Below are 288358 nucleotides of genomic sequence, written 5' to 3'. Positions count from 1 at the left end.
GAAAAGTCCGCTCCCCTTCTCCCTCTCATAATGGGAGAGGGAGGGTGTTACTGCGCCGAGTCGAAGTACTCCCAAAAGTGCTATTACGCCATAACATGTAGCTCCTCTTTTAAATCCGCTTAGAAAAGCGCTACATTTTATTTTGTACCATCAAACTTGCTCGTATAACTACTCGTCTTAAATAGGAAAAACGTTGATGTGTTTGGTCACTTCTAACTTTATCTCTAAATGGTACCATTAAATGAATGGGGCTAAGCTAAATGCTATCGAAGCTTAGCAGCGCGCTCCAGCGCTTACGTGCACGCACACAGATGATAGAGGGATGTATCAACAATTCTTAGTTAAGGTAATTACTCATTTTCAATATTAAAATATGTTGACTATTCCTTTAAAGAAAACAGGAAGCACTCTCTCTCAACACTGTAGCCCATCGTAGCATTAAGTTTGGGGCTTGTATTGTAGTCGTTTGGGATGCGATGACACGCTGCCCTCTCACCAAGCCTATCATATTGCTTAGTCGATCTATCGCTTGCGGCACTCAGACGTTCACATAACTGTGCTGCACACATCAGAAGGTTTTTACGAAAGCAGATTAAAGTTAATGACTGTTGCGTAACTGACGTCTCGCCTCAGGCGCGATTTGCAATCACACTGTGTGTTCCGCGCCCGAGCCCACCTCGGGCCAGCGGGCACGGTACGGAGGGATCACACTAGTCAAGCGAACCAGGCTTTGGGGCTCAAACATGCTCAGGCGCGGTTTGGTTTGGATAATGTGAGTGTGCATTTAGTCTAGTTTTAAAAGTATTCTCACTAAAAAGAGAAAAGAATTTGAAAGTAGTGTAGTAGATCTCTCCTTAGCGAGTGCAATGTTCTGAAAGTGCAATTCTTTACAGGTGTGGTGTCAGTGCCTGGTATCATACCATATACAGGTATGAAATTTTGGGTGTGCGTGTTCATACCTAAGTGGGTCTAATTATTATATCTTTTCATTTCATGTGTACCCATCAATTTTTTTTGCTTCATGAGCTCCCTATGGGTACCGGTGTTGCTTTTGCTAATCAAATCAATCATTGCAAACCCACTCACTCAACATGTGTAATGGATGCAATGGGCAGGAGCTAAATGTCTCCACACCGATACTTCATGATCTGCTTGGAGTTAATGGGGATTTTCTGGCTTGATAAAGCATGAAGTATTGAGCGTATGCGCAGCCACTGGCCGCTTGGTTGCATATAAATTTGTTGTGCAGGTGTAATTGACGTTAATACGAATGACTGCCCCATGAGCTCTCAATGGCTTTCTCACACATTTCACTCACTCACTGTCTCTCTCTCTTTCTCTTTTCACTCCTTATTCGCAATAAGTTTAAAGGAATGGCTTTTGTGTTTGACGTTGAAGACCAATTTGATATGACTGATGGACACAGTATGGAAACCTCTGGCTTGACTGGAGAAAATAGGATTTGGTTTGAAAAAGCCATAAATGAAATAACTATAGAGAAAGAAAAAACATGTCAAGACTCAATCATGCATTCTCCAATTAAACATAATTTTCAAAAGCCTTTATTTTGATCATTTTCTTATAGTCGATAAAGCTACTGACCCGGAAGTATTTTTAATTTGAAAAGATCTGTCATAAAATAATGATATTAGCATGTCTACAGCAAAATGCTCAATGACAATAAGAATGTCAATGGTTTGATGGCTCCCCGGTCAGCACTCATTTCAGACTTCCCAGTAGTATAGTGCTGAGATAATGTGTTGTAAAATGTACCCTTTTAGTATAATCGCCTCAAACACAAGTTTACCTGCTTGACAATATGAATAGCTCTTCACAAACTCATAATTTTTGGAACTTTTCCACTTATACAGATGCCTGGAATCCAGAAAAACATGTTTGAATTACGAATTAATGTGTTTATTTGTATGTGCATACATTTGTGTGGGATTTTTGCATTCCGAAATATGTCAAGACATCTGTTTGGAGCTCATTAGGAAGATAAATGAGAAATGTTGAGCTTCAAGACACCATTCTGAAGGTAAAGATCAAAGGTGCAGACATGATGGCGTGTCTTCGGAGGATAGTTAGTGTCGGCAACCTGTGAGGTTAACACCCCTTCTGTACTACTACACGACTATCTGTCTTGAAAATACATTGACGCTATTCTTTTTGTTAATGTAGTCCTTAAATATTTAAAACAGCTATAAACGAATCATTATATCGGTCTACCCCGATGCCCTCGGTTTCAATTAACTTGACTGGCATTCGTTTGACTCGCTCTTACCCCTGTGGTTTCTGCAGGCATCCAGTGGTTAGTAGGTGTGAAGCTGAGTCAGCTTCACTTGCAGATTCATTAATGGTCTGTTATAAATAAAAAGCAAAGCTGGAAAAAGAACGAAGTGCAAAAAAGGTGCAGTATGCAGTAAAAATAGTAGTTTGCATTAAATTGAATGATAAATAGTGTCGTATTCTGATTGGCCAATAGCTGTGTTTGTATTGCATTGCATTGCATCAATGGATAGCATAATCACTTTTGTTGTGTAATAAGCAATAATTTTATAAAGCAATATATGGCTTTCGAAGCTATGCTACATTGTGAATATAGTCCTATTACAGAAACTCCCCTTTGATACCCTTCACCTCACAAAATAGCTCAGCCTCTTTGACCTTATCGCATAAATCAAGGATGTGTCCTAATTTCAATCTGACACATACATGAGTTCTGCATTTCGATGGACTGGGGGTCATTATTACGACATAATATAGGACGCCCACAATAGAGTCAATACCATTAGACACAGAAACTGCACTGTGGTTTTAAGTACATCTTCAAAGCGCGATCTGTCTGTGGCAGGACACATTTTCTGTCTCCTCTCTCAGATGCCAGGACTCTTTCACTTCCTATCTCTTACATGGCTGAGGAGCAGAAAACTGGAGCATGCTCCCTCCTGTGGCTTAATTAGTTTTTAAGTTGAGAATGCAGGTTGTGCGTGTGTGTGTGTGTGTGTGTGTGTGTGTGTGTGTGTGTGTTATATAAAAGTCTTATAATTAAAGAGATGTGCAGTTTTTCAGGACCTCTGGGAAATGTCTGCATGATGGCAGAATTGCAGACAAACACATTGCTGCTGTGAATTAAACTGCCTGATACTCTGAGTTTGGGTATGTGATGGTGTTTCACGATTATTTGCAGTGTTTGCCCTTTACAATACCGTTTTTCCATCCAAATCCCCAAAATATGTGTTAATATCGTAATACATTTAGTTTTTTCACAAAGTTAAAACTAAAAATCCTTGCTTGCTCCCCCATTTTTTGTAAACCAATTCTAACAGTAAACTAGAACCTTAACCTATAAACAGTTTTGACATTGGAATGGATATCAAGAACAAATCAATATCTACAGGTTACGAAAACTGATTCGAGTGCCAAAAGATAAGTGTGGGGTTTGTTCTCAACATTCTGTTGTATATTGCTTGAAACCACAAGAAACTTTAATCTTTGTTTACTCCTTCTCCTTTATGAGACATGTCCTAACTCTCATTTCCCCACTTGGTCTCTCTCTCTCACTTTCTTCCTCTTCCTCAGGGGACGTGTCCTGCTTTCTAAATTCTTCCCTCTCCATTCATCATCTGCTCTGTGATGGGGAGTGAACCTCTTTTAATTAGCTGATTAATAATGAATGGGGCCGCTCAGCATCTCTTTTGGCCCCAGTGGGGTGCTTCTGCTTCTTGGAGGTAGATGAAGAAGAGATGGGTCTTCCTCAGATTGGATTAGACACACCTAAACTAAATCATTCTTATGATATTTGCATGATAACAGGTTGCAAAATGAACTTTTTGCTCCATCTGCCATTCTCTTAAAGGATAATTCCGATATTTAACACTTTGAGTCTCATTTCTGGTTTGTTTTGGATGAACTACAGTGATGGACACAGAAATTTTGACAATGGGTCGAGTCTTGACTTTTCTACTCATTTAGAAGCGTCTCTTCACTGCTTCAGAATGGAAGTCAACGACCATGCACAAACATGTCATTAAAACAACACTTAACGTTCATTTTCAAAACTGTGCTACTCACCGAGTGGTTCGTGGTGTTCGTTGATGATTAAAAACAAATATATTGGCGCAATGTATGATTTCAATCCGTGTTATTTGCTATATTGGAACTATTTTTTCAGATACCTCACAACCGCGTATATTCTTCCGCTCTATATTTGAGTCTGAAGCATGAATGAACGTAGTCCAACAAACTGTAATAAAACGGTAGCATACTTTCAAAATCAAGTTTATTCATAACACTTACACCATCCAATAAAGAAGATATTTTGCAGAAACTCCAGTGCTCCATCATGCAAGTCAACAGATCCGCACACTTTAAGAGCTAAAGCATATATATCCAATACAACAGTAATCCCCCATAACTCCGTGTGACATATTGGCGTCTTGTGAAGCAAATCAATCAGTTTTTGCAAGAAACTGAACGTTATTTTCAACACTTTTAGCGTAAATGCCAAAGCAGGAAGCGCGCTTTACTTTCAAGGCGATCTCTTCCACTGGTGGCGTTTGGTGGCTGTTGGCTATGGATGTTGGTCTCTCTACGCCACCTATAGAGCGGGAGCGTGAAGTGCACTTCCTGCTTGGCAAAAGCTCTGCATTAACACTGTAAAATATTTATATATATATTCGAATCTCAAAACTGAAAATCGAATGTCAACCCACGGAACGAATATTCGAATATTCTGGTCCAGCCCTACAAATATGGGAAAAATTTCTTCTGAGAGAAACCGAGCGAAAAAACTACAACCACATGTAAACAGACCCTTTTCTGTTTCCCGGCGGCGGGTTGCAATGAGTCTTCAAAGAGAAGTCAATGGAATTTTACAAAATGCCAAATAAAACACGACAGAAACTGTATTTCGCTACACAACTTGTTTTTAATCATCAACGAACACCACAAACCACTCGGTGAGTAGCACAGTTTTGAAAATGAACGTTAAGTGTTGTTTTAATGACATGTTTGTGCATGGCCATTGACTTCCATTCTGAAGCAGTCAAGAGACGCTTCTAAACGAGTCAAAAACTCAAGACACCACCCATTGTCAAACTTTCTGTGTCCATCACTGTAGTTCAAAAACAAACCAGAAATGAGACTCAAAGTGTTAAATACCGGAATTATCCTTTAAGTAACTGCACCTGCTACAAAAACATGAAAACCCATCTTGAATTAGTTGCTTATGTATACTATACAGTATATGGCTTAATGTGAAGATTTACTGCACTTACTGCATCTTAACTTAATATTTCACTTGTATGTGACACATTTTGAGGAAAGAAAACTAAAATCAAGGTCATCAGTATTTTCCCAAATGACAAATAATGAGCCATTGCTATGGGCTTTTCGAATTCAGCTGTGGCTTTCCTTTAATTGTTAATATGGCTTGAAGATGGTGATGATGGTGCTTGAATCACAAAACTTGATCCCCCATTAGACTGGAGGCCACCTTTATTCTTGATCATCTCTCTGTTTCTGCCAGTGTTTACTGAAGGTCCTCCAGACTGTCTGGACCATCCTATAGTCTATAGAAACAGCCAACTCTGCTTTTCCACTTTCTCTAGAGCTGGAGACGCTTTCTTGTTCTGTCTGCCCCTCCCAGCCACCTGTCCCCATCTCTCTTTCTCTCTTTTTGTCTTTACACTCTTTGTTTTAAAGTGACTCTTTATTTCACCTCCCCGGGGAGATGAAAGAATCACAGAGAAACCCCAGAACACAGAGGTATTAACTCTGTAACCTTCCTAACCTTTTGCCCTTACACTCCTGCTGAACTAATCTACTACCATTCACCCACTCACTCACACATATACACACCACAAAGATCCTGCCAAAAAGGTTAAAGATATGAGAAAAATAAAACACTGAGCCAAAGATATACACGTATGAGAGATTACAGGACCATATATATACCATATCTTATCATTGCAGTATGAATATTAATTAGGTGACATAACATTCGGCAAGAAGTCCCTGCTTACAGTGTTTATAACCTAGCAGGTAACCATATGCAGGTACAGTATGACTTAAGTGCTCATTATAGATCTGCATAGGTCCTATGGAGTCGGTTTTATTTATACTTTTGCGCCGTTGTCTGTGTTGATGTGCAATTGCACATGTAGACCGCTAGTAGGCAGTATCCTATGTAGCCCATAGTAACAGTGCAATAGCCAAAGAAGTAGCAGCCTGACCTGTAAACCCACAAAAAAACAATCAGCTTGTTTTGAGAAGCTTGGTTTGAGAAGACCAGCAGTGATGGAGGAAAATAAACGCAAAAAGAAATGTGATTTTTTTTGACCTGACGGGAGGGCGTCTATCGGACCAATCACAGCGCTTGCGGTTCGTGTAGAATGGACGCATTGTTAAATTGTTGCGCATCTGCCTATGCGTAGCTATGGTGTAGAACCTAGGTGTGACTATAAATTATATAATAGGGTGTGTTAACACGACAACAATAAGCATGTTTTTTTTTTTTTGCGTTTATGTAAAATTTTACAACTTTTAACAAAGATTCATGACTAATCCGCTGTATTACGTATGCTAGGCCAGTATATGGTGATGTTACCTTGTAAAGAAACACTACGTATTCTTCTACAGACCGATAAATACAAAAAATCAAGGCAGCGAAAGCATAAAGCAGTTTTGTTTAGACGGACAATGGCGTAGGTTTATTTCGAGTGACCCGGGACTATAAAATGCCTAGCTTTTATAAACGTTATCAGAGAAGCGTGAATAAATGCAGTTTCTTGGGCAGCCCAAGCCGCAATTGTTGTTTTGGTAATACACAAGCGTGCTTATAGACTGAATTAACACATGCACTTGACGTCTCTATTATCACAGATTCATATTTATGACGAGGCATCGTTATCAAAAACGTGCACTTTGAAACTTTCCTTAAAAAGTTTGCATTTTCAGGACCCCAAAATGCCATTGTTGTGTAAACCTGCGAAATCTGCGAAATCGCTGTCATGTAAACGGCCCCATAGTTTCATATTTTTCTTCACACACACGCATCTTTTACATTTTTATTATTTGGTGAGTTAATCAAATTTAGTTTGGAACATTTATACATTTGGAAGAAACATTCAAAGTATTCATTAACATTTGTGTTCTCGCCGAACAAAATCAATGGCTTTGACGTCATTACTCTCTACCAGTTGAGCTAGATGTATAGAGCCTACAGTATGTGTATAGGACAGTTCTTTATGTGGACCTAGCAGGCCGTTCTACTCTTTCTCTTCGTTTTCTTATCTCTGGATGTAGGACATGCTTGGTTTGATGCTGTGTGATGCTGTGTGAATACTCATGAATCTGAAAGGCACGTCTCCTCTAATCTTCTCTCTCTCTCTCTCTCTCTCTCTCTCTCTCTCTCTCTCTCTCTCTCTCTCTCTCTCTCTCATCCGGTACTGGAGTGTGCCTGTGCGAGGCTGATTGATAAACGAATGCAGGGAAAGCAGAGGTTGTGCCACTGGTCTGATAGGCTCTGTTTTGTTGGCCTGATGCCCAGGCACAGATCTTAGGCTGCGGTTTGATGGCTCGCAGCAGTACATGATGTCGCAGCTGCTCCGCAGCGCTGATGACCAAGGCAGGAGATGACCAAGCATCTACTTTTTTACTATTTTTAAATAGATTACTAATGAAGTCGAGAGAGGCAGGATGTACAATACCTGTTACCATTACAAAAAATAATTTAGCTGGTATACTGTTGTGGATTTGTTGTCAGAGTAAAATGTACTAAAATCAATGAATATGACATGACAGGGTATAATTTTAAACTAAAGACTAAAAGTAAAAATTGTAAACCTAACACAGGTTCATTCTTGTTCTGAATTAAAACCAGTGATGGTATCATAAATACATATTCCACCATCACGTCATCAAAACATCATGAAGACAGATGTACTTCAAGGCTTTGAGGGCAGATTTAAGCCTATTTGTGTGATAAATGCATTAACTAAATTATATGTAAAGAATAAATCTTTATTGCTTTACCCCTGCTGTGGTCTCAGAAGTCATTCCAGCCTCGGCGTCCTAAATTTCATTTGAGAAATAACAAAGGCAGTTAATCAATACCCCGTTGGCTGTAACAGCTTGAGGGGGGAGATGTGATTGGCTGAGGTCGAGGAAGGGGAGTGACAACAACCTGTCATAACAGTAAATAAGGAAGAAGAGCAGAGCGGGTCAATAGCTCTTCAGATGAAATAAGTGAATGGCGTTAATATCGCTCTAGCAGTCCTCAATCACATTAATCCGCTATGTGACGCAAATGTGAAATGCAGAATTCATTTAGTGGTACATTGCAGATATGCTACAGTATGTTGTATCTGTTGAAAATGTTATTTTTTATGTAATTCAGACAGTATTTACTTTCATGAAAAAAAGCATAACAGATGAGTCTGTGGTCATACAGCATTGTGTTTATTGCGTTGGCTTTTGTACAGTTACTGACCCATGGCTTGCTCCTCCACCCTATCCCTCTATTGTCTTTATCCAAAACAGACAGGCCCATTATGGAGGCTCTTTTATCTGTAATGAATGAAGAGGAGAGGGCGATCAAAAAGAAGAAAATGAGAAGCAAGGCATGAAAAAGAGAGAGAAAGCAGTAAGAGAGAGAGAGAGAGAGCAGATGATGTGTTGAGAGGCAGAAATCCCCACGCTTGACTGTTAATATACAGTAAACATTGGGGTAATGAGTTAGCCGTCACTGACACAGCACTTGAATCAGCCTATTCTTAAAAGAGATGTCAACAACCTCCTACAATGGTAACCAGCATAATGTTTCACCTCCTTTTTTCATCCTATTCCACTAAAACCCTCCCTTGTACCTCCCAAGACACTTCCAAATCATGCAAGCGTGTTATGGGCATGCTTCAGGCTGGCCAGTGCCAATTTAACAAATGGTTCTGAAGATATATTTACTTGTACATTTGATTGTTATTAAGAATCGGATTAGGCAGAGGATCATCATAAATGCTGTCCAAATGCTGTATAAAATCCTGGTCACTTTCATAGCCCACCAGGAGGCAGCAATAACAGCTTAGCCTTTGAGGATTTATTCGCCTCCCCTTGGCTTTCATTAAGCGCAATAAACACATGTTTAATGCCGTTGGCACGCAGCCCCTTTATTTGAATTTGGCCCAAGATGCTCATAGAGCATGTGCTGCAGGAAGGGGCAGCTGGAGACATGTCTTCTGCGCAATCCTTCCCCCATCCTTTCACTGATGCTGTCTAGTAGCTGTGGGACATTCTTGGTTATTGGCCCAAAATAGGCTCTGAGATTTGGTCATGGCCATGAGACTTGAAATTCATTGATTTATTTTTGATGATAAGGACGAAAAAGAGTAGGCTTGATCGAATATTGAGTGATTGTCTGCTAAGCGTTTTATGTAGCTGTGCTATTCTATGAAAACCTCAAAACCGTAGTTTAAATCTGTATTTTCAAAACTTTGCATTTACTGTATACATAATATAAATATATATACAGTTATTTTATATTTTTGATGACAATATTTTGTTTTAATTATCTGTCTATGGGTCACATATATTTAATTGGTTCAGCACAATCCTTACAATCTTGCTTCAAGATCCAATAGAAAATTTTATCCAACCATCCATATTGGAAAAGATATATATAGATGGTTGAAATAACTTATTGTGATGTATTCCCCAGTGAAACAGAAATGGAACTGGCATCAGACTGACAGTTGAAGGGGGTGGAGTTTTAAGGGATGCTCCTGCCCCAGCCGTCTAGCTGATGTCATCAGAGAATGATCGCCATAAGAAGGCGGAAGTAGATTTTCTGATTTTGATTGAAGTTTATGAGGGCACATTCAATAAAAAAAATAAAAAACTTGTGGATAAATTGTTTATAATAAAGCTTGCTCTAGTAGTGATGTGATTACAGGAAGCGAGCGGAGTTGCAGAAGCCCCTCACATGACGCAAATTTCCGCGTGAATGTCTCGATGACTAGAATTTCATGCACGGCTTTCACGCGCGAATGAAGCGAGTAAACTCAAAATGTTCAAGCAGCAAACTAGAATTTGATGCCTCAAACGCGGCTGGTGTGAATCCACAGTTAGGGGATACTTTCGGGTTTTATAAGCTGGGTAAGAGCATCATCTGGTGGATAATGGCAGAAAAACGGATTGCAAGAACAACTCGTCATTGACAGGGAAACGTTTTCTCTTAATGGCGGGGAAAGAGTTGAAAAATAAAAATATTTGCAATATACCATAATGCAAATTTCCGCGTGAATGTCTCGATGACTACAATTTCATGTGGGGCTTTCACGCGCGAATGAAGCGAGTAAACTCAAAATGTTCAAGCGACAAACTAGAATTTGACGCCTCAAACGCGGCTGGTGTGAACCCACAGTTAGGGGATACTAAGAGCGTCATCTGGAGGATAATAGCAGAAATACGGATTGCCGGAACAACTCATCATTGGCAGAGAAGCTTTTTTTTCTTAATGGCGGGGAAAGAGGTAAAAAATAAAAATTGTTAGTTTTGATTTCATTGGGACTTTAAGGCACTATACCCTTACTGAACTTACTGTAAAAAACCCACAAAAACACAATTATCAGTTTGCTCTTAAGGGGATCGCACACCGGATGCGCAGGTCAACGCTGCGCCGCGCCGCGTCTAGGGCAACTCGGAGGTATCGTGCACATTAAATAGCATGAGCTTAGTCAGATAGCGTCTACTTCAAAATGGAAAATATGCATTAGCAGCCAATGTTAATCGTTAATGATTTGGGACAAATATGATGTTATTTAATGTTAAACTATGTGATTGGTGCTCTGTGGCGCGACAAGGATTTTCGCAACTTCCTGAGTCGTAGCTGGGCACTGCGGACAGGCACCACCTGTCTGCGCCGGTGTGCATATACTCTTAGAAAACAATGTGTTCGATTTTTTTAGAATGGCGCGGCGCTGAGCTGCGCGTCCAGTGTGCGACCCCCCTTTATTCACTATTTTGCATCTCTGTATACTAGCTTGTACTTTTCTGCCAATGTTTATACTTTACAGTATATGTGTATGTGAATGTTCTGGCATGTTTATTTTGTTTGAAGACTGTTGGTGGTAGCATCTGATGGCATGAGATATATAGTGGCACAGGTGTACAGGACACCCCAGTTGCATGCGGTTTACCCCTTCAGGGCAATAAACACCAGTTATATTATAGACAAAATCTATTTCAGAATGGTGGCATCACATCCCTCATTGATGTCACAGTGAGATGTTTACAGGGTGTTTTAAAATGTAAATCTTAAGTGCTTACAGGCTGCTGTAGACTTAATGTAGCATATCAGATTTACAGTTATGATTGAAAAATTATAATAGAAGACGGGACCCGCTTAAAGGTTTGTGTGTATGTGGAGATATGGGGGAGGGGGTGGTATAGGATGTGCGACACCACCTAAGGTCACTGCACACAGAATTGATTTTTCCACCTAATTTTCCTCTCACCATACTTGCCACCTACATGTGTGTCGACATTCAGGCCATAATCTCTCTTTCCCGTTCGGAGAAGAGCATGACAGACATGGTTGCACAGCGGAAGGCCCTCAGTCTTTCCCTAAGGGGACTCCCATTATACCTCTGTGTTTGCAATTAGCAGATGGCATTTCAGATTGTTTCAGTGATGCTTGATAAACAGTCCAGATTACATGTCCACAGAGAAGAGTCACATAGGATGAATCAGAGACCCCCTGCTTACCGGAGGTCTTTAGGGAGGGATTCCCTTGCGTTTAATTTAACTTAACATTTTCATGCTGCGAATGCGATATATAAAAAATACTGCAAGATCTTTTACTACCATAGTGCCTTAAAGTCCCACAGCCAACTCAATCTCCATACTTTTTGTATACGATTCCCATTTAGATTTAACAATCATCAGTCATTGTTTTGACAGGCACAGATGGCACAATGTAACATTTCCAAATGGCTTTCCTCATATAGGCAGTCACCTGGAACTCACACACATTAAATGGCAAGTCACAACTATCTCAATGACACAAAGAGCCTCTCATAAGTTTTTTTTAACAGATCTATTTGAAGTTTTATATCACATTTACTTTAAGGAGATCCAAAGAAACAATTGTAAGACTAAATTTAATTTTTTTCATTTTACCTACAATGCTGTATTGTAGATTCAAGAACCACAGCAAATCTAGAGAGATGGATCTAAAATTGCCCTTAATAAGTGTGACGTTGTGAGGGCCACACAATTCTTATTTTAGCCTCCAATCATCAATAACAATCTTTACAGAATTCATTTACAGCGATGCCATTTCTGTTCAAATTGCGTTTTCGAATAAAAACACTTTTTTCCAGGTGAATATTTTCAGGTGATAAGCACACTGAGGGAAGTCCAAACCATCTGTACTAACATGAACTCTTGACTGTGATTGAAATTGAAAGCAGAAATGTATGTATCTCTACCCAGACACTTAATGAAACTTGGGCCGCAAGTGCAAAAATAACTCTAGACCAGGATGGGAGACGTGTGAGTGGGTGGTGATCTCATAACTGCTATTTCCCTCAAGCAAAGACTATAAAAGGACTAAATTAAGAATTTTCACAGTGTAAACAAGGACATAAACAAAAGATGATGCCTAAAACTGTTTATACATTTATTTGACATTTATGCAATTGGCAGACGCTTTTATCCAAAGGGGCGAACAGTGTATTCATAGTATACATTTTGTTCATTTTTGTTCCCTGGAATTGAACCCACAACCTTTGTGCTGCTAACACAATGCTTGACCACAGTGGTTCTCAAATTGGGGGCCGTAATGGTGCAGTGGTCCCAGACATTTTATAAAATACATTAGACACTACAACAGCTCTACATTGTATAATTTAAAATATTTATTTATCAAATTTTAAGTTTGAGATTGTTTTATGTCATGAAATTTCTTTGGGGGGCCACGAAGGGATGTACCCTACACAAGGGGGGCCGCACAACAAAAAGTTTGAGAACCACTGCTCTACCGGTTGAGCCACATAAACATGTTTGATTTACTGGTTGTTATTGTTTTTAGTGGTTTGCACTCATCAATACAGAGCATATTTCTGCTGACCTGCTTTAAACATCTTGTCAGATATACAAGCCCTCGTCAGATCCCTATGTGTTAAACACCTGCACGGTCTCAATGTCAGACACTTGAGCTTCTGCGTTTAGAGTCAGTGTTCACTGCGTTCACTGAGAAGGTTGAGGGATTTAAAACATTTTATTTGGTTGGAAAGGAACGTTTCTGAGATGAATGGTTATGAGCTTTTATTCATTAAAAGGCAAGTAATATTCTATAATAGGTGCAGTTTGTTTTGCACTATGTTAAGGCATTTAGTAGTGACTTTGGGCTTAATTGAGAAAAAAACATGATCAACGGAATAAAAAGAATGTAATTGCTCAAGGATTGCACTTTTATAGTTTAGGAGACTTGAAACATTGCTACGATCTCATTGGCGTACACTTGAAAATAAACCAGCATTTTTTTGTGTACGCCAGTGAGATCTTAGGGTTAAAAAAGGATGAATTCAACCTGTTGGGTTGGGATTTGGCCTGTGCTGGGTTGTTTTATTCCAAAATGCTTTTAAGCATTTAAATTAGTTTAATGCTATGAGTTTAAATTAGGGCCGGGACTCTATAAAAAAAAATCTAATTAATTAGAGGCTTTGTAATTAATTAATCGAAATCACATATAAATATTTGACCTGAGAACATTAAGTTATTTTTTCACATGGATTTTTAGTATACCATGATTAATGCCTGAATACATAAGCTTAAGCAACAAAACATTGTTTATTTTTGTTCAACCAAGTCGTTGTACTCGGAGTCGGGCTAACGTCCACGCTAGCTGCTATATGTTTTGCATTGAGATGATACTTGAGGCTCGATGTGCTGCGGTGATATGCAAATTCTTTGTTGCATAGCTTACACACAACCATGCTCTTATCGACGCTTCCATCCGTTCGTTTTTTATTTAAAAAATTCCTATCCACGGGGCCAACCAAAGCGATCCCATCAGCTTCTTCGTTCATGTTCACTGTGGTTTGTTGTTGTCTGAAGTCATGACAAAGAGTCAGGATGAACGCTAGTTGGTGCTCCAGTATATTCGGTCCGCCGAAACTCATCCAATGAGAAATGTTCCGCGGTGGAAAAATAAGTGTGATTAAAATGCGTTAAAAATGTTTAACGCGTTATTTTTTGTGTAATTAATTAATCTTAATTAACCCGTTAAAGTCCCGGCCCTAGTTTAAATATTTTCTGGGTTAATTTAACCAAGTGGCTGGGTTCGTCCCCTTTTGACCCAACGCTGGGTTTAAAGTAACCAAGCATTTTTTTAGAATGTTTACTATTGCTGCATTTACGTGCTATGGTTATTATGGTAAATGCATATGAACACACCCTAATGTGGTATTTTCCACTGGGTGGAACTCGTAGAATATTTTGATGCACGAGTTGCCGAGATGAGATAACCTTTGACCTTTTCAAAATGGCGGAGAGAGTCGTGAATGATAAGCATTGCACACTACAAAATTTTTTTGTTACTATTAGCGCATAGTTTTTGTAGCCTATACAATGTTGTGTCATTGACAATTGTAATATAATGCATTAACACTCAGTGTGTGTAAGTTTTAAAAATATCGTTATGGTTTGGTGTTAACTACCCAGAGCAGATGCTAGCTAGCAGTCAATAGCCTCCTAGTAATGAGCGATCGGGCAATTTACTCACGTACAGTACGACAACTGCCGTATTTTGTTGTTTTCTACATTGCATTAGGCGACGTCAAACATGAATCTTCATCTTAAACACCAGTACTGTTCGCACATTAATCTTCACAGAGGGTGTGCTAAGGACATGGGCAATTCGGTAAATAGATGGTAAGCTGTTTTAAACAACTTTGGTGAAGAAATGCAGATGTGCAACTTCAGGTGTGCTCGACTTTTAAGCAGCGTGTGTGTGGAAACGTCCGTAAACAGTGCGGGGGTAAACGCGTCATTTGTATCAAAAAGTTATGATTGGCCCGAAGCTGTCAGCCCGGTCTGACGTCGTCCGTTCTAAATGCCGGTAATCTAGATTTTTAATTCACACATAGCGCTTACTGGTAAATTACTGGTAATCTTACAACCTGTATTACTGGTAAATTGGCAGCACTGATTTCACGGAAAGGTTCCGTCCAAACATGACCTGTTAACGGCAATTTACCAGTACATTACCAGTAAAGACTGTATGTGTGAAAGGGACTACTGTATACTTCTGTCACCACAACTGAAGGCCCGTCTATCCCCTCATTCGATTGGACAATGGAAAAAAACTTTTTTTCACTTAGAGTTGACTTTTTTCAACTTTAGGTCCCTCGAAAGCTCCTGCAAAACGTGTGGCGCGGCAGTTCGCAAAAACGCGAGGCATTGGGCGCACATAAAACAGCACACAAAACGCTCACTGCACATAGAAAACTATTTTAAATGAAACGCCCAAAACACATTCTGTGTGATCCGCCCCTAAGACTTAATATTAAAGAAAAAGCAGACAATAAGAGCCCAGAATAGATGTGAACTCCTTCAATATATCTTTTTAATTCACCTCAGGGTGAAACCTCAAGAAGCTAGTGAAAAAATGGCATGAGGACTGTAAAACATTTCAAGGTGTTTTAAAAATGTGAGTTAAATAATCTTGAAGATGACTTGAAGTAGTTAAGACCATGTGTAACTTTAAGTTAAACTTTTTTGAAATTTACAATCAGAGCTAATACAGAGCTAAAATTGTGTTCATAGCACAGGAAGTTTAGTATTTGATAAGAAATGTTCGCTATCATATTGAGATCCCACTTGGAAAGAAAATAATTATTGATCAGTCTGTGCATAGACCTATAGGATGACAAACTATATATTCAGCAAAGTTACCTTAGTTTCTTAGTCATGTTCATACATAATACATCTATCAAAAATGCATTATAAATAAGTACAAGTAACATTTTCCATAAAACCTCAAACGGACTACATTTGATTTACTCACTGTGTAATTATAGAGATTTTATGCTGTAGTCCTGATGGTACATTAATCAAAAATAGATCTGAGTAGGACTGTAGGGTCTTGGCAAGAGTCTTTGTTATCTATTGGGTTTTCAAATTCTACTATAGCTGCCAAATCTCATGCCAGTGCTTTCCGATAAGAAAAGAAGTAATGGCTTTTATATTCTTGAGGCATAAGACAGGATTTATTTTTGTTTAAGAGAGAAAGTGTTTTATTGTGTGAGAAACTTTATTGTGTCTTTGAGTATACATATGCATTATAGAGCAAAAAAATGAGCTTGTGAAGAATTGGTAAGATAGGGAGGCACTCCCTATGTGTGTGTTTGTGTGTACATAAAGCAGAGGAGATCTGACACAGAGTAGTTGTTGATGGGAGAAGCCCTGGTGATTACTGATGCATGTTATTGCTGAAGGTCACCACCAAGCAATTCACTCTAACTGATGAACTCCCATTTATTGATCTGTTGAGCCCCTGCAGTGCAAGGATGAGGGACACCTCCGAGAAGACATGCTGAGCCTCTGGGGATGCACTTTCACTATGCAACCTGCTATGAGAACATGGGTTGACAACATGAAGTCATGCTGTTATGTGTCGTCAGCTTATCAAAGTTGTGTATTATCTTTTGGGTTTGTATTATGTGATGTGTAAATGTATGAAGAGGGTGAATATAAAAGCAAAGCTATTATTGATTAACCATTAACAATTATTTTCCTTAATCCTCCCACAGTGGATTTTTATATTGCAGCTTTTGCTGTGCAAGGTAACTTTTAATTTAATTAGTGAAGTTAATTAGTCAAGTTAATTTGTTTAATTGTTCATGTTTACAATAAGGAGTTTGAAAAAAACCTTTTGAATCCTTAAGTATTAACGTTAAAGGGATACTCCACTTTTTTGAAAATATGCTAATTTTCCAGCTTCCCTAGAGTTAAACATTTGATTTTTTTACCCTTTTGGAATCCATTCAGATGATTTTCGAGTCTGGCTCTAGCACTTTTAGCATAGCTTAGCATAATCCATTGAATCTGATGAGACCATTAGCATCGCGCTAAAAAATAACCAAAGAGTTTGGATATTTTTTCTATTTAAAACTTGACTCTTCTGTATTAACATTGTGTACTAAGACCAATGGAAAATTAAAAGTTGCGATTTTCTAGACAGATATGGCTAGGAACTATACTCTCATTCTGGCGTAATAATCAAGGACTTGCTGCTTTAACATGGCTGCAGCAGGCGTAGTGATATTATGTAGTGCCTGAAAATAGTCCCCTGCCATTAAAAGTTACTAAGGGGACTATTTTCGGGCACTGCGTAATATCAAATAAAATAAAAAAATCACAACTTTTAATTTTCTGTCTGTCTTAGTACACAATGTAAGTACGTCTTAGTACACGATGTAAGTACAAAAGAGTCAAGTTTTAAATAGAAAAAATATTGAAACTCTTTGGTTTTTAGCGCGATGCTAATGGTCTAATCAGATTTAATGGATTGTGCTAAGCTATGCTAAAAGTGTTAGTGCCAGACCCGGAGATCGGCTGAATGGATTCTAAAACGTAAAAATCAAATGTTTAACTCTAGGGAGCTGGAAAATTAGCATTTTTTTTTTAAGTGGAGTGTCCCTTTAACACATACAGAAACTCTGCCATTACCATTTGTCCTATGAACATGAATGAAGTTGTCTAAATTAAGTCCTTAGCAACACACGTTACTAATGATAAATATATTTTTATTTATTAACGTTAGGAAATTTACAAAATATCTTCAAGGCAGAAGATCTTTACCTAATATCCTAATGATTTTCAGCATAAAAAATTTATCATTTTGACCCATACAAATGTATTGGCTATTAGTACAAATATACTCATGTGACTTATAACTGGCTTTGTCGGCCAGGGTCACAAATTATTGGGCGTGTTAAATAAACTGGATTATAAAAAGTGAAGAAACCTTTGCATGTTGAAACTGCATAGCAATGCCCTGGAAACCATCCACTCCGGTTTTACATGGGTTTTGCTTATTAACTTTGTCATATTTTTATATATTTTTGAAACATTTGATTCCCATACAGTATGTTCTTTTCCCCAATAATTTGGTTTATTTATTATTACAGTGGTTGTAGATGATTTTTTCATCCATGTCAATTGTTACTGGAAAAATATTTTATGGTCAAGTGTTGTTTTTTCTCTGCAAAAAATACAAGAACATTGCTTGTTTACTTGCTTGGAAAACTCAAACGTTGTTGATTAAGCCGAGTTTATCCGGAGTTTGTTTTGCACAGAGTACTGAAGTGTACTAGCCTAACTTCAGTTGTTTTGATTATTGCAAGGACTGTAGCTTGAGTTTCCATGGTTTCCATCTCATGGTTTATTAGTGAGATTAGCTTTAATGATGTTTAGTAAGATTGGTTATTTTAAGGGAATTGGGGACGATTTGAAGTGCCTTTTGAGATATATTTTTTTTCAGACTAGCTCATTTTGACTTTAATTACAACCCAGATAATTGAGTGGAGTTTACTTTAGCTATAATCTGTTCCTTATATCCCACTGGTAGTAGTTATTGATAGGTGTCAGATGCAGAAGTATATGGGTAAATGTGCTGACATTTTATGTGTAAGATGCGTGTGTGCATGTGAATAACAGTATTTGGTAAAAAAAATCAATATATTTATGCATCAATATACACAGTAAATGAATATGAATACATTAAAAAGCCTGTGGTACTGTGTCTCTCCCTGCTCAACATGTTTACTGTAGATGTCACATTGTTAAAATCTTTACTGTATGTATAGAGCTCTTGTTGTTTTTTATTCTTAACCCAAGTCACCATGCCCTCATGAAAACAACCTTCCTCTGCTTTATTTGTGAATTTTTTTTGGCAAATCTGCGCAATGTTTGTCTTGCCAACACTCTATTTCTATAAGAGACCAGCATGAATTGCCTTACTGATGCAAGCTGTTTTTGCAGGTAATTGTTGATCTTGTTGCTAGACCAGCATAGACATGTTGTTTACCAGCAAAACTTTGCAAGGGATGTTGTCGATCAGCATGGCATTTCTGATACAGCTGGTTCATCTAGGAGTCTTGCTGGTTTATCTAGTTTCCAAGCCTGATGTAGACAACATCATTCAAAACACAATATGCCAATGCAGCAGGATCAGGATTCGGGACACCACCAATATTTTTGTGTTTTGTGCCCAGTATATTTGAATCTGCACCCTTCATTTTGATAAAAATACATGTCAAAAGATGCTCTTTGCGACTTGCACCTGGCCCCTCTACCCTTTGCTATTTCGTTGCCCAGCCAGAGGCTTTTGTTTTTCTTCAAAGTCCTGCCGGTGACTTACAATTGCAGATACATTAACCAAAGCGTGGCATTTTACACATGTCTGTGTGTTCATCTCAGCGCAAGGCAATTACGCAAAAGATGAAATATTCATTGGATCCCCGGATGCTCTCTGCTGCGCCCTCGAGCCCGGCATGATGTTGAAGATTGCGTCCTCTCCTGCGATACAACATCAGTGACACGTTGTGAAATAGGCGTGAGATGGTATTCAAGCTTTAACGACATACATATAAAAAAGATGCAAGGAACTGTCAGGTGTTTATAACCCCTCTGCCCCCGGGGTAAACCTTAAGGGAAATCAATAGTTTGATATGCAGTGGCATGCTGAAAAATGGATGGGGTAATAAACAAATGCACAGACGTGGCATTTAGCCAAATAAGGTTGCTGATATGTATGTGCCCGTGTCAGCCTTTGAGTCTGGTGATGGTATTTTATCGTCGATATGACAAAAAAGCTTTTGAGGGAGATCCAGCGTTGATCTGCCCTTGTTTGTGTTTATGTATGTTCTTTGACATTTACTTTGCTACATGAAAAATGCCCCTGGGTGTCACATTATGGATACCAGGGGCTTTAGAAGCAGAATTCTGATTCTGTTGAAATGAAACCCACGCTGGGACCAGCTTTTTATCATGTAAGTGCTTTTGTACTTTTTATGCTTGTTGACAGAATTTCTTTTCTCTTTTTCACTCCAGGTCTTGTGAAGCTGGGCATCCACTGTGTCACATGTCAGAAAGTTGCCATTAAAATTGTAAACCGGGAGAAACTCAGTGAGTCGGTATTGATGAAGGTAAGATGATCCTGATTTTTCAATCTGTTGCATGAGTTTGGTTAACTACTGTAAAGTGAAACAATCAATCAGTCTACACCGAACTGAAAAAAGCTACAAAAGCTGTCACTGGGGCGATATCATTACAAAAAGTACACCTTTGTAGCTAAATACTGTATACTATTACCTGAAAGATACATATTGGTGCCAAATGTATAGATAAACACTCACCTAAAGGATTATTAGGAACACCTGTTCAATTTCTCATTAATGCAATTATTGAATCAACCAATCACATGGCAGTTGCTTCAATGCATTTAGGGGTGTGGTCCTGGTCAAGACAATCTCCTGAACTCCAAACTGAATGTCAGAATGGAAAAGAAAGGTGATTTAAGGAGTTTTGAGCGTGGCATGGTTGTTGGTGCAAGACGGGCTGGTCTGAGTATTTCATCTGCTTAGTTACTAGGATTTTCATGCACAACCATTTCTAGGGCTTACAAAGAATTGTGTGAAAAGGGAAAAACATGGTAGAGTCAGAATTTGGCAAAAAAAGAATGAGATTATGGATCCATCGTGCCTTGTTACCACTGTGCAGGCTGGTGGTGGTGGTATAATGGTATGGGGGATGTTTTCTTGGCACACTTTAGGCCCCTTAGTGCCAATTGGGCATCGTTTAAATGCCACGGCCTACCTGAGGATTGTTTCTGACCATGTCCATCCCTTTATCACCACCATGTACCCATCCTTTGATGGCTACTTCCAGCAGGATAGTGCACCATGTCACAAAGCTCAAATCATTTCAAATTGGTTTCTTGAACATGACAATGAGTTCACTGTACTAAAATGGCCCCCAAAGTCACCAGATCTCAAGCCAATAGAGCATCTTTGGGATGTGGTGAAATGGGAGCTTCGTGCCCTGGAAGTGTATCCCACAAATCTCCATCAACTGCAAGATGCTATCCTATCAATATGGGCAAACATTTCTAAAGAATGCTTTTAGCACCTTGTTGAATCAATGCCACGTAGAATTAAGGCGAAAGAGGGTCAAACACAGTATTAGTATGGTGTTCCTAATAATCCTTGAGGTGAGTATACATACTAAATGGTACGTATATATGGTACATATTAGGACATTTTTAAAGGGTACCCTCCCAGTGACAGAGTGTAAAATGAATTAGTCAAAATTGTGAATATAGTCTATTGTTTTAACACATATCTAATGTTTTAAGTGACTGAATCTATCAATTAAATTACATTTACACTGTGGGGAGTGAGTCTGAATATAAAAACCCCCACAAAGCTCATTCTGTCACAAAACCTGACATATAACATGTGTCTTGTGTCTTAATGAAAGTGAAATTTCCCCCAAATTCTTACCTGACTCCTCAGTGCACGAGCAGATATATACTCAGTGTGGTGCTGAACTGCCGGCAGGGTATGAAAGGATTACCTGCTATTCTCATCTTCATTAGCTTTTAAGGCTTCCTGTTGGTTTACAGCAGCATCCAGACAGACACTATCTCAAACAGGACATTGATTAGTTGGGAGTTCAGTTAAGGTTATCTTTAATCTTTCATTATCTGGTTCGAAGCGCCCAGCGAGTGTTGTTTGGACAGCTGTTCTTCTGATTCTACCTGTGCTCCTGTGATTGGTATTTCTTTTGATGAAGGTAATTCAGGCCTCTGTCACTTGAGCTCATGATGCATCGAGATCTTTATATGTTAAACATTAAGTGCGAGCATCCGTCATGGTAGAATCCATCAAAACGTTGCTTTCTACATTGGATTCGTTAAAAGAATACAGAAATAATTCAGTAAGCACACAGACAGATTCTTCTGTTCAGCTGGGGTAATTGATCTTACAGTATGTGTGACTGATGAATAAATGAAGAGTTTGGTTCCAAAACGTGATTTAATTTGTATCAGGTCAGTATTAAAAAGTAAATTCTTCATTTTATGCAAAATCCGATATCTGCCCTGTTATTTTGTCATTTGTCATCTTTCCAAAACGCGACAAATGCCAGTCCTCCTTCTCTGCAGAATGCAAAAAATCTGTTTAACCAATCACAGCGCACTATTCCACGCATTGTAAACAGTAATGCCGGTGCTTTGTATACATACAGAATCCTAGTTTTTCTCATGTACTTTGTACTTTGTCATCTACAAACTAACAAAAACAAAATTGTAATTTTGATGGCATTGATAAACCTGTGGTGAGAAAGAAATGTAAGCCATCAAAATTAATTAATAATTTACGTGAGAGGCACTCGGTTGAAGGAAAAATGCCGGCTTGTTCTCTGGACAGCATCAAGCTTCTTTCATGCTATCACATTGACCCCAGGAGATCTTATGAAAAACTTTACATAATTTTCCTTAAAGTCAATGAAAATCGAGCAGGACTAAAAATTTCAGGAAAAGTTCAGCGACGACGTCACAAGGAGGACAGCAGACATTTATGACAAAGTAAGTGTTTTGACTAATGCCAAATTAAAGTCAACTAAATGAATATAACATGGAATATAAATACATATATAAATAAATTATTTATTTATTTATATATATAGATATTTATATTTATATAACATTTATAACATATATTTATATAACAATTTTTTATTTATTTATATATATAGATGTTTATATTCAATAGATTTATTGCATTTTTTTGTAACAGAAAATAGTGGTTTTCATCTTGTCACTTGGTATATTTAGTATAAAAAACAAATTTTTACCCAAATTAGTCAAAATGTATTTATTGCGTTTTGGAACCAAACTCTTCAAATTTTCTTTAACAATCCTGTTTAGGTATAATGGTATTTAATAGGCTGCACATTTTAGATCTTAAACAAAATCAAATGAACCCGATTAGCATTTAATAAAACAAAACACAAATTATTATTAACTTAATAACTCATTCAGTCTCCCTCTCATGTAGATTTGTTTAAAGTTTTTGATTTCATACAAATAAGTGGTGGTGACGTGTTAGTATTCTTATTTTAACATCACCCAAAAGTCAAGTCAGTAGATTTTCTTTGCTTTCCAGAGCTATGGCCTATTTAAACAATTCCCTTAGCATCAGTAAATAATTGACTCTGTGGTGTGTTACAGTAGATTTAAACCTTTATGTAAAGAGAGATGACCAAATTGGCCTATGTAAGTGCTGATGTTGCCATTTTAAAATAAACTCTGAGCTTTAATGTTGAGGACCAAAAAAGGCCACTTTAAATTTTGACCCAGCTAACTTTATTTCCTTAGTTTCCAACCGGCATCATATGGATTTCATTAAATGGTTAATGGCTCATTAACTCCTGCTAGATTGTGGGGATGTTGTAATTTAGATGAGCTGATTGGTTCCTCATTGTAATTGGATGTGAGAGTCCACATTCAGTCCCCAGTCACTCATAGGTACTTGGACTACAGAGGAAATTGGCTTTTTTGCAGGAAAAAGACTTGGCAGTGTGGAAGTATGGAGTGTGGAGGCATGCTTTTATGTTTCTAATTGTCTTAGTTTATTTTCTTCACCATTGTGCATCTCTTATACCAGAGGTTCTTGCCCTTTAGGTCAACAACAGGAGACATGTAGTGTTTTTTCTTCTTTTAAAATGATTTACTTTGCTGTAAATACACAATTTTATTGTTTGGTTATGCAGAGAAAAACATTATTGCTTGTTAATTGTTCTGTTATAGCTTGAGACATACAGTAGCTTTGCAGTTTGTCATTTGCAGTATGGTTCAAGTATCAAAACTGCAAAAAAAGTATTATGTGGAGATCATTTGTAATTTTTCAGTTGATTATTTGCATAGTTTTTCCTCCTGTCCATGACTCTGTCAGATATGCGACCTTTTACCACTGGTAACCGCTGTTTTGAAAAACAAACTGGTGTCTGATCTTAACATAGAGTAAGCCTCCTTTGTGACTGATAGTTAGTGTTGTTTCTGTGAAGGTCACCATGTAACCTATTCTTTTGTGTATCTTGCTTATTTTAGGTTTTCTCTGGGCTGTTGTCATGGCAACCTGACATGACTGGCTTCGGGAGGGAGGTGGGGGAGAAAATGATATGCTTATAGTAAAAATGGTTTTACGCCTCTATCCAAGTATTAGAGATTTGTCTAATGATGGGAATCAACAGTGAAGACAAAAAAGCTACCGCATTAGTATAACCATTTCTATCTGGTTAGCACAGGAGTCTAAGATCATTGCTAATCTTCTCTATGATGTAATTTCACCTTATATTTTGCCTTTGGGATCGAGACACTATACAGGTCGGATTTGAATCTGGAGTCTTTCTAAGCCAACAGCTCTCTTATATCCATAGCATGTGTGCATCGCACTTAGCTCCGACCTTTGCCTCAGATTGAAACAAGACTTCATTTGGAGTGTTCCCATTGCTGGCTGCCATCTTCTGGGATTTCCCTCTCGCCAAAGTCTTGAAGGAATAAATAAACAATAATGACTTCATTAGCATAATTTTAGACAGCCAACAGGAGGTCACCTGTCATTCTTTTGTTGTTTTCCCATCTTTCCTCCTCCCTTAGCCTACAGCAAACCCCTCGCTGGTTGGCATTTGCATTGCGAGGAGCCGGTGTGCAGCTGTCAGTGCATGTGGGATGCACGTGTGTCTGTGCAAGGAAGGCGTTGGGTTCGAACAATTCCTGTCAGTGTGTGCTCTTTGGGACATGGTGTGAATGTTCATGTCATCATAGCCCAGGGTGGGTGTTCAGCATCTAGCTTTATGTCAAGTGTGTGCATTATGTGACGGTGCCGTGTGCGTCAGCAGGTGTATGCCATTGAATTGTGTGTACGGTATCAAGTGTGTCTGTGAGTTTGCTGGTGTGCGATCATGTATGGTCCCTGAGACAAGCATAGCAAATATGAACAGAGCAGTAGTTCCCAACCTGGGGTCCGGGCCCCTCTTAGGGGGTCGCCAGAGTACACAGGAGATTCGATATGCTTTGAACTCAAATTAAGTGTTCCACTAATAATTTAATTTTAAAATCATATGCTTACAATGCCAAAATAATGTAGTCAAATATGCCTCTTGTGAAAAAAAAATGTTTATATTTAATATTTAAAAAAATTAAATCAACGTGCTTGTCAGTGAAAATTGACAATTTTAAAGTTATATGTAGAGGGTTGGGGGGCTCAGACTGTGGTATATGTACTTGGGGGGGGGGGTCAAAGGAAAAAGGTTGGAAAAAAACACTGAAACAGAGGCCTGGCATTTGAGAACATGTTCCTCACAGAGAACTCCACGACCCCTGCCTGAGCTAATGAAGTCATCTGTGACATTTTCAGACATTGAAAGAAAAACTCTTTGACTGACTTCACAATAATGAGAGTTATGTCCGGACGTAACCTCGACCAACTTCAACTCAGAGGATTTGCTGTAAATGTCTCACAGCCTCATATATTCAGCATTATATAATTCATAAACCTTTGTTGTGTGTGAACAATACTGTTTTAATTAAATAATAAATTATAGAATTGGATAGATATATTTCCAGTACATCTACATTTATGTATTTGGCAGAGACCTTTGTCCAAAGCGTCTTTTGGAATCTAACCCACAACCTTTTGCACTGCTAATGCAGTACAAACGTAATTTCAGGAAGCAGTTATATCTTTAAAAATATGTTGTCCCCTTAAATAAATAGTTAACCTAAATATGAACATTCACACATATTTTACTCACTCTCATCCTATCCCATTTTATACTACATGGGAGCCAACATGGCAAACTCCAGAAAGCATATCGATCCATCATTATAGTAATCCAAATGACAAATAGGTTAATAAATGTGACCCTGTCTTTAAAAACCAGACTAAATTCTCAAAATCTAATTTTGAGATAACAAGCATCAAAGTTTGATTTCAATTATTAATTTCACTATGATTTCAAACTTTGACATGGCCTTACTCAGTCAATATTAAATATATCAAGGTTTTATTTTCACAAAATGTTCTTTACATTATAATTTTATGTAAAAAAATCCCTTAAAGGGGCCATAGCATGAAAATCTGACTTTTTCCATGTTCAAGTGCTATGATTGGGTCCCCAGTGCTTTTATCAACGTAGAAAATGTGAAAAAAAATCATTCCAGTAACTTAGTTTTGGTAAACCATTCTCTACAATCACATGACAAAATAAGTTGTTTATTTGGCCCTCGTTATGATGTCAAAAGGGGATCTTATTATAATAATACTGCCCCTTATTCTGCACTATCCAACCACAGCACTGTCATTTAGTGCACAGAGAGAGAGAGAGAGAGAGAGAGAGTGAGTGTGTGAGAGAGAGAGAGAGAGAGAGAGAGAGAAAATAATTCACACCACAATTAAGTTTCAATTTCAACAAACCACCATCATTGTGATCAGTGTTTGAATTTCATCAACTCATTTGCATTTTAAAGGACACACCCAAAACGGCACATTTTTGCACACACCTACAAAGTGGCATTTTAAACACGCTATAATAGATTATTTATATGGTTTTTCAGTTAAAACTTCACATATGTGCTTTGAGGACACCAAAGATTTATTTGACATCTTAAAAAAGTCTTGTGCCATGGCCCCTTTAAAAATGACACAAAAATATTTAGTGATGAATATGCTGTATAATACTATAAACATACAGATCAGTGTGGTAAGTTCAAATACGGCAGCATGTTAGTTCTTGTATATCTGACTTTGTGTGTTTTGCAAGGAGACACACATAAAACAATGAGATTGGACATTATTATGAGAGGATTTTCATATTTGGGTGAACTATACCTTTAAATACTGTAGCATTTACTCTTTTTAAGAGCCACTTAACTGTACAGTAGTTTAACTTCTTTCTGAGTAGTTCAAATAAACTTCCCTAATACTGTTCTAGAAATAATTCATAAAACATTGTTGTGCGTCAAAGCTTTTTTAAATGCTAAGTAGTGTGCTTATCTTTCAGTTTCCTTACACAAAACTCTCCATTTATGACAAAACATGCATTAATCATCATTTCTACCTAATGCATCAACTTGACACTGCAGGGTGTCTCACAGTAAACATTTCATAAAGTATCGTGCTTTGGTTTAATCAAGTTTTGGGTGGTTACTTGTGTTTGGCCCGAGGGATTGTGGGAGTGAAAGTTTCACTCAGCATGAAGCGTCGCATCCAGACGGGTCCTGTAGGGGAAAGCTAACATTTCTGAAACCAGGCCCAGTGCTGCCCAGGAGACCGACTGGAAAAGAGAAGGAGGGACGCGTTGGACTCCTGCAGAGATGAGATAACCTAAAGTTTTGGATGAGTGCCAGTGTACAGATAGGCTACTATATGAGAAATAGAAAAGTTGGGCTTTTGGAGAGATTAAAGTGCTTTAAAGATGAAGTGTGTCATTTCTTAGCCATTAGCAACAATGAGCAGATTTGCAAAAAAACATTTACTTAGACACGCCTGCCCTGCACCAATTTATTAGTGTTTGGACAAATAGGTAGACATGCTCCACAATGTTGACACTGGCCTGCCTAGTTGTACATTATACAGTATGTATGTATGAATCCCTTGTATATAAATAATTTAACTTAGAAAATAGACACACTTCACTTTCAAGAACAGTTTTTCACCTCCATTCATGTAAGAACACTTAAATGAATTCATCAAATGCTTTTAGAAGCAGAAACCAGATTTCTAAACCCTTCTAATCTTGAGAGCTTAACGTCAGCTCTCGCCTACCTGGAGTACTTTAGTGTCAGCGTGGTGCTGACGCTTTGCTGAGTGAGATATGGAGTCAGCTCCTCGCTACACTGCTCCTTGCACCGATACACTAGAGGAGCTGATGAACTGTGACACCCTACCCAAAGACACGGCTCCACATCGTGGTATGACTTATACTCCTCTGCCCCTCCTGTGGTGTGCTCTCCATCCATGATCCCTCAGTCAAATGAACCACTGACTCCCTAATGGTGCTGTACAGAAGTGAAGTGATTTAAGATGGTGTTTGTTTAATCCACATTCACGGGCGCTTTAGTCTGGGTAAAGAGAGATAGATGAAGGTCTTAATGATGTGATCACTGGTGCAGTAAGGCAGTGATGAGGTCGCTCAGAGGTTTTGATGCACAAACCGAATGCGTGTTTGCTCGTGCTCTGATGCTTTCTTAATGTTTGAATTTGTTTTAAAGTTCAAAAAAAGATTTCTTCAGCATCTTTGAATGTGAAAAAACAACTGGCAATCGGTGTCCGCGTTTAATGGACAAGTTCGGTATTTTACACTTAAAGCCCTGTTTTCAGATTGTTTATGATGAAATAGAACGCTTTTGACTGAAATTTGGACATATGATGCTGGCCCGAGAACCTGGGGGTGTTCGTTCTATCACCTCTACAATGGCTGCATAGGTGCACTGGAACAAACCTTCCTAATATGCATTAAACTTCGTTTACAAAGACGTGAAACTCACAGAGTGGTCAGGGGTGTTCACTGATATGCTCCCACAAAAATCGCTGCAAAAGATGCTTTCTATCAGGTTTTATCGTAGTTTTGTCCAACTCCATTGACTTGTATTAGTTGTGCTGTGAGGTACGGTATTACTCCGCACCGGGAACGTTGTTTGTATTCTTGCAATTGGCAAAGGCGGATTATCGCCACCAACTGGGCTGGAGTGTCTATTATTCAAGCTCTCAACGGAAGAATGTACGGTTTGGAAAAATAGGTCCACAAGTTTACAACGAATAATCAAACACCTGTTGGAAAGCATCTTTTGCAGCGATTTTTGTGTGAGCATATCAGTGAACACCCCTGACCACTCGGTGAGTTTCACGTCTTTGTAAACGAAACTTTAATGCATTTTGGGAGGAATTGTTCCAGTGCACCTATGCAGCCAATGTGGGGACTGATGCAGTGGAAACCGAAAATTCTCGGGCCAGCATCATGGGTCCAATTTTCAGTCAAAACCGTTCTTTTTCATCATAAACAATCTGAAAACAGGGCTTTAAGTGTAAAATACCGAACTTGTCCTTTAAAAGTTTTGGTGTGCACAACACCTTTGGGTGTTTTTTTCAGACCTGTAGATTGATTGTTATGTCCCAAAACGTGAGTTAAATTTCTATAATTTTGCAAATGCATGTTGGTTCAGTTGGCATTCACAAGGCAATATTTCCAAACGAACCAGACTTTATTAATACAAGTCACATCCGAGTAAACTCTCCTTTTAATTGGTCAGACTGCAGTTCTTGATTTTCCGTGATTCCGCTCAAAGTTGTCTGTCAGGATTGATTATTGTGTGGCTATATATAAGTAAGGAATAATTGACAACGGGCCATTGAATTATAAGAAAATAATGCACACCCAAGATGGTTTTTGCGTCGTGCTATTACACCACGTGTGTGCATTATTTACGAATAATTCAAAGCACCGGAGTCAATTATTCCGCTCATATGTTACCAAAAATATTGCTCTGGTGCCTATTTTTAAGACATTTTAAGGGTTAGGTGTGCGGTTATTGAAATATAATCAACACCCATGGAACATTTCTCAACCAATCAGAATAAAGCATTCAACAGCCTCGTGGTATAACTATATATAACTGTGGTTATTTTATTGTGAGCAGAAATCAAAACTTAGGCGGGACAACATTCTTGCCATGTACCTATTGCAGAGAAGAGCAATTAGAAGTCATTTTATAAGGAATAGATGCGCTTTGGTTTTGAATGGTGCTGAGGTGCTCACCAGAACTCATCACCCAAGAGCTATCAGGTATGTTTCATGGTTAAAAAAGCAATAAGATTGCCTGTTCTTTGGTCCGTTTTGTCGGATTGGTTTCAGACTTATACCATTAGGCCGAGACCACCTTGTGCAGGTGATCTCAGATTGGTTGTTTTGGTGCAAATCCAAGCGCGATTGCTGTGTTCACATATGCCTAAACGAACCAAACCAATGGAGTAAATGCACCAGGTTCCTTAGCTGGGTTTTCATAGACTACGTCACAAATTCTGTAGAAATGGAAATTCTGTACCAAACGGTAAAGAAACTTAAAAGTAATAATATATATTTTTTGATACAGCAGTCTAACCCTTGTCCTTGAAGAGGGGTGATGATTTAAAAGTCAAAAATAAGCCAGGAAGGGAGGCTTGCTGGAGGGAGGAAATAAAATATGAAATTTGCCATCCACCGTAGAGGCAGAAAATAGAGGCAGAGTAAATGGCTGATGAATGATAGCTGACCCTAATCGTGTTATTTGCCATTGATGACAGTGGTGTCATTTTCCCTCTATATACATTTCTCTCTTCTTCTCTAAATGATTATGGATCATGCATCTTCTCGCTCGCTCGGCGGGCAGATTGTTGTGTTTGTGAGGAAGATGTTTCCCTCACCGTATGCAAGGATAGGGACACAAAGCAAAATAAATGGCTGTCATATGCTTCCCCCTGGCCTGGTACATCTCCATCTGATTAGCATATATAATTCAGTGAAGACGGCAGGCTGATTTTATTGGTTTGAGTTTATTGATGATCCAAACATGCATTGCGTTGTTGTAGCTCTTACTATGCAGTGTTTAGTTACATTGCCTCTGTGATATACAGTCGACGATAGTATCTGCTTATTTTTGTGATCAGATGTTATTGTTTTATCCATTAAATATTTTTTTTAAAGAAGGGACAAACCCAGCACGTTGGGTTGTCATTTAACCTATGCTGGGTTGGTTTAACCCTTTGCTGGGTCAACTACTGTATAAACATTTTCTGGGTTAATTTAACCCAAACTCTGCTGGGTTTGTAGCCTGACGTTGCCATACTCAATTCTAGTCAGAATTTGAGTCTGATACCGCTCCATTGAGCTATAATTATGAGGCGTGTCTCAAGCGAAAAATGCCTCTGCACTCAATTGGATAGACCTACGACCAATCAGAGCAACCGAGTGTGTAACGTATGTTGAAATTACGTCTTTGCAGCCTGACCGAACTGGTAGTTATTTCGCTACAATGACACTAACATTGTGATTATACCGAGTTAGCGAATGTACATCAACACCTATTATGTTTACAACATTTCGTTTATATCACAACATGAAGTATTTACTAAGTCATAGAGTAAGACTATCTCTTACCATTTGTACGTTAGGTGAACTTCATCCACGACGATACCCATTACGTTTGCTTGAAAATATTGGAGCCTAGCATGTCCCTCCATTTATTCAGCAACCACGATTCCGGGCTTCCGAAAAGAAGCTGGCAACGACCGCTAATTATATCCATCTCGTCGTGCACGCTGAGTTGCATCGCCGTAATAACGTTAGCCATTTCAGTTGCGACCAACTTTTGCCGAATAGGACATCAAAATGCCCTGCTCGCGTTTCTCTGTTCCTCTTTTAAAATCAATGCTCTGTCGATATCTTTTAGTACAGACTCAATGTCAGAATCCACACATCTGAACTCTACAGCGGCAGCCATTCAACACACGCGCTCTTTGGTGACGTGGTTCATTACGTTACTGTTGATTATCTGTCCATCATCGTATAAAGCCCGCCCTGACAATTTGATTGGTTCGACCAGCATTTGTTCTAAAATAGTAGCTCCTCAACGGAGAAACCCCAGACCCATCTTCCCGTTTACAAAATCTTGTGGGCGGGGCTAAGATGGGCTGGCACCCAGGCTACTGGGTTTGCCCCTTTTTGACCCAACTATCCCAGCATCTTTAAGATTGTATATGACTCACAGTACAGTATGTGCTCTCTATATTATATTAAAGTCATACTACAGTATTATAGTCATTTTGAAGCTTGACAGCTCTCATCAAGAAACTCCATGTGTGCATCGCTGTACCATCAGTCACAGTATAGAAATACTCCCTCCAGATCCATCTCTGGACACTTCCCTCTGAAGCGATTAATGTGCATCTTTGACCCCGAGTCTCAGCTCTTCTTTGGAGGTCTTCTTGCATGAGTGACCACATAGTTATTGTGTTCAGCCCATCTCAGCATGGTGGGTGCAAGCTTTGTTAGTCTGTACCTCAGCTGAATTCGGTGATGTTGTTCTGGTACTGTGAAAGTCACCAAGCTGTCTGAGTGTTCAACAGTGGTGCTATTTCAGAGCCAGCAATTTGCAATAGCAACAGATGGCGGTTTGATATACACTTATGAATATGCAATTCATTTAAATTACCTTAAAGGTAATTATAGTCATGTGGAGAAGATTCTCAAAAATTCGAAGTACAATAAAAATGTCACAGTATAAAAAAGTCTTCCTGTAAATCTTGACAGTTTTTAAAAGACAGGTTTAAAAGAAATACAACAGTACGTTTGTAATGCTTTCCTTCTTCAATGTAATGGGACACGTTTACTGTTTTTGCTGTCACGTTTTTCCCCAACCTGTTCCAAAGCTCAGACTTGTCAGTTTTGTCTGACCATTTGATCATAGTAAGAGACCCCTGAGGAATTAGGAAGTAGAAGATAAAAGAAAGACGTTACCTGTTCATTTGGTCCCAAGAGTGACCTTTAACCTCACTTCCTTCCTTGCCAAAGTCATTATGCCTAAAGTGAGACAGGAGTAGTAGAGAAAATGTCCATTATGTGAGATTTATAGTTGTGGTTCATGTCCATCGCTGCCAACAATGACAGATAAATCAATTGATGTGGACACCTGCGTTTCATGATTATGATTGCACAGATTGCACATGAAGGTGAGCATTAACTATCTGTCTGCTTAAAAAATGGGTTTTCACCTGTCTAGCTAAAACAGTTTTTGAAAATTTTGTTGAATTATTGATTTAAAGACAGCATGCACGGCTGTGACTAGTTCTCCATCATGTGCAAGATCAAGCCAGCTCTCCAGGATGAGTGAGACAACAGATAGATCATAATTACCTCACCAATGGGCCTGGGAGTCTGTTAGCATGTGTTCCCACTCATGGTAGGATGAATGTAATGGGTCCTGTCATAAATCTATATTCATAGGACTGAGCTCAGTCCATAGCCATAACTGAAAAAAATTTAACTTTTCCTTGTATCTCGCATCATTGCCATTTTTCCACCCCCTCTTGTAGTCACGTAAATCAATATCCAAAAGTAAAGACTAAGCGTATTTACTTTCCTTGTCTTGGGAAATGGCTGCATTGTTGTTCCACTTCAAATGGAAACTAAAGCGGAAAGGTTAAAGCCAATGCAGAAAGACTAGAGACTAAATTCAACATTTTGGTATTGAAATAAAAGTTTTACACATTTTTTTTCTCTGAACCCAAGGCAACTAATTTGTGGTAATTGCATAAAAGCTGTTGTTTATTGAGACCAGGCCTTCTTGAAGCACCCAATATTCCTATGCAAATGTGCTTGCATTAATTGGAATTCACGACAATACCTTTTTTTGGCTTGTAAATTATTTTGAAGAAACACCAACATTACAAGCAGAATATCTGTGAAGGTAATGTTGACTATATACTTAAACTAAAGGGAGGGTTTATGGGATTCGCCTGCATATGTACTGTATCAGGAAGTCATCTTTGGTGGACCCTGCTAAAATTTCTCCACCGAAGATCCTCTAACCCATCAGCCTGCAGTTTGCCTCGTTGCACTCCATTTCCAAATCCAATTTCTCCACAGCAAACATGCTAATCACACGCCTCTAAAATAGGTTTCCTGAAGCAATTTTGGGGAGAAATTCAAGCTTTCAGTCATAAATATTCAAACTCTGGTTATGTTTATGCACCCTTAAAGCAATTTTCTTTTTATTTCTAGCACTTGCGCGATCATCTTGTGGGTTTCGGGGAGCAGAATGTTGTGAGAGTAAACGCTACGTGTGTGTCACGGGTCGAGAAACGAATTGGCTGCGAAAAGAACACAGGTCTGTGCTTAGCAGAGAGCTACGGTTATCTGCTCAGTCCAGACGAGAGGATGGAGCAAGACCAACAGGATTGCGTGCAAAAACATTTTGCTTGTTGAAACTTGTTGAAATCTGTTGCTGAGATCTCTTGGATGTTAGCACTGTTGGTTTAGTAGGTCACTCAGATGCCTCTTCAGATGTGAAAGTGCTTTCAGAATGATGGCATGTGGTGTTGATTGTACAGTGCCCTCCACTAATATTGGCACCCTTGAGCAAAGAAGGCTGTGAAAAATGTAGAATGGCATTGTATAGGGTCATTTACTCAATGTACTCAATAGTAAACGAATCTAAATGATGCAATAGCTTAATAAATTAAAAAATAGTAGGAAGGAACTGTGTTAAATTTTAGCATTTTGGCTGCTTTTCTTTCTTATTCAATACATTTGAGTTAATCATTTAACTTATTCAAATTCATTCATTTCAAAAACGTTTAATAAATCAAATTTTAGTTTTGTTAGAAAAGTTAATATTAATTAGGTTTTGGATTAATGGGTTAGATGTATTTTTTAAATGATTTGTAAATTATTAGGGGAGAACCAGGGAGAAAGTAATGCTGGATGAAAGTAAGAAAGCGATCTCAGAGCCCTGACGACATTTGGATTCCAAACTATGACAGCATGTTCAGGCACCCAATCCTTGATAGAGCTGACAAATATTGTGTTATTTTGTCACCGCTTTGCGTGTGTATGTCCAGAAAGCTGTTTTCAACCATGATAAGTAAATTCCTAAAGCGGTATTTTTTCTTATAACGCTTTGTGTTTCTGGTTTCATGTGTTAAAGTACTGATCAATCTACAGGTTATTTAATGCTGTAACACATCCTGAAGTTTGACAGCTCAGAGTTTTTCAAAATAAAAGTAAATCGGGGTTAAATGTCAGGAGTTCTTGTTGGGACGAAAGTAACACTTGTTACTTTTGTCTTACTGCTAATACTGTTGCATTATGTTGAACATTTATATTATTCTAATTTGATTTAATTTAATTAAAAAAAAAAAAAATTCTAAACAATTCAAGTTTGTACTGTCGGGTTGCTTTTGAAACATTTGAAGAACCTAAAATTTTAAATGAAAATGTAATTTAATTATTTTTTGCAAAGATAAACAACAAAATATGTTTGCAGTGGGGCTGCCTAACGATTAGTAGTGACAAATCGTTTGCAAAATAAAAGTTTATGTTTACATAATATATGTGTGTGTACTGTGTATAATAATTATGTTTATATAAATACACACATATGCATGTATAATTTTAAGAAAAAAAATCTATTTATATATAATATCAATTATATATAAATATTAACATGTATATATTTCTTAAATATATACATGCATGTGTGTGTGTATTTATACATCATTATTATACACACATATATTATGTAAACAAAAACTTTTATTCTGCAAACGATTAGTTGCGACTTACGTTAGGCAGCCCTAATTTGCAGTTACATATTAACAAGGACATAGTCATGTATGTTTTCTACAAGTCTAACAAAAAATCTATCTTGTTCTGTTGTGTACTTTTTACCCACCTGTGTGTTACTTTTGTCCCAGCTGACAGGGTCAAAAGTAACAATACCCTACATGTTCAAAGTGAAATTATACTCAATTCTTTTTACATTTGTTCAAAATTCCACCTGTTATTGATAAACCACACTTGTGAGTTATTGACTAAAGCAAAAATATATTTCGGTCTAAACCATTATCTTATCAAATAATTTTTTTCTAAAAAATGGTACTTTCGCCGCTGATCTCCCCTACATCTGGTCTTGTCCGTTAGGAAACAGCACAGAAATTACATACTTCACCTTTAATTTTATCAGGGAGTATGCCACCCATTGTGCATTTCCCTGTTGTTCTCTAAACTCAGCTTAAGTTCTCATTTATTTACAATCCAGCTGTTTCCTGGCATACTCGCACCTAATAGATCTGATGTGAGTCACAGCTGCTGGTTGGTTATGGCTTGGCTATCATCAAGAGACTGCAGTTGTGTTTAATATCCAGCGGTATCCTGTATGCTGCGTCTCCGGAGGTATTAGCCACGCAATGATATGCCTCCCAGCGCTCCTTGTCTAATCCTTCGGTGAGACGTTCAGGTCTGCTGCTTTAACCCCCTCCTCCCCCTCGTGCTCAAGTGTCTGTTTCCACATGTGTTTGAGTTAATTAGTTACAAAGCCACAGCAGCTCCCAAGAGCACCACACCAATGAAACAGCCTCCATCTTTATTAAAGAAGTGGGACTTGTGCTTTCTTTTCACTCTTCTGTTTTCTTCTTCACCTCCTCTGTTCCTTTGATTAGGAAGTTTGTGCATTGAGAGGGTCTTGAGGAATTAGGATGGATTGGAGAACAGAGACATCATTGATAAATAGATCAGGGAACAGCAGAAGGAGAGTTGATGATGTGTCACGTGTACAGCCGTTTTCACACTGAAACTGATTCAGTATCTGGAGGTCACTGTGCTCAATTAATATGCGACAATTTCTAGTCATATCTGCTCTCATTGATAGTTGGCTTGGCTCGTTGTGATGGTGCTCATTTGCATAGTGTTAAACTCTACCCAAACAGTTCACTTGTTACTGTTTCCTCCGAGATTTCGCACACACTTGATTTTCTTAAAGTAGGGGAGAGTGGAGGCGAAAGTACAATTTTAGAAAAACTTAATTTTAAAAGATAATGTTATAGACAGAGATAATATTTTTGCTGTGGCCTATCAATACCAGGTGGAATTTTGTAAAAATGTAAAACGACTTCAGTATAATTTCACTTTAAACATAAGTAGTGAATTATTACTTTCAAACCCACCTGCAGGGACGAAAGTAACACAGGTGGGTCAAAAGTAACACAACAAAACAAGATAGATTTTTGTGTTATACATGTTTTTATTAATATACATGACTATGACCTTGTTAATATGTAACTGCAAACATATTTTTTAATTTATCTTTGTAAAATACAATGAAATTACATTTTCATTTTAAATTTCAGTTTTATCAAATGTTTCAAAAGCAAAAATAAAATATTTTTAGTGCTGGGCAAAAATGAATCGCGATTAATCGCATACAAAATAAAAGTGCATTTTTGCATAGTATATGTTTGTGTGCTGTGTGTAATTATTATGTATATTTAAACACACACACACACACATATATATATATATATACATTTCAGAACATTTTTATTTATATATTTTATTTATATTTATTGTTAAATGATAATATAGAATATATAAACATATAAATAAATATATATGAACATGTAAATGTTTCTTAAATACATACGTGTGTGTGCCTGCGTGCATGCATGTGTGTGTGTATTTATATATACATAAAAATTACACACAGCACACACTCATATATTATGCAAAAAAATCACTTTTATTTTGTATGCGATTAATCGCAATTAATCTTTGCCCAGCAACAAATATTTTTTCAACAGTTTAAACACTATGAAAATTAAATTAAATCAAATAAGAATAATATCAATTTTCAACATATACAACAGTATTAGCAGCAGGACCCGACAGGATCTCCTCACATTTAAACACGATTTACTTTTATTTTGAAAAACTCTGAGAATGCAAACTTTAAGATGTGTTAGAGCACTAAATAACCTGTAGATTGATCAGTATTGTAACACATGAAACAAAAAACACAATGCGTTATAAGAAAAAAATGACCGCTTTAGAAATTTACTTTTCATGGTTGAAAACACCTTTTTGGATTTACACGCGGAAAATGGTGAGTAAATTACATGATATTTGTCAGGTCTGTCAAGGGTTTGTGTGCTAAATGTTGTAAATGTTATCAGGATTGATGTAAAAATATAATATGAAGTACATTTTTGCGAGCACACATTTTTCAGGAATCAAACTTTTGACCTTAGGGTTACTGGTGCCATGCCCTAGCATCAGTTGAGCAACAAGAAAGCATTTGCTATATTTTTTGCATTTTCCTCCGTGGATGATCTGTGTGTTTACAGTATGTATGGGTACAAATGATTAGTCTTGTATTAGTACGTATGAGTCCGTTTATGTGTGCCAAGGCTCAGCTGGTGGCCAACGGAGATCTTGTACAGAACACACATGGCAGAGCTCTGGAGTCAAGGAACAAACACCTTCTGCTCTCACATCATCACTCCATGAACTCTCAACACAGATTTTCAAGAAGCTAAAAAGTCAACCACATAATTTGCACACACATGGTTAAAAGTGGTATTATTGGATAAACCCTGACACCTCTCCGATACCTCTGCTCTCAGCTGGATTTCAGTCCCAAGCGCAGCTGCGAGGACATGAACACTGTCTGCGTTCGCTCATTTGCCGTGTGTTATTGCGACCATCCCCACTAGTGCGGTTTTATTAGCATGCATCAACACACCATCTGCAACCTGAAATCACACAATAATTGAGCATAATAAATGATGTTAAATCCATTACAAAGGAAAAGGTTGAAAGTTGTTTGTTTAGAACGTGTTGAATTATACACTATTTTATATGCTGGTGTAGATTGCAACATACTTAATTAAATCTGAATCGCGAAGGGAAAAGCCTGTAGTTTGTAAGCCGCACACGCTCTTTCACACATTTCCCTCCCAATATCCGGGATTAGTCATTCATTTCTCCCTTTCCGGTCAAAGCCAAAAAAGAAATGAAATCTCTTTCCTGACCAAAGCCTTGCATCTCATCAGCTGAAATCAAATACTTGACATCAATGTCATTTATGTCAGTGACTTCCAGCCATTTAACCTCAATTTTATGGCATACCCAAGCTTAAATCTTTTTCTCCAGGGAAATTAATCACTTTTTGTGGTAAAAAAGATGCTATTACAGTGGTGATAATTGTTAAACATGGAAATTTAATAAAAAGGGCGCAGAGGTGAACTGATCCTCTCTTTTGTAATGAGAAACGATGCAGATCACCGCTTCAATCAAATTTGTCTGTATAATCAAATGTGTGTGTGTTGCTAAAAAGGTGCCTGGTGTGATGCCCCATGTTTATTTGACTTCATGTTACCTCTGTATTAAAATTGGATTTACTCATCTGAATTACAGGGGTTTGTTAATAAGATGAAGTCCCCATTATCCCCTGATCACTACCATTGTCTTACGTGCAGGTAAATGTTGTATATTTGCATTTCCCTCTTCTTGGCAGCACAGCTGTGCTCAGGTTTTGTCTACTTGAGGTTAGTGAATGTCCCCATAAGTGTAGTAAAAGCTAAATTCATCTACTGTATATTGTGGAATCCCAATGAGAAAACAGGTTTATAAACATATATAAATAATTTAGTCCTAATGAAAATCTCAAAATGAAAATGTTTTCTGTTAGATTGTGAAGCAATAGTAGTCATTGGAAATGCATTGTGTGTGCCTGTGCAGCTTACCCAAACAGTTCACTTGTTCCTGTTTCCCCGAGGCCCTCGCACACACACTTGAATTTCTTAGAGTACTGTCATTGCTCTTTATTTGTTCGGCTTACCATTTACGCATTTAGAAAAGGTCATGTTATTCTAAGGGCTAATTTTAGCAGAGTATACCACCATTAACATGTGACAAAGCAGCTCTGACAAGGGTAAAAAATTGCCTGTGGGATAAATCAATTAGATTGTACCAAGAGTCTGTTTAGTTAATTCTCTGTGATTGTTAAGCATTTTTTACCTTTACAGAAACATTAATTTTTGGTCTTCATACAGTAAGCAGTTTGTTTGTTCGAAATTTGCAAGAACAAACAGTGCAGGTGAGTCTAGTTGGTCCAATAGTAGAGCAAATAATGAAGAATTCTGCCAGGAGCAGAGCGAAGCTCCCTGCCAGCGAGTGATTACAGTGATTGTGTAAAGCCGATGAGAGACAGCATGTGCTGTGATAGATCAGGGCGCAGTCCTTGAAAAAAGACAGACCTGTTTCACAGTTTACCAAAGCGGAGCTCAAAGCCATCTGCCAAATGACGAAAAAACACCCAATGTTGGAACCAGAGAGAAATTTTGGGACAGTGATTGATTAATAAGAGAGTCAGCGAGACGTAGATTATAGATGGAAATATTTCATTATTTATTTAGCTTTTTTGGTCTTTTGCAGAGGTCGAGTTGATAGACCTTTGAAGAACCGGGGCTTTGATGATGATAAATTGACATCTCTTTTGCTTGGGTTTCCTGTGTTCTGGTTTTGAGTGACACGAGAGATGTGGAGAAGAAAGCCTGCAACCGCATGGTCAGAAAGATAGTGTGTGCGACTGTAACAGTGATGGAGCCCAAAAAAAATTCCATGCCAATCTGTGTTTCTGTCTTCAGTTCTGTATCTATAATCGTATAAGTTGAAGTTGGTGATAAAAATGTATGCTATCTGTCAAAATTTGAACACATTTGAATAAAACTTGGAAATTGGTTTTGCGGACAGATTTTATTGTTGGGGCAGTCGTGGCCTAGTTAGGCTTGTAACCTTCGCAGGTTTGAGTCTGTTGGCAGGCAGACAGAGGTGCCCTTGAGCAAGGCACGTTTCCCCCAATTGCTCCCCAAGCAAGGCACGTATACTCTACTCACTGGGATGGGTAAAATACAAAGGTCACATTTGAGTTATGGGCTACCATACTTGACAATCACATCACTTTCACTTCACTTTATTCTGTCTATGTATTAATAAATAGATTAATTTGTTAAAATGGTTAAGTTGAAGGAAGGTGACCAACAGGTGCCCAGCAAAAAACTGTCTCGCCTCATAAACTGGTGAGAAACCAAGAGTATGCCAAGTGTAACCTATACAAAAACTGATGTGGAACTTTGAAGCACTGAAATGTTTTGGTCTGTCCAACATATCATTTTTTTACATGCTATTTCATAGTTTCATGACTTAACTATTTCTACTAGTTGAACCAAAATACTGCAAGGTAGCTGGGTTATTTTTACCTATACTGGGTCAGGAAAGAACACACGCTGGGATAAAAATTACTTAATGTTGGGTTGTTGTTATGCAACCATGGGTTGTAATAATCCAGCAGTTGGGTTAAAACAACCCACCATTGGGTACATTTTAACCCATCAATGTGTTATGTCCAATATTTTTCCAGCGTGGGTTAAAGAATGGCTTTAATGGCAATTTCTCTTTATATTACAGAAATGCAAAATTGCAACATAACTACATTTTGAAAATAAACATACAGGAAAACATAAATTGGCCATTTTAATTAAATTAACCTATACTTAAGTAAATTTACAGTTACCTCCTTAATTTAGAAAGTAAAGTGCAACATGACTTTATGCTGTGTATACAGTACAACATATATTCATATTTCGTTCCTCGTTTTAGATCAATTTAACTTAACATCATGCGAATTCTCTGCCTGAGTTAACATTTTTTACTTGCGCGAATGACGCTTTTGATGCAAATAGCGCGTTGGCGTCATTCACATCATCCCACACAAATTCACATCTATTTGCATCTTTGCATTGACTTTGTATGTAATCTATTCGCACAAATAATTCACGCACACTACAGATTTGAAAGATGGCGGTGCTGCCTTGCATTGGTGTCTCGCTTTTTCGCTCGCCAAGGTAAAGTGTGTGTGTGAAATCTGCACCAGCATTTCAAGCTAGAAAGCACATGTAGCTTTAGCGGGAGACACACGAACAGATGTACAGGGAATAATAAAACGGACGGATTTGGACCCATAAACCAAAAAACCGCAATTCACATGCATGTATTGGACCGTGGATGTTGTATCGTATGGTTCAATATTATATTGAGAACTGTGGCATTCCTAGTTTGTATGACTTCTTACAGTAGTGATTCTTTACTATAGTTAAAAAGGTAGTGCAAATGTTTTGGCTCATTAGTAGGTAATTGGCTGGGTGCAAATGAAAGGTAATTGTGTCGTAATAGGATTGTAGCTCACTTTGGACACACCATACAGAGTTAGACACTGAGCAGGTGCATGATGGAAGACTTCATGCAGTGTCAGCTTCTACAATGTTACTTTCATTAGTCCAGGATTATCCTTATTAGCTGTGCCCATATTCCCACCGATAATGAAGTCTAATTATTTCTGATGTTCCCCCAAAGCAACAAGAGATGGATTTTCCCACAGCAGGAGTGTTAAAACGACACTTGGATATGTCAACAGATTGGTGAGGGACCAGTTTGCTGGTTTCACCACCTCATTTGATTGATATGCATTTAAAGTCCCACGTGGGACACTTTTATGATAACCGTTTCATAACCTCATCATGCTGATCTATTCTATTATTAGGACTAATGCAGTACAGCATTACAATAATGTCTACTTCTAGTTCATCTTAATATAATTGACTTTGGGTCTTCTTACGAAGACGAGCACTTTCACTGTTGTATTTTTGTGGTCTTTTTTATTTTCCACACTGCCAAAAGTGACTAATGGGTTAAGGACTTAATGAAAGTGGTGCGATGCTAATTAGACATTGCTAGGCAAGATAATACCATACAACATCATTCTACTGATGCAGACTAACCAGAAGCTGCTATTGCCTCATGCTGTAAACTGTAAAAGTGAATTACATTTCTAATTATTTCTTCCTCTCTCTGTCTTTTCCTCTACAGGTGGAGAGAGAAATAGCTATTTTGAAACTCATCGAACACCCACATGTTTTGAAGTTGCACGACGTCTATGAAAATAAGAAATATTTGTGAGTATAAACCACGTTTGTTTTATCAGTGCTCCATGTAATTCATGATCTCAGTGTGTAGCAGTGTGTGGTTGACCCTGGTAAACTCTATCTGTATGGAAGAGTGGACACGTTGATATCCCTGGATATATGTTTGATCTTACTCTCTCTCACTGATGTGCTTCAGTGGCTTGGCTTAATGTACTTTTCAATAATTGATAAAGGAGCCAGCGCGGAAGCAGCCGAGGAATTTGTTTTCTTAATATTCAGATGACACAGATGTATGGCCCACGCAGTCGTAAACTATTTGCCTATGAACATTTTTACACACACAAATCAAGTTTGAACCCATCCTTAATTTAAATAACGTTGACAGGTAATCGCATGAGAAAATCCTTTAATCGAGTCATAAATCAGACGCCTGGTGTTTTGGTGTGTTGGTGTGTGTGTGTTCAAATGGGACTGTGTGTGAATGAGAGTGTATACAGTATGTATCCTCTTATGAATACATGAGCATGTGTGACTGTGATATATATGTGTGTTTGCCTATTTGAAAGGCGAATTGCAGGAAGATATTTCTTATGCATTTACACATTCAGTGGAATATATTAGAGCTGCAAATAACATTTTTATTGTCTATTATTCTGTCTGTTCTTTCTTTGATTATTCTAATTAAAAGGCACAGTTTTATTTTTTTATTTTATAAAAAAATTCAATAAGGGGTGCCTGTTATGTAAACATCGTTTATAAACACATTAGAAATGTTATAAATGTATCGCTAAAACACGTCACTATGGGCCTTTTTACACCTGGTCACTTCATGTGTTTTTTCTGATCAGATAGCTATCTGGTTTGTTAAAACGGTTCCATTTACATTTGGCCACATAAATGCGTCTTAGCAAAACGGATATGAATCCGATCTTCTACTCCCAGGCAAAATGCGAATACCCTATTCATTACTCCACCTTAAAAAACTTAAAGCAACACTAAACAGGGTGAACGCCATTTTCACATTCGCTTTGCAGCCCTCTATCGGCCAAAACCACACTACAGAAGTTTCCAACCGTCAGATCGCAGTCCTGTAGTTCGAGTGAAAACTACAAAACTTTGCTTTACGGCAGACCTACAATCCAATCAGAGCCAGCTTTGCTGCAGTAGGCTAAATTATTTACGACAGTGGTAATGGAAAATTCTGCTTTTAGCCTGTAGGGAGAGCAAAGAGCAAAAACTCTTTAGTGTTGCTTTAAGACGACGTTTGTGCAACAAAAGGCAGCACTTACTCTTATGTTGTACTGTATTTTGTGCAGGGGATGCGCATCTCCTTGCTCGGCATGAGCTGGAGCGTGCAGTACACAGAGCAGCAGGAGAGTGACGGAGCAATGATTTAACATACAGGTCTATGCTGGGAAAAGCGTTTACAAAATTTCTTTTTTTCTTTGTTTAATATCATTCGAGTTTGTCATTAGGGCATAAAATTTTTTTTGTTTGGTTCCGGTTTCCGACCGACCCTGACAATTTATGTGCGACCCAAATTTATTTCATGAGCTTGGGGAAGAAATAATGCACATTAAATAAATAGACAAATAAAAAAAACTTTGAGGCGAACTATAATTTACCTTTTAGTACAGCATCGTTTTTGTAAAGCACGCGATGCAACGTCCTCCAGCGATGCTAAAAACAATCGTTAACACAATCGTTCACACATCGTTGTCGTCACTTACAAAAGCACTGGTAACTTTTGGTGTGCATTCGAGATGCTGTTTCGTGCACAGCAACGTAATCTTTTGCCCCCGCCGAAAGTTGTAACTTACAGACCAAAAAAGAAGAGCTGAACAACGATATGCAAGTGGGCTTTTCTCTTCCAGAGAGCACAAACCAAGGCTCATTTTTGCGGACAGTAAGTGAATTATAATATTTGAATTTATGGTATTATGACCAGGGCTTGACATGAACACCCGCCAAATGTGGGTAGATTTCGGCCGTGGCGGGTAAGACAGCCAATCAATCCCATCAGCCACTTTGGCAGGTTGAATATAATTTTCTAATTGTAGTTTTCTTAAAAGTTATGCGAAATAATAAACAATACGCAATGCGACACTGGGAAACTACAACTCCCTTGAGCACTCTGCACCCAGCGCAACGCACCGTTTGTTGAGAGACGCGCACGTGATCAGCGGGGCATTGCGGACCAAAGCATCACCTTCCAGAGAGCGCGCGAGAGCTGATGGATTTGCGAATGCACAAGAGGACGCAGTCTGAGCGCATACCCACTTCGGGAAAGATAAAAAAATTGCATGGAAGTGATTGAAGAGATATAAATTGCGTGCACACTCTCAGGGCAAGAGCGGAGAGAAATTCAGCGCATACCTGAATGCACACAAAATCGAATCAACTGCAAATTAATGGAGTATTGATGATTGTAAGAAACAACTCATGTAATATTCCGTAGCTACGGATGTCCAGGTGTCACTTGTAATGCCAACCCTCTCTGTGGTCTTAAGCTTACACATTACACCATATTTTACTGTCTGGTACATGGAGATCACTTCTTCAGACAGACGTTTGCGAGACCCAATGACATAATTTGGTTCCATTACTTTCATTAGCCGCCTGAATCCCACGTACTCAACAACAGAATACGGGCGCATATTTTTTGCAAATGAAGCCCGCAATCGCCTCAGTTATTTTGACAGAGCGTGCAGAATTAGTTGGCAGTTGTAGAGTTTGTTTCAGTGTAATCTTTTGCGGTCTGGTGGCGGGGCTTGAATACAATACATTATCCCTTAAATGCCTTCTTTTGCAAAAAACTATGTTGCGTGTGCGCGCCTGCGCACTGGCTGGACAGGATTTACCGGGAGTTTTCAAAATCACAGTAATGAAACACGTTTGTAATGATAATGAAATTTTAAACGATAATACCAACCGTCAGGACATTTTATCGTGGTTAATCTGGAAACCGGTAATCGTCCCATCCCTATTTGGGCGGGGCTAAAATGATGGCTCGATGACTCAATGGAGCCACCAGGCATGGGCCCGCCCCCAAAAGCAATGGTCAAGCGTGCATCCATTCAGGTTGTAGACTTTACACATACTTTACAATTTTTTCTATGAATGTACACACACCGGCGGTGTCTGATGGCGTCTGTCCGCTGTGACTCTGGATGCTACTCAAATTCCCGTGCGTCATAGAACTCCACTCTCATAGTTTAACATTAAATAACATCATATTTGTCCCAAATTGTTAACAATTAACATAGACTGCTAGTGCATATTTTGCATCTTGAAGTAGACTCTGATTAAGCTTGCGCTATTTAATATGCACGGCCGGTGTGCAATACCTGCGACTTGTCCTACACGCGACACGGCGCTTCTCGTCCAGTGTGCGACCCCCTTTACACACAGATTACAGAAAATATATGGAAAATGTAACAATTTTATTTGCCAGGGATTGTTTGATTTTGGTGCATTCACACAGATCTTGTAAAGATGACCTTAAAATGTATTTGTAATCATGCTCTTTTTGGATTTCTACTCTCTGTTTTCCACAGATATTTGGTTCTAGAGCACGTGTCAGGTGGTGAACTCTTCGACTATCTGGTAAAGAAGGGCAGATTAACACCCAAAGAGGCCAGAAAGTTTTTTAGACAGATAATCTCAGCGCTGGACTTCTGCCACAGTCACTCTATATGGTAAGAGTCTTTGAATCTAGCGTTGTGTTAATATCTCAGTTTGTTCCTCAGGGAATTAAAATCCTTTATGTCGAGCATTCACAGCTTGGCAGGTTCTTATCGGTTCAGTTCAAGGAAGTCAAATGTGTTGTTTCATAGCCACTAACAGTTTTTGCTTGTTTTCATACGTCATGTATAGCCAACAGCTGTTGTAGTCCAGCGCGCTGTATTTCTGTTGTCTCATTTATTATGTATGGTGAAATGCACCTCAAGTGCACCATTTTTCAGTCATTACGAAGCGTTGTTGTGAATACTAAACATCATCATATTGAGGATATTACAATATTATAAACGTTTCTAACTATACACGCTGTATCTGGGTCAAAGATTGATTACTCCCCTACAGTGTTACTGAGCAGAAGTGGAGTTTTTATCACTGAATATGTCTTCCAGCACCTTTCCTCTGTACATTTTTTGAGATATTAATAAAAATGTGCTTAGATTTTCCCCATATGCTTTCTTTCCAACTTTGATATCCTCATTTTTAGAGGTGTGTGAGTCTATATTTCCCTCAAGAAATGTTTGGATACCTCTGAGATTAAGAATGCCCCTCTTCAATAAGTTTAAACTTATCCCGCTAATACTCGACATGACTTTAAATTATGTAAATTAGAATAATACATATATAGCAGGGACAAATTTGACAGTAAGTCCTTAAGGTACTTTTTCAAGTTTACTTTTTATTTTATTTCTGATGCTATTAATTTGTCTTTTTGAATGACCTTCCTCCATGCTTCAGTCATTCTCATGACCATATCCTCTTCATATGCAAATATGCAAATGCACTGAAGGGACAGCCATTAGCACAATATTTGCATCTGTTTACCATGCGCTTCAGCAGGCACGAAGCCTAATGAAGACTGCTGCATGCTTCCAGCACAGCTCAAATAGCTGATGGATGGTTCGAAGGCCTTTCTTGATAGGTGATGGAAAGCTCTGAATAAACAGCGTAGCAGGGAGGCATCGCTTTATTCTTCTCTAAACATTCACAGTCATTTTTTCTGTGACTGTTTGAAAGCTCAACACAGCTAATGTGCTGTGTTTGAAAGCTGCGTTCAGAGGCATATATAAATATTGTAGTCTTCTGGTCGCAGTTTGAGGACTTGCAGGAAAGTCTAGCAGAGTTTGGACTGTCAAAATGATGAGAAACAACCCTTATTCTTTTAGCTAACCTGTTCTCCAACCCATACAATTGCTTTGTCTGTTCGTCAACTTTTAAAAAATGTACTTAAAATATTCCACCTGTACCAAGGTCAAACGATAAAAAGTGATGACAATCCGCTGTAAATATCAGATCCAGTGTACACTATTTCAAAAACTGCCCCCAGATAATACGTCATCTATGATTGTGAAAAGGCATTGGCTCTTGTGTGTCTCGTGACCGATTGCATCATTACGTTAGCTAAGAATGTGAGGCGCTATTGGCTCTTGTGACCGACTACATCATGCTGGTTTATGTTTGGATGAGATCTGACTGTGCGTTTTAATCACAAAGTTATTCATATAAAGTAATCGCATGGCTTCAGTTCGCAAGGTTTGCAACGCGAATGGTTTGTAATACTTTTATACTGTTTTATGCAATAGATATGTGACTGTACTTTTACTTGCGCGTTGTGTTTTATATGGTTGAGAAGTGGTTGGGTTTAGGGTAAGGGTGAGGGTGGGGTTAGATGCTCCAAATATCTTTAAAAAAAAACATAAATGTTTATGAAACCGTTCCTATATTTTCAAATTCATCAAATTAAATGTGTCTAATCTGATGTATAAGGCAAAAACCTTAAAATGTAACAACAGGTTGAATAAGCTACTGCCTCTAGAGGACACTAATCCCTTAATACATCACTTTATGTCGTAATAAGGTGCTTGCACAAACGGTATGAGGTTGTTATTTTTGGAGGACAGTCTCCTTTTAGGAGGACTGCTTTTGGCTAAAGGCATTAGTGAATGTGCTATTCTGCTTTGCAAGTGTGTGAATGCTGTAATGCCTTAGTTGGGGCCATTAAATTCAGATTGGTGTTGAAAATCATTATTAGACACATTACAAGACCAAAACTTTAACTTTAGCTATTAAATTAAATTACTTTGTCAGATTGCAGCCAATAAAGTACAAAAACAATTGTTTTGCTTCCATCAACTCCCAAAACTTTTTGTATTGGTTCTGTCATGTTTAAAAATCTGTGGAAGAACTTAAAGGACAAGTTCGATATTTTACACTTAAAGCCCTGTTTTCGGATTGTTTGTGATGAAATAGAACAGTTTTGACTGAAATTTCGACATACGCAGCTGCCCCGAGAATTTTCGGGTGTTTGTGTTTCACCTCTCACCTCTACAATGGGTCCATAGGTGCACTGGAACAATCCTTCCCAAAATGCATTAAACTTTCATTTACAAAGGCTTTCTAACAGGTGTTTTAGCATTTGTTGTAAACTTGTGGATGTATTTTTCCAAACGCCTCATATCCGTATATTCTTCCGTTGAGAGCTTGAATAATAGACACTCCAGCCCAGTTGGTGCCGATAATCCGCCTTTGCCAATTGCAAGAATACAAACAAAGTTCCCGGCGTGGAGTAATACCGTACCTCACAGCACATCTAATACAAGTCAATGGAGTTGGACAAAACAACGATAAAAACTGTAGGAAAGCATATATTGCAGCGATATTTGTGTGAGCATATCAGTGAACACCCCTGACCACTCGGTGAGTTTCACATCTTTGTAAACGAAAGTTTAATGCATTTTAGGAAGGATTGTTTCCGTGCACCTATAAAGCCATTATGGGAGGTGATACAAGAAACACCCGAAAATTCTCGGGCCAGCGTCATATGTCCAAATTTCAGTCAAAACCGTTCTATTTCATCATAAACAATCTGAAAACAGAGCTTTAAGTGTAAAATACCAAACTTGTCCTTTAAGTATGTCTTACGTTTGTTTTCATGTAGCCTTCGACTTACTGTACTGTTTTAACAGTGAATCAAAGATTTATGTAACCTGTCCTTTACTGTGGCCTCAAAACTACTGGGAAACGATGACATTACATTTTCATATCAGCATTTTGAAGAAATGTTCTGTATGTAGTTTAATAGCATGAAACATGTTTTGAAGACATGATAGCAACCTCACAGAGGGAGAGCGAGTGTTTTTCGCAAGGATGGATTGAGTATATTGGTTCCATGAACTTCTACTGGTCAGCAAAGATAATGACCATCCATTTCCCACAGCTTCCTACCTAAAGTGTAATGATGGAAGACCAGATAGAAGGGGAGCTAATGTGAGCAAAATGGGAAGTCAGTAGGACATCTCTGTTTCCACAAACCACTGAACCGTTAAATGTCATGTGCACCATACAGAACAAATTCATTTATGACATGAAAGTAATGTCTCTTATCTTTAATATATACTACCTAGTTATCGTTTTTGCCAGATTGGCGAATGCTTGTCCAATCTGGTTTATGATTGTTTCGGTAGGTCTAGTTTGTTAACCAGCATGGCTTAGTACTCCCAGTTAAGCTGTGTTAGTTAACCTATACCTACTGCAGAAATATCATAGGTTTTTGACCAGGATGATCTTTCTGGTAATAAGATTTGTTCAAGGACTCCTTGATGGTTAAGAGGCTGAGTGGGAGTCAGAGAAAACAGAAAGATCAGCAATTCTCATCTTTCAGCAGTATGTTTTATGAAATGGTATCATTAAGAGAGATTTAGTGTTTGGGATATCACTGTGTTACACGTTTTACAGCATATACAGTAGGTGTTTGAAACAAAGGATCCCCTTTTTAAGCTATACTCACATTTCATATTGATGTTTTTATTGTTGGCATTCGTAATTAGACACATAATGAGGCTCCCTTGCATCTGTAAGCATTATAATGAGAAATGGAGCAAGATTGTTTCACAGTTTTCTTACAAAATGACTTCAGGATTTATGTTTATGTTAAATTCGATACCTTTAAAGGGATAATTCACCCATTTTGTCATCTTTTAATTACCTTTAAGTTGTTTAAAACCTGTTTTTTTGTTTTGCAAACAGAAAGGAAGATATTTTGTAACCAAACCACCATTGACTTATTTTTTCCTGCTATGAAGGTTAATGGCGCTCCTGTTTCCTGCTTGATTACAAAAATCTTCCGAAAAAGGAAATTTACACAGGTTTTGAGGGTGAGGAAATGACTCCATCCCCTGAATGTTTGGTATCTGGCTACAGTGTTTAAAACAGGCAGATGGATTTATTTTTAAGAGGTTTATTATCGGGTCTGAGCGATACTTTCATTAGATGACACCTAGGGATCAATCATTCAGTCCTGCTTCATTCACCTGCTTAATCAGTCTCTAGCTGGCAGCTAATCAGAAGAGGCTCTCAATAAACACACACTTGTATTGACTAGGACCCCCGCGCTATCTTTCCATTACTTGAGTGCTCCTCCCTCTCCTCGGCTGCCTTGGCATGGGAAAGATGAATCAATCAAAGTAAAAGACAGTTAAGAACTGCATTGCTGGTCAGTGTTTAACCTTTGCAATAACTCTTCTTATCGCTGGGTTTTATAGTTGTGCTTCTAGCAGTGACATACAGTCTCTTTCAGCAGACCTCATCTATGCCTGAATCCAATCAGTTGCTTGAATCAAACACGCTGAGTCTTTTATTTGACCAAAATGCCTGCAATTTGATGGCTACACTCGCCGCACGAAGATTAATTTATTATGGCAACATAGTCGAGCATGTGAGCCAACCGAAATGCAATGTTAATAGTTCCAGTTACCAATTGAGAAATCCATAGATGATTCACATGAGGGAAAAAATCCTTTTGACCATGTCGCTACTGTAATGCTTGATCAGGTTGTAATGTGCCTAAGCAGATATTCTCATTTATTTTTCTGTGTTTACTGTGGTTGGTTGATAAGTTTCAAGAAGGCCTATTATGGAGCTATTGGGGGCGTTGTTTATGGTTCAAGTCACTAACAATTATCACCCAGTTGTTGCCAGATAATTCCAAATTATGTGTATCCGTAAATGTTCATTGGCTTACAAGTCACGATCCGCTGTCTTTTGAAAGATAGCTGAAATGTACATGCTGCTTTTTGATCTCTTGGGCCTAAAATGGTCTTGTGTTTCTCGATTACATACCTGCTGAGGATGAAAGAGTCTTTGCTTCTTGGCACTGGTACGGGGAGCTTCGAATTTTATCTTCAGATCAGAGGATTTCACAATGGTGAAAGGAATCAAGATGTATCCCATGACGTTTGATCAAGAGATTTGTGGCCGAATGTAATGCTGGCAGCTTCTCTGTTTTATTAAACAAGTATTAAGAAACGTAAATAAGCTGAATGGTGTAATAAAATCATTATGAGAGGATGGAAAAAGCACCTAATATACAGTAAATTCAGACGTGTCACGTATACCTTTACCTTAAGCATGTTGTTGGTCTTTTTTTGCAGCCACAGAGACCTGAAGCCAGAGAACCTGCTACTGGATGAGAAAAATAACATCAGGATAGCAGACTTTGGCATGGCTTCACTACAGGTCGGAGACAGTCTCTTAGAAACCAGTTGTGGGTGAGTGGTACAGCAACTGATTTACCTTTTTTTATGGTAGCAATGGGGCCACTTGCAAAACGTAAATACTGCATGTGCTATAAAATAGCTGTAGAAATGGCCCAGATATAAAACGTATAGAAACTAAACTAACCTATGCTTTCCAGTGCCTAAAAATTCCAGGCCCCTGAGCCCCTGCTAACAGTTACTATTAGTGAAAAATGATGGTGATGCCTTGACCCCAGTAAGGCTTTCATGGCCACTGTGAATTTGTAATGTGTGCCATTAAGGGCACCATTACCAATGAAAAAGAGGGGTAAGTGCCATAGAGCAAAGGATATTATCACAGAAAGTTATTAATCAAGACCTTAAAATCTGCCAGTAGTAACCAAATCATAGTCCATTCCCTTGAGTTTACAAATTAAGGGTGCCAGATAATGCCATAGAAGAACAATTTTTGGCTGAATGGTTTCATAAAGAACCTTTAACATCCAAAGATCTTTTTCACAAAAGGTTCTTTGGAGTTAAAAAGGTTATTTAGATGATCAAAAGTTACACTGTCAGAAAAAATGTCAAAATATGTTCCCTAGCTGTCACTGGGGTGGAACCCTTTTTAAAAGTACACCTTTGCACCTTAATATTAGTACATCGGAGGTACATATTGGTACCAAAGATTGCATATCTGTACCTAAATATACGTATTATGGCGCTTTCCAATGTATAGTTTGGCTCGGTATGGCAAATTTTTGGGGGGGTGTCCACTCTGTACAGTACCTTATATCTGCTATTTTTCCAAGTGCGCTATACCGATAGTAAAATGTGACGTGTGAACACTGTAATTCACTGATTTTTGTCAGAGACGATCGTCACCAGTGTTGGGGAAAGTTACTTTTAAAAGTAATGCATTACAATATTAAGTTACTTCCCAAAAAAGTAACTTAATATTGCTTTACTTAGTTACTTTTCATGGAAAGTAATGCTAACGTTACTTTTAAGTTACTTTTGCGTTAATTTTTCTTACTTGACTGAGGCTTGATCTCTTTCAGGCCTTGCAGGTGTTTTTTATGATCGCAAAAATGTCAAGCTCTGGCCTGCCATCTCCGTTTCTGACGCAAACTGTTCCTGCTTAGACGCACAGAGTGCTTAATTCTACATTAATATTTTTAGTTTAATTCAGTACATTATTTTATTTTTAAATTGAATTAATTAAACTGAAAAGTAACTCACATTACTTTTTTTAAATTAAATCACATATTAATGTGTACATTTATAAAGTAATGAGGTAATCTACTCGTTACTTCAGAAAAGTAATATTATTACGTAATGCACATAACTTGTAATGCTTTACCCCCAACACTGATCGTCACTAGCATCATTGCTAAATGCAAGATTACCTTACTCGCTGTTGAGCAAACAAAGCAATGTCATCATTAGGGCTGGTCAAAAAATTAGATTTTTTGATTAAAGCGTAACTAAACCCCAGGTCAGAGCCTGACTCCACCCACTTGCAATATTTGAAAAATGCAATAAAAGTGGGCAGATCCCAGCAGAGATAGAGGACGAACTAAGCTCGTACCAAGTGTGTGGTGAGATCGTAACAAGGGCGTGGTAAGCTTGAACCTACTTACGTCACGAGTCATTTTTTGGACCCAACATCCAATAGCAGAATTCAACTGCAGTAGCCACCGTTCAACCTGAAGAGGGCAGCACTCAGACGTTTTTACACCATATATTGTAGAATTGAAACACTTTATATCCAAATGACAAAAAACTTACTAAAATCAATGAACAGCACTAATAAACCATCATTCTTACAGATCAGTAACTAAAAAAAGTTGAATTAGGGTTTAGTTACTCTTTAAACGTTTTTTAAATGTGGTCTATTCAAAATCGATTCTTAAAGGCCACGAATCGATTTTCCCCCCAATATTTATTTTCGCAAACATTGAACGTAAGATTAACGTTAACCTACACTGTAAAAAAATCAGTAGAAATTACAATGGTATTGCAGCTGGGTTGCCGGTAAATTACCGTGGATTTGAATTTATGTTGTTTACTGGCAAGAGTTTGTTCAAAGTTGAATGGATTTTGAGTATTAACAAGTCTTCGTCTTTACAGAATAAAACTATACAATAACGGCCTCATTCAAAGAATTCTGGGAACCAGAAATCATCATTAAACTTTTTCTGTTTTTTGTTTCAGATTTTGTTTCCCAGAACGTTTTGCTTGATGCTGTTTTTATAGTTGTATTCTGTAAAAACAAAGACTTGTAAATGTTTAATGTTCATTTAACTTTGAACAAAAATGTTGCCAGTAATAACATAAATTTAAATCACGGTAAGTTACCGGCAACCCAGCTGCAAATTTCTACGGAATTTTTTTACAGTGTAATTAATAGTCTTCTCCACTAAATGTCACCCTCTTTTTTGCCTTGTGTGATGTTACGAAGGAGCGAGAGGCGAGCCTGTCATTCATTCATTCAGTGCTTAAAATGGCGGTTTCAGGTGCTTCGTCTTCGTTGATGCCACCTTCACATAAAAAGTCAGAGGTATGAAGCATTTTAGATTTCGCAAGCAAGACGACGACCATAGTGTTGTGAACAAGGACAAAGCTATATGCGTAATTTGTAATGCAGAGATGAAATGCTGTAGGAATATTAAATCTATATTTATTGAGTTGAATCAAGAATCGAGTATAAAAAGCGATCAGAGAATCGGAATCGAAAATTGAATCGAGAATCGAAATCGAACCGATAGCTTGTGAATCGAAATCGAATCGATATGAAACATCTGAATCGATACCCAGTCCTAGTCATCATCTGCCCTTTTTGTTGTACAAGTTCCTATATTCCATTTTTAGCTGTAAAAAGCATCCACATGCTGAGAATCAAGAACACCATTCTATCGAAATGTGCTACTTTGTTTGTGTCGTGTTTACAGTGATGTCACAGCAGTATTGGCAGCGCAACTAAAACCATACATCTATAATCCCACCCACTTTAAAGCGGTACTAAACTGAAGTGAAATAGCAAACCAAGCCAAAGTTAAACAGTCCGAGCTGGGTTAAACCAAGCCTAGTCGTACCACGCAGTGGAATAGCGCCATTAGGACGTTTTTTTCAGGGTACTGTTTCAGTGACAGCTAGGGACCATTTTATTTTTAAGATGGTGTAAGAAGGAAATGACTCTTTAAGAATGTTAGACTGAATGATTCTTTGGGGAACCAACAATGGTTGTTATGTGGCATCGGTGTTCGGTGTCAATGCTTTGATACTTTTGTTTTTCAGAGTCATGTTGTAATTATTGATTGTGACTTCTAAGCACAGATATGACAGTTTTTAATTAAATGCATTCATCTTTAGCCTCCTGACATGCTTGACACAAATGTATTCTGTTTAGCATGGTTAATGGACTCCAGTTGAATATGAAAAGGGGCAGAAGCCTTACATGTCAACACAGCAAGTTGATCATATGTCTGTTCCAGGCTTCATTAATTTGCATTTGAGGGTTACATTTCTGGCCTGGTGAACAAATTGACCCAATTCTCAAATAGGTTTAGTTCTGAAATGTCTCTGCCATGCTCTCAAGCACCTGTAATTTGGAATGAAGTAGTTACATAAATTGTTACAAGACTGCTTGCAAATTCAGTTCATTTAATCAAATCCCCTCTAGAGAATAGTCAATCTTCGGTCAAGTGAAACTTGATTACCCACAATACAATGCAATGATTTCCTGGTAGCACTGGTTATAGTTGGTCCATTACCCTTTGTCCCTTAAGATTTCTAGTTTATTAAAAATATCAAATAAGCAGTTATTCCAGTCTACTGCTAGTTCTCTGAAGCATTGGAGAAACCATTTTCAGGCTAACTAGCGCTATTAGATTAGCTCAGTGAAAACCATGCAGTTGTGATAAAGGAGCCCAGTCTCCTGAAGATGCGTATAAATAGCACGAAGTGTAAAACTCGTGCAATACATACGCCAAATTCCACTTTGGCGTGCATATGATACGCAAGTCCTTCCCATTCACTTAAACGTTTTTTTGTCGTTTTATTTATTGGTTTATCAATTTTTTTGCTTTTTTTACCATTTTCGTTGGGTTTAGGGTTAGAACAACTTTTTGTTATATAAAAATGACATCCTAACCCAAACCCCAACTCTAACCCCAACTCCAAGCGACCATGGCTTAAATATGGACAAAAACATGGAGAAACCTGTATATTAAATAACCTCATTACACTTCGTTTTACACTTCGTGCTGTTTGTACGCATCCTCAGGAGACTGGGTAGGATAAAGAGAGTCAATGTTTTTGACTCTTGAGCCTGCTTTCCTCAAGTCAGCCCAACAGCACTTAAGGAATAACAAAAAACATCTCCTAAACCCATGAGCCGCATCTGGTGTAAATGAGTAATTTCTCTCCATCACGGTCTTTTCATAACAGTCTAGTCCCCCTGTGGATTCTCAGAGTTCCCATATTAATCCTCCTTAATGTCCCTATCGTAGAGCATATCCACGCCACACATATAGTACACAATTCTGGTTGTAGGAGGTAAACCCCCAATAATTAAAACTAGCAATACAACCCAATATTTATACAGTAATTAATGAAAACGTACAGTTCAGATACTTCAGCCCCCTAACGTTCAAACTAGATCTACACCCTTGACTGCAATACTTGGCTGAAATGTCTTCTATCTACATTTACCCAGAATGAATGAGGCATCAACTAGGTGGGTACAAAAGTGTTTAAATGACAGCTTTTTGTTTTAGCCTATTAATTTGGTATAAAATCCCTGCAATTGTTGAAACAGTAATTCTAGCTTTCTCTTATTTTGAATAATGAGCAGTAGTGAATTTTTAAAGTGGAAAGACCATTAAATGAATGTATTATCAATATGTACCTAACTGAGACACCTGCAATCAGTCCACAGGTTTTAGAGAGAATCATGTTTGTGTTGCAAAATGAAAAGCTGATGTGCTATTAAAATACATTAAGAGCTTTTTTACAAACTCCCAGCAGAAGTCATTAAAATATAATATTACATTATTGGTGCATTTGACAGTGGCATACATAGAGTGGTTAAAATGTTAGGACTCTTTGTCAGGGTGTTATTATCGTAATGCAAATGAGGAGTTATTACTCATTACTCAAATTTGCTATGTGTGTAGGTTTAGATTATACTATGTATGTTAAGACTGAATTATTACCTGGCCTCTGAAATGCTAGATTCTGATTGGCCAATCGCGACATTCCAAGGTTCATTCCTTTCAGATAACTACCGCTCGTAACCGGATGCTGCAAATCATTTTGACAGGTACAGTTTATTATTACACAAAATTAAATATAAATATGGCTTTTAATAATATATCCGGCATTGTATTTACAAATGATTAAACCAACATTTGAACGTCTTGTCTTATCTTAAAACCGAAAGTAAATGGGTTTTCCTCAAGGAAGGTCTGTATTCATTAAAAATGAGCAAATAAATATTTCAAATCAATATTTAATGCTCCTTACCATACTTATGTAAATAGCTGTGTAATACGGGGGATAATGTACAGGCAACCTGCTGCCTATACATTATACTTTACTTAGCATACTACAGGGTGGTTTCACAGACAAAGCTTATCCTAATCTCAGATTAAAATGCATGTTTGAGCCGCCTTAATTTAAAAATATCTTGCTCTGACATATCTTAACATATATCAGAGCCATTGTTTTGTCTCAAGATCCACACCAGTATTGTTTTTTTGTAAGGTATGTTTGTAAAAACTTTAACTTTTATTTTTATAAAACTAATATAATTTAAGGCCTAGTCCTGGCTTAATCTAAACCCTGTCCGGGAAACCGCCCCTACATGTTTCATCATATCCTACATCATCAGAGCGTGCAAGCCCCCTAATGTTTGTTTATTAAAAGTGAACAAGGACGCTGAAATATTGTTTTCCTCTTTTTAGATCGCCTCACTATGCTTGTCCAGAGGTTATAAGGGTAAGTATGGGCTCTCTGTGCCATTTCTCATAATGGTGTACATCCTCCCTTTTTCTTCACTCGCCACTTCTTTCTCCTCCGTTTCTGACAGGGGGAAAAATATGATGGCAGGAAAGCTGATGTATGGAGCTGTGGAGTCATTCTCTTTGCACTTTTAGTAGTGAGTAAAAGCTTTTTGTGGCAGAAACTGTCATATAATTGTACTGTAATTTACTATGTATCCCTCTGCACTTTCCATAGGACAAATCTAAAGCAAGCACGAGTCTTGTAGTAGAGTGAGCTGCAAAATATAATCTTAGTTTTCCAGTAAAAATATTGTAGTGTTTCATTCTTGTTGTAGAAATAAATAAACGCACCTAAGTTCATGCTTTAAGGAAAACACCACCGTTATTCAATATTTTACTATGTTCTTACCTCAACTTAGATGAATTAATACATACCTATCTTTTTCGAATGCGTGCACTTTATATCTTTGTACAGCGCTTCGTAAATGTGTTAGCATTTAGCTTAGCCCCATTCATTTCTATGGCTCCAAACAAAAGTTTTATTTTGTGCCATTATACTTACTTATGTAACTACTCATGTAACAGTCTTTAAATATGGAAAACATGGAAGTGTTTGGTGGCTTATAAATTGATCCCTGTTTAAAGCCATAGGAATGAATGGGGCTAGGCTAAATGCTAACACATTCACGCCGCTGTACAAAGATTAAAAGTGCACGCATTGAAAAAAGATAGGTATGTATTAATTGGTCTAAGTTGAGGTAAGAACATAGTAAACTATTGAAAAACTGTGGTGTTTTCCTTTAAAGTGTACAGTATAAGGTGTGTTAATGAATCCAGGCATGGACATGTATTGATGGCTAATTAGCTAAAAAGGTATAAGGTTTTAAGATAACCAATGGGTTTATACAATCTCTTTAGTCAGAGCTCAAAAGATTGACAGCACCAAATCTTCAGAGTTTTACTCTACCTAGAAATCATCTTTATATCAGACATGAATCAGATCAGCTCTTTTTATTCCTCCTACTGAGTGCTTCATGAATCTACTTTTATCTTCTTAACATTCGTAGAAAGATTTCAAGTTTATGGTGAAGGGAATTAAACTATAATTCGAGTGGCTTGCCCTTGTCAGACTTTTCATGGCGTTTCTGAGAACTTATTTAATGCTACAGGCACGCTGATGGCCAAATGGGTGCCCTCATCAGACTTGTTCTGTGATTAAAACAACAGTATCACACACTATAATATGTGTGAATATGTAAAGTATAATCCAAACAATTTCGGATAATTACTTTCTTTGTTTTAGTAGCCTACATTAAAAGTCAGGTTTGAGAATACAGCAGCTGCCTATTAACAAAAGCAAAAGTTGGTATGTCTTACGGTTATGTTAATACGTGGTGTTAGACTGATTTAACACTTAAGCATTCAGATTTTTATTAGGTTTTGTTAATTAAAATAATAAATAAGGGAATAGACCGTTGTTATTAACATACACAAAACAACGGATGTCTTTAGCACAAATATCTTTACCATGCAACACAGCACAATGTCATTAAAACAATTAAAGTTACTTGATATAAATTGGATATACATTGTTCTACTTTATTTAAATCAGGCAGATACGCTGGTGGTGTCAGCAGCCAAAGCTATAAATTTTTCACATGCAAGTGATGCATGTTTTTTTTGTCCCCTTTGGAGAAGTGGTGTTGCAGTCTCTTCCCGGATAGCTGTCCATCAATTGTGACGTTTGTTACTGTGCAAACAGATGCAGTATGGCATAAAAGTATCGCGGGAGCAGACTGATCTGCTTGCTTTTGCGGTACTTTGATGTTTATCGCAGATCAATCTGCACAGCACCATCGAACACACATTTGATCATCTGCAGTCAGGTGACGGGGGCATTATATGCTTACTGCATTCACTGCAAAATGCTGTATATAGCGTCATATAGTTTGTATGTATAATGTTGTGATTCAGAATTAAAAGTTAAATTTTTTTGAGCAACTGAGGTGGTGCCCCTCACCCAATTATTTGGTGCCCAAAGAATTGAATCAATAATTTCCTAAAACACAGAACTTGAGAAGGATTTTTTATTCTTTTACAACAAAAGATTTGCAATCAAGTTGGTCGCAGTGTAATTACTGTTAAAGACAATGAACCCGACAGAATCACACATTGGCTTCAGTGAAATTGAAAAGCCGTTTGATTCCCTTTTCTCATTTGTGTTGTACTGATTACTGCATTCTCTTCACCGACCAATCAAATGTTTTCTTCTCATTTAAAAGAAACCTTTCTTTGATCTTTTTCTGCTGAAAGACCTCTCATTAGAGATGCAATCTGCATTTTTTTATTTATGTTTTATCCGTATAGACTTTGCTAGTTTTGACTTGATTATATCATCTATAACGTGGCCCTGTCGTCAGTCACGCTCATAAATTTTCTGTGTCATTTATCAAGCGTTGACATCTCAGTAGTGTCAGGGACCCTGATGGGTCTCTCTGATGTGAAAATGATAAAGTGTATCTGGAACAAAACAAAGCTAATTATCGAGGAACAATCGTCTCTCTTCGCCAGACTCTTTTTTTATTTATTTTGTGGTCTGCCATCCTCCACAGATATCCGTTATAAAACACTCTTTAAATGGATTTTATACCTTGGAGTGTTATTTGTTTGGATCTAATCCAGAGTTATACATATCCTCTATAATGTGAGATGTGAAAGGAACATGCTTTTGTGTTTCTCTCTTTATCAGGGTGCTTTGCCGTTTGACGATGATAACCTGAGGAACCTGCTGGAGAAAGTGAAGCTGGGGGTTTTTCATATGCCCCATTTTATTCCTCCAGACTGCCAGAACCTCTTGAGGGGGATGATCGAGGTGGACGCCACCAAGCGATTCACGGTCAGTCTGCAACATATTCACGTTAAGCTTTGTGAACCTTTAAAGCAACACCAAATAATTTTTTTACCTTAAAATAACGCTTCCAAAACAGTTTCAGTCGTTCATCCACTCTAAACAGGGTGAACAGCACTTTCACATTCGCTTTGCAGCCCTCTATCGGACAAAACCGCACTAAAGAAGTTTCCAACCGCCGGGTAGCGGTCCTGTAGTTCGAGTGAAAACTACAAAAACTTGCTTTACGGCAGACCTACAACCCAATCAGAGCCAGCTATGCCTCAGTATTTATGACAGTGGGTAATGTACAATTGTATGACTTTACATTGCCCCCTCCTTAAAGTAGTTGTAAACACAAATAGTTTTATTATATTTTCCGGACTATAAGTCACACTTTTTCCATAGTTTTGCGGGTCCTGAAACTTAAGTTCAGGTGCGACATATACGTCAAAATTATTTCATATGAACCAAGAGAAACCATTACCGTCTACAGCCGCGAGAGTCCGCTCTATGCTGCTCCTGTGTTTATGTAATTCAATGGATTCAGTGATGCGGAATGACTTTGGGACCTTTTTGAACTTGATTTGGCTTATCGTGTTAATTTAGCCTATTCAGCCTCCCAGGTATGTTCTGTATGCTATTGTTTATCGTATAAATAACAGTTTATGTTACTTTAACATGTATGGACACCTATTCAGCCTGCTGTTCTGTGCTATTGTTTAGTTGAATAACTTGCCTTTCCAGATTAAATGTCTGTTCTTCGGCTTGGTTTTGTGAAATAATTTTCTAAATAATCGTGACGTATAGTCCAGTGGGACTTGTATATTTTTTTCCTCTTCAAAACGCATTGTTTACTGATGCGACTTATAGTTTTGAAAATACTGTAAATTATGCATACCGTAATGCACTAAACGTATCATGGCTGGTTATCAAAAGTGTGTTTCGGCACAAGATGCAAGTTAGAGATTGTACGATTTTTTTTGCTGATCTGTATGTGTACATAATACACAATATATTCATCGCTAAATATTATTTTTTTCGCTCAAGCTTATTACTTTCTATGGAAGAATTGTTATATGTGTGTTATCCTTTAAACTTTTTAAAGAGTTTTAGTGATCAGGCTATTGGTATTAAAATAAACCCTTTTTTTTAAAATGGTTCTCACGACCTGGGGAGTCACAGGGTTACAGCATTACATATGTTCTATACACCATCAACAGTCTGCAGACATCTACAGTATATTAAGTAGATTTCTATTAAATAAGCTTTATGGGTCTGAAAGCTCTTCTGCTTTTGAGCTGTCACTTTAGGTCAACACGCAGCAGAACTAATCCAACCAGCCTGTCTGTCCGGATCTCACGCGTTAGCTTCAAAAAGTTGCGGGTCTGTCTAGGATTTTTTTCTCTTTCAAAGTCTTCTCATCTCTCCTGTCTTCCCTAGGCTACTTTTTCACAGTTTTGCTCCAGAGCAGACCCCTTTTCCCTATAGCGTACTGGAGTGACAAAAGGTTTATAAGCTTGTCTTAATAATCCGCTCCAGTTTTCTTTTGTTTTCCAGAGAAAACAGACAGCTCTCTTCTCTGGACACATCTCTGTGATTGAAATCAAAAGCTCTCTGCTAGTTGTCCATTTCCTCTGTGTGTTTTCTGTTATTTCAGAAAGACCCTTTAAAATGTTTTCAGAGTGAGAAGGAATTAGATGCTGTCTGGCCAATTTAGCATGAAATATGAGGTCTATACTATAAAACAGAGTATTGCTGGGTACCGAATGTGCCACAGTTTTAAAAGCACACTGATAATGTATTATGATTGCTTCTTGAACACTGTCGCAGTTACAGACATAAAAGAGAGGATCATTGAATTGCATGCTTGTTGAATTGCATGCATTGCCTTTATTGTTATAGTGGTCATTCACCAAAGGAATTATAAATCCTGAAATAAATGCAAATGAGACCACAGAATTCTGCAGTCTTCCATCTGGGATAAGAGTTCTGCGATCTTGCACACTTTAGTAGCACTGTACAATATTCATCTTTTGGTAGCACTGTACAATATTCAACTATTATTCAGGCACCTGAATCAGCCTGAAATGTGTGCATGACTCCACTGCATATCTAGATACTGTATATGAAGAGCTCAGGTGCAAAAGCCGCTAAACGCCACCTTCGTCAAAAACTTGATAATGATATTGACCGAATGCGGTCTGCATGTAGTATACGTTCATCAAGTACTTTTGCTTAATCCAACCCATCCATACCATTGAGGAATACAGTTTTATTGGCAGAATTCATGAAACGCTGGCAATTTTTAGCAAAGTCTTCTAATGCTGCGTTTACACCAGCCGCGGTAGAGGCGTCAAGCGCGAGTGATTTCAATGTTAAAGGACAAGTTCGGTATTTTACACTTAAAGCCCTGTTTTCAGATTGTTTATGATGAAATAGAATGGTTTTGACTGAATTTTTGTGTTTTAGCATTCGTTGTAAACTTGTGGACCTATTTTTCCAAATGCCTCACACCCGTACATTCTTCCGCTGAGAGCTTGAATAATAGACACTCCAGCCCAGGTGGTGGCGATAATCCGCCTTTGCCAATTGCAAGAATACAAAGAAAGTTCCCGGCGCAGAGTAATACCGTACCTCACAGTACATCTAATACAAGTCAATGGAGTTGGCAAAACTACGATAAAACCTGTTGGAATGCGTATTTTGCAGCGATTTTTGTGTGAGCATATCAGTAAACACCCCTGACCACTCTGTGAGTTTCACGTCTTTGTAAACAAAAGTTTAATGCATTTTAGAAAGGATTAGTTCCAGTGCACCTATAAACCCATTGTAGAGGTGGGAGGTGAAACACAAACACCCGAAAATTCTTGGGGCAGCCGCATGTGTCCAAATTTCAGTCAAAACCGTTCTATTTCATCATAAACAATCTGAAAACAGGGCTTTAAGTGTAAAATACCGAACTTGTCCTTTAAGTCAATGTGAAGACGCGTTGACGCACGTCTGGAGGTCTCGCGGCGCGAATGGTGTGTATTGAGAGTTGCCGCGGCAAACGCACGAGTTGAAAAATTTGTACTTTGGCGGGAAAACGCGCCGCGCTAACCAATCAGGAGCTTGCTCTAGTAGTGACTTGATTATAGGAAGCGAGCGGAGTCGCAGAAGCCTATGGAAGGCCCTACCATGACGCGAATTTCCACATGAATGTCTTGAAGACTACAATTTCACGTGCAAATGAAGCGAGTAAACTGTTCAAGTGGCAAACTAGACCCACAGTAATTGCAGGAAGAAAAACTGAATGAAAGGTTGCCGGCGTATAAGTTTTTTAGCAGCTACATAGAGGTTTACCGAATAAATTAGAATATTGACCGAATTGTTTAGCATTTTACTTTTATTTAAAAAGGACAGTGAAAGTGATTAGAGACTTTTTTAGAAGTTCAGATTTTTGCATGTAGAGGGTTTTGCAGCGAAAGACAAATTCAAATTTGTTAAATACCAATAAAATAAGGAATTTTATTTACTAACTTATAACCTTTTTAGTGCCCTTAAAGTGAAATTACTGAACCCAAGGATAAGATCCTGATAAAAAATATTTATTTTTTAAATAAAATCTAATTTACATGCATCTGATTTTTTCATATACTGATAATAATGATCTCCTACATTAAGTACTTTCAATTGAAAATATAAACATACATCTCAAATAAAATTTTGTTTGCATGCGTTTTAGAGTTCAGACCCAAACAAAAGTAAAATTTTGTATCAGGCTTTTCTTCCAATTATTTTGCTTAGACATTTCAGTTTATTGCCCCATTTTTCACTGTCAAGTGCTCAATCAGATGCGATTGGATGATTCTGTTGCCATCCCGTAGTAAGCATTATTCCATTCCTAAAGTTATTCCTGTTTGTATTACAGGCACAAAAATCATTAGGTGTCATGGGCTGCCGTTGTTAGGACTGTTGTTCTTGTTATTCGTGCCAGAGCTTTAATTAGCAGACTGCAGAAATGCACACATCTCTGTGGATTCCTCAGTTAAACCCGTTGAGATCAGAGGACTCCACACAGAGGAGACAGATTAGAAAAGGCCAGCAGGAAACTGCCTGACGCTCAGAGATGGATTCATCGCTTTTATTGTCAAGCCCCACTGTCTGTGTTTTGCTCGGTTGTATGTCCTCTCTGAAAGAATGCTTGTGATATTTACGCTGTATGTTTTTTTTTTCTCTTTACAGTTAGAACAGATACAGAAGCACACGTGGTACATGTGAGTATTAATATTACTTATTTTTTGGTTTTGTTTGCATTGACTTCCTCATTCATTTTGTATAGTCTAAAATTAATGTGCTTTTAATTCACAGTTTTGAACACAATGAGTAAATTTAAATTCTTAAATCTCTAATATGTCAAAAGTAGAAATCGTGTTAGAGCCAGATGCACAAACAGTAAATTTAACACTCTGTAAATTACTTCTCACTCCTTGCTGGTTCAGCTACTATTTACCTTACTATTTTCACAGCTGCCTGTCATTTTGGAAAATAGTTTAACAGAAAAGCATTGAGTATTAACCTCTCAGCATAAGTGCGACTTCATATTGGAACAAATGCACACAAGACAGATCACACATAGTCACACAGTTGACAGCATCCATACTAGCTGTTTATTTATATAATAAAGTGAAAAAATATGAATGAAAATATCCATACCATCCATATTTCATTCTATGCCCATAGGCCTGTGTGTATACAGTATGTAAATCAGATTATAATGAGTGAGGACATGATGGGTATGTGCTTCCTTAAAGAATGTCATAACATAAGATAGCACGAGTGTGTTTGTGTTTAGTCAGGAGCCCCAAGCAATGCCTTATTATTTTCAACTAGTATATATATATATATATATATATATATATAATTTTAACACCCCATTCCTCTGGTATCAAACTTTTTGTATTTGTCATGATGGGAATTATAAAACCAGCAAGGATCCCAATACACGCCCATGGGGTATTACACTCCGTGCTCAACCAATGAAAAATAAACACTAGATTTTTTTCAGACTGTTCTGATCTTCTGTATGGATCTTTTCACAGAGGAGGGAAAAACGAGCCAGAACCAGAACAGCCGGTGCCAAGGAAAGTGGCGATTCGCATGCTACCCTCCACCGAGGACATCGACCCAGACGTGCTGGAAAGCATGCACTCGCTGGGCTGTTTCAGAGACAAAAACAAACTGATGAAAGACCTGCTGTCAGACGAGTGAGTAACTAAGAAAGTGTAAATGGTGACAGTAAGTGATGCATTTAAACCATTCTTTTAACAAATTCCCATCATAAGTAGTCACAGGAGGCGAATTTGAGACGTTTGTTACTACCAGGTGTAAACAAGGATGTTTCTCAACGGACCGCTTATGATCGGATCACCCGAGACAGATCTTTATACCAGCTGGGAACAGGGCTGCATTCACCTCACCTCAGTTTTTCCAGTTTTTGCCAAATATTGTTTTGCCCATAATTAAACAAGCTTGACAGTGTTTGCTTCGAGACATCGTATATGTGTACATTCTTCTTTTTTAGCGTTAGTAAACACACATTACAGTATAGAATCTTGGCTTCAGGTTGTTAGAGAAGCCCATTGGCTCATCTATCATCTCCGTACTCACACAATTACCGCCTGCATGCTCCACTGTGTGCGATCACTTCGTTAGTCCGCCTGATAGATGGCCTGGTTGTTCTGTTCCAAAACATCTCAGCCTCCATCTCTTCTTTGCCCAGCATTTAAACGCAATTTAGATGATGCCTGCAGCGTGGATAAGTTATACTTACTTCACACCGTGTGGTCTGGGCCAAAGACACTCAATACAAGGCTTAGCATTGCCAGATTATTAAGACTTTTAAACTCACCCTGACTCTTGTTGGATATTTTGTGTCTTTGTGTTTTGGTAATGAATTGAACGATATCCTGTGATCTCTGTAAGATGTTTTTAGCTTTCTGAAAATAAGATGCTTAATGCTCTTAAACTAATTGAATTACTTGGCTTAAACTAAGGATTATTGTAGAGCACTGAAACTGTAGTAGATTGGAAACCTGTATTGACCACACACAGGTTTTGCTCTCCCTTGCCCTAATGATATTAATTTTTCAGTGACAACCAGGAAAAGATGATCTACTTTCTTCTGTTGGATCGTAAGGAGAGATATCCCAGCCATGAGGATCAGAATCTACCACCCAGAAATGAAGTTGGTAAGAAGAGTATTTTTTATGTTATCGATTATAATTTTGTAACCTATTGTGTATTAACAGCTTAAAGGATTAGTCTATTTTCTTAAAAAAAAATCCAGATAATTTACTCACCACCATGTCATCAAAAATGTTGATGTTTTTCTTTGTTCAGTCGAGAAGAAATTATGTTTTTTGAGGAAAACATTCCAGGATTTTTTCCATTTTAGTGGACTTTAATGGACCTCAACACTAAACAGTTTTAATGTAGTTTAAATCGCAGTTTCAAAGGACTCTAAACAATCTCAAACGAGGCATAAGGGTCTTATCTAGCAAAATGATTGTCAAAAAATAATATGCACTTTTAAACCACAACTTGTCGTCTTCCTCCGGTCCTGTGACCCGGCAGCGCGACCTCATGTAATGCATCATCACATCAAGAGGTCACGGATGATGTTTGTGAAACTACGCCCCAGTGTTTACAAGTGTGAAGAAAGAGGACCGTTCCGACATTGTTGTATGTCGAATGATATTAATTAATGCCTTTGTGTCAGTTTATTGTTTAAAATGGTCTGCAAACATGCGTTTCATATATGTAACACGTGACCTTTCTGTGTCGCTGCGCAATTGCGTGAGGTCGCGCTGGCTTGTCACACAGCCAGAGGAGGACGAGAGGTTGTGGTTTGGGGGTGCATATTTGTTGTTTTTCTTACCAAAAATGATAATCGTTTCGCTAGATAAGACCCTTATGCCTCGTTTGTGATCGTTTAGAGTCCTTTGAAACTGCAATTTTAAACTGCATTAAAACTGTTTAGTGTCCATTAAAGTAAGAAAAATCCTGGAATGCTTTCCTCAAAAAACATAATTTCTTCTCGACTAAACAAAGAAAGACATCAACATTTTGGATGACATGGAGGTGTGTAAATGATCTGGATTTTTTTTTTTAAGAAAATTGACTAATCCTTTAAAATGATTTCTTAATGCAAATCTAGTTAACTGTGATTTCAAACTGGTCCATTTAGAGACCAGCTATCGTGTTATAAAACACCTCTACCAAGCTGGATTTTTCCCCAGCAAGCCGTAGATACATCAGCAGAATGAAAGATATTTTCTAAACAGGATGGGTTTAATGAGCTGTGTGTTCGGGATGAATGATTCATTTATTCTGATACTTGTTCTTCCAAGATCCTCCCAGGAAGCGAGTGGACTCTCCGCTCTTGACAAGGCACAACAAGAGGAGGCCAGAGCGCAAATCTATGGAGGTGCTGAGTGTGACCGAGGGCGGTTCTCCTGTTCCTGTGAGACGAGCCATTGACATGGCACAACACGGACAGAGGTACAATAATATCTCTCATGTAATCGTCACAAAATCCTATAATCAGAGAACTGAGTGCCATAGTTCACTGGAATTGTGCTAGGACGGATTTTATGGAAACTTTGATGGGAAAAAAGACAATGTTTGTCAAAAAAAAGAAAACTTACAAGTTGCATACCAGTTGTTCTAAAAAAAAAAAAAAAACACTTAAAATTGCTCATAAAGACTAAAAAACGAAATCATTTAGCTCATTTAATTCTGGGAAAACAGTGATTTTTTTAGTTGGCAAAATATTTTTGGTTCCTATTCTTAGCTTAATGTGCCATATGGTGATTCTCATATTTGGCACAGTATGGAAATTGCTAATGTGCGCTTCATTATCTTCCTGTATCTTTGGCATGTGTTGCCAAAAATTCTCTTTCATTTTTCCATGTCCATCGTGATCCATTTCATCAACCCTTTGTCCTTTCCCTGTGTAGATGCTTTGGTTCAACTCCATGACTACTACATTTGTAAAATTTCTACTACGTTTACTCTTTTATCTTTACTCTCTCTTACTGTAGTAAATCTGTTTTCAGTAAAAGCTTGGATATCTCAGATGCCAACCCCATACTGCAAAGCAAGGAAGAGAGGTATAATCCACCGCCATGCTCTGTTTTCTCATCTGAAGATGCAGTGGGGTTTTTAATACTTTAAACCTATACTTGCCAGAAAGAGCACTGGCCTTTTCAATCTCATATAAAATCTTGAGAGCTTTGCTTGTTTGATAGGGAACTTAAAAAAGTAGAGGTCATATTTGTACAGTAAATAAGACTTTTTCCTCTCAGTTTGGCCCCTCTGTTTTGGTAAAGCCGCAGCCCTCTGGCTCCTTCTTCACACATCAAAAGCATCTTATCTTCCTTATTTTGCCTTTCATGTTTCGTTTGATGTCTGGCATTTTTGTCCCTTGGTACATCCCAAATTGTTAGTTTCTTCTGCTTTATCCCTCTTTCCCCATCAACCTTTATTGTTTGTTTGTCTTCAGTGATGTGTGCGCTTAGGTAAGAGACAGTGGATATCAGGTTGTTTGTGTTCATATGTTCAGGCATGTTTTTCTTCGGCCTTGATTTAACAGTTTGGAGAATTCACAGTCCAGCCATAATTTTGAATTAATTTGCTTGAAGACACGCATGCAGAGCGGGTTCAGTCCGCCACCCAAATAATTTAAACATGCCTTGAATATTTTTCTCACTTTTTATTTTAATTCAATGAATGTTTTGTGGTTTAGTGAATGGATAATAGACCATTACATGAAGATTTTTGATATATACATTTAGAAATTCAGAATAAATTGAATGGGTAAAACATATCTCAAAAGCTCCCCTGCATCTTTTGTACACATTTTTTTTTTTACCGCGTTTTTACAACCAGTAGTCTCTTTTTCCCTCGTGCCTTAAATTTTAATGATGCACTACAAATAGGCTTTACAAATACTGTACCTTTTTTTTTAAAAAGGTACAATTATTTTCTCTTACTGTACTGTATATAGTTATTGCCTAACCTCTAGTGACTGTCCATTAACCGCTTTATGCTCTATTCATTTATTACTCTTATAACAAACTCTCTCACTGACACTGTGTTCTGTTGCCACAGTACAAGATTATTAGCTGAACGCAGGAGCCATATAACGAATATCAGCATTTAACTGAATCAGCCGTTATATTTTTTGGTGTTTATTTCTATGCTTGAATGATCATAGACAATTTATGACCGTCGCATGATTTTTATCTAAGTAGTAGCATTTGCAAATGCAGTTGATCAGTTTATGGAACAAACCCTTTCTGGAGTCTGAATGTTGACACCTTTAAGGGTGATTTACTGTTTCAATTTGCTTCAATGGCAAAACTCATTGCGTCCATGGTCAATTAACTCCTAATCATTTCTTGCCCTTAACCACCGAAGTTCATTATCTAATACACAGTGAAATCAGAAAATGTAAGGTTTGTACAAAATGGGTTGTGATGAGATTACACATGCTTATGAAACATACAGTAATTATGTATATTGATTAATTGCTAATATAGAGTATTATTAGTAACTCATTTGCAACTCAAATGCCTATTATTTGAGGGATAATGTATAGGCAGCAGATCTTATCACAGAAATAAGCCCCGACAGTGTGATCAGGACCCAATGCGCAGTGTCACAAATGTCACAAACACAGTATTTGGTTTAATAATTTGTAAATATGAAATACATTTATAAATGTCATATATGTTATTAAAAGACATATTTATATTTAATTTCCAACATGATCTCACAAAGTTCTATGTTAAAGTCACTGAATATTTTGCTTATTTATCCGTGTCATTGTCACAGATCTCCGCATTTTTTTGTGTCCGTACCACAGATTTTCTTTTCCGTGTCAGTTTCACGTATTGGTTACTCAATTGTTTTTCCTATTTTTAGCCCATTGTCGTTTGGGGTTAGATTTGGGGTTCGGGATAGGATGTCACTATAATTTTGGTTTATACTTTTTTCCGGATTTTTAAACAGTGGGCTTTGTGCCCAGCTGCACTGCTTCCTGGGCGTCGGCCGGCTCCTTGTTTCCTGTCTGCCATTGTTGGACGGGCTGAGTCATCCAGGTGTGCCTGACCTCAGTAGTCACAACAACAATAATCAGACACACCTGGATTGATCAGTTTGTCCAATAATGGCGGACGGGGGACGGGGAGCTGGCTGAAGTTCGGGAGGGGGTGCAGCTGGGCATAAAGCCTATTGTCGCCTGACATTAGGATTAAAGTTGGGTTTGGGTTAGGATGTAATTTCATGTAACAGAAAGTCGCTCTAACCCCAAACCCAAGCAACAATAGTAAGAAGATAGGAAAAAAATTGAGTAACCAATACGTGAAACTGACACGAAAAAGAAAGTCTGTGGTACGGACATGGAACAATGTGAAGACTATAACATGGAGATCATTTTGACAATTAAATATAAATATGTCTAATATGTCTAAATATGTCTAATTTTTGTGTAATATGAAACTGTACCTGTCAAAATGATTTGCAGCCGTATGTTATTAGTTTTAGTTGGTTGTTATTTCGGAATAACATGTGGCGACTGGCCAATCAGAATCAAACATTTTAGAGTGCTGTGTAATAGATACAAATAACACAATGAACAAAAAGACTTATAGATTTTTTCAGCTGTAACAACATAAACAAATGGCTTTTGTGGCACACACGTAACTTCCGATAAACTTGCGCAAAGAATCTATAACAATAGAGTCCTTTTAGAGTAGTTTATTACTGATAACAAACAACAACGCTCATAATGGAAGTGACGCGGCCGCGACGCGCACGTGGTGCAACACGCTTGTTTTTTCCAGGTGCGTCCGCACCGCATCGAGTTAAGGAAAATACAACTTTTCAGAATGCGCAAGCGCATCGCAGGTCATGAGACAAGAACCAACCGACGGTCGTGTTTTCCGCGCGGTTTTAGACGCAAAATTTGAACCGTCCCTAAAAGTGCATCTTTGTACCTAAAGAGTGCAAATTAGTACCTCAAAGGTACAGATTGGTACTTCAAAGAAACATAAGGTACGTGGTATATATAAGGATATATATCCCAGTGACATCTTTTGTACCTTTGTTTTTGACAGTGTACGACACACAGTACTAATTTTGGCAAAAATGCATTATCGAGTTACTATTCTTTACTATGAGTATGAATGAATGTATGTTGTGTAACTCTAGGTCTCGGTCCATCAGTGGAGCGTCTTCTGGTCTGTCCACCAGCCCCCTCAGCAGTCCTCGGGTAAGCCCCTCCTCATCTATAAATATTCAATTTATTTACTCTGAAAGTTTGTTTCAATCCTGGCTACAATCCGTAGCCAGTTGTTTTGTAGATAAACTTGTGTGGCATCTAAGTACAGAATGTTTTTATGAGAAACTCGGGTCACCACGTCTCCTTGTCTATGATTTCTGTGATCTACAAACATTTAGTATGCATTCATAATAAATGCATAGAACATGTAATCCAATGAAAAGCTCTTGTTTTTCATATTAAAGCCAGCTTCATTGCTTTCTAAGTGAAGTAATGCATGGTAGAGCATTCATGTTAATTATAAGCCTGCAGATTGTAGAGTGTATCATCCGTAAGCTCTAATAATTCAGCTAAACCGCTGCCCATACCGATCCATCGCTATTACTACCAGTCCAATCACTCTGCAATGCTTCGCATAATTACTGCTAATCAATGCCCAATTCACAAGCTTGTTTCCTTGAAATATTTGAAGCCTGGCTTGTTGAAATCCCTTGAAAATCCCTGGTTCCTTACTGACAGTGGAGCTCTGGATGTGGCCAGCTTTTACAGTTGACTTGTTTAAAGAGGATAGCCGATTACAAATCCACTTCTAAGACTTCCCAAAATGCCTTCCTTGAGACACATCAAGGACGTGCCTTCAGGATTCCTGATCAAATCTTCTTTAGTTTCAAATGTTCTATATTTTCAGAATTTCAGATTGTCGCCCTTTGATTGTTGAAAATGGTTCTTGTAGAGAACAGATTTGGTGGAAGTCATTTGAATTAGCCTGTGAATAACTGCTTGATATAGCTCATTTGAGATTAGTTTTACTGCTCAGACAAAGACTTAAAGGTTTATCATAGAGAAATCTTCCCTGCGGTACAAATGAGCTTTAAAAATCCCTTTTATTGCCTTCATAGAAATCTTTATACCCACTGTATGGCTGCTGGTTACCGCCTGATTGTTTTTCTTTGCAATGTTTTACAAAATGCTTGATGAGGTTCCACTTCAATGATTGTAATCACACTCTTCACAATTAGTCGCCCTTATTGGATCTGACCCAATTTTTTAGCCTCCTCTGTCAAAGGATGGGAATTTTATCAGTGTCCACAGCATCCTCATGTCATACCTCAATCAGCAGCATTGTAGTCTATGCTCTGTTGTCGGTTTGCACTTATTTTCACTCGCCATTTTGATAGTGTGGCGCTATTGTCTTGAAAAACTCTTTAAAAAAATTGTCTGTACATTGACTCAGTATTGTGAGTTGTGTCACGTTAAATGTAATATTTTACAAAAAATAGTAGTGCTCCAACTATTTTATAATGAGGCATTCTGACAATAGCGTCCTTTTAAAAGATTTCCCGCTTGCTTAGTCACTGCTGACAGCATCTTTTTTCTCCCAACAACAACCCAATGCTTTATTTCCAATTTCTGTTGCTGATTTTGCTTTGAGAACACCGGTAATGCTGAACATTTTATTTCCACTGTCTTGTTGCCTCTTGGCTGGTTATGCTAATGGCATGTTTTTTTCTTTCTTTCTGCATTTCCTCCCTCACCTCTCATCCACGGTGCCTTGTTCATTATCCTTTCATGTCTGGTGTTGGTGTGTGTGTCTGCGTTGCAATGCCTGATAACTATGGGGCCGTGTGTTGTGTATATGGGCTGCGTTGGCTCTTTTTATTCTGCTGGCTCGATGCATGCGCTCTTACAGCCCATGCGTCGATTCGCCGTCCCCCCGCAATCGGCAGAACTCACTTATTCCCCAAACAACAGCCCCACCCATGCTCCTGTGTCACGGTTTAACGGCACAGGCCCGCACTCCCCAAAAACCTTTCAACCAAAGACAGGTGCCCTTCAGCCCAACAGCAAAACTCAGACCCTACCAGCCAAGCCCAAAGTTGCAGACAAGCCGCTGCAGGCCACCAGGTCCAACCCGCTGCCTCACACAACGGCCACGCCGTCGTCGGCCAAGTCCGAACCTTCTACGCCTTCCACGCCTTGCCAACCCCTCCCACCACCAATACCCAGCAGCCCCAAGGTGCGGCGGCCACCTTTAACGGTGCCACCCAAACTCTCCGTTCCCCTTTCTCCCCTTTCGCCCATCCGGCTTCACCATCTTCACCCGCTGGCCGGGACTGACCACAACGGCAAATCTATCCCCACCATACAGGTTACGCCCCACCCCTCTCCCAGGGGTAGCCCGCTGCCGACTCCAAAAGGGACACCGGTGCACACACCTAAGGAGAGCCCAGCCGGGACCCCCAGCCCCACGCCACCCCCAAGCCCCTCTATTGGAGGCTTGCCCTGGAGGACACGCCTCAACTCCATTAAGAACAGCTTCCTTGGCTCGCCACGCTTCCATCGCAGGAAACTACAAGGTATCGACAGTGCTGGTTTCTGGCAAGGTTATTTCTCTATTTATACACCTTTGGAATTTTGGTTTTCTTGCAACTGTCACCCTGTTGGCTTGGTTATTGGGAGACTTATGACAATAGCTTAGATTTGGTAAATTCTTTTAATATAGCTTTTTAATTATAATGATCCAACTACAATATTTTTTAAGTATGTACTGTAATACTAAGGTACATTTCATGGTACTACAGCAAATTCTGTATGCATGTTACATTCCTGTTCTTGGTATTATTTCAATTTCTCTATGTTCTAATATAAAAATATATACATGAATATCAGCTGACGTCACTCACTTGTCTTCCGCCATTTTGAGTACCTGATGTGGTCGCAAAAGAACTAGAAACTATGCCTTCAATATGTTGTGAGCATCCAAATAGCTATTTTTACAACACTAAGAAGGCCCGGCACAACATGATACTTTGTCAGTTGTTGAAAACCTTTCTTTTTAGGAAACGCTGTGCACACAAACAATGTTCTCAGTGCTTGCGTTCATGTGTAGAGATCCAGGTGATGCTTCGAGCGGGGTTTCATGTGGTGTCGTGCCGCCTTAGTGTTGTAAAAATAGTGTTAGTGGTAGTTCGGTAGCAGCGGACAGCGGCTGGAAAACCGCATCAGGGATTGAGTAGGCATCACACCCTAACCAAGATATTTTTTTAAAGTAGCATTTCTTTTTATGACAGTCGAGGTGCGAAATGTTGTCTTTCGTAGCCCTTTCCTGTATCCGTAAGAATCATAAATCAGTAAAAGATAAGAAATCCGTAAATCGTAGCAAGCTAGCTAATGCTTGTCAGGTACTCAAGATGGCGGCATGACGTAAAAGGTCACATGATTGATTTTCATCTATACTCTTCTTTTTAAGGGCCATTTCTATATAAGCTGGAAAGCCATGTCTGGTTCAATATGACACCTGTTATCGATCATATTAAATGACTAAATTTCCCAAGCTCTCAGAAAGAAGTTTATACTGTTTATACTCCCAACTTATCATACATTTACAGTACTGTGCAAAAGTCTTAGGCCACCACCAGCAGCTTTGTTGTTTTAGCAAAGTTTTAATGTCCATCCATATTTATTTTTTACTCTTTTTATAAAGATACAAACAGAAAATACAGGAAATATGTACTCAAAATTAAAAACAAAACAATTTTCAGAACTAAATGTTTTCTTCAGGCATCAGTCAGTATTTAGTGTGACCTCTCTTGGCACGAAACACATCTTGAGTTTTTTGAGGAGACTGAAGTCCTGAAGGCATTCGATTAGAATTAGAAATTAGGATTTAATTTTATTTAGGTTTAAGAGATCCTGCAGTTTCATGCTATTGTTCAAGTGGAAGGGGAGTTTACACTAAATATTTGACACTTCAGCTTATACTTTTATACTGTTTTTAATACTACATACAGATTTCCTGTATTTTCTGGTTATATTCTAATAAATATACTGAGAAATAATTATATATGATCACTCTACAATTGCAAAAACAACAAATCTAATGGTAGCATGGTGGCCTAAGACTTTTGCACAGTACTGTATATCTTAGCACCCCTCAGCGTCACCCTATTGCCATTGGTTTTTTGATGTGCATGGTACTTTATTGCTTTCAATGGGAAACCCATTGGCGCCAATTCGGTCATGAGAATTTTACAGTCAATATGAAATTATATAATAGCCTGTAATTATGATATGTTTTGGGATATGATTGTTAATTTAAAGAGACAGCATAATCATATTTGCATTACATTTTATACACATTTTACCTAACCCAACCCCTACCCCATGAGTACTACAGGGAATCCGTTAGCAATAAAACCTTGTTATGTATGCCACTACAACAGTGATATCCAAGAACAGGGGGAAACTAATGCATCACAGCCTGTGGCATCTAGATATGGGGAGCCAATTCTGCCATATTCATAAATAAATAAATACATAAATAAATATACAAGGAAATGTAAAAAAACAAAAATACAGAAATAAATAAAGAAATATATATACATGGAAATGTAAAAAAACAAAAATAAATGAGTATTTATACCTGTATTTCTTTATTTATGTATAATTGTATTTTTTCACACTATTATTTATTTATTTATTCATTTATTTATACATTTATTTATTTTTACTTTTATTTATTTTCACATTTATTTATGTATAAATGTATTTATGTCTACACGTATTTATTTATACATTTATATATTTCTATATATATTTATTTCCACATTTATTTATTTATACATTTATTTATTTCTTCTTTTCTTCGTCTGTATGCTAATAAGGGGGGCGTGTTTTACCTCAGACTTAGCAATCGATCTCTGAGTGCCAGTGCTGAAGCCTTGAGGCCACAGTGACACCTGGTGGTGTGAAAAGCGAACAAAGTTGCACATGGAGTGAATGACTTGGAGATGTGCAATATCCAAAACCTTATTTCAAGTTTTAAATCATTTTGTGTCACCATAACTGTGTATATATAGGGTCACTATACATAGCACACGCACTGCACCCAGGACACGGCCGCAAATCGCCATCCGGCCGTGACCTCCAAAATGTCCTGGCACACACAAACACCAACACGCACGCTCCCAACACATCCGATGACAGACCCCTGTAAGTGGACACTTTAATATGGAAACGCGTGAAATTATGCACTATTAATAACATTTAATGTAAATGCCCTGGAGCATACTGTCCACTTACAAGGGTCTGTCATCAGATATGTTGATAACGTGCATTTTGATATTTATGTGTGCCAAGACATTTTAGAAATCACGACCGGATGGCGATTTACGGCCATGTACTGAGTACAGTATGTATGCTATGTATAGTGACCCTATATATACACAGTTATGGTGACACAAAATGATTTAAAACTTGAAATAAGGTTTTGGATATTACACATCTCCAAGTCATTCACTCCATGTGCAACTTTGTTCGCTTTTCACACCACCAGGTGTCACTGTGGCCTCAAAGCTTCAGCACTGGCACTCAGAGATCGATTGCTAAGTCTGAGGTAAAACACGCCCCCCTCATTAGCATACAGACGAAGAAAAGAAGAAATAAATAAATGTATAAATAAATAAATGTGGAAATAAATATATATAGAAATATATAAATGTATAAATAAATACGTGTAGACATAAATACATTTATACATAAATAAATGTGAAAATAAATAAAAGTAAAAATAAATAAATGTATAAATAAATGAATAAATAAATAAATAATAGTGTGAAAAAATACAATTATACATAAATAAAGAAATACAGGTATAAATACTCATTTATTTTTGTTTTTTTACATTTCCATGTATATATATTTCTTTATTTATTTCTGTATTTTTGTTTTTTTACATTTCCTTGTATATTTATTTATGTATTTATTTATTTATGAATATGGCAGAATTGGCTCCCCATACTAGAAAGCTTTTAGGTGTTAGTTTGATGATTGCTAATACCTTTTATTGCAGTTTTCATTTGATGATGCCCTCTTACCAGACAGTATTCGGACTGATTTGGGGGGGGGGGGTAATATGCTGTCTAATACTCCATTATCAGCTATATCTGATGATACACCTAATGACAATGAATGCTGCAGTTCATGAATATAGCATCCCTCACCTCCAGCTGTTCTTCTTTTCCTCATCTACTGGGAAGAGGCTCAGATGAGCTGATAGCAGGAGTTGAATTACTCTTAATCTCTGTAGGTTTGCAGTATTTAGCCATGGTTAATCAGCATTGCCATCCTGTCTAATCTTTCTGGTTATAAAGTATGATGTAATGTATACTATCCGCTTTGTCTTTCTCCAGTTCCCACACAAGAGGAAATGTCCAGCCTAACACCAGAGTCTTCCCCTGAGTAAGTATTTGTCATTTTCATGATCAGCTAAATTTGTTTTCTGTTTATTCAATTTGAAAAAGTGCAGGGGCCATTAAAATATTACTCAATTATGACTAAATTACAATACTTGTTATTCTCTGTGTGCGTGAGGCTAAATGCATTACTTTTTGTATTAACCTGCACTGTTTAGAGTTAAACCACAAACATTCAATTAAAGCTTGTGTAATTAAGATGCTTAATTCTCGCTCTTTGAACTTGCTTTTTCTCTAAATTACGTTTTTTATTACGAGTCTAAAAGAGCTATGAAAATTCAACAGTTAAAGTTAATGTGGTGGTCCAAACATTGTTCCAGGCCCCATTAGCCTACTTTGAGGCTGAAGACATTATCAGTGAATAGTTCCTCATGAATAATTCAGTGTTTTATTTCCACTTCACAGCCACGTAGAACAGCACTTGGGTACAAAACATTTTTTGGAGTCTTTTCCTCTTGTTTCTTAAGTTTATTTTTTATTATTATTCATCGTGAGTTAGTGTTGACTCAGAGATGTCCTAGATAGGCAGTGACTCTTATAAATCCCAAAGATTTAAAGCAGAGTTGAGAAATGAGCCAGTATTGGTCTTCCAGTTACAGGCCTTCAGAAGCATGAACTAATGCTGGATTCTCCTGTCATGGCAATTTGTTTGTATTTTACAAGATGGCTAATTCGTATTAATTCGTACAACCATATTTTTTGTACGATTTGCTTTTGCTCCTGTGCCAAAAGGGTTAGAGGTGGGGTTTTATTATTGTTTTTTATGATAATAGTTAGGGGTGTGACGAGACACTCAATCCGCGAGACGAGACACGAGATTGGGTTCACGAGACGAGACAATATTTTTACACTTTTTAAGAAATCTTCAATGATTAAATAAATGAATAAGAAACTGAAATCACATTATTTTTAAATGTTTTAACTAATCAAGGACTTGCCCTAACAATTATTTTGCTAACTGATAATGAAGTAATTTGTTATTTTTGGGTAATTAAAATAGACCCAAGTGAGCAATAGCCTTTAAAATGACATCATAATGAAGATGCAATGATAATTGGTTTAAATAAAGTATCAAAACCAAGTTACATTAAGCAACATTATTAACAAACTCGTCGCACCCCTAATAATAGTATGTTTTTGTACGATTCACTTCGTACAAATTGGCCAACTCATAAAATATGTATGAATTCTTGTGAGATCAGGCTGGTACGGGCAATATATTAATCTAGTTGATCAATAGAGGGTGTGCACGTGACGTCACCTTTGGCGAAAGTGACTGCGGTTACGCCCACTGAGTGGCAAAAAGTCTGAGCGACAGCATTAGCATAGCGTGAAAAACGTGTCTAAAATGGGAAGATTAGTTGTGTCTTTTTCCAGACTGCAAAAAACATTTAAAGGAGAAGTAAATCAGTAGCGGTAGCCATATGTCAGGTATGTCAAATTTTGGGATAAAAAAATCCTATAAAAATACACCAATGAATACTCTTATTCTGTGTAATTGCAAAGTTTTGTCAGAAAAAGCTATGTCTGGTCATATGCCAATGTCCACAGACTACTGGTTGTTTGGCAAGTTGTTAGGGTTACTGGTAAGGCCAACTAAATACAATTTAAGCTGATAAAAGTCAGTTTTACTGCCGTTTTCTCAGCAGCCGCTATGAAAACCAGCCATTTTATTGAATGTTTTGCCAGTCAACAGGCGAGCACCGGCGTGGTCAAGTGGAAAGTGATGTCAATGCATACCTTCTATACTCAATCTGCTGTACATCTGAATTTCAAATTCAAATAGAATCAATTAAAAAGCGTTAATTTAATTGTAATAATTGCTGTTCATGTTTTCGTTGCATTAACAACAGTGCAAGTTTTATTCTGAATAGTTTGGCAGCGCACTTATTTCCACACAGTCATAAGTGATGTTTTCATTTCCTGCTATGTCCAAAAGTATCCACTGACACTGACAGCTTACTAACTCTCATCTTGTCAGCGTTCATTGTTCTGTATTTCGGCGTGTGAAAAAATTCAGCCCGAGCGCTCTGGAAATGTCAGCGAGTGTATTCCTGAAATGCTTTATTTATTTTTGCCAACCACTGTCAGGGGAGAAGCTCCACAGTTATGGTTACACTATTCTGTGAAGTATCATTTTTGAAACTTAACTTATTTCTGAATCGTCTGAAGTTTTGTCAACTGTTTTTCACTACTGGAGAAACCAAAAGGAAAAATAGTCTGTTTTAAAGACTTATGGAAACCCTTCTCAGACACATACTGCACTGCACACTTGGTTCATACATAGTATGTGACTTCAATAAAGTTTTTGTGTGTTGCGTTCTTTCATTAACAACCACTTGTCATTCTCCATAGACTTGCCAAAAAATCTTGGTTTGGAAACTTTATCAACCTTGAAAAGGAGGAGCAGATCTTCGTGGTGATTCGAGACAAGCCTCTGAGCTCCATAAAAGCAGATATTGTTCACGCCTTTCTCTCAGTAAGTCTCCAATGAGTTTGTGAGTGTACTGCATATGAAGAGTTTCGTTGCAAAATAAGATAACCACCGTTTTTTTAATTGTTCAGAAATCTCATTTTTTGGTTGTGCATTCCAATTAATTTCAATGCAACTGCAGTTGGTTTGTTTTGATTTAAACCTTCATAACTTAAAAAATACAGCTAAGTAGCACCATAAAACAAAATAATAACATAATAATAAACATGTTTTGACAAAAACGTTAAAAAATGGATTTATCTCGTTTTGCAACAAAACTCTTTATATGTTTATCAGAGTTCTGCCAACTTAATGCTGCGTTCACACCAGCCACGGTAGAGGCGTCTAGCATGAGTGATTTCAATGTTAAGTCAATGTGAAGACGTCTGGAGGTCTCGTGGTGCGAGTGAGGCGTTTAGCGCGGCGCGGTAGATGCGATTCCGTCTAGTTCGCGGGAATTGAGCGTCTGGCGCGGTACACACGAATGCTGCTCGTTGTGGCTGACACCCGAGTTGAAGAATTTTAACTTTGGTGGATTTTCGCACCGCGTTAACCAATCAGGAGCCTGCTTGCTGCTGTGGCGGCAGCCCCACCGTTTTTTCAACTATTCTATAGTAACGTGACCAAATACAAACCGGTAACTCTCTCGATAAATGCACAATCAACACCAGCCATCATGCAAACAGACAACCGCATAGCACTTGCCCCTCCCTCAAGAAGCGGATTTCGCCTTTGACACTTTTTCCGTGCGTTTATTTTGCTCTAGACTCGCAAATGCATTCAAACTGTTCAAGCGGCAAACTAGGTGCGGTAGATGCCAATTTGACTCCTCAGATGCGGCTGGTGTAAACGGAGCATAAGTCCAAAAAGCTTGGCCGTCACCAGATTCATGGAGATTTCAGTTAGTTCCTGGAAGCTCATAGTGAGCATTAAAGCAACACTATGTAGTTTCCATGTAAAAATGACTTACAGCTCCCCCATGTGGTTGAAAAGCACAACAGTGCCTGGTATCAGACACTCTTCTGCAGGCAGGTGGAGGGGCGGGGCTGTGTGCTCTACCCTCCACCGCCACTTTCAGAGTGTGCTTTAAGCAGCTAGGAGGCTGCTCAGGTTGCAGCAACAGTACAATTTGTCCAGTTAAAAGTTGTTTTATCACTGAAATAATTTTAGAGACATTATTTAAAGGTAAAAAAACTACATAGTGTTGCTTTAAAATACACTGAGTTAGAAAGAGCTGTGATTTTTAATTAATAGTCAAGAAATGCATTGAATTGCAATATTTATATATCACACCAAAATGTATTTTATGTAGTTCTATAATAAATGTTTTTTTGACAAATAAAATCCACTAATATGGGAAGATTAGTATGTTCAGCTGCTGGTATGTACCTTGTTAACATGCTTTACACTGCCTGCAATTACTTAAAAGCTTTAAAATGCATCACACTGTGAGTTTGTAAGCTTATAATGTCTATGCATTTTTATAATGTACATTTGACTGTGTGCTGTATATCTTGTGCCTTTTTGATTTTTTGATTTATAAATATAGAAAGAACAAGATTTAAAAAAGACTCACAAGGTACTTCTTCATTAAATTTACTTGTAAATTATAATAACAGCCTACCCCTGGCTTAGTGTCGTTTTCTTTTTGTTATTAATCTGAACATCTGATGGGAGATGCCATCTTCATCATTTTCAATTATTATTAATCCCTGTATGTATTAATATATGCATTTTATTAATACAAGTTATGTATTAATTTATTGCATTTATTTAACTAACCAGCAAAATCACAGTGCCAAAAACACTCCACTCATACGTTTTATGCAAAAATATGCACGATGTACCTTGGGAACTCTTGAGAGGCTCCATGATTTGCCATTGCTGTAAAAAAAACGTTTCCATTAGAGTGAACGACGCTTAAGCGACTGTAACTAAAACGATCTGCTGTCTATGCAAAGAACAATAGTGTAAAAAACTGTGTATATTTGCTGATAACTCTAGTATAGGCAGGTATGGGCTGCATTTTAACCGGATGATTGGCATATTTTTTATGTCTCTTCTGTTTCTCTCAATTCCCAGCCTCAGCCACAGCGTGATCTCTCAGACGAGTTTCCGGGCGGAATACAAGTCGACGGCTGGCCCAACCGTGTTCCAAAAACCAGTGAAGTTCCAGGTGGACATCACCTACACCGAAAGCACGGCTGCCACCAAGGAGAACGGCATCTACTCTGTCACTTTCACACTGCTCTCAGGTAACCATGCCGACAGTGAGAATTCCATCGTGATGTCATAATTCTGTGGCAGCCAATAGAAACACACAGAACTGGTGGGTGTGTGTTAGTGATAGAGAGAGAAGTTGATGATGTTGAACTTTGTCTCTCTTTGTGGTGAGTTTTTTTCCAGTGGTCCTCTCCTCCATTACTCCCCCTCTCTTGTGAAGAAGCTTAAAATAGAAGTGCTTAGGGGTGTAATGGAAAAAAATTAACCAAAAGTGGCCTCCTGGTAATCACTATGCGTTTTCAACCTGCTGTGTCTTAAAGGACAACCCAAAAAGATCCCACAGGCTGCTGGTGCCATTACTGCAAACCTGAACCCCCCTCTCTCTGTCTCTCTATTTCATTCTCTCTCTCCCTCTCCTTTTTTCTCTGTTTCATTCTCTCTCTCTTCATTTTTGCTCTCTCAAAATAGTGATTGGGTTCTTTAAAGTTGCACATTTTAAAGTGTGTGAGCCATAAAGTCAACCCTGGGCTGGATCCACCACAAAAACACCATTATCCAAATTATTTTATTAATTAATTAAACCAGGATATATCAGCATAAATGTACATTCATTTCAAAAGACACAAATCTTATGTTCACTACACAACATTTAAAGAGGCTTGTGTGTGTGTTTTTGTGTCCTTTGCAGGTCCCAGTCGGCGCTTCAAACGGGTGGTGGAGACGATTCAGGCCCAGTTGTTAAGTTCACATGACCAGCCTGGTGTTCAGCAGCTGCCTGGTGAGTAGCCAATCACTCCACTGCTTTCCCTCTCTCTCTTTTTCTCTACCTGTCTCTCTTTCTTGTTTCCCTCTCTCTCTTTCTGCCCTCCTACACAGCATCCTAAACATGCATGAAGCCTAGCCCACCCTTGCAGAGCACTAAACGGTGTACACACCCGTCAAGGTCAAATAAGTCTTTCTAGGATTGAAATAGTGAAATAGAAAATCATTTCATCATTAACATGTATCTCTTTAAAAGGATTGAATGAGACAAATCCAAAGTACTGCTAAATTTGATTTGTGTTAAAGGTGCTAGAAGTACGTATTTGACCTTATGGCAGAACATCGCACAGAACTGCATTGCAAGGCACACATGCACACACTCTCATTAGCAGTCACACACACTCACATATCTCTAAAAGTGCATGCGGAAGGCACATTCACACTTCTTAATGCTTCTGGAAATATACGGTTTACAAGAAATTATTTCCAGATATTAAAATGCAACCTGTGTCCCAAGCAAATGTGGCTTTAAACTATCCGCAGAAATCTAATGGGCTAGACTGTGGTTCCTGCTGGAGATGGTGAAATGAGAGAACAGAGAAATCCTCTGCCTGTCTTTTCTTATGGCTGTTTCTGCACATGGTGAAGAGCCTGGTACAGCTCCCTCTGCTGGATGCAATTCATAAAACCAAATCAGTGTATAATACAGACAGGATGGTTTGGAATAGCGTAATACCATGCTGCTTATGCATTACTATTTTTGTAGTATATACTGTAGTATGTACACGTCTGCATGCATAGAAAACTTGAATGACATATTGTTTCGGCACTGGGTACTGTATCCCACAATGCAATGTGCTGGATATGCATTTACAATACCACCCTTGAAAGTTTTTGTCTTATATGATATTATTATGGTATTATGCACTTCCAAACATACCATCGTCTTTTATAAATATATGATCCTAATGGAGAGCTGTTATCAGGATTGTGACTCACTACCACTGTAGCTATAAAGATGTACCATTCTATCACCCTGTCAATCACACCCATATCCACCTTCTGGCTGTGCCCTTCACCCGTACTGCACTCACGGCTCTTGGTCATGGCGGATGTGAGGTTTGCAGCTGTTGAGTGAATGGGCATGCGAGTGTCCTTACTGACCGTGAGCAGGCGTGCACAGCACTGAGCACCAGCATGCTTTCTTTTGCAAAAAATTTGAGCAGAAAATAAACATCTGCGCGAGGAGGTTAATTTTATTACTGTAAAGTCAATGGGGTGCATTGAGAATGTAATTTTAGGGTAAATATTTCATTTGATCAGACGGGTTAAGAGTAACATGTCATGTTCCTTTGACAGGAAAGCGTTCAAAGGGTGGTAAGAGGTCGATTTTATCTCTTCTACCACTTTGTCATGCACACGCTGTCAGATGTGTGGCACTCACCGTATACACAGAACCCCTTAAAATATGAGAGACAGTATGTTGGTGTGCACGTGCGAGTGTGTGCATGCTCTCAGTTGGAAAGACAATAGGTAAAATTTTGATAAAGCTTCATATTTTATTCATGTTGTTTTATACAGTAATTTAAATGTTGCATCATTATGCTTGATGTTTGGGGCAATTGTTGCATCTGAATTTCACTTTGGTGAAACACCTCATTGAGTTAAGCATCTTTGTAATCTTTCATCAGACATCTGTTAAATCAGGAAACATAGTTTTCTTTTTGAAGATAATATTTCAGCGTTTGAAGAGTTCGTTATTAAAGGGACAGTTCACCCAAAAATAAAAATTCTGTCATCATTTACTCACTCTCATGTTGTTGGAAGATATTTTGAGAGATGTTTGTGGCCGGGCCGTTCGTGGACCCCATTTATTTACATAGTATTTTTTTCATACTATGGAAGTGAATGGGGTCCACGATCGGTTTGGTTGCAAACATTTCTCAAAATATCTTCCTTTGTGTTCATCAGAACAAAGAAATTTATACAGGTTTGTGACAGCACGGGGGAGAGTGAACGATGACAGAGTTTTCATTTTTGGGTGAACTGTCCCTTTAAAGTGCGTCTGACATGTTTACTTGTAAGTGAGCATTTTTTATCAGGCTTATGTTTAGGTTCAGTAATTTCACTTTAATGGCAATGAAAAGGTTATTAGTCATTTATTAAAATGTCTTATTTTTTTACAAATCTTACTTTATTCAGTTCACTGGTATTTAACAAATTTGACTCTTTTGCGGCAAAACCCTCTAAGTGCATGCAGACTTTTTTGGCAAAAACCTCCATTTCTAAAAAAATGTCACTCCTTTGCACAAAATATAGCAAATAGTTGCAAAATCACTAAAGATGCAACTAGAAGCATTGGAAAAATAAAAGTCAGAATGTAAAAATATTTTTACCACACATTAAAGGCGGGGTGCATGATTTAAAAAATACAGGAGTGTGAAAAAGGGAGTCGGGCCTTGTACCAAAACACACTTGGAGCCAATCAGCAGTAAGGTGCGTCTACTAACCAACATCGTTGCCTGGGTTGCGTATGTGTGGGGCGGGTCTATCAAAAGAAGGTCCAGATTATATTGGGGTAGGGGCGAAATGTCAATATTGGCATTCAGAGATCATGCACCCCGCCTTTAAGGGGCGCTGTGATCCACGGTTGTTTCGTGCAGGGTCGCTCTTCCAGTTCATCTTCTGTGCACTTAGAGGACTTTGCTGAAAATGGATGTGATGTTTATTGGATTGTGCCCAAAAAGCGGTATTTCTGAATGACCTGAGGCCGGGATTAAGTGGATTTGACGAAATATTTGAAGTATTTGATGAATGCATAATACATTATACGAGGTGGCATTTAGCGACTTTTGCATCTGAGCTCCTAATTTTTATAAGCATGTCTTTCATCTATATTTCTTTATTCTTGTCGATCATTTAGGACTTTTGCAGCAGAAATAATCATCTGTAGAAACACTGTATTATGAGGAGAGAGAATTTCTGAGTGACCTACTTATGTAGGTCCCTATAAATACAGTATGCAGTTTTAAAACATCAGTGAAGTCTTTTTAAAATACTGTGGATTTACTGTTACAGATTCTGTAGGAATATACACACACTGGACTGTCATTTTTAAAGTCCAATGCTCTACCAGCTGAGTTATTTTGGTGCATCGTACTGTATATCAAACTGTATAAATAGTCTTTATAGTTGTGACATGGCTGGATGTCTGTATGCTCAGTTATAGTGCCTCTGATTCCTGGCTTTACAAACACACAGGGTGTGATGATACTGTATACTGTTGAAGAAAACTTGTGACATCAGCTTTCCACCATATATATGAAATATTAATGATGTCACTTTGAATTTTGTTCAAATCAGTCTACACTAACCTGGTGGGATTAAGCTACTTGAAGATATTGGAGCTGATACAATTATGATGTATTTTTTAGAGCCAGACATAAATCCAATGTTTATCCCAGAGCTGGTTCACATGTCCCATAAGACACCAGGGTCGTTCTGAAATTAGTAGTTTTCTGTATGTGTAATGATATACACAACAGCATAAATCTGAACAGGGATGAAGATTTGTAATGGCTCACAGTTGAAGTAGTGTCCCGTGTGTCACAAAGCTGCCACAGCTGTCATGGCTCTTTGACAGTCTCTTAGGCGGCTGTAAAGCGCTCTGTCTTGTAGGACCCGGCGGTTTTGGGCTTTTTGTCGTGATGTTGAGAAGTAACTCAGATTGTGTTGAGAGACAAGCTTTGGAACTAATGCAATCTTCTCTAGCGCTTCAATCTGTTTCAGATGATCACGGTCAGTTGCCATGTAACTGTCTTGTGGCCCACCGTTGCTCAGTCACTTATGAAATTGGAAGAGGGCGGTGATGGTCTGCAAGACTGTATTGGGGTCATTTAGGGGTGTAATAATCCTTTTTTGAGGTAACCATCGGGTGTATTCAGAATGTGCAACAAATTGTACCAATACATTTTAAACCATTTTTATTTTTATACCATCTTTGATTTAAAACACAACTTGTGAATCTAGCACAGATATACTGTATATGCACCCAGGTGCAAATATTTGCATTAAATATTTGCATTGATTTAATCACGGTTCCTAGTTAATGAAGCAATGTAATTCATGATTAATACACAATGCAACTAAAGGGACACAGGGCTCCAGACTAATGTTTTTTCACTAGGAGCACAGTGGCCCCCAACTGAAAATTTTAGGGGCGCAACCAGAAAATTTAGGAGCACACACTGTAAATCAACATGCTAACCAACCAAATATTCACATTTCTACTAATTTCCACTGTATTACTAATACATTCTTTAATTATAGATGCAGAAAGTAGTGTGCTGTTTCAAATTCATTGTCACATCACAAAAAAGTGGTCAAACTGGATGTAAAATTCAGTGGCACACTCTCAAATTTTGGGGGCAAAATGCCACCATTTGGTGGCAGTCTGGAGCCCTGGGACACCATGGCAATATGTGACTCTGTCTGTGAGATCCAGACTAAAGTCTCCTAATCTAATTTTTATGAGATTACGAGCATTAAAGTTTGATTTTAATCTTTAATTTCACTTTAATTTCAATGTTTGACATGACCCTACTCAAGTCAACATTAAAGATACCAAGGTTATATTTTCACATAATGTTATTTACATTATGTAAGATGCGTTTATGTAGAAAACAGAAAATCACACAAAAATAAGAGTTTAGCTGGGTTTTCACAGATGGGGTCACAAATGACAAAAACAAAACAACAGGTTTCACATTTTGCAAATTATTACAGTTATAATGAATAATTTTTAAATTCTGTGAATTTGCATTGTCATATGTGACCCTGGACCAACAATACATTGTATGGGTCAAAATTATCACCTTTTTATGCAATAATAATAATAGTAATAAATAAGTAAAGATCATGTTCCATGAAGATTTTTGTAAATTGTATACTGTAAATATATCAAAAATGATTTATCATTAGTAATATATTTTGCTAAGGACATTTTGGATTTTTTGCACCATCAGAATTCATATTTTTAAATAGTTGTATCACGGCCAAATATTGTCCTAACAAAACCATACATCAATGAAAAGCATATTTACTCAGTTTCTGACTGGTTTTGTGGTCCATGGTCACATATGCATTTTACACCCCTATTTAATAGCATATATCACATGTGTGCTAAATTCCTGAATTATGTGTATGGGTGATTCTCACGAAAACTTGGTTTTAAAAATGTCAAGCATGAAAATGTAAAAATTGCTTAAATTTACTTTTTTCCCACCAGACATTGAAAAACAAAGTCTGGAGTAAATGGGAACATTAATTTAAAAACTTTTACTTATCATTTAACACTTTTTGTAACATAATTTAAAAAATTAGTCCTAAAAAATCTCATTACCGCAACAGTCAGCAAACATCAACACTGACATATTTTCAAAATGACATGACAAACCTGAAAGAACATAATTTGGAGATTCTGCACATGCATTTAAAATCAAAGTATTTTGCTTCTATTAATTAAATTAACATTTAATAAGCATCTGTTGCGGTAATGATAATCAAAATGTCGTGTAAGCATTCTGACAAGACAATATTTCAAATTAACTGTAAAAAAAATATCTTACCTGGTAGCCATCTTGAAGTAACTGGTCCATGTGCTTGGTCACTCAAAACTTTATTAAAATTCTGTATGTGTGCTTAAACTGTTCTCAAAAATTGTTGCGGAGGATGAGAACATCAGGCATGGACACATCATTTTCCTAATTTTTCTTCATTATTATTATACATGAATATTCAGTAAATATTTTTTCTGTCATCTAAAGTAGTCTAGCAAAACATCCATTTATTTTTTTTCTTTATATTTTTTGTGTTAATTTGATTAAATTACAACATAACGCATGTTCAAACACAGCCGGACACATTGCGGTAATGAGAATTTCAGCAGAAAATGAGATCAAATTTACAATTATAAATTCTTATGTTGAAATCACACATTGTGCAAGGTAGAACACAGTATTGTGTTAATTCTGATGCTTTTTAATGTTACTAAATTACACATTTTAAAGCTAAAATCATTAGTGCCATGGTGTTTCAATGGTTTCGTGAGAATCACCCGTATACACAATTTGAAGTTTCTAATAATTGAAAACAAAAGTCACTAACCATCTTCTTGATTCTCATCATCAATTCAGACTAATGCATCGACACTGCCACAACTATTTCCATTTCATCCAGTCGAGATCACAGATTAAATGGAGACTGCTTAACCACACTACCAAAAATATCTTTCAACAATACAGAAATGTTCTGTCAGACACTTCAACATGCCTGCAGATGTACTGTATGCTGTCGCTTCCCCTGAAATAACCCCGAGCGTGTCGGTGTATTCATGGCTTATTGTCTCCAATTTATGCAGTCTCGTCCTGCCTCTCATCATCTCACCTTGGCCCGTCTGTGATCCTCATTGTTCATGTGTTTGTTCTCTGTCTCTCTCTCTCTCCTTTTCTCCTCTTCCCCATGTGTGCACCCAGGCAGCCCATTGAGTAACTTCTTTGACGTAATTAAACAGCTCTTTTCAGACGAGAAGAATGGGCAGGTGTCCCATCCGCCCGGCACGCCCAAGCATGTTGCCAACAGCAAGAGACATGACCCTGAACCTAATGCCTCCAAATGTCCATCTGGCCAAGACAAAGCCAAGATGGCACCATCAGTTGGGACACAGGAACAACCTTAAAACCAGGAGAATTACTAAGTTTTTAAATAATACAAAAGAATCCAGTCGTGGTGAATAACGAAAGGACTCGTGTCGGCTTTAAGCGTGAAATCTGCAACAGAGTTTTATATCAAAATAGAAATATTGAAGTACTGTATGTACTGACTTGACACTTTACAAAAGGCGCACCAAAACATGCACATGTGTTTTTTTTAATCCAAGCATTTCTCTTGCTCGATGTCTCTTTATGTTTGTTTTATGATGCCTTTATTTATTTCTGCTACCAGGACTTATCCAGAAAACGTGTTAAAGTCCATGTCCTGCTCTTGCACAAGATTCTTGTATGGCACATTGATGGAGGGCACATTACAGTAGACGCTGAGGGAAACTCCTCATTCTGATGCATCTAAACAAATGCCAACAAGATCCGTTCCAACTTACTCCTCAAACTGCTTTCCTCTGCAGCTACAAACCACACAAGGATTTGGAGTGAAGCCTTAAAACCTTAAAATGATGAATTTCTATTAAGCTAAGTCTATCTTCACCAGCTTTCTGTCTTTTTATTTTACTTGTCCTTTATCTCCCTCACTTATGCCACAAGTATTTATAAACCAGGATATTGCTGCAAAGGATCAGGTGAACGGAGTTGGAACTATGGACATCATAATGCGTTTGAGGAGTTGCCCTTCAGGACTTGTTGGATTGTATTCTTTTCAATGTAGTCTTTCTTTGTGAAATGAAGAAATGAAACATTTCATGGACTTTGTGTCATTGCTGTAAGATTTGGAGATCTTATTTGAAAAAATTATGGGGAGAAGAACATTGCTGTGGGTTGTGAACTGGGATAACAGGGAGGGGGATCACAGTTAAAAATGATCTATTCTGTTGTACAGACTGAAAATATTCCTTTATGTACAAATGTCTATCGGTGACATTGCTTAGACGAATTGTGTTGCAACATTTTGTTTTCTCCTCATGTAGCGTTTAACGAAATGTTAGTTTTGAATGAAATTACGCTTGTGTATTCAAGGGTTACTTATGATGTCAATTTTTATTTATTTATTTTTTGTTTGCCTTCGAGAAACATCTGCGGGATTCAGAGAACTTTTACCCTAATTTTTGTAACTTATTTATCTGTTATTGTCTTTTTTATTTATTCAGCCGGGGGATATTTATATATACAAAACCGGGTGGGGAAGATTTTATCGTCAGGGCGACTCGTCAGATTGTTTAAAGGATTTGGTGTACGATAACACTTATCCGATTTTGTGAATGAAGCACTCTTTCCCGGCTTTGACCAGATAAAAGAGCTTGTAGTATATGTTAAATTATTTACCGGTAATTTAAGAATGTAGACTAGCGTCTTTAGGGGGGGGGGGGGTGCGAGGGATAATGAAGTATTGATATTTGTCACTCATCTCATTGTGCGTGTATAACAGGTGGACAAGCTCAAATCACATGTTGTAAATAGACAACTTTGAGCAAATTACTTTCTTAAAAAACATCAAGGGGATGTTGCTGCTCCTGGCTCGATCTCTCGTATTGCATGTCCGACATTCGGCTTTAATTTGCATGATGTTGTGGATGTTATATTTCTCTCCCTTCATCTTTCATTGACAGATTTAACAGACTCTCTACCCACTCCAACCATACCTTGAGTTTTTAGTTGCGCATCTCTTTTATCACGAACGATTTCCCGCCCCATTCTCGCTCTTCTCTTATCAAGCTTTTGTTTTGAGGGGGAATTCACACACATGGTCATTTATGGGAACATTCAGCGTGGAGAATAAGTGGAGATGTAATAAGCAATACACATTGTTGTCTTTCCTATTTTGTACTTTGGGAGAAAAAGGAGCACAGCTGGATGATGTAATGTATCACAGATTTGATTAATACGGAGCGGGAAAAATAGACTCGCCGCTGATGTATCCCCTTGTAACTACTGTGAACAAAATCAGTGCAAAGGAAATAAATCCATTGACTTTGGAACGTTGTATGTGTGTTTGTGTTTTGATTGTTCATCTTTAAAATACAAATACTGAAACAAGAAAATGGCTGAAATGTAGGTCAATTAATATTAAAGGCGGAGTGCACGTTATCGGAAAAACACTTTGGAAAAGAGAGGTCGGGCCGACTACTAAAACACCATTGTAGCCAATCAGTACTAAGGGGTGTGTCTACTATCCGACATCATTGCATGGATTGCGTATGTGGGGGGCGGGTCTATCAAAAGAAGGTCCAGATTCTATTGGGGTAGGGACGTGTTTGTTTAAGTGATTTCAAATGTCAACATTGGCTTTCAGAGATCATGGACCCTGACTTTAACTTGTTTTAAATGTATTTATCAGTGGGATAAAATCAGTAGAGAATGCAAGGCCTCAGATGGCTGATTCTCATGAAATCCAGACTTAGAAGGTGTCCAGCATCAGATTTTTTTAAAAAGCTATTGAAGCCAATTTATTTATTTTTTTGCACATATAAGATTAAGGTCTGAACTTACTATAACAATTATTTTTAGAGGATTTAAAACATATTTCCTTTAGAATTATTTATATTTTTTAGATTATCATTATTAAAAATTATCATTACCGCAACATGATGTTACATTAAATATATGCATTTACAAACTCATGTTTCGGTAATGAGAACTAAAAAGTTGTCTAGGTACTATGACAAACAAAATTTTAACTTTTATCTGGAGAGAATTACCTGGTAGATATCTTTAGTGTCACAGTCAATTATGTCCCTTCCAACTATTTTTTTCTTGGACACATTTATATTCTTTATTATTGTCTCTACATTTATTAATGATCACCAGATAGCACATGTTTTTCTTTACTGTAAATGTTTATAGTATAACATGCACTGAAGCTTTTTATTTTTTAGATTTTTTAATTATAAATATTTCAAAGTCAAAAAACTCAAATCCAGGCATGGACACGTTGCAGTATTGAAAATTTTGCCCTTAAATGTGGAAAAAACTACAAAATTGGTTTGTATGATGTCATTTGAAATCATGTGCAAAATAGTACGTGAAGAGATGTTTGTAACTGTATGCTTCTTAATTTGATACTCTTACTTTTTATCAAAATGTTTAATGACACCTCATAAGTCTAATTTCGCGAGAATCACCCAGATGCCTTGTCTTTGAGAGTCAAAACCGCAAATGCAGGCAACACAAAATAATATCTGCAGCTCCTGACGATATACTGAGGTCTTATGAAGCGAAACTGTAATCCATAGCCTCAGGCAAATGGTCCAAAGCGTGACAAAAACACAATTTTCCTGTTGCATTAATGACTTTTGTGTGCAGTTTCACTGTAGATGCTATTAATGCAACAACATGACCGTGCTTGAAAACTGATCGTTTTGCTTCAGAAGACCTCAATGTATCGTCTGGAGCCGTGGGCACTGTGGACCTGCATGCTATGAATTATCAAGGACCACGATTCAGCTAAAAATCTTTAGCATTCTATTGAAGAAACAACGTCGCCTATCTTAGATGGCCTTTAAGTCACAGCAAATTATAACTAAACTATCTCTTTATTAAAACCCTCCTGATGTCAGACAGATTCCAGGATTGTTCCAGGATAAATAAGCAGATGAAACATTAATCAGAATAAAAAATCTTAATTTTATTGGCATTTTAAGGTCTTCTGCCATTTCAATAACTGCATAAAAATGTCATATAAAATAATTTAAATGTTCCCAAAGTACCCTGTCCCATTCATTAATGAACATTAGGAATATATTTACACTTTAAATGTGGTATGAGAATACTAAATTAGTATCTACTGTACAAGACTGCTATGTACATGAAACCTACCTGTATGTAGGTGTAGGGGCGCTTTGCCACTAGAGGGCGATAATGCTATACATCTTACAAAAAAGTTTGGTTATCTCATTATCCAATAAGCAAAGTCATCTTTTAAAGTTTTAAATGTATCAGAAATAACCCATTAAAATCATTTAGTCAGCATTGAAACATTTCTTTTTGGATGTCCTCCAGTAAGGAACACTATGTATAGGAAACTCTCCTGTATATCTGAGTCTTTTTATTAAGGCAATGAAGAATATGATGATTTTCTCCACGCTTTCAAGCTCTATGTGGGACACAAAGTGAGTGCAGCCTTGAGGCCAGAGTAGCCTGCAGTCCATCCAGAGCATCTGGATCCAAAGCAGCGCTGCAGTCAGAACCCAACACTAACTCTTCAAACTGATGATCACCATCCAGAAGATCCACCATGTTCTGCAGGAAGAAGCCTTCACAAAATACGGCCAGTTCCACGGCCTCGCAAACCTGCTCAATAAACATGCAAATGATTCAATCAGAGGACCAAAATTACATTTGAAACTGTAAATCTGCCAGTGTAAGCCTACTGTATGTACCTTGGCAGTTTGGTAGATTCTCAAAGCATTGCTGAGGTTTATTCTCTCAGAGCAAAGGATTTCACAGTGTCTCTTTAAAACGGGAAGCTGGAATGTGTGGGCCACTGGCAGGAGCTGTACGTGAAATGACAAAACACATTGACATTGTTTATTTATTTAAATGCAAACTCACATATCATATAATTGCACAAATATATATGAAGAATTTGGTTCCAAAACGCGATAAACGCCATTTTTAAAGAAAAATGAATAACTATTAGTATTATATCAGGTCAGTATTTAAAAGTAAATTCTTAATTTTATGCAAAATCTAATATACGCTGTGTTATTCTGTCGTCCTTTATCCCTTTTTTCCCAAAACGCGATAAACGCCACTCCTCCTTTTCTACAGAATGCAATAAATCCGCTCCACAAATTACAGCGCACCATTCACGCAATGTAAACAAACAATGGCGGCGTGTTGAGTACACAGCTAGAATCCTAGTTTTCCTCATCTACTTTGTACTTCGTGATCAACAAACAAACAAAAACAAAATAATACTTTAATTGCATTGATAAACATGTAATGGTTTTTTGTGATGGGAAAGAAATGTAAGCCATCAACATCTAATAGTTTACGCGAGAGGCACTCGGGAGACGGAAAAATGCTGGCTGTTGCTTGTTCTCCCAACAGCATCAGGCTTCTGTCATGCTAACACATTGACCCCAGGAGATCTTATGAAAAACTTTCCATTATTTTACTCAAAGTCAACGAAAATCGAGCAGGACCAAAACATTTTACAGCTGATCGCTGTGAAAAATGTTAAGCGATGGCGTCAAGTATGACTGCAGCAATGACAGTGTTCTTAATATGACAAAGTAAGTGTTTTGATTAATGCCATTAATGTTTTTTTAATCAGTGTATACCACTAGTCAACTAAATGAATATAACATGGTAAAGATGAATGCACATTTATATATTGATTGAATAGATTTATAGCATTTTTTTAAAAAACCTCATGGATTTATTGCATTTTGTGGAAAAAATTATTCGTTTTTATAATAAATCTTTGAAAATCAAGTTATGGGTTTGAATTTTTTATGTTATTATAACCTAAAGATGCTATGTGAAAGTTTGTAACAGAAAATAGTGGTTTTCATCTTGTTACTTTCTTGATATAGAAAACACGTTTTTACCGAAATTTGTCAAAATGGATTTATTGCGTTTTGGAACCAAACTCTTCATATGATTCATCCTGTGCATGTACTTTCATACCTCCAGCAAATCAGAGACAGACACTTGTAAACATTCTGCTCCTCCACAGTACAAATGCGCCATCATCATCTGAAATATCAGATATTTACAATCAGCAATTTTAAGAGCCGTAACTTATTCACATTGTCTTGTGTATGTTTAGGCCAAGATTCAATGTTTACATGGAAAGTGCTGTACTTCATGTCAGTGATTTCAATGGCCATGTGGTCTGGTGTGGCATTACTTCTGTAGAGTCCCAGTAGGTCTTTAAACCTTTTTTGGAAAAGAAGAAAGCATACAGTATAACAAATCACGTTTAGATGTATATGGCTTCTACAACATTAAAATGACTGTGAATAAGGGCAGTGGCTCACCTCAGTGAAGCAGACATGAGGAGAACCTTATGGGCATAAAACTGCCTTCCCTCCACCACAAATGTAACATCAGACATCTCTGGATTATTCAAAAAATGGGCATCTGTGGAAGTGACAAGGTAGGAATGAAATATGGTACAACATGGTATTTAAAGTTTGTCTGTAAAGTTTGATGTGTGGTGAGCTTCATACCCAGCTGAGCTGTAGGTGTGTCCTTTACTGCCAGAATAGATGGGGCAGCTGTAAAGGAAACACAGTGGCTAAAGATGGCTGCCAGCTGCTTACGGATCTCCCTACTCTAAATACAAAAACACAGTGAGTCTATACATTTTACTTTACAACATACTGTTTTAATAAAGTAAAAATTACTAATCTTTCAAATAGGATTCTTGGTGATATGTTCAAGCTGTTTACCTTGCTGGTTTTAAGAATAGAGAAGAGTAGTGGAAGTCCATCGGAGAGCAGCTCCTCACAATGTTTCTCTTGTCCAATAGTCGTGAAGTCTTTAAGGAGAGAAAGCGTGAGCTCAGTCCTAGACTGAAGCTGAGCACTGCGTACCGACTCCAGCCATACGTGCAGCTTCCATGGCACTCCTGCATAAAGATAAAGCTTTTTGTTATAGCACATTGAAACGAGTATGGTTTTCTTTCAATAACATAGCAAAACGCCGGTCCCTAATAAACAGGCTTTAGGAATGTCATAGCCATGATTTATGATTGGATATTTATTTGGACACAATTTTCTAGTCATTTTTTTTCTGGATAAAACTGTAAATGTGTAATTTAAAACGTCTATGATTGCCTAGAGCTAATTTTGTCATCTTTTAGTAGTATAACAGCATATGGCTGGCCTCAAATCTAAAAGACCTCAAAGCCACTAAGCAACTTTGATTTCATGTGCATCACCTCTAATTCAAAATGTGTTTACATGTGTCTAACCAGGAAAAAACACATGATTCGGTCCAAATGCTTCAACCATTACTTTGTTATTCCCACTAAATTGGGTAGATGCAGTCGAGTGGCTAAAAGTCAGGGAAAGCAAATAACTTCTGATTCACTAATAATCTCATTTGCAATTTTAGCAACCTTTACAGTTTAATTCAATTTGTATTTAATTTTCTTTCATTTATTTTTAATCAGTGAGATGTGTACCCAGTGCCCTGAGCTCCATGGTGACGTCCAGGTATCCGTGCTCGGCGCTGTGCAGACTGGCTTCCTGCAGGGCTCTAATGCGGGCCTTACACAGCCGCGGAGTCCCTTCATCGCTGTGAGCATTTGCTCTCTCCTTCAGTCCCGGCTCTTTTTGATCCTCCTGCTCCTCGACTCCCTCGGCTAGGATCTCCTCTAGAGAGAGTACGTCCTCTTGTGGCTGCTGGCGCTGACTCAACAGTTTCCTTAACACGTTCCTGCAGGAAAAAATACAATACATTGTTAATGCTTTAGGATAGACTAGCACTTTATATTGGACCACCTTAAAAACTTCAACCCCTGCATACTTAGATATGCATGCATCAGCATTGTATTTTATAGTAGGCTACTCGCATACTTTACTATGATTCTTACATTGCAAAACCATTAAAGGGATAGTTCACCCAAAAATGAAAATAATGTCATTAATGACTCACCCTTATGTCGTTCCAAACTCGTAAGACCTCCATTCAGCTTCGGAAACGCAGTTTAAGATGTTTTATATTTCGTCAGAGTCTCCGAGAGCTTGTTGACCCTTCATTGAAAATCTACGTACGGTATACTGTCCATTATCCAGAAAGGTAAAAAAACATCATCAAAGTAGTTCATGTGATATCAGTGGGTCAGTTAGAATGTGTTGAAGCATCGAAAATACATTTGGTCCCAATATGTCTGTTGTGAAGCGCATGCGCGAGACTAAAGTCATGTGACTGCAATGACGCGAATGACGTATAACGCTGAATAAAGTGGTAATTTTTGTTATTTTTGGACCAAAATTTATTTTCGATACTTCAACACATTCTAACTGACCCACTGATGTCACATGGACTACTTTGATGATGTTTTTATTACCTTTCTGGACATGGACAGTATACCGTATGTAGATTTTCAATGAAGGGTCAACCAGCTCTCGGACTAAATATAAAACATCTTAAACTGTGTTCTGAAGATGAACGGAGGTCTTATGAGTTTGGAACGACATGACGGTGAGTCATTAATGACATTATTTCCATTTTTGGGTGAACTATCCCTTTAAAATGCTATTAACTGATGTACACAGATTTTAATTATTTATTTATATAAGGCATTTTATTTAATTCTGCTAAAAAATGATTCTGAAATCAAACAGTTGGAAACCTTTGCAATGCTACCATAGAGCCTCAGCTGAAAACCTCTAAGCTTACAGCTGTAGTGTTTGTTTAGTATGTATCTGTGCTTATGTGTGTGTTGTGCGTAGGTCCTACGGCGGTTTTCATTTTTAACTTTGCACGTCGTCATCCGCATTGACATGCAAACACACGCGCAGACCGCTGGTAGGCCGTAACCACGCGTGTAACCACAGTAGCAGCGCAAACATCAAAGAAGAAGAAGCTTAGCAAGTTAACCCACAAACGAAGAAGAAACAGCAACTTGTTGTGTATGATTTGAGAGGACCAGCAATGATGGAAGTAAAAAAACAGCGACTTTTGATGTCAATACCTGTGTCCATGTGCAGCGGCGTGACTGAAGCAGTTCATGCCCTCATACAATGATGATGTCAGATGCACCCGCAACATGGGATCAGCTCCACGTGACAACAGCAGACTCACCATCTCGTAGTTCCCTAAATATACATACACACTGTAAATATTTGTTTCAGTGGAGGATGCAGAAAGTTTTCTGTGTACATTCAGACATAACTCCTTAAAGAGGAGCGCATTAATGTGGCCATTTATCCCACCTGCGGCCGATGCCAGCTGGAGGGGCGTTTCTGCTGAACTGTGGTGGCCGTTCCTCAAGGCTGAACCCTCCACATCTGCTCCCACATCTAACAGGAGCTGCAGGGCAAACAAAGTTCATTTAGCATGACAGACCTCAAATTGCTGCTTGTACTGTCAATGTAGATATTACCACAGAACAGTTTTGTACGTTTCTTTGGTCTAACTAATGTCAATATTAATCTTACTAATACTGGAAGAGAAAATAATATATATAACCGCTGCAGCGTAGCTTATACTTTCATAGTAAACTTTTACTGTACCTGCACTACAGACAAATGTCCATGCAGCACTGCAAAGGTCAAGGCCACCCAATTGCGGCTCTCAGAGTGGACAGAAGGATGTTTTGATGAACAGTTTGGCACCTGGAAAGATAAAAAAAGCTTCTTGGTAAAAAACTATTGCACAGGTCTGAGCTCAGCTTAGTGAGAATATATTGCACAATGCCACATCACCGCCACATCCAAGTTCGCCCCAGCATCGATGAGCATGTGTACCAAAGCCTCGTCCCCTGTTGAACAGGCGTACATCAGAGGAGTCATGCCCTAAACACCCACAGAGAGAGAGGCAAAGGATTATGTTTGTGCTTTTATAAATGAAGACATTAACAATCCCTAAAGGCCTCATTGCCTTAGATCTATGTTGGATCATTAATATTTTTGGTGTGATTTTCAGAAACACTGTACATTTTAAATGCATATACCTGTTAAAAGTAAGTAGCCTACTGTCAATGTTTACCATAATGTTTTTAAAGGTCCACTGTGTAAATTTTTAGTGCCATCTAAAATGTAAATTGCATCCAACGGCTCAAGTCCAATTTATAGTCGTGCGTAAGGTCTACGCCGTAGCCAAGCCATAGGTTATCTGTAGCCTCTGCGTAGCCTGATGTACACCTCGCCAAATTTTTAACAGCGCGTCAGTTCTGCGTGGACCACAAGCGATGTGATTGGTCCACTAGAACCCCTACGTCAGGTAAAAAACTGCGTTAAGGAATGATTTAACTCAAACTGCAACTACATTAGTCGCTGTTTATTTACTTTTCAACACTGCTGGTCATCTCAAATCATACACAACAAGTTGCTGTTTCTCCTTCGTTTGTGAGTTAAACTTGCCAAGCTGCTTCTTCATTGACGGTCGTACTGCTACTGTGGTAACACGCGTGGACACTGCCTACCAGTGGTCTGCATGTGTGTTTGCACGCAGATGATGACGCAAAAGTATTAATAAAAAAAGACGCATAACCTACGCTGCCGTGGCTACGTCGTTGGACCTATGCACAACTATAATGAGCCCTTCAGTCAACAGCTCACCCATCCCTTACGAAATGCAATGAGAAGCTACAGTAGCCGCCACAGGACAAACATGTCATCATCTGAGCCAAAGTATTGACAAAACACGCTCTATAGGACAGTTTGTCTGTTTAAGGCTACTTTAGAAACATGACGGCGCGAAATGGCGACTTCCATGCAATGGTGTATGTAGATAAAAACGGCTCATTCTAAGGTACTAAAAACAATACAGTTCATTTTGTAAGATCTTTATACACCACTGATAATATAGTTTTGTATATTATATTGCATTTCTGTCAAGAGATCCTTCTAAAAGTTACCCAATACATCCTTTACCTTGATAATATTTTAAAATGCTGCACATTAATGCTGTGTTCACACCAGCCGCGGTATAGGAGTCAAGCGCAAGTAATTTCAGTGTTAAGTCAATGTAAAGACCCGTTGACGCGGGTTTTGAGGTGAATTGAGCGTTGCCACGGGAAACGCGCAAGTTGAAAATCTGAACTTTGGCGGAAAAACGTGCCGCGTTAACCAATCAGGAGCCTGGTCTAGTAGTGATGTGATTACAGGAAGCGAGCGGAGTCACAAAAGCCCCTCCCCTGACGCAAATTTCCACGTGAATGTCTCGATGACTAGAATTTCACACGCGAATGAAGCGAGTACACTCAAAATGTTCAAGTGTCCAACTACATGCGGTAGATGCGAATTTGACGCCTCAAATGTCTGGTGTGAACCCACAGTAACAATATCAAATATGGTACTTTGTGATAATTCAAACGTTTAGGGATTATGAATTCACCTGATCATCCATAGTGTTCACCCCATCTGGGCCTAACAACTGAATAGCCTGACCGATTAGATCTGTACGTCCACAGTTAAGCATACGAAAGCCCAGATCCAGATTAAACTTGTCTGCAGCGGCCTTTGAATCCAAACGCTTGAAAGAGGTGAAGCAGCACTCTGGTCTGAAAAACGAAAGAGAGACGGAACTTGGATGAATTTATAAGAACAAAAAATACAATAAAAATACATAAAGTACACTACTTGTCAAAACCTCTTTACAGAAAAGTGCAAAGTAATCAACACAAAGGAAGATATTTGTAATCGAGTGGGAAACTACAAAATACAGTGGACGTCAATGGTGCTCAAAAACGGTTTGGTTACAAAAAATATCTTCCTTTCTGTTCAGCAGAACTAAGAAATTTGTACATGTTTGTAACAACTTGAGGGTGAGTAAATCATGACATAATTTTCATTTTTGGGTGAACTATCCTTTAAATTGGCACAGATGGAGAAACATGAAAGTTTTGGACATTTGCTGCACGGTGACTGTTCTTACTTGAGCTGTCTAGGTTCACAATCCAGCCCAGGGAGAAGCTGTCTTGCAGTCTGTCTCACATCATCACTGTCCACAAACAGGCTCCGCCGATGCTCCGCATGTACCATGGCAACACGCATCCACTCCATTAGTGGAGGAAGAAGAGGGAAAGGCCTGAGAGACACACACTTCTTTACTGAGAGATCACAGTTATTTACCAGCTTCCAAGATCAGACACGCTCACTTTCCTCACTCTCTCTATTTTTTGGCTTTTTCTCACACACACACACGCACACACAGTAAGGTCAGAGGAGATCAAGATCAGAGAGAATCAAGGTCAGTAATTATAAAGCCTGGTGAATTTGGCTCACCACTGCTTTTTCAAACGTGCCATTCATTACCACAAACAAGCTTGGCACTTCATTCGTAATGACAATTTGTTAAACAGCATCTGTTGTCCTCTATAGGCACAATCTCACTGGAATTCCAATCAGGATGATATTACGGGACAAATCCTCTATGCTTTTCTTTTATTTAGTATCTAAGCCAAGAATGTGGTGATTGTCAAATATAACCATAACTGTCCACCTGCTATAAACATTAGTTTCATTATCTGGCAGAGCAAGGTTTCCACATTCATGCCACTAATTTCCAAAACTGAGACCAAATGCAAGTTCCAAAAAGCACTCTCGAACTGAATGAAATCACAGTATTTCCTTATATTATAATTGTTTTTATTTATGAACACATCATTCTTTAAGACCCTAAATATTCCTATAGCTCAAGTGGTAAACAAATGCATAGTATAAACCACTCAGCAAGTGACAAAGGATTTGAGCCACTTATCTCACCTCTCTTTACTGAGAGCTATTCTGGGTGGCTCAAGGTTGGGGTTCTCCAGAGACTCCATCTGTGGACTACGTAGGTAGTAGTAGAGCGTGTGAAGAGCGTCTGGAGACCAGGAGATTGGCTGGAGGCAAAATAGACGACCAGGACTAAGGCTGGGACCTGTGGAAACCAAACGCTGCATGTGGTGCATTGCACGGGAGACCAAGTCACCTAGAGGACAAACAACACAAACATAATATATTACACTACTGGCACGAGTGTAGTAAAACAGGAGCAGAATAATTAAATCAATAAATGTTTTCTGAAAGTTTACATTTAAAACTTTTTGCCCTGCAACGCACCGCTGGTATTTAGTTTAAACAGTGCCATTTTTTTAAAGTGCTGACACCACAAAATATGAATCGATACAGCAAAATAAATCTTTAAGGCCATCTGTTTTAAATGAAAATGCAGAATGAAACAGGATTTGGATAAACTCTAGCACTTATTGTTACTCTAAGGGGTCTTAAATCAACTTTCAATGCAAAAATCCAGACTCAGGTTGTTCCCTAAAGGAGGAGAAGATATGACGAGGACAGGCCAAAGAAAGACTCCTAAAGTCTGTGTTGACCATTAGGAAAACACTGATACTGTCTTCTACTGTATGTAGAAAGCATCATAAAGTATGTAGATTAGATTGAGAGAATAAAGAGCCAGTTATAAGTGGCCATTTTTTAAATGGCAGTTATTGCACATGTCTGATCAAATAATCAAACCTTAATGGATCCGGTGCACATTAGTTGTTAAACAAAGGACTGCTTTACAATTTAGTTTCAGTGCTGGATCTCGCTGTGTGTCGACAATCATAAAGCATAAAGAGGGAGCTTTTTACTACTTTGACCCAAACAGAAGGTGCTCTTGTACCAGCTAAACAACTGCAGGAGTGTTGCTAGTTCCCTAAGGGAAAGACTGTTTTCCTCACTCGTTCGGTGCCCCCCCCCATTCTGAGCTGCGGTCTACTGCGTAAACAAACTCAAGCACTCACACGCCCACTAGACAGAGCTGCAATGTGAAACATTTAAAATAACTTCTCTCTCTGTCTTACAGACATATATGCACAAAACACAATTTGTATTGACTGAGATGAATAAAAACAGTATTTCTACATAAAAGTTTAACAAGAAACAGCGAAACGTTTAACAGAAAAATTGAGAAACAACTGCTGCAAACCATCTTAAAGGAATACTTCTCCAAAATCCAAAAATGATCTGATAATTTACTCACTTTCACTAGCTTTCTTCAGTCGAATATAAACAAACATTTTATATTACAATCCAACATGTTCTTCTATATGTTACATTATTACCACGCTTGCTAGTAGCCTACGGTTTAATCTTAGCCGCTGTACTCTGCTGCTTATGTTGTCCACTGATTTTTCTTTTATTAATGTAAAGCTGCTTTCAAACAATTAAACAATTGTGAAAACCGCTATATAAATAAAATTGAATTGAATGTTATCTTCTTATAACGGAGCCAACACACATATGACGACAGGTCACAATACACGCAAGAACCAAGTAGATTCGTGTTACGTGCTGTTGATGTCTCTATAGATATAAAACATATTGATCAGTAAATAAGCTCAAAAGTTTCAGCATTTTTCTCATGCAAACATATTTTGTTTTCAGAGGACATAGAGCGGGGAAAATAAGTATTTGATACATCAGCATTTTTATCAGTAAGGGGATTTCTATTGACACAAAATTTCCACCAGATGTAGCCAAATATTGAATTCATACAAAGAAAGCAGAACATTTAAGTATACAAGTTGAGTCATAATAAATCAAGTGAAATGGCACAGGGAATAAGTATTGAACACATGAAGAGAACAAGGTGCAAAATGGCATAGAAAGCCGGGACATCACCTGGCTTTCACAAAAGTTTCACAAAATGCCTTTCAGGAAATTTTCTTCTATAAATGTATAAACATACAAATATATCAAATGAAAGAACAGAACCTCTGTTTTCAAACAAACAAACAAAATGAAAAAAAAAAAACATATCTCTATTTTTATCTGCTTATAAATCTTAAATATAGATATTTTTCTTTAAAAAAATAGCAAAAAGCTGACATAATTGCATTTTTGTGAAGGAATTTTGTTAGAGATTCAGATTCAGAATGATTATCAAAACATACACAGAGTTTAAAATTAGTAAATATTTTTTTGCTTCAGTTTCTTCTAAATTGGTTAAGTGCGCCATCTAGTGGATAATAGCAGTATTACAGATGAACATAAAACCTCATCAGGAACACTGTTTTTATGCAAATGTTTTCTCGAGATTTGAGTTAAAAATCTTTAAATCTGAAGGTGTATTATTAAATGCTTGAAATTACTTTTGTAGACAAAAATAGACCTGCGCCAAACAGATTAATTTATTTTATTAGAAAACATTAAAAAAGCTGGGTTATTTTCAACTCAGCCTTGGGTCAAAAAGACACAAACCCAGCCATTGGGTTAAATTTACCCAGAAACTGTTTGTAAACTTGTGTTATTCTGACACAACAATGGGTTAAAGCACACCAGCATAGATTCAATTACAACCCCACAAGGTTGGGTTTGTCCCTTTTTGACCCAGTGCTGGATTGAAAATAACCCTTAAACTTATAAATAAATAAAACACACCAGTAGCTCAGTTTACTTTAAAAAAAATAAAGAAAACTGAACTAAATCTGCAACATGGGACAGGTCATATGACAGTAATGTAGCATACTAAAGTTTATTTGAACTAATATAAATATGATTGTAAGTATTCATTATAACTTACTGAGTTCTGAGAGGCTGCCCACACATGTGGCCAGCAGGGCCTGCTCCAGTGTCCTGAGCTCCAGCTGGACATATGCGTTCTCTCTGCTCTCCACAGCTGAGCACGGACTCTCAGCATACGGGCTGAAATGGGCCGGCAGGGACAACTCACCTAAACACAGAAACAAAAAAATTTAGTTTGATAATTCCTATAGCTCAGCAGAAAATTCACACATAAACTGATAAAAATTATTATACTTATTTTTGTATTTGATTTACTTTTTGTTTTCAAACATAAGCTTGAATTGACCAGCTTACGTCAGTGTATTAATTGCCACGCTACTGTTGGGGCTATTTGGGGGGCAGAATGCCAGTAAACGGCTAATTCCTTCCATATACAGTCTGTGCCTCTGATAGAGATAAGTAGAGGAAGTGGTCTATTCATTATTTCCTCCTCTCAGTACATGACTACTCCTAACTCCATCTTTCTTGCTCATTCATTCATACCATGTGTTAAAGCTTTTCCAAATGTCAATTCCCTGGTGTAGATACGTTATGTTGATTGATTATAATGTGATTATTGGTGCTATGATTAACATAATAGTTCTTGACTTGGCTCAGCATTAGTACATTTAATAGAGTATAGCATTATTCCCACTGAGATGAGAACGTTATCTGTTCTAGGTTGAATTCGGCTGGAGTTGATTTAGCCTCGCCAAGCTTATAGAAGTTGATATGTAGTACAAATAATGAGAGGATCATATGTTTGGCTACTGATTTACAAAAGACGCTTAATCCCAAGTGAAGGATGTGCTTTGCGCTTCCTTTGTATTTGATTTGAAATCCACCCCATATCCCTGGATCTCACTTTTACTGGGCATTAAAAAGGGCTCAAATACAGGATTAATGTGTGGGTTTGTTTTCTTAATCAGGGTAAGCGATAAAGCATTCACTAAGATGCACATTCACATGCACCACAAGATCTCAAATATTTCTCCAGATGTTAGGCACCTGATATGATGGCCATTTTTAAAACATTTACTAAATTGCATTTTCTCTTCAACGTGGATCTTTTGGAGTAGTTCAATTCATTGTTTAACTACACTATGTGCGGTTGAGCGAACCGCAGATGTGTCAGACCACAGGCACATTGTGCTACAGCAGCAGATGCTTAGATTAGTGATCAATGAGAGGCTTCTGAGTACAATGCAGTAAATACATTCACCACCAGCAGATCAAAATAACAACTTGATATTGAAGCAGTGGTCAAAAAGTGGTCCCTATAGCTGTCAAAGGTCCCAATTTAGGTACACATTTGGTAAAAAATAAGTACTAATATTAATTTTTTAGGTGCAAAGGTGTGCTTTTTGAAAGGGTACCGCCTCAGAAACCATTTTTGGCCATTTTTTAAAGATATTTGCAACTTTAATGAACAGAATCTGTATGTGCATTATATTACTTTCATTTAAAGGGGCAGTGTGTAAATTTTAGCGGCATCTAGTGGTGAGGTTGCAAATTGCAACCAATGGCCCATTCCACTGCTCTTCCCTCGCTTTTGAAATGCATAATGAAGATACTGTAGCCGCCACCGGAAAAACATGTCATCGACGGAGACAAATAAGTAAAAAAGTTTGTCCGTTAAGGGCTTCTGTAGAAACATGGTGGCACAAAATGGCGACTTCCACATAGGGGGACCCTCAGTGTATGTAGATAAAACGTCTCATTCTAAGGTAATAAAAACATAACGGTTCATTATTAAAAGGTCTTTTTACACCCCTGATAATATAGTTTTGTATATTATTTAGCATTTCTGTCAAGAGATCTTTGTAAAAATTACACACTGCACCTTTAAATATTATAAAACAAAAACACTGTAAGATGGGAAATTTGTGGTTGTGTTTGCGGTGAGGATACTCAAACTTGTGCGCTAAAACAATGCATAGGGCGAATGCAAATAAACAGCTATCAGCGGGTTGCCGTTCTTACCCGCAATGAATTCCCCACACTGTGTCTAGTCAGAATATACACTAATAATATACTAATCTAACCAACCACATGTGCCCTAATCTGAGACACATTGGTCTAGCTGAGGTCATTTCACATGTGCTACACATCATAGTTATTATTATCTAATACTCACAGCAGCTTAAAATACTAAAATATGTCTTCATAAATACCCCAAATCTAAAGCAGGTTTGCATGCGTTGGTCTGGGCTCTACGCATGGCCGCATGGCTATAGCCAGATGGGCTTGTACTGTATGAGGCTATGGGTGAACCACAGGGTGTGTGATGATGCAGCTGGTCAGGCTGTGGACCCACAGACCCAAACCCATGAGAAGAGATAGACACACCCGTTCCATTTCCCACAGCTAGCCGTGTCTATACTGGCAGCCGTGAGGCAATGACATGCGTCATAGGCAGCCACACTCTCCCACAGACACACAATCTCATCTGCTACCATCATTGTGAACTAAGAGGGGAATGTGTGTGCACGTTATGTGGAGAGAGAGAGAAAGCTGAGATTGAGATTACATCCACTGATGGGCCGCTGGAAAATCCATACTGCAATAAGAGAACACAGAGGCCAATATTGCTGAACTGAATCCAACATTACATGGCAGGGTAAATTACAGGGATTTATCTCAAGCATTAGAAATCCAATATAAATGTTTTTAAGTGAATAAAGGTTGTTGGAGTCTGCTGCTGATTATGTGTCAGAAGCAAATGCTTTGGTAATTTAAGTTGCCAGACTTTTAAGGGCTTCCTTTTGAGGATAGTTGGACTTTATCTTTGAGACAAACTTGGAGTTAAAAGTGCTGTGTGTTGATTTTTAATGTAGTTCTAAACGTATAGAAAGGAGCCTAAATATTCAGGCCTGTCAATAATCATTGTGAGTGTATATAAGGCAGCCTCCAGCCCACTGAGTCCACCTGAAATTCTTCCAGCATCCCTTTCCTATCTCTTCTTTCACTACTCTCTTTCCTTCTCTCTGCATTCTCATGCAGGGGAGGGTCAAACTTGGGGCTCGAGCCCCGGCTTCAGGTTCACTCTCTCTGAGCTCAGGTTCAGAGCTCCCTTCGAGGACAGCAAGCCAAGTTCATTTACCATTAATCATTAAGACTGAATGTGCAGGTGAACTAGTAAAGCAGCATCTAGAGGTGAGATTGTGAAATGCAACCAAACGGCTCAATCAACAACTCACCCCTCTCTTTTGAAACGCATTGAGAAGTTACAGTAGCTGCCACAGAACAAACATCTCATCGTCTGAGACAACATAAAAAAACGTGCTCTATAGAATAGTTTATACCGTACATTTATAGGCTTTAGGAGATACAATTTGGATTGTTTGTGCTTTTCTACACTTGCATATTCTCTTATTTAACCCCGATTTTTGTGACGATTTTGATGGAGCGAGTCAAATTGACCCTTATTGGATTCAGTGCAATTCCCTAAATATCACATTATGGAAAACAAGAAGGAACTAGCTATGAACAGGACCATTTTAATATCAGTATTTTAACAAATGTTTAAAATAAACTGTTGTAACGTTAGACATTTAAAATTTTTATTCAACATGTTTTTTTAACATACCCATGTTTAAAACATCCTAAATAAACAATTTAATATTGCTGTGAAATTAATATAGGCTTTTCTTTTCCTAAACAGGTTCATCTTTTGTTCTTGAGGCCCATAGTACAAATAAATCAAGAAATCACTGTTTACATGATGTGCACACATCAAGCATGTGTTTTCTGACTTTTTGACTACAAATGGTGCTTGTTTTGATGTCATGTTTTGTGAGGCACAACTGGCATCACCTGTATTCACCTCTGGATTTTCTGTGGATCTGAATTAATCTGCTTTACATAGTATTTCATATACATTGAAAATAGAAATTATAGTTTACTTTTACATTTTTGTGTCTGAGGAATCTTAATCATTACTGAAAATAGTGCAGCAACAGCTCACTTTTCCCTTTTTAGGGTAGTAAAACACCAACATATACGGAGTAAATGTATTTAATATGTCTCTATACAGTTTCCTTGGAAAAATATGGGTCAAAATGACCAGTGAACATCAAAATCGTGAAAGAAATAAAAAAAAAACACTTCAAAACACATCAGTGTATCCTAACTTTGCATGCATGTTCATGGCCCCAAATGGGGGGAAAATGACAAAATGTCTAGAAGAAAAAGATAACTAAAGTAGTATTTCATATACATTGTAAATAAAAATGATAGCTCACTTTTAACATACCGGTATGTGTTTGTGAAAGTCTTTTTTAGTACTGCAAAGAGTGGGGAGAGAATTTTTACCCCCAATTCAGAATAGTAAAACACCAGTATAGCAATAAACACTAAAACATATTAAATTTGGGTCTGTACAGTTGCTTTGGAACAAAAAAGAATGTGGATTAAATTGACCCCTGAACACAAAATCATTACAAATTTATTTGGGTACACTTCAAAACATTTCAGTGTCACTTTGCATGCATGTTCATGGCCATAAATGAGAAAGTCACAAAATTTCAAGAACAAAATCGCAGGTTAACAGTTTTTTCCGACAGCTTAAAAATCAAAACGGGTCTTTAATCTTTAATTTTCTGAACAAGTTGTACAAAATATATGTAAAAATAAATCACATTTTGCTTTACATCATGCTTTACAAAAATGACCTTGACTAAAAAAAGTGAGCAAAACACACTTGTCTACATTATTAAATGCATTATTATCCATTTGTTCTGATCTGACCTTTAAAGAAAAGTTCTTTAGTTCTTCAACAGAGAACAAATCCCTTCAGAAACTGCTGAAAGAAACCTTTCAATTTCAAACCCAAATGCAGCTACACTAATTTGCCTAAATATATGTGATTGACCTATTTTCCTTGCCTGATTTTTCTCAGGTAATATGTTGTGTGAACACAGTGGTCCAGTCACTCCATCACACGCCACCTACAACACCTCTATTCTACATGAGGCACAATGGCAGAAGTGTGTTCAGTGGTCGTAGTCAATTGGCCCTTGTGTTACTAGGTGCTGTGTTGGAAGTGTTTGTTGATCGAGAACATGTAAAGTCGGCAGCTATCTCCGAGCGGTGAAAGGGGAGGTGCCCTGTAAGTTGTGTGTGACTGAGCACACGGATCATTTCTGCCAAGATCTCCCATCTCCAGAGAGCAGACCACAAGAGTGATGATAATAACTTCCTGCCATCAGTTCAGCTCCTTATTTAGAGTACAGCACCCCCCGTTCCCAATGTAAGAACTTTCAGCATACAAATCCAGCCAATGTTGTTTTTTAGTAACAGTGTTTACCCTGTACAACTTTTTTATCTGTTTAAAGGAATAGTCCATTTATCCAGATAATTTACTCACCACCATGTCATCCAAAATGTTGATGTCTTTCTTTGTTCAGTCAAGAAGAAATTATGTTTTTTTTGGAAAACATTACAGGATTTTTCTAATTTTAATGGACTTTAATGGACACCACTACTTAACTCTTAACTCAACACAACATTTAACAGTTTTTTCCAACGGAGTTTCAAAGGACTATAAACGATCCCAAACGAGGCATAAGGGTCTTATCTAGCGAAACGATTGTCATTTTTGACAAGAAAAATAAAAAATATGCACTTTTAAACCACAACTTTTCGTCTAGGTCCGGTCGTGATACGCCAGCGTGACCTCACGCAATACGTCATGACGTCAAGAGGTCACAGAGGACGAACGCAAAACTACGCCCCTGCGTTTACAAGTGTGTTGAAAGAGGACCGTTCCGACGTTGTTGTATGTGGAATGATACTAATTAATGTCTTTGTGTCAGTTAATTGTTTACAATGGTCCGCAAATGTGCGTTTCATATATGTAACACATGACCTCTCTACGTCACTACGCATTTACGTGAGGTCACGCTGGCATATCACAGGACCGGACCTAGACGAGAAGTTGTGGTTTAAAAGTGCATTTTTTTTTGTCAAAAATGACAATCGTTTCGCTAGATAAGACCCCATGTGCTGGAAAATATCTGCTTTGATCCAGTTAAAACTTCATGCAGACCTTGGCGTGCCATCAAAACTCTAGGTGTTTGCAGACTTGAGATCTGCTACAGTATGAGACTCTGAGTCAGCTGTCCAGCTTACAGAACATGCACTGTATGAATGACCTCTACCATTGACAGTGGGGTCAGAGAGCACGACCTCTCCGTTTAGCACGATGACCCACTTGCCATAACTAAAAAAGAGAGACAGTGTGGTCAGGCTCAGTTTCCAAGCTGCAATCCACCAGCTAGAGCCAAGAATTGACTTTGACGCTTCATTCATAAGAGAGATGGTAAACAGATTTAGCTCAGTGCTGAACAGAACTTCCATCTGTTCTCTTCTTTTGCTCATAAACCCCTGAGCCAGTTTCCATCAAGGCAGCAATTTCATTGCAAAGTATTTTTCTAGCAGTTTTTCAAAACATGTCATGGCTATAAAGTGGATTTCCTGATCTGAGGGTTGAACAAAGGACACGGTCTCTTTTTTAATGATAACATAATTACGTGAAGATTATTCACTGCGCTTCACAGACTAACAGGGTTAACGCTAAGTAGGGAATTAATGCAATTTAGCTTGTCAGTTTCCAATATTAATCATAGTTTGGTAAGTATTGGACTTGTTGAGGAGAGATGGCATTACCATAAATCATCCAGAGTTAATCCATAAAACATGATGGGTGTCGAGGCTGAAGGCAAACAGATAGTGCTTAAGAAATCACTTTGTGTAACTGCTGTAATGACAAACATACACGATTAAGTTCAAACTTGTGGCATCAGTCAAGTAACACAATGTGGAGCCTTGATATTCATCCATTAAACCTTTGAAAAAAGGTTTTTTAAAGGCTGTTAAGCTAAAAATTCTGTGTTACTGTCATTTACTAAACAACCCTTGGTCCTTAAAGGGACACTCCACTTCTTTGCAAATACGCCCATTCTCCAGCTCCCCCAGAGTTAAACATTTGATATTTACCATTTGGAGCCAATCTCCGGGTCTGGTCGTACGACTTTTAGCATAGCTTAGCATAATCCATTGAATCTGATTAGACCATTAGCATCGCGCTACAAAATTACCAAAGAGTTTGGATATTTTTCCTATTTAAAACTTGACTCTTTTGTAGTTACATCGTGTACTAAGACAGACGGAAAATTAAAAGATTTTCTAGTCTGATATGGCTAGGAACTATACTCTCATTCTGGCGTAATAATTAAGGACTTTGCTGTTGTAACATGGCTGCAGTAGGCACAATGATATTACGCAGCGCCCGAAAGTAGTCCCCTTAGTATCTTTCAATAGCAGGGCTCTGCATAATATCTTGGAAAATGAGCCTATTTTCAAAAAAGTGGAGTGTCCCTATAAGCACACGCTGTACAGAAATGGTAGTGTGTATCCCCTGTAACTAATATGGATTTGCCCCCTTTTAAAAGTAAGCAGTTAAGGGTTTTACAATGGAGCAGGGAGGTGTTGAATAACTTAAGCTGGCCTGTATTTTTAAACTGACTGATTAACTGTGACTTTAATAGGCTGTTTAATAGCCACATTGTATTGCCAAGTGTACATTCACTATGTAAGTGTGGTAAGGGTTGTGTTCAGGGTCGCTTGATAATAAAAGACAGGTGTGTAGGTGCTGGGTTGGAGACACCTGACCTAGGATTTAGGAATGCACAGTGTGAAACGTCAGATTATGAATACCCACTGTTATATCTTAACACCTGATTAAGTATGAACAGTGTGAAATGTGCAACAGATAATCCAGGGTTCCGTTAACCCGAGGTTTAGAATAACCCGGGGTTAACTATTTCCAGTATGAAAAGGCCTTATGCTTCACAAAGACATTTCTGATCAGGCTCTCATGTCTCTTAAAAAGGACACTTAACTTTTTGCACAGCACTAGGTGTCAAATTCTTTTGGATGAATGAAGTTTGAGGTGCACCCTCGAACAGTGGCCACCCTGAATGTAGCCCCCATATAACACCTCTTCAGAACAGATGCTAATGCATCCGGACAGACATGCTAGGGATCTGAGGAAGGTCAACACGCACCAGAGCAGCTGTCAGTAGTACATGCTCTTAGAAAGCACCATCTCTTCATATAGAAAACATTTGTCTACTTTGGGTGCTCAAGGGCCCTAGTAAGACCCTCAAATTGATTTATTATAGCAAGTTGACATGTAGAGAACAGAGCATGGACCTTAACTTAAGATCATAACTTTCATATAAAATAGAATAAATAATCTTTAAGAGAGGAAGAAAGAAAAAGAAACAACACACTTAAGATTTAAATGACCGTGGCTGGGAAATGCTCTAATTTCTGTGGCTTGTTGTCAAGCTCAAAGCAACCAGGCTGTGTGGGCAGAAGGTTTTATGAGGATAATTAAACAATGATGATTACAAGGCTCCGCACGCACACTGGCCCCAGACGAAACCTCTCATTCGGTGTGACTGGTCTCATGCCGAAATCTGATGTGAACTGTGTCTCACCTGCACCCCCTCATTTGACCAGCTCTTTTATGTGATGGGTGTCATTAAAGCTAAGGGGAAACTCAATTAAATCTATTTATTCAAGTGGCCCTATCACTTCCCTTTCAGGGGAGTAAAATGTATCCTTAGAGAATGTAACGCTCCAGTTGACATCGTCATAATGGCCATTATTTGCTTGTTTATAGTAAAGGCATGTGCCTGCAGTTGACCTCCGCCTAAAATTAAAGAATAAATGCACACGACTCCAAGAATATTGTTTATCTTAGTTAACTAGTGTTAATGATGCTGTTGTGGTTAATCAGAGATCACGCATTAAATACACTTTGTTAAATGTATCATCACGCTTACTAGCCCATATACAGTATTGTACCGTATCACAATAAGTGGGATAAGTTGTTGCATGTTATGCCAGGTCTTGCTTTTTTCACATTTTATGCAAATAGCTCTACAAAATATTCTTCAAGGTTTTTAGTTCTGTGCTCACTTTAAAGAAATGCTTGTTTTTTGAAAACCCATTTTGACACCCTGCCAAGCACCGGCGGCTTGTGTATGTTTTCAGCTGGGATTTTCCCTTTGGCCCACCACTGATGCCATTATGAAAGCACACCAAACCATATGGCAAACACTGACCTAATGATATATTAAAAACAAACAAATTTGCAGTCATTATATTTTGTGCATTAAGTAGCGACAAGACCTGGCAACGTTGAAAATTGCCAAATCACAATACACTTACAATGCCATCTGCTCAAGGACATTGTGTGGACTAATGCGAACAAGATCACAATAGTGTTCACAATAGGAAATAGGTTGTTTTAAGTCATTATAGCTCTGGGGGTCAACTGGGTATCTAAAGAGTTCCAGATGTGGATCTCCTCGGGATATGAGAAAAAAACGTTTGAGGTGGAAATCAGTGGTAAATACCAAATTTCAGTCTTTACCTCTATGCCCTTTACTAACAGTAATAAGCAGTTAAGCATAAGTACCAGTGGTTCTCAAATACAACTCACAAATCACATGCCATTCTTTGAGTTCCTCAGCCTCAGTGTCAAACAGGTCAGCTGTATCTCAATATAAGTGTTGAAAACGACTTTACCAGCCACGCATGGTTTAGCACAAGCTCACGCTGTCACGTTAGTCACATTGAGAGAGTACATGTGAATTAAATTAAACCTTTCTACAGAAGAGAAGTTCATGCTCAAGGTGCAAGTAAGAACCACACATAGGAAAATGTGACTACCTTATACCTTTAAAGTTAAGATCAGAAAGTGTTGTAGATATATATTATATAGTCTCTGTGTGCCACTGTAGCAGTGGTTCTCAAACTGGGGGCCACAAGATGGTGCCAGGGGGGCCCCCAGTTTTATAAAATACATTAATTTATCATGAATTCTGTGTAATTAAACCTAAAAAAATAAGGCTACTAACCAACAGTACTACTTTGTATAATTAATTGTTTTGTTTAATTAAAATGTTAAGTTTTAGAACTGTATTTTGGCATAAATTTTCTTTGGGGGGGCGCGAAAGAATACACCATACACAAGGGGGGGTTTGAGAACCACTGCACTATAGGCTGTAAAGCAATGTAGTAGTTCCTTCCTATTCTATTCCCACATGATACCATCAACAAATGTCCAATCTTTACTTCTTGAATGAAAGCCATGCATGAAAAACAATCATCTTGCCTGTTGTTTAAACACTGGAACTTTCTGCACTGTACCAATCAGCATTATCTTTTTTCAATTCTGCCATGTCACAGAAATAATCAACAGACAGATATAAACCAGGGGTTTACGTGTGACGGCTTTCCATTCTTCTCATCGCTGGCTTTTCTCACTTGTTCTTGCTTATTTGCCTCAGCCATGCACAGCTTGTAAAAGGCTTACAGCTGAACAATGGGTTTTTTGTTGCTTTCTGAAAATGTGTGCTCGGGAAGCTGGAAAGCCACATCCTCTATACAAATTACCATTAAACCAACCAGTTCTGATAAACAGACAACTGTGGAACATGGTACCTTAGCAATAGCACCATAGTAAGACCTGTATTTTGCACAAACTAGCTAGAGCCCGACCGATAAAGCACTTTGAAGGCCGATACGATACAAATGTTTGTTGGTTTTAAAATCCGATAATCCGATATATCGGCCGATAATTTTTTTTTTTCAGAAACGCGCAACAAATCAACAGATTTCCCTAACAGATGCTACAGCCACAACTATTACTTCTACCAGCATTATTATTATTACTAGCATGGCATCTGCACATGCACAGTATTTTGGTAGTAACAGACAATTCTTTGATGTACCTTGATGTACCATGAAAATAGTAATACTACTGAAAGTCATACAGTACAGACCCAGAAATAATTAGGAGACCATTTCAAGATTTTTTCTAGATTTACTATTTTAAAGGTATTTGTTTAAGTAAAATTATTTTCATTTCATTCAAAGTGACAACATTTCGGCCAAACTCTTAATAAAAATAATGTTTTTATTTGAATTTATTAACTGAAAATTGAAATGTGGAAAACATGGTCCAAAAGACAAAAAAAGATGCAGTATTTCCCGATCTTGAATACTGCAGAGAAAACAAGTTCAAATGCATTTCTTAATAACAAAATGCTAATGTTTTGACATTTATTTTAGAAAAATTTCAAAAATTTAAATGTTATAGAATAACGCTAATTTTTAATCACGTCTTTTATGGGTCTTGACATGCTCTCATTCTTTTACATTTGCTGTATTTGGTTGGATTTTAATAAACACTGGACTGAAATGATACATTTAGAAAAAAAATGGAGTGGTCTCTGAAATGCTACTAACATATTATCACTGTATCGTGGGTAATGCCACAATACTTTGGAAAGGAAGCTATAGCTTGAGTGTACATACATAGCTTGTCAGTGCTAAAAACGGCTGAAACGTTTACCCATTATTTATCAGTAGGCCTACTTATGGCAGTCTTGAGTGTTGATGATGTAGATGATGTATTCTCAGGTTTAATAAGTTAACCACCCATGGCAAAAAGCTGACAAATATAATTTCCTTGCATTCATCCTGTCAGGTGATTGTATAATAAATGCATGACTGGGCCCCGAGTTGTCATGCATAGTGATTAGGCTTGTGGTAAGACATTCATTCCTGACAAATGTTTAAACAGACTTACGGTGAGCTGAGCATGACACTCTTTAAAAGATGATACTGTAGTTTAGGATCATTTATATTTTTACTAAGATCACGATGACGTGAATATATGCAGATGCTATATTCATTTTGGTCATACTTTACATTACTGTTCATGTTACTTTGCACATTTATATCATACTTGCACAAGTAAATATAACTCTTGCGTTAGTTATTGTTGCTAAGAAAACAAAAATACAAATTCTAACTGTTTCTGTTACAAATACCTCTATGAACAATAAGCAGTTTACAAAATTAATATTATTTTTTATCCACTGATCTCTAGTGTGAATCAGGACTTATTCCAATAGGATTAAATGGTGTTCCATTTGGTTCCCATCTTCCAAATAACATCCCACAGAGAAGCCATTACCAGTAAAGACCCACAGAGACCATTATAGTTTCCATTAAAACCATTACAAATCCCACTATAAATTAAATCCAGAAACATTTCTGTGATCATTCTATTGTTTTTTTCAACAGGCATGGTTATGGTTAGTTAAAATGTGTAACATCCCTGCTGAAAAAAGCAATACAAATTCCAAAGGTTTGAATTTACAACATTACAAACCATCAGCTGTTTAACATTTAAAACTATTACAAAAGTCCTAGTGTGCTTTGTGACTTTAGTTATTTCGTTAGGATTTAATGATTTCTATTGGTTCACATTCACTAACAGAAGCTAAGGACCAGTAGAAAGAAGAGGTTACCATTGAAACTAATACAATTCCCATTATAACCAGGTATGGCTTGTTTGTGCACCAGGGATGAAAATGGTAAATACTTGTATAATAGCCCTTTTGGATGTGTAACATAAAACGTTAACTTTGTTTAACTGGTTTCTTACCATTGGCGTTTTTCCCGCTGATGAGGTGTTCATAGTTTTGCACAAGACCAAATATCTCCGCGTCACTGTTGACGACTGCCTCCAGCGCATCAGCTCCCACTGAAGAGATGCGGGGCCCGTTCTGCGCCGCCAATGCGCGCGCGCCGATCTCCTCCACCAGATTCTCAATGCAAGCGGTCAAACAGATCGCAGCGTACTCATGGATGCGCACCGAGATCCGAGTGTCCACCATCCAGCGGAAAAAGCGCCCGACAGAGAGGCTGAGTTTGCAGCGTGAGGACTTGCTCTTGCGCAGGACCTCGCCAGCGCTCATGCTGTACAACGATATGGCTTTGACTGCGGCAGAGACGCAACTGTCCGCCAGTGCCCAGCTCATGACCAGTCTGATAGCGCTCTGCACTTCAAAGCGTGTGCACCTGCAGTGCAAGACGCTCAACCGCTGCGCCTCTCTGGAGATCCGCAATAAAGCCCTGCGCATCAGCGTTGACAATCTCCTGACGCTCTCTGGAGCAAAATGTGACCCCTCTCCAGACACTTTACGCAGGACCGCATCGATCTCCTCGTCCGTCCACGGAAACTCCTCTAACTCTGGTAACCTCGGACACTTGGAGAAGATGTCCTCTGGGTCTTCGGGTAGCACCGTGTTTACTGTGTCCCAGCTGTTGTTCATGGAGCCCGCGTAGCTCCACCAGTTAACGTTACCCCGCTGCGGAGAGCTGATGTGCGCCTGCGAGTTGGATTTGGAGGAGGACAAGCTGAGAGACCTGTATGAGTCTCCAGCTCCATAGCCAGAGTCCAAGGTTAAATCTTCTAAAGTTTTCATAGTTGTATTGCTCAACGCTGCCATCTCTTTAGTACGAGGAGTGATTTATTGCTATTTTATTGAGTAGATAACATGCGTTGGATTCTCAATGCGTTCTGTTTACACCACAAACGCAAATTCAGCTTAAATTAACGAACGTCCATAACTAAGGACAAGTTTTGATCCGTACCGACAGACAAAACAGCGCAATGTGAATGTGAAGCGAACTTCACCGCTTACCGAAACTTTTAACCATGAAATGTTTCTTCCAATCAGCTACCAGCTTTTTCTAAGCCAATCAGTTGCCAACTTTCTCTCAGCCAATCAGATAGACGCTGCGTTCACAGACTGAGAACGGGTTGGGAAATCAAAACAATCTGTCAGTATTCCCTCATCTCATTCAAAACAGCAAATGACTTTATCTTCTGTGGAACATGAATGAAAATATATGATCCAGTCTGCGAAATCCCAGCTTGACGTTTTGTTATTTACTGTTTTTTTTTTTTTTACATAAAATCATCCTATGACGTAAAGAACATTCTGAGAAAATATAACCTTGCTTGATATCTTTAAATATTGACTGAATAAGGCCACGTCAAAGATAGATGAAATAAATGTAAAATTAATGACTAAAATCCAACTTCGATGCTTCTGATAAAGAGATTAGTCTGGATTTTACAGACGGGTCACATATTTTGAGGAATATAAGTGGTTTTGTGTCCATCCAGTGGAAGTCAAAAAGGGGCATATGCTGTTTGATTCCAGACGTTCTTAAATATTTAACTTTGTGCTCTTCAGAAATAGCCAAATAGGTTGGGAATGACATGAGAGTAATAATGAAATATTTTGGGCTTTAATAATCACCTTGACAATACAATTACTGATTAGATTAGAGTTGATCACATTATGGGCCATTAAAGGTAATCAAGTGACACTGTATGTAAAAGAGATCAAAAAGCTGTTATTGCATGCCCCCATGTGGTCAGTAGAAGAATAATGCTGAATAATGTCAAATCTTCTTACATTTTCATTTATTCTTCAAAAAAAGAAATTTTAACAAGTACATACCTAAATCCTCTACAAACAATTTCACAGAAATTATCCCTCCATCACAATTTATCTGGGTTGTAAATCTTTACGTTTTGGCACCTTCTATCATATAATACTAAGAAAACTTTTGCTATTTACAACTACTCAGCAGTGTATTAGTTAAGCCCCTCAAATGTCCCTTTCAAATGCTGTGTTAGGCAAAACAGCATTTACAGTGTCTCTTGTACAAGCATCTTCTGGCACTGTTTCCATTCTCGTGATGTCCTCATAGGCATATTGTAAGTTCATGTTTTACCCATTAATAAAAAGATCACAAAGCCCTTAAGAAATCCTTGTTCATCAAACTTTATCAAAGCATTGAACACAGTGTGAAGAGCCCATGTATCCCCTAGTAATAATGAGTTTCCTGAAGGGTCTGGGGCAGAAACATCTCGCAGGCAGCAACTCCTCAGCAAGGTTGGTCTGCTACCCCTGAGATGCTCTTTTAATGGGAGAGTTCCACATGCCCCGCTTAGAGTGGAAATAGTGGTAAAAATTCCTCAATCTCAGTCTCTCTACTTCCAGGCCATTCTGGAGAACCCTGAGAGTAGAGCACAGACAAGACAGAGGAAGACATTAGTGCTCTACATTTACAATAGTTCTTATGCAAGGTTTTCAACAACAGTGTATTATCATAGCAAAAAAAAAAAAAAAAAAATCACACAAACCTAACTCTGTATAAAAATAAAGTCACAATAAAAATGAATGAAATTGACCTTAAAAACTGTATTTTTGAGGGGAATTTTATGGTATTTTTTTTTACAAATGACTAAATCATGTGCCCTCAAAATTAAAAATGCAAATCATCTCCCCTCTTTGAAATGATCTCTAATAACTTCCGGTCATGGGAAGATCGCAGCAATTAGCAAATACCAACATGACCCAACTTTCAACAATCCAATCAATTGTCAAAGGATGAATTAAAGTCCAGCCCTACTGGTTTTTAGAAGCAGTTTCTCTCGCATATACGTCACCATGGAGAAAATAAGGTAATCGCTACTTCCATTTCATTGTGACTTCAAAATGGCTCTAAAAATACAAAATTGGCATTTACAATAGATATAAATGCAGTTACCTGTCCAGAAGCTCCCAGTCCTCTCCTCCCCAACGGTCTTTAAACTCCTCTGTGTTCATGCCACCAATTTTATCAAAATCAGACTTATAAATTCCAAACAAGCCAAAGCCATTCACTTCCCAATAGCCTGGAAATAAAAAATATCAGATATCATATACTCTGACAGTGGCAGCCACTCAGAGGAGGTGAATACAGCTAAGCCACCTTCACAAGCGTATTTTAAACAAACTTAACCACTACAGACGTTAAAATGTCTTACACATAAATCAAATGCATTTTTCAAGACTGAAATGTACAGTGTACTGTTGCTTTCCATTCATTTATAAATGTTCTATTATTTATTAAATCAAATATTAAAACAATTTTGTGACATATTTCATATGCAATACGATTGTACCTATACAATTATACACGGCACAAAAAGTATTTTATTTTATAGCCTCACCAAAATTCACCGTCAGCGTAATCCGATATACAGCACATTAAGGGAGGCCGTTTTTATTTTTACTCATTTTGTTATGGTAGCATATAAACCTGGAGCCAGGAGAAGTAAACTGGTAGACATTATGTCTAAAAGCTGGCAATCTGATTCCCATTTAAATACAAACAGGATTTACAAGTAATAGAATCAGTCACATTATGCACAACTGGTGTTGGAACAAATGTGTTTTGTATGTGTCTGTGTGTGTGTGTCTGTCAGCCAGCCGGCTGTTTCTGAATGTGTCTGTTTTACCATCAGGCTCTAACGGTGAACTCCCACAGTCCAGTCTCATGACAATGGGTGCAAACGCTAGTCTGCCTTCTACGCAGTGCTTCCGTATGCTCTCCAGGATGTTGTGAGGGAAGTGGATGTGCAGGTCACATAGGAACACTATGCTATGATTGTCCTGGCAATGACACACATTACATTGGTCACCAATGTTTGTGGTAATCGTGCTATAGGTAATTTACAGGGTTCCCACGCCTTAGTTAACTTCAAATTCAAGTACCTTTCAAGGTCCAATACCCTAAAATTCAAGGACTAAATGTGGGGATATATATGTGTATATCAAATTCAACCAATGGTGAGGCTTAAAGACAAAGACAGGGTGACGCGGAAGCCAGGAAGTATATCGCTATCTGAAATATTGCCAAAGACGTTGTTACAGGGACGCAGGAAGTATGACAAGGGAGACGCAGCATCTCGTTCCCTTCTCAGGGAACAAGAGTTACATACGTAACCCGAGACATGTTCATGTGTCAAACACAACTATGCAAAAAAGCATTTTGGTATGAATCAACATTCGCATACAGAAGATATAAGCATCTAAAGCGAACAGTTTAGCATGTGTGCTTAAAGGAGTATTTCACCCATAGAAACATTCATCTTTATTGAAAGTGTGTCATATTTGTAGTCGAAATGTAACGCACATTTAGAATTTGGTGCCTATTTGACCGAGAAAAGGGGTGTTTCAACAAAGATATTGGACTTCCTTCTTTCAATGAGGCAAAATTATGATTTTTACATCATTGAAAGAAGGAAGTGCAACACTGAATCTGTATTTCTCCTGTCTCCTGTCGCAACTGAGGAAATGATGCATGACCATTCAAAAACATGACTGGGGTTCTAACTATACAAAGCTTTTTGCAAATGGGTGAAGTGTCCCTTTAAAAGGCTAGAATTTTTATGATATTATCCTACACTACACAGGGATAAATATGGATGGATTTTTCCAGAAAACTTCTTGCATAAAATAGATTCAAGCACTTTTAATGACTTGTATCTATGTATGTATATTTTCAAAAACCAGGGCCTTAATTTTTTTCCCCCAGATTCACAAACTTTCAAGGATTTCAAGGATCCGTGGGAACCCTGATTATAAAAACCCTTCCATAAAAAGAAATGTCAAGTAAATAGTTGCTAAAAAATTAGACACATGTTGGTTTACAAATAAACCTATGCTGGGTTGTTGTTAACCCAACCATGGGTTAAAAGAACCCAGCATTGCATTTAAACAACCCAGCACAGGTTTATTTATTAAACATGTGTTCTGTCCAATATTTAATCAGCACAACACAATTTAGAGTGTTATTCTTTTAAAGAGTAACATTTCCTAACATTAATCAACACTTATGTTTTCTTGTCTCACTACTTTATTCACCTACCTCTATGGTGTCCACACCCATCTGCAAACCAGAGGATCTTTCAAAGTTCCCCTCTCTTCTCAGATACTCATACCTACACACACAGGCCCAAGAACAAGTTAAAGCATTCTTTCTTTGGTAGCATCAAGAAGTATGAGGGGATTAAGGATCACGTACATATCCACTTTTAAAGATACATGCACTTTCTCTGAACGCTCTCAAAAAAAAGTTGTCACTAAAATGGTAACTTTTTAAAAAGTACACATTTGTAGCTAAAGGATGCATATTAGGATCTCAAACGTACATATTGCTACATCGAAGGTACATATCTGCACATAAATGGTACATATTAGGACATGTCACCTGGGAACAGTACTCTTCTTCAGTGCCTGCTCCACATCCATGTCATCGCTCTGGAAGTCCACAATGATCACGCTGAAATTGTCATCTTTGGTCTCATGGTGCAGAAGCTCCATATCTGAGATGAACTGCTGCACCCATCGAGCCTGATTCTTCACTGCCACAGAAACACAACGTACATTAGTGGCCATACAGCTTTATCTATTTTACATTCACCCATTTAGCAGAAGCTTTTATCTAATGTGACCTACAGTGCATTCAATCTATACACATTTTATCAGTATGTGTGTTCCCTTGGAATCAGACCCACAACCTTTTGAGCTGCTAATGCAATGCTTACCAACTCTAGACCTTTCTTACAGCAATTAGTACAGAAAAAAGTAGGTTTAATTAAACTTTACTACAGTATAAAATAAAGCAAAAATTGTGTTTGAAATTTGTATTGGTTTTATATACCTGGCACAACAAAGTGTACCATCACATCACGCCTCCACTCTAACATGGATGGCTGGCAGAGCAAGGGTTTGGCCCAGCTGTTGCTCCAGGGTGTGGTGGTATGAGTTTGGGTACTGGGGCTGCTGGGAGGTGGGTTTTTGGAAGGCCCATGGTAGGAAAAGGCTACGGTTCCTTCTTTGCTTTCAACTCCATCCTCATGTCGACTGCGGTGCAACAGGAGATAGATGTACTCTGACAGGCGCACAACCCGCTTCCCTTCCTCCATCAACAGTAGCTCCACTAAATAACGGTTGCCCCTGGCTGAATCTCTCCGCTTTTCTATATTTACTATACGGAGGAGAGTGTAGATCCTTATAGAGAGGTGACAGTGAGAAATCCAAATGGGGAAAGTGATAGAGGCAGAAAGGAAAATGTAGTTAATTTAAATGAGATACAAATTTACATATTTTAACATAAGTATGTAACATCACACATCTTGTTTAATCTAGTTAGGCCAGGATTGACATAATTTTGGCATTTATTATGATAAAGCTGCAGCCGTTTAAGTAGAGAATTACAAATAACTTTGCACAAAATACTGCTGAACACATAACGTATCCAGTTTGATAGACATGCTCTCGCAACTATTCACACTCACCCTCCCCTCCGCTCGTTCAGCTTCTCCATATACTGCGAAATCACATCAACAGCTTCATTTTCTGCTAGCTGCAGGTTCCCCGAAACATTACACCTCAGGTCATTCCAGTCTGACCTCAGAAGCTCAAAGTCCACAGGGTTCACGCTGAAGGTGCGCTGCCAGTTGATGGCCTCCTCCGTCAAGCGTGGCCTCAGTTCTGCTTCCTCGTAACTGTACTCTGATATCTCCTCTTCCTCAAGACCCCTGCTCTGCTGAACCATATCTGAACCCTCCAGCATCTCCGAAATCTTTGTTGCCTGCAGCTCCGGAGGCTGGCCGATCTCAGACGAGTTTAGCCTAGGGTGGTCTCTTAATGGGAGCAAGCTATTTGGATCTGATATGGAAGTTGGAGGGTCGCCCTGATAAAACGGCCCAGGCTCTGTAGGAAAGGAAGTATGACTGTTCTTTAAAAGAGATGGTTGGGTGGAAGTTTTATGGTCCATTAGAGGGAAGTTTGGGAAGGGGAGAGCAGCGGATTGTGTTTTCAAAGACCTCCATTTTGAACTCAAGTCCACAGGCCGCTTGGGCTTTCTAGATTGATAAAGAAAGATACCAGGAAAGACCTCCACTGGAGATTTTGGTACTCCTTTTTCTCTTGGTGGCCGAAGTCTAGTAATGTAAATATTGTCTGTGTTGTTGTCTTTCTCCACATTGGTCCCATCAACAAACTTACCCACGTTACTTAAAATCCGATTAGCCAAAACATAAAGAGGGGATTTATGAGGAAGTTTAGGAAGAGACCTTCCCTTCACAGGTGTGTTGGCAATTTCTGTTAGTTTGCTTTTTGTGGGCAGACCTGGGTCAGGGAGGAGCCAAGCTAATGAACGACCTCTGTGAACAAACCCAAGGGTTTGGATGTCCCTGTCCTCTTCACTTGCCTGTTCATTTGGAGCTCCACTTTGAGACTCCAAGGTACCCGCACTACCTTTAGTTTGTGGCATTTGATCATTTACCACATGCTGCAGAGAGTTTTTATAAAATCTTTCCTTTCTCTTTCTTTTCCTCTCATCTTGCTCTTTAAACTGAATGTACTCCCTCTCTTGCTTCGAAGTTCTCTCTAAAATATCAGCCTTCGAGGTAGAGGTTGCTGTGGACCTTGACATCTTATTGGTTGGACTGGTATATGCTATTCTCCCGACTGGCCGGTTACTGGAATTGATCGTCTCCTCTAGGTCGACGCCCTCTTCCTCCTCCAGAAAATCTGAGAAAAGAGACAGGCCAAGCAAAACTAAAGGTCTTGAATTAATTCATGTAATCCAAAAGAATTGCTTAATGACATGTAGCGATTAAAAAGTCAATGGCCCTGCTGCAGTGTTGACACAAATCTACAGCTAATCATTATTATCTTCAGGCTTTCTAACAACCACTGCTACACACGAAGGTTTTGTGTAAAGAGAGCTGTAACAAACCATCCAACATAAACAAGTACATATAGGGGGTTCAAAATGAACCTTTACCCCAAATGGTGGGAGAACTGTGGAAAATCCAGGCTAAGGTCATAATCTAAATATGATGAGGTTTTAATCATTGTTTTCAATTGTTGACATTGCCTTAGTCAATATTATAGATAAAGGTTATATTTTGTTTTGTTGTAATGTTCTTTATGTTATGTAGGATGATTTTCTGTTAAAAGCAGTAAAATTACAAAAAATAATTTATTTGGGTTTATATATGTTTAACCTTGCCCGTATCAACAGCAACAAATTTTTTTGTTTGGCCAAAAAGTTGCTAGCCAAATGAGTACCTTACGTACTCACCAACGCTAATTTGTCATGTCTTTGGTGCTTGGAGTGTTAAAGGCGGGTTGCATGATCTCTGTAACCCAATGTTGATATTTGAAATCACCTAAACAAACAGAGACTCTCTCTGGAACAGTGGCGGCCGGTGACTTATTTTTTCGAGGTCGCACAATGCTAAGTTTGTCACAACATGTATGCAGCCCGTCATGTGTGTGGTTCGTAGTTTCAAAATATGTGTTTGGAACCTCAAGTGACCCTATGTGCATCATGTGTCTTGTCAAAATAAGTGCCTGCTGCAGACGCGTCTAAAGGGTTTATGATCAAAGAGACGCTCGCGTTTGCCAGATACTCGCTTAATCTCATGCGCAATCAGAGTTTACTGTTAAGTGAGTGTCTTTTGAGTATTTTGTGAATGTGAGCGTCTTTATTATAAACGGTTTTGACGTGTGTGCAGCAGGCACCTATTTTGACAAAACCCGTGATGCACATGGTTCACAAGACGCAACAAACAGATATTTTGAAAACACGAGCAACACACAACACTCCGAACACAAATATTTTGAATTTGTGCCCCTCGGAAGAGCACTCACGAGTCGCCATTGATCTGGACCTTCTTTTGATAGACCCGCCCCACACATACACAACCCAGGCAACGATATCGGTTAATAGACATGATTGGCTACAAGTTTGTTTTGGTACTTGGCCCGAGTCCCTTTTCCAAATAGTTTTTCAAAAATCATGCACCCCGCCTTTAAAGGGATAGTTCACCCAAACATTTAAATTCTGTCATAATTTACTCACTCTCATGGTGTTACAAACCTGTAGAAATTTCTTTGTTCTGATGAACACAAAGGAAGATATTTTGAGGAATGTCTGTAACCAAACTGATCATGAGCCCCATTCATGAGCCCAATAGTATTATTTTTTCCTACTATGGAAGTGAATGGGGGAATTCTCATTTTTGGGTGAACTTGCCTTTAATTTTAAACCCTGGGTACACATACAGTGCTGCTACACTCATTACAAACACCATGTCGAGAGAAAACAGCTGCTGTATTCTTATCTTTTATTAAGTTTCCAGCTGAGTACCGACCATCAGGTTTGGGGAAGAAAACAGGCTGGTCACCTTCCTCCTCATCCATCTTCATGTATTTATAGAAGCCAAATCTATATGAGAATTAAAAAGTGTGTCAGTGCAAACGAGTATCTTCCTATATATTTATTTACTTACTGATGGACTTCTTTTTACAATGAGTCAGGATTCTTACTTTTCTAAGTAAACAGGAGACTCTCTGTAAAAGCATTTGTTCTTTTTCTCCATATGACTCAGTCTGGTGAAGTCATTTGGATACACATAGGAAAGGTAAACCTGGTTGGCCAGATATAAAAATATAAGAATAAACAAGTAATTGTTTTTGATACATGACATGTAGCTATTTACAGTTTATAACATTTTACCAAATGTTACTAAATAAGATGACTCATGTAGTGGTGTGTACTGAGTGCTAATGGCCAAAAGAGGGCACTGTTTGCTTTAAGCTCAGCAAGGTCTTAAAAGTGAGCTGGACAAGTAGTAGCTCCTACGTTCATCAAACTAAAATACTTCTTCGTATGTCATTAAAATGTAGTGTTAATAAATAATATTTCTCATTAGCTAGGAGCTAAAATTTGATAATAAAAAGTAATATTTTTTAGAAAACTCAGTTGGCAGAGCATAGAATTATCAGCACAAGGATCATAGGTTTGATCTCAGAGAAAGTCGCTTCGGATGAAAGCCACTGCCAAATTCATATGCACAGTAAACTAAAATGTAATGTCTGTTCACTGGCATGGCAATTAATTAACAATGTACCACGCAGTGGAAATTGTGTTTAGTCTAACTAGATTACTTACAAACTGCAGACCCTGATAGCGTGCAATAGGAAAATCCTTCACAACGTATGTGGGAGAGTACACGCAAGATGGAAGAACATTCTCCAGCCTGGACTGATGTATCATGGGAACTAGAAGAAAAACAATCTTGTTTTAGACATACAGTACACAGGCAAATAACTTTTATTTAGCACAAAATGTTTTCATTAATCTAACCTAAAAAAAATATGAAAACTACAGTATTACTGTCAATAAGGCAAAAGTGCACCCAAAAGCTGCCCCTGACCCTTATCATCTTAATGTGCTTCTACTAACATGCTAACATGTGTCACAGCCGGGGGCGGACCCGAATATGCTACTGGGCCACGCCCCTCTTAACTCTTCCACCTCGAGGAGTTTCCCAAGACCACCCCAATGACCAGACAGACGAGTATACTATAATTAAAACAAACTTTATTAAATATTTAAAAGGGGAAAGGGGGAAGGGAAAAAGGGAACTTTAAAACTAATGGCTCTTCTTTGCCTCCAGGGCCACTTGGGGAAAAGACTGGGGGCCGGGGCTCTGACTCAACAACCCGTGGCGCGCTCCGCTTCTCCTGGAGGCAGAATCGAACACAGACAGACCAGGGCACACCCTCCACTGACGTCCGCAGCCCTGGGGGATCCTCGTTCCCACACAGGGCCTCACTGGTTCAGGTAGGTAGTTGCTGCAAGCATAGAACAGATTAGTCCACAGGTTGCGTTACTCACAGTGCCGGGGGATCCTCGTTCCCACACGGAGCTCCACTGGTTCAGGTAGGTTGCTGCTATAAGCACAGAACAGGTTATTGCACAAGCTGCGTTACTCACAGTGCCGGGGGATCCTCGTTCCCACACGGAGCTCCACTGGTTCAGGTAGGTTGCTAGGCGAAGCTCTCGTTGTCACGCCCCGGGCGCAAAGCTTGAGTTTCTCTCTCTCTCTATAGGATTCAGGCCATACCAGATGTCACCATCTCGCGTCTCGTCGGAGGCTGGGCAGTTCGAACGCTATAAGCACAGCATACGCACAGCAAGTCAAGCGTAAACACCATCAATCAGTGAAACTCACCCACAGCACTCTTATACCACGTCACGTGAATTCTTTAAATCGTCCTTGCCACCTGACCACGACGACCTCGAGAGATCGGTTGGGCAACGACTGGATCCCAAGGGAGGGGGAGATGTATGGTATTCACAAGCCCGGCGTGTCGGTTCTCACTTCCCTGGCTCACCTACACTTCCTCTTTCCCGCAGGGCCACTGGTTTACTGGCGGCCGGTGTTTCGTCCACGCTTCTGGTCAACCACGGCTCACCCACGCTCTCCTCTCCAGTGGGGCCAGGGACCTCACGAAACACAAGAACACACACCAGGGTAATCTTTCAAACAAGACATTTACAGAGAAGTATCCCAGCGGCTACTCACGCTTAGTTGCCAATAACCTCTGTTCACGGTGCTCTCGACGGCTCTGTGTCCACTCCTCCTTACATAAACTCCACAATACCCCTACGTTACTGACTGCCTCTCACTCTCTTCCCCAGGAGAGCGATCCGACCAGCGTGATCCGTCTGCAAAGCAGCAACACAACGTACACAACGTATGCCAACGACACCTGTTTAATGTCTGCAAAGGTGTCTTTATACCCTGACTCTTCTCCTCGTTAGCCTATTAGCAACCGCTGTATTAATTTGCCCCACCTGAGCGTGATCAGGCTTAATTTTGCCTTTGGGGAAACCCCGGAAATGAAGTGTGGAAGCCGGATTCCGCCCGTCGTCCCAATAAAATGTGGAAGCCGGGTTCCGCCCGTCGTTCAAATAAACGTCACCTGTGACATCCTCCCCCGCCGAAATGGTTCTAGTCCCTAGAACCGCTTCCTGTAACCCACTCTCCATACCGGATGGGCGGCCGCCCCCGGGTCTCACGCTGGGGGCGCTGTGGTGGGGGCTCTGGGGCTTCTTCGGCAGGTAAGTCATCCAGCTCTCCTGGAGCCTCTGGGGCTCCTTCAGCAGGTAAGTTATCCGGCTCTCCTGGAGCCTCTGGGGCTACATCGTTCACTGGACCCACTACGACAGGTAAGTTCTCAGGCTCCCTTGGGGCCACTCGGGCCAGCCCCTCCGCCGGGCCTCTTGGAAAGATGACCCACCCTCCATACCAGGGGGTAACAGCCTCCGGCTCCTTAGGAGCCACCTCTGTAGCTAGTGGGGGATAATTTGGACAAGGGCGGATCATATTCCGATGGACCACCCGATCCGGCCCAGGCTTCCCTTCGGGCCGGATCGTGTAGACCGGCTGTCCCGGTCTCTGCTGCCGTTGCACAATGTACGGCCTCGCCTCCCACCGATCACTCAGCTTGCCTCCACCTAGTCGCCGATTGTCCCGGACTAGTACCCTTTCTCCAGGGAGCAGGGGAGCATCCCGTGCCGTTCTATCATACAACCTCTTGTTCTTCTCCCCGGCTGCCTGGATCTTCTTATTGACCTGCTCATAGGCGAAGTGGAGACGATGGTGGTGCCGTCCCACCCACTCGGTCACGTTCCCTTCTTTCTCACCTCCCGCTGCTCCCAATAGGAGATCTGTGGGCAAGCGGATGTGTCTTCCAAACATCAAGTACGTAGGGGCATACCCCGTTGTACTGTGCACGCTGTTATTATAGGCTTGTAATAGATTCGGCAAAGCACTCACCCAATCATCCTGGCGTCTCTGGTCCAGAGTGCCCAGCAGACTCAACAGGGTCTGATTGAAGCGCTCACATCCTCCGTTTCCTTGGGGATGGTACGAGGTCGTATGGGTCTTTACACAACCGTACAGTTGGCATAGCTCTCGGATGATGCGGGACTCGAAGTTCGGGCCCTGATCTGAGTGCAGGAACTCAGGGCACCCAAATGGCTGGAACACTGCCCTCCATAATGCTGTGGCGGTGGTACTTGCTGTCTGGTCGAGGGTGGGAATAGCCCAGGCGTATTTGGTGAACAAGTCCGTCACCACTAAGATGTTCTGGTACCGGTCCTTGGGACGACTCAGGGTCAGATAGTCCATCGCCACAATATGGAGGGGGGCCTTTGCGAGGATTGGAACCATCGGTGCTCGGGGTTCCTGCCGGGGTTTAAACAGAGTACATCGGGGACATGCTTGAATGAACGTACTCACGGAAATCTCCATTCCTGGCCAATAGAAGTGTCGGCGTAGCAACGACATGGTGCGTTCCTGCCCCTGGTGTCCCATCTGGTCATGGTAGGCCTCTAGCAGTGCCCGAACTTGGCTGGCCGGTACCACAATCTGGCTAACCTCCTCGTCGGTCCCCAGGTCCCGTATAGCCCTACACAATACACCTTCACGCAACTTCAATTTCTCCCATTGTCCCAGTATTTTTCGACCCACCTCTGTCTGGGCTTGTCTCTCGGCGGGGGTCGGTCGCCGGGCCTGCCGAAGCCACTCGCCCAGATTCCGCAGCTCTCGATCCTCCTGCTGTCTAGCCTTCCAACGCTGGGGGTCCCATCCCCAACTTACAGGTGCTGCCTCCCGTTGGCTCCCAGGTGCCTCCACTACGCCGACCATCAGTCCTTCCTCTCCTTGTTCTCCCTCAAATGGGGCCGGGCCCCTCGAATCGGCCCTAGCTGGCAACCGGGAGAGGGCGTCGGCGTTGGTGTGCTCCCGCCCCGGGCGGTACTGCAGCTGGTAGTTGTAATTGGCTAGCTGGGCCACCCATCGCTGCTCTACTGCTCCCAACCGGGCTGTCTGCAAATGTACCAGAGGGTTGTTATCGGTGACCACGGTTACCTTGGCTCCCCAGAGGTAATCCTTGAATTTCTCGCTCAAGGCCCACTTCAGCGCCAGCAGTTCGAGCTTGAAAGAACTGTAATTTGCATCGTTTCGTTCAGCGGGATGGAGGCTCCGGCTGGCATAGGCGATCACCCGTTCCACTCCATCTTGTTTCTGTGCAAGCACCGCTCCCAGGCCCAGATTACTGGCATCTGTATAGAGAAGGAAGGGTTGAGAGAAGTCAGCATACGCCAAAATCGGGGCTTGTAAAAGTTCTTGTTTCAGGACCCTAAAGGCCGTCTCACATTCTGGGGTCCATCCCACCGTGGGGGATCCTCGTCCCCTTGGTCGTCCCGTCCCGACCAGTAGCTGGTTCAAGGGTTTGGCGATCTTAGAGAACCCTTTAATAAATCGTCGGTAGTAGCCGACAAAGCCTAAGAATGATCTCACTTGCCTTACAGTCCTGGGGACCTCCCAGTCCCGAACTGCCGATACCTTCTCGGGATCAACGGCCACACCAGCTGCGCTCACCACGTGTCCCAGGAACTGCACCTTACGGCGCAGCAGGTGGCACTTCTCCGGTTGCAACTTCAACCCATACCTCTCCATCTCTCGGAATACCTTTTCCAGGTGCTGCAAGTGAGTCTCGAAGTCTGGGGAATACACAATCACGTCATCAAGGTATACCAGCACAGATTCTAATAACTGACCTCCCAAACATCGTTGCATCAGTCTCTGGAAGGTGGCGGGGGCGTTGCAAAGACCGAAGGGCATCCGGTCCCACTCAAAAAGACCAAATGGCGTGGTAAAGGCGGTCTTCTCTCGGTCCCGTTCCTCAACCGGTACCTGCCAGTATCCGCTGGCCAAATCCAAGGTGGAATACCAGGCCGACTTGGTCAGACTTGTCAGGGAGTCCTCAATACGAGGTAAGGGAAATGCGTCTTTCTTGGTCAAGCTGTTCAACTTCCTATAGTCCACACAGAACCTCCAGGCCCCGGTCTTCTTCTGGACAAGCACTATCGGTGCCGCCCATGGGCTACTACTCTCTCTCACGATCCCCTGCTCCAACATACCCTGTAAAAGGGTCCTCACTTCAGTATATAGGGTGGGGGGTATTGGTCGGTACCGCTCCCGACTTGGTGCAGCTTCTCCCGTAGGGATACTATGTCGTATTACCGTCGTGCAACCATAGTCTTCATCGTGGGTGGCAAACACGTGTTGCCATTTCTTCAGTAGCTTCTGTAGCTCTTCCACTTGTTCCTGCTCCAGGTCCTCTCCTCGTAAGGAGTCCCCTGTCAAGTGGGCCGGTACCTTGTTCTCCCTCGTCCTAGATGCTCCTACGGTTTGCGTTAGTGCTACCTCAACTACTGCAGGGTGCACTCGCCGGAAACTCACATCTTCCTTGTCCCGCACCTGATGTCCCTCGACCGACGTCACCGTCACCAGCCGCTGGTGCTTGTGTAAGTGTATTGGGTAGGGATTTTCATTGCAGACCTTCACTGGCACTCGGCCTCGTCGTACTACCGTCAGTCCTCGGGCCACCCTCACCTGTGTGCAGTCTTCATGAGGTTCCACCAACACCCAGCTCTCCGAGCCTCGACGCTGTTGTGGCACCCTGGCCCACACTATGGCTTCACTTTCTGCTGGCACCGACAATGCGAATCGACATGCTACTCGACCAACCTCTTCTCGGCCATCTTGGTTCTTAGCCAGCTGCACTCGCCTGCAGTCGGCCACTACTCGTTCCCAGCCTGGCCGCTCGGCCCTCGGTATTGTCTGAACGGGCCTAGCCCGAAATAGCTCCTCCCAACACTCCGAGAGGACATTCATACCCAGGAGGGCTCGATGCCGGCCAAGGCAATGGTCCTGTACAATGATGACCCCCTTCTGCGGGACTCGTACTCCATACAGTTCAAAGTCGGTAAGTCGATAGCCGATGTAGGGGATCTCTAAGCCGTTCGCCCCCTTCAGGGTAAGCCAGGGCGCTTCAACCTTGTGTGCGGGGTGGGCTCCAAATAATTCATGGGACAAGCTTTCTGAAAACAAAGTCACTTGAGAACCAGTGTCGACGAGACAGCGCACCGTGGTGCCACATACCTGGGCCTCTACTATTGGGCTAAGCCCAACCATCCCGTCCTTGGGTTCCATTCTTCTATGGGGGTCACTTTGGGGGGCGCCGACCACATGACCCACTGTGGCCGGTCGTCTTAAAAACCCCCCTCGGAGGCTCTTCGTGGTCCGCACTGCCTACTCACATGCCCGGCGGTCCCACACCGATTACAAATGGGCCTCCCTTGCTCGTCCCACTCAAACCTAGGGCGACTCGCCTGCCAGGGCCGCCTCATCCCATCCCGACCTCGCTCAGAGTACGTCCGTTCTCGGGGGGCGGGCCCTTCTTCTCTCCTTCCCGGCCCTAGGCGCAGTTCCCCTACCAGGGCCTTGGTTAGCTCGGCCATCTGATCTCGCACATCTTTTAAGAGCTCCATCTTCAATGTTTGTTTCCAGTCTGATACCTCCGAGACTGCCGCCGGGCCACTCACTGCTGCACATACGGGGGCCTCCTTGGCTTCCGCTTGGTCGCCTTCCAAGGCCACGGCCTCCTTTTTCAGGTCCTCAAACGTGAGCTCAGGGTCTCGTCTAAACTGCACTCGGAGATTTTGTCGTAGGGGGCCCTCTCGTAGCCCTAACAGGAACTGGTCCCTTAACAGGGTCTCCTCATCTCCAATCCCATGATCTCGTCGTCGCTGTAAGCGTGTATACTGCTCACGCAGCTTCAGGGCGAAGGCTCGAATGGACTGGTGGGGGCCCTGCTTACAATTAAAGAACTGCGCCCTCAAGACGGCCACAGGGGTGGTGTCACCATACTGCTCAGTGAGGAAGTGGAAGATGGTCTGGGCGGTGACTCGAACGGCTTCAGGGGCGGCCTGTACTTCTCGCCGGGCCTCTCCTCCTAGTGAGTTTAATACAAACTGCTGTTGTTGGCTGGCGCTCAGCCCTTGAAGGCCGGCCAGATACTCGATTTGGGCTCTCCACTCCGTCAAATGAACCTCGGACTCGACCCCAGTATACTTCTGCACCCAGGGGTTTCCCAGGAATACGGGCATAACACGGGGTGGTGTTTCCGGCCTTTCCGGCACAACACGAGGTGGGGTTTCTGGCCTTTCGGGCACAACACGGGGCGGGGCTTCGGGCAACTCGTCGTCGGCCATTGGAGGACCTTGGTCGCTCAACTCGAGGTGGAAACCCTGCCGACTACGCCAAATCTGTCACAGCCGGGGGCGGACCCGAATATGCTACTGGGCCACGCCCCTCTTAACTCTTCCACCTCGAGGAGTTTCCCAAGACCACCCCAATGACCAGACAGACGAGTATACTATAATTAAAACAAACTTTATTAAATATTTAAAAGGGGAAAGGGGGAAGGGAGGAAGGGAACTTTAAAACTAATGGCTCTTCTTTGCCTCCAGGGCCACTTGGGGAAAAGACTGGGGGCCGGGGCTCTGACTCAACAACCCGTGGCGCGCTCCGCTTCTCCTGGAGGCAGAATCGAACACAGCCAGACCAGGGCACACCCTCCACTGATGTCCGCAGCCCTGTGGGATCCTCGTTCCCACACAGGGCCTCACTGGTTCAGGTAGGTAGTTGCTGCAAGCATAGAACAGATTTGTCCACAGGTTGCGTTACTCACAGTGCCGGGGGATCCTCGTTCCCGCACGGAACTCCACTGGTTCAGGTAGGTTGTTGCTATAAGCACAGAACAGGTTATTGCACAAGCTGCGTTACTCACAGTGCCGGGGGATCCTCGTTCCCACACGGAGCTCCACTGGTTCAGGTAGGTTGCTAGGCGAAGCTCTCGTTGTCATGCCCCGGGCGCAAAGCTTGATTTTCTCTCTCTCTCTATAGGATTCAGGCCACAACAGATGTCACCATCTCGCGTCTCGTCGGAGGCTGGGCAGTTCGAACGCTATAAGCACAGCATACGCACAGCAAGTCAAGCGTAAACACCATCAATCAGTGAAACTCACCCACAGCACTCTTATACCACGTCACGTGAATTCTTTAAATCGTCCTTGCCACCTGACCACGACGACCTCGAGAGATCGGTTGGGCAACAACTGGATCCCAAGGGAGGGAGAGATGTATGGTATTCACAAGCCCGGCGTGTCGGTTCTCACTTCCCTGGCTCACCTGCACTTCCTCTTTCCCACAGGGCCACTGGTTTACTGGCGGCCGGTGTTTCGTCCACGCTTCTGGTCAACCACGGCTCACCCACGCTCTCCTCTCCAGTGGGGCCAGGGACCTCACGAAACACAAGAACACACACCAGGGTAATCTTTCAAACAAGACATTTACAGAGAAGTATCCCAGCGGCTACTCACGCTTAGTTGCCAATAACCTCTGTTCACGGTGCTCTCGACGGCTCTGTGTCCACTCCTCCTTACATAAACTCCACAATACCCCTACGTGACTGACTGCCTCTCACTCTCTTCCCCAGGAGAGCGATCCGACCAGCGTGATCCGTCTGCAAAGCAGCAACACAACGTACACAACGTATGCCAACGACACCTGTTTAATGTCTGCAAAGGTGTCTTTATACCCTGACTCTTCTCCTCGTTAGCCTATTAGCAACCGCTGTATTAATTTGCCCCACCTGAGCGTGATCAGGCTTAATTTTGCCTTTGGGGAAACCCCGGAAATGAAGTGTGGAAGCCGGATTCCGCCCGTCGTCCCAATAAAATGTGGAAGCCGGGTTCCGCCCGTCGTTCAAATAAACGTCACCTGTGACACATGTCCACACCACCACTGGGCTTTTACATAAGCAATAAAAAATGAGCACACCTAACCATATCAGATTCATTACTCAGACTGTTTATTCTATTCAACAACAGACATACATAAAATATAGATAAAATAATGTATAGCAGAGCTATTTCAACACATTCATGCATTGGCAACATGTACGGTGTATGGTATATGCAGACAGGTTTTTTCAATGAAGTGCTGATTTGAAAAAATTGCCAAAATGGTCTATTTACAAATAAGACTGTGATATTTAGTTGGAAAAAATCAACTTGAAAGTATGTGTGCAATGTCAAGTGTTTTTTCTTTCTCAATTTCACTGTGTATGCAGAGACAACTGTATAGAAGTTATCATTAGGTTGATTTCCACAAAAAGTATAAACACTGTTCATTTAAACAACCCGACCAGCCCACCATAACAACATTGGCTCAGCCAACTGTGTGAGATTATAAGGGCTCTCTTGCAAAATTATAGCATTACAGCAATATTCCATTCGAACATTACTGAGTCTGAATATTATTAAGTGTCAGCATGCATACAATACAGTGGGGAATACAAACTCTTGTAGAAGGTGTCTCGAGGGTCTGGTTTGAGCATGTCTGCAGTCTGTGTCTCTGTCCTGTGGTTAACCTGCAGAGTAAGAGAGTGGCTGGCCAGCGTCTGTGGGATGTGCTTTACTTTGTTCATCGTCAGATTTGATTCATCTGAGAGAGAGAGAGAGAGAGAGAGAGAGAGAGAGAGAGAGAGAGAGAGAGAGAGAGAGAGAGAGAGAGAGAGAGAGAGAGAGAGAAAGTGAGATAGTGAGAGCGAGTTCTTTAACACTGCAAAAATGACACATATGAGGTTCAATATCTCCAATATGGGGTCCATAAGACTAAGACCATTATTAACTCTTTATATCATCACCACAACTGATCATTTATACAAAATGACAACATAAATTCCCGAATTTAACTCAAAGTTTTACTGGTCAAAAATACAATCATAAATGGTACTAGGAATAAAAATAAATATATTAGGTAAAAGAGGAATGAGGAAATGAGAAAAGGGATAAGAAAAGGTGATTATGATATGTGCATTAAAGGTGACATAGAATAATTGAACGGGGTATTTATCCTTGTTCTGTGATGTGACATGTAGACAAAAAAAATTTGTTTGGGTCTGTAATGCCTTAGAAGCTTCCTAAAAACCTCTCTCAGATAGCTCTATTAGGGTGGGGGATTTTAAACAAGTGGTTTTGCACCTATTTGGCTCCCCCTACTGGCTTAAATTGCAATCTCATTACTGATTGGCTGACTTTGCCTAAATCTAGCCAATTATTTTAAAGTGAAGGGGCAGTTAGATGCCTGTGATGTCATAAGCATCAGTTTTTCAGATTGGGCTGTTTTCTGCCTGACATTTCTAAACGAGGAATTTCTATGAGACTGAGATGTTTAGCATGTCTAGAACTTTTTGTATGTTTGTGAATGCGGGTAGACTACCATTATTCAACAAAGACAAGGTAAAAATGGTTTTTCATTCTCTGTCCCCTTTAAGCAAATGTGCATTGTATATGTGGACTGTGCAGTTAATTGCAGTTGTGTATTTCCTAGTATTTGGTATGTCCTTTAGTTTCAATGGCAGCATGAGCAGAAACTAATATAGACTCAAGTTTGAGCAAAACCCGATGATCCATGTTAACCCAGGATTTACAGGATTTTGTGCTTCAAAGAAAAAAACTGACCTTTGGTACAAAGTAGGTAATAAATAATGTTAATACAAATGTCACATTAAGCTATTTGCTTTTTTAATTACCTAAAGAGTGCAGAATAAGAGTTTAAATGTCTTATTTTTAAATTAGATTGTAAAACCCACAGTGGTGTCATATATCATACACTATAAATATTTGGCTCTCTACCATTATCCATATAGCTGAGCTCAAAACCTCTGATAAAATCCAGACTGGGAAATGATTCTGGGAAACCTCAGTTTTGTATGGATCAGCTCTTTCTCAGATGGTTACTTCCCAGGGGCTTAAAGATACACAACCAGCTTCACACACACACCCCACCCACGCCTTAAAACAAACCCCTGGAGTTTGTGGGCACTGAAGCATGCAGGTGTGTATGCGTGTACTGTAGGATGTCTATTCATTACGGCTTATCTCCTGACGTTATGAGAGCTCACAAAAGTGTCTGCTCTGCCAGTCACTGATGAAAACACACTTTAATTAGTCCTATCGATCGACCACAAATGTGTTAGCGGGCAAGTATGAGTTATGCACCATCAAAGTCTATCCATATGCACAACAATGTTGTATAATTTTGTCAAAAAGCACAAAACAAAAGGGGGAATATACAAAGTTATTATAATCAACACAGAGGTAATATTCTCAACACTGACCATAAGATGACCATTCAAAATATTTCTGGTTTTGAACCAAAGTGTCTGACAGCGCTATTGAAGGATTAGCCATTTACCTTATGGCTTTATTGATTATTGAACAGACAGAGATATTTGTCAGAAACTGTTAGAGTAACTAAGAAAGGTCACTGCAGTGATTTGCACTGGTAAACACATTTATTTCACGCTTGGGCAAGACTGAATTATATCCTTTATAACATTTAAAACCCTTTGGTGAATGCCACAGGAAAACTGCATCCTTTAAAGAACTTTAAGGTTTTGATGGAGAATGAAACTCTTCAGTTAACATTTTTTATAATCTGGAAATGCCATAGACTTCAGGGCATGCAGCTACAGTAATATTAAAATAAACATATCATTAAAGATGCTATACCTCTTCTGGATTTGAAGTAGGCCTATTTGTTGTATTGAGGGACATGCTGTAGCCTAATGTTCACAAGACAACGCTTCCTTATTCGTCAGCAAATCTCTTTATGAAAACAGTCAAGTATAAACCATATTTACGTTAAAAGAATTATGTATTAGCAACTTGGCCATTCCCATGTGAAGTGATACAAATATATTATTATTCCTAAAGTCAACAAGTTGGTATCTAAGCTATGTAGGACTCACATGTCTTCTTCACAACCTTCAGAAGAAATGCACTTTAAAAATAAAGTTTTTGAAAATCTCCAAATAGTTTTGCGAGTGTGTTGCAATACTAGACTTTACAAACAAAGATGGGCAAACCTCTCATATTTTTCACAAGCACCGAGGTCAATCGTTACAGAAGTTTTAAGTTTAAAGGTACAGCAGCAACTGTTTGATTTACTTTATTATAATTTTGAAAAAACACTACATTGCTTACCACAGCTATGCAGATGACACCCAGATATACTTAGCCCTGTCACCCAATGACTACAGCCCCATTGACACTCTATGTAAGTGCATTGATAAAATTAACAGTTGGATGCATCAAAACTTCTTCCAGTTAAATCTTTCACTGCCAGCGCCAGCATTTTTCATTATTTTCACAAAAGTTTAATGCCTTCCAGAAAATGTTCTTTTTTAAATACATAAACATACAATATATCAAATGAAAGAACAGACCCTCTACTCTCAAAAAAAAAAAAAACCTGTTTCATCCTACCTTCATTATTTCTCTTTTTATCACCTCTCAAATAAGGGTAGGTTTCTTCAAAAACACCAAATTTTGAGCAAAAGGCTGAGAGAATTAAATTTTTGTGAAGGACTTTTAATAGAGATCAGATGCAGAGCGATCCTCAAAACATACACAGACTTGCAGCTGCTTGCCCTAGTGTGATACTTCCAGGTTTTATAAGTTGTGAGAGTGTCACCTGGTGGATAATAGCGGTATTGCGGAAAGCTGGAAATACTCGTCATTGGCAGGAAAGCGTTTTCTCTTAATTGACAAGATAACTCGTCAACGGTGGCAAAAGAGTTAAAGGAACACACCCAGATTTGGTGAATTTAGCTTATTCACCGTATCCCCCAGAGTTAGATAAGTCCATATATACCTTTCTCATCTCCGTGTGTGCTGTAACTCGGTCTGACGCAGCCCCCCGCTAGCTTAGCACAAAGTCTGGAAGTGAATGGCTCCAGCTAGCTCTAACTGCTCCCAATAAGTGACAAAAAAACGCAAACATTTTCCTATTTATGTGTTGTGATTTTTATAGTCACACCATGTACAAATAACAAGGTGATATAAGACACAGCGATCTTTTAACAGTATACATACTGGGAACTATATTCTCAGAAGATGAAGCACTGCTACATGGGCGGAGTGATTTGCACAACTCTGACCGAACTCTCTGCTCCTCACCAGGGGCTTCTCGGGTGCTGCGAGCAAATCACTCCAACCAAGTAGCAGTGCTTCGCCTTCTGAGAATATAGTTCCTAGTATGTATACTGTTAAAAGATCACTGTGTCTCATATCACCTTGTTATTTGTACACGGTGTGACTATACAAATCCCAACACATAAATAGGAAAATGTTTGCGTTATTTTGTCACTTATTGGGGGCAGTTTGCTAGCTGGAGCCATTCACTTCCAGACTTTGTGCTAAGCTAAACTAGCGGGGGCTTCCCAGGCAGAGTTACAGCATGCACGGAGATAAGGAAGGCATGTATGGACTTGTCTAACTCTGGGGAGTACAGTGAATAAGCTAAATTCCCAAAATCTGGGCATGATCCTTTAAAGGTGGGGTGCGTGATCTCTGAAAGCCAATGTGGATATTTAAATCAACTAAACAAACACACCCCTACCCCAATAGAATCTGGACCACCTTTTGATAGACCCGCCCGACACATATGCAACCCAGGCAACGATGTTGGCTAGTAGACACGCCCCTTACTGCTGATTGGCTACAAGTATGTTTTGGTATTCAGCCCGACTTCTTTTTCCAAAGTTTTTTTTTTAATCATGCACCCTGCCTTTAAACAAAGACAAAACTAAAGTCATTGTATTTGGAAATAAAGATGAAACTCTCAAGGTTAACACATACCTTGACTCTAGGGGTCTAAAAACACAAAATAAAGTCAGGAATCTTGGTATAATCTTAAAGTTTGACCTTAATTTCAGTAGTCATGTGAAAGCGATAAGCAAATCTGCTTACTACCACCTTAGAAATATAGCCAGAATTAGAAGTTTTGTCTCAAGACAGGACTTAAAAAACTTGTTTATGCTTTCATCACTAGCAGGGTGGATTATTGCAATAGAGTCCTTACTGGGATCTCCAAAAAGACCATTAAAAAGCTACAGCTCAAACAGAGCGCTGCTGTTTTTACAGTATTATTACTTGTTTATAAATCACTTCATGGCTTAGGACTGAAATACATGACAGATATGCTAAATGAATACAGTATTAACCTAACAGATTACTCAGATTATTAGGATCAGGTCAGTTAGAAATACCAAGGGTTCACTCAAAACAAGGTGCGTCAGCATTTAGTTATTATGAAGAGATCAGACGTGCTTCAACAGTAAACACTTTTAAATCTAGATTAAAAACACATCTGTTTAACTCGGCATTTACTGAATGAGCACGGTGCTGCTTCACACTGACTGCACTTTTAACCCAATAATTTTTTACCTGTTTTATTCTTTTATTGTTTTTATTAAAATCACATTTATTTTCTTTTAATTGTTATTTTAAATTCTCATGTATCTTTGTTTTTATTGTGTGTCTCTTATTTTTACATATATTTTTTCTCTTATATATTATTTTCTCATTTAAAGCACTTTGAATGACCTCTGTGTATAAAAAGTGCTATATAAAATAAACTTGCCTAAAAAATGATGACCATTTTTAACAATAAATTGACAGCCAGGGTACTGTAAAGCCAATTAGGGGAGATCTCCCTCTATATTCACCCCCCAGATAGCATGACAAGAGTGTGCATGTACGGGTGTGTGTGGTCCTCCTTAAGGGAGTGGTCTGCATGATTAATGATCAGAACAATCGTCTGGAGTCGACTCTACGCTCCCGCCGTGGATTGGTGGTGGCAACCAAAGCATATCCCCCTCTCCCTCAGCTTGTTAAGCGCAGTGAGGATTAAATCGAAAAATTGCTTTTGCCTCAAATAATTATGTAAAGAAGCAAAGGAGTGTCATGGGGATTCTTTTCTATCTCTACTTCTTGTTAAAAGCATGTGTAAATTAAAGTCAGTTCCCTTGATGAATGGCAGTAATTTGAAGGAGAATGTGGGAACATGTGTACTGGTTGATAAGACGCTGACTGTCACATTATGGCTCAAGTGCTTTCTGGTGATTACCTAGTTGCTGTTGCCTACATTCAAATGCAAGTTTAATGACAGTTTTTGACACAGACAACAGAAGATGTGATGTTGTGAGGTTGTGAATGTTAACTGCAATGTTCAGAGGTGACAGAACGGAGATGAACTCATACTCCAGTTCTGAATAAACATTTGTATAAAGTATAAAAAAGAAAATAAGTATTTACCTGTGTACATCGAGATATACGCCGAGTCAATGACATCATACTTAAGCCCAGGCAGGAAAGGTCTCCACTGCAAAAGAATAAAAAAGACATTAAGGTGTAAATGGAAGAAAGATATACTTGTTTTTAAGCGTTCAAGGATGGCACAGTATGTCTAGAAATGGATGATTTACACAGACACATAGCAATTCCTTTAAAGAACCTCTACAATTACAATATCACTTTTCCTTTGGCACTCTTACATAAGAGGTCATTTGCCAGATGCAGAATGAAAACCTCTAATCGCACTGCCAAGCACTCAAAAACCTTTAGAGGATTTCTCTCTTTTATTCGCACAACAATCAAATCATGAAGAGAAAGAATGACAGAAAGAAAATTCGAGGGAAATTAATTTAAATTTGGAAAAGTTCAATGTCGACATGCTTATATTTTTACAGTTCCAGGGCCCAGAAAATGGTACATAACAGAACAACAGTGTCTGTCAAACGTACTGTCTTTGCATACTTATTAGTTACAGGCACACACACAAAAGACAGTCGAGAAGGTGACTACTTGACTCAAAATATACTGAATGTACATCTACTCACTCTAAAAAAATGCTAGTTTTTTTTAGGTTTTTAGGTTATTTTTTCTATCGGGTCAAAAATGGACAAACTCAACCGGTTGGGTTGTAATTTAACCTATGCTGGGTTGTTTTAAACAAAAATGCTGGGTTGCTTTAATGTTATATAAATATTTTCTGTGTTAATTTAACCTGACAACTAAGGGTTTCCCTTTTTGAACCAACGCACTGATAAAAATTATTCAATTTTTTACTCAATTTTTTTAAGGTAAGTGGTCGCAATAAATTTATTTAAGCTACGTTAACACAAACATTTTTTAGTTTTGTTTTGTCTTTCTAATTTTTTTTTGTTTAAATGTAGCTTAAATAAATTTATTGCGACCACTTACCTTAAAAAATTGAGTAAATTGAATGAATAATTTTTTCAGTGTGGGTTTTCTAAATAATAACCCAGTGCTGTATACATATACATTTTTCTAAGCATTTTAAACACTTGATTTTTCCATACTTTACTGACTATGGAACAACGTTTCTGTAGAAAAACCCTATCCCCATACTTTAACCATCTCTAAACCTATACCTAAAATTAAAGAGAAATTATAGGTCAATAACAATGGTGTAAAAGCACCTAACCCTAACTTCACTTTAAGTGTAGGCCTATATGTGTGTGAAGTTATGAGAATTTGTACATATTTTATGAGTTGGCTAATTTGTATTAATTTAATTTATTGGCTAATTATTCATACAACCACATTCGCATGTTTTGGTACGATTTGCCTTGACCCCTGTGATGTTGGGGTTAGGGGTGAGGTTTTGTCTATTTTTTTTAGGAGAATTGATACAAATTAGCCAACTCGAAAAATGGTTTCTCGTGAGATCAGGCTGGTGTGTCCCTTAAATCTGATTGGGTGATTTCGATGTGGTCCCAAGGTCAACGATGATGTTGACCCAGGAACATCTCTCACTTGTGTAAATGCACAAAACACATCTTGCACACCTGAAACAGTTTGGTTCAAGTGTTTATTATTCAGCCTGCTCCATAAAGCCTGCGTTTCTCAAGGTCAGATCTGCCTTTCGGGAATCAATGGAGTGCAGTTACAGCACAATGTCAGATCTGACAAACCATAGACGCATGTTTGCTCCCGGAGACACACATACAAATATAGACATGAAAACAATTACACACTGATAAATATACACACCTTTTCCTGGAAAAGGTAAGGACACACACATTTGATAAAAAATGTTTAGTCCATGCTAAATTTTCTGACTTGTGATAAGACTTTAGTTGAGTTTTTATTTTTTCCGGAGAAACCAGAGAAGCAGAGGGATCAACAAAAGCTTTCCATTTACTCTCATTGCTGTCAAGGAAAAACAAGACAGTATGCCACACCTAACTTAGACCTTATGTTAGCTGGTAAACAAACTGTCCAGTATTTCTCCTAAAATTGCTAAGGAGAAATAAAATCTGCACTCTTAGAAAGGATTTACACATCTTTGTGCTTTAAGCTTTTAACACATTATGTGTAATTTTAATATGTGTCATTTATGTTGATTTTGTTTTAAAATATAACAAGTTGTTTTAAAAGTAACACAAAATGTGTTGTTTCAATAACACAGAGATGGGTGGATTCTGGGACAACGTATTTAGTGTGTTGTCCCAGAATCAACACTAATGTGTTGTTTTTAACACATTCGTTCTAAGAGTGTAAACAAAAGAGACAACATTATCATATATAATCTATGTAGACATAAAAATAGGAGGAAACCATGTGCTACTTTACCCAAGACACAACAATTCCTTCAAGCAGTTCAGCTCAGTTTATTTCTGTACTGCAAAAAGCGGTTTACTAAAAATAAAAAAGAGGCAAAAAACAGAGTCTTGAGAAATGTCTGACAAGTCTACGAATATAGCAATCCATAGACAAGCTTACATGATGTTGCACATATTGCATCAGCTGCAGCAGCATTGTTTCATTTTTCTCCTGACAATAAATAAAACAAAGCTATTCACAGTTGACTGACAGTACTGTCTATAATAGCTCATACTAGAAGTTATTGGTCAGTCTATATCAGACATTCTTTATTAAGCCTCTTTGTTCCTACAAAGCCTGGGGATTGTATTAAAATGCTAATCAGGCTCAGACTAACTCAGAAGTAGGGTGCTGATGATAAAAGCTACCATGAGAAGTTTAAGAATCACAGCACCCAGCACAACTTTTATGACTTAATATATCTCGGAATAGACGAGCGGTGTGGTTAATAAATGAATTTCTGTGTTTGCCACAGATAATTAGCTGTTTTTGCTTTTTGGTGTCTGGTCCCCGTTGACTCTCTTGCTGAGAATACCTCCAAACCCCATGAATTTATTCATTGGGCTGCTCTCAAGTCTTTGAAGCTCCTCTTCCCGAACGTTCCTAACTCAAGTGAAGTTAGGAACATTAAAAGAGGAGTGAAGCACCGCTCAACAACTTGGCAGCTCTCAGCCTCCAGGCGGTGAAAGTTACGCAGTCAAGATTAAGAACTGTGCATTTATATTAGACATAAATAAAACTGTGTGGAGTGAAACCATTTTTGGTGCTCACATTTGTCATGGGGAGATAGCACTGAAGCTTTAATGTAAAGTCTGGTAAAGGTAACAATGCATAAAATCTAGTTTAACACTAACAGGGATGCCAAGTGACAATTCTCAGCATAATCAAGTACACTCTAAAAACAATGGTGTTAATTATTCAGTAAATAAATAGGTTAATTATTCAGAGTTATGACACAGAAAAAACATTTTTGGTTTCTCAAAGAAACTATTTAGGTCATTTTCCATAAAACAAAGAAACTTTTATCACTACAAAAAAACTTTTTTTGAATCAGAAAGGTTCTTTGGGTGTTAAATGCTCTTTATGGAAACATTTACCAAAAATGCTTCTTCTATAGCACCATGTAGCATCTTTATTTTAGAAAATCTATGGGTCAATGACTAAACAAGCTCCTTAAACTTATTTTTAAAATCATCTTTTAAAGATTGCATATTTTAAAATTGGAACAATGTGTTTAAAAAGTTTTGTTTCTTGAACAACATTCAATAAAGTGTATTGAATAGATAGATAGACTTCCTATGTCATGCTAATTATTTTTTATTTGATAGTGGCATTTACAATTATAATCCAGACACAAAAATATGCAGGTTATGTCAATGACCCCTATACAAATGACAACAAACCTTTCAGTTCAATTAAAAGCTCCACTGTTAGTTCTCTGTTGTGACTCTCCAAACCCAAAGGGCCCTATCATACATTACACCCGGCACAACGCAGCGCGTCACACGTGTTTTTTGCTAGTTTCAGCCTGACACAATAATCATTATCACTTTCAGCGCAATGTTTAAATAGCAAATGCATTTGCGCCCATGTCTGCGCCCATGGGCGTGCTGGTCTGAAAACGAGGTGTGTTCAGGTGCATTGTTAATGCGTTGCTATTTTGAACTAAAACCACTAAAACAGACTACACCAATGACCAACTAAAACCTGGTCTAAAGTGTATAGTCAATGGCGCAATTATTTTGTTAGACTTGGACGCTCACAAATATTTTTAGATATGAAAAATGAAAGGATTAAAATGTAAGATTATTATTGGGTTTCCTGGACATACATGAGGACAGATTACAGGACTTTAGAAGAGCTGCTTAAGCTGAATTTTTGCTTTTAAAAAAATTGCAAATATTGCATTTATTCTGAAATTATTTTTTTAAATGCTACCCCTCAGATTTTTTGTATATTATGATTTTGTACCTCTGGATATGGTGAGATAAGAACTACTTTAAGTACGATTTTTCAAAACACGAAAAACTCGGCTGCTACCCCGAATAAACAAACTTTATCCATTGTTTTTATAAGAGTTTTTTGGGAACGTGTACAAGCTTAAATTTCCCTCACAAACAAAAACACACTTTCCTGACGTTGATTTCATGTCAGCTCTTGATTGGTTGTGCATGCGTGTGCGAGCTATTCCGGCAAAAGTGCCAATATAAGGACTTCCACTGGACTTCCTGCACTGTAATTGCACATGCAAAATAAAGCAAGACACTATGAATTCTTGAATCTTTCATGTTTGAAAAACTCTTATCCAGCTCTTAAACAGTTTTTAATAGGTCAGAATGCATAAAATAGCTTTTGATTGATTCCTAGATGTCTGTTTTACTCTCTCTCTCTCTGCTCAGCTTTATATATTTTCCTAGATAATAAAATAAGATGGGTTTACTGGTTACATTCTGCATCCTTTGGGTGCACTTTGGATATAATCAGGCTATCAAAAATCACTGCATCTTTTCAAAGCTGTTAAAATACTCAAGTATGTCATCATGGTCAAAGACATAGTATCAATAAAGGGTTTTATGGGTCACGGGTTACCAAAGTTGATTGCAGTTAAATGTTTGTTTCCTGCGGATTATAGCCACTATAAATTTAACAACATTTACATTGTTTTCACTATACTATTGTAATAATTCAGATCGAGTCATTACATAGAAAAAAGCTACTTTCTATTTTTTATTTTAGATTTAAGTTTTAAAAAATGCTTTTCAAAACTAATTTGATCTAGTTCTAAACTTGTTTTCCCAATGCATTTTAAATAATAAATTACCGGAAGGGGAGTAAAGCACAGAATAGGATAATAACAGAGGAAGTGGGGTGGACTTTAATCTTCATTCATGACGCATTTAATTATGTCTATTTCATGATAAGTGTACAGTAATAAAAAGCCACGTCTACTGTGTGTTCTAATGGGAAGGAGGTGTAACCAGGGCAGACAGCAAAGGTCATAGCGAAAACTTAATGAAAATGAATTTCTAAACACTACCACTGACAATTTAATTGACACTTCAACTTTTGTCAATACTCACCGCCACCTCAACATGGTCAGAACCTCTGTCATCTTGCTTGTGCAAAATCTCAAAGTAATACCGCCGTGAGGACATAAGACTGCAGAGAGAGAGAAAGAGGGAGAAAGAGAGAGAGATAGATTTGGGGAGAGGTCGGGAAAAATAAAGGAGAAAGGAAAAAAGACCAGAAACTTGTCTCAGTAAGAAAGGGAAATGTTATACAGAGATCAAACAGATGAGCAGTGAAAGAAGACAGATGCATAGATGAAAAAATGCAAGATCCACTATAGTTTGTTTAAGGACACAAAAGGTGTTTACAAGGTTGTGTGCATTGTTACTGACAAAGAACTAAAGTGCTTTTCCATTAACAAGATATTGTAAACACAGATCAGCAGTAAAGTAACCTTCCATCCTTTACTAGATCAGTCAGATCAATTGATATCTACACATACTAACATAACTGCTCAAGACAGACATGAAAGACAGAAACACAAACTGCTAAGTTTTTGTTTGTCTACAGACTGATGTCTACAATTTATATAAATAAAGGATTCCGGACTTTATGGATTCAGGAAATAAGGGACTTAATAAGACAGGAAGTTTGGGCCAGTAGATTAGGGCCAGATAGAACAAACCCAGATAGGCTTGGGGTTTTACTGTAATTGGTTGATTAATTGGATCCGAAGGAGTTTTACTCGAAGGAGTCTTACTGAATTGACAAGGAGTGATGAACATAGTGAGATAAGGATGGGAGGACCAAATGAATACACATTCTTTAAAGGAGACATTTCACAAGACATTTATACTATGTTAAATAAATCTTTGGTGTCCATAGAGTATGTATGTGAAGTTTTAGCTAAAAATGCCCCATAGATAATTTATTATAGCATGTTAAAATTGCCACTTTGTAGGTGTGAGCAAAACTGTGCCATTTTGTGTGTGTCCTTTAAAATGCAAAAGAGCTGATATCTGCACTAAATGGCAGTGCCGTGGTTGGATAGTGCAGATTAAGGGGCGCTATTATCCCCTTCTGACATCACAAGGGGAGCCACATTTCAATGACCTATTTTTCACATGCTTGCAGAGAATGGTTTACTGTTAAGTAAATAAGTTACTGGCTTGTTCTCTTACACATTTTCTAGGTTGATAGAAGCACGGGACCCAATTATAGCACTAAACAGAAAAAGTCAGATTTTCATGATATGTCCCTTTAAATCAGGCTGCTGTAATATCACAACTTGGTGATGTAGATGTTCATTTAATGATTATAGTGTTTGTTTTAAAAATGATGGTCTTTGACAGCAAAGAGATCAGTGTATAACCTCTATACATAGGTGCTTGTGGTTAAACAATACATTACCAGATGCAAATTAACAGGCTAGTCTTCCTCACTCTTGCACTCCCAAAGAGTATTTATTTAACGTCTGTTGTCTGGTTTATTACCACCTACAGTACTGTACTGTAGCTCATTTTGTTGACTAATGACTGAACTATCCCCACTTCTTTGGGAATGCATCATTACATCACAAAGTACTTAATACAAAAACATTCATATTTAAGAGAAACTTTAGAAGGGAGACTGCTACGAGTTTTAAAATATGACTTTCTTCTTGAGCAAAGTGTGTGCTTCTTGTTTGTTCATTTAGGGAAATGAGTAATTTATGCACAGATTACATGATAACAAGCAGATAGAAAAATCAATGATTTCATTCACGCTTGCAAATCAACAGTTGCCTAAACTGAATACGGATAGACGGAATATTATTTGCTTAATTATAAATGCTTGGAGAGTACAAACCCACTTGAAAATTATAAAATGATTCAAACTGCTATCTGGTCACATTTGCGCTAATGGCACCAAATGCAATTTCAAAAATGTGACCTTGCTTGTGAAAACCCTGTTTCCACTACAGAAACCTTTTGTGCAACAGAATGGTTCCTGTAAATGTTGAAGGGTCTTTAAGGAACAATTCAGCCAATTTATTTTTGAAACATTTATTTCTTACGAATGTAGCCCTTTTCTCTCACCACTGGTTAGGCTACTCAAATAGATATAGTAAGGTCTTTGCACATACATAAAGGCATTTATACATAATAATACACTGGCAAGTAATTTTTTTTCAACTGTTAGTATAAAGAAATAATTCCAGTTTAATAGATGGCCTTTTAGAAAACTACTGAATTTAAAAAAAAAAATCAACATTCTCTTACACATTTGTGACAGATATTTCTAGAATGTCAAGAGAGATTGACCCCTGCATAACTGGCATATTCACATAAATGTTACAATGCTTACAAAAAATCTTTCTTTCCAATAGCCATAGACGGTAAACCAGACATAATAATGCTTAACTCTTTAACTTCACATAAGTAAAACATATAAAGACTATACACAATGACACATGTACTGTATGAATATCCCTATGTGTCTCAGGTTATCTTTTGACTGTTGTCTTTCTATGGAATATGACACTATAGGCTTAGGTAATATATTTCAGCTACATTTTATACACACACACAGGATTATTAGGAACACCATACTAATACTGTTTTTGACCCCCTTTCGCCTTCAGAACTGCCTTAATTCTACGTGGCATTGATTCAACAAGGTGCTGAAAGCATTTTAGAAATGTTGGCCCATATTGATAGGATAGCATCTTGCAGTTGATGGAAATTTGTGGGATGCACATCCAGGGCACTAAGCTCCCGTTCCACCACATCCCAAAGATGCTCTATTGGGTTGAGATCTGGTGACTGTGAGGACCATTTTAGTACAGTGAACTCATTGTCACGTTCAAGAAACCAATTTGAAATGATTCGAGCTTTGTGACACGGTGCATTATCCTGCTGGAAGTAGCCATCAAAGGATGGGTACATGATGGCCATAAAGGGATGGACATGGTCAGAAACAATGCTCAGGTAGGCTGTGGCAATTAAACGATGCCCAATTGACACTAAGGGGCCTAAAGTGTGCCAAGAAAACATCCCCCACACCATTACACCACCACCACCAGCCTGCACAGTGGTAACAAGGCATGATGGATCCATGTTCTCATTCTGTTTACGCCAAATTCTGACTCTACCATCTGAATGTCTCAACAGAAATCGAGACTCCTAAGACCAGGCAACATTTTCCAGTCTTCAACCGTCCAATTTAATTTTGGTGAGCTTGTGCAAATTGTAGCCTCTTTCTTATTTGTAGTGGAGATGAGTGGTACCCGGTGGGGTCTTCTGCTGTTGTAGCCCATCCACCTCAAGGTTGTGCGTGTTGTGGATTCACAAATGCTTTGCTGCATACTTCGGTTGTAATGAGTCGTTATTTCAGTCAAAGTTGCTCTTCTATCAGCTTGAATCAGTCGGCCCTAGCCTCTAGCATTACAAGGCATTTTTGCATGCAGGACTACCACATACTGGAAGTTTTTCCCTTTTTACACCATCCTTTGTAAACCCTAGAAATGGTTGTGCGTGAAAATCCCAGTAACTGAGCAGATTGGGAAATACTCAGACCGGCCCGTCTGGCACCAACAACCATGCCACGCTCAAAATTGTTTAAATCACCTTTCTTTCCCATTCTGACATTCAGTTTGGAGTTCAGGAGATCGTCTTGACCAGGACCACACCCTTAGACTTTTTGATGCTCTTTGTATCGTAATATTTAAGTTTTAACAAATAAAAAAACTAAGCAGATGACATTTGGGGCCAGATTTACTAAACATGGGCAAATAAGCATGAGCGTGCAATTCCAAAAAAAACCTCAATGGGATTGAAAATATCTATTATTATTTTTTCGAGAGTTTCCAGGCAATTTGGGGGTATTATATGCGTATGTAGTATTTTCATAAGTGACTTCAGTACCATGGACAAACGCAGGTGAAAATGCGTACCGTGAAATATCAGCTAACAAAGCCACATTACAATAAAAAGCACAAAAAATGAAGGGTTGCAAGAAGTTTTAAAACACCTGGTATTGCGTGACTCCTAGTTGAGGGCTCCAAGTCATTTTTTATTTCCTCCAGCCAATTATAAACATGGCTTGGCAAATAATGTTTTTGGATAATTTGTTCTTCTGGCATTTCAAATAAATTGATACATTTGGAAAAACGTATGTGCTGTCTGATCTCTGCGATGCCTCCTTGTACCAGCAACAACTGCAGCCATTTTAAGCACAAAATGGTTTAAGACATGCTTAAATAATGGCACAAATACCAGTAATTTAACAAGCGCAAACCTTATGCAATCGCGTTGCATGAATCATTGAAATACTCTTTTCCCATACATTTTGCGTCTAACAGGGAACCTCCTGCAAATGAATATGCTATAAGGTAAGTCGCAAAAATAACTAGGCCACACCTTTACATTGCTAACTATCCACTGTGCGTCTTTAGCACATCCTGAAAGTTATTTAATGCCAAAATGATGGCTTGCATTGCACAAGCTGTTAGTAAATCTGGCCCTTCTACATCAATTCACAATTCGACATCTCCATCTGTTTGTCATCCTTACTCTGCAGACCAGCTTTGTAAAAAACATCTTCCCAGTTTCTGTCAACTTAGACTACGACAACCACGTCTCCTCTTGATTGCTCTGTAAACTTTATATTGTAGTCCATTTGTGCGCTATTTCACCCAGAATTACACACAATTCTGCCAGAAGCCTCTACTGTTTGGTTTTGAAAATCCAGCCCAATAGTCAACGTCGAAGTCAAATCCCTCTGGCACCAAACTAACAAGGCTTCATCTAAGGGCAAAATGAAAGCAAAGAGAATGTGATGTGTGCAGATAGGAAGTTTAAATCTAGTTGGATAGGTTTTAAAAAAGTTTGTTTAACTAAACAACCCCGCTACAAAAGCGGAGGATATCAAAGACACTCTTGTGGCAGTTTGAACCATCGCCAGGCCATTGTCAAAGCTCGATCAGTGAAAAGAAGAGACACTTCTCTGCATTTCCCACTGGAGTGCCAATAACCATTCCCGTCTTTTATTGGCACTAAAATATTCTGGAACATGTACACCGTGCCTTTTAGACTGACACTGCTGATGAATAATTCAACAGCGCTCGCCACTCTCACTGAGACTCCACTTCCACACCAATCAGCAATGGTTGGAGAAGACCGACAAGGACGATTAAAACAGACGACATGACACTTTACTCTGACAAACTACTGTTTAATGTGTCCCTTGTGATTTACAATCACACTGTCAGTCCATGCACCTATGGGCAGCACACTTGTTCAAGAAACTACACCTGATATCTGGATTCATTTAACTGTTAAGTTGACCGTGCGCCATCTTTGCCGTTTGTAGCCATCTAACATGGATCACATGCTTAAATTACTAGTTTTACAGACAGAATGTATGGTCATTGATTTGTAAGTTTGGCTCCTGATATCATTTGGCAGAATGCTTTGAGGAGGGAATTCACTAAAAGCTGACTGAGCCGCAGATAGCAGCATTTATTTGCACGAGCCATCTGTGCTGTGTTATTGCCTGATTTACTTAATAAACTACGCAAATAAGAAAATCAAGCAAACATTTCCACAAAATCTGTGCTAAATAGGATCTGTACAACAAAAACCACAATCTTGATGGCCACTTCCCAGCACTATGATCCAGGTACTTTAAAATCGAGTTTTTTTTTCACAGTGATGCTATACTGTAGATCCATTTTTGGTTCTCCAAAGAACTTTTAGAGTGAAAGGTTCATAAAAGAACCATTTCTTTATTTTGCTTTTATAGTCTGTAAAACAGTTTTCCACTACGAAGAGCCAGAAAGGTTCTATGGATGTTAAAGCTCACATAACACACGCTGTTTCTGCATTTCCGATGTTAATCTGGAGTTACTATAGAGTAGTATTACATCCTTTATATCTCCAAAGAGTCTTTAGTTTAATCAGATTTATAAAAGAAAGATCTTTCCAATAACGTACGAAAAAATTAACTAATAATTAAGGAGAAGTTACTGCGGGAGGAGCGAGTACGAGTCATGCAACACTATACAACAGTGGTTCTCAAACTGGGGGCCGGGGCCCCCAGGGGGGCCGCGAGATGGTGCCAGGGGGGCCCCAGTGTTATTATATTTTATAAAATACATAAATTTATCCTTAATTTTGTGTAATTAAACCTAAAAAAAAAAAGGCTACTAACCAACAGCACTGATTTGTATACTTTAATATGTTTTGTCTAATTAAAATGTTAGGTTTAAAAAATTTTTTTTTTATAAATTTTCTTTGGGGGGCCGTGAAGGAATGCACCATACACGAGGGGGGCCGCACACTGAAAAAGTTTGAGAACCACTGCTATACAACACTGTTTAACTCATGATTCACTACATGTTCGTGTTATTTTTTATAATATGCACACGCCTATTTCCAACATAAGACAGAAGTCTTACTTACTGCATGCAACTCATGACCCGGTTGAGACTTTTCAATGAAATCCAGCGCATCAAACACACACGCAAAACTCTGCTGCTACCCCGGATAATAAATTACATCCATTGTTTCCATAAGGCTGTCTTTCTTCTCTTTACATCCAAAAACACACTTCTTCATTCATGCCATTGTTGAGTTTTGAAATTAAACAAAGCTTGTCGCGTGATGTGATGTTTGCAAGTTGTAGCGTCTCCCGCTGATTGACGGGTCGGCGGGGTTTTCCGGGAGAAGTGCCCATATAAAGAAGTGATACGTATAGAAACCCCTGAAACGTCAGCTGGACCCGTAATCTAAAAAAAAAACTTTCCTAAACTTGAACGAACCCTGGCAAAGCGCATTAGGCACAGAAATACTCTGTAACACACCCAACTACTTTTTTGACACTTTGCCTACGTTTAGCATGAGGAAACGACTCTTAAACAGTGTTAATAAGTCAGAATGCATGAAATACCATTGAACCACCCCTTTAAAGGGTCTTTATGGAACCATAAAGGTACAGCCTGACAAAGAGCTTTTTTAAAGCGTAGGGACCTTAATCAACTCCGTAAAATCACCAAAAAATGAGCGTATCTGGACACATGCCCGGTTATAACGCTCTTTTACATAATTTGACGAACAACTGCTGCCACAATAGAAAATGTACACAAACATCTCACATATAAAGTTCCTGTTACTGCCTATTACCACCCTGCACCATGGTAACACAATGAATTTCTGAATAAAGCACAATCTACAGGTTAGTAAGCCTAAATGACCCAGAAAGGAAACACATTACCACTGAAAAGAATGACGATGACCAATGAAATGACACTGACTGTTTCATTCAAGAGGGTTGCAGCATGAATAGCAGCAGTGTACTGGTGTAATCTGAATTCATTATACATACATGTGTGATGCATCTGCATGATGGAACCTGCTGCTAAACTTCAAAAGATGTGACAAATGACAAAATTAGCCTGAGAGGTAATCATTTGGAAAATAAATGATAAGTAAATATGCTACTGAATCGAACAACAGCTGCAAGATTTACACACAATACAGTATGTCACTCATTACAGCTCATCCTGAACACAGCATACTCAAAACATTCATTAAAGTTTCATGAGCTGGCAGGTACTGTACCAAGCTTAAAATTATCATTTAATAATAAATAATTAAAATCTTTAAACCTGATTTTGATGAATTCCCCATTTCTAGATTAACATTTATGGTTAACATTAAGTCTCCCTGTAGTCTATAATTGTATCACTTAATAGCATATGTAAAAGTTTTTCCTGTGACAGTAATTTCTACCTGCTTTAAAACCCTCATTTAGTATACGAAGATCTATGAATATGCAAATTAGTCTCCGCCTCTAGTCTACCACACAGCTCAGACCACATCAATATGCAAAATAATCCTCCACCTTTTTCGTACATGTAAATAGATGTTCATTTTGGTAGTTTCAGACACATAAGTGGCAAGTCCAGTTTCACAATACATAAGTGAATGGCACGTTTGCAGAACTAATTGATTTTAGTGCTAATGTTAGCAGGTTAGACTATTACACACCGCATGTGAGTTCAGCATTTGTGAGTTAAAATGTGATTGGTTAAGACATTGCATGCAAACCAAGGCGATTTTAAACTATGGGAATGGGATGTCTTTGGAAGACTCAAATAAAATACTCGGCAATGGTGTTGACTGATAAATTTGCACATGGTTTGTCCTAAAGCATTTAAAAACATCACATAAACATATAAACAACAATAAACCACCACAGTGGGACTTTAAGACTGATTTAGAGGCATGAACATCAATCTTAACTATTATTTATCTGTAGTTTAAAGCAGTGTTTCTCAACCAGGGGCCAAGGCAAACTTGCAAGGCGGCACAAAATGACTTTAAATTATTTTAAAAAAGACAAAACAAGAATTAAAATAAGCTAAAAAAAACTAAAAATCAATATATTTCTTAATGTTTGGTTATATTTGTTTGGTTATATTTATATACTGTATGTATGGTAGGTGTGTGTTGTATGAAACTTACTGCACAGGTTTGGAAGTTTGGGATCTGAACTTGGTGAACTCTCCTGGAGCTGTCCATTCAGAGCCCTGCTAAATGACAATAGAGAACAAAGACTGTAAGAAATCTTAACAAGATACAATATTATTTATAACTAAATGTAGGTGCTTATTCATACATAAATTTATACTACTGACCTGTCCAACATACACCAGCAGTCGAGCATTCAGCGGGCTCTCATCTGAGCTTAGCCACAGTTCAGAGTTGTCATCTGATGCAATGGCAAACTGGAAATCGCCTGAAACAAATCATTTATACATTTATATAAGTATATAATTTATATGAGTGCTGTCTGTCATAAATATCTCACAATATCACCCAGCTCCAACGACTTCATTATGGCTCTCTGTGGTTCAAATTCACAATCATTGTTAATTCTCTTATTGTCTTGCAATTTTTCGTGCCACAGTCAAAAACCTGACTCAGGCTGATTACTAATGAAAACGTTTCATAACTTTCCACCATAAGCATAATTCCTCACAGCAGCCTTTTTCTTATCAGGTTAGAAAGTGTGTGCAGAATGTGCTGACTGTAGGACACACAGTAAAATAGCAGTTTCTCTGGGCTGTTAGATTGCTTGTCAGCTATGGCAATGTTCAAGTCTCTTGGACACCACTAAAACCCACCCTGAGGAAAACTTTGCACACAGCCCACAGCAACACCAAAGACTGTATATTTTAACAAGATGTCACAGTTCCATTACTGTGAATGATGGTAAATAATGTTTGTAGTTTCATTGTGATGATGGCAAATGATTTTAAAGTAAGAGGTCTTGCCTGCTTCAAGTAGCTACTGTAGATAGGACTTAGCTGCCCAAGTTGTTGCAAATAAGGCCGCCAAGTGGTGAGAATTGGACTTTCACATACACACGACATAAACGCTGTAATAAGACTTGCATTTACATCTATCCGCAAAGACGACTAACGCTGGATTTCCACCAACTGCGGAGCGACTGCAGATCGGCTCCGCACTTCGCCGTCCGCCAATACCCACCAGTTCCGAATTTGTTGCAGAGCGACTGCGTGCTGAAGTGACGACGACCCATGAGGTCTCGCAAATTCACGTGATGATCGCGCGACATCTAGTTCTATCTCCAGCCCATTATGACGTTAAATTATGAAGTTTTGCTGAACCAGCCCAGATCATGACACGAGATCTCGCGAATTCAGGTATGATCACGCGATACAGTCATGGCTCCGCCCTGCGGAGCTGTCCCGCATCCGTCAAAAATAGAAGCTCTGCGTATTTATTCCGGAAGGCTGCGGATGGTCCGAGCTGTGACGGATTCGGAACGCAGTCAGTGGAAATACACACATTAGCTGTTTCTCAATGTCAAGGATACTTCCTTGGCAGGACTAGTCCTTACAAGTCACTTCCTTCAGAGGCTAGGCGAGGCTCCTCTTAAGCATCCGGAGAACACGTTAAATGGAATAGGCTAGCAAGTGCACGTCATTGCGTCAATGAAAGGTGTGCTTTCGGTGCTGCGCGCATAGGATTGTGGATGATTTCAGCGCGTGAAGAGCGCAAAGGATACACATACGTATCCTTTCCTGTATATGGGATATTTCTCGAACGAAGGACTCAGTCCTTGGCTGAAATTTCGTGGATCCTCGACATTGGAACAGTCTTTCGATGGACATCGATGACGTAGCATCCTCGAAATTCTGGCTTCCGAAGATCCTTCCTTGACATTGAGAAACGGCTCCTGACTTGAGTGGAAACCGATTGACTCTGCCGCCGTTCCGCAGCGGATACGCAGCCGTTCCGCAGTCGGTGGAAATCCAGCGTAAATCTGCTGTATTACATGTGCCAGGCCAGCAGATGTCCATGTTACCTATAAAGAAACACCTTATGCTTGCACACATACGCATTCTTCTACAAAGCGATAAATATAAACAATCAAGTGGGCAAAAGCATCATGCAGTTTTGTTTCGGTGGATGGTGATGAAGGTTTACAACTACAAATGACCCTGGACTACACTCTCAGACATACAGGTACAAAAGGTACACTTTTATCTAAATGGTACATATTAGGACCTTTTTAAAAGGTACCATATCCCAGTGCTAAAAAGGAACCCCTTTTGTACCTTTCTGAGAGTGTATAAAGTGCCAAAACTTTGCTAACTTTGTTGGAGAAACGTTATAAACTCAGTATCTTGGGCAGCACAAACAGTCCTGTAGGCGGCCAATTGTTGATTTGGTTATACTAGCACATGTTCCTATAGACTGAATATTCATGTGCTCGACGTTATTACCGATTCACAGTTATGTAGTTTACACAGTGATGACAAGGCGCTGTTATCAAAAACTTGCACAAAAGGCCATCATTGTGTAAATGAATAGCCAAACCGCATAAAAACATTCCCCTTCACGGATGAAATTGTTGTGTAAACTGCCCCTTTTTTGTATTTACTGTATGCCTGTGAACTTACAGTATAGCATAAAAATGTAGAAACCACTTTAAATTGGAATTTTGCTCGAATAGCTGCAAACATGTGACAACATGATCAAAATCTTATTTCAACATTTTATTGAATGAATGTGTTCGTGACTCAACATCTTCCCTTTATCTAAATAGACCATTTCTAAAAAGCTTGTCTAAAACAATGCGTATGGACAGATGACAAAATTGTTTAAAAATATACAGTGGATGTTTGGGGAAAACACTGCATATCAATAAAACAAAGCAATCAACAGTGAAATAGGCTTAAGGTGAAACAATTTAATGATCTGGAGTTATAGATGCTGTTCTCTAAAAATCTGGATGGATTTCAAGTCCCTAAGGGACCAATAAATTCCAAGTTGTATCATAAACGCTACAGCATATCAAACTATTTGCTTGTGATCCCAAACAAAGTAGAATCAATATAATGATGCAAAACTCAGCTGTAAATATGATCTGACAGAATAAATTCAATGTTTTAGAGCAAAAAACCCTATTTATTTGAAGCGCAAAGCATGATGTGTTGACTGTTCTCTCCAAGTCAACAGGGGAGACATTACTTTTTCTAGCTGTGACAAACGGTTAGTCAACTTGAATGTCAATGCACGTTAACCTTGATGTTACAGTAATATGGAATGGTATACATTTCTGGCCCATAAAGCTGTCTGAAAACAGGAATAATGTGGAACATCTAAACTGTAATCGGAGTAATTTTTTTATCTGTAATACACTCCAAAATATTGGGCACACTCTTAAGCAAGCCCTGTGTTTACAATTTTGACACTTTTGATAAAGTACACCAACCGTCTTTATAAGGATGAATAAATCCAAAGATTCTAAGGCCGTAGTTCTTCCACTTGGGAGCCACTGCAATTTTCTTCACTGTAGTCCTGGTATGTGGGGAAAAAATACATAAAACCATTGCTGAATCTATTTTTAATCCTAAAGCACTAGCACTAATTCACAGAATCACACCTCAAAATAATTTCCAGGGAAAATAAATAAACGGATTCAGTACAAGCTATAATGCGGAGGTGAAAAACAGATGTTTCACTTAGACCTTTTTACTGAACATACTGCCTGCTAATTGCATCCTTTACTCATTCGCCGGCAGCCTTTTTTTTGAAAAGTTGCCAGCCAGCATTTTTTTATTTTTCACAAAATGCATTCCAGAAAAATGTTCTTCTAAAAATATATAAACATACAAATATATAAAATAAAAGAACAGACCCCCGCTTTCAAACAAACAATAAACAGACAAACTACGGAGCCCCTAAGGGGACATGGAGCAAAAATTAAATAAAGTTTAATTTGCGCATGCTTTGGCGTGCGCATGCGAAACTAAACTTTAAAAATAATTCTGCACATGAAGATTTTGCATGAGCACATGAAAGTTTCATGTGAGCAAATAAAACTAAACTTTAGATTTTTTTACTCCTATGTCACCTTAGGGGCTCCGTAATAAACAAACAAACAAATCGGGAAAACTTTTCATCATATCTATATTTTTTCTCTGCTTATAAACTCTTTTTTTTAATATTTGCATTTTTGTGAAGGAATTTTGGGACCGGATTCACGAAAACATTAAGACAAAAAATAAAATTCTTAGGAACATTCTTACGCACTTCTTATAATTTATCTTAAGTGCAATTATCAAACATTTTTTAAGAAGTTCTCAATTTTTTTCTTAAAAAAATTGTGTCTTAAGAATAAAATGACAAGCTTTGAAATGAATTAAGATACCCTGCTTATGAACAATACACTTATCCATTAATCTTTTGACTACTTTGCGATCATTAACGAGATACAAACCAGTGATGCATTAAGACTACTACAGGATGTTATTCGCTGTTGTAACACGAGGGCAGCTAGTATTAAGGCGGTGCATAAATATAATTCCATAATGTCCCAATCGGTCCGTCATGCGAGTCGAGCGCTCTGGGTGTGTGTGTTTCACTCTCCGTGCCCATGGCTTCGTCTCCCGCGACCCGCGCTCACGCGTCAAAAGACGGACGCGGAGGGTGAAGCGTGTCTGCGGTTTCGGAGACCTTGACTCACATGACGGAGCGATTACCGGTTCGCCCCCCGCTTAGAGCGACTTTTAGCTCTTAAGTAATTTCACAATGAATGTATTACAAAGAAAGTTAAATGTTTGCTAATATTATCACTAAAACTTATTTGTGTTTCATAACATATTACGGAGTAAGCCATTAAACTTCATTATATGAGTGTGGAATTCCTCTTTAAACTAGTGAAGTAAACTGATTAAATTGCCATTTCAGACTACAAAATACAACATGTCACATTTAAAACAATCACATTAACTTATAAAACATCTTACATTTTGAGATTTAAGACTACTGTAAGGTTATCCTAACTTTAAGATGTTATGTACGACAGTTTATTTTTCGAGAATTTGAATTCTTAAGTTTTTTCTTAAGAACATACTTAAGGATAAAAATAAGAACTTTCTTAAGAAGCTTTTTTGAGAATACAAAATATTCTTAATTTTTTTCTTAAGCTTGAATTTAAGATAAAAATGGCAGTTAAGAAGATTTTTCTTCTTAAGAATGTTTTGTGAATCCGGCCCCAGATTCAGAGCGATGATCAAAACATACACAGTTTAAAATTAGTAAAAAAATTGCGTCAGTTTTTTATAAACTGGGTAATCACAGTATTACGGATTGACATAAAACCTCACCAGGAACACTCGTCAATGGCGGGGAAAGGGTTAAAACAATGCAACAAAATTTGAGTTTCATTCATGAAATATTGACTGATTTAATGTTAAAATTTGCCGACTTCTATATCAAGAATAAATAAAATTCTTAATTGCGGTATTAAACTCTTTTTTTATGTCTGGTTGGATCTTACATGTGGATAGAGAGGAAAATGAAGATTCTTCCTGAGCTGAGAGATAGATGAGCCGCACCAGTCCTCAAACACATGCAGATTGGCTTGACCTTTATACTGACAGAAATACAGGGAGCAAAAAAAGAGAATCATTTTCAATATATGGATATCATTTCCCTGGTGATGCAGAAATCTTTTATAAAGTAAAAGTGCTGAAATAACAAACAATTTTAAACATGAAAATATTACAATTTATTTTTTGTGCAAACCAAATATTTAAAGTAGTCTGAAAACAGCAAGGTTATAAAGTAATCATTCAAGTTCACACATTTCAGTTCTGTCAATGCTGATAATGTCATTATCTATCCATTATGCCAGGAATGCCACTGGCGAGCTCCAAAAAAAAAAAAAAAAAAAAATGCTATCATGTATCTACAGTAAGCATTCTCCTTCAGCATACTTTGCATGCTATGTCTATTCCACATTTTTGCACATTTTTACTTTTGTATATTTATAAACTGTACTTGCGTTGTGTTGATGCAGAAAGCTGACAAGGTGATTTTAGGTTCAATTGGTATTTCTGTCATCTATTCATAATGTAACAATAAATCCATGAAACGATAAATGGAAGATCTATTAATAAAAGCACAGGTGGCTGAACTGACACTTCACTGAGGGGTGAGAATGTAGCCCCAGGCCTCCGCACAGCCCTAGATATGCCAAAGCTAGTCAGATAATTAATATACTATGGCAGAAACTAGATTTGTGAATATGCCAAAGGCAAGCGAGCGAAACGTTGGTTTAAAGCAAACTGTTAAATGAGCTATAAATGTATAACTCATATTACATTAAAGCTATTTTTGAAGAAAGTACAAGTTTTACCTAGGGGTCAGAGACCAATGGACAATAAAAGAAAATGTAAACGCATTGGACTGTAGTTCCTGTAGCACAATTCAAATGGTTATTTGGATAAAAGCACTTCAATATCATATCCCAGAGTCCCTGTTTACTAAAATCAAACTTTGATGCTCCTAATCTTATCATTGCGTTTAAGTCTGGATTTCACAGACAGGATCACGTATAGTACAAAGAGTGATTAAATCCTACTGGATATCCATAAAACATAAATAGGGAAATTGTAGATAGTTTTTTCAACAGTTTATACTTATGATTTAATGAAGAATTTATATGAGTCAATGCAGCAGAGATGAGATTTTCCAGGAAATATTAAGTAAAGCAAACTTTAAATCTCCCAAACTCTATCATTCTGTTGCATTTCTGGTGATGGTGACAGAGACAGACATTACTCATCATGCAGGTGAGCTCGCATAAGATTGCTCTCGCCCCTCTGTCAGTCTTTCGGGTCTCTCCCCACACAGCCACACTTAAATTTAGCTTCTCTAATTGCAGCTGGTGTGGACGATGGGATTGGCTTCACAGCCACTTTAAGAGTAGGAGGACAGGACGCCACCGAACGCCGAGGCATCTCGGAGACGGTTACAGCTGTCAGGGGCTGTGACATGCCATTGTGCATTCCCACTTGGTAAACGTTCAGCAGATTGGACGGGGAGAGGATGTGATGTGCTCACAGGTGGCATTGTGGATTTACATCTGGGCATTACAAAGTGCGCTATTTACATCTTCACATGCACGGAATGACTGCCGTAGTGTTTTTCTTCACACTTGAGCGAACAAGAATTAATATGAATTCCTGGAGTATAATACAAATGCACAATAAATCATGAAAAATGTGATTTGCTACCATAGTCCCCTTGAGCTACAGTAAAAAATAACCTAAGCGCTCTCGTTGTTTATCAGTAATAGACTTGTCTCTGAAATATAAATTCCTTTGAGTACCTGTTATCAAACAAAATGAATAACATTCATCTTCCCTTTATCACTGGATTATGAGCAACATTCTGCAGTGCTTGATAAAGAACATTTCCCTGCGGTGCAGCACATGGAGTGTGAATATATATATGGCCATAGAGGGCATCTACTTTGTCAGGGTCCCAAACCCTGATGATATATTCCCAGCCCGGTTATTTCTACTGGCCATATAATGACATTCAATAACACAGTAAGGGGAGCACATAAATCAACTGATACGAAAAACAGGGGTTATCTCTGCACTGGGGAGTACTTTTACAGTATCTGCTGAGTATCATCATAGATGCATATCAGACAAACAATTGAAACTTTCCAATGAGACACACACACTTACAGAATGTGGCAGTGCTCAATTTGCTATTTGTGCAGTTTGTTATGACCTAAATAACATCCTTTGATATTCTAACTTCCTGATGGGGTTTGCCACACCTGGTACTTTAGAACGGAAGAAGGAGCTCATCTGTCACGGGCTCAGAGCAGAGGCCTTGAGGGCAAGCATGCGGTCAGGTGCCCTCTTTGATCCCTGTCTTTTCATTATCACACAGTGTCCTCTCTACTAGTGTGCTACAATGATGAGGTTGGAAGAGGAGATGTGGACTACTGGTTTATTGATCGACACCAGGGTCAGGGTGCTCTCACAGTATTCAGAAAACAGCTGTACAAGCAGTAATCTAATGCAATGTACCGTTACTGAATGCAATTGTATATAAAACAATGTGGGATTCTCTGTTGATGCTATGTAATGCTTAATTTTGATATTACGCAGTGCCCGAAAATAGTCATCTGCTATTGAAAGTAACAAGGGGGCTATTTTTTTATATCATTGCGCCTGCTGCAGCCATGTTACTGCAGCAAAGTCCTTGATTATTACGCCAGAATGAGAGTATATTACTAGCAATATCGGCCTAAAAAAAACTTTTAATTTTCCATCGGTCTTAGTACACGATGTAACTACAAAAGAGTCAAGTTTTAAATAGGAAAAATATCAAAACTCTTTGGTCATTTTTGAGCGCGATGCTAATGGTCTAATCAGATTCAATGGATTATGCTAAGCTATGCTAAAACTGGTACCGCCAGACCCAGAGATCGGCTGAATGGATTAAAAAATGGTAAAAATCAAATGTTTAACTGGAAATGAGTGTCCCTTAAAGGGATCATATCAAGAAAGATTGTATTTTCCTAGTTTGATTTACAATAAAAACAAACTAAATTTATTTGTGAATGAAGCCCTCAAGGCTTACAAACTTTGCCATGTAATTAGGAAATCAGCAAATTTGCATATTTATATGGTCAGAGCCATGGATATGTATAAAGGCTAGATGGCTCGTCCGCGCTGCTGGCCAATGGAGTGCGGCGTCCGGATTTTGGCGGCCATCTTACGACAGGGCGCTCGCTCACTCGTAGCATTGAGTTTTAATGATGCAGGTACTTTTAAATGACCATAACTTGCTTAATTTTTTACCGATTTTCAAACGGTTTGGTTTGTTATAAACGTCAAAGATGTACCTATGACACTGCATACCTATACTAAAAATAAAAAATAAATTCATGAAACATGTTAAAGCATCCAGAATTATAGCCACGTTAATAACGTTTGTAGAAATCCAAACCGTTTGAAAATAGGTAGAAAATTGAGCAAGTTATGGTCATTTAAAAGTACCTGCACCATTAAACTCAATGCTACGAGTGAGCGAGCGCCCTGTCGTAAGATGGCCGCCAGGTGATGCCGTTAGGGACTCCGCCTTGAGCCATCTAGCCTTTATACATATCTATGGTCCGAGCTGTGCAGTTGAGTAGAGGTGAGGACAAATTCACATATTCAAGATCCGTGTATACTAAATATGTCAAGGGTGAACAATTGAAGAGTTTCGTTGCAAAACGAGATAAATCTATTTTTTTACATTTTTGTCAAAACATGTTTATTATTATGTTATCATGTTATTATTTTGTTTTATGGTGCTACTTAGCTGTATTTTTTAAGTTATGAAGGTTTAAATCAAAACAAACCAACTGCAGTTGCATTGAAATTAATTGAAATGCACAACCAAAAAACGAGATTTCTGAACAATTAAAAAAACGGTGGTTATCTCGTTTTGCAACGAAACTCTTCAGTTATTAAGCCGTTTTAAAAAATAAAGTAATTACTGTGTCAGGCAAAACTTTTATATATGCAGCCCAGTCACACGAAATTACATACCTATAGTCACGTAATTTTTTATTCTTTTTTGTGATACTGTCACGAATTTCTACCTTTTTTGCGATCGTATCCCAAAATTCTATGTCATTGTCACGTATTGGCAACTGTTTTGTCCTATTTTCTTACCATTTTCACTTCGGTTTAGGGTTAGATTTACATAAAATGACATCCTTACCCAAACCCAATCCTAACGCCAGGCAACAATGGTTTAAAATTTAAAAAATATAAAAAAGGAAATCTGAAAAAATAGTATATAAACCAATACTTAAGTCTTTCCCTGCCAGCGTTTTTAAAAAAAAGTTAATGAAGTTTAATGCCTTCCAGAAAATGTTCTTCTTTAAATATATAAACAAACAATATATCAAATGAAAGAACTGACCCTCTGCTTTAAAAAAACAAACATTTGAAGAGTTTGGTTCCAAAACGCAATAAGGTGACAAATTTCGGTAAAAACGTGTTTTCTATACCAAGAAAGTGACAAGATGAAAACCACTATTTTTTGTTACAAACATTCCCATAGCATCTTTAGGTTATAACAACATAAAAAAAATCAAATCCATAACATGATTTTCAAAGATTTATTATAAAAACGAATTATTTTTTCCACAAAATGCAATAAATCCATGTAGTTTTTTTTTTCAAAATGCTATAAATTCAATCAATGTATAAATGTGCATTCATCTTTGCCATGATATATTCATTTAGTTGAACAGTTCACAGGTACACACTGATTAAAAAATAAACATTAATGTCATTAATCAAAACAGTTACTTTGTCATATTAAGATCACTGTCATTGCAGCGGTTAAACTTGACGCCATTGCTTAGCATTTTTCACAGCGATCAGCTGTAAAATGTTTTGGTCCTGCTCGATTTTCGTTGACTTTGAGTAAAATAATGTAAAGTTTTCATAAGATCCCCAAAAACGGAAGCTGAGCAGCTTTAAGACAATGACAATTATATACCTGAGCAGGGCTCGCAAAATTTTAAAATCCCTGGTAGCCCTTCGGGCAGACACTCTTTACTTGGTAGCCCGAAATGAATATAAGTAGCCCGAATAAAAAATACACTGTTTAATGTAGAATATTGATAAATCCTGGATTTCCATGTAAGCTAACTATTCCTGCCCATCCCCAGCTAAGAATTTGGTTCCCAAAACGTTCCCCTATTTTCCAAGGTTTTTGGTTAGCCAGGAATGTTTTTTTTAAGAAAATAAACATTCCCCTAATGTTATTTTTAGGTTATTTAAACGTTCCCCTAACGTTAGAATAATTTAATTATGTTACTGAAATATTATATGAATGTATTATAACACACAGGTTATTTTTTTTTAAATACCTCAACACATCACACATTGTATTTAGATAAAATGGTATTTTTTCAAATATATAAACAACCACTGACTTTAAACACAATATAGAAGACTTAAAGCAGATATTTATTAAAAAGGAATAAACATTTAATTCCCTTTATGTTCCCCTAATGTTAGACTCTGAGGTAAAACGAAATGACAAACACACATTATATTCGCTTTAGGTAAACATATCTTACCACTGCTGTTTAGTCACCTATCAGCTTGTAACATCATATACTCTCAATAGCCTAGACGTGTCAAATCGATCGGAAATCACTCAAACATATTTTCCTTCACACATTACTAACTGAAGAAAGAAAATATAAATGCTAAAACAATGTTAGTCTATGAGGTAAAAATGAAATGACGTTATTTTATTAAATGACTTGAGTTCGCGCAAGCAGGTGCTAGTGAAGAGCGAAGCCGGGAGAAGCGCGTGCAGAGGGTCACGCGCATATCAGACGTGCACATGAAAGGATGGGTTTATTTATGCTTTCACTTCATATCCTGACAGTTTCACTTGTTACGTGAGGATAATGACTGACAAGAGGATGCCGAAATACATATAATTACCTAACTAAATCTAACATTAAAATATTGTTTCCTCCCCAAGATAGCCCGACGGGCAGGGTGGAGATACATTTTGGTAGCCCGAAAGGAATTCACAATAGCCCCGAGACGTCGGGCTAGCGATTTTGCGAGCCGTGCCAGAGATGGAATTTTACACACAACGTAAATCTTGTCTAGTTTCCCATTAACTTCATAGAATCTGAAATGTGCCCATATGTTCACTTTCCATGGAAAAGGGTGCGTTTTTATTTACCCGTCTATTGTCCACTTGAGGCCAGAAAATAAACAGTGACATAATCGATTATGGCACTTTGCTGCATCGATGCTGAATCGTGCATGCCCACATTGCGATGCATTGCCGAATCGATTATTGTTCACACCCCTATTTATCAATGCCATTAAAGTATTATTTTGTTTTGTTTGTTGATCACAAAGTACAAAGTAGATGAGGAAAACTAGGACTCCGTGTTTTTAGCGCACCGCCATGTTTGTTTACATTGCGTGAATGGTCCGCTGTAATTTCTGGAATTGATTTATTGCGTTCTGTAAAAAAAGAGGAGTGGCGTTTATCGCATTTGGGGAAAAAAGATGCCAGAATAACACGGCGGATATTGGATTTTGCATAAAATTAATTATTTACTTTTAAATACTGACCTGATATAATACTGAATTTGGCAGTAACTCATTTTTTCCAAAAATGGCGTTTATCACGTTTTGGAACCAAACTCTTCATTTCATCCTACCTTTATTAGTTCTCTTATCATCACATCTCAAATACAGGTAGGTTTCTTCACAAACACCCAATTTTCAGCAAAAAGCTTAGATAATTACATTTTTGTGAAGGACTTTTGATAGAGATCAGATTCAGAGCGATCTTTAAAACAGACACAAGCTGGGTCCCAAACCGCCTACTTCCATACTATATAGTATGTAAAAAGCACTACTTCGCCTACTATATAGTATGGAAGTAGGCGGTTTGGGACAGAGTTCTTTCTGTTTCACGTGAGGCATTACTTCCGGGTCGTATAAGTTGCGGAAGTGCGCCACCTGGTGAATAATAGCGGTATTACTATAAGCTGGAAATTCTCGTCATTGGCAGGGAAGTGTTTTCTCTTAATTGACGAGTTATCTCGTCAATGGCGTGGAAAGAGTTAAGGTGACATCCTAAAGCAAACACCAAATCTAACCCTAAACCGAAGCGAAAATGGTTTAAAAACAGGAAAAAGCAGTTGAGTAACTAATACGTGACAATGACACAAACAGAAATTCTTGATACAATCACAAAAAACGTGGAAATTCGTGACAGTATCACGAAAAAGAATAAAAAATTACGTGACTATAGTACATAATTACTATATGTTAGATATATGCTATGATGGTAGATATATGCTATGATGATGCTTAAAGACAAGTTTTAAATAATAAAACTATTGACTACAAGAAGACTTTAAAAACTAAATGTATGATATAAGCCCAATATTGTGTTACTGCAAATGTGTTTTTATTTCACTATTAAACCTGTTAACGTTTATAAAGCATCTAATAAAACAACAGAATGAGAACTTATGCTAATTAATAGGAAATGTAATGATGATGCAACCAACGCTAAGCAAGTTGTTTATTATTTGCATATTATGGGTAAGCAGGTTTTACTGAATATTTTGGCTCAGAGGATGCCACTGACTTCAGCATTCACTGACAGAATTACTGTAGAAGAAAATGAACTCAAACTACAAAATCAGACAATAACTAGAAAATATTTTGACTTAAAAAAGCCAAAAAAAAAAACGATAAAAAAAAAACTTTGCCGCTATATTTGGAGTTTTAGTCACTGGGTAAGATTTTAAACCAACACCGGTCCTCAGAGAGTGTATAGTGGTTTTAATACTGTACTTACGATATGAAGATTATGGCCTTGTGAGTTGAGAGTGCTGATGACTGATTTTCACGCGTATGTGGGTTTCTTAATTTATGTCTGGAAATTCATTGTGGGACTGCAAAACTAACAGGTTTAGCATCTATACAGCTCCTGTTGTTTTTCATCTTTTCGGCCACCTGTTCATATAATTTTAGCACGATTCCTGAAGGGACGCTGAGCTATGGGAGGATGCGCCTCCCTAAGGAAATCACCCACAATGAGAGTGACTGAGAATTAGAAGTGAAAGAAAAAGATTTACAGCTAAATGGCACACTGTCAGTACAATTCTGGTGCCAGATTCAAGTTGTTTTAATAACAGATGTAAACCACTACAGATTATCATGCTCATGGGAAAATAAAACGTATATCCACACACAATAAAATAACATTTTACCTCCGGTTTCCATGGCAACCTGAGGAACTTCTGGCTGAGGAGTCTGCGCATCTCAGAGATGGCACGGCTTTCTTGAACAGACTCACCAAGCTCTTCTCCCTATAACAGCAGGAACAAAGAGTATTCAGTGACCTTATATAAAATGAAGCCTTTTTCATCCGGCCACAAGCAGGTGCACTGTACCGCTATAAACATACAATCAATCTCTAATAAAACTTGAATAAAGACACTGGTTATTGATTGCATATAAAAATAAATCATGGATACTATGAATGAGATCCTTATGCATTACGCACATTAAAAATGCTGGGTTGTATTTATGGACAGAATACACCGTTGGGTTAAAATGACAACGAAGAATGAGAATAGCATAAATAGCAAAACCAATAAAAATATTCCCAAAATCCATCCATAATTTGAACGACATTTAGTTTTTAACTTAAAAACCTTTAAAGGACAAGTTCGGTATTTTACACTTAAAGCCCTGTTTTCAGAATGTTTATGATGAAATAGAACGGTTTTGACTGAAATTTGGACATATGATGCTGGCCCGAGAATTTTTGGGTGTTTATTGTATCACCTCCCACCTCTATAATGGCTGTATAGGTGGCACAGGAACAATCCTTCCTAAAATGCATTAAACTTTTGTTTACAAAGACGTGAAACTCACCGAGTGGTCAGGGGTGTTCACTGATATGCTCACACAAAAATCATTGCAAAAGATGCTTTCCAACAGGTTTTATCGTAGTTTTTGTCCAACTTCATTGACTTGTATTAGATGTGCTGTGAGGTACGGTATTACTCTGCGCCGGGAACGTTGTTTGTATTATATGCAATTGGCAAAGGCGGATTATCGTCACCAACTGGGCTGGAGTGTCTATTATTCAAGCTCTCAACAGAAGAATATACGGGTGTGAGGCGTTTGGAGAAATAGGTCCACAAGTTTACAACGAATGCCAAAACACCTGTTGGAAAGCATCTTTTGCAGCGATTTTTGTGCAAGCATATCAGTGAACACCCCTGACCACTCGGTGAGTTTCACGTCTTTGTAAACGAAAGTTTAATGCATTTTAGGAAGGATTGTTCCTGTGCACCTATACAGCCATTGTAGAGGTGGAAGGTGATACAATAAACACCCGAAAATTCTCGGGCCAACATCATGTGTCGAAATTTCAGTCAAAACCGTTCTATTTCATCATAAACAATCTGAAAACAGGGCTTTAAGTGTAAAATATCAAACTTGTCCTTTAAAACAGACATCAAACATCATAACAGAAACCTGTAAAATCCTAGCAGTACTTTATATCCAAGACAGATTACTGTAGACTTAATAATAAAGTCACTCTCATAGCTAGAGAAATAATAAAGACAAGCCTCAAAGCTCATCTATTCCAATTCAATTATGCAACCCTGACTTGCAGCCCAGAAGGAAGGCTTTATCTATCTCAGCTGAAGGTGTCCGAGTGTATAGCCTTCCTGCTGTTCGACAGGCCCGCTGTTTTCCCACTGCTGTCTAGTGTTTGGTAGGTCTGACCCCAGTGTGAGAATGAGGGCAGATCTCATAAATAAATGAGCTTTGCATCTTCTCACCATGCTCTGACAAGACAGTGAAGATAACCAGATGGCTTCCAACAACCCCTGGAAGCAGATCCTAGGACTGTCAGCAAGGTTAATTAATTCTCCTTATTTACATTAGCAAGTCAGAAAGGGTGAGAGAAGATGAGGCGTATTAACTGTAGGTTGATAAATCTGGCTGCAGCAGTTGCACTTGAGGTTTGCACTCTCAATCATCAATGCTTCCTGGCAGTGACATCACTTGAAGTCGCCACCTACGTTCTCTGCTCATTAAAAAAATAACTAGTGGACCGAGCATTGGCTGCTGGATCTTAAGTTAACGACGATGCTACATTAGATAGCTTATTAGTAGAAGAGCATGTTTTAAAGTCAAACAGTCACTGTAGAGTCTACAGTATCAGGAGAACTTGACTTGAGAATTGAGACTAAAGGGATTGAATCTGAAAGACCGAATGCTTTGAGCATTTAATTGGAAAACTTTTTGTATGCCCTTTTCTAAGGTCCTGTGGGTAAACTTTGTTCTACTTGTGACAAACAACATTGCAGAGACTCAGAACAACTGAGCAAATATACTGTAACATTATGAAAATGTTGCTCATTCCTAACATTACATATTTTATGTAACTAAAAAAATCTTATTATGAAACGCATTTTGGTATATGTAACTAAGAGGAGACATTTCACAAGACTTTTTTTCGATATAAAATAAATTGTTGTTGTCCCCAGAGTACGCATGTGAAGTTCTAGCCAAACTACCATATAGATAATTTTATAATAGCATGTTAAAATTGACTGCTTTGGGGTGTATCCCTTTAAATGCAAATGAGTTGATATCTGCACTAAATGGTCGTGCCGTCATTGGATAGTGCAGATTAAGGGGCGGTGTTATCCCCTTTTGACATCACAAGGGGAGCCCAATTTCAATGACCTATTTTTCACATGCTTGCAGAAAATGGTTTACCAAAACTAAGTTTTGGGGTTGATAGAAGCACTGGGGACCCAAATATAGCACTGAAACATGGAAAAAGTAAGATTTTCGTGATATGTCCCCTTTAAGAAGTTAGTTCTTTGCACTAAAAATAGCAGGCCCGGATTGGCCATAGGAAGGACTGGAAAAATTCCCGATGGGCCGGTCTGTTTTTTTTTTTTTGGCTAGGAGGTGTTGTCATGCCACCGGGTTGAAGATTACTGTCCCTAGGCTGCCAGCCCCACTCGCGTTATTTGCGGGTGGGAGATGTCACCAACGCTTTATGGTTGGCTTTATGCTCATGTTGATTTTTTTCAGATTCCCGATCACTTGCTGGAAGAATTCTTGAACATGAGTTTTGTTTCAGATGCATCTATAGCGCGCTTGCCGCACGTCTAGACTATATAATAAACTTAAGCACGACTTAATACGAACGACATCTAAAAGTATTTTTTTATCTAAGTCATAGATGTAACAATGAATCATCATTATCGTCTATTGCAAGAGCGTAATTGGAGCGTAAATGATTCGCTGGATGTTGAATGATTTGATACAGGGATCGATTGCTTTTTCTTGCTTCCCCGGATGTTGACTCTGAATATTTTTACACTGAATTTTTTGAGACGTTGAATTATTTTGCACTGAATTTGAGACATTGATTTTTTTTACACTGAATCTTTTGAGACATTGAATTTTTTTACACTGAATTTTTTTTAGACATTGAATTTTTTTACACTGAATCTTTTGAGACATTGATTTTTTTTTACACTGAATATTTTAAAAACATTGAAAAAATGTCATAGGCAAAAAAGCAGTGCTAGAAATTCGATGGCTTTTAAAATTCAAAGTCTGATTTAGATGCAAAATAAAATTCAATGTTAAATATTCGATGTAAAAAAATTCAGTGCTGAGAATTAGAATTCAAAATCCAACGGCACAGATTTCCTTCCATAAAGATGCTGTCATAGTCTGGGATGCAAATGTTATCAGGGCTCAGAGAAAATTGCTTTGTTACTTTTGTCCCACGTTACTTTTGCCCTGGTTCTCCCCTACTACTGAGGATTTAAGGATATTATTTTAATATAGTCGTGATCTAAAGTGGACCCGTCTAAGGCATGAAACTCCAGAGCTGAAAATAAGTTCCAATCCGGCCCTGTTAACAAGTAAAATACTTTAGCTGAAAAATCAAACTTTTTTGCAATATTACAGCTCTATTATTAAATTACAGCTTTATTTAAAAGTTTATAGTAATGTAAATTTGGATCAGTAGACCGTCAACTGAACTATCATAATAGGACTTGAATATGTAATTGAATAACAATTTCATAATTGGTTGTTTAAAAAAAGTTTTAATCTAACAACAGGTCAAATCATTTTACAATTACATACAATTTTATAATGCTTATATGTTCTGCCCTGTGAAATTGGCCAAAAACTGTGATAAATCCTCAGTGTAAAGTAACATAAGGGTTTTAAAATGCAGGTCTATAAATATACAGGCATGACTGCTTTGCCTGCAGTCATGATGGTGGCGTACAGGGAGTCTGTTTTGATCTCACCTTTTATGTTATTCCATCTTCCATTTAAACTCTGATGCAGCCCGTTCTCACCCCATTCTGCATGCCAATGCATTGATCTATCCCCAGAGCACAGATCACCAATAAACGAGCAAGTGTGAAAAAAAGTGTAATAACCGCGATGAAGAACATTTCTCAACCTTAAATGATTTGCATTTTAATAGAACCCATATTGATGTGCTGTTCAATACAGTTTGTTACAAGCTGATAACCTTTCCATGAAGTTCATTTAGTGGTGAACAATGTGCCAGTATAAACAACAGATGCAACCTTTAAGTCATTTTCACTAACTGCGCTACATATAACTTAACTATAAACATTTTCACTGTTCCCAAAATAATAAAGTTTTGCTGTTATGTTCTCAGAACTGTTTTAACACAAACAGGAAAACAACTTTACATATTGTTTTTCAAGGGACATATGTATATGTAAATATGTAAATGATGAATACATTTTGAATGCATTACATAGCAGGGGCTCACCTCTGTGTACCTCCTCACACAAACTTATCCTTTTGGCCCCAAACAAACAGCTTAAAAATGTCAGTTTCCCAGTACTGGAGTTATAACACACTTATAAATGCATTAAACTAGAATTGAGCTGAGCTGAGCGCTGCAAAATCTCGCAGTATGAGAGCTGTCTTTAAATCTTACCTGAAAGATAACCTACAAGCTCCTACAAGAGAAATTTGATCTAACATATATCTATTTTTATATATACACTGTAAAAATGCCTGAAATTTTACAGGAAATGCCAAACAAAAATTATCAAATGGAGTAACATAATGTGATGTATTTGCTTTAAACATCAACACAAAAATGATTTGATTAATAAGTCAACATACATTATTTAAACTTATCAAATTAAGTTTAGCAAGTTCAACTTGAATTTATAAGTTATAAATATATACATATATATATATAACAAGACAAAATGTACAATTGAACTTTTATTTGTTTTTGTACAAAAGAGATGTTGTTGAGACATCAGCCTCATTCCCCAAGTCCACCCCAGGTCTTTAACAAACTCCTAAATGTAACATTCATCTTTTTTCATTATGCCAGTGTGCTCAGTTCTGCTTTGGGAGCTTTTCAAAGTGGGATTTCTATAAGCTTGTCAACAAAGGTTCCACTAAACCAGGCTAGATCAAACTCCAACACATTATACCTCCCGAACCCGGAGAAAGAAGGTTTGCCGGTTTGCAGAAATCAGGTCTTCCTGTGGTGTGCTGAGGTTGACTTTAACAAATGTGCAAAAACCTTCCTTCGGAGCGAGACGGAAACAACATTTTTTACGAGGTTGCAAATGGGACAATGTACACGATAAGCAAATGAACCAAAGTCGAATTCTACCAAACAAATGAGATTTAAAAATACTTCAAAATTTAAAGGCAAGCCTTTCTTTACGGCCAAAGGCAGAACTGTACATAGTGAGGGGTTGGATTAATCTTGCTATAGAAAGACAAAGGATCATAAAGGACTACAGGGTCCACACAGACACCTCTACAGTAGAAATACGCATCTTTAAAACACACTGCTCCTCCTAAAATTAGCATTGAACTCTGTTCTGACAGTAGCTGTCACATGTAGGCAACATGTTCTTCTGAGGCTAAATGGTGGCAGATGAGCGCATTCGTTATTCATTGTAATATCAATGTCATTAAATTACATTTTAGAATTACCATAAGATTAAAATTGGTACGTGTAACTGCTGCTGATATGCTTACGATTTTGATGCCATTCTCTTTCTAATCTTTGAACATGGCAAGTTTATGCAGGTATCTTATGCAGGTAGCATAAGGGGCAGTTCACATTTTGCGTCTAAAACCGTGCGGAAAATGCGACCGTTGGTTGGTTCTTGTCACATGACCTGCGGTGCACTTGTGGCATTCTGAAAAGTTGTGTTTAACTCAATGCGGTGTGAACTAAAGGGGATGAACACCAAAGCATTTGAATGTGATTAAAAACACCAGGTGGACATCGACTGTGGGCGCTTGCCAGTTTGTTTTTTCCAGCTAAGCACTTTGGTTATGTTACTTTTGTTCTGTTCCTCCACTGTGATTGGATGGCTGAGTGAAAAGTGACATTGACAAGCTAAGTGTTCAACTCGGGGTGCTGAGTGCTGGGCATAGAAAAAAACAGCCTGCCAGTTGCTGGCGTTTTTGAAAAGCCAAATTTCCTTTGAAAACATATGCTGGCAGCAGGAGTAAGGGCCTTGGTATACACGCCCCCTAAAGGATAATTATCCTGCAGGATCGCAGTAGTGTCAGTGGAGTATGATTTGTACGAAGTGATCATGGATGCTTCACTAGAGAAAAAGTATTCGTCGCTTCTTATGCCAAAGTGGGGTTTAAGCACTTTTCCTATAAGGCTCATAAAAGCCTTAGTGCCAAAACAGATACAGCTCATACAGCTCCTAAATCACATCGAACCCCCTCGGCCAACCTCAACCACTATGGAAAGAATTTCTGTGACTATTTCGATTTTCTGTTTTTCTGTATTACTTCAGGTCCACTGTCTGAACACTTCTAAGAGAGTGTGTGGTGTGTGTGTGTGTGTGTTTGTGTGTGTGTGTGTGTGTGTGTGTGAGAGAGAGAGCTAGCGAGCGAGCGAGCAAGAGAAATTAAACTATTCCTGATTGCAATACATTTCAGTAGCATAAAACCTTCAATTAGAGATTTTTTTAAAGATATTCACTGTCTGGGCTGGGTAGATTGCAGAACAATAACAGTACAAAAAAGCATATAATGAAAATCATATGTTTGCATAAGCCTCAGAACAGCACATAACTAACATTTAGCTGTATACTTTTTAAAGTTTGGATTGTAATATTAACCATGACTCACTCACCCCCCAACTCTCCTCTCGACTGTCAGCAGCATCCTTCAGCTCAGAGGGGATGAGAGACGATGGAGGATGTTTCTTATGACTGGAGCCCATCCCGTCTGCCTGCCTCTCCATATCTGTGGAAGAAAACAAAGTGAAAAATAATGCACATTATGGTGGCCTGCTTTGTGAGCATATTATGTATTAAAATAAAAAAATAAAAAAATAAATGTTATCAAGTGCATTGAAGCAAAGGTACTTCATGTGCTGCTAATGCAATGCAGAAGGAATTTAACTTTTTGGGAACCTGTTATTTTGGTAAAAACCGTGAGCACACAGTCAGATTCAATAAAGCTTTACGATTGTTAGTTGTCAGACTGTATAAACATGATGCTAGCTATAAGCCATGTCACACACTGTGGGATCTTAGCTATCAATACTGTCAGCCTGTATGACATTTAAAACAGACACACACAAGTAAACAGAAGCCACACTGGAGGACTATACCTTGAAACTTCTTTTTTCCTATGATGGAAGTGAATGAGGCTCATGATCAGTTTAGTTTCAAACATTATTCAAAATATCTTCCTTTCATCAGAACAAAGAAATTTGTATACAGCCAGAGGGTTTAAACAAAGAGTATTATTATATCTTCTGGGTGCTGAGAAATACCGCCATTAAACAAGCAACTCGAGGTTGGAAAAAAGTTGACCCTCCCAGGTTGGATAAATGGATTGAGGGGCTGTAGAAATCTTATATGAAAATGAAATGATTACACATAAAATGAGAGGCAAAATTTGTTTATTTAAGATGAGATGGTATGTTAACCAAATGTTGAATATTAAAACCAAGCATGGATTGGGACCTGTGTAATTAGATGAAGTATGGATGTAATCTTAGTGATATATGATGTAACTACATGGAAACTTGGATTGTATGTAGGCATGTATGGGATTTTGTTTGCTTGGGTTTTGTTTGCTTGCGTTTTGTTTGCTTGCGTTTTGTTTGCTTGCGTTTTGTTTGCTTGCGTTTTGTTTGCTCTTGCTTTTTTTGTCATTGTTTGTCCCTTTGTTCCTCACTCACTGTGTGGTAAGGAAGGGGAAGAAGGGAAAAAGGAAGAAAAAAATATATTGTGTCAATTTTGTTATGTTAATTGTATGATTAATATGAATAATGTCACAATAAAAAAGTATAAAAAAGACATTTGTAGAGGTTTGTAACAACATGAAAGTGAGTAAAAGATTACAGAATTTTCATATTTTGGTGAACTATCCTTTAATAGTTTATGACTAAAAGTTTTGTGATCAAATTTGTCTTTAATTACAAAAAAGAACAATAATCACAAAATGACTATTTACAACAAAACATCAATAATATTTATAATTTTAATGCCCCTATAAGTTCCTTTATGCTTTGATCAAATTATATTACAATTATAATTAAATTAACTATTAGGGCTTGGTTGTATTAATTAATGACTTTAAAATGACTAAAAATAAGGGCTTAAAATATAAGCAATAAATCTGAATATACCAAATGTGAATTTTTAAGATTAAGAATTTAGTGAAAATTAAATTAAAAAACTTAAAGGTGCAGTGTGTAATTTTTAGAAGGATCTCTTGACAGAAATGCAAAATAATATACAAAACTATATTATCAGGGGTGTACAAATACCTTTCATAATGAACCGTTATGTGTTTATTACCTTAGAACGAGACCTTTTTATCTACATACAAAAAGGGTCCCCTTACATGGAGGTCGCCATTTTGTGCCGCCATTTTTCTACAGAAGCCCTTAACGGACAATTTTTGGTTGTCTCCGACGATGACATGTTTGTCTGGTGGCAGTTCCCGTAGTTCCTCTATGTGTTTCAAAAGCAAGGGGTGAGCAGTGGACTACGCCATTGGTTGCAATTCGCAACCTCACCACTAGATGCCGCTAACATTTACAAACTGCACCTTTAAAAAAAATAATGAGAAAGAAGAGAAAGAGAGAAGCATGAGCATGACGTAAAAGGCCGAATATTAAACCTTTGAGCATCCAGACTCCTGAGAGCAAAAAGAGATAAACCATTGGAAAATTGAGGAATTGGATGCCATTTTATCATCCAAAGAGCAGACTGCCTATCCCAAAGCATCTGGTACTAACAAGATTACAGGGTGGCAGATGGAAGACAGATAAATTTCTCCCGTTTCCTAATTTCTCATATTGAAGAAACATTTCAGTGTCTAATGAGAGTTTTCACAAGTTAAGGACTGGAAGGCTGCAAGATTTTCAATGTCAGTGTCGCTGCTGCAAAGCCATTAGGAAGATGGAAGAACATCAACTTGAATGTTTCTCATTAAAGACATTACGAAGTTTGCACGCATTGCCAGAGATTTGACATTTTTCTGTCTCTCATTTCATTGCACAGTGTTGGCACAGAACTTATAACGCTAGTTGCTGGGGTAACTTTAAACACTGTGCTCTCTATACAACATTATAAAATAATTTTGTATGAATCTAGGTCTTACTATTAAAAATATTCAACATCTCTCAAAAATGATCAAGGCTCTCTATATCTTTAGTCGGTGGCAGCAGTATATTAAATCTTGCATATATTGCTGTGCATTTTTAAGAAGTAAAGGACATAAATATAATTGATTCCTCAAAGCAACGCAGCAGAAATTTTATTACAGAAAATAAGGTCACGTCTGAATGATCACAGATCTTTTACATACCGTCATCTGTCTGATGTCTTTGAATCCTCAAGAACAGTCTTTGCATTCAAAAAGTGAGTTTAATCAAGACAAACTACACCTGGGGAGAACCAGAACTGATGCTTGAATCTCTTTAAGAGTGTTGACTAAAAGAACCTGTTCCCGTTTTCCAAACACACTTCAGAAAGAGATGAAATGGAGAGACATAAAAGGAAGTGTGGGGGGAGACGGACACAGGGTTAAAAATCATTTTAAACCTGAAGACATCTACTGTACTATACTGTAGCAAGAACAGCACAGGTTAAGACACATAAATGACAAACCACTTTCCAGTAAATGAGTCAGAGACAGCTGGTTATAATAGACAAAACCATTTACATTTTTGGGTAATAACTCCAGGTTATTTACTAAAAAGGTGCAAATTAGATAACACAGGCGCAAAAGCTAATAATGACCGCAAATTAGTTCAAGGTCGCAAATAAGCAGAACTGATGGTCCTCAGATGCGAATTATCTACTAACGCCTGATGCCCTAAGTTCAGCACCATGACCATCGCAGCTGAAAATGCAGGTGTGAAATCCAAGCTAATGAAGCCATAGGACACTGAAAAAAATAAAGTTAGATTGTTAAGCAGATGCAAGACTGCAAAATCGAACTTATAGTTACCTATACTTAGAAACCTGGGGCCAGTTGCACCAGCAGTACGTACTGTAAGTTACAGCTGTAAAAGGACACTTAGTTACAGCTTATGCACTACTAAATATTTTTGTGTCGCACTATTTAACTTTAGTTACCCAGCAAACAAAAACTGAGACAGTGAAATGATGACGAATTATAGACCCAATATAGTCCGACTATGACTAACCCACTTCTACTCTAAATAACTTTGATTTTGGTTACACTGCATTTTTGCCAAAATAACTTGGAGAAGTACCATCCATCATGTAAGCAAAGTCAACAGATGTTCAAGGTGTTTGCTTTCATTTCTTTTACATGTTGTACACCTATAAACACAGTCTGTATTTTGCTATGGTTAGACGTTTATTAGACTTTCACTGAACAAATTTTTGCCTTGTTTTAGCCAAAATTGCTTGCTGTGCTGGTTTTGTGTGACTTCTGCCAATGGCTCCTCTTTTATTTCCTCCAGCAAATAAAATATAACATGGCTCGGCAAACAATATTTTTTCATAATATGTTCCTCTGGCATTCCAAATAAACTGTAACAGGTTACAAAATCCTCTGCCTTGCACCACCGTGCTCTCTGATCTCTGCCAGCAACAATTGCAGCCATTTCAAGAGCAAAATGATTTAATACATGCATTTTTCTGTGTTAAATAAATAATGGTGCTAATCCCAGTAATATATCACATGCGCAAACATTAGTAAATCACATTGTGTGAATCATTTAAATACTCTCATCCCATAAATTCTGAGTCTGAAAGGGAAACTCCTAAAAATGCATATACAATAAGGTTAGTCGTAAAAATAACTACAACACACCATTTTCGATCCCAGTTATCCACTGCACGTCTTTAGTAAATCTCAACAGTAGTTATTTAACACCAAAATGATGGTTTGCCCTGGCGCATGCTGTTAGTAAATCTGGGCCTAAAAACTATTGAGTACTGAAAGTACTGAAAGCTAGATGTCTACTTGCATAACTAAAATGAGATAGCCAGTGTCTCTGCATGCTGCCACATCATCAGTAACAGAGAGACCAAAAGTAGTAGTTAAATTAGAAACTCTAAAAATCTTCCTCTCAGATGTGTCTAGAATTATGATCTATTATTAAATAACAAATTCCCATGTAATGTAGATTTCCCATATCCACATAAAGAATAGCATGGCTAGAAAATATAAAGCATGCAAGACTGGAAGTATTGTTGCAGTCAAGACCACCTAAACTGAGATCAAGTCAAGACCAAGGCACTGTAGGTCAAGACCAAGCCAAAAAGTTGCATCTGATTCAAAACAAATATGTATCTGATCCGTAAAGCACAAGTAGGTCGGAGCAAATCACTTATTGTTAATTCATTAATTATTCATTCAACCAATTTGTTTTTGATACAGTAAAGAAGCGCCGCGCTGGGTTGCTCAGAAACGCACAACAGTTTCGCTGTGGATTTGTGTGAAATTATTTCCATTGCAGAAACAAAGCACTGTAACATTGTGTCTAAAATGTCACTTATATAATCTTCTTGTTTAATGACATTTGTATAAAATCAATATTATGCTTAGAATCGTGCTTGTGTTAATGAAAACAGCTTGTGATATTGCTTAATTATATCAGATGTTATCATTATATAAAAACAAGATTTTGTGTAAATAATTTTTGCAATAATATTTTATGTTTTGTGGACATTTTGACATAATCGCTAAATTAATCGTAACCAATGAGACATGACCATTAAACCCAAGCCTAGTTCAACTGAAAGCATCTTCTAAGCACAAATTAATAGAATAGAACAGAATATCTAATCTCAGCATTTTGGAGAAAATAAGCCATTTAATTAAACCCATTTCATCTTGATCTATTTCTTATAATAACACATGTCCTCAGATATGACTGTGACCAGGGACTGCATGGTAATTTCCTACTTGAACCAAAGAAATAAAAAATTGCACAGCACATGGTCTCCAATAATAACCATTTATTAGTACAGATGGTTGATGGGAAGGCTTAATTTGACAAGAGTGGGGTGCATGGGGGATTTTGATACATAAACAAGGTGTTTATTTGAATGCTGAGCTGATTATCTTTCATGTCTGTATATGGATGAATTCTCTCCTGTCTGTGAGTATGAGTCTGCTCTAACGGATTAGGCTGATTTAAAAAGATTTGAAACGGAGATTGCCATCAATTGAGCATTTTTGGTCCAGGGCAAGGCTTAAGATGCATCTGGTAAAGTTACATTTGGTGGGATGGAAAATCTTGGGAGTGCTGCCGTTATCCAAAGGGTAAAAGAGTATATATAGCTGCAGGACAGGAAGCTAGACAATTGAGTTTTGGCAGGCATTTAATCTTCTGCATCATGAAACCCACACATACACATACCAGCATGAAAACCACACACACATAAGCAGTTTCAATCCCTGCACAGTGGGTTTTCACAGCAGAGGCAGAAGAGCAATCAGCAGTGTTGCGCGCATTCAAGCCTGAATCTGCCAAAACATCAATGCATGCAGATGAAGACACATTAATGTAGAAGTACAAAATCTGTACCATATTATTGCTATACAGTATGCATGTGCAAATACATCTAAAATATTGTGAAGTATTGTTGACAAAAACAAATTAAATGTTACCTGATACTAATTAATTGAGGTCGTCTAATTTTCGAATGAAGGACTTCTTCATGACACATTTTTATAAGCACATCTCTCCTTAAGAACATTTAGGAAGCACAATCTCCCACAACAGACTGAAAACTCCCAGTTGCAAAAAAATGCAGTAATTGTAACACTATAGGTCGGGGTGCTCAAACATTTTCCTACCAAGAGCCAAAAATCAAACCTGACTGAGGGCCATGGGCTGAATGTCAATGTTGCTGTGTTATATTAAAGGAACAGTATGTAGGATTGAGGCCAAAACTGGTACTGCAATCACACAACCGGTGGCCAATACACAAAATGACAACAAACATCAGTTGAGGGCTAGAACTCCACTTTTTAAATGACAATATTCTGGCCAGACCACTGTTGTGAGTGATACAAGTATTTGAAATGAAAATGATTTCTTTTTGTCTAGAGACATGTCAGGGCCATTTTATGAATAATTGATATAAATTCCTTACATACTGTTCCTTTAAAGTTGCCCTGATTCTCTAATATTTTTTTTAAAAAATTAACAAACATTACTCTGTTTATGCATAACTAATGCAGTTTTATAACTAATGCAAAAGGTAACGTTGTAAAAAAAAGAAATAATTTTGCCAATCATTTTTAAATTTCCTTTTGTCTGTGTGCCACTGCTTCAACCTCTCCATTACTATTAGCCTATAATACCCGAGTTCGTGGAGTTTTGGGATGCATGCTATACACCTTCAAGTATGCATGTACACTCAGAAAAATGATGGGTTATTTTCATCCTAGCGCTGGGTCAAAAAGGGACAAACCCAGCCAAATGGGTTGTAATTTAACCTATGCTGGGTTGTTTCAACCCAAAATTCTGGGTTGTTTTTACCAATTGTTGGGTCAAATATAAACATTTATTGAGTTAATTTAACCCAACTGCCTGGGTTGGTCACTTTTGACCCAACGCTGGGTTAAAAATAACCCAGCATTTTTTAAAGTGTACATTAAAAAAATATAGTCTTTAATTCCTTGCATTTAATTTCAATTTAAATTTTTGAATTGTACAAATAAAACAAATTTTAGAAACAATTTTAGAAAATGTTTCATTAGAAGTATGAAAATCTGCGTCAGTGATATTTTTTTTCCTTCTCTCACGTGGCATGACGGGTCAAATTAAAGGTTATTGCAGGCCAACTTTGGCCCGCAGGCCCTAGTTTGGGCAGCTCTGCTACTGATAGGTAATGGGTGATTGCTTTGCGTAACAGGGACAAGATCTTCCAGTTTGTTAGCGATGTCAAATCTTGCGCATCAATCAAATCTGTATTCTTGTAACAATTTTTCATCGCAAAGATGATCCAAAGGGTTCTCCCCATTCCTAAAAATTTGCCTTGGTACAAAATTATATTCTGCTTGTTCTATAAACCCCGCCATGTCGTCTAATTTTTGTCCGTGTTACATTTAAGGTTTTCCAAACCTTAAAAGTGCTCTAAGCGAATTCACGCGTTTTAGACCATAAAACATTTTTGTTACATACAGCAAACATCTCCACACTATCTGCTTGCTGCCTGTCCGCTGATCAAACTGTAAAAACCGTGATCTCTGTGGACAGCCTAGGATCCTAAAACTGCAATAAAAACAAAGCGGCCAAACCTACCACCAGAAACGATAAAGTGTTCCAGCCAATAAACGACAAGAAGGATTTGGGGGTGGGGGTTGGGCGCGTTCACGAAAGCACGGAAGTGAGGGGCGGAGTTAGCTACGCTCCGTTTGTTTGAAAACAGTTCAAACATCAACAAAAAGTAACGTCACACAGATTCGCCTAGAGCGCCTTTAAGTTAAACTTAAGGAAATAACTGTTAAGGTGTTTTATGCAACACTTAATGTCTTTTAAGGGATTACTTAAGCGAGAAACAGCTGTTTAAGGGAAATTCTAAGGGTTTGATGATGTTTCCCTTAAAGTAATACTTAAAGGTTATTTTGTGCAACATCCTTAAGTTTAAGGGAAACTTAAGGGTGAGCTTAAGGGATGCTTTATGCATCGGCAAAGAACTGCAAACATCCCCCTGAAATGCTTGCTTCAAAAATCCCTTGATCTGTCAGAGCAGTTCTGCAGACAATTTTAAAGTTTCAGAATCAGCAAAATCTCATATGCGGAGCCTTCAATATTTCCAACAGCTATAACGGAGAGGTTAGTCCAGCTTTCAGGCTTCACTACACACAGGTAATTGAAAACTAATCTATCATTGCAGCATATGCAGCAAAGCGCTACCCTGAAGAATTACAGATTTGGAACGGCAAGAGTTATTCTGCATTTGCACAAAGGAGTCTCCAAGTGCAGAGGTCATTTGTGAAACCTCAAAGACCCGTTTCAATTAGTCCTACCTTGCGCGATTTAGACTTTAAAAAAGAAAGCTACTGTAGCATTTTTGCATATTAAGAAGTTTTAATTAGTCATTAGAAATTGTAATTAGTACATATACACTCTAAAAAAACAAACGGTGCTATATAGCACCAAAACTGTTGATTTGAATCGTAACCATAGAAGAACCGTTTTTAGTGCCATATAGCACCGGTGAAGCACCGGTGAAGAACCAGTGAAGCACCTGTGTAGAACCATATAGGTGCCATATAGAACCACATTTGGTTCTACATAGCACTATATGGTTCTACACAGGTGCTTCACAGGTGCTTCACCGGTGCTATATGGCACTAAAAACGGTTCTTCTATGATTACGAGCAAAGAACCACTTTTGGTGCTATATAGCACCATTTGTTTTTAAACAAGTCAAACACAGGTGATCTCTATCATTAATTACCATGCAAATTTATCTAATTTGACAGTGTAATCTGTTATTAACTGGAATTAAGGTAGGGAACTGCATTTTATTTTACAAGTACACAAGCTACCGTTTTTCTTATTTTTTTCCAAAATGATATAGCTTTAATGATGGCAAAGCATGAGCTACTGAAACAGAACAAAGACTCCAGTAATGGCATTTTTTGTTTTGCTAAAACCATTGTTAATGTACTGTGCAGATTTACTCCACATTGCATATTTCACATCTCTCTTTTGCACATTAGCAACAGCTTCATGATTTTTCTCAAAGATGCACCATTATAAAAACATTTACATATCGGATAAACATGTGGACATTCTATGTGGGAGATCAGGAAAAGGCATTAGACATATACAACACTACAAAATGAAGGGGAATAAGAACAATCTAGCTGGAGATGCAGAACAGATTCACCCAGACAGGTTTTGACACCTGCTGTCTGCGCTGAGATCAGTCTGATCTTTGTCTGTCTGATGAAGTGACAGAGCACACGGCACCTACATCACACCACCTGCTCTCAAACAAGACAGGTCTTTAACCATACAGACTCTATAAAAAGATCAATCCATCCAGCGTAGTGCAAGCAAGATGGTAGGTGTGATTTAATCATTTCCTGTGTGTTTTATGCTGTCAAATGGTGTGAGACAACTGACAGGAATAGAAAAAGTATGATAGTATGCTTTATTCAAGTGATGTGTCAAATGCGCTTAAATTACAGGTGTTAATTTCACTGACATACAGTATTTGTTTCTACTTAGAATGATGCTATGCGAGTGTCATTGTATTATCATTAACATGTATTATCAGGAGGATACAGTAGAAACTGGCATCGACTTATTTAGACTGTTTTAAAAATGCTGGGTTATTTTCAACCCTGCATGCGTTTAAAAAGGACATACCAGCTGTTTGGATAAATTAGGTGATGCATAAACCAACAGTGATTAAAAGAACCCAGCATATAAATTAAATTATAAGATAACGGGTTGGGTTAATCCCTTTTTGACCCAACGCTGTTTTTGGCACGTTATGCCTATATTAAGTACATTGCAAGTTCACTGGGAAGCCCGTATATGGCAAGGAGGATGCTGAAAGTGCCAGTGCATCAGTTTGGTTACTCAGGTGAAAAAGTAGTACACTTCCATAGTGTACTTAAAGTGCTTTATTGTCGCACAGTAATTTTGTACTTGATATACTAAAAATTCATCCTTAGTACTTCTTAAGATGTTCTTAAGATCAGGTGTACTTCGTTGTACTATTTTGAGACACCATAAATGCGAACTAAAATGTGCTAAGAATGTATTTAAAAGTGTATTTAGGTACCACTTGTAGTAAACTGGAACCCATCTTTGTATGACATATACAAGTGTTAACTAAATTCCTTTTTTAATACAAAGATAGTATGTTAAAAGTGCATTTTAGTTCATATTCAGGTTTCTCAAAATAGCACAGTGAAGTACACTTAGATAACCTTAAGAACATCTTAAAAGAATATTCCATTTTCTTAAAAGAAAAATCCAGATAATTTACTCACCACCATGTCATCCAAAATGTTGATGTCTTTCTTTGTTCAGCCCAGAAGAAATTATGTTTTTTGAGGAAAACATTGCAGGATTTTTCTCATTTTAATGGACAACAACACTTAACTCAACACTTAACAGTTTTCTTCAACGGAGTTTCAAAGGACTATAAATGATCCCAAACAAGGCATAAGGGTCTTATCTAGCAAAACGATTGTCATTTTTTGACAATAAAAATAACAAATATACACTTTTAAACCACAGCTTTTCGTCTAGGTCCAGTCCAGCGCGACCTAACGTAAATGCGTGGTGACGTAGGGAGGTCACGTGTTACATATATAAAACACACATTTGCGGACCATTGTAAACAATAAACTGACACAAAGACATTAATTAGTATCATTCAACATACAACAATGTGGGAACGGTCCTCTTTCAACACACTCGTAAACACTGGGACGGAGTTTTGCGTTCGTCCTCTGTGACCTCTTGACGTCATGACGTATTGCGTGAGGTCACGCTGACACTTTCAGGACGGGATCTAGACGAGGAGTTGTGGTTTAAAAGTGTATATTTGTTATTTTTGTCAAAAATGACAATCGTTTTGCTAGATAAGACCTTTATGTCTAGTTTGGGATTGTTTATAGTCCTTTGAAACTCATGTTGAAAAAAAATTTTGTGTTATGTGTTGAGTTAAGTGTGAAGTGGTGGTGTCCATTAAAGTCCATTAAAATGAGAAAAATCCTGCAATGTTTTCCTCAAAAAACATAATTTCTTCTCGACTGAACAAAGAAAGACATCAACATTTTGGATGACATGGTGGTGAGTAAATTATCTGGATTTTTCTTTTTAGAAAATGGAACATTCCTTTAAGTACTAAAGATGAATTTAGTATATCAAGTACAAAATTAGTGTGTGAAAATAAAGCACTTTAAGTACACTATGGAGGAGTACTACTTTCTCACCTGGGTACTCTTTGCATGAAGGGTAGGGTTAAATTCAGTGGCTTAGTCTAGCTAACAGTCCAACTATATAACCGGTCATTGCCAGAGGTGTATAATACTTAAGTATTTTAGTTACATTTTCCAAGCATCTCTGCTTTATCAGAGTGTTTGTCTTGGGAAAAAAATTTACTTTTCTTTACTAAAAAATGTTCACTACATTCTAAAGCATAGAACCATACTGTGTATTCATTATATATTGCATATTAAAATTGATTTAATGCCTAATTACATAAAAATTGTGTACTTTTACTTTCTTGAGTAAAAGTACGAAAAATTACTAGATGTTTAATGTACTTAAATATTAAATATAAACCAAAAACTTGAAATTATGAAATGTAGTGGAGTAAAAATTATGATAATATGTTTTGGAATGTTTGTTTTCCAAAGAAAAACACTAATAAAATACGAATAATTGAAAATTTGCTTTTATGTAGAAAGTAAAAATACTTAAGTACTATACAACTCTGGTCATTGCACGATTACACTGTCAGAAAAAAGGGTACAAATAGATGACGAAATTGTACCTTTTCTGTCGCCGGGTTGGTACCCTCAAAGGATCATTTTTGTACCTTTATGATATACAAAACATTGAAATTGTAAATGTTTGTGTACCTTGAGGGACAATTCTATCCCAGTTCAATTTTGGGGTACAAAACCATTGCAACCCTTAAAGGTCACGTTCTTCCTGATACCATTTTTTAAACCCTAGTTAGTGTGTAATGTTGCTATAATAGCATAAATAATACCTGTAAAACGATAAAGCTCAAAGTTCACTGCCAGGCGATATATTCTTCAATAGAATTCCTCTTTAAAAGCCTACAACGAACGGCCGGTTTGGTCTACAGCCAGGGCCGGCGCCACGAGGGGCACTTTCCCGCCCCCTTATATCACCATTAATGTTGAATGGGATTTTAATGATACAATTTTATTTAAAAATCACATTTGCCTTGTGTATTGTCTTCCTAAAGTGAATTTAATAGTCTAATTATTTAACAAAACAAAAAAAATCAAGTGTGCATGTATTCTGTTGTCTACCGTGACATTAATAAATACACGCCCACTCCATGGCTTGTTACACTTCAAGCGGCGCCACTAGAACTGTGAGGCGATGACGTCAAAGCGCCGCGGGAGCGAGATGAAATTACACTTTGCATGATTTCTCGAATCGCTCTCGCGGTACTTTGACGCCATCCGGCTGCCGGTTCCTGCAGCGCCGCATGGAGTTGAACAAGCCTTTTGTGTTGACGGGTTGACCCACGTCGACAATGACCCCGCGTTCTCAGTCTCAGCGGGATCAAGATGTCGAAGTGCGAAAGGATATCAAAAGTTACAGAAAGGAGTGGGAGAGTGACCCGGTCCTGCCCTGTAGCAATGGATATATGGAAAATAGCACTGCAAATTCTGCAAACCGGACTCCGGATTATCACACATCAATTAATGCCGTGGCGTGGATTATTACCGGAGCATTTCAGATGCACAGAACCAAATGTTCGGCTGTCATGTCAATTCTGGCATTAACTTCAGCAGACTGTACATAGTTTTGAAAAGTTGAGATGTTTATGTTCTTCAGCATCCTTGCAAGTTAAAGTACAACCAACCTATACTTGTTCTGCATTTAACGTTAAAGGTAAGCATCTCTCTCACGTACCTGTTTATCAGAAGTAAAATACATGTATTAATATTAATAGATAAAAATCAGACATTGAATTTATAATTAACGAACAGGTATTTGAATTAGCCTATCCTAAAGCATAGCTAAATGTGTAAACGAGTTATTGTCATTTTGCTATTGTGGTTCTCTATCTGCTGGTGTTTCGCTAGCTTATGGTGACTTACTTGTGGCAGTTAAAAACAACTACGTTAAATGATCAAATTGAACCAAAATTTAGATAAAATGTTGCGTTTGGACCGTTTTTGCGCTAGAAACCATTTGCAAACACTGTCCCCCACCATTACGTGAAAATTATTTGCACTACGGAAAGCAAACACAAAGTATTATATTGCATTAACTAATTTCACCATGGACATTCGAAATGGATTAAAAAGAAACTACCTCTGGCTGGGTCTGAACTTCAAATGAGCAGTGTTGTGCTGTTAAGTAACGTTAGGTATGCTTTTTTGTTGTTTTATATAGTAAAAGTGTTCAGATCATGTACGTTGCTCACTATAGCTGTAGTTTTTGTGGTTGTATTCCAGAGATGTTTGTTTATAACACGTTAAAGCTTAAGGGATGTACCAAAGCTATATGTATTTTCTAGCTTGGGGAATTAAATGCATTTTGTGTGATCGCCCCCTCTGGTATTTAAGACGCCCCCTCATCAGCGCTCGGCTGGCGCCGGCACTGTCTACAGCCCTCTATTTCCTGCTTTAATGACGTCAGTAAAACAGTTTGTTGACTAAACTCCGCCCACAGGAATACGTCAGTCACCAGCTTTGGCTCAAACGGCTCGGCTAAGCTAAGCTGCTATCGAATCACAGCACACTAAACAAACTACACAATCAGAACTCGATATGTATTTCTGAATGAGGGACTTTACATACCAAGGAAGACATCAGCCTGTTTTGAGGACAGTGAAAACAGTGCTATACAGATAAGTAAATTGTGTGATAAATACCGAGTTTTTTTACATGAACACATGATATATTGCCCACTATAAACACAATCAAAGCTTCAAAATCAAAGACAGAACGGGAGCTTTAAAGGTCATTGAGGTACAGTCATGTCCCCAAAAAAGTACAACCTCATATTACGTGTAGAATACCTGTAACATAAAATGTACAATTTTGTATACCTTTTTTCTGACAGTGTAGGGTGACAGAAAATGTTTGATTTTTGTTGTTGCTTATGATTTTTTATAAAACGGTTAGTTCCAATCCTTGATTCTGATTGGTCAATAGGTGTGCTTTATTCACAATAAAACACTGCTATGACCGCTTCACCCAACGGTTCTATTTAATATCACTGCGCCCTTAGCAACACAAACATATGAGACAAAGTCTGAGAGCAGTTTGTTGTTTTTATTTGAGCTTCCATGTTGTTGTTTGCATTCAGGGACTATTTTTCCGCTTCGCGTCGTGCCTAACAACGCCCTTCAGCCGTTACTTATTCACGATACAGCACAGCCTCTCGTACCTTATTGCTTAAGTAAAGCACCTGTTCAACTAAGATGAGTATGTACTCATAAAGCAGGTGTGTCTGTAGCCTCTCCCTGCCCTTTACCCATAATCCATGTCAGCCACTTCAACATCTGTGCACCAGCTGCTGTTACAACATCTGAGGAAAGCAGCGTAACCAGGCAGTCCCTTTGAGACTTATAAGTAGAAGGAATATCAATCTCTGACACACCGAAAAACACACATCAATAAGGATGACAGAATTTTATTTTAATATTATATTTATTTTAACTGCTGTATTACTACAATACGGATGCAAATACCGATGAAACACAGTTCGCCAATCTTTGACTTTAATGTCACAAGCATATTTTGTTTTGAGGTGACACGTTATCCATCCAGTTCACCGCAAAATATACCTTTGTGGAGTTTGAAAGTTTGTGTGTCTTTCTTGAGCAAAGTCCTTTAGTTCAGCCTTCAAGCTGTAGAAGAATGGAGAGTGCGCACGGATCATTAATATTTATAAATGAATACATGCATATGTTAGAGCTGTCCGTACGGGCAAGTGAGAGAGATACATTTCACATTGTGGAAATAGAAAGAGATTAAATGAAAAGGATGAAGAGACAGATCTCCTACGGAGAAAGGGAAGGGTAATCTTAGTAACAGACTGCCAAGTCCTTATCAGTTGCCTGAAAGACTGACATTAAAAGCTATACAGTACAGTGGAAAAAGCCACAAGAATGCATTCTGTGCTTTTAGCGATACAGGCTCTGACACCAAATACACAAGCAATCGCATATATTATTGAAAAAAAGTCACAAATGCAGCCAAAGAGGTTTTTCATTAAGTCAAAAGCAATGAGAATTGAGAACAATGAGGAGAATGAAAGGCAACGAGAACAAACAGTACTCTTCCAGACCCATCCGCTGACAGCTTAAATGGGTATAATCAGGTTTACATTTGATAAAAGTGAGAAAATAAAGTAAAAGAATCATCTCTACACTGATTCTGAATTGATTCTGTGGGACCAATTAAATCTGCAAATACCCAGTACATCAGTGAATTAAATCAGATTGATGATTAACAATTCATTTTAACAGGATATTGAGGACAGAAGTGTTAACAGCTAAAGCAGATTAGTTGACAATGTGTGCCCCTAAATATGTTTGCTTTACTAAGTAGCAACATCGCTTCAATGAACTTTATGAGAGCTTAAATTATTACACCAATAGAATTTAAATTCACACTTTCACACAGTTCATGTTTGTGCTGTATTTTAGGGATAAATGCACTGGTATTTTCAGCAAATGTGTTTATTGTTCTTAAAACTCATGTGACCCAGATTGTGAAAACCCAGCTAAAGTCATCTTTTGTTTTTTACTGTTTTATAGTGCAATAGTACAAATCATTCTACATAATATAAAAAACATTCTGTGAAAATATAACCTTGGTATCTTTGAAGTTGATGAGCATGTTAAGTATTGAAATTAATGTGAAATAAGCTATTCAAATCATTCAAATATGTTATTACCTCAACTTAGACAAATTAATAAATACTTATCTTTGTACAGCGCCGTGTGAACGTGTTAGCATTTAGCCTAGCCCCATTCATTCCTATGGATCCAAACAGGGATCATTTAGAAGCCACCAAACACTTCTGTGTTTTCCCCATTCAAAGACTGTTACAAGTTACACGAGCAAGTATGGTGGCACAAAATAGAACTTGTTTGGAGACATAGGAATGAATGGGGCTAGGCTAAATGCTAACACATTCGCGAGGCACTGTACAAAAATATTAAAAGTGCACGCATTGAAAAAAGATAGGCATGTATTAATTCATCCAAGTTGAGGTGAAACAAAGTAAAACATTAAAAAACTGAGGTGTTTTCCTTTAAATCAACTAGAATTTGCTTTAGTTATGTCTACTTGATTTCATAAGTTACAGCAACTTATAACTAGTCAATACAGTTAATGACTGCCCTCTGTTCTCTGTATTCCCCTGGTTAGCATTTAGAAACATATTAACACATACTTGGTTTTTAAAAGACTCTATTTACCTTGAAGTACCAGCAAAGAAAGAGATGGATTACACACACACATTAGCCCAAACATACATCACTGTGGTGTCTCAGACCGATAACCTGAGTACAAATTTAAACTTTTCTCAAACATTGGACTATTACCTGGATCAGCATACATGGTGGCAGCCATCTTGATTTGAGCAAAAGACCAGAATGGACTTTTGTTGTGCCTTTTATACCTGTGCTGTGTTGCATCATGGGAGTGGGAGATACCAAGTATGGTGGGTAAGGGGTGGAACTGTTTTGATGAGGTTATTGATGTTTTATTTCTTCAACTATTGTGGAAAGTTTGTGCTGTGCTATTTAAATTTGTGAGTGGAAGGAAATGGGGTTTCTTGATCTTCTAATACTTTTACTTGATCTTTAATACCTGTTCATGACCTTAATAGGTTAATTTTTGCTGGAAAATGGTTGTACCCATTTGTATAAATTCCGACACAAGGAAGTGGATAGGTTAGTAGTGATGGCGAAGTGAAGCTTTCTTGAAGCAGTGAAGCTTTCAACCCAATTGTATCGGAAAAAGGTTCATTACTCGAAGCTTTTCAAATCAGAGCTCAATGAGGACCTCTCCTGGTGAAAGTGCTGTTTCACAACATGTTCCACAACCAAACAACGCATTAATTTAATTATAAAAGCAAAACTTAATGGATTGACAAATTAAGGATAGATTCATAAATAAATGTAACACTATATTAAATACATGACCAAAGCATGTTCCATTTCATGCGAATGGTACTTCAAACAAAAATAACAAATTAAGGATAGACCTTGTCTCAAAAGTATAAAGTGTGAACCAATTAAAAAATATATCATGGTATTAAGTGGTGCAGAAAAGGCTTTTTATTACTAATATATTCTATATATATCATAAACTCACTATACAGTAATCGATTCCGTGTAATGCAATACTCCAATACAACCCATGAGGGCGCGCCGCGCATCGCAAAATTCTAAACCTTTGAATCAGATAACGAAGCAGTCACGTGGGTCTGTGTGAAACGAAGCTTCGGATGTCATTGGTCACGTGATTTTGCCAGAACGAATCAAGCTTCGATACAAAGCTTCAATGAAAATCTGTTCGTTTTTTTGACACACGCTTCGGAGCTTCGGTGTCACTGGTAACATCACTATAGGTTAGTATATGATGGGTGGTAGTGAGAGTAGTATTTGTTGTGTACTCTGATTTAATTGTTATAGCTGATCCAAGGTTTAGTGATGGGGAAATTAAGCTTCGAATGAAGCACCGATACTTCTCTTACTGTTTCGAACCATGACTCGAAGCCTCAACGAGGGTGTCGAAAACAGCGCCATCTTTTGGTTAATAAAACATATAGCAGTTACTTCTGGAAAAAGCTCCGTCAATGAAGCAGCAAGCTGATGAAATTCAGATGAATATTAATATTATGTGTTCAAATAAAGCTTATACAACATGTCTGTGAATGGTCAATATAATAGATGTATTTACTGATTAAAGTGTGGCAATAAATTCCAGTAGGAGCTAATATTCATATGATTCAATACTGTATTGTACAGAATAATGTTCACAGGCATATAATAACAGACGCGCACACAAGTATAAGTAAATACAATACTATATAATACAGTATTATGTGGGACCAAAATGTGAATAAGGCTTCTGACACGCAAAGCGAAGCGCGCACGTGACTAAGCAGAAAGTAAAGCTTCGTTTGTCATTGGTCACGTGATTTCAACGTTAACAACACAAGCTTCGAATCAAAGCTTCATCTGGCACGCCCACTTTTGCTCGACACAAGCTCCGAAGCCTCGCTTCGAATGTAACATCACTACCAAGGTTAGTTTTTATTTATATTGAAGTGTTTCCTTTTAAATTACTCATGTTTTTGCACCTGTGAACACCTTGTCCTGTAGGCTACTGGCTTGAGAGAACTTAAAATACACATAAAATTGTCTGCGGGAACCGGCCGCACATCATGCCGCCAGATGGTGTTGCTAATATAACTCGAAATGTATAACTATTATCAGATCGGCCCACCGGGATCGACTCTCCCGATTGCCACTCCGCTACTGGCTGTAAGAAAGTGAGTGCGTTTGGTCGCTGGTCGGCCCCGCGAACAGATGTGACGTGCCTCACTCAGCTTCCAGGATTTGAGACATGCTGCCTAAATCCGTTTGTGCTGAAGATCGCATAAAGTTACACCCATTTCAGGCAGGATCACGGACCCCCTCAAGCCCGCATGCACGAGTATGTTAATTGTTTGTTTACTTTCTACACGAAGATATGCTAACGTTATGCATCTGGCTGTCTGCCTATCTCTCTATACTAGCCTATCCATCTGTCTGTCTGTCTGTCTATCTGTCTGTCTGTCTGTCTGTCTGTCTGTCTGTCTGTCTGTCTGTCTATCTATCTATCTATCTATCTATCTATCTATCTATCTATCTATCTATCTATCTATCTATCTATCTATCTATCTATCTATCTATCTATCTATCTATCTATCTATCTATCTATGTATTTATCTATAATCTGTGCTATCAGAACTGTACTTTACTCGTCTTTCTATAGTCATTCTCAATGCTCTCAAGGCGGCTTTGGTAAATTCTCTCCCCAGCGTGACGTCATACAGTGCGTTGTGGGGGAAAGGACAATCATTGCAAACCGCTGTACTTTTTCATACTTTTTCAGGTTTTGTGATACCCAACAACATAAAATACAATGGATAACAGTTTATTATCAACAAGCAAATTGCACAAATTCGTTGAAAAATTTAACCTGCAACACGCCCTTTAAAGGACACCATTTAGATTTGGTTGTATATTTGTATTAAATACTATTTATTAAAACAATCTCATCAAAGAGTCAAGTTTGTGTTTAAGTGCATACTTTAAACACAATAAAATCTATATAATGTTTATTATATTTAAAAAAAATATTGTTCATAGCTCGAATGTATAGCTTGAATATTCTGTAATACCCTAAAACAGCAATAAGTTACTTTGGATAAAAATCTCCCAAATATGCAATGCATTCCTAACAAAAATGTTGTCATAAGATGACTAATTCAAAATATAGAAATGTGTAATATACACATAGAATTCAAATGCCTCCATTCTGCTCTTGGTTTGTGTAAATGCAACATTTTGAAATGTTGATACAAACTATACCTGCATTCATTTGTCACAACACACTCACAACAAACAAACGCTTTGACTCTCTTCAAAGCACCACGCTGAGCTAACACAATATCATCCACTACACTGGATGCATTAAATAGTGTTTCTTTATTTGGGTTCCCTTTAAAAAAAATGTCAGGAACATGGGATGGCATACAGTACCATCTTTCAGTAAGCAAACTAAAGCAGCGTATTGCATCTGGCATTTTCAGGCTGATAGATTGATCAGCAATGAATGCTTTCCTTCTTCAATTCTTATTGCAAAACCATCTGCATGAAAAACGATTTGTGCTAAAGGCATTGAAAAGTGCCTTTCTCTGAATTTTGCTCATTGCATGAGTTTTCAAGTTGAGAAATGGCACATTCTCAATATTGCTATGGAAAAGTAGGATTCAAGCATACAAAGTATCTATCTAGATAGTTTCATCTAAACTGTGTGTGACACTACGAAAACGTCATACACTAGAAGCAAATTTGTTAAAACATTTACATGCAACCTGCAACCCTCTATAGTACAGTAGAAAGCTGTCCCTAAATAAAAGCTCCATAAATAAGAAATGATAATGGCTCTTCTACGATTGGATTGGGGCCATGCAGAGCATATCTTCAGCCCTAGAGCCAAAGCCACGGTTGTGCTGAGGATAGCATTGCTGCCTCCAGGAATACCAATGAGCATTGGAGGTGCCAGCAACTGAAATCAAAGGCAATGACATGTCATGCAGCCAACATTATTTTTTTACAAAGATCTTTTAAATGTGGAGCAGCACACACTGTGACCAAACTTATCATATTAAGCTCTGAAAAGATTTACACTTGCATGGTTTCATTTCATACTGCACTCCTATATAGTATGAAGAAATTAACAAATTAAGTTAACCAATTTGGTTTTAAAGTTAAAACTTAAAATTGACTTGCAAAACCAAGTTGCTGCATTTTTTTAAAGTGTGGTACTCTGGAATATCGATAGCACTAAATGGTACATTAAATCCATGATACTTGATTTAATCAATAAACGGGTATTTTTGTAGATTTCCAAGGTACTTCCAAAGACACCATTGTCCCAAAAACATTGCACCAATGTATCTTTGGACAGCAGCTGTTTGCCTGACAATTACCAAAGCAGAAGGCAGACAAAGCGCTCCGTCACACAAGAATGAAGAACCTACACACATCTATAAAGTGATCTATGTGGTAATATCAGCAGAAGCTGTCCAGACGAGGGACACTGGGTATCCCAAAGCTGCACACACCCGAGGGCAACAAACAGCTAAAATGAGCAATCAAACACCAAGCAGAGACACCCAGTCCCAGTGGTAATAAAAACCTATGGATGTTTGAGGCACATATCTATAGCAGGTGTTTTTAATTCTACAAATAACTTAAACATATGTGTTATGCATGTCATTAAACTAACAGCTCTGAAAACCTAATGCATGCAATTAGAATAACTTTATTACAACCACCAAGTGATGAAACTGTTTACAATTGAAATCTGGCTTGTGCCCAAAGGCAACTTGTAATCTTTTGTTAATGTGCACCATTCAGCTCTGTCGGTACGCAAATTTAGTTCCATTCTGCTTCATTTAGGCCAGGTTCTCCTATAGATGCACCCTGGATAAAACAGTTCTCTTTAGTTATTGTACATTAAACATCTGTGCCTTTATAGATAACAGACTTGACAGATCGCACATGCTAAATTGCACAGAGAAAGGCATTTACACTTGACCAGTTGGGTACTTCTGCTCTAAACTATTCAGACAACACTGCAAATATCCAAACACTGCATGCACATTTTTTTTTACATATCTATTCAAAGAATATGTGATCCGCAAATATGTTGAATATGATATATATAAAGAATATGTAATCAGCAAATAAATACATTTGTACGCTACAGTACACTAAAAGTAAGTTTTAATAAACCATCTTTCTTATGTATAAATCTATGTAGAATTAATATAAGGAACTTATTTTTTTCCAGTTTTTCTTCTAGTCACCTTGACAAACATTTCATGGTGCTAAAGTCTGATTCTGCCAGCAATTCTCTAACTGGAGGTTTGTTCAAAATTCTGCATGCTTTCCTGTCCTGGTGCTGAATGGATCACCACCTGCTTCATGTTTCCTTGCCCTGAGCCAAGCCAACAGACAACGAGCTGTTCAGTCATCTCAAAACAAATCCAGGATCTCACAATCTGAGGATTATGGTGAAGTAAGACTGTAATTCAAGACTTTCAGTATAAATGTCATCTATGGCGCTATACTGCTTGTTGAGAATAATCTAATAGATGTGACCTGTATTTTTAAACTGTCAAAAAATTGTCCAAAAATTATATAATTTTAATATATTAAACAGTAACCGTTTGGTAAATATTATGTATACATATGTATACACTCACCTAAAGGATTATTAGGAACACCATACTAATACTGTGTTTGACCTTTTCGCCTTCAGAACTGCCTTAATTCTACATGGCATTGATTCAACAAGGTGCTGAAAGCATTATTTAGAAATGTTGGCCCATATTGATAGGATAGCATCTTGCAGTTGATGGAGATTTGGGGATGCACATCCAGGGCACAAAGCTCTCGTTCCACCACATCCCAAAAATGCTCTATTGGGTTGAGATCTGGTGACTTTGAGGGCCATTTTAGTACAGTGAACTCATTGTCATGTTTAAAAAACCAAGTTGAAATGATTCAAGCTTTGTGACATGGTGCATTATCCTGCTGGAAGTAGCCATCAGAGGATGGGTACATGGTGGTCATAAAAAGATGGACATGGTTAGAAACAATTCTCAGGTAGGCCGTGGCATTTAAATGATGACCATCTGGCACTAAGGGGCCTAAAGTGTGCCAAGTAAACATCCCCCACACCATTACACCACCACGACCAGACTGCACAGTGGTAACAAGGCATGATGGATCCATGTTCTCATTCTGTTTATGCCCAATTCGAATGTCTCAACAGAAATCGAGACTCATCAGACCAGGCAGCATTTTTCCAGTCTTCAACTGTACAATTTTGGTGAGCTTGTGCAAATTCTAGCCTCTTTTTCTTATTTGTAGTGGAGATGAGTGGTACCCGGTGGGGTCTTTTGCTGTTGTAGCCCATCCGCCTCAAGGTTGTGTGTGTTGTGGCTTCACAAATGCTTTGCTGCATACCTCGGTTGTAACGAGTGGTTATTTCAGTCAAAGGTGCTCTTCTTTCAGCTTGAATCAGTCTGCCCATTCTCCTCTGACCTCTAGCATCAACAAGGCATTTTGGCCCACAGGACTGCGGCATACTGGATGTTTTTCCCTTTTCACATCATTCTTTGTAAACCCTAGAGATGATTGTGCGTGAAAATCCCAGTAACTGAGCAGATTGTGAAATACTCTGCCCGTCTGGCACCAACAACCATGCCACGCTCAAAATTGCTTAAATCACCTTTCTTTCCCATTCTGACATTCAGTTGGAGTTCAGGAGATTGTCTTGACTAGGACCACACCTCTAAATGCATTGAAGCAACTGCCATGAGATTGGTTGATTAGATAATTAATGAGAAATTAAACAGGTGTTCCTAATAATCCTTTAGGTAAGTGTACATTTGGTACCATGTACCTTTGAGGTACTAATATATAATCTTTGGTACAAATATGCACCTTTAATATACTAATATAATCTCTTTAGCTGCAAAGGTTTACTTTTTGAGCACTTTTCAAACATAATTAATTGTCATAAGAAAACAAATTGTTCATAATATACATGTGCCCGACTAAAATGTTGGACTTCTCTATGTCCCATCAAACCTCTGTTCATAGTCATGTTATTCCCACTTACAGCATGTCTCACCTGAGATTACAGTGGCGGCAGTCAAAAAAGTCATTTGCCTTAGCATTACCTTGTGTGTTGAAAGCAGCTTATAATGTGGTTTGACACAAATTTCATTAACCTATGGGTTAAGAGAGTCTGCACGTCTCATTTCTCTCCCTGACAAAATTTACAACAACCGGACTCCATTTTTAAACCTCAATCAGTGAAAACCAAGAGGGAAAAGGCCTTGAGCCTTCATGCTATAATTAGAAATATACAAATTTATTCCTCACCCAAATACAGTGATTTATCAGCTAATCCGCAACAATTACTTCACCTCTAATTACAAAGGACACACCGCTTCAAGGGAACAGTTAATGAGAGACTGTGATTTTAAAAAAGCTCATTTAGCTTGTCTAGAATGGAAATTGTCTTAAAATGTCCTCCAAATAAGAGCTATTTTTGCATGAGAGAAGACCTGGATGTGGACCTCTCTCTACATCAAAAGCACCAAATGAGGTTTTAATTAATATTCAAAACTGCAAGACAAAAACACGCAAGAATATTAAAGACTTAAATGGTTACAGGGTTAAAATCAAGAGACCTTGTGAACATTGGGGCTTAATGAGATAAGAAGAGGAAGCTGGGTAATTAAATAGTTGGAGGAAAATGTCTACAGTACATGTCAGAAACCACTGTAGTATTTGCAAATGTGGCATGAAGCTTTTGATTAAAGGAACAGTATGTAGGATTGTGGCCAAAACTGGTATTGCAATCACAAAACTTGTGGCTAAAACTGGTACTGCAGTCACCCAACTGGTGGCCAATACACAACATGACAACATAAACATCAGTTGAGGGCTGCAACTCCACTTTTTAAATGACAATATCCTGGCCGGACCACTGTTGTCAGTGATATAAGTATTTAAATGCAAATGATTTCTTAATGTCTAGTGACATATCAGGGCCATTTTTTATTAATTGATATAAATTTCTTGCATACTTTTCCTTTAAGTATAATAATTATGTACAGATTTTTTGATAACAAACAACACATTAAATGTTATGCAGCCCCACCAATTGAAGAACGGTATAGACAAATGGTATACAGTAGTGTTGTTAAACCATCATAAAATATTTGAACATTGAAGTTATTATTTTCATTATTAAAGGGAATCACTTTTTTGAAAATATGCTCATTTTCCAGCTCCCCTTAAGCCCGGAATACACTGCAGGATTTTTGACCTCCTATAAGATCATTACCTTATCACACTGTGTGACACTGATCTTTTCAACTCGGGTACGACAAGCATGTAGACTGTACGATGATTACACGGAAGCTTCGGCGGCTGCGTCACACTTTAGCGCAACATCACCAGCATGGGCTAGTGGTAAACAAATACCGGCGCAGGTCGTAGCAGCAAACACACTGTGCGGTGATCATGCTGAATTTCTGACACTGTCAGAAAACTATCGTAGCCTATCTTTAGATGCAAGACCGGGAAAACGGCCGTCTTTGAACCTCTCTCATTGTACGACATAGGACCACTGATAAAGAGCCACGATCACAGAAATTGCGACGATTGTTTCACGAGGGCAATCTTTCGTCTGGGACAGCCAATAATCGTGCAGTGTGTCCTGGGCTTAAAGTTAAATATTTGATTCTTACCATTTTGGAATCCATTCAGCTGATCTCTGGGATCCGCGCTAACACTTTTAGCATAGCTTAGCATAATACATTGAATCTGATTAGACCATTAGCATCAGGCTAAAAATAACAATAGAGTTTCGATATTTTTCCTATTTTAAACTTGACTCTTCTGTAGTTCATCGTGCACTAAGGCCGACAGAAAATTAAAAGTTGTGATTTTCTAGACAGATATGGCTAGGAACTAAACTCACATTCTGGCGTAATAATCAAGGACTTTGCTGATGTAACATGGCTGCAGCAGGCGTAGTGATTACGCACTGCCGAAAATTGTCCCCTGCTATTGAAAGTAATCAAGGGGACTCTTTTCGGGCAGTGCGTAATATCACGCCTGCTGCAGCAATGTAACATCAGCAAAGTCCTTGATTATTACGCCAGTTTGAGAGTATATTTCCTAGACATATCAGCCTAGAAAAAAAGCAACTTTTAATTTTCCGTCGGCCTTAGTACATGATGTAACTACAGAGTCAAGTTTTAAATAGAAAAAATATCGAAACTCTTTGGTTATTTTTTGGCGCGATGCTAATGGTCTAGTCAGATTCGGTGGATTGTGCTAAGCTATGCTGGGGGTGCTGGCGCCGGACCCGGAGATCAGCTGAATGGATTTCAAAACTGTAAGAATCAAATGTTTACCTCTAGGGGAGCTGGAAAATGAGCATATTTTCAAAAAAAGTGGAATGTCCCTTTAACACATTTTAGACACTTCAAAAAGCATGTCAATCACCTTTAAGCAAACACACACCAACCAAATATAACAGCAAAAGGTGAATGATACCAGTGAATGCAACCCATCCTCACCCCATGTCGTCAATATTTGACGGGGAGGGTATACCTTTCGCGTCATTTTTTGACGAACTGGGGACTTCAATACTATTACGTCCGTTGCATTCTCTTTCCTATTTTCTTACCATTTTCGCGTCGGTTTAGGGTTAGATTACGCAAATTTTGGGGTTACAGTTAGGTACGACAGTTGTCACCTGGCGTTTGGGTTAGAGTTAGGTTTGGGTAGGGATGTCATTATGTAAATCTAACCCTAAACCGACGCGAAAATGGTAAGAAAATAGGAAAGAGAATGCAACGGACGTAATAGTATTGAAGTCCCCAGTTCGTCAAAAAATGACGCGAAAGGTATACCCTCCCCGTCAAATATTGACGACATGGGGTGAGGATGGGTTGCATCCTTTAAGAGGAAAATCTTCTTTGCACAGAGCCACTTTGAGTCTTATCAGTAAAACTAATGGTACTACAGCCCAGGGTACAAATTAGTTTAGGAATAATCAGCAGTTAGCTGGCCAGAAATGTGCAATAATTAAACTTTAACCTGATGAAAAATCCTCATTTAAAGTATTCAGTGGTTTCAGCACCGGACAGCTCTTTTGTCCAGCACTGCCTTTATTAACCTGTGCCTGAAGCCCAATAGAAACATCTACTGATGATTATGAATACCCTTCTTTTTAGTTTCGCAAAACAGCATTTTTTGCCCACTTGACCATTTCAGGTTTTGAGGATATGCTTATTAGGGCTTTGATATGCGCAGCTCAAACAATGTAAGAGTATTGGAATAGAATATTATTATTACCTTTCCCATAGTTGAAATGGAGTTTGATGGCTTTGCCTTGATTGATGTGAAGATATGTGAATCCAATGGCAAACATGAGCAAAACGAGTAGCAGGAGGAGTTTAAACTGCTTGCGGATTTTCTTCAGAGGAAATCGCATTCTCATCACAGAAACATCACCCACTCAGTGGAAAATTCAGGTGACTGGAGCCTGTTTAGTGTTGATCTTTTATAACTAGAATATCAACAAACAACTGTCAATACATACACAGATGCATCTACACCTTTAGAGCTGTAATAATAACAATGACATTACTAAGGTGATTTACAGCTAGAATATAAACAGATCTATAAGTAAAAACTAACTAACACATTTAGAGCTGATGAGACATAAGCATCAACAATTTAAAGTATTACCTTTTATAATATGAGCAGAGCTGTGATAAGAATAACATTACTAAGGTGACATAAAAATGTCCTTGGTGATGTACTGGTACTTTAGGGTATTTTTTATAAATTACATAAAAATTAGGATTTTTCAAATAACTGTTTTTGGTTACTCAAAAAAATCTTTCAGTTACTTACCTTTTATAATCCATACAACATTAAATTTCACTACAACAAACCTTTTGCGCAACAGAAATTTTTTGTGGATGTTAAAGGTCCTTTATGGATACAGCCTGCTATAAAACCTTTTGTCTATTTTTAAGTGAATAATACAGTTAAATGTCATTTACAGTTGTACTCACCATGGTATTTCTCTCACTTATTTGAGCAAGTCTATACAGACAGAGCTATCAGCAGAGATGTCTGGTGTCATGGCTCTTACTGTTCATTTGAGAAGAATGATCCGTAAAATCCAGTTCAGATGTGCAGTTCATCGTGTCAAGTACGCAAAATACACAATAACACCACCAATATGATTGGGTTTGTTTATGCTCACTACAGAGTTTTTATAACTGTCAAACTTTTGTTGTCCATTTCATTCTGGGAGTCCTGTTCAATTCCGTTGTGCACAAAAGAGTTTTGCAAATCCTTATTCCAGTCGGGCACACAGCTGAAATGTTGAGGTGTGTAAATTGTTTATTCTCGTTTCAGTCTCGTGTTAGCTATCGGAACACAAATAAAGATAAATAAATCGAAATAATAAATACAAATGAAGCATCGCTGTACAATAAATAATCGGCTTTTGTATCCTTCTCTCCTTGCGCTCATCCACTGGTATTCATAAGCACACGAGACGGAGCACGCTTTTGTTTCACATCCGTGAAAGGCAACATATTCGCGTGGTGCAAATAAATCCTCGAATCGTCCTCCTTGGAGGTTTCCAATCATCCATAATTGTTTTCATTAGGTTTAGCTGTATATCAAAACTGAAATATTTTCCTAGGCAGCATGACGGACCCCACATGCACGCGACTGCATCCCTACAGTTGCATCCTCAGTTTCATCCGCGCGCCCTTTACTGGTGGCTAGTGGGAGCTGTTAGCTTGTGTACAAAAGAAACGACAATGAACAGCCAGTGCGCTTTTCTCACCTGAAAAAAATCATAGCTCATGTACTACCCATAAATCATTATGAATGCCTTGTATCATAGTCTTTTTTTATTAATATTGATTTATTAAACTCAGAGTTAAACCACATTAACTGACCAAAGTTGCCAGTAATTTAATTTTGTAATAACTGGTAAGACAATTCTGCAACTGTGTTTTGTTCTGAGAAGGACATAAAAACTGCTGTCCATTATGTCTACACATTTTACATAAAAATAAAATATTTTTTTGTTAAATATATGCTCAACCTATATTAATGAGTGATTTTGATTTGGTGTATTTTTCCTATAATTTGTCTTAAATGTATTATATTTAAAAAATTATGTTTTTTCATTCTTCATTAAACCATACACATTCACTCCTAAAAAGTAATTTTCTAAAAGTGTTCTAGGCAGTGATGCCACACTTATGTAATATGTATACCCCAGCTGTCACTGGGGCTGTAAAAAATTATAGCTTTGCATAAGTTCATATTAGTACTGCTACCAAAGAGAGCGTATGCCTCAAAGATACATAGTAGCATCTCAAACGTAAATATTAGTACCAAATGTATACATTTCTGTACCTAATAAGACCTTTTTAAAGATACTGCCCCAGTGACAGCAGTGGTACAGATTTTGACCTTTTTTTCTAAAAGTGATAGAAAAATTATTGGTTTCCCTTTAAGATTCTTAAAGGAGACATATTATAAAAATCTGACTTTTTCTGTGTTTAAGTGCTATAATTGGGTCCCCAGTGCTTCTATCAACCTAGAAAATGTGTAAACGAACAACCCAGGAACTTTCTCTGCATTCTCTGTAAAACCAAAATAGGTAATTGAAATTTGGCTCCCCTTGTGATGTTAATCTTAATCTTAATCTGCACTATCCAACCACGGCACTGCCATTTAGTGCAGAGATCAGCTCATTTGCATGATGTCACATCTTAAAAAAAGAAAAAAAAACTTACCATTTTATTGTCTGTCAAACCTTTTCCCAATTGAACATGGAACCATACAGGACCTGTGGATGTTCTTTATGCCTAGCTTTTCAGGAACATTTAAAACCCCATCAGAAGAGTCTACTTTTCTGGTCGGAACAAAACTTTATCCAGAAACCCAAAGTGGGGGTTTCCTGGACAGTGTTTAGATTAATCCAGGACTAGGCCTTAGTTATATTAGGACAATGTTTTTACAAACAAACCTTACAAAAAACAGTACCGGTGTGCATCATGAGACAAAACAATGTCACCCATTCTACGGAAATGTCAATTTTTCTGTCCCTAGCCTTTACAGAAACATTACACTTGAAAAACACTTTAGGGTTACAATTTTCTATATTTTAAAATGAAACAACATGTTATTTGAACAATTACACCTTATTGAGCCATCAATGTAGCAATATTTGATTTTTATTAATTAATTAGAACTCCAAGCACCATATAAGTGCTCGTCCCCACAGTCATGTACAGAGGGAAAATGCTTTATTTTAAGATCAAATAATGTGTCCAAAACTATCAAATATATAATGTAAATTACATTAAAAAACAAAAATGAAAATAAAAATATTATTAATGGGTACTCATAAAGTGAAAGAGTAATCTAATAATGTGGTTTAATGTTTAAATGTTAGAAAAAGAAATTAATTTTAAGACCTCTTGCCATACCAAAAGTGAACGTTTCTGTAGAAAGACCCATACTGTATGTCAAGATATGTCAGTACAAGGTGTTTTTAACTTAAGGCAGATCTAATATGTATTTTAGTCAGGGACTAGGAGAAGCCCTGTCCAGGAAACTACCCCAAAGAGTGTTTGGACTAACACTAATTAGTACTAAATAGCACTAAACGCTCGTAATCATATGGGAACCATTTTTAGTGCTATATAGTCCCTATAAGGCACCTATAAAGAACCAGCCGGGGGTGATAGCACCACTATAGCACCAGATATGGTTCTATAGCACAATATGGTTCTACAGAGGTGCTACACAGGTACTTAAAATGGTTCCCCTATGATTACGAGCCAGTGAACCACTTTTAGTGCTATTTAGCACCGTTTGTTTTTAGAGTGAAACAGTGCTCACTTTGATCATTATCTTTAAAGGTTGATTTCAATCTTTACTGTTTGGGATGCTAAACACCCATGGCAAAGTCTAAACAAACAGGTCTTTGAATTGATAACCTGGGGCGTTAACCTGGAGTAGATCAGAAAGGCATAATCTCAAACATTTAACTTGTGTGAGGTGAGTTCAGTTTGTAAAAGTGATAAACCCTGGAAGTTAATTCCAACTGTTCAAAGGAGCTTATAAAAACCAGATCAAAGCTTTAAATGTATTGAAAAGAGATGCTTTGTCAGGCTAGTTGCATTATGTCTCTTTCTGCTATCGTTCCGTTTGATCTAAAATTTATGAGAGAGCATTTCTTCTTTGTTTCTAGATCAAACATGGTTAAAGGCCAGAAAAGTTACAGAGCAGATCACAGTGCAGTCTGATAATCTTTGTAGTATAAAGTGTTGCGTGGCAGAATTCAGCACAGATGAGAACATCAATACCTGCTCACTTATAATGATGTGTCATCTTTTCACATCTGCTCCATTTTTGTCATCCCATTTTCTCTAAATCACCGAGGCTCAATTATGATGCATGACACTCACAAAGGCGTGGCATCAATCACAGCAATCAGCGTCACCACATGCTGTCAATGTCCTTAGAGAGCAGGAAACAGACATGAAAGATAAACCGTAGAATTGTGAAAGTCTAATGTGAAGGTCTCCTCATCATCATAACTGTTACTATTAAAACTGATATGTTAATTATTCTGCACCTTAGACGTCCACCTAGTGTAGCACTTGTGTAAAGGGATTTAATTCATGAATTAAAAACTCTTAGTAAGAGCTGAATCTTCAATGTCCTTGCTGAGATCTGAAATGTTACTGATCATTGCGGTATACAGTGAAGGAGCTTTAATTCATGTTATGCACTACCATAATAAAACAAATCAAGAAACATATTACAATACTGGTGAGCTGTTGCTTTGAATATTAAAAGGAACCCATTGAATCACAAAGATGAATATGTTAGGATGTATTTAAAAAAAATGTGTTTACAGAGCCCTCTTGTGGTCAAGCAGAGCATCGATGTTTCACATATACATTGCATTTGTCCATTTCATTTATACAATTTTTTATCAGTATGTGTGTTCCCTGGGTTCAAACCCATTAACTTTAACCCTGCTCTAGCATATGCTGTCCTGCTGTGTCTAAATGTATTTCAAAATAAAGCTGCCCAAATAAGATTAGAAAACGTATATTTCTGCAGATCTAACTCAAACATCGAATCACAAAGTAAATGTATTTACAATATACATATTGAATAAAACCAAAGTGTTTTGGTTGGAGCTCTCAAAACTCCTTAATGAGGAATAAACACTAAGATGTCTAACCCAGAAAACATTTTGAATTTCAAAAACATAACCAGAGCATTTAAAGGTGCAGTGTGTAAATTTTAGCGGCATCTAGTGGTGAGGTTGCGAATTGCAACCAACGGCTCAGTCCACTGCTTACCCATCGCTTTTGAAACGCATAGCTACGATAGCCACCACCGGAAAACAACGTAGACAACTTAGTAAAAAAAGTTTGTCCGTTAAGGGCTTCTGTAGAAACATGGCGGAACAAAATGGCGACTTCCACGTAAGGGGACCATCAGTGTATGTAGATAAAAACGCCTCATTCTAAGGTAATAAAAACTTAACAGTTCATTATAAAAAGGTCTTTATACTCTCCTAAAAATATAGTTTTGTATATTATTTTGCATTTCTGTCAAGAGATCCTTTTAAAAATTACACACTGCACCTTTAACAGAGGCAAGATCATTTGACACAGTATATAATGTAAAAAGCCATCTATATAATAACAATACAGTGCCTATTAAGATATTAATTAAACATCCTAATATTTCAATGCCTTAAAATACACAAGCTTTAAAACAGAAACACTGTTTAACATTGATTAAATTTAGAATAGTTGAATACTCATAACAGTTTCCATTGTTAACCAATAGGATTACAAGTTAAACGTAAATATTTAAATGGTAGTTTTCACACTGTTCTATCTATACATAGTGATGGCCAAAACAAAAGTACATATGTCAAAAGCAAGAACCTGTTAAAGGAATAGTCTACTCATTTTCAATATTAAAATATGTTATTTCCTTAACTAAGAATTGTTGACACATCCCTCCACCATCTGTGCGCGCGCACGCAAGCGCCGGAGCCCACCGCGACGCCCCGACAGCATTCAGCCCAGCCCCACCCATTCAACGGCACCATCCAGAGACAAAGCCAGAAGTGACCAAACACATCAACGTTTTTCCTATTTAAGACGAGTAGTTATACGAGCAAGTTTGGTGGTACAAAATAAAACGTAGCGCTTTTCCAAGCGGATTCAAAAGAGGAACTACACTCTATGGCGCAACAGCACCCCTGGGAGCACTTCGACTCGCCTGAAAAGTCCGCTCCCCTTCTCACTCTCATAATGGGAGAGGGAGGGTGTTACTGCGCCGAGTCAAAGTACTCCCAAAAGTGCTACCACGCCACAAAACACAGCTCCTCCCCCAAATCCGCCCAGAAAAGCGCCACGTTTTATTTTACGTTACGTTGATGTGTTTGGTCACTTCCAACTCCATCTCCAAATGGCACCATTGAACGAATGGGGCCAAGCCAAACGCCATCGAAGCGTCGCAGCGCGCTCCAGCGCCCACGTGCACGCACACAGACGACAGAGGGATGCATCAACAACTCCCAGCCAAGGCAATAACATATTTCAATATTGAAAATGAGTAGACTATTCCTTTAATCTAGTTATCTGAAAATCTGATATTATTGTTACAAATCCAAAAATCTGCATTAAAATACAATACTCTAAAAAGCTAAATGTACAAAATGTTCACACAAGTACAAATGCCAAATGTACATACAATTGTGATTAAGAATCACCAGAAAAATATCATTCAGTCTCAGTCAAGGTCATGCTTTTATTGCCATCATCAGCTTTTCTGTATGTGAGGTTAAATAACAAGTCACTGTAGCCGTCTTTTATAAATTTGAGGCTTTACTCTGGTGCTCAGTGTGCATGTAATGCACATTCCATTATACCGTTTAGCATTAGTGGTATTTTCTACCAGAATAAATCACAGACTGAACCCATCTATAAATGGCAATTAAAATGACCACAGAAATATGTAACTATTTACTGGAAAGGCTGCTGTGCTATTTAACATGGATCGGTATAACTTCTTATAGATGATTTTGCATGTTGCTACAATACAACATGCTGTAGTGAAAATGTGTCGTATTGCTGAATGTGATTCATTTCTTTAATCAATGGATGTTCTGTACAAACCCACATGCACTTATGTTTTGGGCTATAATTATGTTCATAACTTAACTTAAGTTTTCAGCGAGCCAGCTCACTTTTGTTATCAAGTTTCTCTTGGCAGTGTGTCAAAGTTTTTGAGGCCGCATATACAACAGTGTTAGAATTACATAAGGTTTTTACACTTCAAATAAAATTCAATGACCTGCTGTGTTGTTTTGAGTGCAACCTACAAGAAAAAACTTATCCTGCTGAAAGGTTAAATACTACATTATTTGCTTCACAAAATTGTACACGTTCCAACGAAACATTAGCAAAGCACTAAAGTATAAGATGGCCGGCGGTTTAAAAAGTCTCAGACTTAGGCAAGTGTTGGGCGGAGTGAGGTGTGTGTTGAAACAGAGGGTCGGAGTGAACTGTGGGAATTCCCCTGGAAGGTCCACAGGGTGCTGAGGATGTTTTGGGCAAAACAGAAAATTGATCAGAAGACTGATTTTCATGATCTCTATTCTGTCCCTCATGTAGATGTTTAATATTGGAAATACTGTAAGATTGATGCAATAGGTGAGCCATGACATTTTGAAATTTATTTGAGGGTAAAAGACCCACCACACACCCCTCTGTTGTCTCTGAACTGTCCTGCTCAAAGTATAGAGATGTTTGTGAAGGCTCTATATTGGATAGCGATGCATCATCTAAATTTGGAGGTGGAGTAGGGTGACACATCTCAGGCTGCACCTTACTGAGCTCTGGGACAGTATTTTTAGGAGGTTCATATGGAGGAGGCCATTCACCACCGTCCTCAGGAGCTCCTATCATTCCGTCAGGAGTGAGGGGAACCGGCCTGTGCACTACGACAGGGTCAGGTGAGGGGAGGGGTGACATACTGCCTGTACCTCCATCTCGAAAGGTTTTTTTGTCTTGTGGAGGGCTGTCATCCAATATAATGCACTCCTGCTGTAGAGAGATGTGCAGAGAGGTTGGGGGCCGTTTGGCGAGTTGGGCTTTGTTGGGCGTATCTTCTGAAGGGCTGGGTTTGGGTTGTTTTAATGGAGTCAGAACTACAGGCAGCTCCAGGCCAAGTGGCATCCGTGGAAACTCATCAGGCTTAGCTGTGAAATAGAAATATTTAACAATAGGAATAGATTAAAAACTGATATTTATTAATTATTGTGGAAATTGATAATACTAAATAAAAGATTGTTTAAAGGGGACATTTCACAAGACTTTTGTAAAATGTTAAATAAATCTTAGGTGTCCCCAGAGTGTGTATGTGAAGTTCTAGCTCATAATACAATATAGATCATTTTTATAGAATGTTAACATTGCCAATTTGTAGGTGTGAGCAAAAATGTGCCGCTTTTGGGTGTGTCCCTTTAAATGCAAACGAGTTGATCTCTGCACTAAATGGCAGTGGCGTGATTGGATAGTGCAGATTAAGGAGTGGTATTATCCCCTTCTGACATCACAAGGGGAGACAAATTTCATTCAAAACTATTTTTTCACATAAAACGTTACCGTTAGCTTCTAGCTGCATTGTAACATTCTGTCACTTAGCTTCATTAACTTATCTGTAAATAATTGAGATAACAGTTATTTGTAATAGCAATGTTATGCTGAATGGTTCATGTAAATCAGGGATGGGCAACTTCGGTCCTGCCTAAAAGTTTCTAGTATGCCTAGTAAGACCTTAATTGGCTGCTTCAGGTGTGTTTAATTATGGTTGGAGCTAAACTCTGCAGGACACCGGCCCTCCAGGTCCGAAGTTGCCCATCCCTGATGTAAATACTGTAGCATCAAACTAACGGAGAGATACTCTTGGTAAAGATGGTAAAAAGACTTGTCCTGGAAACGTATGCAACTTAGACCTGTACATATTTAATATGATCATGATGGCAACGAAATGCGGTTTATCGCGTTTACACTGTGACCTGTACATTTTTGCCTGAAGCTTTTCATCGACCTTCTCAACAATAAAATTATTAATATAACCCTCCAATGCATAGTTAAGGCCCTTTTGGTGACTTCGAGAAGATATATGGTTTTTCTGTCTCCAAAAATCATGAATTCCCTCCTGTGAAATGTCTCCTACTGTGACAGCTGCCATAGCGCATATCACCGAATGTTTATTGTTTGTCCAAGTGAGTGGAGGGGACGTGGCTTACCCATAGGTCAATTATAACACTTAAACACAGAAAAAGTCAGATTTTCATGATATGCCCCCTTTAAACTAAATGCATAAATAAATGAAACATAAAAATACCTAAACAACAAATAAGAATAAAAATGGATCATTGTACAGATGACAACGACAATTGTTTAGTAAGTAGTAATGAATGACAAAAGTAAACAGTGACAAAATTGTTCAGATGACTAAACATACAACGTTATATAGTAAAATATCAAATAAAGACAATCTGTGAACCTGGTGGTGGGAGGTCTAACTTCATTTTGCGAAGTTCAGACATGGAAACCTTCAGATGCTCTATGACAAAGTCATCATTGAGGTAGATGGACTTTCCTATCTTCTCCTGCAGGAACTCTCTCAGGTCTTCCAGAGACATCTTAAGTAAACTTTCTGGAAATGAATGAATACAGTTATTGTGACACTGAAGACAGTCAATGACTTCCAATTATGTGACTATTTGTGAATGTTTAATGTATGTGGAGACATATGGAGAATAAGATTATAAAAGTAAATCATCTTAGGGATTTTTAACGGAACTTATGTCAAAAGGAATTCATTGTCAAGAAACATTCATTAGCATTTTGAAGTAATCAGTGATTATGGACTGAGGTGTATTTTCTGCATATCTTTGTACTGAATGATTGTTAATTTAGTATTAGAGCACCAAATAATTAAAAGAGGAACTTACTTTTGTGAAGTTGAAGGATGGTGTAAGCCATGGCTGTCAGAACTTTCTCACCCTCAAGGATGAAGACATCCCATAGACGTAAGGTCAGAGTAAATGGCGTTCTGCAAAAGGTAAAATTTTACAGGAATCCTAATAAAAGGTCATCACTACATAATAAACACAAAGTTCCTTTAGCTGAACCAGTGGAACATTGTGCTAGCAATGGAAACATAACACGTTCAATTCTCAGGGAACATACTGTGGCTGCATCCGAAATCTCTAAAATGCTTCATTCGGAGGCAGCATTCCAAGGCAGGAACACTGTATATGCGGTAACTCGTTGCCAGTGAGTTACTGTAACTGCATTTTGTGGTAAGTAACTGTAGAACTTCCAGTTAAAGGAATATTCCATTTTCTTAAAAGAAAAATCCAGATAATTTACTCACCACAATGTCATCCAAAATGTTGATGTCTTTCTTTGTTCAGTCGAGAAGAAATTATGTTTTTTGAGGAAAACATTGCAGGATTTTTCTCATTTTAATGGAGTTTAATAGACACCAACAATTAATACTTAACTCAACATTTAACAGTTTTTTTCAACGGAGTTTCAAAGGACTATAAACAATACCAAACAGGGCATAAGGGTCTTATCTAGCAAAACGATTGTAATTTTTGACAAGAAAAATAACAAATATACACTTTTAAAGCACAACTTCTCGTTTAGGTCAGGTCCAGGACGACCTAACGTAAATGCGTAGTGACGTAGGGAGGTCACGTGTTACATATATAAAACGCACATTTGCGGACCATTGTAAACAATAAACTGACACAAAGACATTAATTAGTATCAGTTGACATACAACAACATAGGAACGGTCCTCTTTCACCACACTTGTAAACACTGGGGCGGAGTTTCGCGTTCGTCCTCTGTGACCTCTTGACGTGATGACGTATTGCGTAGGGTCAAGCTAGCGCATGACGACCAGATCTAAACGAGAAGTTGTGCTTTAAAAGTGGATATTTGTTATTTTTATTGTCAAAAATGACAATTGTTTTGCCAGATAAGACCCTTATGCTTCGTTTGGGATTGTTTATAGTCCTTTGAAACTCCGTTGAAAAAAACTGTTACATGTTGAGTTAAGTGTTAAATGTTGGTGTCTATCAAAGTCCATCAAAACGAGAAAAATCCTGCAATGTTCTCCCCAAAAAACATAATTTCTTCTCGACTGAACAAAGAAAGACATCAACATTTTGGATGACATGGTGGTGAGTAAATTATCTGGATTTTTCTTTTAAGAAAATGGAATATTTCTTTAAGTCTAACAGTGAAGGCATCAAGGCCCATCCGAATCCAATGTTTGCTTTACTTATTTATCTTTATCATCTTGTCCCAAAACTCTATATGTGCATGTGTGATCAAGTTTTAAAAAAATTAAATGGCGACCAAGAAAGCGGTTGGATCACAAATTTAGTGTAATAAAGTTTTTTTATATTTTGATTGCATTTCTAGAGAGAAATGAGTATAACAGTTTTAAAATATGAAATATGGGGTTAGTTATCACAAAGGCACTCTCTGTTTATATTTTAAACAGAATTCCATTAAGCTGCCTATAAGGGCTGTCCAAATATGTTCCCCAGAACTGCCTGCAAGCCTCTGAAGTCATTACCTAATGAGGCAGCGAGGCAACAAGTCATCTGCCTAAGGTTTCGGACCCAGCCTGTATAAGCAGATCAAATGTATATACACAAAATACTGCAAGTCAGTTTGGTAAGAAGCTTCTGTTAAATGCATAAATCTAAATAAATTTGTAAGATATCATTATACATGAGACCAGAAATCCAGCTTTAAACTGGGGCTCTTGTCAGCGTAAAGCTAATCTCTCTAAATAAGCATCCTGATCCTGCTCAAGCAAAGCACTGCAGAATTGTATCCAGCCCGGTTACAATGCGAATGGTTGTCTTTACAGCAAAAAGCTACAGGATTGTGTTTATGTGCAGAGAAAAACTCCATCAAAAGGCCTTGGCAAAGAATTAGAGGGGCATGTATTTTCAACTAAATTCATATCTTTTAGTCAAGCACCAACCTCAATTTACATTCCCACGATTTAGAAGGTGGTGTTGTGGCTGCTTATTAGGCATTTTCAAATGCAACTGTCAAATATATTACAGACATGCACTGCACTTAATGAAGTCCTTTGAAGAAAACGTACAGTTAGTCGAAAAGCTGGACCTCATCAGTGCTAGTGTATGAATCCCCTTCAACTGCTTTTATGGCCAAAAGCTTTGAAACACAATGCATTCAGCCAAACACCAACCAAAAACAAATGTTTGAACTCCATTAATCAGGCTTATGATAGGCTTGCTCTATCTAAACTGTTTTCCTTGGGTGCATGTCATTGCTTATAAATAGTTTTGGATTAGTCTGCTTCATTCATTGCCAAGCACTTATATTTATGCATTTGGCAGATGCTTTTATCCAAAGGGACTTGCAGTACAGTGGGTTCAAGCTGTACATTTTATCAGCATGAGCATGTGTGCTCCCTGAATTGAACCCACAAACTTTGCTGTGATAACACAATGATTGACCAGTTGAACTACAGGAACAACATACTATTAAACTCAAACTATTTTTTTTGTACATTTCTGTGTCTACACCAGATAATAGATAACCTTAATACCACATTAATTCTTTATTTAGTTACTTTAATCCTCTGTCTTCACATCTCTCCACACACTGCAAATTTTTAAGCTAAATCAACCTAAACACACAATTAATTTCAACATTCCTGACCTGTGAGCCGCTATAAATCACAAAAAATAATTTGAAATAACTTAAGCTAATTCAACTTTATTTCTATAATTTACAGCAACTCCTCACCAGTCAAGAACGTTGAAATTAATTGTAAATTCAAGTAGATTCAACTTAAAAATTTTAATGCAACAAGGAATTTTTGCAGTGTGTGGAGAGATGTGAAGACAGAGGATTAAATTAACTCAATAAAGAATTAATGTGGTATTAAGGTTATCTATTATCTGGTGTAGACACAGACATACACAACTGTATAACTGCTGTATAAACCTGAATGTCCACTTAAAGGGATAGTTCACATTAAAATAAAAATTCTGTGATCATTTAGTTATTCTCATGTTGTTCTAAACCTGTATGAATTTCTTTTTTCTGATGAACACAAAAAAAGATATTTTGTTAAATGATGGTGAACACACAGCAGATAGTGACCATAGACTTCCATACCAGGAATAAAAAATATGATGGAATTTAATGGTATCATCAACTGTGTGCTTACCATCATTTATCAAAATATTTTCTTCATCATTTATCACAATACTTCCAAAATATGTTTTTCCTACCATGAAAGTCAATGGTCACTATCCGCTGTGTGTTAACCATCATTTATTAAAGCAACACCAAAGAGTTTTTTTTTTACCTTAAAATAACATTTCCAAAAAAGTTTCAGTGGTTCATCCACTCAAAACAGAGTGAATGGCACTTTTACATTCGCTTTGCAGCCCTCTATCAGCCAAAACCGCACTAAAGAAGTTTCCAACCGTCGGGTAGTGGTCATGTAGTTTGAGTGAAAAGTACAAAAACTTGCTTTACGGCAGACCTACAATCCAATCAGAGCCAGCTATGCTGCAGTATTTACGACAGTGGTAATGAACAATTACGCTTCTAACCTGTAGGGGGAGCAAAGAGCAAAAACTCCTTAGTGTTGCCTTAAAATATCTTCTTTTGTGTTCAGCAGAAAACAATCATTCATACAGGTTAACAACAACACGAGGATGAGTAAATGATGACAGAAAAGTGAACTATCCCTTTAAGACACAACCTTTTATTTCAACAGGTCTGAGTAGATCTACTGTATGAACTGGCTGTCAGGCTTGGCCTGAATCCAATTTTGCAAATTTAGAAGGGTTTATATCTTTGCGCCTCAATGGTGAAACACAATCACAGTTATAATCCTAACAGCCAACTCACCAGATACATTCAAAATGCCACAGGAGGCCACCGGAGAGCTTTGCATGTGATTTGGCATGCATTCCTAGCTACCTTGTAATCGCTGATTACATAATGTATTTGTGACATTGGTAAGAGTGTTTACAGCATAATTCAAAGTGTAAATTATGAAATTATGCAATGCGTAAATACTTACTCTGTCAATGAAACACTGGAGGAACCATTTAGTGCTGTAAATTCCACTAGACATCTGCTCTTTATCCTAAATGGATCACAAAAATCACAATAGTGCAGGGAAGACAGATGAGAAACATTAAAGAAACTGATATACATCAGGGTGGGTTGCACCAGCCATCTGTAAGTTCTTGCTTAAACTGGACTGTAATGTCCACACTAGAGGCTTAGTAACTACTAGCTAATTTGTAACTGTAATTAATTTGTTTGCACCACCTCTTCTCAAGGCAGAACGTAGCTAGAAGGCTGTAAACTCTCCGGTAAGTTATAATATGACGTATGTCCTTCATTATCCAATAGCATCCTTTACATTTATTAGCAGAAATTGTGTTGAAAATTACAGTTTATTTAAAGAAATTATTTGCTTAACACAGTAACTGTTAAAACATGTTTACATTTAATGCTATTCTACTACAGATGTAATATAAATATATAATTGAATAATATGATGAAGCTGTATTTTAGTTTTAAAAAGGTATTTTAAATGAATAAGATCAATAAATAAATAAATACTGATACAAGAAACCACATTTGTTTATGAGTTATGATTTTTTTTACATGCACAGCATGGACTGATGCACGAAGTGGTGTGCATGCGCTGTTTAAGGTTCTCTCTTTTAAGATATGTCATATAAACGATTGAAGTCTGTTAAGTAAAAAAAGCTTATGATTTTGACATTTTATTCCAACCGTTACTCCTGATCGGATGCTTTTGTAAATATTTAGTTTCTACGTAGTGTTATGCTCTACCCAACAAGCATTTTTGGCAAAAACAAGGCTAAATTTGGGCTGCCACCAAAGCTTTGACGCCCGCAGCCGGCATATGTTTTCAATCATTTCCTATTGTTTCCAATGGAAGCTCTTGCTGCATCCGAAACAACCTATTTCCATACTATATAGTAGGCGAAAAGCAGATAGGCAAGGCGAGTAGTATGTCCGAATACATAGTATTCCAAAAACAGTATGCGAAAAGTACCCGGATGACCTACTACTTCCGGCTAGATTTTGCAGCGTGCATACGATGGACACTTCACTATCCCATGATGCCCTGGGAGCGGAGTTATGCAATGAAGAACAAGAGGTGAAAGCAGCGATGCGGCCGGTTTCGCGCTGGTATGACATGACGTGATGACGACGTATATCGGGTGATGTATCAACATGGCAGATGTATCACATTCATACTACCGGGATTCATACTATACAGTACCTACTGTTTTAACGTCAGTAAGTAGGTACCTCATCTCATTCAGTATCTACTGTACAGTATGTGGTTTCGGATGCAGCCTCTGTGTTTTTCAAAAAAGTCAGCAGCTAGCGTTTTGCTGAAAGACGGCGATCAACCTTTTTTCCGCACTCTTCTCCACAAATATTCAACTTTGGGTGAAAACCTCAGCTCGTCAATGTCAGTTCTCATACGGCTATCCAATCACAGTGGAGGAGGGGCGGGACAAATATCACAACAACCAAACGGCATCGTACAACAACTGATAAAGAAAGCGAAAGTATCACAGCAACCAAAGGGCTCAGCTGAAGAAAGTTGGCGCTCAGCTGAAAAACAGCTGGCATTCCGCGTCCTCCGGGCATTTTCAGCTGCGTTTTAAAGCTTTGGTGTGCACAACCCCTAATAGTCGTCAAACCAAAAACTGTTTGATGGGTAACTAAAGTTTAATGGTGCAACACAAAAATATTTAGTAGTGCATACAATGTAACTAAGTGTTATTTTACGGCTAAATTGTGACTTACATACAGCTGGTGCAACTGGCCCCAGGTTTCTAAGCATAGGTAACTATAAGTTAGATTTTGCAGTCTTGCATCTGCTTAACAATCTTATCCAAATGCTTCTTGAGTTTGGGTAAAAGTTTGGAGAGAATCTGGTCATGGTGGTTCTGGAACCGCTGAAGTTTGGGAAATCCAGGTATGTAGAAACCTTTAATGGATTAGAAATGTGAAAGTACTATATCAGCAAGAGATGAATCAACACCTGTGTGATATTCTTTAACAATTTCGGACAGATTTACTAAACGGGGCAAATAAGTGCAAAAGCAATTTCAAAAAGCACAGACGAGAGTGGTAATATCTCCGGGTTTCTTTACTAAAAATGCACAAATTAAATAACACATGCGCAACAGCTGACCAACGCAATCAACTAAGAGCAGCGCAAATTTGTTCAGGGTCGCAAATAAGCAGAGCTGATGCTCCTGCAGGTGCTGGTGATCTACTACCACCTGATTTGCTTGAGTTCAGCACCATGGACATCTCAGCTGAAAATTTAGGGTGTGAAATCCTAACTAACGAAGCCATAGTACACTGAAAAGAACAGGAGGACATAAAAGTTTTGAAACACCTACTATTGTGTGACCTCTCCTAGTGAGTCCTCTTTAAAGGAGCGGTGAATCAAATACTCAATTTTAACTTGATAATTTGTTATATAAGAGGTCATCATACTTAAATGAACATCCTGCAAGTTTCAGAACTGAAAACGTCCGTGCTACTGAAATATAACAGTTTTTGGCACCAAGCCAGTATAACGACCGAGTGAGGAATTCTGAAAAATATGACGTCAAAGTAGAATTGAAGCACCTCCCCAAAGCCAAATACAACGACCACTTTTGTAGACCCCGCCCACAGCTGTGCGTGACACACGTGTGTCTCAACAATAAGTAAACATGTTTTTAAAGATTGCCAAAAGTTTAAAGTTTTGTTTGTACTTTACTATATGTATTGTCTTTTATATGTATCATCTTTAGCACCCAGAATCACCCAAAATCTGGCTCAAACATATGTGTGTTCAGCTGCTATTTTTACACATTAATGTTTTTAAAACATTTCCCCACATGTAATGACAGGAAATGAAGCTGTCCAATCATAGCACTGGGCGTTTACGTCCAGGTTTTCAATGCGACCCGCCCCTTCAAACGAAGCTTTTCTCCAGAGAGCCACTAATCCATGTTACAAAATAGCGTATTACTTATTGCTTTTTAAGTTTTTGAATGTAAAAACCACGCGAACATCATAAGTAGACACCAGACAAAAGTATAAAACAATAAAATCGACAAATTCACTGCCCCTTTAATTTCCTCCAGCAAACAAAATATAACATGGCTTGGCAAACAATATTTTTATATAATATGTTACTCTGGCATTTCAAATAAACTGTTACATATTAAAAAAAATCCTCTGCTTGTACCACGTGCTCTCTGATGCCTCTCAGCAACAATTGCAGCCATGTCAAGCGCAAAATGATTTAAGACATGCTTTTTTTTCGGCGCAAATACCAGTAATATCACACGCGCAAACATTAGTAAATCGCGTTGCGTGAATCATTTCAATATTCTCTTCCCATAAATTTTGGGTCTGAAAGGGAACCCCCTAGAAATGCATAAGCAATAAGCTCAATTGGTGCAAAAATAACTAGACCACACCTTTCAGTGCTAATTATCCACTGCGCGTCTTTAGTAAATCCCGACAGTAGTTATTTAATGCCAAAATAATGGTTTGCGCTGGCGCAAACTGTTAGTAAATCTGGCCCTATGCATGTTTGCACTTGTTTTTTCACTAAAAAGTCTTTATTCTCTAATGCGTATATGCAAAAAAAAAAGAATAGTGTCTTAGAAAATTAACTTTATAAACCCTAGACCATTAAGCCCCTTCATCAATGTTTCACCTGTGATGCTGCACTGTCTCTACTTTTGGACATTGGACAAAGATCATGTATCCTGAAATGTTAAATATCATGGAAATGATAGCAACACTTAAAATACAAAAATTAACAAAATAAGGCTCACCATGCATAGCATGTTTCTGATTGGTTAAAAGCTGTGACAGAGCCCAGAATGCATCTTCTTCGTTCATGAACATTAAAAGAATGGCAGCAATCTGACTCATGCCCTGGCAGTAACTCACTTCCTGTGGACAAAAACATACTTAGTCAGCGATTATGTAACCAACTTTTGGTGGACTGGAGCGTGGATATAACTTGATTCTTACCGTGTTGTAAACAGAGTATGCAGAAAGCACATGGAATAAAGATTGCTGCCTGTAAATCAAAAAATAACAGAAGCAAATGAGAAGAAGAGAACAAAATATCAGACTTACATCACAAGATAAACTACCAGAAAACACCACTCTCGCATTCCATACTAAACGCCACACCGCAAAGAAGAAGAAAACATCATATTTTTCCACAATGATCCCAAAATAATTTGAAGATTGTTTCTTTAAATTAAAGTTGAACCCCGCCCTTCATGTGTGAGTAGTAAAGACAGACACCATTCAGATGAGCAACACTTTCCACTTGAATCTGTAAGGCCTGCAATCTATTAAATCCTCAATGACATCATCCCCATTTTGGCCTACTGGGAGAATTTCAAATATAAATGCAAAATTAAATCAGTGCTCGTATTACATTACAAGAGGAACCAAGGAGATATTGCAAAATCATCAAAACATTTAGGTTTAACAGACCATAATGAAGTACTTTCGTTTAAGATATTTACTCTTTCTGTGCCATTGACAAGTTATCTAGTCAACTAAGAAAAATCATTTCCCTGCCAATGACGCTTTCCTGACAAGTTTTTACGGTATTCTTTAATTACGCTATTATCCACTAGGTGGTGCTCTTACTTAATTTATACAAAACTGAAGCATCAGCTCCAATATTGTAAACTCTGTGTATGATTCGTTCTGAATCTGATCTTTACCAAAAGTTCTTTAAAAAATTATATTATTTTTGCTCAAAATTTGGAATTTTTGAAGAAACCTACCCATATTTCACAGGTTATAAAAAGAGAATAAATGAAAATAGGATGATTTTAAACTTCTTCCGTTTTGTTTATTTGTTTGTTTGTTTAAAAACAAAGGGTCTGTTCTTTCATTTTAAATATATTGTATGTTTATATATTTATAGAAGAAAATTTTTCAGGAAGGCAGTTTGTGAAACTTGTTAAAAAAAAATCACAAAAAATGCTGGCGGGCAACTTTTTAAAAAAGGCTGGTGGTGAATGAGTTAATTGTCCATGTTACAGTATGGTATTTTCAACCATAAACATGTCTCTATTTCATATTATCAGGTATTTTATTTCATAGTTACATAAACACCCTTTAACGGAAAGACAATAAAATGCATATAAAGTAAATGTGGACAGTGGAAGTGGGCGGCTGGTTAAAAGCTGAGGTTTAGACAGACATTATTCGACTCGGACAGATGATTTATGAATCATTACTGTGATGTGAAACTTTAAAAGCTTTAATAATACAACTTCATAAAAACAAATCAATTCATAAGTAAAAGTTCATCATTTCTCTCCCACAGGAAATGAAACCAAGCGGAGCTGTTAAGAAGCCTGAATATTACAGTGTGCTTGTGTTAAATCAACAAGCAGCAATATAAGCATTTCATATTGCACGCAAGGGAGAACGGAGATCTGAAGAGATATAAGCAATGTTTTAAAGTAATACTGTAGCTGTAAAAAACAAATGTTGGCACTGAATTTATTTTAGCATGCAAATAAAGCACTCACAGCCTGAAGATATCCTATCATACAGCATTAACATGTATGATTGTGTTACTTACTTCACACCGAATCTATCCATAAACATAATGTGGTTTCGAAAGGTCCTGTTGATGTCTAGGTCAATCTGTTTGATTTCTGTGGAGTACAACTGGGCTTGCATCTTCATTTTCTGTCAATCAAACAAACCACATCCATAAAAAAGTTCAATCAAAATTACTACAGAGACACATTGTTACATAACTTTGCATTGCAAGAAGATAACTTTACAAGTCAAACATCACTTACAGTAAATGCTCTTATAAAAATGTACCACGCTAATCAAAGTTTTCACCACATACCATAATTACTACATTTATTGTTTCTACTGTATAACCATAATAGTTTTTGAAACTTTGTCTATGATGACTTCAAATAGCATGAGCTCTGGATCATCATAGAAAAACGGTCAAATATGATAAATATATTCATAAATTTTGCTAACTGAAAAACAATATAATGTTTATTTTTCCTGACAGAAACATGCATTTTCTGTAAAGCAGATTGAAACAAAATGCATTGTGAAAAGTGCTATACAAATAAATATGAACTGAACTGAATTAAGAAAAGTAGTCAACAGTCTGACTGACAAAAGCCTAAATTAAAGCTGGCTCTGTTGTGTTAAAAAGGGGGTGTATCTTAAAACGGACTTAAAAGTTGATTTGTTGCTCCCATGTGTGTACTTTACAATGACATTCTTTAACCCAAATGACAAACGAATAAAGAAAAGCATTAGGCAAAACGGCAATGAAAAGCAATTGGCAATTAATAAAGAGAAAAGCATTTGCCAAATGCTTTATTAAATCGTGATGTGAAATGTGCATTTAAAATGTATGAATATACTTTTTATTGTTTTATCTACATTTTAAAACATGAATTAAACATTGTGTAGCAAATAATTTTTTTATTGTTATATTAAACCATTTAAAATATATCTATTAATTTGTCAATTTAAAATAGATTTATTTTTTTAAAATTTGTATGTTTTAATCATTACATTGATTTCTCCCTTTATTTTAAAGCGGTACTCTGGGTTCTCCATAGTAGACACTAGGGTGGTCTTTATTTTTTAACTTTTAAAAGTTCATGCTCTCACCCTACCAATATGTTTGAATAAATAAATAAAAAATTGTGCAAAATGTTTTCAATATTAATTAATATTTAGAGGTTGCTCAAGACCTTTGAAGTTTAACACATTCGCATATTATGACATACTTTGTGCTAGCATGTATAATTGTTTAATAATATATACTTATGTCAGTAATGGACTGATTTGACCATGTTCCATGCAATTAAAACTCCTGTTTTAGTTGTGATATGTCTTTCTAGCAAGAAAGCTTTGAATGAAATGTGAATGAAGCACAATAGACAATATACACTGAGACAATGGCTGAAGCAAGTCCGCTATATGGTTACTCGGATCAAAAGAGACTGAAATAACTGGAACAAAGTTACCCTCCAAAAAGCAAGTTTTACGTGTGTTGTGCGTTTTTAAATGGTACAGTTTTTGCAAAAATATGTGATTTTGGAAATATTCAAAGGCCTTGAGCAACCTCTAGATATTGTAGGAACAATTCCAAATTTTGCACAGTGTGTTTTTATTGATATTCTATCACATTTAGGGGGTGAGAGTTGAACATTAAAAAAAAAATTTTTTTTTTGATCCATTAGTAGCCACCCTAGTTCAAAGCAAGGGTCACACTGGTCAAATTTGACAGTGGAGGACAACAAAACTTCCTGGTTGTTTTGTTTCCTCAATAGCTCTGGTGGTTTATTTGCCTGTCAGGTTTTGTTCTTCAATCTCTTGCTATGATTTGTATCAGCCATCTGCTTGTTTTCAGATCACACTCTAATCCCTTCGAAATAGATTTACAAAAACACCAGTAATCCCACTCTCACCAAACAACCGGTCTCGGGCCAGTAACAAGTCACGACTGTAGTCATGACGACGCCGTACACATAGGCTGGGGTTAAAACTGTCGAGCTCGTATGTGTGTGCATTTGTGTTTCCATTCTTGTACCTCATATTTTCCTACATTGTCGTTCTTCACTTTCTCAACATCCAGGAGAAGGGCCCAGGCCTGCCCTCTCAGCTGTAGTGGAATGCCTTTATACACCCTTTTAAACATCTGCACAAAGAAACAGAGACTGTGAAAATGTGTGGGTGTGTATGTTTTCAACATAAGTGTTTTTATCCTTGGAGCATTATAATCAAAATCAGATACAGAAACCATGTCCTTGTTAATAAAGTGGACAACATCTCTGCCTAACACGTGAAAGAAGGATATTTCTTCTTACAGTGTTTAGATGCTCAGTGGTATAGCATAAAACTGTTGCATTGCCCAAGCTCATGGGTTCAGTTCCAAAGTAATGCAATGGACTAATAAAATATAACCTAAATGGCATAAAAGTTACTAGAAGTGTATGAAAAAAGAGCATAGTGCACAACTTGCATAAACCCTTGGAAGTATCAAACATCAGGGCTACAGTTCTATTGTAACATTAACAACAATATACAACCCAAAATTTACTCTTAATTAATGTCATTTTAAGATAAATGTTTACTCAAATAAGTTCTGTAACAGATTTGCTCTGTGTGCATGCTGCAGCCAGTATATGAGCGAATTGAAACCTCACCCGTTCACTGTTTCTGTACTTGTTCCAGTTTTTCGACATCTTCAGCCATTTCTGTACCCTCTCAATCTCCACCTGCTTTTGCTGCATACAGACAAACAATGAGGAACGACTTGCAATTAGGAACGAATTGCATTTTTTTTTATTAAATAAAATATGAACAGAAGAATGACATCAGTAGTATTTACTGAATATTACACATGCCTAAAATTCTCAAGAGTCTTATCAACAGAGAACTCAAGGCTAATATAAATATCCGCTACCTGACACAAATTGCCCTTCTGTGGTTTGGCATAAGGAAGTAATGCTTCATTCCTCATTTGAGAAAGTTGTACTCTGGGATTAGATGGAGGACAAGCATCCTGCTATTTACATCTGTTATAAAGAGAGTTTTTCTTCTTTCCCCCTATAGTCTTTAACCTTTATGTGCCACAACACAACTGTGCAAAAGTGTCAGCTGGGAAATGAATCAGCCACCTTCATGCTGTGACTGTCACATGGGAAAACACCTCTAGACAGCCCAGCTGTTTATGCCATACAGGCTTGTGTACAAACTGCATATCGAAGGTCAGAATATTCCCCTTACAAAACAGTCACTTAAGCAACAGCTCCTTACTTGTGTAATTCAGTGAGTGATTTTTGCTTTTTAATGTTTATGTGTGTATTTCTTAGCTTTACAAAACATAATTTGTTCAGTGTTCATAATACAAATAAACCCTAAGCAATACTGCAAATGCAACACAGTCTTGCGTATATAGTATAGTACTTCACATTACCTTCTCTTCAAGTGCACTTGGTGTGGGCAGTTCCTCTTCACTGTGGGAAAAACAAAATTTGCAACCTGTCACGCCTCTCACTCAGATTACATAACAAAGATTTTATGTTAAGTGTTGACCTAACATGCTACAAAACATGATTATCATATTAGGTAAACACTGTAACATATTCATTAAGATAATATTTCACGCCACAAACCACGTTAAACCTACCTGTGCTGTGCATGAACTCAATGTGGGTTGTATTTTCTTTTATTCTGGATAGTTTTGGCATGCTTTTAATAATTATTTAAAGACGCTCTAAGCGAATTGACGCGTTTTAGACCATAAAACATTTTTTGTTACATACAGCAAACATCTCCTCACTATCTGCTTGCTGCCTGTCCGCTGATCAAACTGTAAAAAAACGCGATCTCTGTAGACAGCTCAGGCTCGACAAACGGCAATATCAACATAGTGGCCAAACCTAGCACAACAAAACATAACAAAGTGTTCCAGCCAATAAACGACAAGAAGGATTTGGGGGTGGGCGCGTTCATGAAAGCACGGACGGGAGAGGGAGGGGGAGGCGTTAGCTACGCTCCGTTTGTTTGAAAACAGTTCAGACATCAACAGGAAGTGACGTCGCACATTATTCGCTTAGAGAGCCTTTAATTTAGTATTAAAAATGTTCAAATGAACAAAAGCATGTGTCAACAGTCTCTAGATAGCCATACTGATACATTCTACAAGAAATGTAATTAATAGAGAGCCATTGTGGGTTTTAGGCAGGACTTACTGAAGAAATCCAAAGCGATCTGTGACTCGATATATGCTATAATCTGCATCTTCCCAAGGATCGATTTGAACATCTGCCTCTCGACCCTGAAACACACAAGCAAACATTTACAAATTAGTCAACGAGTCACTTAATTCATGCATTTTCTGTAAAACTGCTTTAAAAGTATAAGTATTGTGAAAAGTGCTCTACAAATAAAAGTGCTTTATCTACTGTAAACAGAAACAATGTGCAGTTTAGTAAAGGTTCAACAGTTCAGCTAGTTTTATTTTAATAAGAAGTTCTGAATGAGACTATACTTTTGTCTTGACTGAGCAGGTACATAATCATCATTTTGACTCTTAAAGGGGGTCGCACACCGGACGGCCAGCTCAGCGCCACGCCGTTCAAAAAAAAAAATCAAACACATTGTTTTCTATGAGTATACGCACACCGCCGCCGACAGGTGGTGCCTGTCCGCGGTGCCCAGCTATGACTCAGGAAGTTGCTTAAATCCCTGTTGCGCCACAGAGCGCCACTCACATAGTTTAACATTAAATAACATCTTATTTGTCCCAAAACATTAACGATTAGCATTGGCTGCTAACATATATTTAGCATTTTGAAGTAGACACTATCAGACTAAGATTGCGCTATTTAATGTGCACTTCCGGTGTCAATACCTCCAAAATTTTCAAAGACGCGACTCAACGCGGCGCTGAGCTCCGCGTCCAGTGTGCGACCCCCTTAAGAGTGTATAATATTGTGCTATAAAAGAAAATGCGTGTTATAACACAAAATGACCAGGTATGAGAGACTTCGTCCAGATGTCAGGGTTCTCAATGTCTGTTTTGAAGGTTAAGATGTCTGTTTTGAAGGTGCAATGAACCATGGGTTTAAACCACAACCATGTATGCAGTACTCTGACATTGCATTAGCATTACAGGTGCCATGAAAATGTGTCCTCGCTCGAGGTCTTTTACCAGTATAATGCCCTACATTTTTCTACATTAGCCAGGTAGCAGGCATAAAACCCACATAAACCGGGATGAAACTCTATTGAGAATTATTTTAGCAAATGATTAATTAAAAAATTATTTTGTTGATATAAAGACTCCAGACACATGTCAATATGCCTTGTCTGTTTATGTAAAATAAAAACTGTAAAGCTAAGACCTAGCCAAATAAAAGAGACTTATTTCTGATTTTGTGTTTTTAGAATTAACTACAGACAGACACAGTAAAAATACATCTTAAATATGTCTCAATTAGCCTGTCATTTGAATTTGAATAGCATTTCTTTTACTAAGCTATTGCAGAATAACTCTACATGTGAGCTTAGTGTAAATAAGATGGCAAAATTTGATGCATTAAACTTGAATTAACTAAATGTTCACCCTGTCTAAGTTCACAACAGATGATGTTTAAAAGCTTTTCCAGTTGGTATGGATTGATTCCCCGAGGGATGGCTGTTGCTCTGCTGTCCTCTTTCAACCACCATGATGGGGGCATTAGGGGTATTCCCCCAATTTCCAATTAGTGTGTAAGAGGTATGGGGGAAGTCATGATGAGTCAGATATAAATATCCTAGCACATGAAATCTTTCCCACCCGATTGTGATCTCAAAAGCAACAAAAAAATCATGCTAATATGCACTTGTATCATATTGTAAAACTACCAAAAACACCAGATACTCATTTTTATCTTCGTTACAAAATCTGAGATGACCAAAAATTGACTCATGGACATGGATTTTTTTATATGAATGATTAATATATTGCTGTCTGTAATTCAGTGAGGCTGGAGACTGCGGTGTATAAAATTTTCGCTTAAATGTGTAATATGAATAAATAGTGCTCATATACATAAACTGTTGAAATAATATCCTCTATTAAAATGAGTGGAGGCTTGGACCCGGTAACAGTCGGATAATAACAATTCCATCATACAAATTCCTTGCATGATTTCTCATTACTTGAATCCATTAAACAACAAACCGGAATAATATTCTGAATATTTCCTATAGTAAATACTATAAGTCCTTTTTTAGTGGATATCTGCACATTGCTAGGGTACATCTAGGGTTAGATAATTTACCTTATTATACTTAGAGATGATCTCAGCACGTTCCTCTGCTATCAGCACCTCTATGTCCTTCTTCATGTCAATATCTACAAATAAAGCACACAGAGTATTAGTAACAGAAAGATAATAATAAAGATAATAAAAATAAAAAGAAGATAATAAAAAGAAGAAAAATGTCAGGAATAATCTGAAGGAAAAGTTAGTAGACTGACAACAGAGAACAAAACAAAAACAGACTGTAAAACCAATGGAGGTCTTATGATCCCATCTGAGTTTTTGCACATTTGAATGCAACATATTAATCTCCCCTACTGAAAAATCCAGCTAAGACCAGCATAAGCTGGTAGCTGGTTTAAGGTGGTTTACGCTGGTCCTGCAAGCCTGACAAAGCTGGTCATGCTGGTGGGCCAGCAGGTCTTCCAGTCCAAAACACAGCTAGACCAGCTTGCTACACCAGCAAAACCAGCTTCATACACCAGCAAAACCAGCTAAAACCAAGCTGGAGACCAGCTAAAACTAGCTCACCAGCTTATGCTGGATTTTTCAGTAGGGTCATCAGCTTTCCCAAAATCAGGTATCTTGAAACAGAGCAACCTGAGCTCGCTTATTAATGATTTAAAGATCCATTTGGTTTTATGAAGGCCTCAAGTGTCTCTGAAACATTATCCCCCTGGGAACAAGATAATCAAAGCAAGGTTCCCGCCAGGCTTTAGATATCTGAAAGAAAGCTCTGTGTCTGCAGAATCTGTTGTAAAATATAGAAATCGTCCACTGTGACACACCAGATCCATAAATCATGTGTTGAAGATTATTTCCTGCCAAAAAATAAAGGCCAAACATACATTCTGTATACTATTATATTGTATAAGAAGTGCACTGTATGTTTTTATAATAGTCTTTTTATGTTTATTGTATATTTATAGGTTATTGCCGATAGTCTGTGAGTACTTTCCTGTGATTCTGCATAGCTGCCAATGCACCTCAATTTCCCACTGGGGATCAATAAAGTACCTATCTGTCTGCCTGTCTGCCAATCAATAGTCGTTTGTCTTTTAAAGCTCCAATCAAAAACAAGAAACTAGAAACACTACAAAACAAACATGAAGGTTACAACACTATCCTAGTTCTCATATAAGAAGCGATTTATCGTCCAGCCCTAATCTGGACAAAATACAATATGGTTATTTATTAGTTTATATATAATTTAATTATTTTTAACACACACATACAGTACACAAGAGCTCTTTAGACAGATCAGAAATCTGGATCTATTGGTTTGGTCCTGAAACCAAGATGACAAAACAATCCTGGATCAGTCTGACAGACAGCTTGATCCATAATTTCCTTGGGGATAAAAGAGGTGACAAGAAATCATTTTTCTTAGGAAGAAGAGAATTGCCAAATGCATCCTTTGCAGCATACAGCAAATGGATTAGAGTACAATCTTGGATAAAACACCTGATTTATAACATACAGCAAAGGGATTAGAGTACAATCTTTAATAAAACCCTTGATTTATAACCCTGAATGTTGTCATTGTCAATCCGAAACTCCAACAGAACAATGTCTACTTGCCAAATATCATTATATGATCTCCTCAATGGGCCCCATATATATTACACTGTATGTTAAATGAATATACACTCTAAAAAATGGTGCTAATAGCACTTAAAGTGGTTGACTGACTTGTAATCACAGGGGAACCATTATTAGTGCTAAACATTACCCAAGTAGAACCTGTGTAATATCTGTGTAGAACCATATTATGTGATGTTCTTGACAGGTTCACAAACATCTGTATGTGCTGTGCAAACTGTGAAGTTTAGACTAAAGTAGTAAAATACAGGCCTGGTTTCACAGACAAGGCTTAGCTAAAGCCAGGACTATACCAGGACTTTGTTTCAATTAAAGGATTAATCAATTTTCTAAAAAAAAACAAACAGATAATTTACTCACCACCATGTCATCCAAAATGTTGATGTCTTTCTTTGTTCAGTTGAGAAGAAATTATGTTTTTTGAGGAAAACATTCCAGGATTTTTCTCACGGAACTTAATGGACCCCAACACGTAACAGTTAAAAATTGCAGTTTCAACGGAGTTTCAAAGGATTCTAAGTGATCCCAAACGACGCATAAGGGTCTTATCTAGCGAAACGATTGTCATTTTTGACAAGAAAAATAAAAAATATGCACGTAAACCACAACTTCTCATCTATCTCCGGTCCTGTGACACGCCAGCGCAACCTCACGTAATTGCGTAATGCCGTGGAAAGGTCACATTTGCCGACCATTTTAAACAATAAAATGACACAAAGACTAATTAGTATCATTCCACATACAACAATGTCGAAACGGTCCTCTTTCTCCACACTTGTAAACACTGGGGCGTAGTTTCGCATACGTCCTTCGTGACCTCTTGATGTGATGACATATTGCGTCGCGCTGGCACGTCACATGACCGGAGATAGATGAGAAGTTGTGGTTTAAAAGTGCATATTTTTTATTTTTCGTGTCAAAAATGACAATCGTTTCGCTAGATAAGACCCTTATGCCTCGTTTGGGATCGTTTAGAGTCCTTTGAAACTCCGTTGAAACTGCAATTTTAAACTGCATTAAAACTGTTACGTGTTTGGGTCCATTAAAATGAGAAGGATCCTGGAGTGTTTTCCTCAAAAACAGAATTTCTTCTTGACTGAACAAAGAAAGACATCAACATGGATGACATGGTGGTGAGTAAATTATCTTGATTTTTTTAAAGAATCTTTTAAGATGTTTAAGCATCTTTCATAAACATGCCTTAGATAAAGACAACACTGGTGTGTATCCTGAGACAAAGCAATAACACTGACATATTTTAAGATCTGTCTGTGCAAGTTATTTTCAATTGAGACAGCTCAAACATGTGTTTTGGTCTAAGACTAGCATTGTCTATAAAACCGGGGGACAGCTTTTTAGTTGAATAGTAGCAGATCTTTCATCAAAATACGTGCTAAATCCTTCAAAACATCTGCATGTCCTGTGAGGAACATGACACCTGAACAAGAAATATTTTACTCTACAGAGAATCTAAAGTGCAAACAAGACCATGGCAGATGTCCCAGGTGGGACAAATATCCCATTCAGTATAGGAAAGATGACAGTAAGGAATCAATATTTTTAAAGCACTTTTAAACATTTAAAAGCTCAATGTCACAAGGAATGCATTGTGGTCACATGTGGAAATTATCTGCTTCTCTAGCATAGTCAGGGAAAACTAAATGAAAAAGAAAATCTGTGGTTTGCTGTTGCTCTGTGTATGGGTACCATCCCCCTTTCGGGGGAATGGAGGGATGGCTGACTGAGGACAATAATGATGAGCAAGCATTTCATACAGACCAATGAGTTAAGAGTCTACACCATCAGAACTGTCCCTCCAGAAAGGAATTTACATTCTGCTGGTTTCATTACTTATTTCTTTATGGTTTTTCTAACATTAAGAGGGATGGATAAATTGCATGTATCATTTCCAACTTGGAAAGGGTGTAACAACACTACTGACTATAGCTGCGTCTCCATTAGCCTTCAAATTACACATATTGAAATGATGAATTAAAAATGTGGCCAATGGATGTAACTCCATTACATCGCAAAAAAGTTACAATCTACTCAGGTGGTTTTCCAGGCAAATTGAAAAAGGAATATATCGCAAAACTGCAATGGATCTGCATTTACAGGTCACCTTGATTCTTTAAATGTTTGGTTGGAGGACCAAGACAGAAAGAGAGTCAACTGCTCTGTATGCTTTTGAGTCACTCTCGGGGTATTTTGATGTTATCCGCCATCTGTCTGCGTGGCGCCGTATGAAGTCAAACCATAGACCGTAAAAAAAGATGGACGTAGTGTCCGTGACGTCACCCATAGGTTTCTGAAGATTGTTTTTGAAGCTTAAAGTAGGCGGTGCCACCGTGCATCACTCGCGGATATCCGAAAATGGGTAAAAAGGCGGGACGTGGGTGAAGCTGAGGTGACTGGTTGCTGAAACCCATAGACTAGAGATGTAATGATTAACCGTGCAAATGCGCGTTTTCTCAATGAATGAATTTGAATGAATTACGGTGAAATCCAGGCACATCCGAACACCAGGGGCACTCCCGTGCAGAAACTCCCTTTGTGCCACAGAAGAAGTAGCATTACGAATGCTATTCCAGGAAATGTCTACATGAATATTTATATCACTGTTCTTCAAATTGTTTCAGGTATTTTCATGATAATAAAGAATATTTTAAATGATTTTGTTTAACGAGTGTGGCTTTTTTAAATGCACGTTATAAACGACTCCGACTCGTTATGATTTTAGATTGATAAGGACTTCCTACTGACCAAATGCCGTAGTGCAGGCACAAGCTGTGCATGAAACAAAGTATCGCAGCCTTGCGATTCAGAATCGATTTCAGACAGGCATTTTTAATGGGACACACGGTTGAATCGTTACATCCCTACCATATAAAAAAAGATGGACGTAGTGTCCGTGACGTCACGCATAGGTTTCTAAAGATCGTTTTTAAAGCTTAAAGTAGGCGGTGCCTGCCATCGCCATCTTGGCCGCGCGTCATTGCGCATCACTCCCTGATATCTGAAAATGGGTAAAAAGGCGGGACGTGGGTGAAGTTGAGGTGATTGGTTGCTGAAACCACGCCCGCCTAGGTCGACTTCAATGACAGCAGTGGCTGTTCAACCGTCACTCAAGTGGCCACGCCCTTAATTATGCAGAACTTTAAAGGTTCTCTAGGCGAATTCACGCGTTTTAGACCATAAAACATTTTTTGTTCCATACAGCAAACATTTCCTCACTATCTGCTTGCTTCCTGTCCGCTAATCAAACTGTAAAAAAACGCGATCTCTGTAGACAGCCCAGCCTCCACAAACTGCAATAATAACAAACTGGCCAAACCTACACCAGAAACCATAACAAAGTGTTCTAACCAATAAACGCCAAGAAGGATTTGGGGGTTGGGTTTGGGCGCGTTCATGAAAGCACGGAAGGGAGGAGAAGGAGTTAACTACGCTCAGTTTGTTTGAAAACACATTTCAAAAATCAACACACAGATTCGCTTAGAGAACATTTAAGGCTAAATATAATTTAAACAAATGAGTTACAAAAAAATTCACTCCCCTCACAGTTGTCACGAACAGCAAAATTAGCTATACAGACAAAAAGCATTTTTTGTACCAGGCTGTAAACATATTATTTTCTACTGTAAAGTTGGCCATTTTAACATGGAGGTCTATGGGAATTAACTCCCTTTTGGAGCCAGCCTCTAGCTGCCAGTTGATGAATTGCAGTTTAAATCACTTCCGTATTGGCTTCATCAGAGAGATCGGAAGGTTGCCCCTCGAGTCAAACACATACATCGCCATGGTTTTTTAAATGACTTCTCCCAAAACAACAAAATTAAGTTTTAGTCGCATAACATCAGTTAATGGCAACGCAGTCAATGCGTAATAGTTTTTTTTTAATCTGCTAGGTCTGTTTTGCAGTACAGTATGGTACAGTACAATAGGTCTATGCTAGTATGTATACTAGTATGTATACTGTTAAAGAATGTATTAAATAACGGTGCTACCTAAATCAATCTGCTGTAACATTAAAAATAGTTTACATTCATTGTGATCAGACTTAAAAGAATTTAGCAAGCTCTAAAATCAGTTGAATTAAATGGTATAAGTTTCAGTTATTCCTGAATAACAAGTATGGTAAGATATTACTTTATTATTTGAATGATGACTGGGTGCAGTATTTACTTGAATTGCTTGTGTCTAAGCTGTACTGTAAGTGCAAAGAGTCGTGTTAATTCATCTGGCCTTTCCATATTAGGTCTGACTGCTGATCTTCTACTCTTTATGAGTCAAGCACACAGGGAAAATGCTGACCTGCTGGCATACATTTTACACAAGGTGCCATAAATAGCCATTTCTCTTGAGAGCTACGGTCTAACGACTGGCTCTCTATTCTCAACTCTCACTAGTCTATGAAATGACAGGCCTGTCTTCCAAATGTCTTACCATCTGGATATGGAACACCAAACCTAACCCAGTAAATCTACCCATTGGGCTGAGAAAATGTTCACACAGAGAAGTAAAAAGATTTGCACACAAGCTACTTTGTGTCTTATGAGGGATATTCAAAACAACAAATGAAATGCCCTCTAACTTCAGTCACTATCACATGTGTCAGTAAACATGAGAGATTACTGTAAATGTGGGCTAAGGCTCTGAATTATTGAATGAGGGGTGTGTTTGTTGGCAATCATGCATAATATGAAGCAGGCATTTTTAAAGAGTAATACAGTATCCAATGGGGCATTCGAGGTTGTACTTCATCCCCCAGAGCATTAAGTCATACTTGGATTTACATTTTGCATGCATTTGTAAATCTTCAAGGGCAGTTTGGCTTTGGCTTTTTTTATCAGATTTAATGATATATTAGTGTTGGAAATAAATAATAATAATTTTGAATAATAATTTATATAATAATAATAATAATAATTAATAATTTTGAATAAGAATTATTTTATCACTTTTCCATAAGTTATTCTCACTACCTCCATGGACAGTTTGTAAAAACATTTAAAGCATTTTTTTGTGATTTTTTTATTTGCAATTTTCCTCTCCTCGCCTGCAAAATAAAGTAAAGTTTTTTTTTTAAGTCAACACAATACCTTTAATTAAAAACGTTACATCTCTCATGTCTGGGTTACGTAGAGATGTCACTCTTGAAACTGTAGTTTGCTTCATCTTGGTGACAATTGTTTAAATTGTGACATCAGACCTTTTTGGCCAGTCTAGTGTGGTTCTCTTTATGTTAGGATACAGACAAAACAAAGAGCCGAAGCTGGACATAATGACGTTTTTTGTTTAAGTACTCATTTAACTGGGTTAAATAATCATAAACACTAGGTCTGCCTTGTTGACATATGACGTGAAGCTAAAAAGCGAAAGCTAAACATTTAGAAAAGGGGAGCGAACAGTCATGTAAGGGCAGAAACCCTTGTGGATTGCCAAGTCAGGACAACTGGCATCCCTTGCATCACTAACTGGGTGGGCCGTCACTGCCTCGTACAAGTTCACAGATGTTAAACACTTCAACACACTGAGGAAGCCTTGTCCTGCCTGAGAGTCTAACACACACACAAACAAACACAGAGCAAATAGTGGAAGTGACATTATGAGACCAATCCTTCATAAGACAAACTGGTCAATTCATATGTATATTATACCATCACTGTGTTTTATTTGAACAATGGCATGACAATGGCAACTAAGTGGTATCCAAACATCTAAGTAACTGGTAAGTAGCCAACGAGCAGGAATGGTACTGAATCCCAGACAAATTTGAATCCTAGTTCTTTAAATAAATAAAAATCTAAAATGAAAATATATGAATCGTTTGCCATTAATGGTTTTATAGCAGAATAAATACTTTTGATGAAAAAGAATAGAATACTAATGATAAGAATCTCTAAAACCTGGAGCATGCAAATAACATCTGGTAACAGTTTGAGGGTCCATTCACCAAACAGTTGCACCACTTTTCCACTCAGTTTTGCAAAAACCTGCATCTCATTCACTAAGCACATGTATTCATTTCATGTTGAACTTTCTTCTGTAGTCTTTTCGAGGTGGAAAAAGCTGCTAATACAACAGCAGCTTCAATACAGCTCAGTGGCCAACAATCTCTGTGCATTCATTGCACTTTATTGTAGATGCATCATTAACATCCGGTGTGAGATCAATTCACAGCACACATAGTAATTACCCTAGTGAATTAAAAGACCTGAGAGAGGTCAGAGTCATCGCCTAGCAGTTAGCACACACATGCACCAATATATTGAGCTGTGGCGATAATGTCATTTCCTTTGTCTCTCTGCTGCACCTCTAAACAAAACTGAAAAGGAAAATATGAAGCTTTATATGTACTGACAACAACAATGCAGGCTTTCAGTAAACAGAATGTCTGAAATGTAGGGTTGGACCAGAATATTCGATTATTTGAATATTCGTTCGGTGGGTTGACATTTGATTTTCAATTTTGGGATTTGAATTTTTTTTTTTTTTACAACATTATTAGCCTTAATGCAGAGTTTCTGCCAAGCAGGTAGTACGCTTTACACTCCGCTATATAATGGGCGCAGAGACTAGTTTGCCAACAGGGTCCAGGTATCATTCATTCATTTGTTTTTCTCTAATAAGACAGCGATACTTATTATGAACCGAATTGCTCAAAACAAAATATGTAAAATTACAAGTTGCCCATAGATAGCTGCACAGTGATGTCATCTTCCATAGTTAAGAACTTAGGTGTGGTATTCGACAGCAATTTATCCTTCGATAATCATACCTCCAATGTCTGCCGCACAGCATTCTTCCGTCTTACAAATATCCAAACAATATGCCATATGCTGTCTGCATCAGATGCAGATAAGCTTATCCACGCTTTTATGACCTCTAGAATAGACTATTGTAACTCGTTACTCGGGGGATGCCATGCAACTCAGGTAAACAGGCTTCAGCTAGTTCAAAACGCTGCTGCAAGAGTGCTTACTCGTTCTAAGAAGTATGACCAATTCTGGCATCTTTACACTGGCTACCAGTCAAATATCGCATACAATTTAAAATACTATTAATCACCTACAAAGCCTTAAATGGCCTTGCACCCTCTTATCTTAGAGAATTAATATCAGAATAAAACCATCACGTACACTGCGGTTGCAAAATTCTGGTCTCTTAACCATACCTAGAATATCAAAAATGTCAATCACTTTAAATCTAAACTTAAGACTTTTTTCTTTAACAAAACATTCACATAATTTGTCTAGTTAATGTACTTATCTCGCAATAGTTAGCCTGTACGCAACAAAGCATTCACATAACTCGACTGGGTAATATACTAATGCCGCAATAGCTAGCCTGTCTGGAACAGAACATATATTAAAACACAACACTGTGTGACACACACTTGCATTATATGCGAACGGCCGCTACGCTAATCGGATTTTGTTTCTCTCTCCCTGTCTCGTCCTCGAACCCGAGGACATTGAGACAAACAGACACAGTTCTGGCTGCCGTGGAGGTCAACAAACCACCAATCTACTGGCGGTACTTCAACTTGATGCCCAGCCGATGCCTGACCAACGACCACTGACAGAACTAGTTTAATCTCCTTATCCATTTATATACCGTTTACATCCCATATAAATATAAATAAATATTCCAAGGATTTTTTCCCTCCTAGGACTTTTTGTTCCTTCCAGGCTAAAAAAAAAGTTGGGAGATTTTTCTCCTAACTTAGCACCCTCTTGTATACGATACATTATTAATACACTTGCTTGTAAAGTTTATTCATAGCCGCTGTATTTTGCTACTTATATTTTCTGTAGATTTTTCTGTGTTTTCCCCTGCTTCTATTAATGTAAGGCTGCTTTGAAACAATTACCAATTGTGAAAAGCACTATATAAATAAAATTGAATTAAATTGTTTTTGCTTTCACATAAACGAAAAACGAGAAAACAACTCCTTTTCTTCGTTTATCTAAAAAAAGCGTTTTCTCATGTTTTTTTCGTTTTCATATGTGAAAGCAAAAACAAATGAACGAATGATACCTGGACCCAACAGCCACAAAACAATCTGCATTGACTTGCATTATGAGACACAAAGGCAAAATATCTTCGTACTGATGAATTTCACCAACATAATAGATGGCCGGAGGGTCAGTAAATAAACTTGATATTAATAGTATGCTAGCATGTTCTTTATTTATTACAGTTCATTGAACTGAAATTTTTTTTTTCTTATATTTAAATAGCCTATCCTTTATGTGTCAGTAATTACTGTGCTGCTAATTTCTGATATGGGAGTGATTTGTCCTTTACACTGGTGTCTATATCTACAAAAAACACAAGATAAAAACCTACAGTCACCTTAGTTAGACAGTGTTGAAAATGTTCCCCTTACATCATTATTAAAATGATGCTGTAAGTAAAAATGAAAACCCTATTCATACGTAAGTGAAGTGTCTGAAAGCAGAAATGCACACTATTTCGTTGTCACCTACCATCTTGTGCTGAACACTAAAATAACTGTGAAACAAGCCCACCCAAACACTTGCACATGATATACACAGAGATCTGCCATTGGCCAGCTTCCATCAACTAAACATCTGTGTTTGAAAATGTCAAAACCATACGAATTTCTCAATGTGTGTGTGTTCGGTGGGGCAGACAAGAAATACAGTGAGAGATCAAGAAGTGCAATGACAAAAGAAAAGAATCAGAGATGTATCATTTTCAGGTGGTCTTGTTACTGTCCTGTATGATCGAGAGAGAAATGTTGAGGAATATCAAGTCCCAATCTTTAGCCATTATATGGGTCTCTTTTTTCCTCATGTCTTTTCACCTATAATCATTTTAGTGTAATTTTACGTGTCACTTCTGAACACCATGCGTCAAAATAGCTAAATGTATTTATTACGCCAAAATAAGCTGCGTTAAACAAGCGACAATGCGCATTGCAAATGCGTTTTCACAAGTACCCACGCAAGGCTCAAAATAAAACAGCTGAACTAAGGATACACAGCATGCGATCGGTGAATCCAGCTGCAACACTCTAAAAAGATAACTGTCACACATGACAATCTGTTCATTGTAATTTCTTTTATAAATAAGATTTTAGATAAAATCGGTTACAGTTTAACTGTAATATCATTAGCAGTAAGAATAACCGTGAACCACGACAGTCTATGATGGCATGACAGCGAATACATGCAGAAAATAAAACAAAGAGTTCAGGTGACAAAACAATGATTACCGTTAATTGAGAAGACTCTTCATTCCTTCGTCGCTGAAAGCATGTGAAACGAAACGATAAGCTGAAACCGTACCGAATTCCTGGGCCGAATAATAGCTGCATATGACACAGCGAAGCGCAAAACAGCACTACAGAGCTGTAGCAGCCCCTTCAGGTTCAATCCTCGCTGGCAGCAAGCAGTCACGTGACCTGCCAGTAAACACCGCTCGAGTCGAATTGCTACTGCCTGGTCATGTGACCACATGCAGCTGGAGAGCGGTTGTGGATAGAAGGAATACAGCTACGGACAAAATCTCGTGAAATCTCGCCGGATGAATGCTGTTTTCATCCTAACCCTAACCCCAAACCTAACATTTCACCGGATTTACGGCGAAGCTTTATTCTATCTAGCAGAACCGCTGTTTTCCCATCCTAATCTTACCCCTAAACATATCCCTAAACCCAACATCTCGCGAGGTTTGGCCGTAGCTGTTTCCCCTCTAGCCATAACCCTGGCGAGCGCATCTAGAGAACTAGTCATAATGTAGAAAATGGAGAACACTAATGTTTGGTTATGGTATTTATTTTACAAAATCATGTGGCAACAAGCGGCGTATGATGACTTTCTTTAAAACTATACAAAAAGAATATAATCTTTATAATAAACAAAAAGTGAAAACGAAAACAACAAGCTGACAGGAAATAAAGCATTGACTACAATCATCAGTTATTTATTTATTTATTTATTAATTAATTAATTCATTCATTTATTTATTTATCTTCTCTCGTGTTTGACTCACTAAGGTTGTGTTGTGTGTAATTTTTTGTCCTTCATTCTTTCCACGCTGATCTGCCACAATCAGAACAACTACGCAACACACAAACTACATTTTTCCTTTTTATTTTACTCCAAATAAGTTAAACACCACTTTTGGCAAGTACTGTACACTGAAAAAATGATTCATTAAATTTTATCATTTTTTAAGTGGTTGCAATCAATTTATTTAAGCTGCATTTAAACAAAAGTTTTATATTTTATTTTACTTTACTAATCTTTTTTGTTTTAATATAGCTTAAATAAATTGATTGCAACCACTTACCTTAAAAAATTTGATTAAATTCAATTAATCATTTTTTCAGTGTACACCTGTGTCTGAGAATTGTATAATACTATATATCTGTAGAAACATTTTCTAGCTTGTCTTAATTTAAGAAAATGGTATGAGGTAGTGCTGTCTTCATTAAGATTTATGGCAGGCCAACAAATGGAATTGGGCACTTATTGAAACAAAATTATTTAATTAAGTTTTGTTAAGATGTTTAAAACTGAAATCAAATTGTGAACTTGTTTAAAAGACACTGACTCTTGTGTTTACTACAAAACACTAGCAATAATATCTATAGTTTGTTAATGTTTAGGCTTAGTGCATCAGCTTTTGTGTAAAGAGATCGTAATATTCGTTTAATAAAAAACCAATACATTTTCACAGTCTTTCATACTCTTAAAACAAACAGTACAATTCTGCCCTCTATTGGTGAAAATACGATTTGCCTTTGAAAAGTAGCCCAGAGCAGTGCTGGCTAATGTTGTATCAAGTTGATTATCTTGTCGTATGGCACTGCCCATATAGCTTATAGGCAGTTATTACCTCGGTGGTTTACATCAATTAGGTAAACTAACAAACTAGCAGTGTGCACTACCAGTCTTATCAAGAACAAACGATTCAAGTACACCATTAGTACAGTAAGTATATCAATAATTAAAATCAGTGCTTTTCTGCTTTAGAAACATCTTTTTGTGGGCATATTCTGTGTGAAAGACCTGGATATGATGTCTTCATTGGTAGTCTTAAACATTAGGTGGCTGTTTTCTGGACTGGGCTTAAGCTTAAACTAAAATGCATGTTTGAGTTGTCTTAACTAAAAACATCTTGCACTGACATTCTAAACTATATCAGTGCCATTGTTTGTCTCAAGATGTATGTAATTTTTCCCTAAACAAGATCTCGCATTCAATTACTAATGAAATGTCTTACACAGTTTAGGCTCCCAAACATATCATTCTGCAACCCACTTAGATGGGTTTAATCTATACTGGGACCCACCAAAATATTTTTATATGTAAATATAAGGAAAACACATTTTGTCTCTTATAATTGAGTATATTATAAAAAATGTAAGTTTAATTGCAGTATCAAAATAACTTATAGCGAAATCATTGTGGCCAAAGGATGACCCACCTTATCCCACTGTGCGACCCTAAATGTGTCCTGACCCACAGTTTGAAAACCTCATGGTTTAGGGGACAAAAATACCAGTTACCAGTTAATACAAGTTAACCAGTTAAAGGGGTCTGACTTTTTCCATGTTCAAGTGCTATAATTGGGTCCCCAGTGCTTTTATGAACCTAGAAAACGTGAAAAAGACAAGCCCAGTAACTTAGTTTTAATAAACCATTCTTTGCAAGCATGTGAAAAAATAGGTAATTCAGATTTTGCCTGTTTTGGGACATAGCAAGTCTTATTATAATAAAACCGCCTATTAAAGCAACACTAAAGACTTATTGCTCTTTGCTCCCCCTACAGGTTAGAAGTGTAATTGTTCATTACCACTGTCGTAAATACTGCAGCATAGCTGGCTCTGATTGGATTGTAGGTCTGCCGTAAAGCAAGTTTTTGTAGTTTTCACTCGAACTACAGGACCACTACCCGACGGTTGGAAACTTCTTTAGTGCGGTTTTGGCCGATAGAGGGCTGCAAAGCGAATGTGAAAGTGCCATTCACCCTGTTTTGAGTGGATGAACCACTGAAACTTTTTTGGAAACGTTATTTTAAGGTAAAAAATACTCTTTGGTGTTGCTTTAATCTGCACCATCCAACCACGGCACTGCCATTTAGTGCAGAGAGAAAGAGAGAGAGAAAATTATTTACAACACAACTGAGTTTCAATTTCAACAAACCACCATCATGGTGATCAGTGTTTGCATTTCATCAGCTCATTTGAATTTAAAAGGACACACCCAAAAATAGCATGTTTTTGCTCGCACCTACAAAGCAGCAATTTTAATGTGCTATAATAAATTATCTGTGCGTCTTTTTGAGCTTCACATATGGATTCTGGGGAAACCAAAGACATATTTTACACCTTAACATAGTCTCATAATATGACCCCTTAAGTGCTTTCAGATGTCCTGAATCTAAACTTGTAATTGGAACAGATTAGATACCTCTTGAAAGACAATACTGGACAGTTTGACAAGATTTGGGATGCTTTCATTTGTTACCCTTGTGGGAATTGTATTTCATAATGCAATGTACCATAACTGAACTAAAGTGTTGTGTATTACTGTCACTCTATTATGTAAGACTTGTTTGGGTATAAGGGTGGGTTCCTCAATTTAAGGATTTTTTCCTTTTCTTATTTTGTTTATTTGTACATATAAGAAAATCATCCCTGGATTAATTATTCCATGATTATTTTAAGGTTGAAAACATGCTCTAAAATAGAAGACTAGTCCTAGCTTAATGTAAACCCTGTGGGAAACCACCACTACTGTATATAATGGTATGCTGGTGTACCAGGCTTAACAAGCTGAAACATCTTCCTTGTAGGAATACCATTCCAGTTGACCAGCATTTCTTGCTGATGATCAACTTGGCTAATCTTGGCAACCAGTAAGATCAGGACTAAACAGCATATACCAGCTAGGACCAGCACTGGCTAGTTTATGCTAGTCATTTCAGCAGGAACCCACTGGCCAATCCTGCCTACTGCCGGCTTTGATCTGACCTTTCTGAACTCCTTGTTATGTAATTGAAATTTTGTTTATGAACTCACTAATATCTCCATATCTGTATGAAAATACACAGACTGGGATATGGCTCCAGTAAGGTCTAGTATGATTAATTCAATCTATTTTACACCACTAAATTAATTTTTAAATAAACATTAAAAGTCAATACAGTCAGAGGAACTCTGATTTTGATCATAGATTTCTTATCTTATTATAATGAAATAAAAAAGTACACCTGTCAGCCACTAGGTGGCAAGGCATTCCAAGCTAAAGACTTCATCAGCAGCTCGACATGTGGAGACATTGGAGGGGTCAAAGGGTTGCACGAGTGTTTCCCCTCTGTTCTGTTTATGCTGGCTTGCCTTTCATCATAGCTAGATGAGACATTCCCTCAGTGAATGAGGCATACAAGGTTACAATCTGGAGGTTTTCTACGGTCATTAAAGTAAGCTCAAAACTGATGACAGAATGTATGGCGAAACCCAATTCTAAATAATTACAGATGAAAGTAAGGAGAAATCACGAGCGTATTGCTTTTTCGTATTATGACAGTTGGTGCAGGACGACTTTCAAGTCCACCCATTCAAACGCTGTTGCTTTCAAGTTTCCTCTTCTGTGCTCACTGCAGGTGCGTGCTGTGGTTACGTAAGTCTGTTTTTCTGAGGGGATTTGCTGTCTCTGGTGAAAAGCAAGGCACTAAAGGGGGAGGGGTGAGGGGTGAAGGTCTACGCCTTTTCCTTTGTTCTTTTACCTGTTTCTCAGTTGCCATGTATTATCTGTCTATCTGTCTGTCTACCTGCCTATTCTGTCTGTCTATAGACTCGAATGTAAACTGATATATGGCTTTTTACCATTTCAGAGCATTGCGTTAGTAGCGCAAAGGTCATGGGTTCGATCTCAAAGCACACACATACAAATGTATGCACTGTCCGAAGCTATCAGTATCCTGGGGTAGTACCCTTTAAAAATGTCCTATACAATTTACTTGGGTACAGGTATGTACCTTTGATGTACTAATATGAACTCTTTAAGTGTACTTTTTGAAAGGGTACCACACCAGTGACAGCTAGGGAGCCTCAATGCACCGTATAAGATGCTTTGGATAAAAGTAATAAAGTAGCTTGTTTCTATATGATTCCTAATGAAATAACAACATCAAAATTTGTATCAACTACAAAGGGCTTGTGGAAATCTGATAGCGCTTATAAATTCAATGAGAGCATGCTATTGAATAAACTTTAATGACCCTGCTGATTGTCCTGAAACGAGAGATTCAAAGCAACCCGTTAGCTGCCGCTTTGTACAGTCTAGCATATTCTCATCCCACGTATTTGACTTCATTCAACTCAATGAACATCTTTTGTTTATTTACGCACTTCAAACGTCACAATTACATGACATCTTTCACTTTGATTGGAGATCTCTGAAAATCTATTCACGACAATACGCTCATCTTTTTTGTTTGCACGTATGTGTGGGAGAGATATTGTTCTCTTTCATTTGTTGTGGAAATCAGAGTGTCTGTAGGAGTTTGTGTGTTTATGGGTGTGACAATGGGGCATGGTTATAATGGCTAGCAGAATTCGAGAGTCGGCCTTTGTAGGTTCGGCGTTTAAGAAAGAAGATCAATTGAAAATCGAATCGGCCTATATTTAGCAGGAGAGGCACTGCAACCCGATTCAGTGCCTTGAGGCAGATCCATTCCTTCCCTTCATGTCCCATCCAGCCCTCGATGAACTATTGTGAGATGGTGTGATCCAAGAACTCATGTGCAACTTGAGACTGAATGCCGCTGCAGGTGGAGACCTCGAACAATTCTCTTTATTACATAAATGTAGATGTGTGGGAGGCAATGTTTGATTTGGCACAGGGCAGGCTCTGTTCTACAGATAAAAGTGTAGATGTACGTAGCACCAGAGGGCAATGACCTCCAGGGTTGGCTTTTTTCCTTTCTATACCCTTTGTATATGACAATACTTTGCCTTCGAGGAGTACTACAATGTCATATTATCACTAGATTACTAATATTTTTATATTATTCTGATCAATTCAACACATTTCATTTTGTATTTCTCTGTATCTCTTGGCATAAAATGGGCATAACCACTAACATCAAAATAATAATTTGCTTTGTTATTTTACTCCATAAGTTCAGGTGTTCTCAATTGTTCTCACATTGTCAAAGCGACCCACACACTTATACACAGACAGTACTGCTCTTTCAATTGTTTTGCAGTATGAGCAGACTGTGTTTCATGTCCTCGGCTCAGAACTGGTCCTCATCAAATTGAGGAAGCTTAACTGAAATAATCGTGAAGCGAAGCCATCGGATCTGAATTTCCTCTTTTTTTGCTGCCAGGTCGTGTAGGAATAAAGACCACAAACATCAGATTTGGTCAGCAAAATATGAGGTCACCAAAGAGAGTGTACCATGGAGGGGAAGGACTGAGGCATTTGTTTGTGTCTCTGATTCAAATTAGTCTCCCCACATCATCAGCCTGGAAGTGATTTTGTACTGAAAGTTGGCAGCTTTGCTGTGCTTTCTAGGAAAGTCTCTGTCGCCATACAGCGGTAATGAAATGGAACCTATTTACACAGTTTCCATGGAAACAACCCATTGGATTTATTGGATTCATACTTTTTCCTTTAAATCAGAGAATTTGGTTTATTTATCCTATTCAGTGTTTTTCAAGGGGGTTCCGACTCTCGCTCTCTCTCACAAAGAAATGCTCAGTCTGTGTTTGAAACATGTTTCGTAAAAGATTGTTTTGACCTTCACTTTACATCTGTTTCCAAAGTCTATTTAGCTGCAAATGACCTGCAAATAATAACTAAAAGGGAGTGGATTACCAAATGTTCAATAACCTTTCAAATCTTTCCATCAAGTCATCCCAAACTTGGTTTTACTTGGAGATGAAGCGCAGGTTGCTCGAAATATCCCATGCATTGGACAAACCAAAATGGTCATGAACTTGAATATGCACCTGCATGGAGACTTTAATTAAACAAGTTTTAAATAGCGCCTGAAACACAGATGGAAAGCATATAGGGAAGGGGAGGGGGACACCGGTTTGCGTTAGGGAAACTCTTGTTACCTGCGTCATGGGTTTTCACTCACAGAGAAAGGCTGTCTAAAAGTAAGCATTAGAGCCCCACCATCTCCCGGTCTTCCAATGTGGAGTAATGTTTAGTATGAATAACACAATGTTGTGGAAGAAACGGTTCAGTCGCTTCTAAAATCTTTGTAACTGAACCATTCTAGTGTCTCAAAGATCTCGCCAGTCCATGACCAAATCATTCATAGGTGCGAGAAAATAACAATCTCGGCTCTAGCTGTCCTTTTGTTGCACAGCAGAACAACTGGGTTTCGCTTACGTCAAGAACGTTTCTGTCTGCGTCACGGGTTGATGTTTCCATTACCTTACACTCAGAACCACCCTACATTATGAGCCAGACCCCTAGCACATGTGCCATGCCTATAGTGGTCTGGATTAATACAGCTTTATTCTGAAGTTGGACTAGAATTTTGTCCTCAAAATTCTGACTTAGAAAGCTTTCACTTTAGATTCAAATCCAACTTTGTAACGTTAGATTATCGGGATTTGACATGGTTGTGGTGCTCATATTTTCCCCTTTGAGATGTGTACCAGTTATTTTTAGGCTATTCAAACACAAGAAAGAAAAAAGAAAATATATTTTAAAATTCCATAAGCTAACAAGTTATTTTCACATATTTCACCAATTATTTAATGGTTATATAAGATAAGATACTTAATCTAAAAATGTATTTTCCTGATGATTAGACCATAGACTGTAAAAAATATGGACCTAGTGTGTGTGACGTCACCCGTAGGTTGCTGAAGAGCTTTTTTGAAGCCAATAGTTGGTGAGCCCTGCCATCGGTATCTTGGCAGGCCGTCGCCGCGAATTACTCACGCATAACTGAAAATGGGCAAAAAGGCAGGACGTGGGTAGAGCTGAGGTGCTTGGTTGCTGAAATCACATCCGCCTAGCACGACGGTAGTGACAGCAGTGGCAGTTCATCTGTCACTCAAGTGGCCATGCCCTTAATTATGCAAAACTTTAAGGCTTAATATCATTTAAAGGTGCAGTGTGTAAATTTTAGTGGCATCTAGTGGTGATGTTGCATATTTCAACCAACGGCTCAGTCTACGGCTCATCCCTCACTTTTGAAACGCATAGAAAAGCTACAGCAGCCACCACAGGACAAACATATCATCGTTGGAGACAACTTAGTAAAAAAGTTTGTCCGTTAAGGGCTTCTGTAGAAACATGGCATTACAAAATGGCGACATCCATGTAAGGGGACCCTCAGTGTTTGTAGATAAAAAGGACTCATTCTAAGGTAATAAAAACATAAAAGTTAATTATGTAAGGTCTTTATACACCACTGATAATATAGTTATGTATATAATATTGCATTTCTGTCAGGAGATCATTCAAAAAGTTACACATTGCACCTTTAAGCGGATGAGTTACAAAAATAAACATTCAGCCCCCTCACAGTTATCATAATGTGAAAAATTTGCTGTATCGACCAAAAAGATTTTTTTGTACCAGGCTGTAAACATTTATTTCTGCTGTAAATTGAACTAAATTGCAGTTAAAGTCACTTCACAATAGAGACCGGAAGGTTGCCGCTTTAATTACACGTGAAACATTAAAAAAGATTTTGCTAAATGTTTAGACACTTAAAAATTCACTTCAGTTTCAATGTCATTTGGAAGTCGGCGCAAAAAAAGAACGGTGCCCCCTGAGGGGTTCATTAACAACCCAAGTTTGTGAGTACAACTACTTTCCATGAGCCACAGTGGAGAACATGATGTTGTTTCCATATCAGATTTCTGCAACTAAACCTTGCTAATAACACAGCGAACCTACAATGGGTTGTGGTACGTTAAGTATCAACAAAACAGAAGTGTTTCCCAAACACTTAAGGCCCTGTTGAGACCTCTATAAAGAAAAGTGAGGGTTTGTTTAACAACTGTGTAAAGGACTTCCCCCAATGTTTACAGGTAATATTAGTTGCACATGTGAACAGCAGTGACTCAGTGGGCGGCAATGTTTCTCACTTTTTTATTGAGTATGAAAAGGCCATGGAAAAGGTCAGCAATTATGGAAAATGATGCATCAGTAGGGTTGGAAGACTCTAGATTTATTATTTTGGGGTGTCTCTTAAATCTCAAAGTCTGCTTGTGGTAAAAATCTAGTTTATATTGTTGTTTATATGTCTATGTGGTGTTTTTAAGACAAACCATGTGCAAAATCATCATTTAAATGTGCCATAGCATTAAAGGATTGGTCCATTTTCTTAAAAAAAATTAAGATAATTTACTCACCACCATGTCATCCAAAATGTTGATGTCTTTCTTTGTTCAAACGAGAAGAAATTATGTTTTTTGAGGAAAACATTCCAGGATTTTTCTCATTTTAATGGACTTTAATGAAACCCAACACTTAACACTTAACAGTTTTTTTCAACAGAGATACAAAGGACTCTAAACCATCCCAAACAACGCATAAGGGTCTTATCTAGCAAAACGATTGTCATTTTTGACAAAAAAAAATATGTGCACTTTTAAACCACAACTTCTCGTCTATCTCCGGTCCTGTTAAGCGCCAGCGCGACCTCACGTAATTGCGTTGTGACGTAGAAAGTTAACGTGTTACATATATAAAACATTTTTGGACCATTTTAAACAATAAACTGACACAAAGACATTAATTAGTATCATTCGACATACAACAACGTCGGAACGGTCCTCTATCTCCACATTTGTAAACACTGGGGCGGAGTTTCGCATTTGTCCTACGTGACCTCTTGACGTGATGACGTATTGCGCATCACAGGACCGGAGATAGACGAGAAGTTATGGTTTAAAAGTGCATATTTTTTATTTTTCTTGTCAAAAATGACAATCGTTTCGCTGGATAAGACCCTTACACCTCGTTTGGGATCATTTAGAGTCCTTTGAAACTCCGTTGAAAAAAACTGTTAAGTGTTGGTGTCCATTAAAGTCCATTAAAATTAGAAAAAAAAATTTTTTTAAGTGGACTAATCCTTTAAATCTGACTTTCCGTGTCCCCAGTGCTTCTATCAACCTAGAAAATGTGAACAAGAACAACCCAGTAACTTAGTTTTGGTAAACCATTCTTTGCAAGCACATGAAAAAATAGGTAATTGAAATTTGGCTCTGCTTATGATGTCATAAGGGGATCTTATTATAATAATACCACCCCTTAACGTGCACTAATCAAACACGGCACTGCCATTTAGTGCCGAGAGAAACAGAGAGAAAAAATTATTGATAGCAGTGACTGCATTAGTTAGTGTATAGTCTATGTTGAACTTCTGAACATTTAAATATGATTACAATAAACAGCCAACACCTCTCTATAGGTGGTGGAGCCATGCAGGGCAGCGGTAGGACAGCAAAACCAAGCAGCTCCCGCCACACCCGCCAACATGCAGCCCCCAGACCCATCCCAAAGGCCACAGCGGGATACCCGCACCAAACTGTTGGCATATATTCACTTCCTGCTTCGCTACTGTTCGGACGCTCTTGCTTACTGCTCCGCGCTTTGCTCTATCGCTTTTTATATTTTATCTTATAATTTTAACATCAGCAAATCAGCATAGTGCTCAAACAACAAAGCTTGGCATCAACGTTAAACTTTCGGGACTGGAGGATTACAAACAAGTGGCATTTTTCATCTGTCTAGCCTCCCACCGCCATCAGCTTACATTCCAGAAGGAAAAACACAGCTGCCTTCATTCAAAAGGATAAGAAAAAGAAATGCCTCATCAAAAATCTACTTGCTGCACAAACTGCCACAGACTTTTACAAAGGATTGCTGTTCTTGAAACAAAGTTACTTACAGGACTACAAAACCAGACAGAACACACAACAGAGCTTCGTCATCATGGACGCCCTCAGCATACAGCCGGTGAGTCCCATGAATGTAATGATCAACACACCAATCAATGGTACAAACAGGGAGCAAGACCCAAAATCACTCGAGAAATCAGACTGTCACGAGCATCACATTTTGCTGCAGTAGCTTCCTCTACCCCAGATACAGCTATGACAAGGATTGCAAACACTGACTTTCTACCACCACCTATACATCTTGAGAACAGATTTGAAATATTAATGAATATGAGTGAGGAATCCCCAAATGTGATAAATGCGATTGAACACCGATCTAATCAGCCAGCAGCTCACACTGATGCTAACCGCCGCTCAAGATTGAGCAGACAGCGGCACTCAGCGCAGAGCGCATCCGAGCCCAGAACTCTGATATTGGGCGACTCACTTATCAAAAACATTAACAACCGGGACTCAACTACGTGCTGCCTTCCACAAGCAACTGTTTCTGATGTAAACAGGGAACTTCAAAACATTCTGATGAAACATAAGACTGTAAATCGAGTTGTCATTCATGTGGGGAAGAATGATATTCACAAAGAGCAATCTGAACTCCTTAAGAGGGATTTCAACAAACTTTTTGAAACACTCAGAACAGTGAAAGTTCAGCCGTTCATCAGTGGACCACTTCCAGCAAGAGGAACAAATAGGTTTTCACGGTTGCTTGGACTTAATACATGGCTGCAAAAAACCTGCAACATAAAGGGACTGAACTTTATCAACAACTTCAATCTTTTCTGGAGTCAGAGACAACTATTTAAAAAGGATGGCATTCACCCAAACAGACTGGGTGCAAGAGTGCTAAAGGACAATATCTATTTCTCCCTTCATCATCCTTCAGCAGTGTGTGCCAATCCACTCAACCTGAATGGCACACACACACCTGGACAGAGTATGAATGACCACAGGACTTCTCTTCAGCACCTAAATGGACATGACGTCGACATATCCCACAAGGACAGAGATAACACCACGCAGCCACAACAACCACTGCTCATGGACACAATCTCAGCTGAGTCATGCCCACAGAGCTCACCACAGTCAGACTGTGTCAGATTAGAACTGCTCCAAGATTCAGCACCCAAGGACGACTTTCTGGAAAACAGCCAGGGAAACCAGGACTACATATCACAGCCTCCGGTCACATCAGAGAAACAGGACTCCTCCTCACTAGATATGTCATTCCTCTCTCCAGCATCCCCACTTTTGACCTTCTCCGGAAAAATGGAGGAACTGGTTTATGCTGGAACTAAACTATCCCACTCTATTGCTGCGAGCCCCCAGCTTTCGACCAAAAAACGGCAAGCCCCACAACCACCAAAACCAGTGGGCCCAGCTCCTCCTCCTCGTCCTGTGAGAGCTCTTCGGTCTCAGACACAACGCCAAGACACACACCCTCCTCCATCTGCTGTAGGTGAACCAAAAACAACTGATAACGGCTCTCAGTGATGTGTGTCGAGTTTCTGCTATGAAAATACTAATACTTTCAATTGTATACATAAAAAGCAGGAACTCAGTGTACCTATATCTTTCTCTATTTCTGTTTTAGTACATGATAGAAAGCCTAAGGCTGCATCAAACCGTGTGGCAAATCAATCTAATCTGCTGCCTGTGATATATCAAACTAAGATATCTGTTAGGGAAAAAATTAGTACTGTTAAGTTAGCACTTTTAAACATCTGTTCACTTAAAAATAAATCACTTCTAGTCAGCGACTTAATAACCACAAACAACCTGGATTTTATGTTTCTAAATGAAACATGGCTAGAAGAAAGCTACAGTGCAACAGTCCTTAATGAAACAGCCCCTCCTAACTTTACATTTATGAATGTCTGCAGAAATGCTAGGAAAGGGGGAGGTGTAGCTTCTCTTTTTAAAGATGTCTATCAATGTAAGCAAGTGTCATTTGGGAATTACCTGTCCTTTGAATATCTAGGTATTGTGTTGAAAGGTACCCCACGCATTCTACTGATCATTATTTACAGGCCCCCAAAATACTCTCCAGCATTTGTTGAGGACTTTACAGAACTGTTATCAATGATTTCCTCAGAGTTTGACTGTTTTGCTCTTGCTGGAGATTTTAACATTCACATAGATAAGCCAGACAGTATTATGGCAAAAGATGTCACAGCTGTTTTAAATACTTTTGATCTGACTCAACATGTACATGGACCCACACACAATCGTGGACACACTCTAGATTTAATTATCAGTAAGGGTTTAAACATTTCATCAATTGTTATTAAGGATGTAGCACTGTCTGATCATTTCTGTATTTTCTTTGATATAATAATCTCTCCTACTATTGAAACTAAATCTGTGTCTGTCAAAAAGAGATGCTTAAATGAGAACACCAGTGTGCTATTTATGAAGGCTATATCTTTAACACCAAGCATATCTGCAGACTCTGTTGATTTTCTCCTTGATTCCTTTAATTCGAAAGTTAAGAGTGTAATCGATGATATTGCTCCTGTGAAAGTCAGGAAGAAGAATGGCAGGCAAAAATCACCTTGGAGAAACTCAACAGAGGTGCAGAATATGAAGAGACAATGCAGAAAAGCTGAGCGCATGTGGCGGAAGACAAAACTTGTAGTCCATTATCATATCTATAAAGACAGCCTTCGTGCTTTCAGTGTGGAACTAGGCAAAGCTAGACAGACATTCTTTTCAAATATTATAAACAACAACATAAATAACACACGCACTCTTTTTGCTACTATAGAGAGACTAACAACCCCCCCAAGTCACATTCCTAGTGAAATGCTCTCAGACAGCAAATGCAGTGAGTTTGCTAACTTCTTCTCTGAGAAAATCAATAATATCAGAAAGGTGATCAGTACATCCTTGAGCTGCGCCGGGGTCGGACAAGTCAGATCACAACATCAGAAAGTAGTTACGATGTCTGATTTCGAAGCAGTTGATGGTAAAATTTTGGAAGAAATAGTACAGCATCTTAAAACATCAACCTGCGCCCTTGACACACTCCCAACATCTTTTTTCAAAAGTGTCCTTAACTGTTTAGAAGCAGATCTCCTAAAAGTGGTAAATTCATCACTTAACTCTGGCACTTTTCCAAAGTCCCTTAAAACTGCAGTTGTTAAGCCCCTCCTGAAAAAGAGCAACCTAGATAACACTGTATTGAGCAACTACAGACCAATCTCAAATCTTCCTTTCATAGGCAAGATCATTGAAAAAGTTGTTTTCAATCAGCTGAACAAATTCTTAATTTGTAATGGTTACTTTGACATTTTTCAATCTGGTTTCAGACCACACCACAGTACAGAGACAGCGCTCATAAAGATAGTAAATGATATTCGCCTCAATACAGACACGGGCAAACTATCAGTGCTGGTGCTACTCGACCTCAGTGCTGCTTTTGACACTGTCGATCACAACATACTTCTTGACAGGCTGGAAAACTGGGTCGGGCTTTCTGGGATGGTCCTAAAATGGTTCAGGTCATACTTAGAAGGGAGAGGTTATTATGTAAGTATAGGTGGCCATAAATCTGAGTGGACATCCATGACATGCGGAGTACCGCAAGGCTCAATTCTAGCGCCACTCCTGTTCAACCTGTATATGCTCCCACTAAGCCAAATAATGAGAGAGAACCAAATTGCCTATCACAGTTATGCAGATGACACTCAGATCTACTTAGCTCTATCCCCTAACGACTATAGCCCCATTGACTCCCTGTGCAAATGCATTGATGAAGTCAACAGTTGGATGTGCCAAAACTTTCTTCAGTTAAACAAAGAGAAAACTGAAGTCATTGCGTTTGGAAACAAAGATGAAGTTCTCAAGGTGAATGCATACCTTGACGCTAGGGGTCAAACAACTAAAAATCAAGTCAGGAATCTTGGTGTGATTCTGGAGTCGGACCTTAGTTTCAGTAGTCATGTCAAAGCAATAACTAAATCAGCATATTATCATCTCAAAAATATCGCAAGAATTAGATGCTTTGTTTCCAGACAAGACTTAGAGAAACTTGTGCATGCTTTTATCACCAGCAGGGTGGATTATTGTAATGGGCTCCTCACTGGCCTTCCCAAAAAGACTATTAGACAGCTCCAGCTCATTCAGAACGCTGCTGCCAGGATTCTGAGCAGAACCAGAAAATATGAACATATCACACCAGTCCTCAGGTCTCTACACTGGCTACCGGTTACATTTAGGATTGATTTTAAAGTATTATTAATGGTATATAAATCACTCAATGGACTAGGACCTCAATACATTGTTGATATGCTCATTGAATATAAACCCAACAGGTCACTCAGATCATTAGGATCACGTCAGCTAGAAATACCAAGGGTTCACTCAAAGCAAGGAGAGTCAGCTTTTAGCTATTATGCCAGTCGCAGCTGGAACCAGCTTCCAGAAGAGATCAGATGTGCTCCAACAGTAGTCACATTCAAATCCAGACTCAAAACACATCTGTTTAGCTATGCATTTACTGAATGAGCACTATGCTGCGTCCGAACTGATTGCACTATATTTTATATGCACTATTTTAATTATTTTTATTTCTCTTGTTTTTATTCTTATTTTTATTTTTAAAAGTTTTATACTTGTATTCCTGTTTTATTCTTTTTCATACATTTAAACAGTTTTTATTAAAATCACATTTATTTTCTTTTAATTGATATTTAAAATTCATGTATATTTGATTTTTTGTTTTTTCATTTCTATGTAAAGCACTTTGAATGACCTTTGTGTATGAAATGTGCTATACAAATAAACATGCCTTGCCTTGCCTATAGGGAGCTCAGGTGACATCTAGATTGACATCTAGACTTTGATCCTAGTTTTTTCCCCCATTTCTGATGACCTCTGTAAACCTAAATTAATTTATTTGTATTGTCTTTATCATTCAGTCTATGCTACAATTTGCTTATCATCTAATTACACACCGACAATTTGCTTATCATCTAATAACACACTGCTGTATTGTACTACTGTAGTTTATTAGTCTGTAATTAATAAGGGACTTTAAACCGTAAGATATATTTTAAATCATTTGATATATATAAAGTAACTGATTTACGATCACGATTTTTTTATATGGCAAATATTGGCACTGATTCTTTCAGCAACAAACTGATTTACTGATTCAGGTGTATGTGGCGGGAGTGGTTTGTAATTGTTGTTATGTGTAACACACAAATGCAAGCCTTCCACAGATATTGTCCGTATAATAGAATCACGATTCTTTTTCCAGACAAACTGGAGTTTTCTACATTTCCTACCTTTTTATATACCACATAATATACACTTTCAGGCATACCGTAAATCAGAAAATCAACCAATTGTATATGGTTTATGCATTTATGTACACATATGTTTTAAAAGAGAGAGACCTTTGATCATTCTGGTGGCTATCATCCTTTTGTTGTTAGCCGGAGAGCCTGTGATATTCTGTTTGTTTATATGTGAATAAACAGTGATGTGATTGAAATACCATAACTTTGATACGAAATTGAATTGCTGCCGATTTGTCTTGCCAAAAAACAACGGCCCAGAGAGCCTCGCTCTATCCGGTGGTGGGTAAAAACAATTTTTTTTTGTAATTGACACCACATGTGCTTGCGTATGGGGGGCTTTGCCTGTTACTCACTCCTGCGCAAACCTCCCGTCAGCTAATATCATAGTAGCGTTGTAAGGCCATCTCCCCCGAACTCTCTGCCCTCCTCACAAACTCCAGGCCAGGGGAGGGTAACTTATCTGCTTTCCCTGGCCCACCGTACCCTGCACAGATGCATGTCGGAAGGTACCTTGGGGCATAGTGGCTGTCGGCCAGATCTGGGAGGTCGAAGATGAGAAGAGTAAATGAAAAGACTTTGTCAGGCCTTTGACAAGTTGAACCTGAAGGCAACAGCAAAGCTGGAAAGCAATGTTGGTGAGTCTCTGAGATAATCCTCGTCTCTTGCGCATTCTATTTCAGTGAGACGCTTCGTCTGAATATTACCCTGTTCTCCGAAGCAGATGCAATCACCCTGATCCCCTGTGTCTTTGACGCTTTAATGCCACCCATTGTGGGCGCACTGTGTTTTATAACATTTAAAATGTGTTTGAACAAATTCCAGGTAAAGGCTGTCTTTTCTTACTTAGAAAAAATATTATTATTTTATTATTGATATTGAAAACAGTTTGAAAGCGTTTCTGCCTGAGCGCTGAGCAGGCTGTCTACAAGATCAGATCAAGGTGTTGTGCCTGAAGTCATGGCCATGCTTAGCTCAGTTAGTTGCAAACAATTGTCAGTTAAACATGACTGTCGGAAAAGCTTGCCATTTTTTATTTTAATAATTTCCTGTCTTTTAAATGTGAAACCTCAAGGCACACGATACCGTTCCATTTCGGTGGAACAGTTTGAAAGACATTTCATTGAAATCATCAGAGATATGTTTGGATGTCTCTGCTTATTTTTTTGAAATGTCGTTGCCTGCACTTATTTAAAACACCCTCAAGGCCTGCATCAGCCGAATTCTCACCCTTGCTGAGGTCAACAACAAGTCGGGGGTGAAAAGACAGCCCGGTATGCCCAGGAGACTTAGTGTCAGCAAAGGCGAGCCTAAATGGAAATCCTGCTATCACTGTGGAATTTTATTATTTAGTCATTGTTTGATATATAGTCACCTGTGTCTTTCCTCTCATATTCTATCATAGGACTCGCGAGGGAAAGAATTAAGTCTTTCCAACAATAATACATCCAAAAATGTGGTGTACATCACAGCACAGCCTTGCACAAAAACAACCTTTTGACTATAATATGTATCAAATAGCACTCATTGGAGGAGGGAAGTAAAGCTTGTGAAATGTTCTGCTAATATGAAATGTGGTTATATATTTGTCAGTGGATCTTCCTATTATCCATTGGAGCATAGAGGAAAATGTACTGATCTTTTCTGAGTACAGCCGACAAGGCTCTTAAGTGCTGGCCATGTTTTCAGTAAGAGCCCTTTACATTATTCATTTGTGGCATTCGTCTTTTACGATTTAAGTACTTACGGTTATTAGTCACACAAGGCTTCCATAGTTGTGCGAGTGTCCAGGTTGGGCTTTACACACTGTAAAAAGTGAACGCTGGATTAACTAAAAATTACTCTTATTGGTAACACCTAAAAATAGAATTAATTTTAATTTAAATATTCTCACCTTAAGTAAAAAATGTATCTTAATTGTTTTTGCTATAACCAATTTAAGTCATTTTTAAAAGTTTTTTCACCTTAAAGGGGCCATGGCATGAAAATCGAACTTTTTCCATGTTTAAGTGCTATGATTGGGTCCCCAGTGCTTCTATCAACCTAGAAAATGTGAAAAAGATCAACCCAGTAACTTAGTTTTGGTAAACCATTCTCTACAAGCACATGAAAAAATAGGTCGTTGAAATGTGGCTCTCCTTATGATGTCATAAAAAGCTCTTATTATAAAACCACCCCTTAATCTGCACTATCCAACCACAGCACTGCCATTTAGTGCAGAGAAAAAGAGAGAGAGAGAAAATAATTCACAGCACAATTGAGTTCCAATTGCAACAAACCACCATCATTGTGATCAGTGTTTGCACTTCATCTGCTCATTTGCATTTTAAAAGACACACCAAAACGGCAAATTTTTGCACACACCTACAAAGTGGTTATTTTAACATGCTATAATAAATTATTTATATGGTATTTTGAGCTAAAAATTCACATATGTGCTCTGGGGACACCAAAGATTTATTTGACATCTTAAAAAAGTCTTGTGCCATGGCCCCTTTAAATTCATCCATTTACGTGAGAAGATAATCCAACTTTTACTTTTTACAATGCAGTACTTCTGCTCTTTTTTGTAAATCTCCTCATAAGCATAACAAAACATAAAAATAAATTGTCCCTATCCGGTTTAACTCTTGATTCAGAAAATAATATAAAAAATGTCCTTACTTTATATAGTAAAACTAAAAGATCGGCCAGTCTGGCCAAATAAGTTGTGTCACTTCGCCGCCATATTTGCAATGGCACCCGGAGCAAGACCAACAAGACCTGTAAATTCTGCCAGGGCTTTGAACTAGAATTTTTTCCCAATTGGTTCGATCAGAACAGAAACAGTATTTTAACTTTTCCAGTTTTCGGTTCAACCCTAAAGTTGACATTCCTGAACCGGTTAGAACAAAATAAAAATAAAGTTTCCGAACCGGTTAATAACGTTCCATGTCAGCTTTGGGACTAAATAAGTAGGCTGATCATTAGGACCTTAAACTTAAATTATTAGTCTACATAATTTTCCTTAAGTCTCTATCTTGTCATCAAACATTTAAAAAGGCTACATTATGTTAGCAGCATAACTGTAATTCTGACATGCCTACATTTGTTGAGTGCACTTAAACATGCGCACACACTCAGACGGAGAATGAATTATAAACGGCGCTTCGGGAAGAAGATGCAGCATAAACTCCACATAAAGTGAAAATTAGGTTGTTTTTCAGTTCTTTATTCGCCAAATGTATTTTAATGGACTACATTATGAGACACAGTAGCGCAACTCTCAAGTTTATAAATCAAGGGCCCTATCTTGCACCCAGCGCTATTGACTTTGTCAGTGACGAATGTATCATTCGTATTTTGCACCGGCGCACAGCGGGGTTTTCCCTCCACAGACGCACGTCGGCAAACTAGGGAATGAACTTGCGCTCCCTGGGCGGTTCAGCGCAAAAAAGGAGGCGTGTTCCAGCGCAAACCATCCCTGATGCTATTTTGCAGTTTCAAAAAACAATTGCGCCACTGACCAGAAAAAAACTAGTCTAAAGTCAGTGGCGCGTTGCTCATTATGCTATTTTAAGGGCGCATTGACCATAATTTATAGCGTGCACAACGCGCACACACTTTGCTTATCTAATCTACACAGATGCAACATTTATTTTTGCAAATCATAAATTGTTACAATAAAAAATATTAACAAATGAGATAAGGGAAATCATTGTGGTGAGCATTGTGGTGATAGTTTTTATTTATTGTGTGGCTGCGTTAAAAAATGATCATGCAAATAACGATTAAAATATTTTCATAAGTTTGTTGTGTGGCTGTATTACGCTTATTTTATGTAAATAATAATTAAAATGTTTTCATAAGAAACCTTAATGTATGTGAACTTGCTTTGTAAGTGTACTTTGGGGTTGGACTGCTTGCATTTCTTGGCTTTCAGCGGTGAGGGTGGACGCAGCGATGTCCTCATCTGGCATCAGGTCCTGTGTAGAGGCAGATCCACCTCCCGTTACACGGCGTGCCCGATTTATGCTGGCAAGCTTGGGATTCCCCCGTCTCCTGACATCATTGTAGCGCTCGCGGCGCAACGTCCTGGGGATGCCAGCTGATGACACAAAGTCACTTGCGCTTTGCGCTTCTTACTTGCGTTTCAGATCGTTAAAATAGGGCCCAAGAGTTCTGATCTTTGAAGGGTATAGGGATAATCATGTTTGATTGGAGTTGGACCGGACACATTCAACCGCAAGTGCGTTTGTGCGTACAGAAAATTGTTCACTTTAGCGCCCTTTTTTTGCAAGCCTATGAAACACATGCAAATTATCAACTTTCACCCTATTTTAATTTGCGTATTAATCGCATGCAAGCCGAACCGTGGGTCTGTGATCTGTTAATCACGATCCGTTACACCACTAATTAGTATTAAAGGCAGGATAGGCAGGAATTATCTAAAAAAAATTTTTTGGAAATTTGTTTAAACTGTCTTTATATACAAATACATTATTAAAATGTAAGTACTCTGAAAAAGAGAGTATAAATCTCGAGTGTCTGTAGACGTCTCACGACTGTTTTAAACACAGCTCATTATTTCCATTCGGGACGAAACAAATGATTGGCTTGCGCAACTGTCACTCCCTCTCGCGACCATGGCACCACCCCTGTGCTATGGAATCTGCCCACACATGTGCACACCTGATTGATTTGAACTTGCACGAGGCACTCTAGGAAAGCAAAAGTATGGCAGAGAAAGTGCATTCAGAACTCACAGTACCTGCATATCCAGTCAGCGAAGGCAAACAAGGCAAACAAAGGAATAAACGAAGCAATCAAACGAGAGTAAATATCGCATGTCTTTTCCTCGAGTCGACGATGCGGTAGCGGTATTGTCTCCGGAGTGTAGTCCTCATCAGAGTCAACAATGCTTTCATCACAGAAACTCTTCCATGCAAAACACTGGCTTTCATAGTGAGTATTAAAAGCCATCCTATTTGTTTATATTCATAGTGATAAAGTGTGATTGTGACATGATGTTACTACATGCACCACGCTCCTTCCGCTCATCTGAGGTAAATGATGCTTCTTCCAGCAGGGCCGGCGTCGTGCGTTCATGTGTTTTGGGGGCGTGGCTTTAGAAGAAACCCAGAAGGGAGGGGGTGGAGTGAATGGAAAAATGAGCTGTGTCGTGAGAGATCTACAGACACTCGATTTTTATACTCTCTTTTTCAGAGTACTTACATGTTACTTATGTATTGGTATATTAAGACAGTTTAAACAAATTTGTAAAAATGTTTTTTTAGATAATTCCTACCTATCCTGCCTTTAAAACAAACATCTTGAGATACAAGATAGCCTACAATATTTCCCTCTTATGATTGAGCTTTACAGACTTGGGCTTGAGTAATCTACTTGCTGGTGGCAAGCTTCTCATTTCTCCCATGAGTCAAGACGACCGGAAGTGAACTTCACCGAGTCATATTGCACGGAATCTTGTCAAAGAATGGAAAAAATAGCGGTATTAACCGGTTACCATTATTTTCAATAAACGGTTCTGTTCCAAAACATATATTTTTGGAAAGTTCGGTTCAAAGCCTTAGATTCTGCGCATGCGCAAAGTCCCTCTTGTCAGAGGATTTCATTCTTTAACTGTTGCCGATTGGCTCTTTTTACTGGGAGGTGGCACTAGAGCGGCCATTCTGACCGTTGCGATCTTCCCCAGTGTCACATCTTGTTAATATTAAGTATCTTTGTAAATATTCTGAACAATGGTCTTTTATTCTAATAGGTCTTCTATCCTGTTTTCTGTTTGTGTTGTTGTATGTGAGTGCCCCATTGAAAAGGCAGATGACATGGCAGTGGGTGTCCTTCGCTTTGTTTCACTGCATTTATTTTTCGAATGGATTTGTGTTTTGTGGCTGTGCATGATTGTCTATAGCATATAGTTTTTGCAAGGTTGGCTTTTCTACAGTAGTACATAAAAAATGTTAAAAATCAAAGTTTCATTTGAGTAAAGTTTTTTTAACTACTCTTACAGTCTTTTTTCAAAAATAATGTTTTAATCAAATTTGATTCTGTGCAAAATCTTTCTCTATCTTTGGCACAAGAAAACCTGTACGACCTGTTGTGTGGGGTCATTTAATATTTTCACTGGGTAAAATTACCAGGCTGGCATAGTGTCATTACTGTCATATACTGAAGAGATACGTTCTGTTGTTAATGCCCTTCAACAGGCTGCACATCATTTTATAACACAGTTCATTTTTTATGCTCACAATTAAAAAAAAATGTAATCATTTTTTTTAAAGATACTAAGAAAAATGTGCTCACAACATATCAAAACATTGCCCTCAAAATAAAACTTGTGGAAAGACCAAAGCTGTCTTTGAAGTTGTAAACCAAGTAGACACTTATTTGGGCTGTTTGTATCACTTATAAATCCCACTGAAAGGAATAGTCAATATCTTAGCACATTACACTAAATCATATCGCTCAGCAGTGCAAAATATCTGTTATTATTATAATGAAGAGTTCAGTAATGGAATATTTGAGCTATCTGACTGACAAATAAAACACTGAATCATTTTAATGTTACATACTTTTTGGGGTGGGCGTATCAGAGATGCATTACGTATTTGAGTGTCAAAGCTAACCCAGTCAAAGGTGCGGAATAAATTACGTACTTTACTAAGAACTTTAGGCTACCAATTAGCACAACTCCATTGAGAGTCAAACATGGTGAGTGTTTGGGCACTGTGGCTGCGGGGGACTACTATTACACAATGTGGGATTGAGAAAACATATTTAAGGACACACTTGACTGTCGCTGCCAGATTACCAGTGGCATTTCCCTCAGCTGCTTGTTAGGGTGGAATGGATAGATTCAGATTTAATAGTTTCAATTTACTGTAATGCTGCTAGGACTGTCTTACTCTGCCAGCTGCAAAGCATGTCATGTTCTCTAACCTTTGAACCAAACACACACAGACCTACACATATTCGGAAAAACACACTTTGATGAATGCAGATTACTGTCTAGAGCCAAATGAATTAATAGTAATAGTAAAACAAATAAACAGAGGTACGTTGAAGAAGGTCAGATCCTCGCCTCTGGCAGCCAGTTGGCTGCTTGCCCCACCATGTGTAAGGCCTCTTGGTCATCTAAGGAGAGTTTGTATGAAAACAACGAAAGTAGCCGTCAAGTTTTATCTTACACAAAAATTTGAGGCTTAAGACCTTCAGGATGAAGAACAGGTCAGTGTGCAGATCAGAGGGCATGTAAAACTTGCACTGAAAGGAGCCCGGGTTTATTAAGCCAAATGAGGGGAGAGGAGACTTGGCTTGTGTCCAACTACAACATTCGTCTCCAACATCTGCCCTTTTTCCACTCTCAGTGCTTACATTAAGAAATAAACGTCATTGTATGTAATAGGACAGAACATGGGTAGGCTAATAGCTTTCCTGGGAAAAATGCTAAGGAAAAGATTGATCATTTAGCAAGGCAGTAGCTGCTGACAATAATCCAATGGATGCTGTGCACAGTCCTTGAGTTCCAGTGTCCAGTGACAGGAATGGTTTCCAACAAAAGTTTTTTTTTGCTTTAAAGGTCAAACCGTGACTCAGATTAGCCATTCTGTGACCGTGATACAATGTACACAGTTTAAATTAGCTTTAGCACCTCATGTAAACAATCTATTATGCTGTAAAACGTTCCTTAAGATCTGTGGGTTGACTTTTACAATGACGTCTTGGAGCTGGTAAAAGTCTCCTGTTGATCTTAATTGAAACTATGTGTTCATGTAGCTTAACTGGTAGCACTGTTGGGGGTAATGCATTACAAGTAACGTGCATTACGTAATAGTATTACTTTTCTGAAGTAATGAGTAAAGTAGTCTCAGCCTCAGGCGTCACGCCGATGTTTTTCGTACACTTTTCTGGAAACCCTGTGAGAATGTCAAAGTCGTCTTTGATTGGTTGAAATAAACCGGATTTCCAGGAGACGCGAGTGTTGCGATTAGTTTCGGTCGATGGAAAACAAAGCTCTGACGTTTCATTGAGGAAGAGAATCAGTCGTGTTCACGTGGATAATAATGACCAGTTATCATGATCAGCTAAACATTGGATTCTCAAAAATATGCTAAGTTCGCAGCATAGACTCTCTAAAAGATGTCCAAGAGTTTTGCTTGAGGCAGTTAGTGGAGTTAAAAAGTTTGGTTCTCTTGAATTGCTTGTATGTGTTAAAAAGTGGAGAGATATGCTTCAAACAGATGTTTAACGGGAGCGTCTCATTGGTGTGGCTGTTGATGAAGTGCACAACGTTGATCTATGGTGAGTAATGTTGTATGCTATTCGGTTGCGGCTGGTTATTTCAATAACTGCTTGTTGCCAGCCGGCTCGTTATTGTGGGGAGTCCAAAACGTGACGCTAGACGAAACATACTGTGATTGATTGTTTGACATGTCGGTCAAACAGCTCGTGGGCGGGCTTTGTCCAGAAAAAGCAGCGAAAAACACCAGACCTTCAGTATTGAAGGTCTGGCTACGCAAGACTATGAGTAAAGTAACGCATTACTTTATAAATGTACACATTAATATTTAAGTTACTTTTTCAAAAAGTAATGTGAGTTACTTTTCAGTTTAATTAATTCAATTTAAAAATAAAATAATGTACTGAATTAAACTGAACATATTACAATTACGGACTCTGTGCACCTGAGCGGGAACAGTTTGAGTCAGAAACGGAGATGTCAGGCAAGAGCTTGACATTTTTGCGATCATAAAAATACCTGCAAGGCCTGAAAGAGATCAAGCCTCAGCCAAGTCAACCCAGTCTCACCCCATGGCGTCAATATTTGACGACACTTGACCATGCATCAATATGTTGACGCGGAGGGTATACCTTTCGCGTCATTTTTTGACGAACTGGGAACTTCAATACTATTAAGTCCGTTGCATTCTCTTTCCTATTTTCTTACCATTTTCTACCATTTTCGCGTCGGTTTAGGGTTAGATTTACATAATGACATCCCTACCCAAACCTAACCCTAACCCCAATGCCAGGTGACAACTGTTTAATTTCGCGTACCTAATAGTATTGAAGTCCCCAGTTCGTCAAAAAATGACGCGAAAGGTATACCCTCCGCGTCAACATATTGACGCATGGTCAAGTGTCGTCAAATATTGACGCCATGGGTGTGAGACCGTGTTAGCCAAGTAGGAAAAAATAATGCAAAAGTAACTTAAAAGTAACGTAAGCATTACTTTTCATTAAAAGTAACTAAGTAACGGAATTAGTTACTTTTTTGGGGAGTAACTTAATATTGTAATGCATTACTTTTAAAAGTAACTTTTCCCAACACTGACATGTAGAGCATTGTGTTAGCAGTGGAAAGGATCATGGGTTCGATCCACAGAGAACACTCCTACTGATAAAATTTTAATGCTACAGTTTCTGTATGTTTTTTATACTGCTGTTCGTGTTTATGTAACGTAAAGGGCAATTTCAGATGAAAAAAGCAGGACTTGTTTAATATGACGGATGTTATTTATCATATTAATTTAATAAAATTAATTAAAACTATCTTTTATGTGTGATTTACTGTTTTCATCTTACATAATGTAAATAACATTCTGTGAAAACTAAATATCTTTAATAGTGACTGAGTAAGGTCATGTCAAAGATTGAAATTAAAGTCAAATCAGTGATTAAAAATCAAACTTTGATGCTCATAATCTCATAATTTGATTATAAATATTTAGACCCTTGGAGGGTCATAAATATCTGATAGTCAAGGGTAAGCCTAGATACTGCTTTATTAAATTATAATCTATTTATGATGACCATAAAATGTACAATAATATTAGATTTCATATACTATACAGTACTATTACTATACTAATAATTGTCCTATTTTCTGTGGCTTCTTTTCTTTATCTTTCTTCATCCAACAATGCAACATTGTTAAAAAGTGGTATATAGATCAATTTGACTTGACTAATGTGCTGTAAGTCGCTTTGGATAAAAGAGTCTGCCAAATGCATAAATGTATATGAAATTACATCATCAAAAGTGTTCACAACACAATTTTTTTAATTAAATGTAGTTTGTTCAGTGCACTTGCAAAGGGAAAACTTTAAGCAATATTCTCCTTTTCATATTAATGATAGCCTGAATAAGACGTCGATTATGTCTGAGCCGTGTGAACTTATTTTCTCGGTTCAGCTGTATTTGTTCGGATATCATACCAATATTTGCTTCTGTTTTCTGTAGAGAGCGTGAGCTTCGGTATTCTTAGAAATCAGCACCCCATGCTTGGGTGTATGAGGTTTGTTTGTTTATTTTTTGTTTTTTTAAAGAAAATCCTCTGCGGAGAAGGACAGGTTCTCTTCAAGAGCCCCGCTGGTCTCCTTCTTGGAAGTGTGTGTCTGGGGAGGCCAGGCCCTTCATTAGGCCTGGGTTACAGCGCTACCTCCCTGTTCAGCTTCCACTAGCATCTAGGGTGAGGGAGGGCAGTAATTCCAGAGAGAGGGAATAATAACAACATGTGCATTTATATCCCTGTGTAGAGAGTGGGTTTTATCTAATACAGACCACCACTGATCTTTTGTTTTGATTACTTAAACATTTTCACCTGTTGTACTGGTTTACTACAAATCCTGTGTTTTGATTCTAAGAAGTCAAAATCTGATTCATCTGCTGCAATTGTATCTCTCACATATCCTGAATAGTGCTTGTGAAGAGTGCAGAATATTACAAATGATCGGTTCCTACAACATCATAAAGCTGTTAACCAGAAAGGTCAGTCAAGTTTGGAATAGCAAAGTGCTTTCTCAAGCATTCCTTAATCAAAAATTGAGCTTTGTCATGCAAACGGTTGTGAACTTGATTCTGAGAAAGCTTTCTGGACATTAGGCGCGGACCGCTCAGAAAGTAGACTATCCAGACTCCATCTGGCTGTAGGCCAGCTTGTACAGCTGTGCTTACCCTTGTTGTGAGGTAAAGCCACTTCGGATCAGGCGGCAGGGCGTGGACTGGTTGACCCGTCGTCCCAACAACCCAAAAGCAGCCAGCCAGCAGGGCTTCCATCTTCCATGTCCCTAATCACCAAGTTCCTTTCCAAGAGCAACCTCCGCTATGGAATTGCAGGGCAGCAAAAATAATAATAGCTGTTTTCCCCACTCTGAAAGAGGAGCCTTGCATGAGATTAGGCGATGGGAGTGTAAAGTGATCACAGAGACTCTGGTGCTCTGTTTTTCTTACCCTTGTAATGTACATACACCCTTAGGCCTGCGCTTCCCCTCCTTGACCTAATTCTCAGACAGCAGTAAGGAGGGGGTGGAGGAAGTAGGTGATGGAGAGCCGCGGTAGGTCATAGAGTACAGGCCAAAAGCGGCTGAGATGAGAAACGGCCTTATAGATGCGTCCTCTGTATGGAGATCATTGGTTTACATGAATGATATCTTTACAGTATCTTTTTGCATATGAAAGAAAAGGTAATCTCTCATTTTGTTTAAATAAGTATGAGTTCTTTTCTTTTTTAAACTTTCTTGACATTCTATTATTAATGGAACACGAGGATAAGTAAATGCAATATTTGAAGAACTGTGCTAAATTTCACTAAGAAGGTGCAGCCCTGGCTGAGCAAAGTTCTGTTTAGGGAAAGGCCAACAAAAGCAAGCTTTCACCTCATACGGCCCGGAGTTGATAGCCACCTATCGCCTTATGCATTGTCTCAGTCGTAGATGGACTCTGTCCAGGCTGTTTTATCTGCTCAAATGGTTTTATGCCTTGCAGAAAATGCCAGGTTAGGTCAGACTGGCCTGACAGACACATTAATACTGTACCTTCCACCAGAAAACTAGTAAAGTGAGGATGACATATTTAATCCATTAAATGGGAGAAATGCTCACAGTTAATGGGAATCAGAGAACATGCTGTAGCAGAGAAACTGTCTATGTCAGTGCTTACGATCACATAAGGTACTGAGCCAGACCACTTGACGATAGGCAAGTACTGAGAAATGGAATTCGATGGAAGGTCGCACGCCTTATTTGGAGTCATCGTGTCCTCTGGTACCGTGAAAAAACTGGAGAAAGTGAGGATAAAAGGAAGAAAATGTTTATTTGCGGTGCTTAGATCCCCAGGCAGTGACATGAGGTGGGGAAGCATTCCAGCAGAATAAGAGATCGTAAGGTCAACAAAAGAACATGATGAACATTGTCCAACAGTTTTACAACTGTAGACTATCAGTGATGCATAGAAGACAAACTGTTCAGGCAAAACACTTACAGTAATAGGTGGCAAACCTGATATGAGGTCTGCTAATGAATACTAATGATAGAAAAACGTTAAACAGTGTAATGCACAAAACTCAAATTGGGGACAAGAAAACAAGAATATTCTTGTCTATGGGGCTAACAAAGAGCTTGTTGTAAATCTTTAAGCAGTATAATGCATGAAATTCAAATTTGGGCCAGAAAGAACAAGAATGCTCTTGTCTATGGGTCATACAAATAACTTTTTAGATCATTTAGATCTATTTTTGGTGAGCTACACTCTTAAAAAATAAAAGTGCTACACAATGCAACTGAAAAATTGTTTTGGCTAAGGCTACGTTTATACGGAAATGATCTGACAAAAAAGCTAGGTGGCACAACAACACCAAATCCACGCGCCTGGCCCTGCGTACAACCTCTTCGGCCCTGTCCCAAATGGCACACTCTGGACTTGTGGTCCTCCTCAGAGTCCACACTTTGATGACATCATGTAGTGCAGACTTAAGGGACCCTTGATGCGAGTCCACGTGGGTGCACCGGATTCATATTTTGGGACAGGCTTGAGCGTCTCACCCGAAATAGGAAGAGAAGTTGCCTGTCAGTGTGAACTCCTCCCTTCCATCGTCTGATTGGTCTGATTGGTCTGATTGCTCTGATTGCTCTTTTGCAAGGACTTCTGGGTTGGTAAAGTGGGTTGGTAATTAATGTGCAAAGCCTGCTGCAGTGCGGGCTTCACCGAAGACCGCATCAAGGGGGCAAAGGGGGCGCTGATGAGCACACTTGGAAGCGTAAAAATGACAGATGGGACATGCTACGGACTCCTAGACTAAGCGAGCACGCGCAATTTAAGGCAAAGAGACCGAAAGTCCACATGAAATGCGTCATTTGGGACAGGGCCATTCTTGTTCTCCCAGGTCTTGTCCAAACCCGTCTGGTTTGCCTCCGACGAATTGGCGCATCAACAAATTGATAGAGGTAATTAATGCACCTTCTCTGATCAGTAATACTAGCTGTGAATATTTCGTACAACTGCTGGAAAGACTTGCATATGTATCAGAGCTGCTATGGCAACTTGAAGGTCCGACGTATGAAATAATCCGACATGTTTGTTGTTATTTTCCTGAACTGGCATATGCCTCTGACATAAATGCGTACGCGACAAGAGCCACCGTGAGCAGACTTTTGCGTTTTTATCTTTTAGACGGGAATGCGATGGTAGATCGTTTTTAAGATTTCCACTCTGGAGGGTGGTTTCACTTTTTTGTGTTTTTAAGCCCCAAAAACGCAGTCACTGTGTAAACAAAAGGCACATCTGATAAAATATTTTTACATTTTCACCCTCGGGCGTTCACCCAAAAATGTAAATTCTACTCACAAACCTACATATTTTTTTGTTCTGCTGAATACAAAGGAAGATATTTTTAATCAGGAAACAGGAGCAACATTGACTTGGTAAGGATGAAAAATACTACGAAAGTCAGTGGTGTTCAAAAACTGCTGGATTACAAACATTGCTCAAACTATCTTTGAGGTTTGTAACAACTAAGAAAATGATGACATTCATTTTTGGGTGAACTATCCCTTTAACATTTGAAGAACCTTTCTGTTTCTTTTGATTCTTTAGGTTATAAAAATTTACCTTTGACTGAATAGTTCTCTGAGGAACCAAAAATGGTTCTATGGCATCGCTGTGATGAACCTTTTAATCACCATTATTTTTAAAGGGGCAATAAGTACGATTTACCCCCATCTAGTGGTGAATTTGTATTTTGCATCCAAACGAACAGTGCTCTCTAGCGCCTCGCTTTTCCAAATGCGTGTTGCGACTACGGTAGCTGTTATGTAATCACTGATCTCCTTGTCCGTTGCAGCTGGTTCACGTGTTCTGAATGAAAACGCGTTGTGAGGCTAGTGCTTTTTGTCCCTCTCTGGTATTATAGTTTATCAATACGGCAGAACGATATGGATGCCTCCTTGGACTTACCCGTTCAATGTAAGTAAAGAGGAGAAATTCTAAGCTTACAAAGAAAAGTCAGATCACGGGCAGAGGTCATTTGGCACCAACGAGGACATATTTATGAATAAAGACATTGATTTTGATTAATAAAAGACTTAAAGCCCTACTTACTGTCCGTTTAAGAGTGTAATGTGTATAAACAAAATCATTTATTTTAACATGGTCTGTAAATGTAAGTATCTTGGTAAAATTTCTCCCATTCCTCCAGCAATAATTCTGTTTTGGGAGTGTTGGGAGAGCAGATCTACTGGAAGAGCAAGAGAATATGAAGGTTTATTGGATAGGTAGATTATAAAATAGGAGGCCAGGTTAAATATGGCCCACTGGGAGCTGCAACACTTTAAAATGGTTCAAGATTACATTTGGAGACTCTTAAATGTCTGAGAATGTTGTGGTTTTGCTGTTTAATGAACTTAACATCTTGCTCTACTTCGGGCAGATTTGAGAAAGTGCAGAAAAGAAACGCGTGACAGACGTTTTCTCGCTGTGCTAAAGAAATGTGGAAAAACAATGAGTTTACCCCTGGCTGCTGGCAGCGAGGAGCCCATGAGAGAAAGTTGAGGTAACAAATAGCTTATATTTCATGGGAAATGAGATCAAGTTCATAAGTTAACTGCTTCAGGTTCCTGCGTGTGACAGCACTTGCAGAAATCTGGAGCAATCGAAGGAAGTTTGGGGTCTGAAAAGTAATGGTAAAGAGATCTCTCTGATTCTGAATGGTCAAGCGTTAACCTCTTCATCCCTTTGAGGCCTAATTAAATTTGCTAATTAAACTACAAAATAGCCTCCTATGACGTAGGTAGGCACGTTTGATTTTGCTTGCTGAGGCGTCCATGTTGTTCTCATAGCGGAAATGATCGAGGCAGATTAGGCTGCCCTAAACAATCAGCTTTAGCTGCTTCAGAGAGAACACATGGGAAAAACTGTGAGAAACTCTTAGCGCGCTTAACCCTGACCTCAACGACCTTCCATTGAAGTTTGCATGTAATGTACAATTTCCCTGCACGGTCATTGCTTTGGCTCCTGTAATTGTATTTGGTCTGCAATTCCCTGTTGGAGACTTTATTTGACAATGGCACGTTATGCATTGCTATACAGTAGACATTTTAAACGTTTACATATCAATTTTAGTGTGAGAACGTGTCTCTCGCAAAGATAATGGAGCAGGAGGAATCTTTTGGTACACTGAAAATTAGCAATTTTTAAAGACACTTGTTTTGAAAACATTTGGAAATATTTACATAACAAAACAAACAGCTTGTTGACATTCGGCTTGTTGATTCAAGCTGTTGCATTCTGTGACATTCTGTTTGTTCTTGCTGCATGTCAAGAACATCTCCAAAACAATGCCATCACATCTACGATACTATGATACTATTCAGGCTAGTAATTATGATGTTGAAATAGAGATTAGGTTACTTTATTTGTACCCTTAGGTAGATTTGTTTTGCAGTGTATGAGTTCATACATCTCATACACTTTTTACAAACACAAACAAACAGCAGTGGACAGTACGAGCTCAGATGCAAAACCCACTAAATGCCATCTTCATCAAAAATTAAATAATAATAATTACAGAATGCTCTCGGTGTGTGAAAAACGACCTACAATTTCCTACATTTCAAAATCACTGCTTAGTCCTATTTGAAGTTATCCTAAAGTGCAGTTTTAAAGCATTTACTGACTTAAATACATTAAATATAAAGCACAATATAAAAAACAACAACTTAAATGAGATATTAGAAAAAGAATGCTGATCAAAATCACTTTCTGATACCTCCCAGTTGTTGGTGTTAATCTGGAACCTAGTGTTAATTTTAGGGGTGCACCGATAAATGCCGATATACACTAATAATACGTGGCAGAAAATTATTATTATTAATCGCACAGCCGATAATATTCACATCTGTTTCATGTACTACGGCTTTTGATCAGTAAGTCCTTATCGATCTGAAATCATTGTTTGTTTGACTCGTTTATAACATGTATTTGAAAAAGCAACACTTGTCAAACATAATCATTATACATTTTCTTTATTATCATGAAAATACCTGAAAAGGTTTGAAGAACAGCAATATAAAAATATATCCTTAAGACATTTCCTGGAGCTGCGTGTGATATCTGCATGTGTATGGTTCTTCGTCTGCAGCGCACATTGGGTTTCTACACAAGAGCGCCCTCTGGCTTTTGGATGTAGCGGCATTTCACCGTAATTCATTGAGAAGCATAGCAAGCATCATCGGCCAATATATTGGTGCACCCCTAGCTAATTTCCTTAATTTTCTGACAAACCAACTGGTAGCTTAACTTTTTTTCCAAGATGATGAGCCATTCTAAAGTCAATGAAACCCTTAGACAGCAGGTTGTCCAGATGAAGGCCAAAGGGACGACCCTTTCAGTCATAGCAAGAGAAGTTTGTCGTTTCAAATCTGTGATTTCTAGAATATTGTATGTCACTAACTTTTTCAAGTCCCCCAAAATGGCTTGTCTCCCACGAAAGACAAATGCACGAGATGAGAGGATAATACGGAGAATCTCAATGGACAATCGGTACAACACTGCAGCTGGAATTGCTAATCAGTTCAGTGCTGAACAGGGTAAGGATCTGTTTCTTCTTACAGTGTTTGGATTAAGAGATTTTGGACAAAGCACTCTGCAGTGACTAAACCAGAATCAAAAGGCTAGAGTAACCTTTGCTGAGGATCATGTTGTGTGGACAGACTAGAACTGGTCTAAAGTCCACTTCAGCAATGACAGTAAGTTTAAATGATTTGGTTCTGATGGGAAACAATATGTTGTCACACTGGGGAAAGTCTGAACCCAATGTGTGTGAAGAAGGCAGTGAAACGTGGAGGAGGAAGTGTCATGGTTTGGAGGATGTTTTCTGCAAAAGGAGTTGGGCCTCTTACACAGCTACATAGAAGAGTGAATGCAAGTGTTTATCAGAAACTCCTGCGGTAACATGCGGTTATTTCCTTGCGTTCATCGCCTATTCAGAGAGAAACTTTTATGCAGGACAATGACACACACAGCCAAATGGGTAAAGCAGTTCCTTGAAGCTGAAAACATTGAAATAATGAAATGGCCAGCCCAAAGTAATGATCTAATCTCTGGAAAATCCTTGGTGATAAAATTATGGCTAAGGCTATGTTTACACGTGGACGGCTATTTTCATAAACGGACATTTCAACCTCTCCGGTTTCAAAAATAATATCGTGCACACATGTCAGTTTTCAGAAAAGTGTTTATTTACACGTACCCGTGCATATATGCCGTCAAGAGACGCTCAAGCCCACATAAGCCAATCACCATCAGCGATGGTGGTGACGTGAACTGGTTCTTCATGTTGGAGGGAGGAGTTGTTGCAGTAGGTGATCGATGACGTCAACGTACCGCGAGAGCGAGTTGAGGAATCACACGTAGAGGTCTAATTTCGATTCCCTCTCGCGATACTTTGACATCATCCTTCCGTCGGTTCTTTCAGCGCCGCATGAAGTCAAACACGCGTAAAATTGCTGACCTCGGAGCATTCGTCTCTGCTCCTCAACATAATGGAGCAGCTGTATTTGCAAATACAAACACACGAAAAGAGTTTGCACGAACATAAATGTGATCTTGGAAGCATTCAGAGTAGCAGTCACATGTAAACATGGGTCGCACTTTTGACGTAGGTGCGAGCTCTGGCGCATACTCTGTGACGTTGCCTGCTTAAACATCCGTTTGTCTCACTTTACATGCAACCATGCAACCGAAGATTTTCAAGATCTCCACTCTGGCCGGAGTTTTTAGAAACAATCGGTTTCAGAGGCGAGTTCTCCGTTTGAGTGTAAACGAGGGGCACAAACGAAGGTAAATATCTCAGTTTTTAAAAATAACCATGTACGTGTAAACAGAGCCTAAGAAACCCACTACAGTCACAGAACTGTGGAGACTGTCCAAAATTGACCAAAATCACACTAGAGCAGTGTGAGAGACAAGTGATGTCCTGTGACCCCAGATGTGCAGAAGTCATTCAAAACAAGGACCTGTTAATTGCTGTTTTCTAGTTTTGATCACTGTGTTTTCCACTAAATATATATTTTTTTGTTAAAGTTCCTTGTTTATTTTGTAAAACACTGCTCTACTATAGTGGTATAGCCATAACTAAAACTCTTTCAAATTTAGAACAATTACATTATTTCTGAAAAAATCAAGTGTTCATGAATTGTTCTCTAATTTTGATCTCCACTCAAATATCTTTGCTTCAATCCGCTTAATCCTGGCCTCAGGTCATTCAGAAATACCAGTTTGTTGGCAGAATCAGTTAAACACCACCAGTTTTTCAGCAAAGTCCTCTAAGTGCACAGAGGATGAATTAGATGAACGACTTCATGCAAAACAACCATGGATCACATTGAAACTTGTGTCCCTTGTGAGTACTTGGACCTTAATACAACCCGAATTGGGCATTCACATGAATCACATGGATCATGGATAATGTTTGCTTTAATTTTACAGTACATTCTGACATTCATCATTTGCAATAAATCAAGCATCGCGTTAGTATAGGCATGCCACGTCAGTCAAGCATGCATCAGCTGATAATCAGCTGTTCATGACGCGCACCAATCATTCACGACATCCGTAACAACCGACTTTTTAAATTCCCATTCATTGAGCCGCTTTCTAGCGCATTGCTCCTGCCGTTGCTGCTGCTGCTGCCATTTAAACTCCCTCCTCCAACCCCAACTCCACCTAGCCGGAACCTGTTGTTCGTTTGTACCAATATAACGCTATCTTCATCTTGCATTCTTCCCTCTCTCTCTCTCTCTCTCTCTCTCTCTCTCTCTCCCCCTCTCTCTCTCTTTATTTATCTATTTATTTTTATTTATTATTATTATTATTTTACTCTTTTATTTATTTATTTATTTTATCAAACTTGTAAGTTTGCACATTAATACTATGTATGATTAGCCTATTTGTTCTGCTGTTCTTCTGTTCTATGGGGGGGTCTATTTTATTTTCTATCCGCTGCTCTCCAGGCTCTGTCTATGCATGCGCATGGACAGGCGAGTGAAATCTTTGCCCAGAACAGAACCATACCCAGATAGCAAGCGCATGTGGGCCACTTCAGGCAAAGATGCAGCACTGCTGGTCTTCTTATGGCCCGAATAAAAGGGATGTGAACCTAAAGTGGCTCACATGAAAAATAGCAAAAATGGGCCACTTATATCAAATCACATGTGGGCCTTTTAAGGCAAAGATGCGGTGCCCACGGCAACATGTCATCTGAATATGAACCAAAAGTGGCCCATCTGACAAATAGTGAATATGGCCCAAATATCAAACAACAAATATGGGCCACCTTTGGCAAAAATGCTGCACAACAGACACGGCCTAATCTTGGAATAAACCAAATGTGGCCCTCACATGTTGCAGCAGATGTGGCCCAGCTCTTTACAAACGTGTCTGGGCCAGTTTTGGCAAAGATATGGCACTGTAAGAACCGGCTCATGTGGGTTTGTGTCTAAAGTGGCCCACATATGTTGCAGCAAATGTGGCCCAGTTCTTTAAAACATATCCGGGCCGGTTTTGGCAAACATGTGGCACAGTAAGCACCGGCTCATGTGGGTGTGAGTCTGAAGTGGCCCATATATGATGCTGTAAATGTGGCCCAGCTGTATAAAGATGCATCAGGGCCAGTTTTGGCAATGATATGGCACAGTAAGCAGCGGCTCATGTGGGTTTGTGTCTAAAGTGGCCCACATAGTATGTTGCAGCAAATGTGGCCCAGTTCTTTTAAAACTTATCCGGCCCGGTTTTGGCAAACATATGGCACAGTCTGAAGTGATCCATTTACCCATCTAACAGAGAAAAGTTCTAAGAACGTTCCCTGAAAGTTCCCAACATTCCCAAAAACTTTCTGCCAACATAAAAAGTGTCCAGTTTTCTTGACGTTCTAAGAACATTTCTGCATTGTCTGAACGTTTGAGAAATGTTACATTTTACCATTTTTAAACGTTATGACAATGTCATGTTTTAATGTTCACACAATGTTTAAAACAACAACTGTTTATTATATTGACTTGTTTAATTGTTATGTAAATGAAAGAGAAACATGCATTTTATTTTTTTAGAAAACATTTCTGAATGTTCAGTAAAAATATTGCTGTAGAAAACACAATTCACTTATTAGGTTTAGATGTTGATGCTTTGTTTAATTTTAAGTCACCATTATTGTGATTAGTGTTTGTTTTAGTTGGACCCTTGACTTCTTTACCAATTTTTCTTGGTTGCCCTACTTTGTGTGTATTAAACACATTTGTTATGGCAATGTTAAGTTAATAGTGCAATTCTGTGGTGGTTAGTATATAATGGTAAAAATCATCATTTAAGTAAAGGACTTACTCATCAAAAGTGTGTTTTCTGTCAATGTTGTATATGAGGTCCAGCACTTTCACAGCAGTTTGTCATTAAGGAGTTTTAGAAATTTATGCAAAAAATATCTGTTGTACATTTGGGACGTACAAACATCAAGAATCAGACTATGAATCTCAACCATGGTGACAAAGAAAATTGTAAAAAGTTCATTATTTAGCCATGTCGCAGTGCATGCTGGGAGTCCTGAATGAGATTTGTAATTTGTTAATAACCAGCATGCATTGCAGCATGAAGTTTTTCATTTAATTGTCACCATGGTTGAGATTCATACTCTGTTTGTGGCATCACTCTGGCTTCCTCGTGGGCGAGGCGTGTCAAACAGGAGTGGACCACACAAGTGCCATCAATCATGCCAGGTGTGGACCAGATAATGGTGTTGGGTCTGGGCTGAATCTGGGCCAAAATTTAAATTAACTATTACCCAGATTTGGGCCAGATCTGCATTGTTTGCTTTGTGTTTGGCTGACATGTGGCGTTTCTATGTTTTGTTTTTGGTAAAGATCTGGAAAAAAAGAGGTGGACCGCTCAAGTGCCATCATTCCATGCCAAAGGTGGGCCAGATGAAGGTGTCAGATGTGAACCAGATCTGGGCCATAGCAATTTTGCTATCTGGGTACCGCCAACACTAACTGTATGCATATAATGTAATAAATCATTATTTGACAAAGTGGTCCTGACTGAATTCTAGTTGCATCATAAGTGATTTTGCAACTTTGTCTTGTCCAACTGATTTTTTTTAAGTGGAGGTTTTTGCCAAAAAACGTTAGTTAATTGATTTTACATTTAGAGGATCTTTCTAAAAGGCAAATACCCTGTTTAATTTTAAAGTCCCCATTAAATTAAAATGAACTGTGGACTGTAAAAAGTGAAAAGTTGGATCAACCTAAAAAAAATACTTCAATTGGTAACACCTACATTTATTTTACTTTCACTTTTGGAGAAACAACTTAATTTTTGAAACAACTTAAAGGTGGTGTCTGTTCATTTTAGTGACATCTAGTGGTAAGATTGTGATATTTCAATCAAAAGCTCACCCCTTCATTTTAAAACGCATATGGTACCCGCCACAGGACAAACGTGTCATCGTCTAAAACAACGTAGGAATTAAGAGCTCTCTGTAGAACAGTTTGTCTGTTTAGGGCTACTGTAGAAACATGACGGCGACTTTCATGTGAGGTGTATGTAGATAAAAACGGCTCATTCTAAGGTAATAACAATGCAGTTCATTATGTAAGGTCTTTATACACAACTGATAATATAGTTATGTATATTAAACTGCATTTCTGTCAAGAGATCCTTCTAAAACTTACACCTTTCATTTTTTAGGTGTTACCAATTAATGTAATTTTTTAAGTGGATCCAACTTTTCAATTGTACAGTGTGTGTGCTATAAAATGTTGACAAAATTTGCAGTTATAAGACATAAACATAAAAACTGCTTGCACTTCTGTTAATACGAATAAACAATTTAGCTTCTCATCACATTCCAGGCTGTGAAGTAAACTGAACACTATTGGCTATTGGGGGGGGGGGCTCAATATGTCCAGCAGCACTACTTTCCTGTTTCAGCAGAAATGACGTCAACACGTCAGACAAAGCAGCACATTTCAAGGCAATTTAGTGGGTCTTTAGGGGTCAGTGAGAGGGTGGAAATGGTCATGAAAACTACATTACGGCTAAATAAATATTATAAACAGACCTCAGAAAGGAATGAGCTCAAACCAAGCCGAGATAGCACACATCTGACCTGGCTTTGCATAGCTCTGGAAACTGCTTCAGTAGTCTTTTACATTGTTCGACTTTGGTGCACTAAGTTTGACTCTGAATGTGCGGTTATCGTGTCACTCTCACATCACATGTTTTTGATTTAGCTTTACGGTCTTTCAGCCACAAGCCACAGAACAGAAATAACACTCACCCTGAATGACGGTCTCAAACTATTGCCATCTCTGATATGACAGCACTTGCCATATAAATAAATAACAAAAAGGTAATTTGACTCTTAAATTGTTAACTTTGACAAGCATTCCAACTTTCCAAATTATTTGAGGATGGAAATGTACTTGTTAGTAGACAGCAGTTGCTTGGTCGTCATGGAAAAGTCAATATCAGAAATAATTCATGAAAAAAAAGGTTTTGATCGTGTTGATTTTTAAAAGAATCTGGAAATTGCAGGATCACATATCTACCACTTCAATGTTCCAACACAGCATTTATTCACTTTATTTAAGAGGTGGCGTATTCAATTCAATTCAATTTTATTTATATAGCGCTTTTCACAATTGTTAATCGTTTCAAAGCTGCTTTACATGAGTAGATGTAGGGGAGAACACAGAATAATCAATAGATAATATAAGAAGTAGAATACAGCGGCTAAGAATAAACCGTACAAGCGAGCGTAACAATAATGTAATGTATACAGTAAAGTGCTAAGTTAAGCCAAAGTTGGTTGGCTCTCCCGGGGATGAAAAAACCCCTAGAAGAAAATCCCAGTTGGAAAACTCCTAGAAGGACAAAAACCCTTTGGAGAGATTAATATATATTTATATATATATATATATATATACACGGTAGGGGTAGGAAGCGGGTAAGCGGATTAAAGTGGTTCAGCCGGTGGTCGTTGGTCGCGTATCGGCTGGGCATCACGTTGAAGGACAGCCAGTAGATCAGTGGTGTAATGACCTTCACAGCATGAGGAACTGGGACTGTTTGTCTGATTGTCCTCGGGGTCGAGGACGAGACAGCAAGAGAAAAACAGAATTCTATTAGCATAGGGGCCGTTCGCATGTAATGCAAGTGTCCGTTCCGCTCGGTTCCAGACAGGCTACCTATTGCGGCATTAGTATATTACCCATATGAGGTATGTGAGTGCTTTGTTCTAGACAAACTAACTATTGTGAGATAAGTACATTTACTGGACATTTTATGTGAATGCTTTGTTAAAGAAGAATGTCTTAAGTTTAGATTTAAATTGATCGACTGTGTCTGATACTCGAACATTATTTGGTAAATCATTCCAGATCCAGAGCTTAGGGGCTAAGTATGAGAAGGATCCGAGCATTAAACAGATTTCTGTCCTTAGTTAAAGGGGTAAGGAAACATGAAAATTCTGTCATCATTTACTCACTTTCATGTTGTTACAAACCTGTATACATTTCTTTGTTTTGATGACCACAAAAGAAGATATTTTGATCGTGAGCCACGTTGACATCCATAGTAGGACAAAAGAATACTATGCAAGTGGGGCTCATGATCAGTTTGGTTTTTAACAGTCCTCAAAATATCTTCTTTTGTGGTCGTCAGAACAAAGAAATGAATACAGGTTTATAACAACATGAGACTGAGTAAATGATGACAGATTTTTCATTTTTGGGTGAACTATTCATTTTAATGATATTTTGACAACATAGCTGCTTCATCAAAATTAGTTTAAGGTGTCTTCTGATATGAAGGAGTCATCTTCATGGTATTTAATGTATGTAGTATTTCAAATGTAACACCAACAAGGAATTTATCTATTATATAAGCATTTACTTTAGTAAACAATACAAGGAAAGAGTATTAGTATTAGTAATAGTCTATAAAAGCATATGGATTCATTTTAGACCTATTTTGGTTTTGTTGATTTGTTTCAGAGGCCTACAACGAGACATTCACAACTGTTCTGCCAAGCCAGTTTTAACCATCCAAAACACAATTTATCTTCTTTCTAGTGGGTAATTAAATAGCTTAATATTCCTGAGATCTGACCCAAGAGTTTAGCTCAAGCATACTTTTAACACACACACACACACACACACACACACTTTATAACACTCCAGCAGAGATAGAATATGGCCTTCCCATTCTGCATTTTCCAAAGGTTAACAGATGATATTCATCATATCCCCTTGATGTTATTATACGCCAATATCCACTGCAGCCGATCCAATAAAACAAACAAATGAAATTTGAACACAGCAGACAGCATGCTTTTTTGCAAAAAATGGTTTATAAGTAAATGGACTGCATTTATATAGCGCTTTCAACAGACCCATGGCCACCCAAAGCGCTTTACAAGTTGCCTCACATTCACTTACTCATTCATACACCAAAAGTGGCGTCAGCCATGCAAGGTGCCATCCAGCTCAGGAGCAGGGTTAGGTGTCTTGCTCAAGGACACCTTAAGACTTGGTCAGGTGGCGCCAGGGATTGAACCACCAACCTTCCGGTTTGTAGACAATCTACATGAACCACTGAGCCACTGCCGCCCCATATTAATTGTAAGGTAGCTATACAAAATTCACAGGGCAATATCTGTACATGGTAGGTGGCATTAAAACTGCTGTCTTTCTTCTGACTGATACATACATTCATTCACATTAAATGTCACAATCTGAATATATCAGAGATTTCTTTGTTTTGTCAAACATTTTAGCTAATGTATATTTAAAGGGACATTCCACTTTTTTTGAAAATATGCTCATTTTCCAGCTCCCCTAGAGTTAAACATTTGATTCTTACCGTTTTGAAATCCATTCAGCTGATCTCCGGGTCTGGCGCTAGCACTTTTAGCATAGCTTAGCACAACCCATTAAATCTGATTAGACCATTAGCATCACGCTAAAAAATAACCAAAGAGTTTCAATATTTTTCCTATTTAAAACTTGACTCTTCTGTAGTTACATCGTGTACTAAGAATGACAGAAAATTAAAAGCTGCGATTTTCTAGGCAGATATGGTTAGGAACTATACTCTCAAACCGGAGTAATAATCAAGGACTTTGCTGATGTTACATGGCTGCAGCAGGCGTAGTGATATTACACTGTGCCCGAAAATAGTCCACTTAGTATCTTACAATTATAGATATTAGGGCTGTCACAATGATTAAATAATCGTCTTATCGCAGTTGTTTGACCTCATCGCGATGATTTTAGATCACCGCAATGATTGCATTTCTCTCTAAAAACACAAAGGGGAGCTGCAGAGCCTGCATAAACGAGACCATATCTAATGGCGCTCCTTGACTGACAGTGCAACGCTGTAAATGCTGTTAAACTTACAAAACATACATTTCCAAAACAGCATTTTCAAATTTAGGGATTTGTTTTTCATTTTTTGAAAAGATATATTCATTAAATAATTTCTTTTAAATATGTGTTATGTGTATTAATATTTACTGCCAGGTAAACCTTGCAAAAGATTTAATTTAAATAATCACAACAACATGTAAAAATTATTTCATGAACAAACAAAAAATCTATGAGAATTAAATGGCAAAGCCCTAAAACAGGCAATTAAAGGCGCTCTAAGCAAATCTGTGTGACGTTACTTTTTGTTGACGTTTGAACTGTTTTCAAACAAACGGAGCATAGCTAACTCCTCCCCCTCCCTTCCGTGCTTTCATGAACGCACCTAACCCCCAAATCTTTCTTGTCATTTATTGGCTGGAACACTTTGTTATCGTTTCTGGTAGTAGGTTTGGCCACTTTGTTTTTATTGCAGTTTGTGGAGCCTGGGCTGTCTACAGAGATTGCCTTTTTTACAGTTTGATCAGCGGACAGGCAGCAACCAGAGATGTTTGCTGTAACAAAAAATGTTTTATGGTCTAAAACGCGTGAATGGCTTAGAGCACCTTTAATCGTCATAATCGTCACAATTTATTAGACAATTAACGTCAGCCAAATTTCATAACCGTGACAGCCCTAATAGATATAGAAACTAGATGTGGCCTTGGGGTTCTAAGCGTGCATCAAAACCGCCGCCATCTTAGAACAGGGGTCTGGTCATTGGAAGTAGCTAGGTAACACGGCTATCTCCGCCTGTACTTCGAATTCATGGACGATGCCAGACTTTTGTGCTGCGTATGGATGTTAGGGCTACTAGCACTATGCATTATAGTTAGAAAAAGTAGATTTTCAAAATATCAAAACTTAAATTTTTTTATGAACTCAATGCTAAATGTTAAAACAAACCAAAAGAAAACCAAGAAATCATGACGATTTATGGTGATTTTATTTCCATTACACCATTGCCTTCAATGACGCTGATGCGGGGTTCCTCTGTTTCAAGATGGCAGCTCTGTTTGACGCATTCGGTCCAATGAACTGACGTAGCCAAGGTGACATCTAGTGTACATATCTATGACTTTCAATGGCAGGGGACTATTTTTGCGCAGTGCGTAATATCACTACGCCTGCTGCAGCCATGTTACATCAGCAAAGTCCTTGATTATTACGCCAGAATGAGAGTATAGTTCCTAACCATATCTGCCTAGAAAATCGCAACTTTTAATTTTCGTCGGTCTTAATACACGATGTAACTACAGAAGAGTCAAGTTTAAAATAGGAAAATTATTGAAACTCTTTGGTTATTTTTAAGCACGATGCTAATGGTCTAATCCAATGGATTGTGCTAAGCTATGCCAGACCCGGAGATCAGCTGAATGGATTCCAAAACGGTAAGAATCAACCATTTAAGTTAGACTTGGGAGCTGGAAAAAGAGCATATTTTCAAAAAAGTGGAATGTCCCTTAAATTCACATGGCAAATATGGAAAGTAGAATTTTTCCTTGACTTATTTTACATTATATACTGTAGGCTACACGGTAAAATATGGCGAGTTGACCTTAAACCTTTCTTTCTTCTGTCAAAAAATGAGAGCTAAGCAGCATAACTACTATAAACTTTTTGCTTTATTATAGGCTGTCTTGTTTAATAAAGTTTCTAGCAAAACAACAGTTAAATGTTGCGTAAGGGGTCTTAGTTTACATAGTGTATTTAAAATAATACCTTTCATCGCATCATCACAGCATTTACACATCTAAAATATGTTGCCTTTGTATTGCTCACTTTCCAGTCTCTCCATTGTAATGCCAAAACATGTTTTTGCATGCCATAGCTGCGACAAGCAGAGAGCCTTGTATTGCAATGACTTTGTTTTTGTAATATTCACTACAACTTGTAGTCAAATTTGTCACTTATTGTGTATTGTATAGAGCGTGGAGGTCCAGCTTGTTTCAATTAGCTATTGCAGCGGGCTGTTTCTGATTAAATTCTGGCAAAGCCAAGGTGATTCCTTCCTTAATGAAAAGCACTAGGGAGGCCAAACGCAAAAGCCTGGTTATCAAAGAATAATAGCTTGCCTTGAAAAAGTCTCTTGCTCTCATCGCACTTCCCAAAGAGTTTCCCTCCATGTGGCCCATATAACAAATGTGCCAAGTCTGTGCATGTCAAATGGATGAAGGGGTTGCTTGGGGTTCAAATGAGGCTGCGTTCTCTGTTTACCTCAATGAGGTTACATAGTTACCAAATACTGGACCGCTTCGACTGATTAAGTTGTTTTCTAACTTGTAATTTATGGATCAACTCTATAAAAGTGAAAGTAAGTAGCTCTTTACCCTGACTGTACAATTACACATACCATTAACACTTAATCCTCTTAATTGACACACTATAGCTTTAATTGTACTGTAACTGTTATCACCGCTATGTGGTTTCATCCTTAATACTTAAGCTTGCCTTGTCTCAAGTTTCATCCACACTGCTTACACAGTCACTGAATCTTCATTTTTAGCCTTTTTGCATCATTACCATCTGTAATTTCCACAAATAATGGTCTTCTGAGATGAAAGCTTCACTTTGCTATGTCAGCTTCAACCATGATCACAAATGTAAACTTTTAGGTGCACTTCATTAGATGCAGGCCTTAAAAAACACGGTGTCGGTGCAATGCAGTGACCACAGTTTGTTTTTCTTCATGCCGTGCAATGAAGGCAGGATGTGCAGGTGGTTCGCGTGCAGTCAGTGAGACCTCACCCTACAGATGAGCGAGGAAACAATGGACTGCAAAGAAACAGGATGGTGCCCTGTGCCAGTGCCAGGCCCACGCGCGACCCTCACCTGCTTAACCGGTCTGACAGGACTACAGTCAGAAAGGTCACAAGGTTGAGGGGAGGTACGACAGTCCTTACAGATCACAGGAAGAGAGAGAGGGGCAGACGGGAAGTTAAACAGCTGGAGAATATTTATAAAAAAGATGATTCAGCGGTAAAAGAGGAAAAAGCATGAATTATCTTTCAATTAAGGCGTTTTGGGGAGTGCCTATCATCACACATATTCAGGATGTATTATTTCCTTGTGTTATTTTTAACTGTTTTTCATGCACCTTATCCAATTTCACAGTTCGTTCACTCACAAGTGAGTGGTAGACTTTTGGTCATAAAAACATGTCTAGTGTGAAACCACATAGGCAGCTACCCACAAATGTATGAGCAAAACTTTATGAGATTCCTTGTCTGTCCTATTTTAAATAAAACCTCAAAACACAACAAACACGACAGAAAGGGTTTTCATGCAAATAGCACAAACCCATTTACTGTGCTGTAATCAAAAAGTAATTCGCTGTCCATATGCTTATTTTGCATGCAAAATGATTTGAAGTTACTAAAAGTCTCCTTTTCTCCAGGTTATGGTTATTCTAGAGAAACTGGTCAACTAAAAACCTAAAATTTGTTTAAAGGAGATTTGAGGGGACACCTGCATCCAATGCTGGGTAGCCTCAACATAAGCACAACATATGCTGGTTGTGTCAACAGGGACAGTATTGTTGAAAGCTTAAAATGCACCGTAAGAATGACTGCCAATGAGCTGGCAAAGGCTTGCACTCTATGATCTTCTCCAGGAATGTGTGCAAAATGAATTGTGTTGTGGAAAAAAACGAAAGGCTAATGAGGATTTGGTGTGTGGTATTTAGAAGGTCAAGGGGCCTGTTAGGGGTAAGTAACATGGCTTTGACTCATTAGGACAAAAGTAGTATTTTACTTTCTGGCTCTAAACAAATCAATGTTTTAATCACGTTTTTAATTTTATAATGAATAATCTGTTCAATTAACTTGAAACACTGTTTTACAAATATTTAAATTTTTACTCCCTGAAAGTTTGAAAGAGTACCCTTATATTGAGTTTGATTAAACTGAATGAGACATTTGAATAAATTAAACAAGAAATATATACTTCTTTAGTACGTTCATGCAAAATAATGTTTTTTTAGATTCGTTTAAACCAGCAGTTGGGTTTGTGTAAAAGAGTGCAACGGGATGCTCTACTGAATAATGCACAAATGGTTTTAACCAATGCTGTGTTGTTTTAACCCTTTGTTGGGTCAAATATAAACATTTAATTTACGTCTGGGTAGGTCTGGGTTTGTCCCCTTTTGACCCAATGCTGAAAAAGTTGAAAATAACTCATCATTATTGAGAATGTATACTGTGTATGGTATTGTGCTATTCTATAGGGCTGCGCGGGGCAAAAACTAACGCGGGGTTAGTTGTAACACGGACTGTTTACATTGTTGCACAAGGTTGAGCATTTTGTTTTTCCGGTATTTTTTTCACAATGCCAAAAGACGATCTGTGATTGGTGGCATGTAAGAAGATTTTTTCATCATATGTTTTTTTCGGTTTCTAAGTTGGGTGTGTAAGATACCAAATCCAATGCTATGTCATATTAATCAGTGTCTTGTTGACTAAAACATAGCATCGTTTTGAAATATGTCTGCAGCTCTTAGCAACTTTTTTGGTGGGCTTGAAAATATTTTGACCCAGCGGGGTTAATTGTAACGCTGTGTTACAACTAACCCCTCAGCACTTACGATATGAAAACCACTAACGTTAGCGTAATTCTTGCCTTTGTTTTAAAAAGGCTACACACGAATGATTGCTGGCTGCAAACAAAATAAATGTGCCTGTCAAAAATCGTGTGTCAAATGTATTTGTGTTCATATCTTTAATATTGATTGAATAAGGTCACGTCAAAGATTGAAATGATAATGAAATGAATGGCTAAAATCAGACTTTGATGCTCATTATCTCAGAATTTGATTTTGAAACTGTAGTATGGTTATTACAGACTGGGTCACATATATAAAAAAATGTTTTGTCATAATTGTGCTGCTTTTTCTCACATATTTAGACATTTGCATCCATTTATAATTGAACTATTGTTAGAAAAGGCTGGATGAATGAATACAGTGTGGATACTTGTCTATTATAGACAGATATATAAACAATATCCACTTCAAGTATATAGACAAAATAGTATTGAAATATCTGCCTGCAAACTTAATTTTTAGCAAGTGTATTACCCCCTGCCTGTTGCAATGAACCCCACCTATGGGGTAAGTTGTAATGTCTGCACTTCTGTCACATTTGGTGTATTTGTCCAAGAATGGTAAGTACTAGAAACAAATTTCAAATGTTCATTTGTAGCAGAGATGTATGTTTTGTAAAAATATAATTAATCAAACTCAAATATTTTTGAATGATTGAGCCAAAACCAAAAAGCGTTAGGTTGTGCCCCGCTCTCCCCTACTGTTAGATCTATGTCTTTGCCTTCTGTGATCTCTGTGTCTTTCTCTTTTTTATGAAATGCTACCCATACCCAAACATCTTCATACTTTCAGACT

The 288358-nt window shown here is 38.3% G+C and overlaps 4 protein-coding genes across 11 annotated transcripts in view; 1 reads left to right on the top strand and 3 right to left on the bottom strand.

Moving 5' to 3' along the window:
- The window catches only part of brsk2b (BR serine/threonine kinase 2b), a 148686-nt gene extending 56152 nt beyond the window's left edge, over positions 1-92534 (top strand). Inside the window, exons 2-20 of one of the 5 annotated variants that reach the window (XM_055209121.2) lie at positions 20119-20213; positions 42586-42671; positions 46199-46339; positions 51809-51925; positions 57859-57892; positions 57984-58052; positions 60647-60793; positions 65012-65043; positions 65869-66033; positions 66920-67017; positions 68179-68329; positions 68887-68940; positions 72044-72104; positions 73804-74470; positions 78305-78353; positions 80723-80846; positions 82915-83095; positions 83752-83841; positions 90359-92534. In XM_055209121.2, the coding sequence (XP_055065096.1) occupies positions 20119-20213; positions 42586-42671; positions 46199-46339; positions 51809-51925; positions 57859-57892; positions 57984-58052; positions 60647-60793; positions 65012-65043; positions 65869-66033; positions 66920-67017; positions 68179-68329; positions 68887-68940; positions 72044-72104; positions 73804-74470; positions 78305-78353; positions 80723-80846; positions 82915-83095; positions 83752-83841; positions 90359-90561 (2564 nt within the window). In that variant the 3' untranslated portion in view covers positions 90562-92534. The remainder of the gene's footprint in view (positions 1-20118; positions 20214-42585; positions 42672-46198; positions 46340-51808; positions 51926-57858; positions 57893-57983; positions 58053-60646; positions 60794-65011; positions 65044-65868; positions 66034-66919; positions 67018-68178; positions 68330-68886; positions 68941-72043; positions 72105-73803; positions 74471-78304; positions 78354-80722; positions 80847-82914; positions 83096-83751; positions 83842-90358) is intronic. The other 4 variants (XM_055209140.2, XM_055209144.2, XM_055209131.2 and 1 more) reach the window with 4 other exon arrangements.
- Positions 92535-94154: 1620 nt separating this feature from the next.
- On the bottom strand, positions 94155-119302 carry abtb2a (ankyrin repeat and BTB (POZ) domain containing 2a). The gene is made up of 17 exons (XM_055208994.2): positions 118259-119302; positions 105743-105892; positions 102940-103147; positions 102110-102262; positions 101570-101735; positions 99937-100026; positions 99745-99846; positions 99445-99541; positions 99204-99327; positions 97689-97942; positions 96952-97130; positions 96730-96835; positions 96538-96640; positions 96346-96436; positions 96185-96253; positions 94930-95043; positions 94155-94840 (listed from the first exon to the last, which is right to left on the bottom strand). Exons 1-17 carry the CDS (start codon positions 119103-119105, stop codon positions 94637-94639), a joined length of 3057 nt encoding a protein of 1018 aa, XP_055064969.2. The 5' UTR covers positions 119106-119302; the 3' UTR covers positions 94155-94636.
- A 774-nt stretch (positions 119303-120076) lies between these two features.
- On the bottom strand, positions 120077-206122 carry b4galnt4b (beta-1,4-N-acetyl-galactosaminyl transferase 4b). Of its 4 annotated transcripts, none has more exons than XM_073859226.1 (21): positions 205389-206121; positions 204661-204874; positions 177903-178015; positions 170935-171033; positions 162640-162729; positions 160564-160660; positions 157454-157554; positions 157281-157348; positions 148845-148923; positions 143392-143458; positions 137588-137731; positions 128473-128582; positions 127848-127948; positions 127673-127746; positions 124802-126041; positions 124165-124514; positions 123712-123865; positions 123370-123442; positions 121958-122111; positions 121225-121351; positions 120077-120690 (listed from the first exon to the last, which is right to left on the bottom strand). In XM_073859226.1, exons 2-21 carry the CDS (start codon positions 204803-204805, stop codon positions 120576-120578), a joined length of 3501 nt encoding a protein of 1166 aa, XP_073715327.1. In that variant the 5' UTR covers positions 204806-204874; positions 205389-206121; the 3' UTR covers positions 120077-120575. The 4 variants fall into 4 exon arrangements, 3 of the variants coding, with proteins under 3 accessions (XP_073715327.1, XP_073715328.1, XP_073715329.1); XM_073859227.1 differs by having other exon boundaries at positions 157281-157345; XM_073859228.1 differs by lacking the exons at positions 204661-204874; positions 205389-206121 and adding an exon at positions 194530-194567.
- A 3334-nt stretch (positions 206123-209456) lies between these two features.
- LOC129447294 (USP6 N-terminal-like protein) lies at positions 209457-241471 on the bottom strand. Its single transcript, XM_073859225.1, has 14 exons — positions 241248-241471; positions 230417-230490; positions 228341-228426; positions 227563-227602; positions 226790-226870; positions 226174-226281; positions 224176-224285; positions 222591-222639; positions 222389-222509; positions 220427-220530; positions 218570-218622; positions 214415-214518; positions 213964-214116; positions 209457-212650 (listed from the first exon to the last, which is right to left on the bottom strand). The coding sequence occupies exons 2-14, from the start codon at positions 230480-230482 to the stop codon at positions 211884-211886; spliced, it is 1842 nt and encodes a 613-aa protein (XP_073715326.1). The 5' UTR covers positions 230483-230490; positions 241248-241471; the 3' UTR covers positions 209457-211883.
- Positions 241472-288358: the final 46887 nt, after the last annotated feature.

This window comes from Misgurnus anguillicaudatus, chromosome 21 (assembly GCF_027580225.2).
Source record: "Misgurnus anguillicaudatus chromosome 21, ASM2758022v2, whole genome shotgun sequence".
Taxonomy (NCBI): Eukaryota; Metazoa; Chordata; class Actinopteri; order Cypriniformes; family Cobitidae; genus Misgurnus; species Misgurnus anguillicaudatus.
This window is presented reverse-complemented; position numbering and strand designations above follow the sequence as displayed.

Bases quoted from the DNA above. Each gene is read 5' to 3' on its own strand.
- abtb2a (XM_055208994.2), bottom strand. From the start codon at position 119,105: ATGGCAGCGTTGAGCAATACAACTATGAAAACTTTAGAAGATTTAACC. The intron at 102,263-102,939 runs GTGAGATAAGTG...TGTGTCTCTCAG, and splicing joins ATAGCTCTCAGTAAAGAGAG to GCCTTTCCCTCTTCTTCCTC. The intron at 96,254-96,345 runs GTAAACATTGAA...CTGATATTTCAG, and splicing joins TGAAGTACAGCACTTTCCAT to ATGATGATGGCGCATTTGTA.
- b4galnt4b (XM_073859226.1), bottom strand. From the start codon at position 204,805: ATGAGAATGCGATTTCCTCTGAAGAAAATCCGCAAGCAGTTTAAACTC. The intron at 157,555-160,563 runs GTTGGTGTACTT...GATTTGTTTCAG, and splicing joins TATTCATCCTTATAAAGACG to GCGATTTCCAGTTTGCCATT. The intron at 124,515-124,801 runs GTGAGTGTGAAT...CCTCTCTATAAG, and splicing joins CTGAACGAGCGGAGGGGAGG to GATCTACACTCTCCTCCGTA.
- LOC129447294 (XM_073859225.1), bottom strand. From the start codon at position 230,482: ATGAAGAAGGACATAGAGGTGCTGATAGCAGAGGAACGTGCTGAGATC. The intron at 224,286-226,173 runs GTACAAGAATGG...TTTGATTGACAG, and splicing joins ACAATGTAGGAAAATATGAG to AAAATGAAGATGCAAGCCCA. The intron at 220,531-222,388 runs GTGAGCCTTATT...AATCCATTAAAG, and splicing joins TCAGAAACATGCTATGCATG to GTTTCTACATACCTGGATTT.